General features: G+C 37.1%; 3 protein-coding genes across 5 annotated transcripts; 1 reads left to right on the top strand and 2 right to left on the bottom strand.

The window, feature by feature from the left end:
- Positions 1 to 84408: 84408 nt before the first annotated feature.
- LOC134531016 (transportin-3) lies at positions 84409 to 194465 on the bottom strand. Its single transcript, XM_063366455.1, has 18 exons — positions 194171 to 194465; positions 193803 to 194006; positions 189098 to 189322; positions 181804 to 181959; positions 171713 to 171876; positions 170090 to 170234; positions 164947 to 165093; positions 146535 to 146734; positions 137713 to 137852; positions 135030 to 135221; positions 129823 to 129923; positions 127369 to 127503; positions 122076 to 122216; positions 109673 to 109884; positions 100519 to 100675; positions 97543 to 97710; positions 87559 to 87671; positions 84409 to 85341 (listed from the first exon to the last, which is right to left on the bottom strand). The coding sequence occupies exons 1-18, from the start codon at positions 194285 to 194287 to the stop codon at positions 85281 to 85283; spliced, it is 2778 nt and encodes a 925-aa protein (XP_063222525.1). The 5' UTR covers positions 194288 to 194465; the 3' UTR covers positions 84409 to 85280.
- Positions 194455 to 222543, top strand: LOC134531017 (WASH complex subunit 3). 2 transcript variants are annotated; one of them, XM_063366457.1, is made up of 4 exons: positions 194455 to 194682; positions 201477 to 201641; positions 202701 to 202984; positions 222279 to 222543. In XM_063366457.1, exons 1-4 carry the CDS (start codon positions 194632 to 194634, stop codon positions 222388 to 222390), a joined length of 612 nt encoding a protein of 203 aa, XP_063222527.1. In that variant the 5' UTR covers positions 194455 to 194631; the 3' UTR covers positions 222391 to 222543. The 2 variants fall into 2 exon arrangements, with proteins under 2 accessions (XP_063222527.1, XP_063222526.1); XM_063366456.1 differs by lacking the exon at positions 194455 to 194682 and adding an exon at positions 198341 to 198451.
- A 4209-nt stretch (positions 222544 to 226752) lies between these two features.
- On the bottom strand, positions 226753 to 249665 carry LOC134531018 (large ribosomal subunit protein eL42). Of its 2 annotated transcripts, XM_063366460.1 has the most exons (4): positions 249490 to 249665; positions 249125 to 249298; positions 234627 to 234743; positions 226753 to 226893 (listed from the first exon to the last, which is right to left on the bottom strand). In XM_063366460.1, the coding sequence occupies exons 1-4, from the start codon at positions 249490 to 249492 to the stop codon at positions 226873 to 226875; spliced, it is 315 nt and encodes a 104-aa protein (XP_063222530.1). In that variant the 5' UTR covers positions 249493 to 249665; the 3' UTR covers positions 226753 to 226872. The 2 variants fall into 2 exon arrangements, with proteins under 2 accessions (XP_063222530.1, XP_063222528.1); XM_063366458.1 differs by lacking the exon at positions 226753 to 226893 and having other exon boundaries at positions 233895 to 234743; positions 249490 to 249614.
- Positions 249666 to 288358: the final 38693 nt, after the last annotated feature.

The following is a 288358-nucleotide window of genomic DNA, read 5'->3' as shown; positions in this document are numbered from 1 at the left end:
CTACTAATTTGAACGTTCGTGAAAATGTGTGTCCTTTTCGATTATTGTGCTTCCTTTTTGTTGAATGTGCTTCTGATTGTGCTTCCTTTCGTTGATTGTGCTTCCAAATATGCTTCCTTTTTGTGATTGTGCTTCCAAATGTACTTACTTTTTTGTGATTGAGCTTCCGAATGTGCTTCCTTTTTGTGATTGTACTTCCGAATGTGCTTCCTTTTTGATGAATTTGGTTCCGAATGTGCTTCCTTTTTGATGATTGTGCTTCCAAATGTGCTTCCTTTCTATAAAAAATTAATTTAAATAAAGACAATACTTTGACTTATGTGGTAAACCAGTAGGCCTCGCATATATAAGTGAGGTTCAGGTGACAGGACCCTCAGTCCACCTCTGGCCGTGGTGCAGTACTGTTCCAATGTCGACCTTGATGAACGATTTATCATTGACATCGCGGACCCTGATGACACCGACGATGACAACAGCGACTACAGCGACAGCGGAGAGCTCAATGGCTGTGGTGTCGACAGCTGTGGAGATCCTGACGTCATCGCTATCACCAACTGCAGACATTTCGGTGCAATCTGTGATATCGGTACCGACTTGTGCTGTTCCATCGACTGAAGTTTCGACATCAACATTACAGACTTCAATGAATGACGAGCGTTCATCGCGTTAGTGCAAATATCGTGGTTCATCATTCACTAGCACTTCAAATGCTCGCAGACGTTAAAAAAGTGGTTGTTCGAGTAATGCTCAAGGAATACTATTTCAGTGCCACGAGTGCAATAAACTAATTTCACGTTTCGATGGCTTATGTTGTCAGTATAAAAAATGCTCCGAGAAAGTTAAGTGCATGCATAATGAACATGGTTGTTGTTTTGACACATGTATTGAAAAAGCCAATAAGAATATATAAGTAAGGTTCAGACGACTGGACCCTCAGTTCACCTCTGGCCGCGGTGCCGTGCGGATCGGATAGTTAGAGTTGCATAACATAATAGAGCAGTATCTAGCTATTCTTGAGAATTCGATTGCATCATTACCACTATTAACACCGATCTGGATGGAAGGTCTACCATCAACAGTGCAGAGCACGATGACAACGTCGTCAACATCTACACCTACTCTCTCAGCACAACAGGAGATTCCGACGTGTGCAACATCTTCCGCAGAGCAGACCTCGAAGGCTTCAGAAATTAACATTTCAGCGGTGTTACAATGGTTGTCAACAGTACCAGTGACATTGATAAAGGAAGCAGCATCCAACGGTGTTCCATCACCCAACTGTACCTACTGTGGCAAAATCAAAAACTTGAAACGTGATTATGTAATACACAATATTGTAATAATAACTCTAAACATATTAAACATCAGTGCAACATGTGTTGTAGTTGGTCTCTGTCTAGTATAAACCGGTTGTAGCTAAGAATTAGTCATTTCACGCCTATGCAGGCCTAAATGTTTATAAGATTGCTGGCTTTCGCAAGTGTTCCTGTAGTATAATAGAAATTAAGTAATAAATATTATGTTTTTAAAAGAACTTGTGGTGTTTTATTTCTCTAACCTGTCACTTTTGTGGTCTTTTTGCATAAAATTAAATTTTTTTGCATCGCCCAGGGATTGAACCAAGGAGAGGAACTGAACGAATCAATCAGTATATTAATAAGTTATTTTTTTGATGAATTTTGAACCCTTTTTCATTAAAGTTGGATAATCAATAAAGATTTTCAATATGGCGTCCGTAACGATGATTGATACAGTGGCGACATGATTCAAAATGTCGGGTGTGGTGTAAGATGTTTTTATTACTTTTTATTGAGAATTTTTTTATATATTAATAAATTACTGGTTTATTGTCACCGAGATTTGAACCGAGGACCTAAATCGTTTAAGTAACTAAAAATTGGGAACAAGCAATTTTTTAAATATTTTTTGGAATTTTTTCGGAATTTCTAGCATTAAAATTACGGATTTTCAAGATGGCAGCCGTAACAAAAAGTGTAAAGATAACAACATACTCAACCAAGATGGCGGGCGTAACGAAAGATGCAACATTTATATAATCCTATATGGCACCCGTAACGATATGTGCAATGGTGGTTTTTAAGTAATATTTTATTAAATTTTAATTAATTTTTAAATTAAATAAAAAAAATTTATTAAAATCGAATAGTTATTACTGATTTTAAAGATGGCGGAATGACGTCATACTATTTGACGATATATATATATTTACCTTGGCATAAATGGTGGGATGTCAGTCTGCCGGCAGCTTCTGTGGAGAAAGGACCTGACATCATTTTTTTTTATTTTTGACCTCCCCGGGTTTGAACCGAGGGCTCCGAGCTCCATGGCGTAAGTATTTGTTTTTAAATATTTTTTATTACAATTTTATTAATTGAATTTTTATATAAATTTTAGAATTTTTTTCCATTAAAATCGGATAATAAATATAGATTTTCAAGATGGCGGCAGTAACGTAAATAGCAACGGTGACGTCATAATCTAAGATGGCGGTTATGGCATCCTAATTCCTATAAACGGGTTATCGGAGGCTGTAGACATGGATGCTTAAGCCGTTTTTAGGCATTTGTGTTCTTTCTAAGGCAAAATTACTTTTGAGGTTTTTCGAAATTCTAATTTTCGAACTGTAGAATTTTTTGAGGTTTTTTGGCAGGATTATTTTTTTTTTTTAAAAAAACTGGAAATTTTGGCGAATTTTGGGTAAATTTTGAAGGTCAGTGGTCAAGGTCATCCAAGATGGCCGCCGTGACGTCACAATCTAAGATGGCGGACTGTCACCTTGCATCTCACCCAGAACCCGTGTCCCAGGACATACATTTGTATACTACTGTGGGTTTATTCCTCCATGACATGCTAATCACCTAGCTATTTATTCATATACCATTAGTCCCGACCAATCACAGCATCCCTATAAACTTATCGTCCACGAGGTAAAAGAAGACCACCAAAAGGGGGGCTGTTCCGTAAGAGCTTTGCAATCTGGTCTGGTTGGTCAGAGAGGGGAGGCGAAGCATTTTATTTTAATACAAATGGCTGTTAGGCTCATTTTACGCATAGGTGATCTCGTACTTCCCAGCTCTCACTACTCATCAATCTGGTGGGAGATTATTTAATAAACTTTAAGGATTGGTTTAGAAACAAAGATGCTACTCCCAGCAGGGTGTCCGAGTTGTAGTTACTGACTCAGGAAGCGAGAAGCAGCAATAAAAAAATTGGTTGTCTGTAAAGTCGGTTTACGGACGATAGTTTAACGTGACAACGTCATAACAAAACATTGATGAAATGATTGCATAGTTTTATGAATAAAATTGAATAATTTTTATTGAATTATTACTATTTTGTATGGATACAAAGGAGTGAAATGAAATCTACAATTTAATTGATAAATTTACTTTTATTTACACTCATTAATTCAAATATGTTTATTACTTTATCGAAGAGATTATTTTAACTGTAACTTTTATACATGTTTGCTATTTAACTTCTTCCAATCTGTGTTATTCTGTTAAGGATAGGACGATGATAGGAAAAGTAGGAAACGAATGGGAGTGTTTCAAGGATGATGTGAAGGAAAATGGCTTACCCAACACCAAAATTCAGTCAAAAAAAATTGTTTGTCTGTAAAGTCGGTTTACGAACGATAGTTTAACGTGACAACGTCATAACAAAACATTGATGAAATTATTGATCCAGAAGAAAAGGAAATATCATATTCGGCCTGAGACTGAGCCGTAATAGGCTTCTGCAACCAAACCATTTAGGCATTAAAAATATTATATTCTTTGAGGAAGAAAGTTTTTTTTAATTTGAATCATTTTTATTGAATTATTTCTATTTTGTATGGATACAAAGGAGTGAAATGAAATGTACAATTTAATTAATAAATTTACTTTTAGTTGCATTAATTCATTAATTCAAATATATTTATTACTATTGATATGTTGTGTGCGCCGTATTTATTTTTAGAAGTATTTAAAAAAATTTTACACCTGCCAGGATTCGAACCGACTTTATTAAGAATGAAAGTTTGCGACGCTGACCGCAAGACCACGAGGCCATACACGAAAATAAGGAGTTTCAAATTAGATATATATTTATAAACTTTTTTTCAGGGTAGGGGAATAATATTATTTCGTTTCTATAACACGATTTGATAACAAATACGCATCCCAAATACACCAAACTTATTTATAATGTGTTACAATATTTTATAAAACATTGTGCAAAAGATCCCGGATGTAATTTGAATTATTATGTGTAATTGTAAAACTCCATTGTTGGTTCAAAACGTATTTGAATATTAAACATTACTTTTAAATAACCGTACCAATTGTGCTGAAAATTGGTGGACGATCCTTAAATTACATAATATTAATAATTTAAACGACGAGAATATGATTGAAAAGTCAAATCGATGGTCGTTCCAATCGAGTGGAAGAGATGCCACGCATGCGTAGGCCCTACAATGAGCATGAAGAGAGATGCCACGCATGCGTACAATGAGCAAACACGTCACATCCGTAGTGGGACATCCGTAGTGGGCCACTTTTTCGTGCGTGCAGCCGGCGTTCATCGATTTATTAGACGTTGTCACGTCAATAATATATTTGCGCCACGGACTCTGCAGCAATGCTATGAGGAACGGGTTAGCAAAGAGCAATGATATGAAATGCATGAAAACAGAATTACGCCACGGACTCGGTCGCAATGCTAGGAGGTTCAGGTTAGCCAAAAGCAATATAAAATGAGCGTAACGGGACACAGCGAAACGGGACAATGTGCGTAACGGGTCACTTTTTCGTGCGTGCAGCCGGCGTACGATTTATTAGACGTTGTCACATCAATAATTTAAAAACTACATATATAAAAAGTAATCTATAACAAACTTGGGCATAAATACATATTAAACATGGTGAAAACAACACAATTCGAAACACAAACCATAACCAAATGGACAAAAAAATACTGATAACATTATTGCTTAGTTTAAGAGAAACATTCCCACTTACAGACATAGGACAATGAAAAAAACAGCAGCAAAACTATTGCACTTTTAAAACCAAGCAGCCAATGCGGTAAGGGCACATGAATAATCAAATCATTCTTAGCATTCGAAAAATAGAGCATAAATTAAACAACGCCAGAACCACCAACTCTGCTACCAAACTTATGCAAAACTCTCTCTCTCTCTCTCTCTCTCTCTCTCTCTCTCCCTCTCTTGGTTAGGTTTAAAAAGAGAGATAGGCCAACAGGGAAGTCCACCGAAGACATAGGCTCAATTCTAAATTTTTGATCGGTGTGCTAAACAGTTATGAGGAGAAGGACAGAATGTCAGTAATAACATTAATTTAAGTTTTAAAAATATTTAAATTAAAATATAAAGATCATTAAATTAAAAGTTTCAAATAATTCTGAGCAAGATAAAATAAAATATTTATTTAACTTTTCTTCAAACTTTCATAACGTAACAATTCATTAAATACCAAATGCAAATTCAGTATTTGCTATAAGAGTATCTAAAAACTTTCTTAAATTTATATGAAAATCATGTCCTCATTGAACACAATATTTTAAACATCTTTTAAAATTATATTTAGAATCAAGCACAAATAATACACAACAAAATGACAAATTATTGACCTGTTTCATTTTTATAGCTTTACAAAAAAATATTATAGTTGTTTTGCAGATTGTTGTCCAAAATTCTTTACATGTTTCATGGTGTAGAATTTTTACATGTATATTAATAATATAATGTATATATATTTTTTTTTCTGAAGGAAGCGGTCACTCCATGGCAACAAAACGAGGAAGCCTCCCATCCGCCATGCAGGATGTTCGCATCACAGTGCACCGCGCGGCCGACTAGCGTGGAATCGCTGTCAGATCCAAATAACATAAAAAATGTACAGTCCTTGTAAAACAAATATTACCACACGCTCTCTGATTAAGAAAAAGCATTTATATCTCTCCAACTACGGCGGTTCACAAATTATTGTGGCATAATTCTGCCGAAAATTCCAACTAGAATAGTTTCTACGAAGTTTACATGATGGTGGTCCTCGTAAATGAATGAAGTTTTAGAGAGTGACTTGCACATATAAAAAAAAATTTTATCGACTACTTTTTTCTTCACTTATAGAAGGGGTTTTTTAAATATAAAAGGAATTAACAAGCTTTATACATTTTTTTTTTTTTTTTAGTTTTTAGAAGTTCAGTGTCCAAAACATCTATAATATGTTGATAACTCAAACTTAAAGTTTAAATAAAAGCTACAATACTTTGATGTTGCAAAGATATTAAAAGTTAAATATTATGATATCATGAAAGTAAATAACCTTTTATTACAACTGTTGAATACTTATATTATGTTGAACGTTATTATAAAATGAACAAAAAAGAAAATATAAAATGTGGAGACCAGTTCACCATTAAAACACACACGCTAACAATTTGAGCACATGACGCACAACAGCTATGCAGTGGCGAGTAGCGAGCGCTCGCAAGACTGGTGCAGGTGTGCGGCAGATCTAGTCAAATGCTCACACTCTCAAGAAGAAGATGACGGGTGAGTTTCTACCTTTGCCTTTGTCTGTATCGTGAGCCCTAGGTGACGTTGTCGGTCCGACGAGAGTTATAGTGCGAGCAGTCAATACTTCTAAGAACGAGCGCAAGCAATAAGGTAGCTTCTGCCATAGGTAAAAAAAAAAAAGCGTGAGGCTTGACTGACGGCCTCACACTGCGTGCTGAGCTATGACAGAGTAAAGAATAAATATATCCGGAGTTTACTGCCAAAAGTCAACTCGCACTTAAAAAATCATAACTGATTTTTTTTAAATTTACAAACACGCCCAAATATAGTTTAAGATCGAAGGTCACATCGGGACCTTAATTGCGGAAAGAAGGATTATTTATTTTTATATACTATCTGTACCCGGCCACGCGTTGCTGTGGCTCAATGGTACACGAAATAATTAAAATAAATATAATGTAATACCATGAAATAAATACAATCAAATAAATCTAAAATGATCAATCAGAATACAATTTTAAACTAATTATATTCGAATTGAAGCAATGAAAATATTACAAATTTAATTTTTTTAGCTATCTTTTTACCTGTCATAGGTGTGACATAGGTACATATAAAATACGCGCGTATTCGAATGCAACGTTGTGTGAAAATTTCAAAGCCAACGCTGAAGAACTTTCTGAGATTTAATATTTTGAACTAACAAACATTACATTTTTATTAATACAAGATTACTTGATACATGCGTCAGTGAAATAAGTTCTAAGTAGAATAATTTTCGTAAACGCATTGATTGAATATCTTCCTCTGAACGCAACACAAAACAAACATCAATATTGGTTTACAATATCAATTTTTTTTACAAATATCCCTTCGATATCATTTATTGATACATGCCTCTATGCATCTCAAGCATAGACATTTTTATTTGCAGAGTATTTGTTTACTCTCGGCTTAGACCTATCAGCAAATTCTAACGACAATTTAACCTATTTTTAACATCCAGGAGGTCCGGCCTTAAACGAAACAAGACATAACAATTGTGCTCTCTTCGGGGACATACGTCAGTAATTCTTCCTGAGATACGAACCCCCAATGAAGTAAACATTTAAAGATTATATATATGAGGAAAAGGTGTAAATATGGGCACCATATTTATTTATTGTCTTAAAGTTAATTTATTTTAAAAATATTCTAGATTATTGACTTTCATTAAATACTATTACATATTTACTACATTATAGGTGGCAAAACTATTATTAATATATATTATTTCAATTCCAAAACAAAGATATACAGAAAGCTTTAAAAAAGGCCTCTGGAAAAATGGGGTGTAAATATGGGCCCTCTCCAAAAAAATTATTTTAAACCTTTTTAAAAATGGAAAAATAATTCAAAATGTTACACAGAACATCACACCAAAAATTAGTTACAGAAATCGCAAACATAAATGTCTCTTTCAGCCCCGGCACAATCTAAGTGTGCCCACATCTGGCACATAACACATTTAACCCACACTTCTCCACGAGTGTCTTCAGAGAACTTCATATCGCAAAAGATGCAAGTTGCATCGCTCGAGTCTGGTGTATCCCCATCATTTATATTCAATTCATCGCTGTCGTTAAGGGGAGGGTCGCTAGAGTCTGATGAGTCCGATGATGAAATGTAGCTTTTCGTGGGTTGAATTTTATTTTTCTGAAGGCCTTTTGTCTTTTTGCCCCTACCTCCTGGCTGGTCTCTTGCCCCGGGAATTCTCAACGACCTCTTCTTGTGAGCACTTTCGTCAAGCGATTTGGTCAACTGCATCTTGTATGGTGATCCAGTGATGAGGGTGGCCCTTACTGCTTTGCGCCCCCGAGTGGTGGTTCTCCTCTTAATGTTGGGGACAGGAGATATGTCAAATGGTGAAACTGCATTTGAAGTTCCTGTGGAACATTTTGGTGTTTCAAGAGCCTCATCAACTGGCATAGAAGGAGCCTGATGTGCTTGTATATCAGGATAACTTGAAGGAGAGGCAGATGATGTTGATGGTGCACAGAAAGCAAGTTGAGGAGCACATGATTTAGAAACATTATTTGCCACACTATGGAGCAAGTTTTTCCTGCTACCAACTCAGCAGCTATAAAGTCAGCGTCATTGAAGATATAGCGATTCAAAGGGTATATTCCAGTTACTCTGAACCCATTTATTGCAATCTCAGCCATTTGGGCACGAACATAGGCTTTGCCAAAAACCTCCATAAAATCATAGGGTGTGAGAAGATGCCCATTCTGTTGCAACCATACTCTCACTGCCTCGCTGTAGTACAACTTCAGAGGCCCGATAAAAGTTTTATCTAGGGGCTGTAATTTGTGGGTGGAATGAGGAGGAAGCGAGATGATAGTCACATGGTTCTGCCTGGATTACGAACATGGCTATAATGACCATCCAAGATGAGTAAAACAGGTCTTTGTTCAGTAGGGCATGTTTTCTCAATGAAGTGAGTGAACCATTCTGTGAACAAATTGTTTTGAACCCATCCAGAAGGATGGGCTCTACCAACTGCACCATCGGGACAGCCTCTCATCAGAGCATGGGTCATTTTTGTTCTAGGGAAAATTATCATTGGTGGGACATAATGACCCGAAGCGCTCATGCTTGCGATAATTGTAATTGTAGCCCCTCTTTCTGCGTATGTTAGAGCTGCAATTTGCTTCTTCCCTTTCATCCCAATCACTTTAGGAATTCTGCTCTGGACAATGGACAGTCCCGTCTCATCCACGTTATACACTCGATCTGCTAGGAATGAGTGTTTGTTAAAAGTATCTGCCAAGAGATCAAAAAAAGCAGCTACATTCTCTTTATTGAAACCCAAAGCTCGAGCATAGGATGTTCCACAGGGTTTGCGAATTGATAGCTGATCCTTGTGTCTCTCAAGAAAAAGGTCAGCCCATGCTCGTCCTGCCTCTCCATTTTTGAAAGGGGTTGTCAAGCCATTTCTCTGGGCAAGTAAATATGCCATTCTTCTCAGGTCTGTCAAAGTGCACCCAAAATACTTTTCCTCCATCACAAGGAGGTAAGAAACTAACTGTTTTTCGAGCTCTGCATTTAAAAATGGTTTACTTCCAAGCCTTTATTCTTGAACCACTTGCTCGGGGCTTTTATCAAGTTTAAGAAATCTCTGCAGAGTACTACGTGGTACTCCGAATCTTCTTGCGGCACCTTCCACAGAAACCTCCTTAGCTTTTACAGCTGTGATAGCATGTACCATCTGAGATTTAACCCACTGATTCCTCTTGTTCTTGCAATCATAACGCTTCTTAGTCCTTGGCATTCTGCAACAACCAGAAAATAATTACTAGCATATTTCAATGGGGAAAAACTGCTACAATGCCCTCACATTAATTTTTTTTAGCTCTTACTAAGTGAATAAGATAATGTAGGTATATAATGTTATATGCTGCACATTACTCAATATATTATAAAATAAAACTTACATATGCTTTGAGGTAGGAGAACTTTAAATGTCCTTATAATTGTTTAAGATAAAATTTAAGAGAAAACATGGTGTAAATATGGGCGCCTTTTAAATGGAGGCCCGTATTTACACCAGTGAAGGGTGCCCATATTTACACCATCATCACCAGAGAAAGATGGCCTGTACCTCACATAACCTCAAAGCATGCTCGACTAGACGGGTGCTTCTAAAGGTAGCTTAGGATCTCTGGTTACCGAATATCACTGTGAAATTATTTTAAACTAACACAAAGTACATGAAAATAAAACGATTTCACATACCTGCCAAATGTTTGCAGGCCAAAACAAACACCATTTCACACATTAACTGAAACTGTTTCCACACTTCTTGAAAGAAAGATTCCAATTGATTGCTGCTATCATATAGCAACAATGGCCACTGTTTACATTACTGGCCGCCAGTCTGCAGCACCTCCCATATCCTCTTCTTGAGGGGTGTCCATATTTACACCTGTGCCCGTTTTTACACCTTTTCCTCTCTCTCTCTCTCTCTCTCTCTCTCTCTCTATATATATATATATATATATATATATATATATATTAGGGATGGGACGATTCCAATATATCAATTCTCGATACACAATTCTCGATTCTCGATTCCCTATCGATTCTTAACATACAGAGAATTTCACTTGAATTCTGAATTAAAGAAGTTTATTTAAAGCCACACACATTTAGCAAATACTTGGAAGTTAAACAGCTTTCAGAAAAAATTCAACACTTATACAAATTGTAGAAACTATTTTAATCTTTTAATTTATGTACATATAAAAGAAAGATATTGTAGTTCACTTTTTAACAATTAGACATCACTAGTTTTAGATCCTACAAAAATTAACCCAGAGGATGTAAATTAATGTATTAAAAAAAATAAGGCCTACTCAAAACTCAACAAAATGTCACTACTGTGAACAAAACAAATTACAAGTTTTTGTTTAGAAAAACAAGCCTTCGCACAGTTTCAGGGTCTAACCGATGACGCTTTTGGTAAACTTTAAGGCCAGCAGTACTGAAAAGTCTTTTAGAATACACTGTGGATGGTGGTATGCTAAGGTACTTTTTTGCCAGTTTTTTAATGTTAGGGAGTTTGTAATTTTCCTTCCAGTACTTTTAAATGTCTGCAGTGGGAAGAAGAATTGGTTCCTGAAGGTAAGTATTATTTCATCCTTCACAGAGGTTTCCTTTGATTCACACTTGGCATCATTCATGATGTTGTTGTAAAATGCCCACATTCCATGACTCGCTGCTGGTGCTGCTGTTTGCTTTGTTTGGACATTGTGTAACTCAGGCTCTGAGCAGTTGGTTTTTGTTGCTTCTTCAATTAAGTAATTTTGTGCCACTTCGGCACACTTTTGGTTAACAAACAGATGGCTTTTCAGTCGAGGATCAAGAAGTGTTGCTGCTATAAACAAAATTTCTTGCTCCACTTCTGCATACCTTAAGTTCAATGAAGAAATTAGAACATTTTTCATACCCAGAATTCCTGAGCCATTAGGTGCTGGCTTTTGTAGCTCTCTATGTGTGCTGTTAACAATCGGTATTACCTCTGATGCAGTCACAGTAGCATAACTAACAGCAAGTGTAGCATGGTTGAAAATGCTCAGTAAGTCAGACACATGGGCAAGTAAATTCAATTCTGCAGTCGAAAGTTCTGCAGGCAAATTGAGCTTCGTTGCAGCTAGGGTGACTGCCTGCTTTTGTTCAAGTAGATGTTGCAGCATGTGTAATGTAGAATTCCATCGGGTGGGTTCGTCTTGGATGACTTTATGATGTTTTACACTCAGAACAGACTGAGCATTTTTCAGTTTCTTGCATGCTTTACTTGATTGTTTAAAATGACCAACAATGCGGCGGCATTTTGCTGTCAAACTAGTTACATTCTTGTTGTTAAGTAACCCATCTTTAACAACAAGCTGAAATGTATGCGCTAAGCAAGAGAGATGTTGAAACTGTGATGTCTCTAGGGCACTTACGATGTTCCTACCATTGTCTCTCACAATGCAAACAACCTTTTCACTCAGATTCCACTCTTGAAGAGTTTCTGTGATAAAAGTGCAAATGTTCGACCCTGTTTGTGAGAATTCAACAAATGGGATTACCTCAATACAAAGATGTTGCAGAACAAAATTTCTGTCGACAAAGTGCACCGTCAGACTCATATAATCGTCCTTATTTGTTGAAGTCCACATGTCTGTTGACAGGCTCACATACTCTGCATCTGTCAGCTGTAGTTTGACACTTTCTGTGCACTCATTGTACATCTCTGGTATCACTTTCTTCGAAAAATGTTTCCTACTGGGCATTACATACCATGGCTCCATGAATTTCACAAATTCAGTAAACCCTCTGTCCTCGACAATACTAAAAGGCTGCTTATCTAGGCACACCATTCTTCCAATATTGTCTAGTTATTGATTTAGCTTTTGAGTCACCTGGTTTGAAAGGTGAGGTTTGAGTTATAAATTCTTTGAGTGTTGGTTGGACAAGGGATTTCTTGGCTATTGGTTTTGGTTTCGGTTTCAGCATTTGGCACTGTTTGAAACTGCTTAGAAAGTCTGTGGGATTAGGTGAGCTAGGATCATCAGGGTCAAGTATTGTACAAGCAGATGACTGGGGTATTGACAAAGTAGTGCTGCTGCTTTTTGCTAGGAGATGAACAAGGCTGATGACTGACTGGAATCAAAGGTGATTAAAACAATGAACCACTGTTGCAGGCAGGCAGTTATATGTATATAATCATTTAATATGTTTAAAGGTATGGTACATTTGTACGTTACGTTACGCAGTTGTATTATGTTATTGGTACGAGTCCTCGGCGTTCATATTTTCGCTGCGGCGAGGATACAATACATTTTTATATTCCTTTTTATTACCATTAATTACCGTGGAATAAAAAAATGGTTACTGTATGTAAATCAAAACAATATGTAGTTAATATTACGCGTATATATTTGTTAGTAAGCAGACGTGTATAGCTGATTTATGAACAGTAGTAATGGGCAAAAACCTTCACTAAACTTCCGAATGTTAAAAATTTTCACGGAAAATTATTTTAGAAAACATATTATGCTGGTTATGGCATTTTTATTCCAGTACAACATATGTTTTGTATGTTTGCAGTTAAATTGTGACGCAAAGATTAGGTTAGGTAATCGAAAATGCAAATAATCGACGTTTTCCCCCGATTCTCGATTCTCGATTAATTTCACAGAATCGATGGGTATCGGGCTATCGAAGAATCGAATTTCCCATCCCTAATATATATATATATATATAGGTAAGTGTTCAGAATACAGCTTATCTCCCCGATGAAGTTGTGTAATTCTCCAATAAGGATTATTTAAACTAACGATTCAAGTAATGTGTAAATATTTTACAGGTTAGTACAGCAGGCATGTGTTATCCACGTGGTTTCAGCAACAAAATAAGTTGCATAGTTTCCCTAAAACTTTATTTAAAAAATAAGATAAATCCTCCTAGCTGATCCTAGATTCACCGACGGGAATTTTCTCCAATAAGAATAAAGGGGCGTGGTCATAAGTCGGCGAGTTTCATCAGGGTGATCCAATCGCCGCACACCTTCTTCAGGACAGATCTGTCCTTCGTGTAGGGCAGCCGGCTTCACTATGGGCGGCGGCATTATCGCGTCCATGTTGACCCTGCTTGATGAGGATTATCATTTCACATGTCACCTTACTGACCACCGCATGATTGACCACTCGAGGCTGATTTCATCCCGAGTAAATTGGACGCCGGTGGGAAACATCAGCCACGCCCTAATCCCCCGGCCGCTGCGACGACACACACTTCAATGCACGCCGGACGAGGAAGTGGCCATATTGTCGTTTGGAGCCGCTAGGCACTGGGGATTACGTCGTGACTCGGCGAGGGGAGAGTATGTGCCCGCGGCCCGCGTAATCAAAGCGGCATTACGGCGCCCTCTGGGACGCTCCGGCCCGCATTGTGACGAGGGCTTACGTAACTCGCTGCGACACGGCCAGCGCATTAAACAGGGATTTGGAATGATCGACTAATTACAGTTGAACGAGCTGGACAGTAGGGCAGCCGGGCAGGGCGGAGTTAAACCACGCCTCTGCTTTGTTCGCTGATGTGCAGCCTCGCGGGCCCGATTAGCTGCAGGACATGTTGTGGAATACATCCCCGATGACCTGTTTACAAAGAAATTTTTCACCCCACCTGTTCCGAAATTGTAATTTCCTAGCTTCAAACAACTCGGTAAGCAGTATTATCTTGCAAAGAACATGATTAATAACATTGTTTCTTAAAAATGATTTTTTTTTAATGTTTTGCACGTCACTAAATAAAAATAACCAACAATGTAGAATTTATTCATACATGTCTCATTAAAAAATATAATTTGTTTTGCACTTATAATTAGGCCATGCAAATTTTATTCGATCAGTTTCGTTAGGTTAGCTATATATATATATATATATATATATATATATATATATAAACTTAAAAGTGTTAGGTACATAAAATAACAAACAAATAAATAAGCATATTTTGAAACGCCCCTCGTGCCTCAAAGTTAAATTATTTTAAATTAATTAAAAAAAGAGCCGTGGAAACTGCTGGGTAAGAAAAATGAGACAAATAAGTTATTGACCAGAGGTGGCACGAGGTGGAGAACAAGATAATTTGGAACTCCCTGACACAAGCAACTGGGGAGCTGGTGGATCTTTTAAGGGAACAAGGTATATCATAAATAAATTAACACTACACAAGTAGCTTGGTCTATAGGTTCCCTGTTTTATTATTAAGGAATTTTGTGTTCGTATTATTCAAACCTGACAATAAAAATCTTAGTAAATAACAAAGTTAAAGGGGGCGCCCCAGGAGTAATTAAAACAGTACATGTTACACCTTAGCAAAAATTATTACATAATTAAAATTTAAAAATTGCACCAAATTTGAATGTCCCAACAATTACATCGCTGATTAGTTTTATTGATTCTACATATTCTTGAGGAAAGCACTGTTCGCTGGTAGGCTATTCATTCGATTAATGTAGTTCGTAGCTAGAAAGTGGGGGGGGGGGGGGGGATGTTGATTTCACATTACCACCCGGGTCTTCAAAAAATAACGTCGGGTCGCGGAAACCTCTCTTCTAACGTGACCCGCAGTGGAGGTGCAGGACCACGAGCTGGGAGCGATTTCTCTCTCCAGCACTTCGACCCTGTCTGAAACCCAAATCAAATTCAAAACGAATTAGACTTGCTTCCAGACAGTCCTATACCGTCGGCGCAAAAGGCCAACAAACGGGAATGGGGGGGGAAAAGAAAAAAAATTACTCACCAACCAGGGTGTAGAGTTCGGAGCTCACTAGGTGTCTCGCGCCGACATCAGGATGCCGCGGACCGAGAAATCAGGATGCGCGGATGAAACCGGAATTTTTAGAATTAAATAATAAGAAATAAAAATTTAACTACGCATGACTTTTCTAAAAACTACCTCTGCCTGGCTACTGTACAAACGGGATCACATCCCTTAAGCAAACTGACTACATTCTCGTGCACGCGAAAATCACCGTTCCCGCAAAAAGCCTCTTAGCGCAGAGGACGTAGATGAGACGAGGTCAGTAGCCGAGGTCAGAGGGCTGAGTGCCCCGCAATCGGCCAAAACCCCTAATTAAATCGGGCGGTAAGGCCCCGGGTCAAAGGAGGGGGTAGGTTCGGTTCTAAGCCGAAAATTTCCGAAGGAGTCCGAGGCGGTCGTGGCAACAACACGACAACAAAGAACAATCGACTTCTCCGGGCCGCGAGAGAAAAGCATAGTGCCTTATGGCACCGCAACGCTGCCTTCTAGCGGCGTAAGGGGGAACTACTTGAGGTGGTGAGCAGACTTGCCACCAGGTGTCATGAGGGTAAGCTCTGCACGCTGGCGACCAGGCCCGCGGTTACTTTTTTTTGCCGCTAGATGTCAGGGATGTGTCTGTCGGACCCGGGAGAAGGTTTTTGCATCAGGTCATCGTCCCGTCCGGTCACTGCTCTTAGCTTAATTTCTCAGAACTAAAGTGAGGAGGAGAGAGAGGAAGGGGGGGCAGAAATAGCCACTAAGGTGGGAACGCAGCTCCACTGGAGACTGCTTCGTGACGAGACATGCTTTTCTCAGCAGGCCTCTACAAGGTAGCGGCTTGCAGCCCAGGAGCTGCTCAAAGCAGTTTTGGTCATGCAGGGAATTAAAATTACAAACTCGGGACGTGACTGCAGGCGAGAGAAATTTCAACCGGGCTGACCATGTCCACATTAGACAGCAAAATATCAGATTGGCCCCCTGGGAAGGGGCTTCGGTCCACTGGCCCAAAGTTTAAATCGGTGGCGTACACCCGCCTAACAAAAAGTAAATCACCCCCATTAACCACCAGATAAATTTAAAAAAAATGGAAACCCCAAAAATTTTAAAATTATAGAAAAAAAATTAAAAAAAGGTGACGAAATGCCTAATTTCCGGCACATACTCCCCCGCTCTAATGCGGAGCATATAGGGAAAAAATAACAACACTTACACTGCTCAGTAAAACTAGTACCAGGTTCGCCTGTATCCTACTACTTATATTCTAACACCTTTGAGACGCGTCCGCCTCTCAGGCACAACATATCGATAACCCTTAAACAAACTTATTAACTAAGAGCTTATTAACTAAGTGGCCACTTAAAACTAATACAACGTAAAGCTAGCATTCTTATTTCTAGTACCATGGATTTTTAAGACCTCGAGGATTTCTGGCATGCCTAATATTAGAGAGTCCCCTATGTTAGGGGAAAGAAATTAAACACATCTACTTTAAGTCAGCATGTGTTTTCTTTAGATGGGAGATGTGCGCTCTGGTCACGAATTCTCCCGAACTGGGGTCAGCTAGGCTAACCGTCACTGGCGTTAAAAATCGCTGTATTTGAAAAGGACCTCTCCAGCGGTACGCCAGCTTAGCGGAAAACTTATCCACTGCCTTGCTGAGTGGGTGTGCCTTACAAAGCACAAAATCGCCTACCCTGTAAGGGTTAGGAGATCGGTTTTCGTTGTATTTCTTTTTTCTGCTCTCATGAGCCAGGTTGAGATTTTTACGAGCTCTTCTCCAAATCTCCCTGATGTCTCTCGGATCATCGGGCAATAGGTCATTCAAAGACCAAAGATTTGAAAGAGGGGTATTAGGTCGGTAAGTGAACATGAGTTCGAAAGGAGTACTTTTGTGTCCTTCATGATGTGCATAATTAAAGGCCATTTGCAGCCACACCAAATTCGAATCCCATTTATCCTGCTCCTGCGCATGGTAAGCTATTAAAGCAGACCGGAGATTGCGGTTGAATCTCTCAGCATGCGAGGGCTGTGGATAATAAGGCGAGGTTGTGACGTGCAGAATGCCATGTGAGAAGCACATGTTCTTAAAAATCCTAGCCGTGAACTGGGTTGCATTATCTGACACTACTATAGACGGGACTCCCGACATCTTGAAGATCTGATTACGTAGCGCAGATATAGTGTTTTCTGCGGTGGCTTTTCGCATGGGGATGAGCCAGACAAATTTTGTGAAGGTGTCGATACACACCAGCAGCATAGTGTTTCCTGTCTTTGAGCGCGGGAAAGGCCCGACAAAGTCGATAAACATCTTTTGCATGGGGCGCTCGGCCACATCTGAAGTTAAATAACCGAAACGAGTGTTCTGCGCTGGCTTACTCAGCGCACAGATTTTGCATAGTTTCACCTGCTCGGTGATGTCCTTGTGCATGCCATCCCACACGAAATGACGTCGGATACCCTGAATGGTCTTATATATACCGAGGTGTGCGCCCACCGGCGAGGTGTGATAATAATGGAATATCATATTACGTAGATTTTGCGGGAGCACGATTTTGTATGTTTTTGATTGGGGGGTGCATTTTTGCAACAGCCCCTTAGACATCCTAAAGTATTTTGGCGCCGTTCCTGAACTAAAAAGTTTAATAATACTGGAAATGTGTGGGTCAGCTTCCTGCTGGCTCTGTAAATCCTGAAATGCCAACGGAAAGTCTGTCAATAGGGCTTGACATAAGAGTGGTGTTCCTTCGGGCGGAGTCTGAGTTGGGTTTTCGAACATGCGAGACAGTGTGTCCGCTACTATATTCTGTGTGCCCCGAATATGTTGGATTTTGAACTTCAAAGAGGAAATTTTTGCAATCCATCGCCTGAGTTTCCCTAATTGTTTCGGGTGTGCCAAAAGCCAGGCTAATGCCTGATTATCTGTCTCCAACAGGAATTCCCTGTGTTCTATAAATTGGCGGAATTTGTCAATGCCAAAAACCACGGCGAGGCATTCTAATTCGTAGATCGAGGAGGCTTTCCTCTCGGCGTGGGTAAGTGTCCGCGATGCAAACGCAATAGGCTGTCTGCAGCCTTCGACTTCCTGTGACAGTACTGCGCCAATAGCCACACTGGACGCATCAGTCTGTAAAATGAAAGGTTTGGTGAAATCTGCCATGCGGAGTACAGGCGGGGAAGAAATCGCCTGTTTCAGGAAATTAAAAGCTTTTTCTTGTTCCAGACCCCATATGAAAGGTGTGTTTTTCTTGCGCAAGGTATTTAGTGGTGCTGCATGCTCAGCGAAGTTAGGAATATATTTTGAGTAAAAATTTGCCATCCCAATAAAACGTGAAATACCCTTAGGGTTTGTGGGAGGCGGAAAATCACGAATGGCTTGTGTACGTGAAGGATCAATGGTGACTCCCTTGCTAGAAACCAGGTGTCCTAGAAAAGACAGTTCTTGGACTGCAAACTTAACCTTTTTTGTGTTGACAGTTAGCCCTGCTTTACGAAATCTACTTAGCACTTCCTCTAAATGTTTGATGTGTTCTTCGAATGTTTCTGAATATACGACGACATCGTCTAGGTAGTTGTATACTGTTTTGAATTTTAGATCTCCTAGTATCTGATCCAGGAGTCGAGTTAGTACTTGGGCTCCCGTGGCAAGTCCGAAAGGTACTACTGTGTATTGGTACAAGTTCCAAGGGACACAGAAGGCTGTGATGGGTTTTGAATCCGCAGTCAGGGGAATTTGGTGGTAGGCAGAATTTAGATCAAACACACTAAAATATTTGGCCTTACTGAACCAATGAAAAGCAGTGTTTAGGTCTGGCAAAGGTATGTTTTGTATGACTATTTTCTCATTAACTTTTCTGTAATCAATTACACATCGTTGTTGATCCTTGCCCTTAGGCACCAGGAAAGCTGGGGAACTGTAGGCGGAGGTCGAGGGTTCGATTACCCCTTTTTCTAAAAGCTCCTGAACATGATTGCGCATCGTCTGCATCTTAGGGCCTAAAAATTGATAAGGGTGAGATCTCACTGGTATTTTATCCGCTAACTCAATTTGGTACTCGACTAATTTTGTGCGACCTAATTTACTAGTCAAGACATCTGGAAAAGTTCTGCATAATTTATCAATGGCGGCCCGCTGCTGTGTATTAAGGTGCTCGTGTGAAGTGGTGTTACCCTGATCCAAGATGGCTGCCGTTGGTTCGGCCGGAGCTGAAACTATTTGTTCAGGGGTCCCACAAGGAATAGGATTACCCATGTTGAATTTGAAAACGAAATTCTTCGCCTGAAGATTAATGATTAGACCTGTCTTGGCAATGAAATCAGACCCGTAGATTAGGTCTGTGGCAAGTTGATCAGACACCAAAAATGGGAAATTCCATGAATATAAATCAATCTTCACCTTGATCACAACTGCTAACGTAATATTTAAAGGCTGCTCTGAAGCTGTGAAACATTGTAACTTAGTGGTCTCAGTTCTTAGAATTAATTTGCTCTGTTTTAACTTGTTAAATAACTGCCCAGAAATCAGGCTGCGCGCTGATCCTGTATCAATTAGTCCCGGTACAGTGTGTTCGCCAATCGTTGTTACTGCATACGGAATTACTGTAGGAATATTGCCAAAAATTTGGTGGCATTTTCTCTTGCCCTTATTTGTAGGATCAACACACGTTTTACAGGAATACGTGTGCGTTGAATTACCATTTCCCTTATTTTTGTTATTTCTCCTGCTATTGTGCTTTCTTTGTTTATGTTTGTGACCTCGCTTGTTACTTTTATTCCTGGACTCCTTGTTGTTAGGATTATTGTTTTTGTGTACTGGTGTTTCTTGTGTACGGCCATTACTTGGCGCAAGTTGAACTTCCCACTTATAAGAAAAATTTTTAACACTTGAATTTTTCGGTGGTCCTGAATAAGGTTGTTCAGGCCACCGCGTTATGCGTTTTTTGGAGTGTCGCCATTTTGTTTGTTGTTTTTGTGGTAACACTGGGACAGGGAATGTCCGTCTCTTTTACAGAAATTACAATGTGCATTTTGTTGATATCTCCCTTGTGGCCTTGAAGAGAAAAATGTATTGCCCTGATGTTTCTGTGCTGCATTCTTATGTTGCGAATTACTGCGCTCCGTTCCCGCGCTGCTACCTTGTTGGCTAGCGAATGTGGCTTGTTTATTTCGCTGAAAATCAGCGTATTCTATGTTTGTGGCGTGTACGCAAAGTTTATCTAGTTCAGCATAATTTTGGGGGCATGCCTGGAACACTGAGCGCGAGCGCTCCGCTGGATTCAAACCGTCTAGAATCGTACTCACGACCTCTCTCTCGGAAACCTTTAGCCTGAGTACCTGGTTGGCTTCGCGTATGTCAGCCACGTAATTTGGCAAGGCTTCATTACGCTGCTGCAGGCGGTTAAACCACTCCAACCGGATGTTTGTGAGTAGCCTACTCGGTATACAAAAATTTAACACGTCTTCATGAAACTCGTCGAAAGTGAGGTCATTCTCAATGGCTGCCATGATCCTCTCACTTAGGGGAGCTTGGGTGTATGGGTAAACAATTTCAAAAATTTGTTTGTCGGGAATCCCTCCCTTCTGTCGCAGCTTTAATAAGACTCGAAGGAAATCAATCAGTTTGTGTGCGTCCAGACCCGACGCCTCTGGCAATTCCTTGAGTAGCCTTTCTACAGGATGGGTGATTTTTCCATAGAAACTGTAGCCAGTTTCTGGGGCTGTCGTGCTCCGCAATACTGAGTCGTGGGGCTGAGCCGCGGCTCCTGCCGGCCAAGGTGAAGGCTGATTTTGTAGCACCGGGTGCGACTGAGTCTGTTCCCGAGTCGCACCCGAGGGGCTGACCTGTGGTGGAGTGATCTGGGGCGTTATGAGTGGCGGCTGCAGAATACCAGCACTCGGAAGTGGGGTGGTTTGCCATGAAGGAAACTGTGGTTGAAATTGAGCATAAGGGTTAAAATAGCCCTGAGTGGTCGGATACGGGAAAAACATGTTTGGTGGGTATGGTTGCGTCATGTGGTGTGCCATGGTTGGTAATCCCTGTGAAAATGTCACGCTAGTGACGGGGTGGGTTGTCACATGACTCGTTGTAATGTTTGTCGCCGCTGTCGTCGACTGCACAAGCGGCTCTGAATGAGTGGTAGATACGTGTATCGGTTGGTTTGGAAGCGACGTTAGTGGCTGTGAGTCAGGGGCTGCGTCTGGTAATCTGCTCGTTTCCGTCTCCTGTCTGTTTACCGTCGCCCGTACTTCTGATTGTCGCGTGTCGGGTTGCTCTACTCCCAGGGGCAAGCTAGGAGCGTCCCCTTCCGGGAAGGCGGGACAATCGATGCCTAAAGCCTGTGCCTCAGCCACATAATGCTGACTGCGTCGTGTGTCTTCCAAAACGGCTACTCTCGCCGCCAATTTTGAATGGAAACCTGCCGTCTGTTGCAAACATCGTTCTACCTCTTTTATATAAATTCCATGGAGAAGGTCTGCCGAAAGCTGTTTCAGGTTTTGCAAACGTCGGGTAACATGTTTTAGCCTGACTATATGTCGCTCGACATTGGGTAAATTTTCCTCCACATCTAGATAGCTTACGAAAGCCGATATATCATAAAACTTGGCGCAAGCAAGGTTGAATTCTTCAGTTACATCTAAATCCAAATTCGATACACTAGTGGGCACGCCATCATGAAGGGCGGCCCTGAGCCTCTTCCTGAGGACTTGCACATTGCCACTGGAGGGCAAATTGCGTAGCTGTAACTCATAGGTCAGCTCGTCTGACAGCAATAACTCCGGCTTAAACATACTGCTCGGACGTAAATTACTGCTAATTAAAACAAAATTTTAACACCCATGTACGATTCAAACGTACACCATAAATACTCCTCTCTTAACAACTATCTTAATTTTAAATATTTCATAAGGCTTCCTATATTATTATAAAATACCAACTAGCCCCAATGCGCGGGGAGTAAATCACACTTCCAAGGTGGGGGGGTATGTGCCCAAACTTATTTGCGTATAAAGTCGCCGTGCTACTCAAACAACTGCGCGAACATCCCCTGTCAGGTTGACTTGCCAACCTGTATACTCAACAGGGGGACTGACCTGCCGCTCGCAAGGTCGTCTCCCACGATGGACAAGGGAGAGGGGTGTGCGGGAGGAACAGGTCCGTGTCGTCGCCCTCAGATAACGGGCGTGTCGCTGGCTCAAGCGGGGAGATGGGGGGGGGGGGGGGACGCCAGCTGAGCCGAGTGATAAGACACGTCTCGCTGCCGGCCTGCTAGCGGACCGCACGCCGCGACTTCTTGCGCCGCGCGCAGACTAAGTGCACACGGGCCTTTAAAACTCAATCATAACTTTAAAATAGAAAAGCAATATAACTACCGGGTGTACCAGCGATCAGTTCACAATGTTATTATTACAAATTTGCTATCACAAAATTTAATTAATTTTTTTTATATATATATATATTTTTTTTTAGGTATGCCTACTCGATTTGGGTATGCCTATAGACCAAACCATGCTCTGCCACCAATTGAAACGCCCCTCGTGCCTCAAAGTTGAATTATTTTAAATTAATTAAAAAAAGAGCCGTGGAAACTGCTGGGTAAGAAAAATGAGACAAATAAGTTATTGACCAGAGGTGGCACGAGGTGGAGAACAAGATAATTTGGAACTCCCTGACACAAGCAACTGGGGAGCTGGTGGATCTTTTAAGGGAACAAGGTATATCATAAATAAATTAACACTACACAAGTAGCTTGGTCTATAGGTTCCCTGTTTTATTATTAAGGAATTTTGTGTTCGTATTATTCAAACCTGACAATAAAAATCTTAGTAAATAACAAAGTTAAAGGGGGCGCCCCAGGAGTAATTAAAACAGTACATGTTACACCTTAGCAAAAATTATTACATAATTAAAATTTAAAAATTGCACCAAATTTGAATGTCCCAACAATTACATCGCTGATTAGTTTTATTGATTCTACATATTCTTGATGAAAGCACTGTTCGCTGGTAGGCTATTCATTCGATTAATGTAGTTCGTAGCTAGAAAGTGGGGGGGGGGGGGGATGTTGATTTCACATTACCACCCGGGTCTTCAAAAAATAACGTCGGGTCGCGGAAACCTCTCTTCTAACGTGACCCGCAGTGGAGGTGCAGGACCACGAGCTGGGAGCGATTTCTCTCTCCAGCACTTCGACCCTGTCTGAAACCCAAATCAAATTCAAAACGAATTAGACTTGCTTCCAGACAGTCCTATACCGTCGGCGCAAAAGGCCAACAAACGGGAATGGGGGGGGGAAAAGAAAAAAAATTACTCACCAACCAGGGTGTAGAGTTCGGAGCTCACTAGGTGTCTCGCGCCGACATCAGGATGCCGCGGACCGAGAAATCAGGATGCGCGGATGAAACCGGAATTTTTAGAATTAAATAATAAGAAATAAAAATTTAACTACGCATGACTTTTCTAAAAACTACCTCTGCCTGGCTACTGTACAAACGGGATCACATCCCTTAAGCAAACTGACTACATTCTCGTGCACGCGAAAATCACCGTTCCCGCAAAAAGCCTCTTAGCGCAGAGGACGTAGATGAGACGAGGTCAGTAGCCGAGGTCAGAGGGCTGAGTGCCCCGCAATCGGCCAAAACCCCTAATTAAATCGGGCGGTAAGGCCCCGGGTCAAAGGAGGGGGTAGGTTCGGTTCTAAGCCGAAAATTTCCGAAGGAGTCCGAGGCGGTCGTGGCAACAACACGACATGCGCGCTCTCTACCGGACCGAAACGAAAACAAAGAACAATCGACTTCTCCGGGCCGCGAGAGGAAAGCATAGTGCCTTATGGCACCGCAACGCTGCCTTCTAGCGGCGTAAGGGGGAACTACTTGAGGTGGTGAGCAGACTTGCCACCAGGTGTCATGAGGGTAAGCTCTGCACGCTGGCGACCAGGCCCGCGGTTACTTTTTTTTGCCGCTAGATGTCAGGGATGTGTCTGTCGGACCCGGGAGAAGGTTTTTGCATCAGGTCATCGTCCCGTCCGGTCACTGCTCTTAGCTTAATTTCTCAGAACTAAAGTGAGGAGTAGAGAGAGGAAGGGGGGGCAGAAATAGCCACTAAGGTGGGAACGCAGCTCCACTGGAGACTGCTTCGTGACGAGACATGCTTTTCTCAGCAGGCCTCTACAAGGTAGCGGCTTGCAGCCCAGGAGCTGCTCAAAGCAGTTTTGGTCATGCAGGGAATTAAAATTACAAACTCGGGACGTGACTGCAGGCGAGAGAAATTTCAACCGGGCTGACCATGTCCACATTAGACAGCAAAATATCAGATTGGCCCCCTGGGAAGGGGCTTCGGTCCACTGGCCCAAAGTTTAAATCGGTGGCGTACACCCGCCTAACAAAAAGTAAATCACCCCCATTAACCACCAGATAAATTTAAAAAAAATGGAAACCCCAAAAATTTTAAAATTATAGGAAAAAAAATTTAAAAAAGGTGACGAAATGCCTAATTTCCGGCACAACTTAATTTAAAATAAAGTAGATTATTTAACATTTATGTCACGTACATAATTTTTTATATTATAACGCATTAGTAACACTAAACTTTAAGGGTAGCACTTTCGATAGAAATTCAAAAAAAAAAAGTAATTTATTACTTAAAATTACCACGATACCTAAGCTGCATACAAACACTTGCCAAATGGATCCCTTCGCTAAAAGATTCACAGAAGTGGCTCGTAGTGGACGCGGCCATCTTTGCGTTGCTTCCAAATCCTCACAAGGGATGCCAATACATCCCTATGCACGTCCAATAAATCGAGAGTTCTAGGGATGCGACACTCGCATCCACTGAAGCGTCCCTGCATCCATTAGCTTTGGAAACCTGTTTTATTTTGTTTGTGCATAATATTATTTCCGATTTTTTGGCATAAGATTTGTTTAAAACGTTACAAGCGTAAGTGATAACTCAAATAGAGACAAATAAAGATGTTAATAAAATTTCTCGAAAAGCGAAATTAAATTTATAGTGGTATTTAATACTCATTATGAGATTTTTTTATTTTTGACATTCATATCAATATATTTTAATTTTGATAGCTTACATTTATAAAATTCACACTACATTAAATTTTTTATATTGGTCGTTGAATTTACGTTTTTTCTGACTATTCGTAGATATCGCGGCTCAAAATGGCTACGTGCACATTAGTACGATCAACTGTCAACAGGTGATGCGAGCAGTAAAAGTATTCGTATACAATCCATCCATTATAAATGTGCCCTTTACATTGGAGCTGCATTTGCTTCAGGATGTAGAGATATGTGTGTTAAGACCCGTCTACATCTGTCCATGTCCTGATCCTGAAGTGAATGAAGTCACAGCCCTGTCTATAGCTGCTCTGTCCGATGTCCGAAATTACCTATTTCTAAAGTAGTCACTAGAGCGCAGTAAATATAGAGCTGTACAATAAGTGTTTTTACATTTTTTATGTTTATTGTTTTCATTCATTGTAAATGAGTATGCAGCGTAGTTTTTAATATTAATTTAACTTGAGAATGTTGTAAGTTTTCAATAATATTTATTTATTCAGTAAGGCAAAAGCAAATGCTAATAAATTAATTCTTATCACTATGAAAAAATTAATTCGTTTGGAAAACACCGGTCACAAAGGGACAGCACTAATCAATATTTCATCTTGGACTTCTTGGTTTCCTGTTCCTACTACATCGTCCGTTATTTTCAGTTTACCTTTTTTAAATGGGAACCGGAAACAACAATTATCACGAGTATTGTTCTTCTATGCTTCTAAAGGACACATATTGCGACAAAAATTTGCAGTTGACTAATGTAAGGCCCATCTACAACAGTCCGAACCTGTGGACGGTCCGTGTCCTTATCCTAATGTGCATGACGTCACATTGTCGCACGGAAAACTACCCACTCTACAATTGTAATGTCCGATGTCCGGATGTTCTGAATTCGAAAGTAGACACTAGAGCTCAGTAAAAGTTTTTCAATTGTTTATTTGTTTATTGTTTACATGCATGTTTTTTTTTCAACCGGGAACCAGTAACTCAAATATCGTGAGTGTTCTGTTGTTGTTCTATGCTGCCTAAGGACACAGATTGGAACAAACAGTTCAAGTATTTTGACCAGGGAGATTTAGACCATCGTCCACACCAGGGGCGCAACAACTTAATTTCCAAAGGGGGGCAATATACCTTTTTATAAAGAATCATCGATCCCCCCTATTGAAGTGGGGGGTCCGGGGGTCCTGCCCCGGGAAAATGTGTATTTCAAGGTTGAAAATGGTGCTATTTAAACAGTTTTATTATCTAAAAATTGATTACACAGCACTTTCTTTGCTCCCGTTTGCCCCCACTTCAAGGTTTCAGAAGGGGGGGGGGGGTAAATACCCTTGCCCCCCCCCCCTGTTGTTGCGCCCCTGGTCCACACCACCCATGACGTCAGAGGATCACGTGGGCCAATCAGCGGACAGTGTTCGCTGGACACAGTTTAGGACATTGTAATTGAGGACGGGCCGCTACGGATGCGCCCCTGTGTATCAGGACACAGCCCTGGTGTCTGTTGTCCGGACCTGCCGTCTACCTCGCCGTCCGTACCCGCTCAACAATCACGCGCGTCTCCTCAGCGCTGAACACACACTCGCGAGACACACGGTATTCTCGGGACTGTCGAGAGAAACAAAGTGTAAGGGAGCAAATCTGGTTGGTCCGCCTTTCCCTTACTTAATTCACAACTTTTTAATTCTTCACAATTTAAAAAAAAAATCATTTTAAACTTCAAAAGTTACCAATGTTGTATCCCCGAACGGAGTGGCTATCTCTTCACCTGGGTGGGTATGTTGTAGTGTGAAAGGCAATTACCTAACTACTTCTCTCAGAAATATTCTTGCAATTTATTGTATTCTTCTCCCATAAAATACAACTTGATGCATTTTAACACAAAGTTATTCTTCTCTTCGGTATGAATAAGCTTGACAATCCGAGCTAATCTCACACACTCGTAGTAAAAATAACAATGTACAGGGTGGGTCCCTGCACCTCGCATGGACTATACATGCTCTCTGACACGACTGAACCAAATAAGCTCTTCCTCAACTCGTGAGTCACTATACATGTGTGTCTGCTATGTCTCGGACTGATTGCTCCTTCTGGAAACTTTTGTTTACGTAGCCTGACACAGAACCTTCCCTGGTTGCACAAAAGCGTCCAGAACATTTTGTTTTCCTACTGCGTCGCTGCGGGTCCTCAAATTGCCCCGGCTAAGTTAACTAAATAATCATCTTATCTGTTCTGAAATCACTCTTGTTGTTTGCGTAAAGCCATAGCTGATCTAAATCATAGGCCTCACGTTTCAAGTGTTACAAAAAAAATTTTAATTTATTAATTATTACACCTGACTATTTACAACACCATAACCAATTATGTTAATATAATCTTAGATTATCACATGATTTGTAATTTTTTAATTAATTCTTTTTTAGCAATAGATGTATGCTTTGATGTTCCAAAATGGGAAGTAGTGTTCAAAAAAAGTATTCAACTACCAACCGGACCTACATAATTATAATGTACAATTCCCAGCTGCAGTAGCCTATGCATGATTTCTGTTGACATGTAATTTAATTGATTAATTTATAGTTTTCTGAACATTATCATTATAGTGGTTCAGATCAGTCCAACATCAACGTCAATTTGATCAATTAAAGTCATTTATATTTAAAAATATAAACTATATTGCGAGAAAATGACCACGTTAAATAAAACTGAAATAATTTGACGAATTTTATTTTTTTCAATATGTATTTAGAACATTATTGTCTTATTTTAACCCTACTAGGTTTTTAAAAAAAAATAGGTTCGAGCTATAAAGAAGAATATGTCAATTAGGGCGTCTAGCACAGGTTTCTTAAGGAAAATAAGGAGGGATTGGGTTCGGTCGCGAACATGAATAATGTCAAAATTTCCATTTTTCCTTCACAAACGGCTCAAAATATCCCAAAATGACATAAAATCTTCATATTTTGTAGGGTAAATTTCCTTCTTAAAGGAACCATTTCCCATTTGTTTCCCAAATATTTTGATGCTTAAAATGTTATTAAAAAGGCTTAAGTTTTCTTTAATTAAATGCAAGTTGCTGGATCTGAGAATTTACCTTAGTTTGTGACCACGACTTAAATTGGACAACTCTACTAAAATTTGATATCCAGATTTAAATTTGACACCCCAAACAAGTTATAATAACAAAATTCTCAAAAAAAATTAATTTGTTGTTTAAAATTAACTTAGGCCATGCACTCCAGAGTCCGTCTAAGCGAATAATTTCGTTGATGACGCATTAAGAATTCGTCTAATAATCTCTAAATATTTTTTTTTTCAGTCTCCCTGTCTTTTAAATGTTTTTTTTTCCTCATGCTCCTTTCTTTCACGCTCTTTTCTTTTCTTTCATGCTTGAGTTTCCCTTCCTGTTCCATTCTTTCACGCTCGGTTTTCTCGTGTTCCTTTCTTCACACTTGATTTCTTTCTGTCGCATGAATTAAAACAACTGTTCTGTAATTGATACTTGACTTGTAGTTACCGGAGTAACTTCTCCAACTATCCGTTGTGTCGCCTCCGTATTCTGCTCTACATCACTTTCCTCCTTGTACCTCCCCTCCGGGCTGCTAAATGTTTCACGTTCCCTTCCTTCCATTAATTCCGTTGGATCTCTTCCTGAGGTCGGCCTAGAACTAACCATGTTGCCTCTCAAATAACAATGCAAACGTTTTTGCTCGTCCATAGCCTATCAGTAATTTAGATTCACTTTTTTACCGATGTTATAAGTCTACGTTCGTGTACTATCTCAAGCCATATGTGAGGGCGCCAAATAATATACAAGCGAGAAATGGACCACGTATGAACGTCAGATATTCTGAGAGTAAATAGGTACCACGTTTGTTTACGCGAAATGATCTATATGGAACTAGACACTGCCTTGTGGTACCAAATTCTATAAGGAAATTGCCTTAAGTTGGTATTAAAATGTTTCTATGACTGACTTAAATCTTTTATACGTGGTTAAAATTGCTTTTTTAAATATATTCTTAAGTGTATTCCGAACTTTCATACACAACACAAGTAGGATATGTATGTTTTATGTTTTGCTGGGCGCCAGTAGAGATGTAATATTCCGTTATAGTAACGTAATTCTATGTGTAAGAAATAAATAAATGTAATATGACCATACTTAGGACAATAAATGTCATTTTACATTTAACGATTCAACACATGCGCAATATCAAGTGGCACTGAACTTGTAAGTAGTATATAATAGGGGCTCCGGGCACAGGATGCAGGATGTGGATTGTGATTTTCGGTCAGCCATATTGGATTCTGACGTCACGCCGGCCATCTTGGATGAGCGTAACGGGACACAACGTAACGGGACACAACGCAATGGGACACAGCGTAACGTGACAAGTAGATCACGGCGGCCATATTGGATCCGCCATCTTTAAATCGAGCGCCCCACTCATTATGATGAAATTTTCGTCTCTGTCGTCATATTGATTTTTTTATGTTCCGCTGGAGGCCGCCATATTGGATACCGTCGGCTTTGTTTCAGCTGTTTGTTCCTAGATAGCGACAGCATCGCTCTTGGCTTTTTTCTGTTCCACTGGAGGCCGCCATCTTGGATACCGTCGACTTTGTTTCTGTTATTTGTTCCTAGATAGCGCCAGCGGCGCTCATGTTTTTTTCTGTTCCGCTGCAGGCCGCCATCTTGGATACTGTCGACTTTGTTTCTGTCGTTTGTTCCTAGAGAGCGCCAGCGTCGCTCTGTCTCATCACGTAAGGTCGATGTTCCATTACCTACCAGAGCTATTATGGTCTTTATCGACATATTAAATTTAATTTTTTATGAAAAATATATTGGAAACGCTGTGATTCGAACCATCGCAGCTCTGATCTCTAGGTTGGAAAACATACGCCTTTAACCGCTCGGCCATCGAGACATTTACCAGACTGATAATTAAATAAGGTATATAAAAAAATAACATGCATATATGGAAATGTAATTTTTTTTAAGTTAAAGTAATAATAGCACCACCTGTTCGAGACAGAACCACAATCTTGTATTAAGATGTAACTGTTGCAATTATCGTTATGGTCGCCATCTTGAAAATCCGTAATTTTTATGTTAGAATATCGGGAAAATTTTTAAAAATCATTAAATAAATTAACAATAAATATAATGATAGATTATATCGACTCCCGTCCCTGGTTGAAAACCGGTGAGGGCAAAAAATAAAAAATGGCTACCGATCCTTCCTCCACAGAAGCCACCTACAGACTGATCTACCGTCTCCAATACCAAGGTTCATATATCGTCAGCTGATATGACGTCATGTCCGCCATCTTGTCTTCATACGCTAGAGACCACCATCTTGTTTTCGTCTGCTAGAGTGTGCTGATACCATGTTAGTATAACTATCTGGTCACCACACCTTTGACTTTACCTTGAAATTTGACCTTGACCTTGAAATTTGACCTTGACCTTGAAATTTGACCTTGACCTTGAAATTTGACCTTGACCTTGAAATTTAACTTTGACCTTGAACTTTGACCTTGACATTGAAATTTGACCTTGACCTTGAAATTTGACTTTGTCCTTGTCGACCATCATGAACCCGACATTTTATGTTCAGTAGATGCTACCAGGAGCTACCACCTACTGGAGTATGCCATCTTGTGAGTGTACTCGTATTATAGAGTACATTTCCATCTGGATGATTTTATTCTAACCCGCTACAGTGCAGTAATCATTTATTACCGAGGTGCCCCCACCATCTTGAAATTCGGCCGCCATCTTGAAATCATGTAATAATGTAGCTAGAAAAACGGGAAAAAATCCAAAATTCATCAAAAAAATCACTTATTAACTTACATATTGATTCGATCCGCTCCAGTCCTTGGTTCGATACCCGATCGATGTAATAATGTTTAATTTTATGAAAATAATAATAATTTCAAAAAACCACGTTCAACATTTTTAAAGAGACTTTAAATCCTCTACTACCATCATCCTATCAGACATCATCACCATATTGGAAATTCGTAATTGTAATGCTAGAGATTCGGAAAAAAGTTCAAAATTCATTTAATAAATTTGTAATCTATATACTGATTGATTAGATCGACTATACATTAAATTCTGGCTTGTACTAGAACTCTATCTTTGCTCAACAATGAGAAGTTCACAAGCTAGCAGAATCTTTTTATGTATTTTTGTATTTTTTTTTTTACATTTTAAATTTTTTATTATTTATTTGCTATTTATAAAATATTTTTTCCCTGTAATTTTATGATATCAAAGAAAACGTGTGGTGGTTTTCTCCGTGTGCTCCCGATTATTCTTGTCATTATGTTTGCTCATGAATATTCTTTTCAATATGTGTACGGTTTTCTCCGTGTGCTCCCGATTATTCTTGTCATTACGTTTTCTCCGTGTGCTCCTGATTATTCTTGTTAATAATTTGATGGTTTTCTCCAAGTGCTTCTGGTTATTCCTGGCTAGACATCTAATGATTTTCTCCGAGTGCTGCTGATTATTTGTGAGAAATCGATCTCTGCATGAAGGATATTTACTTAATGAGTCATGTCATTTTATTCAGAGTTACATTTAATTAGTGAATTTCTGCTAATAAATTGACACTAGCAATAATTTAACCAGGAGGAATTAAAGAAATAAACAACCATTACTCAGTCAAATAATACGCCATGAGACATCAGCGAAGCATTAACATGTAAGACGAACTTCCTTCTCCTTAAAGTCTAGCGAAGCCCTCCTTCTTTTGCGATCGTTAGTGAGCATCCCGCATCCCACATAAAATAAATAATTAATATTTACCTGCAAGAAACACGTGGCTACATCTGTTGATGACAGCCAGAACTATTTTCATCAATTTGCTTTGCATTAGATAACCTAACTCTCACCACTGAATGGTGCTATTGTAATCAGTTAGAGTCATGTAGTCTTGTAGCCATGTAGCCTCGTGTCCTGGAAGCTTCGTAGTCCTGCAGCCTCGCAGTCTCGTAACCTTGTGTTCTGGAAGCTTCGTAAACATGATGCATTGGAACCTCGTAGACATGTAGCTACGTAACAAAGTATCCATGGAATCATATAACATAATGCTGTTGGAGCCGTGGGAGCAAAAGAGAAAGTGCCGACGAAGACAGATGCGACAATTGGAGCCTTGTAGATGTGTAGCTTCGTAACCAAGTAGCCTTGTAATATTATAACATAATGCTGCTGTAGCAGTTGGAGCCAAAGATAAAATTCAGACGAAGACAGATGCCGCAATTGGAGTCTTGTAGACTTGTAGCTTCGTAGTCAAGTACTCGTGTAGACTTGTAGTCCTGTATCCTCGCAGTCCGTAAACTTATGATCTAGAAGCTTCGTAGTTCTGTAGCCTCGCAGCCTCGTAAACTTGAAGATTCGTAGTCGTGTAGTCTCGTAACCTCATGGCTCGTTGTCGCGTAGTCATGATGTCTTGGGACCTCGTATAATTGTAGCTATGTAGCCAAGTAGCCTCGTAGACTTGTAGCTATGTAAACAAGTAGTCCTGCAATATAATAACATAATGCTGCTGGAGTAGTTGGAGCCAAGTAGACTTGTATTCTTGTAGCTTCAAAGACATGTAGTTTCGTAGCCACGCGGTCTTTTAGCCATGCAGTCTCGTAACCAGCTAGATCCTTTAAGACTCGTAGCCTTGTGGCCTCATAGTCTCTTAGACTCGTAGAATTCTAGCCAAATATATTTGGAGTTGGTGAGACAAAAGACAGTTGGAGCTAATGACTGTAGGAGCCAATGACTGATGGAGACACTAGACTGATGGAATCAATAGACTGATGGAACCAATGAATAATGGAGCCAATGAATATTGGAGCCAATGAATATTGGAGCCAATGACAAATGTGCGGCCTTTTTGATGATGGTGCTGCCTTTTCGTTGTCGGTGCTTCCAAATGCGCTGCCTTTTCGTTGTCGGTGCTTCCAAATGTGCTGCCTTTTCGTTGTCGGTGCTTCCAAATGTGCTGCCTTTTCGTTGTCGGTGCTTCCAAATGTGCTGCTTTTTCGTTGTCGGTGCTTCCAAATGTGCTGCCTTTTCGTTGTCGGTGCTTCCAAATGTGCTGCCTTTTCGTTGTCGGTGCTTCCAAATGTGCTGCTTTTTCGTTGTCGGTGCTTCCAAATGTGCTGCCTTTTCGTTGTCGGTGCTTCCAAATGTGCTGCCTTTTCGTTGTCGGTGCTTCCAAATGTGCTGCCTTTTCGTTGTCGGTGCTTCCAAATGTGCTGCCTTTTCGTTGTCGGTGCTTCCAAATGTGCTGCCTTTTCGTTGTCGGTGCTTCCGAATGTGCTGCCTTTTCGTTGTCGGTGCTTCCAAATGTGCTGCCTTTTCGTTGTCGGTGCTTCCAAATGTGCTGCCTTTTCATTGTTGGTGCTTCCAAATGTGCTGCCTTTTCGTTGTCGGTGCTTCCAAATGTGCTGCCTTTTCGTTGATGGTCCTTCTATTTTTAATGTTGTTTTGACTCTAGTATTATTGTAAATGGTTCTTGATTTGACTAGCGTATTATTCCATTCGGTGCATGTATATAAGCGAGTCCTAGACAGCAGGACGCTCAGTTTGTTACTGACGTCGTCGGTGTAAGGATCACCTAGTTTGTTTCTTCTGGTGCATAAGTAGTGTAATTGCCTGTTCTTGAGACTTCGATGGCATCTTTACCGACTTTAACGACGAACTCGATGGAGGTTGTACCATCGACTGCGGGAACCATGACGACAGCGCCGACGATGTTGGAGCAGATCCCGTTGGCAACGCCGATGACAACACTGGAGGAGACTTCGATATGTGCTGTTCCACCATCAGCTGAAGTTTCATCATCTGCATTCCAGACTTCAATTAATGCAGAGCGTACAGCGCATCAATGCAAATATTGTGGCGCATCTTTTACTAAACCTACAAATGCGCGCAGACATGAAAGAAGCAGCTGTCGGAATAATGCTCAAAGAGTAATGTTTCAGTGTATAAAATGTAATAAGCTAATTTCACGTCTCGATAGCTTACATCATCATTATAGAAAATGCTCCGAGAAAGTTAAGTGTGAGTATAATGAACATGGTTATTGTTTTGACTCATGTGTTGTACCAGCTGATGAGACTATATATATAAGTGATATGAACTTCCGTCCGTCTCTGGCTGCGGTGATGAACGAAACGGATAGACTTTTAAAGTCATGTAAAAGACTTACTTCGTCCATTAAGAAGACTGTTTGAAACGAGGAATCCAAAAGGCTTTAGTAATTTGACTGTGTATTTTTTTTTGTACTTGTAGTAGTGTAGTATGTATGTAATAAAAGTTTTTTAAAAAGAACTTGCGGTGGTTTTATTTCTCGAACCTTACACTTTTCTGGTACTTTTTTAAAATTAAAGTTGATTTGTATCAGGCAGGAATCGAACCAAGGACCTTAGTCGATCTAATCAATCAGTATATATATTACAAATTTATTAAATTAATTTTGAACTTTTTTCCGAATCTCTAGCATTACAATTACGAATTTCCAATATGGTGGTCTTGATGTCTGATAGGATGATGGTAGTAGAGGATTTAAAGTCTCTTTAAAAATGTTGAACGTGGTTTATTGAAATTATTATTATTTTCATAAAATTAAACATTATTGCATCGATCGGGTATCGAACCAAGGACTGGAGCGGATCGATACAATATGTTAATTAATGAGTGATTTTTTTAAAGAATTTTAGATTTTTTCCCGCTTTTCTAGCTACATTATTACATGATTTCAAGATGGCGGCCGAATTTCAAGATGGTGGGGGCACCTCGGTAATAAATGATTACTGCACTGTAGCTGGTTAGAATAAAATTATCCAGATGGAAATGTACTCTGTAATACGAGTACACACACAAGATGGCGTACTCCAGCAGGTGGTAGCTCCTGGTAGCATCTACTGAACATAAAATGTCGGGTCCATGATGGTCGACAAGGACAAAGTCAAATTTCAAGTTCAAGGTTAAATTTCAAGGTCAAATTTCAAGGTCATGGTCAAATTTCAAGGTCAAGCTCAAATTTCAAGGTCAAGGTCAAAGTTTAAGGTCAAGGTCAAATTTCAAGGTAAAGGTCAAAGGTGTGGTGACCAGATAGTTATACTAACATGGTATCAGCACACTCTTGCAGACGAAAACAAGATGGTGGTCTCTAGCATATAAAGACAAGATGGCGGACATGACGTCATATCAGCTGACGATACATGAACCTTGGTATTGGTGACGGTAGATCAGTCTGTAGGTGGCTTCTGTGGAGGAAGGATCGGTAGCCATTTTTTATTTTTTGCTCTCACCGGTTTCGAACCAGGGACGGGAGTCGATATAATCTATCATTATATTTATTGTCAATTTATTTAATGATTTTTAAAAATTTTCCCGATTTTCTAACATAAAAATTACGGATTTTCAAGATGGCGACCATAACGATAATTGCAACAGTTACATCTTAATACAAGATTGTGGTTCTGTCTCGAACAGGTGGTGCTATTATTACTTTAACTTAAAAAAAAAAATTACAAGTCCAAATATGCATGTTATATTTTTATATACCTTATTTAATTCTCAGTCTGGTAAATGTCTCGATGGCCGAGCGGTTAAAGGCGTATGTTTTCCAACCTAGAGATCAGAGCTGCGATGGTTCGAATCACAGCGTTTCCAATATATTTTTCATAAAAAATTAAATTTAATATGTCGATAAGGACCATAATAGCTCTGGTAGGTAATGGAACATCGACCTTACGTGATGAGACAGAGCGACGCTGGCGCTCTCTAGGAACAAACGACAGAAACAAAGTCGACGGTATCCAAGATGGCGGCCTGCAGCGGAACAGAAAAAAACATGAGCGCCGCTGGCGCTATCTAGGAACAAATAACAGAAACAAAGTCGACGGTATCCAAGATGGCGGCCTCCAGTGGAACAGAAAAAAGCCAAGAGCGATGCTGTCGCTATCTAGGAACAAACAGCTGAAACAAAGCCGACGGTATCCAAGATGGCGGCCTCCAGTGGAACATAAAAAAATCAATATGACGACAGAGACGAAAATTTTATCATAATGAGTGGGGCGCTCGATTTAAAGATGGCGGATCCAAGATGACCACCGTGATCTACTTGTCCCGTTACGTTGTGTCCCGTTACGCTGTGTCCCGTTACGCTCATCCAAGATGGCCGGCGTGACGTCAGAATCCAATATGGCTCACCGACAATCACAATCCACATCCTGCATCCTGTGCCCGGAGCCCCTATTATATAGTACTATTGTATATAACCATAATTATGGATATCACATTCGTTGTAATCTATGTTTTGCAATTTACAACAATTCCTTCAAAAATATAACCTAAAAAACTAACGATATTAGTACCCAGTTTAGAAAGTGTTAACTATCAATTAATCTTTTCAGACATAAACATTTACAATTACAAGAGAATTATACGTTCATGAAATCAAACTTTGAAAATAAAGCAAAATTAGTATTGCTATTCGTTAGGTACAGAAGTTCTGAGATCTCTTAATTACGCTCAGGTATCATATGGGCTTAAAATTGACAAACTGTCGCTGTAGAATGGTTATAGTTAAAATTGACAATATTCAAAATCACATTAAATGAAATCAAATAATTCTCTAACAAACAAATTATTTAAGCTGGGATACTCTCAAAACAAGATGCTTATATGGGACACAAACAAATTTCACACTTTTACTATTCGACAAGCATACCGTTATAAAAGCCTCAATAACTAACAATAGTTACTCCTGTAGAAATCATTTTCAATCCAATAGCACTCCTCTGATTGGTGGACGAGGATTCGGCTGAATTTCGTCCCAGGAAGCAGTAAGCTGGAAACTGTGTTCTCTGGTTGCCTTCGAAGTTCTCAGCAGGTTGTCACTACGAAACTGGAACTGTAGGACTTTTCCAATATTCCTCGAAGCTATCGGCACAGCCTCAAGTTAGTCGTCACCCCAAAATATCAGTTCAATGAAGAGTTGCGAGACTATTATCCACGAAGTGCAACAGCAAAGCATCTATGCTATTTGTTCATAACACACTGGTTTTCATGTGGTCTTCTAAATAGTTATTACTTCGACATCACCCCCTCGAACTGTTGCAGTCGTAATATTTTCAGCTTCTTAGTTAATGTTTGATCGTCGAAACTAAGTCCAATGTATGTCGTCAAATTAGCGAATCATACCTTCCAGATTCTTCATATAAAATCATAAATATATTTGTTTGGGCCTGAAATGATTATACTAAATTATATCTTCTTTGGTACTCAGAAATCAATCTTAGTTTCAGCGACGATTCGAATTGCTGGTACTAGGAATGCATAGAAAACATGTATTATTCCTCTTGTAAGGTTTGAAGCTTACTGAAACGTTCTTAACAAAATAATTTGGCTCTAGCCCACTAAGAAACAATGTTCTACCCAATCAGTTTGTAACTTTCTACACGCAATATTAAATAATTTAACAATTGCCTGATAAATTTTCCGAAAACGTGAAAATAACTTGTTCATTCAAATTAAAAACACAAATTTTTATGTATTACAAAATCAATTTAGTACAATTACGAAAATATTAAATTTAATAAATTGGAAGTAAGTGTTTTCAGAATTTTGAAAACTTAATTTTTAATGGTTGTGAAGCTAAAAATGTCCATTCGAAACAACCAAAGAGTAAAACATAATGAATCTGTATAACTACAGAAATTATATTTGTCCTCAGAGACGTTTTAAATTGCACAGCATAATAATTCATAATGAAATATGTTTCAACGAGCAAATTAACTTTACTACAGCCACATGTATGCAGAAAATAACTCGACAATAGATATGGAAAAATTACTTTTTTATGTTAGTAATAAACCACTTGTAAAATGATTATTACTAATTGTCTCGATTTACCAGTTGGGTGGATGTCGATGCCATTTCTTCGTCTGGGTTCGCCGGAACACAGTGTTGCAGACACGCACGCTGCGACACAAGCTACAACACAGTGGGACAGCGCTTCGTCTCGAGGCCGGCCTCCGTGCGGAGTGGGGGGGTCAACACTGCCGCGGACCCAGCAGCAGCACGCTCACAGGAGACGGGGAGGGGCGGTTGTTGGGGAGGAGGCGCGCTGCGGTGCCTCTCCCCGCCTCTTCCCGCCTCATCGAGAGAACAGCGAGGCTCCTAGGTTCTTTTTATATGTCCCATAGGGTGACGACTTCGGCTCATGTAATTAATGTAGTCAAAATCCGACAGTAAATTTAATGCCAAGCCTCTATTCAATAGTCTTTGTTTTCCCATCGAGACCCCAGGAGAAAGATAGGGTAATACGAACAAGGTCGAGGCAGCGACATAACAACATTCTCAATATACTACAATTATCTATGTTTAGTATTTAAAAAATCAATGTCGACACGTGAATAACAAAATTTTGAGTAAGTGCAACCTCCTTCTTACGCATGTCATTAGCGCTCCTAGTTCAAAATTAATAGAAAATTGGATGACACGAGCACAATTTAAGAGCAAAGAAATATAATTCAGGGTAATCGTTAGTGGCTGTGATAAAATCGCAATGTGCCGAACATTTGCGAGTTGCTCCGAAGACGGCCGAGAATAATCAGGATATTAAATACACAGATCTGTTGTAATGGAACATAATTTTTTCGTAGATACCTACAAAATTATGTAACCAGATGACAGGCTTACCCTCTGCCATTATTTAACCCCAGTCTAAGATAATTTTTTATACTAATCATATTTTTCTAATAAATGATATATTTGTGACTAATAGAGGAGAAACAACACCTTAATTTAAAGTGGTGATGTAAATGTGAGAGCGTTTTACTCATATTATCGATTTCAATTGTTCTGTTTTTATGTAAGAATTTTGCTTGGAATGCTTCCTTTATAAATCTCACTGGAGAGAGAATAATGCTCTGAAAGGAGTAGATTTATCTCTGAAGCTGAAACAACTTTTTTATAAGGTTACTTGGAAAATAAAACTTTACAATATCGCTTCCTCCGATCAGATGCCTATCGAGAACACGAGTTCTACAGGTTCGTGTGAGAAATGTGCTATAAATAAAACGCTGAAGATGATTTTGATGCTGCAATACATATTCTTCACAAACAGCTCAGCTGTCAATAGTATTTAACTTAACGACGTTCTGTGTTAAAAGATCCTATGTTGTTTGTTGCATTTGACAGCAATGTTTGTGTGTTTTGGTGATTGTACGAGTGTATAGGATAAAGTAAATAGAAGGTAATTTTATTTATCACCTCACAGTGACTTTGACAACGCAAAGGATCTCAGAATAAAGTTTGCATCTCTTACATTTTTAATATTTCTTAAGAGATGAAGTTTTTATAGTAAATGTAATTTATTTTCCTTAAGTCTAATTTATTAAGGCTATTGAATTAAATGCTAAAGGTTAATATTTTACTTTGCGCAATTAGCAATTCACAGTGCCTTATCACGCCATTTCTCTAAATACTATAGTGAACCAAATTGTTATCAAATTAGTGCTCAGTAGTAGTGGTAGTAGTTAGTGAAAAAGAGGCGTTACTTCATGCAGGAATGCACAGGTTCCATTCTGACCCTCGGCATAACTTAATTTAGGAGCATAGAGTAGAAATCCAATTGGTTGTGAGTATACTAAATATTCCAGATGTTGTCGTCTTATGCCTTTTAGATAGTTCGAATAACGCGGAACCCTATCTCTACCTTTATCTACACTTAACAAAGACAAATTTTCTCGAAGAGCAGCCAGCCTGACTTACTGTTAATATATTATCAGATGCTTTTACAGGACAAATTCATCGGAAGAGAAATAACATTAAGTAAAGCCGATGTGTGTTTGTATACGAGTGTGTGGGAAGAAGCAAAGTGAAAGTGTATTTTTCTTGAATTGCCTCGCAGTGACTCTTACATTAGGCAAAGGTGAATTACTTACAAGCAGAGACTGATAACTAAACGATACGGCTATCAGTAAATATATTTTCCTAAAATTCAAAAGGATAAACAATGCCTCGTTATTCCTGAATTCCATCTTCACATTTTAAAACTATTTTCAAGTCTGGTATTAAATTTGCTACAATGAAAAATACGAATAAAATGTCCAAAATTATCGCCTTTAAGTGGTTTGAGTGACATGATTTTAAAATACTTATTGTGTTCAAAAAAGTTGGAAGGACACATGGAAAATAAAATTGTACCGTATCTCTTTATACAATCAGATTCATTTCGATAACATAGGTTTTACATGATAGTGTTCTAAAATAAGCTTTAAACGTTATTTTACAATAAGTGTTGGTTAAATTATAGTTATTTACTGTAAAGTTATAAAAAAGGTTGTGTAATTTTACACAAAATGTAAGTGGCAGCAAAGACTCCACGGAAGTAAGAGTAATTTTAAACTTTCAAATGTTGGTATGATAATAATTACGTATTTTCAAGATGGCGAAGGAAATGAAAATTCCAATGGTGACGTCATATTTCAAAATGTCTGGAAGTACCAGAATCCAAAATGGTGGAAATTTCTAAAAAAAAACCAAATGGTAGATGTGACATCATAATTCAAAATGGCGGAATCCAGTATGGTGGACGTGACATCATCCAAATTAGCCACGGAAATCAAAGATGGCCACCGTGACGTCACAGTCCATTATGGTGGACACCGACACCAACACCTCGCTCCAGCTCCAGTAGCAGGAACCCCATTTATGAACCACTCTCAGTCAAGTCGTACCAACATTGGCTCTTGAAACTACCGCACCTCCACGGAAATAAAACGCAAGCCCCACTTTACTTCTAGCAATTCCTATTTACCCAAACAGGAACTCTAATACAGCTGTTAGTTCCAACTGTCAGTTATCGCCCTGGAGATATGAATCGTAGTGCAGAAAAGAATACTAATTGTAATTTGACTTTTAAAAATATTGTTTGCATTTACAGAAATTATAAAATACTAACTTCGACAGGACATAAAACATTTTGATTGCCCGTATTCTGCATTATAATGCAAAAATGTTGCTACATAACCCTCTTAAACAAAAAAAAACACGATGCCATAACTATCTGACTTGAGTTCAGTGTATCCTATGTTTCTCAAGAGATTGAGTGCCTCAGAACGCTCGTTTAACATTGTTGATAATGCCGTCCTGATCGGGGCTTTTCGGGGTCTGGTAGCAGGATCGAGATAGCGTTGAGATGCGTGAGAACGAACATGCATCATTTCTTCATTGCACCATTACCATTACAGTTCAGGCGTGATCTGGAGTCATAAGCTGGTTTAATCATGGCTCGACTACATTTCCTGTTGCACCCATGTGTTTTGATAGCAGTATGTAAATGACGGACCGAGCGCAGGTGCCAGGCGCTGAAGCCGGGAGCCGATCCGCCATCTCGGATTGTGACGTCACGGCGGCCATTTTTGACTCAAAAATTCCTCAAAATTCCTCAAATATTACTCAAAATTACTAAACATTCCAAAAAAAATTCTTGTTTTTAAGGAAAAATTCCCGTTTTTGTCCTGAAAATTTAAAATATTCGAAATTCGAAAAACCACAAAAGACTTTTGCCTTAGAAAAAACACGTATTCCTAAAAGTGGCTTAAAAGTCCTAAGAGCTAGCCGCTCTAAGCCTCTGACGTCATCTAGGATTATGACGTCACCGTTGCAATTTCCGTTACGGCGGCAATCTTAAAAATCCGTAAATTCAATACTAAAAATTCGGGAAAAAATTTTAAAATAAATTTAAAAAATTCAATTAATTAAATTTTAATAAAAAATCTTTAAAAAACACCGTTGCAAATATTGTTACGGCCACCATATTGGTTTCTATAAATGTTGCATGTTTCGTTACGCCCGTCATCTTGGTTGAATACGATGTCATCGTTACACTTTTCGTTACGGCCGCTATCTTGAAAAAACTGTAATATTTATGCTAAAAATTCGGAAAAATTTTCAATAATTATAAAAAAATATTAATCAAATTTTAATAAAATACTATTTAAATTTTTGCTTAGGCCTTGAAGACCTCGGTTCTAACCTGGTAAGAGCAAAAAAATGTGGATAGATCCTTCTTCCTTCTTCCACAGAAGTCGCCCTCAGATTGACCTCCCATCACCAATACCAAGGTATATATCATCAGCTAGTATGACGTCACGTCCGCCATCTTGTTTTCGTCTGCTGGGGACCCCATCTTGTTTTCGACTCCTAAAGTGTGCCACCATCATGTTAGTTTAATTTTTACCTACTTGAGTGCAGCAATAATTTATTATTACTGTGGCACCCGCCATCTTGACATTTGGGTGCCATCTTGGACTTGTGTAATTATTTAGCTATAAATTTGGGACAGATTCCAAAATTTATTAAATAAATTTGTAATCAATATACTGATTGATCCGATCAGCTCCTTTCCTTGGTTCAATCCCTAAACGACGCAAAAAAAAAATATTTTGTGTAAAAAATAATAATTTCAATAAATCATGTTCAAAATCCTAAAAGAGGCTTAAAATGTTCTACTGCTAGCCTCCAGTAAGCCATTATGACTACCATCTTGGTAATTTGTATTTATTGACCTAGAAATTCGGGAAAAATTCTAAAATTCGCCAAAAAAAATTGCTCATTAATTTACATATTGAATTGTTGGATTCCTGTCCTCGGTTTGATTCTTGACCAGTGACCAGTATAACTAAATATTAAATAAATGTTATATTCTGTTTTCCATTACCTTTCGCGGAGTTTACTAATCATTCACTCTTCGAAAAACAACTTAAGACAATATGACTGTCAGACGAATTAAATACGTTGTCTATAAGCCTAACATGTAAGTCTAGTCTTTCGATACTTAGAATAACCTCTAAACCGTTCATGTACAAAGCCATACATATAGACCAAGCGTCTTCGGACTACGAGGCCGGGGTTATGAACAATGTCAGATGTATAGTTCAGACATTTCCGAACCTCATGACCTTCTTCGTCGTTAAATAATTACCGTCAATTAGACCATCGTAACATGTCTTATGCATACTAAAGGACCAAGAGACCTTGAAAAATATATTATCAAGAACTAGAGGTTTTGAATTAGTAAATTTTCAGTCACTGCAGATTTAAATACGCACAATAAACGATAAAGGAAGCAAAATCGGAAGCACATTCGACAAAGAGGAAGCACAATCATTGATAAGGAAGCACAATCGGAAGCACAATCAACAAACAGGAAGCACATTTGGAAGCAGAATCATAAAAAAGGAAGCACAATCGGAAGCACAATCAACGAAAGGAGCACATTTGGAAGCACAATCAATGAAAATGAGGCACATTTGGAAGCACAATAAAAAAAAAAAAGGAAAATGTGTTCCGAGAATTAAGTCTTAGTTAGAAATCATAATACAAAAAATGAAACATTAAATTTTTACTTTAAATATTTAATTTATTTCTCAACATTATACAAATGCAGGTAAAACAAGTCATAATTGTATGTAGCCATCTTCCCGCAGTTCTTTCAGTATGAAGGATATTTATTTGCTGCACAAATAGTTTCCTGCACAAAGCGAGGCATGTAGAAGTCTTAGCCGGTCAAACAATATGTTTGGATCTTCCCATGATGTGTAATAAATCTCTTCTGCTACCATCTTCTTTGTAAGTTTATTATAAATACTTTTAATATCACTATCGTCCCAGAGATGATAATAAGCTTTATCAGATTTATTTATTATAACACGACGTTTCCATCATTTCGGTCTCAGGACTCCGTCACAGTCTACGATCTTGTCAGCTTTAGGTGCTTCATCACAGTCTTTGCCTTTGTCATCAGCCTCAGAGTCACTGTCGCCATCACCGTAGAAGGCATCGTCTTCACCCAGATTACCGTAAGAATTCGATATCGTTGATGTCGAAGCATCTTCATCGTCTTCATGCTTCCTTTTTAGGAGTCCATCTTTTTTACAAAGAAGGAAAGATCTACTTGAATTCGGGTTGAATGTATTCTCACTTTTCACGTTGATTCCTCCATTGTCTACATTATTCCATAAATCATCAACGTCCCTCAATTTAATTTATTTGTCGAGATCGGAAGAGCCACGAAGATAATCTCTTCCAAGACAAGGAAAATTATTGACGTAATGCAGATCACTCTTCTTAAGACTAGTAGATCCATCGTTGCCCTCTAGCTTGTACGCAGGCTTGGCGTTACAAGTTCTATCATGTCTTTTTAAGCTCTCTCTTCGCGTAAACGACTTGCTATATCGATCACAACGCATATTGCGTAGTGGATTTTTAACACAGTCATTCTTCTCGTGCTGTCTTCCATTCTTTCTCCAGATAAATTCTTTGCTGCAAAACTTATACCTGTGTCCTTTCGATACAGCGACAGACACCCCAAATCAGGATCCATATTAGTTACTGAGACTAATGCCAGATCCAAACTGAGAGTTTCAAATTAGATCCATTACTTAAATAGAATTTTTTTAATATTTCATCAGCGAGAGATAAGTTATCTCATACAATATATATATATATATATATATATATATATATATATATATATATACATTTTCTAAGAATAAAGCATTCATAACTCAATCGCAAAGGTGCATCTTCATGTGGAAACTATTTGTAAAACAACTCCTTTAGATGTCGACGGCAGTAACTGAATATGGACTTAGAAATGAATACGTTGCTATAGAACGTTTTACAAACGATTATATTTTCCTTTAAAACTTGTGGATTCTTCGTATATTTAGAACATGTGTTTATTTATCTCAGATCGATATGAGACAGTGAACGATGAAAATTCAGTTGTTAAAGTTATGTGCATTTCTTCGGTAATCAAAGAAGTGATGAAAGAAATAGCTACAAAGATAAAGGACTTTATTACAAGAGAAATATGGTGGAAAACGTACTTATAAAAGTCTCATCCATACTGTATTATCTTCTGACCAGCCAGAATCTCTAATCACTGAGTCAAAGGTCAACGTCAGGTCACCCAGGATGGACGACGTGACGTCACGATCCAATATGGTTGACACCAACACCTTGCTTCGGCTCCAGGCGCCGGTCCTACATTTATATTCTACAAGTGATCAGTAAACGAAATATATGTATAAATTCTGTTAAACTATACCGCTTCTATCGTTTTCTGAAAAATTGTTTAGAATGTTATTTACAAATATGGAAAATTGATTTTAAAACTAAATAGTAAGAAAATGTAAAAAAAAAATAAAAATATTGACATAATTTTTGTTCATTTTCGTTGATAACTATATTTAAAAAAAATTGGGTGTCTGTAAAGTCGGTTTACGGACGATAGTTTAACGTGATAACGTCATAACATAACATTGATGAAATTATTGCATACTTTTATGAATAAAATTGAATCATTTTTATTTTAATAATAAAATAATAAATACTTGAAATTATACTAGTAATCAGATTTTGAAATGCAATAATAATTAACCTTGATTGCCGAAATTGTTGTTGTAATAAGCAATGAAAACCACATTAACTTTTCACTTCACTTTATTAACCGTCGACGGAACAGTTCATGTGTAGATGACTTGTAATTTATTTTAAAAACTGGCGTTTAGCTATAAAGTTTAAATATAATTATGAACAAGTTTTCATATAAATAAACTGTAATCAAATATCTATCATCAATTATATGAATCACCATAATTTTTTAGTCAATTGTAACATAACCTATTATTACTGCACTAGCCGACAGATGCTACTTTTTTTAATAATAAAAGAATAAATACTTTAAATTATACTAGTAATCAGATTTTTAAAATGCAAGAATAATTAACCTTTATTGACGAAATTGTTGTTGTAATAAGCAATGAAAACCACATTAACTTTTCGTTTAAATATAATAATGAACAAGTTTTCATATAAATAAATTGTAATCAAATATCTAGCACAACCTATTATTACTGCACTCGCCGACAGATGCTACTATTTTTAATGATAAAAGATTAAATACTTGAAATTATACTAGTAATCAGATTTTTAAAATGCAAGAATAATTAACCTTTATTGCCGAAATTGTTGTTGTAATAAGCAATGAAAACCACATAAACTTTTCACTTCACTTTATAACCAGTCGTCGAAACAGTTCACGTGTAGATGTAAGTTGTGTGCTGCCGCTGTCTTTCTTCTCCTCGAACGCATAGGCCAATCGAGTGGAAGAGAGATAGATGCGGCGCAAGCGTACAATGAGTGTAACGGGACACAGCGTAACGGAACAATGTGCGTAACGGGACACTTTTTCGTGCGTGCAGCCGGCGTTCATCGATTTATTAGATGTTGTCACGTCAAAATATCTTAACTTACCAACAACATTGAAAAATTGTTGTTTGCAGTATTTTTACACACTTCATCATTGAATGTAAATTTCCAAAATTGCATCGTGATGCTGAAATTGACAAGAGTTTTGAAGAATCAGAGCAGCATCAGGATGAATCTATCGACGTTGGTGAAGTTTCATTTCGTTTATTGAAAGAATACACCGAATGACCGTGCTATCAGTTAAGAGCTTATAAAATGAACGAATTAATTTGTTTTGTGCTAAAATGTAAACTGTGGCGACTGCGCGCTGCAAGGACCTTCTCAGGCTGGGCTGCCTTGTGAAGGCTCTCTCGGTGTGGGTTGCTGTCATAACTTAGAAACACACAAGATGGAATTGTCTAAGTTATGCCTGTTCTAAGCTGTGTGTTTACAAGATGCGACGATTGTGTGTTTGGCGTTTTGTGTTTCTAAGTTATTACAGTTCTAAGTTGTATGTTTCTAAGTTATGATAGTTTTAATAAATGGTTTTCTAACTTGCGTTTTTTTTTTGCATTGCGTGTTTCTAACTTATGACAGTTCTAAGTTGTGTGGATTTTTCGAGAATTCTAAGTTATGACTGCTCTAAGTTGTGTGTGGATCCCTCCCGGTGTCAGCTCGCTGTGGCGTGTCAGCCTGCGAGGACGAGAACAATGCTTCCAGCGGCCACATGAGCCGTTTAGCAGCGAGGAGCGCTCATTTACGAGGAAGACTCACCCTCCCGCACGCGGTCTTTCACGTCCCGGCATTTCTCCTGCCTCACTTCCTCTTCATCGTCGCCAATTAGCCTTCTTCCCGCGCCATGCACGCATTAGGGCGGCCCTGATTGGATGGCAGACCCTTGCCATCAGCGTTGCTGGGCCTAGGCCTACCGGAAGTCCGGTACTCTCGCCATCATTACACCATTTCTTTCCACAAACGTTACAATTCGTAACGATAAGAAACTACCGTTTATAAGTAATATATTTTGCGATTTTTTTTGTGACGTTTCGGGGACTGATATTTGCTCCCGTCATCAGACACAAACAGATTAATCAGTCGGAACTGTTGTAGTTGTGTTGTCCAGTATATTTGTTCCGTTACATAACTGAGTTTTTCTCTGCGTTGCTGTGTTGTCGTTGTGTTATCCAGCATATCTGTTAAATCATCGTTGGGCCTATCTGTAGCTATGTTGTTCGAGGTTGTTGTTTTGTCTGTGTTTTCTGTTCGTGTCGCAACTGTCTCGTCGTTATCAGCCCACTGTGTTCGTCAGGGTTGTAATATTACTAGTATGTGTTTTGGGGTTTTGTCTAAATTCTTTTCATGAATTTTTCTGTAGGCTTTTATCTAGGCCTCTGGACTGCTGGAATCACAATACAGCTACGGCCACACAGGACGCTATGCTCGCTATGTTCGCGATGTTCGCTACGCGATTAAAATATAGCCAGCTGCATCTCAGGTGTTACCGGCCACACAAAGCTGTGTTCGCTATGTTCGCTGTGTTGGCGACATCGCCAGGTGTTTGTCTATCGGTTATTTTTCTAAAATGTCGCTGACTTCGCGCATACGCAGATGAAATGAAATCTGTTTTCGCGGGGGATTGTGCTCTACTTCAGTGTTTGCTTTAAATTAGTTTCATTTCGATGGAAACGTTCATTGAAGAAGTACGAAAATATACATGTTTAGGGGATAAATCGAAAGAAGAATATACAAAGCAAGATATGCAAACATAGGAGGTTATTAAGGAAATAATAATTATTGGTATGAATTCTCCTTATTCTTAATTTTCCCTTTATTCCGTTGAGGATTAATCGTTAAAGAATTATATCGTCATGAAATAATGCAAGAATCAATCGTTTTTCTGCTAAAATGCTTTCTCTATAATTTATATTTATATTTTCAATTTTATTCTTCATGAGAAATAAAATGCTATCATACTGAGATGTATTTATTCTGAAATAATCCATAAATTTGGATTTGTCCTCACGCACTTGCTTAATCAAATTATGAAATTCTCCTAATTATTTTATTTTTGAATTGACTTCATGAACCCATTTATTTTTTACGTTTACATACTACGAGAGCCAGCAGAATATTATCATCGTCGGAATCATCACTTGAATCCGGCGACATGCGTCTCTCCGACATCGTGAACTAGACTATCCTGTCTGGCCACCTGGAGCAGCGAACATAGCGAACATCGTGAACATAGCGAACATCGCGAACATAGCGAACATCGCGAACATAGCGAAAATCGCGAACATAGCGTAGTTTTTTGTGTAGCTGCACCTTAACGCGACGGAGCGATGCGAACATGGCGATGCGACAGCAAAATATCGCGTTATTGTGAACATTCGGTCTTCGTCCGCGCGACAACCAAACACCAATAATTGTATACAAAATCTTTATTGCTGTTATATACGCACCAAACATACGACAGTCCTCAATGCTTGGAGTTTTTTTAATAGATATGTTTGAAATAGTAGTTTATTTAATTTTAATTTAACATTAAATAAAAAATAGTAAAAATCACTGTGTGTAAACACATTTCAGAGATTTCACAGATAAATTTAGTAAACAAAACCTAAAGTATATAAGAATAATAATAGAACTACAAATGCGCATGTTGAACCATCTTTCGAAAGTTACATCGCACCCGCGACACGGTGGAAACAGAAAATATTTCTAGTCGGGAAGTCTGCCACGTTCGCCATTTTATTCGTGCTGACGTTATAGGTGTGTCCAGCGTGATTGGTTAGAAATATTCACATCGTCAATGCCGCGCTAGTGTGAATCCAGGATTTAAAATTTTACATTGGCTTAATGTGGCTTTTCCTCCATGTGTTTAATTAGGCCGGATTTACATCGCTGGTTTTTTTTACATCACTGGGTTTTTTCATTGTTGGAGTTTTTTTTTTCATCGGTGGGTTTTTTCCATCGCTGGCTTTTACATCGCTGGGCTTTTTTATCGTTGGAGATTTTTACATTGCTGGGCTCTTGCACCGCTGGAGTTTTTTAATCGGTGGGCTTTTACATCGCTGAGCTTTTACATCGGTAGAGCTTTTTACATCGCTGGGCTTTTACACCGCTGGAGTTTTTTCATCAGTGGGATTTTACACCGCTGGGCCTTTACACCGCTGGAATTTTTTCATTGCTGGGTTTTCCAAGTCGCTGATACACACAAGATTTCGGCGTTGTTTTTTTTTTTTTTTTTCATTGTTCGCAAGATTTCGGCACTGATGCATCGTTGTTGGCACGATTTTCAGTGTTGATATGTGACAATGTATCATATGTTAATGTAAGCACGTTGCTATGTGTCAATGTATCATATGCTATTCTTTCTGGTAAGCAGGCATCTTTGTAATGCGGCCTGTAATACTAGAGTATGGCTTACTCTGGTATTACAGACTGACCCAAGCCTATGAAAACGTAGAGGGTGACGATATAAAAGGTTTGATTTCCATTTATGACATGCAGTTTACGTGTCTGACAGAAAAAGTCTGTGAGAAGGAGAGCCGATGTGAGATTAAGAGCCGGTGTGAAATGGATAGCCGGTGTGAGATGGAGAGCTGGTGTGAGATTGAAGAGCAGGTGTGAGATGGAGAGCAGGTGTGAGATGGAGAGCCGGTGTGAGATGGAGAGCCGGTGTGAGATTGAGAGCCGGTGAGATGGAGAGCCGGTGTGAGATGGAGAGCTGGTGTGAGATGGAGAGCCGGTGTGAGATGGAGAGCCGGTGTGAGATTGAGAGCAGGTGTGAGATGGAGAGCCGGGGTGAGATGGAGAGCCGGGGTGAGATGGAGAGCCGGTGTGAGATGGAGAGCCGGTGTGAGATGGAGAGCTGGTGTGAGATGGAGAGCAGGTGTGAGATGGAGAGCCGGTGTGAGATTGAGAGCAGGTGAGATGGAGAGCCGGGGTGAGATGGAGAGCCGGTGTGAGATGGAGAGCCGGTGTGAGATGGAGAGCCGGTGTGAGATGGAGAGCTGGTGTGAGATGGAGAGCCGGTGTGAGATGGAGAGCTGGTGTGAGATGGAGAGCAGGTGTGAGATGGAGAGCCGGGGTGAGATTGAGAGCAAGTGAGATGGAGAGCCGGGGTGAGATTGAGAGCAGGTGAGATGGAGAGCCGGGGTGAGATGGAGAGCATGTGAGATGTAGAGCCGGTGTGAGATGGAGAGCCGGTGTGAGATTGGGAGCCGGTGAGATGGAGAGCCGGTGTGAGATGGAGAGCCGGCGTGAGATGGAGAGCCGGTGTGAGATGGAGAGCCGGTGTGAGATGGAGAGCCGGTGTGAGATGGAGAGCAGGTGTGAGATGGAGAGCCGGTGTGAGATTGAGAGCAGGTGAGATGGAGAGCCGGTGTGAGATGGAGAGCCGGTGTGAGATGGAGAGCCGGTGTGAGATGGAGAGCCGGTGTGAGATGGAGAGCCGGTGTGAGATTGAGAGCCGGTGTGAGATGGAGAGCCGGTGTGAGATGGAGAGCCGGTGTGAGATGGAGAGCCGGGGTGAGATGGAGAGCCGGTGTGAGATTGAGAGCCGGTGAGATGGAGAGCCGGTGTGAGATGGAGAGCCGGGGTGAGATGGAGAGCCGGTGTGAGATGGAGAGCCGGTGGGGCGAGCATGTTCGTGCGAATCAACACTTAAAACAAAAAACACATAATTTTTTCAAATATATACTAACGAAGAAAATACATGTATATAATGTTTTAATTACGAGTTTAATTTCTAGAATAATAATTCCCTTGAGATAAAAAATAATTGTTGTGTTAATTGCTTATTTATTTTTCTGTATGAGTAAAATATTTTTCATTGTGTATTCTTTAAATGAGTAATTATTAATCATTAAATTACTGGAAAAAAAATTATTATTTGTAATAATTATTATATTTTAATAGGCTTTGAAAGAGTAAATAATAAGTTTTTGAATTAGTAATATTTTTTTTGCACACACACATTTTGAAAGAGTAGAATTAATAAACTTTACATCAAACAAAACTTCAATGAAATTAAGGTAAAAAAAAATACATTGGTATACTTTTTTATTTACAACAATTCATCATTCCACACATACACACACATCATTTACAGAAGAATCAATATTTTAAACAGTTTATATATATTTAGTTGTGGTAGAATAAATTGTTATTGAACCACAGTTTCAGTAGCTGGCTATTACAATGTGCACAGTGGAAACCTTTATAAAATTTAACACACTATTCAATTTGGCTTCCATACATCTTGATAAGTATGTTGAAGGAAGGACAGTTTCCTTGTTTACGTAAACCAATGATTTTGGCACTGCACAGTTAGCTCACAATAAGTTTCTGTTGGCCTCCGAGGACGTAGACTCCGTCGTCTTCAGGGTCGACGAGGTCCGTCAGCACCGTTTATACTCGGTCATAGTCAACATCACCACCATTCCACGATATCGAGCGCACTTCGTAAGTCAGTCCTCGATTATCTATTTGTGATTGTCTGTCTAGATCAGAACACTGGCAAGGTGTTTTAAAAATGTATTCGTAAGATTTGGTTTCGTCACCACCCATGACGGACGTCACGGAAAGTTGCTTCGCTACGAGACCCTCTTGGGACGTAAGACACTGGACGTTGCACAGAAACAAGGTCATTGTCAGTACTCACAGTGACACGAAGCTGGAGTGAAAAGTCTATGATTTAGGCCCTACGTGGTCGGGGTGCTGACTCTGAAAGGCTGACTCTGCGAGGCTGGAGTGCTGACTCTGCAAGGTTGCGAGGCTGGCCTTGACGGGGTCGGGCGCCTAGATGCTTGTGACGGGGCTTCTAGCTTCTCGGTGCTTCCTGCACCACGACCTCATGTGTGGTGTGTCGGGTGCGGAGGACATAACCACTGTCGCACTCCGTACACGGCCGGCAGTCTTGAATGTCCTCATCCTGCTGTAGGCTACACCGGCGGGGATTTATAGACGTAGCGTATTTCGTGCGGTGCATAAACAAGCAGAAAGTCTTTCGGCAGGTATGCTATCTCCGTCTCCTTGTCCAGAGCTCCTAGCGTGCGGACATTACCTTACGCAACGATCGCCGATATGATCTTCGCCCCACTCGCACAACAAGCAAACATTTACTCCTCGGTAGACGAATAGTGCGGGCGAGGAACTTAACTAAAGGTTCCCGGGACATCGGGTCAGTATTTATAGCCTAAAAGGGCGGATGAGGGTTGTAGGGTGTCAGAAAATTGGTTGGAAATGTCGGAGAGGAGATTGTTTAGGGGAGGGGTGACAATTTCTTGGAGAAATAAAAAGGATGGGGGTAGTAGTAGTATATAATAGTTCCTTGGGCACTGGATTCTTGGTGTGGAGCCGTGGAGCCTACCACCATCTTGGATTGTGACGTCACGGCGGCCATCTTGGATGACATTGACCTTGAACTTTGGCCTTGACCTTGGACCTTCAAAATTGGCCAAAATTTACATAAAATTCCTCAAATTCGCCAAAATTTCCAATTTTCTGGGAAAAAAATACACCAAAAAAATCTCAAAATTTTAAAATTAAAAAAAATCTCTTTTCGAGAGAAAAATTCCCGTTTCGAGGGAAAGTTTCCCGTTTTTAGTCCATAAAAATACCAGCGGCTAGAAATGTCCATATATAGGCTTAAGCATCCATGTCAACAGCCTCTGATAAGCCTCTGACGTCATCATGGATTATGACATCACCGTTGCAATTTCCGAAAATATCTAAATTTATATTTAATAAATCTATACTTATCATCGCATTTAAATGAAAAAAATTCTAACATTAATAGTAAAACTAGATAATGCCCGGCATGCGTTGCAATGCCTCAATCAATTTTTTTTTGTAATTTTTTAAACGTATACTAAGCATCTCTCTTTATCTCTCTAATTCTCTATCTCTCTATGTATATCTCTATAACTCTCTCTATCTTTCTATTTATATATATATATATATATATATATATATCTATATATCTTTCTAGCGGACCCGACAGACATTGTCCTGCCCAAATGTACTTTTTGTGAGATATGGATATGGCGGTAAGTATTTCTACGCTGGACATTTTGTATCTTCTTATTATACATACCCCTCCTCTTGGGCACGCCACTGCCGTTACCAAAAACCTTTCCCATGGTTACGCAGAAGGCAACAACAATGCAAAAGCCCGTTGCCATGGAGGCTAATTATCAACAATGCTTAGTTTTTTTGCTTTTAAAGCGTGTTTTTTTTTTTAGTTTTTCTTAACTCAGAATCGAGATAAAATATCCAATTGTGAATCTAAACCATCCTCGAATCCCCGTGAACTCACACACAAAATTTCATCAAAATCGCGTACAAACAGACAGAAAAAGTACTGTTTTATTATAGTAAGATAGATAGATTATTCTTACATGTTCGCATCCATGCAGTATATGAAAAATCAGCATGCATAGCCCCACACCTATAACTATAGGTATCTGCTGCCCACGACTTTTTCCGCATGGAATTTTATGAGAGCATATTTTCATTAAATAAATCATGAAATCATTCAACGATAAAAGCTGTTTATTTAATTAAGCGGACGGGTTCGCTCCAAGGAGAAAATTGACGCGGCGAGACCTCGTAGACATAGAGAAATGACACACACTCACTATTTGTGTGGCTATGAAACATGATTAAAAAGGGTATTGAAAATTGAAACAAATATGGCGACACTATAAACTGTCAGGATCTTTATTTTTTTCTTACTCTCTACTTAGTTCCTTACAATAGCAAAACTTAATGGCTTCTAATAATGCGTTGCAATTTTTGCTTTTAAAGCGTGTTTTTTTTTAGTTTTTCTTAACTCAGAATCGAGATAAAATATCCAATTGTGAATATAAACCATCCTCGAATCCCCGTGAACTCACACACAAAATTTCATCAAAATCGCGTACAAACAGACAGACAGAAAAAGTACTGTTTTATTATAGTAAGATAGATAGATCATTCTTACATGTTCGCATCCATGCAGTATATGAAAAATCAGCATGCATAGCCCCACACCTATAACTGTACGTATCTGCTGCCCACGACTTTTTCCGCATGGAATTTTGTATTATCTTGCACCATTTAGAAATTTAAAAATTATAACATAACAGTTGATACAGTTGTAGTAGTTTTCTTATGTTCACAAATGATAATTTTTCTCACCTCTATTTCAGTCTTTGCAATAAAAATATGTTACTACCTGAATTTTGAGTAAATATGTTTCTACTTTCAAATGTAATGACGGGAAGACACTTCATAAAATGTCTTTGTAAACCACATTTACTGTTTTTTCCGTCTCGAGCTAGAATGTAAAGATTGTCTGCATTACTGACCCGCGAGCAAGCTACATACATTTCAGATAGAGAGAGAGAGTGAGAGAAATACACCTATTGAATGTCTATCTAACTAATTTTTTTATGAGAGCATATTTTCATTTAATAAATCATGAAATCATTCAACGATAAAAGCTGTTTATTTAATTAAGCGGACGTGTTCGCTCCAAGGAGAAAATTGACGCGGCGAGACCTCGTGGACATAGAGAAATGACACACACTCACTATTTGTGTGGCTATGAAACATGATTTTTTTCTGCAATTTAAATTGTAATATACAAAAAGGGTATTGAAAATTGAAACAAATATGGCGACACTATAAACTGTCAGGATCTTTATTTTTTTCTTACTCTCTTCTTAGTTCCTTACAATAGCAAAACTTAATGGCTTCTAATAATACGTTGCATTTTTTGCTTTTAAAGTGTGTTTTTTTAGTTTTTATTAACTCAGAATCGAGATAAAATATCCAATTGTGAATCTAAACCATCCTCACTATTTGTGTGGCTATGAAACATGATTTTTTTTCTGCAATTTAAATTGTAATATACAAAAAGGGTATTGAAAATTGAAACAAATATGGCGACGCTATAAACAGTCAGGATCTTTATTTTTTTCTTACTCTCTACTTAGTTCCTTACAATAGCAAAACTTCTTGGCTTCTAATAATGCGTTGCAATTTTTGCTTTTAAAGCGTGTTTTTTTTAGTTTTTCTTAACTCAGAATCGAGATAAAATATCCAATTGTGAATCTAAACCATCCTCGAATCCCCGTGAACTCACACACAAAATTTCATCAAAATCGGTCCAGCCGTCTAGGAGGAGTTCAGTGACATACACACGCACACAAGTAATATATATATATAAAGATTCTATTAAATTTGTAATAAAAAATAAAAAAACAAATGTTTCAATTAGGGCTGCCATCTTGAAAATCCGTAATTTTTATTTTAGAAAATCGGGAAAAGTTTTAAAATTTATAAAAAAAATAAATAATCGTATTTAGTAATAAAAAATTTTAAAAAAATTATTGAATAAATTTAAATGTACACATACGCCATGGAGCTCGGAGTCCTCGGTTCAACCCCGGCAAGGTCAAAAATAACAAAAAATGGCGACTGATCCTTCCTTCGTGGAAGCTATCGGCAGACTGACCTCCCACCACTTATGTCAAGGTATATATATCGTCAGCGAGTATGACATCATGTCCGACATGTTGTAAAGATTTTTTTACTATCCAATTTTTATAAAAAAAATTAAAATTTATAAAAAAATTATTAATTAATTTTTAATAAAAAAAAATACAAAACATTGTTGAACATATCGTTACGACCACCATTTTGGATTCTAGAAATTTGGCATGTTTCATAATGCCCACCATCTTGGATGACTATGACATCATCGCTACACTTTATGTAACCATTTGGATTCTAGAATGTTGCACTTTTTGTTACGACCATCATCTTTAAAAACTACAATTTTTATACTAGAAATTTGAAAAAATTTCAATCAATTTTTAATAAAATAATATTTTTAAAATGCACTTAGATCTTGCAGACCTCGGTTCAAACCTGGTAAGACCAAAACCAAAAAAAAAAAAAAAAATCGTCAACAGATCCTTCTTCCACGGTAGCCGCAGGCAGACAAACTTCCCACCACCAATACCAAGGTATATATCGTCAGTTGGTATGACGTCATGTCCGCCATTTTGTCTTCTCTGCTGGAAGCCACCATCTTGTTTTCGTCTGCTAGAGTACGCTGACGTCATGTTAGTTTAATTCTTACCAGCATGAGTGCAGTTATCATTTATTATTACTGTGACAACCGCCATGTTGTCATTTGGGTGCCATCTTGGAATTGTGTAATTATTTAGCTATAAACCCGGAACTTGAACTTTCACCTTGACCTTGAAATTTGACCTTGACCTTGTAATTTGTCCTTGACTTTGAAATTTGACCTTGACCTTGAAATTTGACCTTGAACTTAAAATTTGACCTTGACCTTGAACTTTGACCTTGACATTTGACCTTGACTTTGAAATTTGACCTTGACCTTGAACTTTGACCTTGACTTTATAAATTTAACTTTGACCTTGAAATTTGACCTTGAAATTTGACTTTATCCTTGAAATTTGACTTTGTCCTTGTCAACCATCATGGATCCGACATTTTATGTTCAGTACATGCTACCAGGAGCTACCACCTGCTGGAGTACACCATCTTGTGTGTGTACTCGTATTATAAAGTACAATTTCATCTCTATAATTTTATTCTAACCCGCTACAGTGCAGTAATCATTTATTACTGAGGTGCCCCCGCCATCTTGAAATTTGGGCGCTATCTTGAAATCATGTAATAATGTAGCTATAAAAGCGGGTAAATCCAAAATTCATCAAAAAAAATCACACATTAACTTACATATTGATTCGATCCGCTCCAGTCCTTGGTTCGATACTCGATCGATGCAATAATGTTTAATTTTATGAAAAAAATAATAATTTCAATAAACCACGTTCAACATTCTTAAAGAGACTTTAAATCCTCTACTACCATCATCCTATCCGACATCAAGACCAAAATCTTGGAATATTCGTAATAATTAACCTAGAAATTCGGGAAAAAGTTCAAAATTCATTAAATAAATTTGTAATCTATATACTGATTGATTAGATCGACTAAGGTCCTTGGCACGATCCTGGACGAAGCTAAAATTAATTTAATTTAAATACCAGAAAAGTGTAAAGTTCGAGAAATAAAGCACCACAAAGTCTTTTACAAACATAATATTTATTCCACAATTTCTATCCTACTACAGGATCACTTGCGAAAGCCAGCAATCTTATAAATATTTAGCCCTGCATAGACGTGCAACGATTACTTCTTAGCTCCAACAGCTCCAAATGCTCCAACAGCTCCAAATGATCCAACATCCTTTTCTTTCAACAGCTCCAATAATATTGGGCTACAATGATACGAGGCTAAAAGACTACGAGGCTACAAGGCTACGAGTCTAAAAGGATCTAGCTGGTTCCGAGTTATACATGGCTGCGAGACTGCATGACTAAACGACCGCATGGCTACGAAACTACATGTTTATGAAGCTACATGGATACAAGTCTACTCGGCTCCAACACGCAATGTACACACAGTACACACAGGAAACTGAACCTACACACAGTACACACCGGAAACGGAACGTACACACAGTACACATAGGAAACGGAAAGTACACACAGTACACACAGGAAACGGAACGTACACACAGTACACACAGAAAACGGAACGTACACACAGTACACACAGGAAACGGAACGTACACACAGTACACACAGGAAACGGAACGTACACACAGTACACACAGGAAACGGAACGTACACACAGTACACACAGGAAACGGAATGATCACACATACAGTAGCGGAAACACACAGGCGGAGTAGGAAATCAGAATACAAGAAATAAAAACATTAAATTTTTACTTTCAATATTTAATTACTTCTCAACATTACACAAATACAAGTAAAAGAAGCCATTATTGTATGTAGCCATCTTCCCTCAGTTCTTTCAGTATGAAGGATATTTCTTTGCTGCACAAATAGTTTCCTGCACAAAGCGAGGCATGTAGAAGTCTTAGCCGGTCAACCAATATGTTTGGATCTTTCCATGATGTGTAATCAATCTCTTCTGCTACCATCTTCCTTGTACGTTTATTATAAATACTTTTAATATCACAATCGTCCCAGTGATCATAATAAGCATTATCAGATTTATTTATTATAACACGACGTGTCCATCGTTTCGGTCTCAGGACATCGCCACATTCTTCGATCTTGTCAGCTCTAGGTGCTTCATCACAGTCTATGCCTTTGTCAACAGCCTCAGAGTCACTGTAACAATCACTGTAGAAGACATCCTCTTCACCCAGATTACCGTATGAATTCGCTATCGATGATGTCGAAGTGTCTTCATCGTCTTCATGCTTCCTTTTTAGGAGTCCATAATTTTTACAAAGAATGGAGGATCTACTGAATATAGGCTTGAATGTATTCTCACTTTTCACAGTGTTGATACTTTCATTAGTTTCAGTCTTCCCGAAGCCATTAGCATCCTTCAATTTATGTTCTTCCTCACGATCGGGTGAGCTAATACCATAACTCTCAGGACAAGTAAAACTATTGTCGTAATGCAGATCACTCTTCTTTAGTCTAGTGGATCCATCGGTGTCCTCTATGCCGTAAGTAGTCTTGACTTTACATGTTCTACCATGCGTTTTAAGCTGTCAATTCGTGTTAACAACCTGCTACAACGATTACAGCTTAACATGTTGCGTAGTGGGTTCCTAGCACAATCATCCTTCTCATGATAAAATCCTTGCCACAGTATCTACAGAGGCTTCCTTCCGATTCAGCTGCAGATAACAAACCATGATCCATGGTAGCTTCTGTGACTAATGTTAGATACAAACTGTCAGTTTTCTCCAATTGGAACCATTTCTTAAATAGAATTTTTTAAATATTTCATCAGCGAGAGTTAAGTTATCTAATGCAAAGCAAATTGATACAAGTAGTTCTGGCTGTCATCAACAGATGTCACCACGTGTTGCTTGCAGGTAAATAATATCTATTTCATTAATGCGGGATGCGGAATGCTCACTATCGATCGCAAAGGAAGGTTGGCTTCGCTAGACTCCAAGGAGAAGGAAGTTCGTCCTTCCTGTTAGTGCTTCTTAGATTTCTCAGAGATTATTATTATTCGACTGAGTAATGATATTATTTTTAAATTTCCACCTGATAAAAATATTACAAGTGATGATTAAGTAGCAGAAGTTCACTAATTAAATGCAACCATGAATAAAAATGACATGCCTCATTAAGTAAAAAAATCCTTCGTGCAGAGATCAATTCCTCATCAGTAACCAGAAGCACTCGAAGAAAACCATCATATGTCTAGTCATGAATAATCAGAAGCACCCAGAGAAAACCATCAAAATATTGTCAATATTTTGATGGTTTTCTCCGTGTACTTCCGATTATTCTTAAGCATTCTTAGCATTAAAATTACGGATTTTCAAGATGGCGGCCGTAACGATAATTGCAACAGTTACGTCTTAATACAAGATGGTGGTTCTGTCTCGAACAGGTGATGATATTATTACTTTAAATTTAAAAAAAATTACAGGTCCGAATATGCATGTTATTTTTATATATACCTTATTTAATTTTCAGTCTGGTAAATGTCTCGATGGCCGAGCGGTTAAAGGCGTATGTTTTCCAACCTAGAGATCAGAGCTGCGCTGGTTCGAATCACAGCGCTTCCGATATATTTTTCATAAAAAAAAATTTAATATGTCGATAAGGACTATAATAGCCATGGTAGGTAATGGAACATCGACCTTATGTGACGAGACAGAGCGACGCTGGCGCTCTCTAGGAACAAACAGCAGAAACATATTCGACGGTATCCAAGATGGCGGCCTCCAGTGGAACAGAAAAAAATCAAGAGCGCCGTTGGCGCTATCTAGGAACAAACAACAGAAACAAAGTCGACGGTATCCAAGATGGCGGCCTCCAGTGGAACAGAAAAAAGTCAAAAGCGACGCTGGCGCTATCTAGGAAAAAACAGCTGAAACAAAGTCGACGGTATCCAATATGGCGGCCTCCAGTGGAACATAAAAAAATCAATATGGCGACAGAGACGAAAATTTCGTCATAATGAGTGGGGCGCTTGATTTAAAGATGGCGGATCCAAGATGGCCGCCGTGATCTACTTGTCACGTTACGCTGTGTCCCGTTACGCTGTGTCCCGTTACGCTGTGTCCCGTTACCGAGATATCTGTCCTTTACCTTCGCAGTCATTTATACGTATAAGAGGTACGCTGACAAAGGCAGATTGCATGCATCTGACGACGACAACAATATCCTGCAACGGCATTCTTCAGCTAATCGAGCATATTGCATATGTACTCAATGGTGTCGAGATAGACCAGACGAGAGAGATTTAGGCATAACATCTGCTATGAAAAATGACCATTTGATAGCATCGAACGAACTGTCTGCTGTAAATATGGTAGGCTGAGGCCTGGAGGATGAATACAAGCTACCTATTTATGCCGAAGGAAAATTCGAAATTTGCATTCCGTTGTCCATACTTCTACTTCTTGGATTCGCTGAAGACTACAAGCAATAAATCATTAATTTGAAACAAGAGTTCGTACGGCTTCTATCCAGCACGCACATTAATGCAATTTTCGCTGCTGCAGAAAATACACAGGATGTCTCGGTAACACTACAGTCTATCGAGTGGATGCTGTCTCACATCCAAGTGAGCACAATGGCATGTGTCAAGATGCTGAAGAAAATGACAAGAACATTTATGTACCATTCAGATCCTGGAGCCTGCAAATATTTCGTGGCTGGCCTCAAAGTAAGTGTATTAACTGGATAGTTAAGTCTGACTTCGTAATGGAAAAATCAAGATACATCATCGTCGAACTTCAGACTGGAAGATAGCTCAATGTAGGAGTGAGCCGCTCCGTGTTCGATAACTGACATATATGCAATGTAAAAATATTTTTAAACAACGCAAGCTATCCGTATGTCGACACAAACATGGACTTTTAAAATGGAATATTTATCCTCGCATATGAAATATATGCCAAGTTTCAAGCGTACTATAGCCGTGGACAGTCACCGATACTCAGTCCCGACAGTTTCAAGAACAAGGCTCCATTAATGGAGTTTGACGTTTCTAAACAGGATGATCGAATAAATTCAAACATCATCGTCTGTAGGATCAAGATATCTATGAGCGGAAATATTCCACCAAACACCATGTTTTTTGTCTGATACGTCATGATCGACTTGCAACGTATAAGTGTCGAGACAAGCTTGTGAAAATTATTTCATAAATAACAGTGTATTGTGCAATATTATATTAATTACAGCCGAGAATTTCCAAAGTCAATAAGTACTGCAACCTGCAATGTTTACAGAGCCAAAACGGATTCGTCCCAAAGGAGATTGCCGTCACTTTAGAGGATGATGGCAGGACTCGAACCCGCAACTTTCAGCCTCCGTATCCCTGGAAATTACTGGACAAAAATGTAAACACTCAAATTAATGGCGATGCAATTCTACCATGCCCTGTAGTGTGACGAAGGAAAAATTCCGTTCCACCAATTTAAAAATGCCATAGATGATTTGCTACTGCAGACTTCACGTGGCATCATTTGTGTCACCAGACCTGTGCAGTAGAAATGTCTGTGCAAGTTTTACGATGTAGCCATTGAAATTGTAGATTTGCAGACCGACTATAACTGTCCTTCCCTGAGCAAGATTAGTGCAATATATGTCAAGCAGCCACAAGATAAGTTTGAACTCGACGCTAATGCGACCTTGCAGTGTAAAAAGAGTCTTCATATATAAAAGGCGTCTAACGGTTCGTGCCTTCAGTTGTCGTCCAACTGCTAGAAAATATTTTCTATTAATCCTGCCAATGTGTGTGTGTTAGCGTAAGACCTAGCTTCAGCAGTGTCGAGTACAGCTACTGGGATGACGAATATCTGTGCACATATACAGAAACCTGTGATGGAGGTGCTGAGTACTGGCTGTTTTCGCACTTTACTGTGCCCTAAGAACCGCTTTAGCAGCTGCTAGATTGCTGCGAACCTGGAAAATGTACCGACTACCACATGAGACCGCAAACGATCGTTCCAGCTAGTAGCATCGAAGAAGTAGTCGCTTCGTATACACATGCAACACCAAACTTGGACGTGTTGCAATTTGTTGCGACTTGTGATACATCTACCCAGACGCCCAAACGACATGCATCTCGTCATAGTTTAATCAGTGATCTTGCTCCAACAAGCACCGAGTAAAAGCCAAGTCGCAGCCGTGGCCGCAGACGTCGTCTCCATGTCTCACCGAGGCAGTTGTCGTCGGAGAAGATGACCAGTCGAATACCTGCGTTCCTAAGCCCAAAACCAGCGAACCAGTTTGAACCGGAATCGATGAGCTAGTACCCAGAGTCGATGAGGCATTCCGTCAAGAATTAAAGTCTTTGCTAACGAATATGCTTAATGCCTTAACCTAATATGCTTTTGTGTAATTTTTTTAAATTAAGTTTTAAATCTTGAAATTTGTGTGTTTTTATTTCTAGATTTTTAAGGATCCTACATTTTGGCCTAAGTAAAAAATAATTAAACAAAAAGTTGTTGTTTTGATTTACATGGTATACCAGCAACCCTAGCTAACGGGAACCTCAGTCCACCCTTGGCTGTGGTGCAGTGCGTATCATCTAGTTTGACTCATCTGATACCATTCTTGAGAACTCGATGACATCTTTTCCATCTTTAACGAAGGCCTCGTTGGACGGCCTACCATCGACGGAGCAGACTTCATTGATAGTAGAGCCATCAGCTGCAGCGATCCCAATGGGTGGTGTACCATTGAAATCGGGGGCCCTGATGGCAGTGACGGTGACAGCAGAGACCTCGATGGTATCGAAGACCTCGATGTCAGCGACGCCGACGGTGAAGCAGATCCCTACGTAATCTGTGATACCGGCTGCAGATGACACATCCGAGTCTTCCATGGTTGAAGTTGCGCCAGAACCCTTGGAGAATTCAACGAACGACGGACATTTAGCGCACCAGTGCAAAAAATACAGTATGTCACTCACCAAACCTTCAAATATTAGCGGGAATAAAAGAAGCGGATGTCCAAATATCGTACTACCAAAGAATACTGTTTCAGTGCATCAAATGTAGTAAACTAATTTCACGACTGGATAGACTAATTCGACATTATGATCTCTGTACTGGGTCAGTTAGGTGCAAGCAAAAAGCTGTTTGAAAAATTGAACTGGCTGGTGTTTTGACTCGCGTCTCATACCAATCGCTGCCAGTATATAATTGAGGCCCAGGCGATGAGACTCTCAATCCATCTATGGCTGTGGTGCAGTGCGGATCAACTAGTTTGACTCATATCACATGGTATCTGGCTATTCTTGAGAACTCGATGACACCATTACCATTATTAACATTAACCCGGATGGAAGACCTACCATCAGCAGTGCAACCCCCATGTCAACGACGGCGACGAAGATGCAGAACCTGTTGGCAACGGTGTCAGCAGTTGCACCTACTGTTCCAGCGGAGCAGGAGATTTCGACGTATGCAGTATCGACTGCAGAGCATACCGTGATGAATTACATGGTTGATGTTTCACCAGTGTTGCAATGGTTGTCAACAGTGCCAGTGACATCGATAAAGAAAGCAGCAACTGACTGTTTTCCATCACCCGACTGTAGGAACTGTGACATCAAAAACAGAAAAAAGTTGTGGTTACATAATACATAATTGTAATAATAACTCTGAACGCAATAAATATCAGTGTAACAGGTGTTATAGTCAGTTTATACAGTAAGTAAACTTGAAGAAAAAAACATGAGGTTTTTCAAAGGACTGATCTAACATTAATAAGAATAAAACTGCATATTTAATGGCAAAGCATTAACAAATATTCCAAGTGCATAATGTCATGAAATACACCAATGTCATTTTAATGAAATCGAAAATTCTTATCTATGTGAAAAATGTGGTGTACCAATTATTCGACCTGATAAACTAAAAAGACATGTCAATGTATGCAAAGAACTCGCTTCACACTCAAAGAAGACCGTAGAGATCAAGAAACGCTAGTAAATGAGTAATTTTGTTCTTGTAGTGGAGTACAAATTATGTAATAAATTTTTTATTACTAATTTTGTTGTTTTATTTTCCAAACCTGTTATTTAATGGTATTTTAATAATTTATATTTGTTTTTGTCTAATTCAAGGATCGAACAGAGGACTGAACCGATTCAATCAATCATAATTTTAATAAGTGATATTTTTTGATGATTTTTGGAATTTTTTCCGAATTTCTAACTTAATACTTACATAATTTCAAAATGGTGGCTAAGATGGCTGACAAGGTGGTGCGCACACAGGTAATAAATAATAACTTCACTCTAGCAGGTAAAAATTAATTTGCATCAGCACTCTCTAGCAAAAGAAAAAAATATGCCGGATCCAAGATAGCGGTCTCCAGCATACCAAAACAAGATGGCCGCCATGGCGTCATACTGTCTGATGTAATACCTGCTTTGGTATTAGTGGTGGAAGGTCAGTCTACCAGTGGCTTGCGCGGAGATATAATCTATCGCCAATTTTAATTGAATGACCTCTCCGGCTTCGAACCTAGTTCCTTTTTACAAATTTTGTTATAAACAATTTACTACATAATGTTTTTTTTATAATTTTTAAGATTTTTCCCGATTTTCTAGCTTAAAAATTACAGATTTTCAAGATGGTGGACAAATTTTAAAATGACGGAAAGTTATTAGTACTAAAATTTTATTAATTTTTTATAAATTTTAAAAACTTTCCTAAATGTCTAGCATAAAAATTATTGTTTTTAAAAAAGGCCCTAATGACAAGTGCAACATTCGGGGAGTGAGATATTCTATTCCAAGGTGGCGGAAAGTTCTAGAAACCAAGATAGCGGCAATACAAAATGGCGGATAAAAATGGCCGCTAGGGTCAATATCAAAAGTCATCCATGATGTCCGCCGTGACATCAAAATCCAATATGGCGGTCGGCTCCTCAGGCTACTCACCCATGAACCCAACCGCAGGTGGATTTATTATATAATAGGTGCTCTTAATAGTATCTATCAAAATACTTTGTTTTAAGCTTAAAATAATTAGTCGAATAAGGCACTAACTAACTTAAGTACTATAAATAAATATTATATTTTTAGTAATCGAATGAATGGCATTCATGGAAATTAACCAGGAGAAAAATAAATACTTCGCATAGTTACTAACGAAACGGAACATAGCTACATTAGAGGACGTTTAAAAAATTTTTAAACCAAGTTATAACGTTATGAATGCACAATAAATATTTCAGCTTAACATTTATTTCAAAATCTATCAGAGAGCAGTCAATCCTTCCAGTTCAGTAAGCTCGTCACTTCACGCGCCTGCATTTCGAGTTCTCCCACCCCCCGCCTCGTGCTCCCAACCCACGTGACTATGTGCTTTTTTTATCATATTTCGCCAATCCATTAAAATAACAAAAGCCATGATTAATAAAAGGGTATCCAGTTATTTTTAAAGCGCTCTTCTAGGCCCATTTTTGCAAGCCTGAGCGACCTAATATTTCACATTTCTGAATTGGCAGAAATGTGTTTAGAGGGATGAACGCCAATTCAGCTCTGGACAGTTAATCCTTTAATCTACGAGCTGTCTGACAATGGTGGCAAAAAAACGGACGCCTCAATTAGACATTTTTGTGTTCTAATCTCCATTCTACATTTAAAAAAATTGCTCTCCAACACAAAATCGTACTTTATTTTAGTCTGACAGCTTTCACCGCACGTGCATTGCAGTGAATAGGATTATGTATTTACGTAGAAATTTGCTTCAATATGTGAATTTTAATTCTGAGTTATGTTTCTATTTTAAGTCACGCAAGTGCAACCTGAAAGTTTTATAAATGGTAATTATTTATGTTCATCGCCTTCCAACGATTTTCCAGACTGTATGAAGCTAATATAAACTATATATTTTTATTTAGTTACACAACATTTGGTATTTGTAATTTGTTATTTGGTACGTGTTTTTTTTTCTAAAATAATATTGGTATACATATTAAATATCCATTTCCTTAAAAGGGAGGGAAGTAAAAATAATATTTGTAAAAACCACAAAAAAAAATATTTTAATAAGTTTCCTTGCCACCAAAAAATATATATTAAAACTTCACTGCATGAAACTATGTGAGCGAATTGTATAATTGATGACACGTACAAGTGATTAAGCTGTTTGTTACAAACATCACACTATGGTGCATCCCAGTTAATATGCTACTGCTACTGCTAGGAAAATACGGTAAGAGACGCCGTCAGAAACTAAGTCTCTAGGGACTTTGAAAATATTCGGCTCAGTTGAAAGAAAGACACAAGTCAACGAGGGACTTAGAGATGATTGAATTTTGCTAAGTGGATTTTTTTTAAGTAGGGGACCTGTAATCATTTATGGTTTGGTGGACTCTCCTTAGGTTTTTATTACATTTGTTATTAAGCTCGGTCATGATGAGTATGTTCACTATAAGTTATAAGACTGTTTCGTTAAATATGATTGGGGTGAGACCTTTTTCTGTAATTCGATGATATTTGGGGAAAATTATTGCAATACATTTTATAGTAATCATCAAGTACATTAGGTTTAGGTTTAATTTGAGTCTGGCAGTGAAGCTTTTATCATGTATGTTCGAAAGAGGTATTTTTGTAAACATAAAGCATGTTAAATATAACTGCACAGTAGGTCTTGTGGTTTGGTGATGTTTGGCTTGTATACCTGACATTTGACATGACCTGGATGAAAGGTATGTCAGGTATCGATAAATAATGTCTCGTGGTTTGCACATGATTGGTATAAATGTCTGATATTGAAAGGATAGTTGAAAGGAATTCCTAGCATCGAGACACTTGGTTTATACATTTGTAGTTGGCATTACAGTAATCATAAGGTATAATGAATACTGACTCCATTGTAGGTGTAATTATCTTAAGTAACATATATATATATATATTCGGTTGGGTAGTTGTATTGTATATAGTCCTTGCTTGGAGTAAATAAAATTTAGAACCTAAACTACTTTTTTGCATGAAGCAAAGTTCGAATCAAGTACCTACTGAAATCGATCTAATTAGTCAATATAGGGTAGAGCGGGGCTATTCTGATCACGGGGTAAATCCGATCATAATAAGAGAATTGGCAACACAGCAAGCCATGAGCCGAAAGGAAACAATATCATCCCATCAGTCGCAAGCTGGGAGTGTTGGTGTTCACGTGGTAAAAACTGACTGCTCAAAGACTACTCAACCTGTCGAAAAGAGGCTTTGGTTTGACCACAATTCAGGTAAGAAATGCAGCATACATGTATGCTGAAAAGAAGGGTCTAAAAATTCCATGGAGCAATACCGAAAAATTGGCTGGTAAAGATTGGCTTGGCAAGTTCATGGCCAGACATCCTCAACTCTCTTTGAGGAAACCGGAAGGTTTGTCAAAAATGAGGGCAGCTGTCAGGGATGAAAAAGAATTTAACGACTTTTATGACCTCTTTGGTGATTTTACGAATGAATTAGAACTCAGGGAGAAGCCAGAGAGAATTTATAATGTTGATGAGTCTGGATTTCCTTTAAACAATAAGCTATCAAAAATCATTTGTGAAAAAGGCCAAAGAGAAGTAATTAAATTGGCATGTGTAGAACGTGGGGAAAATGTGTCAGTAGTAGCTTGTTTCAGTGCTAGTGGGGTGTACATACCACCACTCGTGATCTTCAAGGGTGTGCGGTATCGAGAGACATACTGTGCTAATTTTCCATCTGGATCTGTAGCAGCAATGTCTGAATCTGGATATATAAATGAGGACCTATTTCTCAGATGGTTGCAACATTTTCAAAAGCACAGACTCCCAGGGAAATGCCTTCTTATTTTGGATGGACACTCATCACATTGTTCGCTTAAATGCCTGAACTACTGCAAAGAAAATGAAATTGAACTTCTCTGTTTACCACCTCATACCACTCATGTCCTTCAGCCTCTAGATCGCACACTATTCAAACCATTAAAAACTTTCTACCATCAAGAAGCAACCACATTCTTTCACAACAACCCAACACAATCGATCACCAAGTCTGACTTTGGAAAGATTTTCACAGCTGCGTGGAACAAAGCTGCATCCCATGGGAATGCTACTAAAGGGTTTCAGTGTACTGGTCTCTACCCATTTAACCCTAAGGCTATCTCGATGGATAAATTTCTACCATCTGTAGCTTTCCGAGCTGAATCTCCTTCTACATCAACAAAATCATCCACCATGCAAACTTCAGGTCCTTCATATGATGTTTCTCTTGATCATGTTCAAAATAAGTCACACAGCCAACATTCCCCGTCCAAACACACAGTTTGCTCCAGTTCCCAAGCTTCATCCGCCATGCCCATATCAGCTTCAAGGTCCAAGTCTCCCAGTGAACAGAAACTCATTGGATTTAATGACATCATTCCAACCCCAAACAAATCATCTACAAATAGGAATGCACCGAAACAAACCAGAAAGCAGAAATCTCGACATCTGACATCGGATGGAAACATCAAGGCAACAGCAGAAAAAGTTAAAATTGCCACATTAAAAAAGAAACAGATAGATTGCATAGTGAAGAGACGAAGACTGTTTGCAGAAAATGAAATGGACTCTAGTGGAGAAGAAATCCTCATCATGAAAGATTCGAGTGACGCACCATGTGGATTTTGCAACAGAAGATGGAGCCAGTCTGCCAACAGAGGGGACTGGATCAAGTGCCAGAAATGTAGAAGCTGGTATCATGAAATCTGTGTGGGTGCCAAAGGAAAGAAACAATTCAGATGCGGTAAATGTGTGTGATCATGATTGCCCCACTATGATCGGATTTACCCCGTGTGTGATCGCAATTACCCCACTTGTTTTGTGAATCCTGTGATATCACCTTTTAAAGAATAATTTTTTTTGTAAATTTATATGTGCCATTAATTACCTTTTTCATTCAAGGTATATTAAGTATACATATTGAAGTTTATGCTCATGTATTTTCATTAACCTAATCTTATTTTCAACAATTTATTTTCACAACACAATTTGAAGTGATCAGAATTGCCCCTCTCTACCCTATTAATAAATACTTTTTTGATGATTTTTTTCAATTTTTTTCGAATTCGTTGCTAAATATTTACAGAATTACAAGATGGCGGCGAATATACATCGGCGGCTTACCGAAGGCTTTTATACCTATAAGGAATTAATTAAAGTTGCTTTGGAGACTTTTTGTCAATCACTTTGCCATCAGCCGGGGTTTCGGGTGCGATTCCCGCGGCGAGTCTAAGGAGCTATACGTGAAAATTGGGGGTGTTTTCCGGGAGGGCGCCAGGCTAGCTGTCGTCTAACCGTGAGTGGGTCGATCGGCCCCAGCGCGTCCCCTAGACTCGGTGGCTTGACTTGGAATTACGTGAAACTATATGCTAATGAGGTCGGGTGCACTCCCTAGGCAACGTAAGAGGCTTATGCCTAACTACAAACAAAGAAAACACTCATTGGACTCTCGTGAAACGTGGTTACACATATTAATTTATTGCTGAACAGGCGCTACACGATTCTACACGCGCGCTGGCCGATCGGCGCTTGGGTGGAAGTTGGTACACGCAAAAACATAACACTACACTACACTCTTGATAAAAATTGACTAGCTCTCCCTACGGCAGTCCTTCGTGGGGAAGTAATAGTGGTGGCGCTTGGAGACAGCCAAGCCCGTTGGTGAATGTTAACGGTAGGCAAAGTTGTTCAGGGGAAACTCGGTGAGGCCGGCAGGCGTTTGTGCGGCTGCATTAACGAAAGATTTTTTGACTGGAGTCGGCCATGTCCGTAAGTGGCTGCGCTTAAGGCGGCCTTGTGGCCCGCGGCCTTAAGACAGTAAAAGTGGCGACGGCCGGGTTAATCCCTGCACCGTAGAACACCGACCCGGAGTCGCGTGGGGAGTTGCGTTGAAAAAGATTTTGGTTATGACTATAATTACCAGTCGTGAAGAATCAGAGGGACAAAAATTGAAGGCTCCCCGGCTCTGAGCCAAGACGAAAGTTAAAGGCATTCGTTAAACACATTTTCCTTAAGGGAGTTGCACTTATATCTTACGACGCACATTCCGAAACGCAATTGATTAATTCGGTTTGACTAGATCAGTGTACTGTTTGATTAATTGGTGTACTGTCGCACGGTGGTAATTACACTACACAATTTATGGTCCTACTTGCGTTACGCCACTCATTTGATCTGGGTAGAGACTTGGCGAGGGGTGCGTTCCGCCAGCAGGAGCCAGTACTGCGGGCTGAGGCCGGGCTAGTGGCCTTCGGTCGGTACGACGTCAACTTATTTAATATTTTAGCATAAAATTCTTTTTGTATCGAACAAGGATCAAACCAGGGATTGTAATCGATCGATTTAATCAATATATTTATGTATGCTTTTTTTTTAAATGAATGATTGGCTTTTTTCGAATTGCTAGAATAAAAAGTTCCATTTTTTCAAGATGATGGTCAAGATGGTCGACAAAATGGCGGGCACCCTGGTAATAAATTCTAATGAATTTTAGTGGGTAAAAAATAAACCAATACGGTGGGAGGGCCCTAAATCAGATTTGTGTACTACACAAATAACGGTGGTTCGGTCTACAGGTGATGCTATTATTCCTTCAAACAAAAAAAAATACATGTCCGAATATGCATATTCTATGTTATATATATATATATATATATATATAATTTGACGATTGGCTCGATGGTCGTGCAGTTATTGTGTATGTTTCCTAACCACGAGGTATTATGGTTCGAATCACAGTGTTAACAATCAATTTTAATAGAAAAATATAAATTTCATTTTTCATTAAGGACTAGAAGGTAAAGGAACAACTACCTTACATGCTTGAGACAAAGCAATGCTGATGCACTCTAAAAACAAAGCTGGAGGTATTCAAGATGGCAGCCTACAACAGACGAAAACAATATGGCGGTTGTGATGTAATTATCCAAGATGGCGACCTAAAGCAGACGAAAACCAGATGTGGTGTGTTGTCATGATCCAAGATGGTGACATACAGAAGACGAAAATGAGATGGCTACTGTCATATCGTAATCCAAGATGGTGACCTTCATTACCTTCTCGATAGAAGACTGGTGCGGACGAGGAACTGCTGCAAACTTAAGGCTCCAAGGTCATTGAGCCAGTATTTATATTGAGGGGGTATGGGGGTCATAAAATATGGTGGGAATGTCGGAAAGGAGAGGGTGGGTAGGAAAGGGTCAAGGTTAGTAGAGGGAGGTTGCCTCGGTCCCGTAAGCGCTGTGTAGCCAGCTGGCCGAGGGTGGGTGACGTCACTCGCAGTCCCGCAGCTCTGCCGGCCTGCCCGTTATCTGTCTGCCGCGTTCGGCCATAGCAGCAAGTGTCGCGTCTTAAAATAAATTCATAGATTGAACACGTTGTTAACACTATTACAACGACCATTCCATAATTGTTCCATTATATTTATACTCGGTCTAATATTTATATGGCTGTCATTATTATAAATATTATTTACCCCCCCCCCCCCCCCCCCCCAAATCGTAATAAAGTAAGTTAACACGCGAAAAGCAAAGATTCCATTCATATGATAAGCACAAAAATTATGTACATAAAACACCATTTCACATCACTGATGATTGTGAGTACCTTGCAAGAAATACACAAACAAACAAGCATATGTGGAAACAATAAAATATCTCCGTACTCACCAAACATTGCAACCGTTGCATATTTGGTTTGCTCATTGATCGTCCGTAGTTTCCGATGTCGGATTATCTCTTTACTCTTGGAAAATAAAAAAAAAATAAAAATTTAAAAAAAATCATTTAGCATTAAGATTTCGGAGATTGCTTTAACACACGTGTAACTTAAAAAAATTGTTTATTTGATACGCACCATATAAATAAAAATTCAGTCTTTTTTATAAAAACTAGACCTAATCAAATATTCCGAATGTCACTTTAGAAGTCAGCTATTTTATGCAGCATACAAATTCAGGTCGTAAATGCCTAAGTACTTCATGTATCAATTTTTTTGTATTTTTTAATTTTTTTCCTCCTGTCGTCTGACATAGCACCAGAAGTTCTCTTGGTAGATTTTTGGGATTTTTCTGAAAGACACTTCATCCTTATGAATGTTCTTAGAAAACAAAGGCTCTGATAATTTTCTTTGGAATATTATTTAAGAAAGGAGCAATCTTATCCACCAATTTCGTCACGACGCCTGGGCCTTTTAGAAGTTCTTTACCATGATAATTTTGGAATTCACACTCAAGCTGTTTTGCTTGACGTAACCATAGTTCAGACGGTATACACAATCCCCCATAAGACAGATGTTTGACCCACGATGATGCAGTTGGTCTTAAGAGTATTCGCCTCATTGCCACTTTCTAAGTAGGAGAACTCTGATTTGAGTTTTTTTTTTCCACCCAACCACAAAGGTAGGGGAGACCGGGGCAGGTTGGCATCAGGGGCACGTTGGCACAGTCACTGTAGTTCTCGAAACAGACGCAGTAAAGCGCCACCATTACTACGCGAGGTGCGTCAGTCGAGTGTCTTGTCCCTCCGTTGACGGTACTGAAAATTGTGAGTTTTTCAGCGGAAGAGAGAACTTTTTGTGTTTATTGAACATGTAAGTAAAATTGCATTTTAAATTAAAATCCTAAATAGCATTGTATATACTTATAACGTAATTTTTTGTATATAATATATTCATCTTAAAGACAACTGTTTAAGGTTTGCTTTTAGCTATCAAGAAGAGTTAATTTTGTTCTGTTTATTTATTGAGGGTAATGCAAAGAATTAACCAAGGAATGGGGCACATTGGCACAATGAATAAGGGGTAGGTTGGCACACTGTGCCAATGTGCCCCATAACTGAAAAATTTATTAACAGCCCATTTTTATATCCCGATAATGTTTATGCAATATTAATAATAATAAAAATAATATACTTTTTAATTATTTATAATATATTTGCTATATTTTAAAACTAGTCTATTCAATATTGCTTGCAAAAAATGAGTATGAATACTAAAAATAACTGTTTGTTTGTTCCTAAAATTTCACAATAGTGCGCACATACAAGAAGACGACTACCAGGGGCCAAGTGTCAGCTGAAAAAATGGAAGCAGCTTTACTTGCGGTAAAATGAACGAACCGTTCAATAAGGGGAGCAGCTCAATATTTCGGTATAGATACCATATAGGACACTGGCTAGATATTGCGCTAATTATAAAAAAAAACATTCACTATCTGGGCCAGCATCACCACATCCTCTTACATCCCCACAACCTATAGCAGCACCAAAACAGGCTATGGCAGCACAACCATTACAGCATCTGGAGAATGTTCCTGCATCTTTGCCCTGGGTGCAATTTAGCTATGTTAAACCATGGAAAGTAAGCCTACAAAAGTTTGTTTTCAATTATTTAATATATCATGACATCCCTTTGTATGCCTTTTGAGAACATACCATCGACATCTACTCATATTGTTTCGTCCCCATTACCTACTGACCAGACTTCGTATCCTTCCCCAGAGTTGGTAAGGCCATTCACCACAGTAAGACCAAAATAAGAAACTGGCAAAGGCCGAAAGAAAAGGAAATCAGCAATTTTGACAGACACTCCAATAAGAGGACTTTGGCGGAGGAACAGGTATCTTCAAAGAAAAAGAAAGAAGGCCGTATAAGAAACTGTAAACCGCCAAAGAATATTTTTCCTTTGGATCGCACTTCCAAGAAAATTTGCATTCCAAAAAGCTCTTCCCTTTGGAAAGTGATGATCGAGATGAGGACTGCCTTCGTATTTGTTGCTTAGGTGCATTTATCAATTCAGAATACAGTCAAGAATGGGTGCAGTGTACCAAATGTCATAAATGGGCACAAGAAGACTGCATTTCCGGCGACACTATATTTTGTGTGTGTTTCAGATGCGAGAAAAACTTATGAAAGTGATCTTTTTTACGGACATATATTGTTCAAAGAAACAAGTTAGTTAACTTTTATGTTTGTGTTTATTTTATATTGATATATTGTTATGGGTTATTTTATGTTTCCAGATTATTTATTACAAGCTTTTGATATTTGTGTGTTGTGCCAACTTGCCCCAATAGCGGGGCACGTTGGCACGCTCGTCTTTACTTCAATAAAAATTGTTTTGAAAACTTCATATTGAAATTTACTTAAATCTAGTAATTTCAATATGTGCTTTAAGGTCTATTCTTTTTGCTAACGCCACAAAACTTTAATGTATGTTAATATCATATCTTTAAAAAATAAATTTACTAAAAGTGTGCCAACCTGCTCCGGTCTTCCCTATTCAAAAGCATTTTCTTCTAAATAAGTAGAAAATTTAAATTCAGTTTGTTTGTAATGATATCATCCGCAGTAAAGTTTCCTTCAGACTTTTTTTCTTTAAGAAAATTTGTTTTTGATTTTTCAGTTTCACTTACTGAATCAAAAAGACCGCTAAATTTAAGCACTTTGCTTGCCACAAATTCCGTGTCATCTGAAGCAGCAGTCGTATTTGTGTTCGGCCGTAGCACACCTTGGTTTTTTCCTAAAATTATCATCCTCAGGCGGTATAGTGTGTCTAAAGGCGTGGGATGATCGTTTAGTCCTCCACGGATGCGAATCTGCGAAAACAAATTTTCAATAATGTCTTGATTAAGACGGTGACTCAATATGTAGGCTAACTAATACCATGTGTCAGTTTTAGATCTCTGTAAAGAAGCTGTAATGATTTCGTAGACACAATGACACCTTTCTGGAAAAGTTGCACAGTTTTTTTCCCGCAACAACGCAATTTACTTATTGTTTCAATCATTTTGTTTAAAATTTCGTCTTGAGCAGTTAATTCTTGGCCGTATGCTTTTCGGGATGGTTCGCCAATATTACGGGGTATATAACAGTTCATTATGTCAAATCATTGGTCACACAGGAGAATAAAGTCTGCAGTGGCTTGTGCAACATTCTTGTCAATTCCGGGAAGTTTAGTTTTCAAAGCGATATCAGTGGTTCGTGACAATAATTCACTTGCTTTCCTTACATTCTGCCGCTGCGTTTTTTTCCACCGATATGTGTCTTTGTTAGTTTGTGGCATATTTTGAGATCTGATGATTCTTCTGCATTTATAAGGGCTTCGACTGGTCCTTTATTAATGTGTATGTTACCAGGTAAATTGAACCCTGTATCCAAAAACCAATTCCTGATGAGTTTCAAAAGATGTGGCGGATCAGCAAACACATAAATTTTCTCTTGTTTCTGCACTAGGGTGGTTAAAAAAATGTCTTGTCTGTACTAATTCCCATTTCCTTCCATTGGCCTACATTTCCTCCCCCAATATCACTTACTATGGTTTTCACCACGTATCTTGCACCACGAAGCTTATCAATAATTGACAGAAGAATATCTTTAGTCATTTTTGTGTCAAAATTTATGTAAAGTGGCTGCTTCGATTTAGAAAACAAGCCTCGAGCCATTTAAACTTGCATGTATGAAAAAGGTCCGACAACTTCATCTTTTTTCACATCGTATTCCAGAGTTATCTTTACTTTAACTTCGTCATATTGCAGGACTGCTATGCGTTCTTTATCAATCAGTTTTGATCCGGCAACTTCAAGATACTGAAACTTGTGCTGAAGTAGGCCCTCACACATTTCCAAAGATAATTCCCACCTCTGAAGCGTGGATATACCTGGTAGAGGTGTAAAAGTAACGAAAAAAAGCGTACCCGTATGTATTCGTTACTATAACAATTAGTACTCGTTACTTTCGTATCGTTACGTTACTTCTGATACCGCATAACATGCTCTGTTATGTTGCAGCAACGAATCGAGTCGTATTGCGTACGCGTACAGTATGACGTCGAGTGAATAGTAATAAATAGAATATAAACAATTAACAATATTTGATAATTAATAGTTTTGTTAACCAAGAAACAATTAAATTTCATTAGAGCGGCTTTTTAATATTATCTCTTTTAAGATAACAAAAAAATCGTGAAAATACGCGATTATAAGAAACAAAAACATACATATTTATAATTTGTAAAAAATACTTTCTTACGTTGTTTCTGTTCCAATCTCAAACTTTGTCTACACACACAATACCTTTAATAAACAGTAAAAAACTTGGACGACGAATTTCCAAATTATACTTTACTTAATAAACAAACATCGTTCTTTGTAACGCAAATTCATCGAATATGCGCGCGCATGCGTAAAACATACGAAAAATGCGAGTAACGAGATGCAGCCGTGTGTAACGTTTCGTTACTCGTTACTAGATGGCGCACCCGTTACTCAGTAACGAATACATACGGTTTGCCACAGCTCTAATACCTGGCAAAGGGATATTAATTTTTTTTCTTCAGAAAAAGATAGCAACGTTTGCTTATGTACTTTAATGTGAACGCCAAAGATATTTCTTCATTCGTCCACCTCACATGTTTCCTTATTCCAAGATCCCCATTTGATTTTTTGTAAACAACGACGACAGCACTTGGAAACATTTTTTTGATTCTTTAGAATCTTTTACATTCTTTCTCTTCAGGTTATTATTTTCTTTCTTTATTTTTTTAATATTTTTGGCGTCTGAGAGAAGTTTATTTTCTAAAAGTAATATTTTATGTTTCAGAATTTCCTTTTCTTTTTTCAGATTTTCTTTTCTATTTTCTACCTTATTTCTAGCACTGAGGCTGCTAGATTCAATTACACTTATTACTTGCAGTTCTTTTATCAGCTCTGTTGCATTTTTTTTTGTCTTGAATTGTACCGAGGATTACGTTCTACAGAATTTGTATCCTCCCGGTGAATATGATCCTTAGACAACAAATTTAGAGATGGTGCAGCAGATTTCTTCAAAACATTCTTCGGTTCAGTTTTTAACAGTTCAGCCTGTAGATCTCTTTCATAGTTCTCGACCATAAAATGATCTGAACAAACATAAGAACAAGAAGTATCAGGATTGAATTTATCTTGTCGTTTGCAGCGTTGTACCCATTGGCACAATTTCTTTTGGAAATCTGTGGTATATGATTTTTTTTTTTTTTTTTTTTTTCACGACGATTTTTACAAACAGCTACAGCACACCCAGTCCCGGGCATTTTACCACACAGCAAACTAGTATTGAACTTGCATTAATGTTATAAAATATTCGTTAAAACGCCGAACACTGCACAAGTTGACGTTTATCAGGCTAGGAAATAAAACTCTAAACACACACGCGAGGTACACATAAAGTAGCTGAATTCGTCGTGCACATAAAGATGAAACTAGAAGTACGCGTGTCACGAGATCGCCTCTATGACAGTGTGTCCAGTTTTGTCGGGACGGAAAGATAAATTTGTGAAAGCGCGCGCGTCTTGACTGGGGACGGGACGGGAGCAAGGTCGAGGCGGTGGACTGCACGTGACGTTACTTCGCTGCCTGCGCAGATAGATGCGCGCCCGTCTGAGGCAACCTCCCCTTCTACTAACCTTGGGAAAGGGTAACAATTTCTTGGAAAAAAATGGAAGTAGTGGGGGATTTATTGCAGCAAAGAAATTATTTTTTGAGATGGGTTAGGAGGTGAAGGGGGAAAATTCCAAGAAAAAATATTTTTTTTGGAAAGGTGGGGTAGGAGGGTTGGTAGCATTGAAAGGGAGGAGGGGAAAAGTTAGTTCATATTATATGCATTGGTATTAGTGGTAAGGAGTTAGTCTGCCAGCAGCCACAATGGGGGAAAGATCAGTCGCCAGTTTTATTTTGCCCTCACCATTTTCGAACCGAGGACTCTGAGCTCCATGATGTGTGGTTTTTAAAAAAATTATTAAATTTTTTTATAAATTTAAAATTTCACTCGATTTATTTTATAATAATGTGAATGCTCCTCCTCCAGTGAATAAACACTATGAAATAACACTCTACCAAATTAATCGGTACATCAGCTACAATGAAGCTGCTTGGCGTATCTTTGGTTTTCTTATTCATGAACGAGATCCAGCAGTTGTTCAGTCAAATAATAATATGCCCTGAGAAATCTGAGAAACACTAACTGAAAGAACAAACTTTCTTCTCTTTGGTGTCTAGCGAAGCCTTCCTTCTCTTGCAATCGTTTATGAGCATTCCGTATACCAAATAAGAAGTAGTAAATAATTTTTACCTCAACACAACATGTGACGACATCTGTTGGCAAGAATCGGGACTAAATGCAACAAGTTCTTTTGCATGAGATAAATTAACTCTCGCTGCTGAATGGAGCCGAAGACAATTAAGATCCATGTTGCCTCGTAGCCAGTTGAAGCCTTCTAGTCTTGTAGTCCTGTAATCTCGTAGCTTAGTAGCCTCCTAGTCTAGTAGCTAAATAGCAGCTAGGCCTAAGACTTTTTGGAACCAAATACTTTAGGCGCCATTCAATGTTGAAGCCAATGGATTTTGGAACCAAAAGACTGTTGGAACCAAATACTGTTGCAACCAATGACTGTTGGAGCAAATACCATTGCAGCCAATGACTGTTGGAGCAAATTAATTTTGGAGCCAAAACACTGTTGGAGCCAATGACAGTTGGAGCCAATGAATTTTGTAGCCGAAAGACTGCTTGAGCCAATGACTGTAGGAGATATTATATCCTATCGAAAATTTAGAATTGCATCCTACTAATTAGAATGTTCGTGCACATGTGCAATCTATTCTTTAAATGTGCTTCTTTTAACTCTAATATGCGTTCAAATGTGCGAACATTTCGTTAATTATGCTTACTCTTTGTCGAATGTGCTTCCTTTATGTTGATTGTGCTTCCTTTTCTTTGATTGTGCTTCCAATTGTGCTCTCTTTTAGTCAAATGAGTGTCCTGTATATGTGTGTTGTGTGTTCATTCCTTAAACTGTGTGTCCATTGTTTGTACTGTGTCTCCATTGCATGTGCTGTGTGTCCATTGCATGTCCAGTGTGTGTCTATTATGTGTCCAGTGTGTCTAGTGTCTGTACTGTGTGTCTAAGGCATGTCCAGTGTATGTACTATGTGTCCTATGTGTGTAATGTGTGTCCAATGTGTGTCCAGTGTGTGTAAAATATACTGTGTGTCCAGTGTGTATTCTGTGTACTGTGTCCAATGTGTGTACTGTGTGTTCAGTGTGTATTGTGTGTTCAGTGTGGGTGTACTGAGTGTCCAGTGTTTACTGTGTGTACTGTTTTTTTATTATGTTGAATGTGTGTTTTTGTTAAATGTGCGTAGTCACATCTGTAGTAGCTCTGAATATTTACTATTTCTAAACCTCTTAATCTTTAAATAAAACTTTTTTCCGTGTTTCTTCGTGTTTTAGTAAGCGTAAAACATGTTCCATTGCACCATTGGTTTCAATGCTTGTAATTGATATTATAGATACTTTAGGTCTGACAGTTCGAAGACTTTGTCTTGACTGCTTGAAATATGTTATATTAACTATCGACGAAGGTCTTGAGGTACGGAAATGTCTGACCTATACGTCTGATACCTACTGTTCATTACCTGGTCTATGCGTACAGCATTGTACAAGAACTGGTTGGATGTATTTCATGCATCGAAAAAAAATAGACTTTTATGTTAGACAGCACAACAACATATTTAATTCGTCGGACAGGTATCTTGTCTAGAGTGGTTTTTCGTAGTGAATGATTACTGCACTCTAGTGGGTAAAATTTAAACTAATATGTTGGTACATGCTCTAGCGACGAAAACAAGATGGCGGATGTGACATCATATCAGCTGGTGTTATGTACCTTGGCATTAGTGGTGAGAGGTCAGTCTGTCGGTGGCTTCCGTGGAGGAAGGATCGGTCACCATTTTTTTATTTTGCCCTCACCAGACATGACATAAATGCATTTCTAAAATTATTTATTAAAATTTTATTAATTAATTGTTTTATAAACTGTTACATTTTTCCCGATTTTTTGATATTTTTTTTTGATAATAATTGATTTTCAATATGGCAGCCATTGCAAAAATTGAGTAACAGTTGTCATCCAAGATGGCGGGCATAACGAAACATGCAATATTTTTAGAATCCAATATGGCGTCTGTAGCAAAATATGCAGCAGTGGTTTTAAAAATTATTTTATTAAAATTTTATAAATTAAATTTTTTAATGAATTTTATTTTTTTCCGAATTTCTAGCATAAAAAAATGGCGGATGTAACGATAATTGCAACAGTTACATAACAATTTAAGATGGTGAACATGGCATTCTAATTGACAAGACATGACATCGGCGGCTTAGAGCGGCTTTTCGCTGGGAAAATTTAAGGTTGGCACTTTTGAGGACTGCAACGTAAAATTTTCCCTCAAAATGTAAATTTGTCTCTTAAAATAAACATATATTTATTTTACAAATTTTTTGAAAATTTTTGGCGGAATGATTTTCCTAAAACCTGGCAATTTTGGAAAATTTTGGGTCTTTTTGGCAAAATTTGAAGGTCAAGGTCAAAGTTAAAGGTTATCCAAGATGTCCGCCGTGACATCATAAAGGTCGGTCATTGACCCGCTCTCGGCTCCACAGCCATAAGCCAGGGCCAGAACATACTTTTCTATACTACTTCGATGTATTCCTAACACATAAATGATTCATTATTGAGGTGATGCCTTAATTCTCTGCCACCTAGCACAATTTTGCAGGTTATGGCATGCCTTTTCAAATCATCCTTTCACATTTTATACCAACAACTACAAACATATAAATGAGGAATGGACGGTACTCTTAGCTTTTTACTGGCTATGGTGGTGTAAGGATTGTCTGGTTGTATCACCTGACATATACAATTAACTAGTATTGTAAATACAATGACGTATTTACCATCTTTAATGCAGAACTCGATAGAAGCTGTACCATTGACGGCGCAGATCTTGATGGGAAGATGTGCTATCGTTGCCAACAACACTAGAGGTGGCTTCAGTGGTTGGTGATTCATCAACAACTAGCAAGAATCAATGTTGTTTATGTGACAAGATGAGGATCGCAAAAAAATAGCATAAAATCTGCAACCCATACGCAGGTAAATTATATTGGCTGAGAAGACAAAATCATAGTGCGGTGACATTCAAACACACCACTGGAACAAGGGTGACGAGCGGCTCATGTGTTCCATTATCAAGCCACACATTTAGAGCTATCAATCGTACAAGGCAAGTAGATATGCATTACAATGAGCAAAGAAAAAAAAGTGTGTTTATGTACTTTTGTCTAAAGTTAATTATAGAGCAGCCAAGGTCAAATGTTTAACTTTAATAAAAAAAAATTATGTGTAATTTTTCATATAAATATTTAGCATTATTTTTTATTATATAAAATGCACACGGAAGTGTCATCTTAAAGTAACCTCTTTCACTTTAAGCTAACCTGAGCTCAGTATGACCATTTGTTAGGTTGTAGTATAAGAACAAGTCAAATATTAAAATATTGTTCATTGTAGGCCTTAAATACAAAGGGCCTAAAAATCAAGAAAACTAAAAATGTGGATGAATTCATATTTACATTTTTTTATATCGATTTGGGTTACTTGTTATCTAATTTGACAGGGCTAACATAACTAACTACTGTCTATGCCAGAAAAACTGTTGGGTTCCAGCCTGCAGCTCCGGCTGACATTATGGACCAAGCTACTAACATCACTTTCAAAGGATCTACGTAAGATTTTTACATATGGAGAAATGTGAACACCACTATCAAACAGATACCTTTAAAGAAACAAAACAAAAACAAAAAATTGATTTAAAGATTTGAAGAAAATGTCTTTCTTTTTTTTAAGTTTATTTATTTATGAATGGGTTCCTGGAATCAGGGCTACCTAGTTCCTGGAGCCACCTTGCAAGTTCCCGCCCTCCTTAAATCTGATACAAAAGAGTCGCCTGTGTATTCTAGCAACAACAAGCGCTGGTAGAGAAACAGAGGAGCCTCACAAACACACACCAGATAATGACACACGTGATTTTCAGGCATGTAATTTAGATGTTTGAACATTGAGTGCCAGACGCTTCCTCACCACCCCAACACATTCATTTATTTAGCCTTAGCACAAAGACACTCCCACTAAAACAGGTTTGTTATTAATTCATGGGAATATCACAAATTTTAAATAAACAAAACAAATGGTATCAACATTTAAAAATGATGAAATTATGCAGAATTAAAAAAAAATAATTAAGGCAGGTTCCACACGGCACAATAATGCTCACTCACAGCTTCAGCACCTTCAAACTTCAATGGGCTTTGAACAAGACCATTTATTTTAAAGCGTAATAACTAGTGGTGCACCGATGCGGATACCGATGAATCGTAATCTGCGATTATGGGTACTTACCGATTAATCGTAATCGGCGATTATCTTAACGATTATTTTACCGATTATCTACGTCCCGGCGTAATTAAGTAGGTTTTTACCGTGTAATATTTTGTTACACATTTTAGGACGAAATACGGTAATATTTGTATTTATTACAAAATTCATCTAACTCCGTCATATCAAGATTACAGTTATTTCGTTAAGTTTAATAAATCTCATTGCCTCGAACAATAAAAAATACATTTTTCCTACACGTTTATTTACGTTTCGTCTTTTGTTCTGTCTTTTGTTTAGTGGCCTGTATGTACATTACCTATAGCCAGAGACGTAAAATAGATGGCACGCATTCAAAATACAAGCAGTTGCAGTGTATTCTATGACAATCAATCTTTTCGAGTCGTAGTAGCGGTTCAAGATCGTGGTCCCGATACCTTTCAGAGTTTATCACTGCGTTTTAAAAACACGTTATGGGCGTCTTTGGTAACATTATCCGTTGTTGTGTTATTTGTATGTGACGTGAAAAGTGAAAAAGTATTTATAATTTTATACATTCAGTCAACATTAATAAAATTACATGTGCTAGAATTGGTTTTGAGTCATTTTTATATAATTATAGTGACATGGCGACTAGGGAGAAAAAAGTGAAGTGTGGGATCATTTTTCTATAAACTCAAGTGAACAAAATATAGAAACATGTTTACATTGTTAAACGGTAATTTCTCGATGCAACCTTATGTGAAATCTATAATAATGCTAGTTTTCCGCAACAAAAACTTACCCACTGTAAATTACAATTATTAGACTGTAGTTCAAGTTGTGTACAATAACAAATATAAATAGAAGTTAATTTAATTTACACTTTGCAATGACTTAATAGAGTATTTTATATATTTTTATACTGTTATTATAACTGTATTCTCAATTTTACCTAATCTTGTTATTAAATTCACATGGTAATAAAAACTTTTGTGTGCATTATTACACTTAAAAAAATTTATTCATTATAATCGGTAACTGAATCGGTATCTGCCGATTATTGCTCTCATAATCGGTAATCGAATCGGTAATCGGTAAAGTCATTTCGGTGCACCACTAGCAATAACAGACTGGCTGTATTAAATACTGGTCTTTTGTGTGCTCCCACAGTTCCTGTCTCATGATTTCTTCTCGATTACTTTACAAGGTTGTCAAACTACAGATCATTTAGCAGCAAAGTGACATGTCTCTAGGATAAAAGCATAGACAATTCTTCATTTCATACACATTAGATAAAGAAATTTCATTAATCATATTCAGGTTGTTTTAAGTCATTACCTTCCAAACACAATCTGACCACAAAAATAATAAAATCATTTTATTATCAATGTTGGCAATCATATAATACATAATACATTTTGTATTGGGTAAGTAAAACAAGTAATTTCATTTTTCAAAAAAAACCGATTCTGATGTATATATAACTTTTGACTAAAAAAAAGTTTTTATATTCAAAAAAATACTGAATCCGGTTGATCTTGCACTTACATTTTTAGTTTCTGTTTCAGAGATTCCTTATAGTTTACTTACAAGAAATATTTATAACTTGCACAACAAAAGAAAAAAAAATTGTTGGATATTCAAAGTCAATACAAATTACCGTAAACAAAATAGGTCATAAATAAAATCTTATCTTACAGCCAAAGAACTAAATGAAGAAATATGTCTATTATATTCTATGCATCAAGAGCGTTAAATATTAACTATTCTCGCTTGCAAGTTGGCACAGCACCTGTCCCAATGTGGAACATTATCAAAACTTGAAACCTAGTATTACTCAACTCGTTTTTTTGTGTTCAGCAACCAAGACACTAGACCAAGCTGTATGCCAGCTGCTGGTCGCTTTCAAGGAAAACTTAAAACAATAGTAATTCATATTTATGTTGAGAGGAAACATAGTCACTGTTGCTCTGATTACAGTTACATTTGCATGTGAGGCCAATACTCGCTTCAAACTTCACATATTTCTTGCTCATATCAAATCTTTATACATTGTCAACTTCTTACAATAAGAAATGTTAACGACCATGTTTCAACAATGAAGCAGCTATGTCATTCACTGAACATTATTTCCTTTCAAACGAAAAGCATACCAAATTTACCAAAAAAAAAAGTAGCACAAACATTTTCAGTTTTCACTCTGTAGTTCAATAACCGGTGTCTGGTCAACGGAAGAGACGAGCAAAATCCCTCAAAGTGTGCGAAGCGACTTTGGCCGTCTCTGCACTGAAATAAAAAAAGCAAAAAAGGAATTTGATAGCTAACATAACACAACTGAATACATACTACTCAATTAATATATAAACATGAAAGTGTATGTGTTTTAAACTCTTCACATCTACACTACTAAACCATTTTGGATTAATTTGAAAGAAATCACTGGATAAATACATTGTCTACATTGCTGTGGAGCAAGTGGAGACGGTGATTCTACCTGGGTATGCCTGGCCTGGTTAGAACAACTCCCCCCCACCCAAGACCCTCTTCAAAAGTTGCAAGGGTGCCTGCTGGCCCCACATGACCAGAACGTGTCGCATACTTGTGGCTCTCCGGGTGGCCAACGGTGGTATGGCACATAAGCCCCGCCCTTGCCCGGCACATGCGTAAGCACTATCATTGCGGTTGGCGACGAGAGATCTGGTTGCGTAATGCGGGCTGACAAGAGACTTCCGTGGGCCTTTGCCAGGGGTATAGTAGTAGGCCTGGTCGAGAGGTGCTGAGGGTCGAGTGAAGTTGGGAGTGGCCTGTGTGCTCGCGAGGCGTGAGGGGCACCGCGAAGAACAGGAGGCGCGAGATGCACGCAAGGTGCAAGGCACAGAGGTACAAGTTTGGTTGGTAGCAATACCAGTGAATTCCATGGGGCAAAAGCGACAAGCAGGCAAGTACATAAATCTTTGAAAATTGAAGGCAAAAATGACAAAGGGCAGTCCTCTTCCCTTCCTTCACCAACTTGCCATAACCCGCCTAGATGGAAGGGTAATGCCAGTGTCCGAACGTAAACAAGGGTGTTTTATGCTGAGATCCCGACGCTTTTTTGTACTTCTTGTCACTACCAGATTGGAATAATCATTTCAACTAAAAGTAGACCTGTAGAAAAATAAACATACTCCATGGTATACAGAATACAGTGAATCATACCTCTGAAGACATTTCATTGCACATATAAAAACCAGCAAATTTCACTAATTTTCTGACAAGCTATTTGTATTTTAAATGATTTGCAGTAAAGTTTGTTAAGCTTCGGCTCTAACTGCACAGAGCTGCAATATAGCAATGTCTCTTCTTTGGTTAATGTTTTACTATCTTCCCTTAAAGTACAGACAAAGAACCTTAAAGTCTTAGCTATCTTCTGAAAAAGTGTCTAAATTCCTACCATTACTAATTTCAACACTCCTTGAGTACTCTTACTTTTTTATGTAATTCTTTGTATAGCTATGCCATATGTACCTATTTCATTGTCATAACATTTAATAAAGTAATTCAAACCGACTTCATTTTAACCGTAATTGTAAAAATATTTCTAACCTATACGTTAGGTAGAATACACGAAATACAACAAAACTTCAGTCTTTTATTCCTACAGGTAAGATTTTACAAGCAGATGTTTAATTATATATAAGGTGGCACAAGTTTCACCATGAACCTATAATTTATTCTTCTACAAGAATCGTTAAAATGCTATTAGCCAAACTAATTGGTTGACAAGAAAAAAACTGTTGCTGCCGAAAAATAAAATTACTTTTGAAAAAATAAAATACCAACACACACCAGGTAGGTTTTATGTTTAACATCGTTATAAATGGAACAGACATCATCTGGCCACATTGGAAGTTTAAATACTGTAATTCAAAAGGTTAAAAAAAAAAAATCAATTCAGGTTCATGGTGAATGATGAAAAAAAGAGAGGACTGTGCTATGATAAGAACTCCTTTGTGTGTTGGTGAAACCAGCTCTCGGCACAACCGTGGCAAACACATATTTGCCAACTTTTGAAATTTCCAATCCAGTTAAAAAAAAAAAATTAAATAGTTAATTTTAGTGTAAATCCAAGATTGCAATATGTTTACTAAACAATTAAAACTTGACAAATTAGTAAATATTGTACATTTTATACTAACTACCAAAGTAAAAATATTTTCAGAATAGTTAACACACATCTTCTAATAGTACTTTACACAATATTGTACCCATCATCAGGTACATGCATTTCACTGTTCATATCTAGGTGTGTATGATGGCTTGTAGCAGCCAATGGACAAAAAGATGACACAGATGATATTTTCTGTTTGACCTTGAAATTCCACCACTGGTATGATGCCAAACTCCCCAGTTTATTTTTATAATGTCAAAATGCCTAAAAACCAGTAAAAATAATAGACATGTCCGTACAATCGTACAATAACACAATAAACCGTACAAGTTGGCAAGTATGCAGAGCCCTACCTTGTGAGAGCGCCGTGGAAGTCTACGAGCTGCTTGGCGGTGGCAGTCACACTGCCGCCCGAGTTCTGCGTGGGCAGGGCCTTGATGGCTGCCTCCAGCCACTGGCTGACTGCCTGCAACAGCCGCCACATCACCATGCACTGCCCAACAACGGTATCCACTCCTTCAACGATCCAGAGCAGGGCCGTAACGCAGGATTTTGTGAAGGAGGAGTTACAAATTAACCATTATATAATTTTTATTTAAAGTTAAAATTGAATGTACGGTAAAATCTCAGGAAATAGTAGACTTACAGAACTCCAACGTTTACACATATAAATTTAACTAATGATTTTGCTTGAGTAAAGAAAACTGAACATTATATATTTTTGCTTTTATTTAATTGGTTCTTAAGTTAATTATTAAATGATTTCGTTAAAACAAGTCAATCTACTAATATTATAAACGCGAAAGTTTGTAAGTATGGATGTTTGTTACTCTTTCACGTAAAAACTACTGAATGGATTTGAATGAAATTTGGCCTACAGCTAGCCTATAACCTGGATTAAAACATAGACTACATATGCATGTGAAATTCCATCCCTAAGGGAGTGAAAGTGTGATAACTTCATTTTATAACAGAAAAAATCAAAGGTCATAGACATATAAATAGTAAGTGAGTTTCATTTCTCTATGTCTGCCACACGATCATACACATAGTAACGTCTTGCAAATTCATATCCTTCTCTTTGGTGAGACCAGCCCACTTAGTTGTTGAACTGAATTATATATAAACAACGATTTTCAAGGCACTAGCGATTTGTTAAAAACGCATTGTACTTAAAGTAATATAGGCCGAAGGTTAGGCAAGTAACTAAATAGGCAAGTATTGCATTTTCAAAGTATAATAATAAACATAATAATAACTACCGTACCGTATTTTTTGGAAGTGTAGAAAAAGCACGTACTAAGAATTATGCCGCGAAAGCGTGAGTCTAATCTTTTCCAAAGCTCTAATAAAGCTCTAACTATGAACGAGACGTTTCCACAAGCGGAACTGCTAAGGCTTGAACAGGCAGAGCGTGAGGCAGCTCACAGAGCTGCCGAGACACCCAAATAGTCCCAGGATCGACGTCAACAGCATGCTGAGTATCTAGAATCTCAACGGGCTGCAGAGACACTCGAACAGTCTCAAGCTCAACGTCAACAGAACGCTGAATATCTAGCATCTCAACGGGCTTCTGAGACACCCGAACAGTCTCAAGCTCGGCGTCTTCAGCAGGCGACTTACATGGCGTCCCAAAGAGCTATAGAAACCATTGAAGCTGCTGAAGCTCGTAGACGCGCTGTTGCTGAAAGGGCACAACAGCGACGACTAATATTTACAAGAGTATTCGATTGGTCGATAAAGCTGCATTTGAGTACGACAAAACTCTTTATTACGAAAGCCACAAGCATATAAAAATAGAAGCGATGAATAAAGAATGCAGATTTTGCAGTGCTCTTAAATGGAAAGAGGAAGCTGCAGGCATGTGTTGTTCGGGAGGAAAAGTAGCTCTTCCTTCAATAGACGAGACTGTTGAAACTCTTAAAGAACTTTTTTCAAATGAAACAGACGAGTCTCACCGTTTTCTAAAAAAACATACAGAAATACAATACATGCTTCCATATGACATCTTTTGGAGCTGATAACATTGTGTCGATGCCAGGATTTTGCCCGACTTTTACAAACCAAGGGCAAATATGTATACCACACAATTGGCTCTTTGCTTCCTGCTACTAATACGCAACCAAAATTTTTGCAAGTTTATTTCATGGGTGATGAGGAAGCACAAGTTGATAGGCATTCTGAGTACGTACCAGGTGTGGAAAGAAACACAGTTCAAAAAATACAAAAAGTTCTACATGATCACAACGTTTTAGTGCATGAATTTAAAATGGCTAAAGATAGAGTGACTAGCGATAATTACAAGGTTGTGATACACCCAGATCATGTACCACGTGGTGAACACGAAAGAAGATTCAATGCCCCGACCACAAACGAAATAGCGGCTGTAGTAGTCAATAGTGAACAAACTGCGTCTCGGGACATAGTTATTCAGGCGCACGATGGTCGGCTCACTAGAGTTCCAGACACTAATAGATTTTATGATGCTCTTGAGTACCCGATAATTTTTTGGAAAGGACAAGAGGGGTACAGTTTTGATATTCCTCAGACAAACCCAGTTACAAAACAACACATACCGAACAAAAAAGTGTCGTGCAAAGACTTTTATGTGTATCATATGATGGTACGTCGCAACAATTTTAATTTATTGCTTCGATGTAGACTTCTCCTCAAGTTTTTGGTGGACAGATCAGGCCTCCCGTAGTTACGCACATATGTGAACTTGTTGGAATTGATTAGTTTCTGCCATATCATAGATTAATTGTTGTTTGGTTGCAAATAGGCAGCACATTATTTGTTCCTGCATACTGTCATGCATATTATACTCTCTATGGAAGTTGTTACCTTTTTGTTAGATTGTTGTATCAAGAGAATATAATAAATGACCACGCAAATTACCTAAATGGATTATATATTATTTCTAACACATTTCAGAACCACCGGTAAGTTATAACAACAGGTTATGGGCCCAGGTGGATGGCTGTAAGTGTTGAAATATAGGGTTAAATAATATTGCTGTAAATTTGTATGTGAAACCAAGTTTCAAGATTGGCCAGCCAGCGTGCGAAAGTGCAATTGTCTTGAAAAATGGAGAGTGTTCATGAAGCAACTAGAGTAATAAAATTGCGTGGATTAGAAAATTGGGCGTTATGGAAGTTTCATGTAAGAATTGCCCTCATGGCTAAAGACGTTTGGAGAGTAACAGTTGATGATCATCAGAAGCCACAGGAACCAAACAAAACTGCAGACGCTCAATTGACATCAGATAAACTGGAAAATTACAAGCTTCAGTTAAAACAGTGGGAGCAGCATGAAGCGACAGCTCAGTTTCTGATTACATCGAGTCTAACAGAAGAGGTCATGCTGCATATAATCAACTGTGAAAATGCCAAGCAGATGTGGGATCGCCTTCATGAAGTCTTCGACAGCAAGACAGAGACAGGGATTCACATGCTAAACCAACAGTGGTACACAATGAAGAAGGACAGTGCTGACAACATTACGACACATGTATCCAAGGTGCAAGACCTTGCACATAGACTGAGAGCACTGGGTGAGAATGTTTCAGACAATCAGGTAATCACTAAAATTCTTTTAACGCTACCGTCAAATTTCAGTCACTTCGTCACAGCTTGGGAGTCAACAGCGAAAGTTGACCGGACTTTGCCAAATCTGGTAGCAAGATTGGTCATGGAAGAGACACGAATGGGTATCCACGAGGCAGCTGACTTAGGAGAAGCATTGGCCGCTAAAGAGCAGCGTAAGAAACACAAGTATCCGGTACGTAAAGGTTGTTGTAATTACTGTGGAATAGAAGGTCACTGGGAACGTGATTGTCGAATTAAGAAGAGAGACTCTGTCCAGAACGCGAATTCTAAATCATCAACGAAGGAAATGGCCGGAGTAGCCCTCATCGACGTCATGTTATTGTCAGAATCAAATTCAAATATCATGACAGAAAGCTGGTGTCTTGACTCAGGAGCCACAAGTCATATGAGTGGAAACAAAGAATTGTTCACAGAACTGGTATGGCTAAACAACAAAATACTTATTAAGCTAGGAGACGGGAAAACGATTGATGCAGTTGCGAGAGGGTTCATCAACATTCAAGCATATAATGGATCACATTGGGTGGATAAGCACTTAGAGCAGGTACTGTATGTTCCAAAATTAAAATTCAATCTGCTTTCCTTGAGTGCAGTTTTAGATAAGGGTTATGACATGGCTACAGACAAAAACAGTTGTAAATTTATGCATAATGGTAGTACTGTCGCAGTGGGAGAACGAGTAGATCAGCTGTATATAATGAAATTCAAGCCAGTTATCCAGAGAAACCAGAAAGCATTCCCAGTAGTGGGAGCAAGCAAATCAACAAGTATACAGCAGTGGCATGAAAGGCTAGTGCATCAAAGCTATGATCATGTTTACAAAATACTCAAGATGAAGGACATTCCAATATCAGGAGTAAGAGAGCCCTGTGAAGCATGTGTACTTGGGAAAATGCATCGTCAACCATACAGAAGGAGTTTAAACCGTGCTACTGAAATTGGAGAAGTTGTTCATGCAGATGTATGTGGGTTTATGGAAACAGAATCACTAGGAGGCGCTAAGTATTTTTTATTAATTAAAGATGATTTCTCTAATTACCGCCAAGTTTACTTTCTTAAAACCAAGAGTGAGGTACCAGGATGCATTAAAAATTACCTGATGAGAATAGAAAAGGAAACTGGTAAAAAAGTAAATGTCCTAAGAACGGATAATGGATTGGAGTTTGTGAATAGCCAACTGAAAGAAGTTTTGTTCAAGGAGGGTATCAAACACCAGAAGACAGTACCATACACCCCAGAGCAGAATGGTAGAGCTGAAAGAGAGAACAGAACAATTGTAGAAGCAGCTAGAACATTGATTTATAGTGCGGATTTACCAAAGTTATTGTGGGCTGAAGCAGTCAATACGGCTGTCTATGTGTTAAATCACACAGGAGCGAGTTCAACTGACAGTAAGACTCCATACGAAGTTTGGTCTCGAAAAAGCACAAATATGAATCGGTTTAGAGTGTTTGGTTCAAAAGTAATGGTACACATACCTCAGCAAAAAAGAAAGAAATGGGACAAGAAAGCTGAAGAAGGTATCATGGTTGGATACAGCGATACAACCAAAGGTTACAGAGTTTGGTTTCCGGGAAGAAACAAAGTTGAGATACATTGCGAAATAATATTTAATGAAGGAGAATTGTACAACACATCATCGATGCATGTGGTCCAGGAAGAATTTGAGAAGATCCAGGAGTTTATCGAGAAGAACGAAGCAGAAGATATTGGACACTTGGAAGGTGAAAACGGATTTGACTCGACTAATGAAGAGAACACGATTAGAGCTGATGGAGCAGATGGAGCTTTCAGTGAGTCAGATTTGGAGACAGATGAAGGTGATGAGTGTAGCAGACCAGATTGTACACGACCACAAGATGAAGTTATTGATTGGGTTCAATGTGATAATTGCAAAAAATGGTATCACATGCAATGTGTCAGTTTAGACACAAATAATTTCAACAAAAATATTGATTACGAGTGCATCGAATGCACGAAACCGGAGCAAAATCTTCTATTAAGCCAGGAACCTATATGCTTTCAAGAAGCAATACAACACAAGGACCAAGTAAACTGGAGGAAAGCTATGGAAGAGGAAATGGAAGCTCTTAGAAAGAATAATACATGGACCTTAGTTGATCGACCTAAGGAAGCTAACATTTTAAATAATAGATGGGTTTACAGGTTGAAGCATAAACCAGACGGTCAAGTTTTGCGGTACAAGGCGAGATTAGTGGTAAAAGGATATCAGCAGAGAGCTGGGGTTGACTATGAGGAAACGTTCAGTCCAGTTGTCAAATACGATTCAGTGAGAGTAATGCTATCGCTGGCAGCAGCTCATGATATGCCCATCGAACAGTATGATGCTACCACGAATTTAGTTTGGTTAAATAAACTAGTAACACAACTAGTTGGACATAGAATTGAAAGTCCAACTTTAAATGTGGACAATCAGAGTGCAATTGCCTGGATCAAGAATGGCAATTTTGAAGCAACGTCAAAACACATTGACATTAAGTACAAGTTCATACTGGAGAAGTTCAAAAACAAGGAACTAGACCTGAAGTATGTACATTCAGAAGATCAGGAAGCAGATGTATTCACAAAACCACTACCGAAGAGGAGGTTCGAGAAGTTGAGAGAAGCTATTACCGTTGTCCAGAATGTTGCGAAAATTGTTTGAATATGTTTATTCAAAGTAATATTGTTAAAGGCAGAACCTAAAGTGGGAGTGTTGGAATTGATTAGTTTCTGCCATATCATAGATTAATTGTTGTTTGGTTGCAAATAGGCAGCACATTATTTGTTCCTGCATACTGTCATGCATATTATACTCTCTATGGAAGTTGTTACCTTTTTGTTAGATTGTTGTATCAAGAGAATATAATAAATGACCACGCAAATTACCTAAATGGATTATATATTATTTCTAACACATTTCAGAACCACCGGTAAGTTATAACAACAGAACTCATCCTGCCTGTACTCATGAAGATATCTCGGGCTATTTACAAATGACGACGGGAGTATTATCATTTGACCCAAATTATTTGGATCTAAATCCGCATCATTCCTGATCGCGTCTTGTAAATGTATATAGTTTTCTGCTCACAGTTTTGTTTGGTTTAAGGTAGGCATGGTCGGGCAGAGAAATTTGACTTCGGGCGGGCTCGGGCGGGTAATTGTCCAAAATTTTCGGGCTCGGGCAATCTCGGTCGGGCATCAAAATCAGTTAATGAAATAAATTTTGAACATAAAATAGTCGTACTTAAGTTTGCATTGACAAACCTGAACTGTTTTTATTTATTTACTATACCGCACTGATATGAAAGTTAAACATTAAACTAAAAAATAGAGTGCATATTAATCTTGGAATAAAGTGCTTATTAACTAAATTGTGTTTGGGTAGCTGCTTGAAGGTTCATTGTCACTGTTGATTGTTTGACCTACACTTCCAATGGTATCCATTTTGGTAAAATAATGACATGAATTAAATATAAACAATTCACAACCACTTTCTGTAAATGCCACGCAACTACAATGTGTGTAATTAAAGTCAGCTTATAATCCTTCTCGCACACAGCAAGCAGATCCACCGGCCTTGAACACTACTTTGTGACTATTGAGCAGTGAGCATCCGCCGTGCGTACGCGCGCGCGTGTGTGTGTGTGTGTGAGAGAGAGAGGCGGGCGACCAGCTGCATCGTTAGTCAGCCAGCGAGAGTAACGGTAAATGTTGACCTTGACCACTTCCGCTTGCTGCAGGGCTCGCTCTCTTATATCTAGAGGTGTAAAAGTAACGAAAAAAAGTGTACCCGTATGTATTCGTAACTATAACAATCAGTACTCGTTACTAACGTATCGTTACTCGTTACTTCTGATACCGCATAACATGCAACGAATCAAGTCGTATTGCGTACGCGTACAGTATGACGTCGCGTAAATAATAATAAATATAATATATACAATTAACAATATTTGATAATTAACAGTTTTTGTTAACCAAGAAACAATTAAATCTCATTAGAGCGGCTTTATTATATTATAGCTTTTAAGATAATAAAAAAAACGTGAAAATTCGCGATAATAAAAAACCTAAACATACATATTTCTAATTTGTAAAAAATACTTTCTTACGTTGTTTCTGTTCCAATCTCAAACTTTGTCTACACACACAATACCTTTAATAAACAGTAAAAAATTTGGACGACGAATTTCCAAATTATACTTTACTTAATAAACAAACATCGTTCTTTGTAACGTAAATTCCTCGAATATGCGCCCGCATGTGTGAAACATACGAAAAAATGCGAGTAACGAAATGCAGCCGTATGTAACGTTTCGTTACTCGTATATAGACGGCGCACCCGTTACTCAGTAACGAATACATACGGTTTGCTACAGCTCTACTTATATCTGTCTCCCCCTCCCACAAACACACTTGCTGACCGGGCACCTTCTTTATCTTATCTCTCACACACACTCACTTCACCGGCTGGTGCCGGGACGGCGGCGGCGTGGCATGTTCCTGCAGCTGCCGCGCGTTCCAAAAAAAAGAAGCTTTGTTTACTTGCACCGTGCGGTATTGCCGTTTTCCAAGGTGCCCGATATTTTCGGGTACTGAAATACCCGCCCGGAATTTCGGGTATACTTGATACCCGAAACACTGCCCGAAATTTCGGGTACCCGACCATCCCTAGTTTAAGGCAATAAACCTTAAGCGCTCACTCTCCACTTTGACACACATGTCCACCAAAAACTTAAGGAGGAGAAGTCTACATCGAAGCAATAAATTAAAATTGTTGCGACGTACCATCATATGATACACATAAAAGTCTTTGCACGACACTTTTTTGTTCGGTATGTGTTGTTTTGTAACTGGGTTTGTCTGAGGAATATCAAAACTGTACCCCTCTTGTCCTTTCCAAAAAATTATCGGGTACTCAAGAGCATCATAAAATCTATTAGTGTCTGGAACTCTAGTGAGCCGACCATCGTGCGCCTGAATAACTATGTCCCGAGACGCAGTTTGTTCACTATTGACTACTACAGCCGCTATTTCGTTTGTGGTCGGGGCATTGAATCTTCTTTCGTGTTCACCACGTGGTACATGATCTGGGTGTATCACAACCTTGTAATTATCGCTAGTCACTCTATCTTTAGCCATTTTAAATTCATGCACTAAAACGTTGTGATCATGTAGAACTTTTTGTATTTTTTGAACTGTGTTTCTTTCCACACCTGGTACGTACTCAGAATGCCTATCAACTTGTGCTTCCTCATCACCCATGAAATAAACTTGCAAAAATTTTGGTTGCGTATTAGTAGCAGGAAGCAAAGAGCCAATTGTGTGGTATATTTGCCCTTGGTTTGTAAAAGTCGGGCAAAATCCTGGCATCGACACAATGTTATCAGCTCCAAAAGATGTCATATGGAAGCATGTATTGTATTTCTGTATGTTTTTTTAGAAAACGGTGAGACTCGTCTGTTTCATTTGAAAAAAGTTCTTTAAGAGTTTCAACAGGCTCGTCTATTGAAGGAAGAGCTACTTTTCCTCCCGAACAACACATGCCTGCAGCTTCCTCTTTCCATTTAAGAGCACTGCAAAATCTGCATTCTTTATTCATCGCTTCTATTTTTATATGCTTGTGGCTTTCGTAATAAAGAGTTTTGTCGTACTCAAATGCAGCTTTATCGACCAATCGAATACTCTTGTAAATATTAGTCGTCGCTGTTGTGCCCTTTCAGCAACAGCGCGTCTACGAGCTTCAGCAGCTTCAATGGTTTCTATAGCTCTTTGGGACGCCATGTAAGTCGCCTGCTGAAGACGCCGAGCTTGAGACTGTTCGGGTGTCTCAGAAGCCCGTTGAGATGCTAGATATTCAGCGTTCTGTTGACGTTGAGCTTGAGACTGTTCGAGTGTCTCTGCAGCCCGTTGAGATTCTAGATACTCAGCATGCTGTTGACGTCGATCCTGGGACTATTTGGGTGTCTCGGCAGCTCTGTGAGCTGCCTCACGCTCTGCCTGTTCAAGCCTTAGCAGTTCCGCTTGTGGAAACGTCTCGTTCATAGTTAGAGCTTTATTAGAGCTTTGGAAAAGATTAGACTCACGCTTTCGCGGCATAATTCTTAGTACGTGCTTTTTCTACACTTCCAAAAAATACGGTACGGTAGTTATTATTATGTTTATTATTATACTTTGAAAATGCAATACTTGCCTATTTAGTTACTTGCCTAACCTTCGGCCTATATTACTTTAAGTACAATGCGTTTTTAACAAATCGCTAGTGCCTTGAAAATCGTTGTTTATATATAATTCAGTTCAACAACTAAGTGGGCTGGTCTCACCAAAGAGAAGGATATGAATTTGCAAGACGTTACTATGTGTATGATCGTGTGGCAGACATAGAGAAATGAAACTCACTTACTATTTATATGTCTATGACCTTTGATTTTTTCTGTTATAAAATGAAATTAGCTGTACTAGTTCGAACATTACCTCGCATTTGCCCTTTTACAGTGTGTATTAAAATGCACAAAAACACCTTCTGGAAACAAAATGTGTTCATAGTGCACACCGGAACATGACAATTTACTTTCACTGAGGAATTTCCATGAATTTTTCAACTTTTGAAGTAAATTCCCTGAAATCCTTGGCAGATTTCAACTGCCCTGACTTTCCAGAATACGGACAACCTGAGTTAGAAAGTGGTATCACGAAGGGTCAAGAGGTCAGTTGTGGACGTACCCCTCTGTCATGCAGCAGGAGCTCAACTATGACGTCAGCCACGTCGGAGAGCATGTAGGAATGAAGGCAGAACACACACGCTTGCACCAGGTTGTTCACCAAGGCCGGGCCATTCTCGTTGATTATATCGCACACCAGCTGCCGTCTTACTTCGTAGTCCGCATGCTCCTGCAATAAAACACACACACAATGGTTCCTAACTTTCAACATTAATAAAAATTAATTACTTAATTTAAATGTCCACAGATATACATCAATAACATAAATTTATTTTTTACTCATAATTTATCATATGTGAAACTATGATTATTACAAAAACTCAGCAACTTCACCAATGAAAAGGAGTATTTGAGGAGCTAAATACAATTGTGAAACACTCACAAAAAGCATGTGCAAAACATTGCTTTGCTGCCAGAGTCCAAAAAGAAATAATAAATTAGGGTAAGTACTGGTGTACCATGTGCCCTGCATCAATAAGCAGTCAGCCCCTCCCATCCTAAACACGTGTGCGCATGAGGGAAACGAGTCGAACATCTACGCTCGGTAGTCAGGTGGGCGCTATCTCCATTGCCAAGGGCAACCACAGATGCGTCTACCGTTGCCAGGGCTGCCGCAACTGCCATCGCTGGTGCCTAGGGCAGACGGCTGCATCTCTTGTTGCCAGAGGCAACTCCCTCTCCCCCCCTCCCCCCCAGCTCTGCCGCAATTCCCATGCCGCCACCATCTGGTCGAATGCACACAACACTATTCTGCCCTCCAGACATCCATCCCCTCCCTTTTCTGAGCTCTCAGTAATGGTATAAAAGGGTGGCAGCAAGGGGCTGCAGTCAGTCCCAGCTTCGGCACATATGATTCCCCGCGGCCGCATCCACCGTGAAGAACATCGAGAGTTTGCACTATGGAGTCACAACCCAAGTGTGCAGCCCTAGATATAGCAACGAGCAGAGAGAGTCGTGAAGAGTGAGGAGAGTAGTGACGCAAGACTATCTAGGACCTAGGATCGGCCTAGCTACAGGCTGTATTAGTAAGGGAAGAGTGTTAGTTCCAGACCAGTATGTAATGGGAGGCTGTCGCCCCACACCTGTAAATCCGAGAATAAAATTAGGTTATTTAAATCTCGAGTGTTCATTTCGGAGCTGGAAAGACAAGGGGAAACCCTAATCTGCACTACATCTGCACCTGCAGCAGTCTCACGAAGGAAGCATCATCCAAGGTGACCTTCAGAGTAAGTGTTCTTGCACTGAATCAGGGCAAGAGATTCCCAAGCCCACCCCTGGAACTTTCATCAGCACCCAGTCTCAGGCATTCCTGTAGAGGAGGATCCCCCAGACAAAGACCCATGGGTCTACAAGAAAGCCCAAGACTGCACCGCAACAGAGGAAAGATGGAGTATGGCTATTCCTAGCCCACCCTCAAACCATCTTCCCCACACCAGTTCATATTCAGCTACTCCCAGCTATCCGAAAGTGACCAGAAGACAATCACAGCAAAGCCATAGAATAAACCTCCGTTCCACGAGAACACACCAACAGCCACTGCTTGGCAATGCCTGCCCGAAATAATTAGCCAGCTTCCCCTGACCACCACTGAACCTCCAGTATATCACGGTCAACAGCTATCCCTAATCCACCTGAAAAATTCTTTAATGGCAGCACCAATCTACTGTGACGCCAGTGACCACTATCCATCAGGAAAATAAAGGAGTGTCTTGTGACAGTACAGTACTAGACTTTTAAGGTGAAAACTTAGAAGTATTTTTATATACCGTATATACTCGTGTATAGCGCGCCCTTTTTTCCCCTCAAGTAAAGGAAAAAAATAAGGATGCGCGCTATACACGGAAAATAAAAAGTGAGGAGGTGAGGCGGGGAGGAGTGGAAGTCGTTAACTGCCGGGTGACGGGTGACGGGTGACGGGTGACGTTTCTGGCCAGCCCCCACTCATACGCACAAGCAACAAGGCCTCTGTTTCACACATACACAGACTCACAACCTGGTCTCTCTTCTCACACACACACACACACACACGTGCGCGCGCAAGCTCGCAGGTCTCTTGTTTATTTTTAGACCTCCCCCTCTACAGAAAGCCAACGCAGCTAGTAAAATAAAAGAAAGAAAGAGAGAGAGAGAGAGAGAGAGAGAGAGAGAGAGAGAGAGAGAATGTTGACACCAGTCCCCCTCACACTTCCTTCGCTTCGTCGCAGCTGCTACCGGTGAGTCATCATCTAGTCCTCTGTGTCACATTCCTGCCTGCCTGCCTCCCTTCCTCCCGTCCACGTACCAGTTGTGACGATACAGCGCTTCATTATCTTCCGTCTACACAGCAGAGTTGAAGTATTTTCCTGACGCATCACCACACATCAATTTAAATTATCATTTGTTTCATACGTAATTACTTAACAGGTACCACAAAATGTTAGTACAATTTATTTACGGGAAAAAAAAATTTTTTCTTTGGAATTTGTTGCAAAAATCGTGGTGTGCGCTATACACGAGGGCGCGCTATACATGAGTAAATACGGTATTTAAGGTTCCTTTACAGTTTGTGGAACAATCAAGAGGATGCTAGGCCTCCAATGTCTTACTCATGAAATGATGCCATGACATTGCTGCTCCAAAACGCTGTAAAACAAAAAAGTAGAGGAAGATAACCTTTTTTTTTCTTAGCGGTAAAACAATTTGCATTACTATATTAATAAACATTGGTAAAACTGAAAAGGCTAAAATTTTGGACCTAAAGCTTTAAAAAAATTATGTTTTAATCATTATTCAAAATTTGGCTATCCAAAACCACCTCTGCTCTCTCTCTATCGGTACGAGAGGTTCTACTGCAATATGTTTTTTTTTAATTAGTATGAACATGTTTTTTGTACACAGTATGAACATATTACTTCAAACAGAAAGTAAGAGTATCATAGGTACAAACTGAAGTATGTTTGATTGTAAGAATAACAAACGAGTGGGGAAGACTTCTCACCTGGTGGGTGCGGCTACAGTGTACGAGATCGAAGAAGAACTTCATGACTGAAGCATTGGCGTCCCTGTGATCCAGCGTGCAGGCCAGCAGGGCACACTGTATGATGGGAGTGATAGCAGCGCTCTGTAAGAATGGAACTGGTGCTCTCTGAATAAACCTGTTGGCAAAACACAAAAAAAAAAAATGCCTGTCTGCAACTAAAGTTTAAGCAATGGAACTACGAATAATGAGCCTTATCACAACCAGTTCATTCATTACCTGTGTGAAGAATCAAGTCCACAAACCCTGGCAAAAAAAAAACCAGAAGACATTAACTGTATCAGAAAATAAGTCTACGAACATTTGGCAGCCATGCAGAAAAAAAATGAAATTATAGGTTTGAAGTGTTAGTTAGGGACCTATTGTTAATACAGTAAACTCTTGCAAATCTGTGGGTGTCTGGGTTTTATGACATTCGGATTTTTTAAAACTTCGGAATTTTGAAAAATTTTAATTATAAATTTAAAAAAAAAAAATTAAAATTCTAAAAGATAAAGATTGGTACAGTCAATGAACATGTACTACTACTACTATTACCACCACCGAATATCATAATAAACAAGACACTTGGAAGTTAACAGAAAGGTATGTCAGCAATACCAGTATAATCCATTCATAGTAAAGAAAGCACCTGAGAAATTTTTTTTTTTCCTGAAAATTTACAGCCTCGCCGGGTTAAATTTTTTACACGCCCGTTGTTCAAGTTGGTAGTAAATTGTGTAAAAAGTAATTTAAAGTCATCTTAAGCGAAATTAATGGCACCCAGTTGCACTTTATTGTGAGCGAGCTATACACAACAGGTGGCAACGTGACGTGCGCTGAAGCGGGAAGTCTATGGGAAGGGGAAGTGAATGGAGGAGGGGCGGGAGAGAGAAGCGATAGGCAGCCGGCAAGAGACTGCAAGGTCAATCCCTCACATGAACACGCGCAGTCCAGTTAAACTAAAGAAAAACGGGAGAAATAAAAAAAACTCATGAGGTAATTTACTTACCACAAAACATTATTCCTTTATGATAAAGCCCTTAAATAAAAACCACGCACACATACAAGTTTTGGATTTAAAAAATTAAAATTGTCAAATTTCTTGTTTCATAAACACAACTGCACATAAAACGTTATTTTAATTCCTGCTTTTTGTACACACATGAACAGTCCCAGAAGTTGAAGCAGATGACAGACTCTGATTCTGTGTTATCTTTAAAAGATTTGTGCAATGGGAGTGCATGACTTGATGTAAGTTTTTGGACATACGCCATTGCTAAGAACTTTTTCTGTTGAAGAAAAACTAATAAATAAAATAAATAAATAAAAATAAAAATAAAAATACTCAAAAAAAGATACAAAAAACACACAAAATTAAGCAAACAATTGCTGTTGTCAACAAGGATATGAACACCACAAAATATTCCGAAACAGGAATATGGTCAGCAAACAAAGAAAAAACAAAGAAAAATGTACTAAGAGAATGAAAAAATCCCCACAAATGATGACAACACAAAAATATTGAAACCCAAAATAATTCAGCACAACAGTTGAAGCAAGACAAAAAACATGACAAAACGAAAAAACAAACAAATACAATAGTTTTACCTAAACAGAAACAAGCGACGTTTCGGGAACTGCTATCTGCTCCCGTCCTCAGGCAGAGACGCACATGGTACGGAAACACAGGTGCGACTGAGAAGGGGCTGGAAAATGAGGGTATTTATCAGAGAAAGGGCTACATCTTGCTCAGCCAATGACAGACGAGCTGTCTCCCCATTGGCTGTGCACCATGTAGTTAAAGCGGATTGGTTATGGTGGGTTGAGTATTGGCTATTGTTTTGTGCTGCAGGGATGTTTCTCTCTTTATCAAAGGGATCCACATATTTTTTAATTCAATGCTCTGCTGGCTGAAAATATTTTTATTGCTAATAATGAAGGCTGAGTCTTTGATTTTCCTTTTTATTTTATCGGATTCCTGTATGAGTGGTGTGGAGTCTTCCCAGAGAATTTTGTGGCTATTTTCCCATGTATGTTCAGCAAGTCTGGATTTTAGGGTTTCACCCTTCTTGCAGTTGTTTTTGTGTTCTTTGATTCGGGTGGATAGAGCTCTGCCAGTTTCACCTATGTACATGTGGCCACATTCACAGGGGATTTGATACACACAGTTGTAAGTTTGTAATTTTTCTGTGGCTGGTTTCACCTTGGTAACAATACTTTTAATAGTAGATTTAGAACGGAATGCTGTTTGAAGTCCATATTTATTTCCTAGGCGTCTTATTTTTTCTGAAAGCCCTTGAACATATGGAATAACTAGGGTTCCTGCAGGTTTCTCAGTTTCTGTGGATTTGAGTGTTTTGTTGGATTTCAAATGCTGTTTGATGGTGTTGACAGGGTAACCATTGGCTATGAGTTCTTTTTTTATATGATTGTGTTCAACCGCAATAGATTTCTCATCAGAACAAATAATCTCAGCTCGGTTGGTTAGTGTGTGAATTATGCCAGTTTTTGTTGTTTTGGGATGGTTGGATGCAAAATTAAGGTATTGGCCTGTGTGCGTAGGTTTCCTGTATACTTTTGTTTCCAGGCTGTTGTTTTTTCTGCTGACTAGTACATCCAGGAAAGGAATGCTACCTTTGGTTTCTTTTTCATATGAGAATTTTATTGATGGCCTCAGAGAGTTGAGGTGGTTCACAAATTCCTCCAAAGTTTCAGGTCCATGTTGCCAGACAGTGAAGGTATCATCCACATAACGGAGCCAGATTTTTGGAGGGCTATTACTTTTGCTAAGTGCTTCTTGCTCAAAGTTTTCCATAAATATATTGGCCATAAATGGTGAAAGAGAAGAGCCCATTGCCATGCCATCGGTCTGTTTGTAGAAAATATCCTTGAACTGGAAATATGTTGTGGTGACACAGAGGGTAATCATTTCCATGATGGATGGGATTGGTATTATAGTTCTGTCCTTTAGGGTTGGATCAGCTTCCAATTTCGCCTTGACAATGCTGAGTGTTTCGGCTACTGGCACATTAGTGAAGAGGCTTTGGACATCAAAACTCACCAGGGTATCATTGTTTTCTATTTTCAGTGTTTTGACTATAGAAATAAAATGATTGGAATCTTTGACAAATGTATCTGTCTGTCCTGCTAGTGGCTAGTGGCCAGAAACTATCAAAATATCTCCTGAAAATTGTTGAGCCACTAGCAGGACAGACAGATACATTTGTCAAAGATTCCAATCATTTTATTTCTATAGTCAAAACACTGAAAATAGAAAACAATGATACCCTGGTGAGTTTTGATGTCCAAAGCCTCTTCACTAATGTGCCAGTAGCCGAAACACTCAGCATTGTCAAGGCGAAATTGGAAGCTGATCCAACCCTAAAGGACAGAACTATAATACCAATCCCATCCATCATGGAAATGATTACCCTCTGTGTCACCACAACATATTTCCAGTTCAAGGATATTTTCTACAAACAGACCGATGGCATGGCAATGGGCTCTTCTCTTTCACCATTTATGGCCAATATATTTATGGAAAACTTTGAGCAAGAAGCACTTAGCAAAAGTAATAGCCCTCCAAAAATCTGGCTCCGTTATGTGGATGATACCTTCACTGTCTGGCAACATGGACCTGAAACTTTGGAGGAATTTGTGAACCACCTCAACTCTCTGAGGCCATCAATAAAATTCACATATGAAAAAGAAACCAAAGGTAGCATTCCTTTCCTGGATGTACTAGTCAGCAGAAAAAACAACAGCCTGGAAACAAAAGTATACAGGAAACCTACGCACACAGGCCAATACCTTAATTTTGCATCCAACCATCCCAAAACAACAAAAACTGGCATAATTCACACACTAACCAACCGAGCTGAGATTATTTGTTCTGATGAGAAATCTATTGCGGTTGAACACAATCATATAAAAAAAGAACTCATAGCCAATGGTTACCCTGTCAACACCATCAAACAGCATTTGAAATCCAACAAAACACTCAAATCCACAGAAACTGAGAAACCTGCAGGAACCCTAGTTATTCCATATGTTCAAGGGCTTTCAGAAAAAATAAGACGCCTAGGAAATAAATATGGACTTCAAACAGCATTCCGTTCTAAATCTACTATTAAAAGTATTGTTACCAAGGTGAAACCAGCCACAGAAAAATTACAAACTTACAACTGTGTGTATCAAATCCCCTGTGAATGTGGCCACATGTACATAGGTGAAACTGGCAGAGCTCTATCCACCCGAATCAAAGAACACAAAAACAACTGCAAGAAGGGTGAAACCCTAAAATCCAGACTTGCTGAACATACATGGGAAAATAGCCACAAAATTCTCTGGGAAGACTCCACACCACTCATACAGGAATCCGATAAAATAAAAAGGAAAATCAAAGACTCAGCCTTCATTATTAGCAATAAAAATATTTTCAGCCAGCAGAGCATTGAATTAAAAAATATGTGGATCCCTTTGATAAAGAGAGAAACATCCCTGCAGCACAAAACAATAGCCAATACTCAACCCACCATAACCAATCCGCTTTAACTACATGGTGCACAGCCAATGGGGAGACAGCTCGTCTGTTATTGGCTGAGCAAGATGTAGCCCTTTCTCTGATAAATACCCTCATTTTCCAGCCCCTTCTCAGTCGCACCTGTGTTTCCGTACCATGTGCGTCTCTGCCTGAGGACGGGAGCAGATAGCAGTTCCCGAAACGTCGCTTGTTTCTGTTTAGGTAAAACTATTGTATTTGTTTGTTTTTTCGTTTTGTCATGTTTTTTGTCTTGCTTCAACTGTTGTGCTGAATTATTTTGGGTTTCAATATTTTTGTGTTGTCATCATTTGTGGGGATTTTTTCGTTCTCTTAGTACATTTTTCTTTGTTTTTTCTTTGTTTGCTGACCATATTCCTGTTTCGGAATATTTTGTGGTGTTCATATCCTTGTTGACAACAGCAATTGTTTGCTTAATTTTGTGTGTTTTTTGTATCTTTTTTTGAGTATTTTTATTTTTATTTTTATTTATTTATTTTATTTATTAGTTTTTCTTCAACAGAAAAAGTTCTTAGCAATGGCGTATGTCCAAAAACTTACATCAAGTCTGATTCTGTGTTTCTTGCATCACCATGTGCGCTCGAATGTCGGACTGTTTAATGGCCTGTCTTCAGTGTCTTCTTTTGTGAAGAAAAGTGGAATGCAGAATATGACACTTCATTACTTCCGATATTGAAAAACAGTTTTTCTTACTCTCGGAAAATGTTATAACAGTGTTCCATGCAGCTGCAGCCTCATTCCAAGTGACGTCTGTATCATCACTACCATCATCACTTTCATCCCCAATAGTTTCAGGTTCGTTGGAGGGGTTTTTCATCGCATCTATTATCTCTTCTGTTGTAACTGACATGGCAACAGGAATGTCTTTGTCGACCTGTAGCCACTCATTTAGATCTGTCACGGACAGTGTGTTCACAGGATTTTCCTTGTCAGCACATTCAACCATTTATACAATTTCCGTGTATGTATTGTCTGTGTGTCCTGACACGTCTCCACCTCCGAACCCTAGGAAGTCTTCCTAATTGTCCTCGTCGTCCGTCACGTCTTCGATTGTTGTTGTACACCATAGTTTGCGCCAAGCTTTGTGTATAGCTTCGTTTTTCAAAGAACTCCACGCACAAGACACATTACGTATAGTATCTTTTAAGTTGTATTTCTTTTGAAATTCAATTATTTTGCCATCATAGTTAACTGCCTGATCAACTGCCTCAGGAAATCACGTATGTATAGCATTTTCAGATTTTGAATGACACCCTGATCTATGGGCTGAATCAAGCTAGTCACATTTGGGGGCAAGAACATTGCCGATATGTTGCCTTTCTTGAGTTATTGTGCAAGTGGATGAGCACGGCAGTTGTACAACAATAACACGACCTTGCTATCTTCTGGCAGTCATTTCTCTCTCAAGTTTTCCTTTACACTAAACATTATTAAACCAAGCAAGAAAAATTTCAGCAGTCATCCAAGCATTACTTTTGAGCTCCGTAATCAACAGGCAAGTGAGTGACGTTTTTCAAACACCTTAGTTTTGAATACTTTCCGATGACTGCGAGTTTTACTCTGTGTGTACCTGCCGCATTTGCACAAATGAGTACTGTCACACATTCTTTATTTTGCTTAAATCCAGGCACAGAAGTTTCGTTACCGCCAGCTAATGTTGTTTTTGGCAGACATTTCCACAGCAGATCACTTTCATCCGCATTGTACACTTGCTCGAAGGTTAGGCAGTTTTCACTTACTAGTTTCGCAAAACTGGTACGAAATTCTTTCGCAGTATCTACATCAGTAGACTTCTGTTCGCCAGACACATCCAACTTCCTAATTCCGTGCCGGTCCTTGAATCTAGTTAGCCAGCCCTCTGAAAATGTACATGGTTCGGTGAGCTTCATTTTTACGTAGAACTCTTTCCGTTTTTCTATTAACATAGGTCCTGATAAGGCAGCACCTTCCAATCGTTTTAAAGAAAACCACTTGTACAAGGCACCGTCCAAGTCCTGCAGTTTAGCTGTGTGGAGCGTTTTGCAGTTATCAAAACCTTTTTCCAACTCGCTGTTTAACATAAACTTTTTAAGCTTAGCACTACTTTTTTTAATGTCATAAACCGTAGTCTCGCCGATGCCATATTCGTCCCTGATGACAGCCACCTTTATACCACGTTCCAACTTTTTGCAAATTTCCACCTTTTGTTTTAGTGTTAACGTCACGTTGACCTTGGAAGTGCTGGGCTAGTACCGTTAGATAGCTGCCACTCTGGCAGCGCAGTGCAGCACAACACTAATTGGGAAGCAGCAGCTAGGCGCGGCCGCGCGGCACTGTGAATCGTGACATACACGTCAAAACAGTAACAATCATGTCACTTCGGAAATACCTCTGATTTCTAAGAACTTCGGATTCTCGAGCCACGGACTGGCGAAAGTTTACTGTACTGATAAATTCAGGGTGTGCTGGTAGCAAAATCAAAAGACTGCATTTTCACCTGCATTTTTTCACACAGCGTGCTAAGACGCATAATGGCTGGGTGGTGCGTTTCTCTTCCCCCTTTCTCATCCTGAACAGGTGACTTCCATGGAGGTTTCCCCCCCCCCCCCCCCTCTTTGACGCATGCGCAGAGCTGATAAGTAGTTTTGCTCAGGGTCAATGGTAAGTGTTTTAGCCATCTTAGTCTTCGAGCTTCTGACGGGGCAGTTTGGGTTCTAGTATCTTCCCTAGTTATGTGGGAGTTGTTATGCGCGAGAGCAGCGTGCTTGGGTAAGTAGTGGAATTCTCATTAAAATTGCTAAGATAAGGATATGTATCTTCTGGCCCTGCTCTGGGAAAATTTTCACTACAATTCTGAATAGTGCGCCTGAGAGAAGACCCTTATATATTTCAGGCCCATTCTCCAGAGGGGTCAGGATTTCTGTTATGACTTTGACCTTTGTGAGACATTTGATGTATCTTTGTTTGTGTCTCACATGACAAGACGTGTTAAAGTTTGCACTGCTTCATTGCATCGTTGTTTGTGCTTTGAGCAGTACTGTACCGAGACCAGGGTTTGTATGTTGAAACGTGTTGTACTTTCGTAGCTTGGTGGAAGAGCCACAGTGGCACAGGTTGGCATGTTTTAAGATTGAATCAGGGTAGGCTAGAGATTACATTCTGGCTTGGTTGTCCAAATTACATGATACACTTGCTATCATGATGTTATGTTTCTACTAGTAAAAGACATTCTGTATGTAGTAATTTATGCATGCAGAGGAGTAACTGGTATGTTGTAGCTAAGGTCAGTAGAATCATGTTATACCAAACCCTTGTATTTGAGTCATTCCATATCAAATCAACCAATGAAAAATTAATTTAGAAACTTCATGTTTCAGATTTTCATGTTTTTTGTATATTGGTAATATCAACTAAATACATTATAAATCTATTTTTTTCTAAAAAAAATTTCGAGTATTTTTTTGGTATAAATTTTAGAAAATTGCAAAAATAGCCAATGTTAGCAATGTTTTGGATCACTCAAATACTTGTAGGTTTCCAACCAATGGTGCTAGAAGGCTGTTTGACAGCTAATTTTAAAGGTCATTGAATGGGCTTCAATTTGTTATGTAACATGACCAACTTCAGAAAAACAAAAAAAAATTAATTGCTTTCAAAATTTTTAATAATGAATTTCTAAAAAACAGCATATTGAATTTTTTTTTTTTAAAGTATGTTATTTCTACATATATTGGTTAGATTTGTGCCAAATTTCAAGGTGGAGAATCTATGGGATCATGAGTAAATAAAAATGAGATGTTTAGTAGATGCAGTTGGACGTTATAGATTTTTGGAAGACAACATTGAAAAACTGCAAAACAACAATCCTGCATAATGTTATTTACCAGCTTTATTAGCATACGTCCCAAAATGACAATTCTCTAGCGTTGTTTCTTCCTCAGCAATTAAATGTTCGAAATTACCAAGGCAGAAGTTTTGGCTTCAAGTAACCTTCAGTTTTTAATTAATGCATTTAGCTCTGGTTTAGATACCATGCCGCCTTAAGAAATAGTTGCAGCAAGGAAGAGTAGTATAATTTTACATCAAATTTTGACTTAGTAAAGTAATCAAATTTTATTGTTACAGACTAAAATTTTTTTTACAAGTTATAAATTACGGATAACAAATCTTACCTTATATTCATCCAGTGTTCTTTGATTAAACATTTGATCAATATGATAATACAAAGAACGTGATCTTGCTGAACAGATGTAGCCTAAGTTCAAAGCACATGATCTTGCTGAAAGGATGTAGCCTAAGTTATAACTGACAAGTTATGAACCACACCCTTAATTCATCAATACCATTCGCCACTTCCAATGTTCACAAACTGTTTTAAACTATGACTTACAGTAATTGATTATTTTCCAAATGTTTTATGTATGTGTAATTCAGACCATAGCTAGCCGGTGAGGTCTTGAATTGTCATCAAATATCGAGTACAAATCCAGTTCTTTAAACTTACCAGCTACTTTTGGTAAAATTTAAGAATTAATTACTGCTTGACACTGTATCAAGAAATGTCTAGTATTTGAAGCAAGCATGCCTGTGTACCTGGCACACAGGCGGAAGAGGTCGTCCACCGTGTCGGGGTGGTTCTTGAGGCCGCTGGGCTCCTGCAGGACGCGGAAGGCCGGGCCGATGAACGCCTGCAGCATGTCCAGGAGTCCTTGCACGCAGCCGGGCTCCGACGCATACTCGTCCACCAAGATGCTGCCCAAGTACAGGAAGCAGCTGTGCTGGTTCAACTGGTATATGCTCACTATCTGCAAGCACACGTCATGCCGTGACTAACATCTTCCACGTCCCAAGTCCCTAGCTTTAATTTACACTTTTCTTTACACTGACTTTAATTGGAAATTAGCACAGCTAAAGAAAAACATTCTGAGTGTTATAACATAAATGCTATTAAAATGATTGCATTTTGGGAAACAATTATAATGTATTTACCCGAATAAGCTGTGCCAAATTTTTCGTAAAATGTGTGTTGGAAAATCATGGGGTACAGCTTATTCTAAATTTGACAATGCTGAATAGCACAATGCACAGTTGACTTGCTATTGTCTGATGGACAACGAACATCTTGCATATGGTTTGTGTATGTTTCTATGAGAAAAACGTTGCAATAATATCTGATTGATTGAGGTTGCAATCATCTACGTTTGCTGAAAAAATCTAAAGTGATTAAGAAGGCTCAGGAAATGGGAAATCGTTCTGTGAGAAGAAAGGGTGTCGTGGAAAGTCGTATACATGACTGGAGGGGGGAAAAATATGTTTTTGAGTGATGGTGTACTGCAATAAAATTTTTATTTTAAAAGTGAGAATTTGTTGCATGTGTTTTTCAGTAATTTTGCAATTTATTTTGTTATAAGCTTTGTAACAAGGCATTAATTTCTGTCATTCATGGCTGGAATGTTAATGGTGCCTAACTACAGTAATAAAACATATGCAGTTTATCGTATGGAGTTTTGTCTAGTCATTTTTGCATCACTGTTAATTATTTGATTTGAATTAACTTTTTGACATCATGCCTTGCATGCCCCTGTAATTTTCACGTGATCTTCCTACTCAAATTTCTCCCTAGTGTAGGTACCTGTAAGGCAGAGCTATTGTAATTTATATTTGGTCTATGTTAAGGTTTATTAGTTGATTTATGTCATATAATTCTGAAGTAAAATATTGTATGATGTTAAAACATGTTAAAAACAATCACGCAAGCCAAAATTTTTAGTATGTCTGTCAAGTTTGTGTATTACAGAGATGCCAACCTTGTGGAGTGCCTGTCAGTAGTGAGTAACATTTGGCATAATAAAAAGTGAGGCAGGGAGGGGGGGGGGGGGGGAACCCTCTCCCGGGAAAATTTTGTTTAGTAATTGCAAAATGGTGCTATTTAAACCATTTTCCTGGTAGAAATACCAATATTATTTTAATAAATATTTTCTGAAATAGGAGACTGGGGAGGGTTGATACCGTATTTGAACAAATAATGTCTGCTAATTACATAAAACAATCAAAACACGGCCTTAAATCCGTGTAAGATCTCCGATACTGCTGATTCGGTAGCCCGCTAGATTTCTTCAAACTTGAAGGCTTGCACATATTTTCAGTGATAGAACATTTACGTTTCGACATTTTATGTCATATCGCAAATAACACGCCAAATGTAGTGTAGCATACACACGGAATCAATACACACTTAATTGACACACCAGAAAATAACAAAGCAAAACAAAACGGCATAGATATATTAAGTCATTACTGGACACTTGAAAACAAAATGTTAAGAAACGTGAGTCTAGGGCATTTTGTTTCACAAGTGTGACATCACACATGCATATATCTATGGAACCACGAACACAACATACCGCATATTGCTGAGACGTGACGTAAACAAACCGAAAACCATAAAATGCATTAAATCCGTAGTTTTAACCTACCATCCGTATTGCCGTAGTCAAGTAAAGAAAATCGTAGAAACTACGGAAAATCTGTAGTACTTGGCATCTCTGGATTTATACCAGCCCTCGTTGCTCTATAATATAACTTAATACTGCTCATTTTTTTTGCATAGCCGTCATGCTTATGTATTTTGTCGAGCACTCAATAGTTTTTCTACATTTAAATTTAAATTTAAATGTTTTTCTTAATGCTTATTTATTGTTTTTCTTATTGAAATCTTAAGGATTTTATGCCAGTTATTTATGGCTTTGTTTATAATAATTTTATATTTTGGATTCGTTCATTTTTATTAAATAGAGAAAATCTTTACATTATAGAGATGGATCTGTCCCAGTTCTCGATTCCACCAGTTCTCAGCAAAATTAACCGGCACCAAGAACTGTAAATATGTCAGTACCAGTACCCGGGAAAGCATAACAGCTAATCCTTTTCCCGGTGAAATAAAAGACTCCCGGTCAATCTCTCCTTTCCTTCCTCCGGTCAATCTCTCCTTTCCTTCCTCCGGTCAATCTCTCCTTTCCTTCCTTCTCCACCTTGCGCTAGCCGCCTAGATTAAAAGGCAGGAAGTGTCATGAAAAGGCAGGAAGTGTTGTAAAGTAAACAAAAGAGTTCTTTGTGCAAAGATCACCACTTTTTTTCCCCTCCACTTTTCACTACCAGATAGAGATGTTCATTACAACTAAAAGTAGACCTATGGAAAGATAACACAGGCTCAATGTATTTTTAAAACTTATCAAAAAATAAACTACCATTTACAACTTTTTTTGTAAATGATTTTATTCCCGAATGTTTGTATCTATTCACGAATATACCTAAAATTTTAGATATTTAATTTTGTCTTTAATCAAACCAGAAGCAAACGCACGATAACAATAGTAGATACGTTGAACCACAGATATGGTGCACTGTGTCACATATGGTACACTATGTGGAATTCAGTGTTACAAATTATCATTTGCTATAGCCAATATAATGGTGTGTGACGGCAGATTATTACCGTGGCGCTTCGCTGGAACGATGGTGGAAGGCAGACATTACATATTACATATTTGGCTTGATTTCATACAACTAGCATTTGAAAAATTATACATCTCACTTTTTACTGTTTTTTTTTTTAACTTTAAGAAACAATTATTGTTATTAAAACCTGTTAGTTAAAAAAAGACCCATTTTTAAGATTTAAATGAAGTCACATCACTGGTGTACGGCAGAAGCTGACTTCAAGCAGGAAGGAAAGATAACCAAGTATCTGGAGGCCCCTGCTGATTCATTATTCAAAACCAAAACTTCCTTTTTTCTGTCCATTGGCCCTCGCTCTAAAAGCCTTCAAGACAACAAGACCAGTACTTTACACTGCCTCTATCATTCCTCTAGTGATGGCTGGCTGAGTTTTTTCATCACTCCCACCGATAAAGTCCACCAACATTTCAAAGTGAAATTAGGTTAGTAGCATTAAAACACATTTCATTTTTAATTTAAATATTTTAACTGACATTTGTTTAATTATTGTAGCTGACTTCATCCAACCAACCGTAAACTTAGTATAATCATACAATTTTCCAGAAGTTACTACATTCCATGTTTTATTTTTCCGTTATTGATGTTTTACATATTTACATGACTTGCAAGAAATTTTTTGATGTCTTTCAACTCTCATTCTTACTATTGAATTCTACATTCGTATTCGAGAATAATTTGATAATCGTATGTGTGTTTGAATCAAACTAAAAAAAAATTATGTTTGCTCAGGCTTAAATATAACATATATAAATAAATTTTTTTTACTGCTAATATTATTTGCAGCAAGTAAGTCAGTTTTTACTAAAAATGTAATGTAATTACGTCCAGCGTATTTTTTCAAATGTTGAATTTAATGTGTTTGGATACCGTGATCTTCAGGGGTCAGCTAGATGCTACCTATTTCTGCAACCCACTACTCAATTTTGCTGAAGCATTTTGACACTATTAATCAATGCCTATTATTTGAATAACTATTAAACATTGGCTTACGTGAAAATACCAGAAAAAACAGTGCCTAATTTTTTTGTAAAACTTAACAAAATACACAGCAAAGCTGCATTGTGCGGGTTGTGAGTTCATGATCATCTACAGCTGCTAAAAAATATATTAAATTATTTTAAAAAATTAGAAAAAAGGAAATTGTGCTGCAGAATAAAGTAGGCTGTTGCAGTAAGTTGCATGTGTGACTGGAAAAAAAATATTAAATTTGTTTTGAATGGTGATGATATTCTAATAAAAATTTTACATGAAACGTGAGAATTTGTTGCAAGTGCTTTTTCAGCCATTTATACATTTATTTTGTTTATAACATTAGCAAAATAGCATTGATTTCAGTAAACATACAATCTGTGGTCATTTTACATTCATGACGAGTTTATCCATGCTTTATGGTAAACACAGTACCACATTCACAGCTTTTTGATAAATAAATTGTTTACTTCATATCTTAATAGATGTGTATTTACATTATTTGTACTGGAAATATTGCTTCATTAATACTCCTGTTACAAGAGTAAAAATATTTTTTAAAAAAATGGCAGCCATAACATTGGTACTGGGAATGCTATTTGGTTGACATAAAACCACAAAGACAATATTTTTTTATATGAGTAAGCCCAGAATAAACATTTTTAAGATACATGAAAATTTGGTTTGGTTCCAAGTCTTATTGTTGACAACAATTATTTTTGGGTATGAGCATGCACTTTTCGTGTTTATTTGTTCACAGAATTCGAGGTTATTTTTCTGGAAAATCGGTGTTATTTTTCTCTGAAAGGGAGGTTATTTTGACTACCAAAATGGATAACATTAATACCAATTTCATATCTCAAGTGTCGTGAAAATTGTTTTAACACTTGATACACACCAAATACTAACTACTTAATATTACAAAAGATGACATTAAAAAGGTATAATTGAAATTGAATGTCCAGTATTTGGAGAATTATGAAGTTATTTCTCAATTCTTATTTAAATACTTAATGTACTCACTGAATAGTTCACTTCAAACCATTGGCAAACTGGGACCTTACTGCTTCAAAATTATTACAACACTTAATCAACAAAGCAAACACTATTTAAAATGAATGTTAACTTAAAATAATTGAATATCAATTAAAAACAACACAGTAAGTAGGCTATACTCAGTAAGTTATTCACAGCTCAAATGTTCAAAAGAAAATATGGCCATTCTTGCAAGTTTTGACTCTGTGAGTGTTGTTGTTCTATCCGTCAACACTGTATTGTACAAAGACAAGAACCGTTCACAGTCAACATTGGCACAAGGGAACCAAATCGCTTCGAAACACTTGGTCGCAAAATCTGGCCTCGTTAATTGCACAACTCTCAAAGCTGTGAGAATGTCTGGGCGATTACTTTCTGAAACCTGCTGGTTCAGTGCCGCTTGCAACTGACAGAAACCTGAAGTTATTTCTTCAGTATCCAGTGTAGTAAAACCAAAACTATTTCTAATATATTCAACCAGGCTTGGGTTTACTGTTGCTAGGATGATATATTTTGGATCCAATACTTTAAGGTGTTCAAACATTTTGTTGCTGGGATCCTGTGCCATTAAAGAAGTCAACTTTGCTTGGGCTTGTGAAACTATTCTTTGAAGTGACAGTTTTGCTTCTGCTGCCTTAGTTGGGGTAAGAGACTCTAGTGCACTTTGGGTGCTATCAAAGTAAACACCATTTCAAACAGCTGTGTAGCATTCTTTGAGATGCTCCAGTTCACCATGTAGCACATGTGAAGTTAGATATGATGAACCCAACAACTTTAGCATCAAATCCACCAATTCCTTGGCATGCTCCTTTACAAAAATTGCTTGTACATGAACAGCTGTCAGATGCTGTTTGCTGATGGCACTGAAGTATTCTACACCAGCATTCTGAAGCGCTTTGATCTCGTCTTTTTGGCAGAAGTCAGCAATATCAAGCAAATAATCTGCAAGGTAAAACACAGATGTGAACCAAGAGTTCCACCTAGTAATTACAGGAATGGGGAACAAAGGTCTATTCTCTCCGTACTTCTCTTCCAGGAAACTTGCGTACAGGTGCCGCCTCTTCCTAGTATTCAAAAAAATGTTCTTTACCTTAACAACTGTAAGATTCAGCTCGGACAGTTCTTTGATCCACACCCCACCAACAAGATTGAGTTTATGTGGCCAGCACTGTACATACTGTAAATGATCGCCAACAATGATTTCCAAAGCTTTGCTGCACTTGACCATGTACTTTGCAGAGTCTGTAACTAAGGATCTCACATTGTCATATTGATGTCGTACTTATGCAAGGAATCAACAATTGCTCTTGTGCACGTAGTTGCATTAGCTACAGCTAAAAAATGTAAACCACCCACAACAATTTGTGGCTTATCAAAATCATCAACAAAAAAACGAAATAAAACAACAAACACAACACACATATTCCCATACAATATGTCGTTTCATCACAAAACACATCCACTAGTTTCTCTTTCAGGACTCTCTTTAGGTCTTCTACTTGCTGGTGTGCCAAGTCTTCCACGCATTTTTCTCTCAAAGTACGTGCATTCGGCAAATTACCAGCTCCTTCTATGTACTTATCGAGCCATTTCTTAATGTTGGGATTATCAAGTTTTTGTAAAGGTATATTTGCTTTAATGAAAGCCTCTGTGGTGTCCTTGATGAAGTTAGTCTTGAAATCTGTCTTCTATGTGATGTTACTGAAAGATGCCTATATCGAACACTGTCGTTTTACACTTTGCTCAGCAACACTTTCTTTTGCCCGTTTCTTATGTTTTTCACTGCCTATATGCTTCGCACACGAGTCTTTGCGGTCCCATGTCACAGACACATTACAAAAACGACAGAAAATGGTTTTTTCATCGCTTGCATACAAACTGTGTTGTGAAAACTCTCCGGCCCATTGTTTGGCAGTCACTACAGGTTTTGGCATTTTTGTGAACAAAAGTAATTACAGTAAATTAACGCAATTTTGTTAAAAATATTTATTACTTCGGATAAGTATGTAGAGCACAACTACCACGCCACGCAAGTTCAATTCATACCGTTTACAAGTTTGTCGTATTCAACCACGCGTGGGCACGGCCGTAAACAGCTTTGTTTTGTTGTGACTTCGTGTGAGTGTGCGTGAGCGTGACTGCGCGTGCAGCCTACTGGCTGCCAGCTGCACTGCTGCTGCTGTTTGCATCAGTGTGTGAGCTCAGCGAGTAACGACATGTTGTGTAGCTACTGCGTATTTGTTTGATGTTTTGTGTACAAGTGTATCAAACTATACTCACGTCTTTGCTTACATCGTTCAAGTTATTCAAAACATTCAATTTCGCCTCTATACATGTTTACACAGTTTTTCTTACCATAAATACTAGAAACATCATCACATGTTCGCGTGTGAGAGGAAGCAGTGCATCGTACTCCTAGTTGAATTATGACGGCCGTGTTGTGTTTACTAATTCTGCACCAGGTTAGGCCTACGTTACGGACTTCGTCAGAAGTACGTATTTTTAACATAGTTTAATAAAATAGTTATTTATAACGGGTTTATTTGTTTTCAAATGTTAAGATTCACGTAAAAATAGTATCCTATAATGTGGATATCGGGTTTATTAGTTTTAAAATGTTAAAATTCAAGTAAAAATTATTTTATTGCGAATTCATGATTATTCGCTTTAAAATGTCAAAATTCGCGTAAAAAATTGTTTTATCGCAAATGTGAATTTTGCCTACCCCTAGGTAAGATATAAATATTAGAGATGTTAAGGCTTATTACAAGGCACAGTTCATTTGAGTAAATATAATATGTAGTTATGTTGATCCTTTAATTATCTTAACAACGGATTTTATTTTGTTTCAATAAACAACTACTAGTGGGTGGCAACTCAAACAGGTCATTACTATATCCTCAAGTCAATTTTTAATTAGCACAATAGATAGTGCTATTAGACAGAACTAATTCTTTTGTAATTTCATAGAGAGCAGTAATATTTATAATCAAATAACAATTGAAATGTTTATTGTGAAAAATAAAAAAATAATGTAAAAAATATAAAAAACCTAAATTTTAATATTATTGAATATTTATAAAAATATTTTTCATAGAAATGACGGTTTACTAAAATGATAAACTTGCTGGAGGTCACTTATTTCAGCCTATGTTTCATGCAATTTTCATAATCGCTGCGCGATTCGTTTTCTAATTTCAATTATGTAACCTTTGCTGTTTTTTATTTAACAATTTTCTGTGGAATGCATTTATTTAAAACATCAAATTTATCGTACGCAGTTGCATAAAAAACTAGGCACTCCTACATGAGCCTGTAAATTTCTACATGTACAGTAAAACCTTTTTGTTGCGACCCCATTTATTGCGACCACCTCTCTATTACAACCCGATTTCGAGGAACCGTGAAAAAATTTCCAAAAATCCGAAGAAAATAGTACAGAAAATAAGTTTCTTGTGGTGTGTAGCGTGTTACTGCGTTTCTCTTGCCGAGAGCTGTACTGCCGTAGGCAGCGCATATCTAAAAATAGATACCACTTCCTGTCGACAGCTGTCAGCGCTTAACAACCCCCATTCCACGTCCCTTTGCCGGCAGGGTGCAGATAAAGGTTTTTGTGGCAACGTGATTACGTTTAGCTTTATGTGACTGTCTAGTGTGGTACGCAGTTAAGGCAAAGAAAGCTACCTGCTGGATTTCTCTTGATTTTGATTTTTTGATTACTATCGGTTGACAATACACAGCGACCGACTGGATGCACGCCCGCCTCGACGTGTTTTAACTGCCGCAGCCATGTTTATTTTGACAGCTCAAGCAATTATCTTTTCCCGTGGGTTGATAGAAAAAGGTCGCTTCACCCAGCATAAAAAAAAAGGCTACGCCACTTATTCCCCACGCAGGAAACACACTGGCTGCCGTCTGTCTACCCCGCATTTATCTTTCTTCTAACATTCCACGTCTCACCTCTCGCGCGAGCAATAACGAAGCGACCACGCATTTGGCCGTTTTATGCTTTGTTTGGTGACAGCAGTTTGATTTTATTCAGTATATTCCTTTTCATAGGACCCTTGCTATTAAAATACATTTATATTTAAGTTTGAAAGCTTGTAAATTCCTTGCCAGAGATGACTGAACTCGAACTTGGTGTGAAAAGTGACATATTTTGACCCCTCCCTCACCGCTTTAGTACCCCATTCATAATAGCCCAATTTTACGGGAGAAGGGAGGGTGAAAAGAGCATTTTCTCACTGAAGGTTTTTCAAAGGGGAGCGAAGTTGGGGTGATATAAGGGAGGACACTAGATGGTTTGTGTGTCTGGGAGGGATGAGCTAGCCTTGAAGAATGTTACCGAGAGGAGGGAGGGGTGAACTTATACGTCATGCAGCCGCTGCCGCCAGCCAACCGGGCTAGCTTCATGTGTGCCCACTCGCGTTGCAGAACCTACAGATGCCATATTTTTAAAGGAAATGTCCCATTATTTTTTTTGTTATTCTTACATGAACATTACTGGAAGTATTAAAGCTGACACAAAAATATGCTGCGTGTTAAAATTAACAGATTTTAATGATCTTTCATTTCGTTTTTATTTTTTTTCTGATTTTCACATTTTGGTCAAAATGTCCAATTTTTTGACGGTTCCTGAGAATGTATTCGTAAAATCACTGCTTCGTTAAATCCGGGGTTCGTGACATCGGGGTTCTAGTGTATTTAACTAAGGCAAGCAGAAAACGTACATGTAAACTAACCAGTAAAATTGAAATGTCTTTTGACATATTTTATTTAGAGGTGGCCTGTATGTCGACGGACTTGTCATGAAGGTTGAAGTGTGTTTAAAGCAAAGCCGTCTAGCTTTGTGAGTGACGGCATCCTGCTGGTTTCTTAGCGAGTAGCGGCTTGGGAATTGGGATGGGAGGGGGGGGTTTTGAAATAAACTAAAATTTCGGAAAACATCTATTACGACCCCCCTTCTATTACGACCCTATTCCTGGGAACTGTGAGGGGTCGTTTCAGAGAGGTTTGACTGTATACAAATTTATGTTTATAATCATACACATGAGTTTAGGCCACATTTCTTATGTTGTATACTAAGCAGCAGAAGTCTTATTCTAGTCATAAATGTTGTCCAATTTAACATATAGCCATATAAAATAAATCTTTTTTATTGAAGTGCTAATGTACACAAATAGCTTTGTGTAAGTTTACTTAAAAACTGACCTTGTATCTTGTTAGCAAAAGGTGATTCAATTTATATAGCATTCATAGGGGCCTGTTCTTTTTGCGATTGCGATTAAAGGACGATAAACGCGAAATCATCGTTAAATACAGTTTTTACGCGAAATCGCCATAACACTTTGTTTTTACACGAAATTTTGTATTAAAACGCGAAATCGCAGTGTTTTTACGCGAAATTTAAATACTGGTTAAAAGACGTGTCTCGTCAATGGTAAACAAACACCGCAACATGGCCGCCGAACATTAATCATAAATGCACTAAAGCATACAAAAGCTTACACACGCTCACGTTATAATGTTAAACCCAAAAATATTCTGTAAAAATACGCAAAACTACCGCGTTTATTTTCCTTTCCGGCATAATGTTTGGATAGATAAGACAAACAGGCGAAGTTTTAAAGCGTACGTACACCGCTCAGGGCACTGACGTCAGCTTGGAACAGCGACACCGGATAAATACAAAAGCAAGCAGATGATTGAGCGAACGGTGTTTGGAACAGCCTTACGTGAGTGGCCACATCACGTCAGCCGGGGGCGCTGGCATATAGTTGGAACAGCGTCGTAGTATCAAGCAGATTAAATCGCGCCAAAAAGTGGAAAAATGTAAACAAACATTAATTTTCGAATGGTGTGACGATGATTAGCTGGCCAACAGTTTTTATAGATTTTGTTGGGTCGTTACAACAACGCGGAAATACCATAACGCCGAATGTCAAAATTAACCACAAAGCCGAAATAACAACTGAATGAATTTGTGTGTGTTTCTTAAATGTACTTTAACGCCGAAATACCACAATCAAACCTAACCTTACCTTACTTACCTTACCTAGCCTAGCCTAGCCTAGCCTAGCCTAACCTAACCTAGTCTAACCTAACCCAACCTTTGTGGCAGCCCTGTAATGACATTTTTCGGCGTTGTGGTACACAGCAGTTTTCTAGCTGTCGTGATCAATTTGGCATTTCGGCGTTGTGGTGCGTCCTCGATTTTGTTAAAGGGATTAATAGTTTTCCAGATTAGTTTATGGGAACAAACTAATAATCAGTGTCTAAATCAAAAGTATTGTCATATAAATATATGTAACCTATTTGTTTAGGGTATTCAGTAATGAGTAGGTTCAAGTAAAATTATTTCACTTAAATAATTTTAGATATATTTACAGTAACACACGCTTTTTTTTTTTAGTTTTTAGTACCGCTTTTGTGTTTTTAAGTGAATTTTAGCACCGCTTTTGTGTTTTAAAGTGAATTTTAACACCGCTTTTGGTAATTTTTAATGACGAAATCTGAAAATTTTATTTACCACTTTCAGGGGGCCCTAAGCATTCAGTATTATAGCATTTGTGTTCATTTTTTTCTGTCTTGTTAACCTTAAATATAATTTATGTTGTACATCCTGTTGAGATCTTGAGTGAACACAAGTTTGAATGAAGTTAAGGGTCTGATATGTTGTGGTTTGGGGTTTGAAACAGTAGTGTAATACAATTATTTTCTTACGAGAGTTTTACAGAACCTACTTACAAGAATTAACATTTTACTACAACAGAAATTGGAGAACCAACGTGTGAAATAGAAAACTACTATCTTGGTACCTGCCTGAGAAACAAAAGAATTCAGATTATTGTCATTTGCAGCTGAACAGATGGCATTCTAAAAGTAAAATAAAGCTTAAATTATTTATTTAAATATTAATTATTATTATATATTATATATTATATATTATTATTTATTTATTATTATATATTTAAATAATTTTCTTTTGTTTCACAACCAATTAGGGTGAGTCAGTATGGTTTTTATAACTGATTCACGATTAGTTACAAATTTACAAATCAATTTTCAAAACATCATCTGCCCATAATAAATATACAAAATGAATAAGTATTCAAGTTGTCAAATAATTTAAAAATACAACTTGCTTTTAAAACAGTAGTATTTAAATTTCTGAGCCAATCTCTTGAGAGCAGTGGTAGATCTAGGATTTTGGTTTGGGAGGGGCTTGACCCAGCTGAGGACCATCTTATACAAATTTAAAATTTAAAAACATACTATAACTACCTACTTAAAATGGATTAGTAAGTATAATTGATGAAAATTGTAATTGCAGGTAGTGTAGTACTAAGAAAGTAGGATATTATTTTATTTTATTTGAGATTTGTCAGGGGTGGACCCAGATGGTTTTGGGGGGGCTTGAGCCTTGGGGAGTGAATGCCAAGCCACACCTCTAACAAACGAGGGCTGGACTGACCTGCTTGACGAGGGGTGCGAGGAGGTGTGCGGACTGCTTGCCCACGCAGCGGACAGCGAACCTCAGGCAGCGACAACACCGCTCCATCACCCTGTGGTCATTCTGGAACTTGCTGCACACGTTGGAGAGTATTGGCCATATCTGCAACCATAACCACCCTCTGTGCTGGCTTCAATTCACAGTTGGAGAGTGACAGTGTTCTAAGGCTGTGACCGGACTAAACAACAAATGAAGCGTTTTTACAACAACAATCCAAGCCAGCAAACCCTACAATTTTTTTTTTTTTAAACTGACATGCTACTATTTAAAATCTTTAAAACAATCTAACCAACTAAATAATAAAAATTAGCAAAAAAAAAATCATGTCAAATATGTGGTTGACATACGCTGCACAATGCCAAAACTCCAAATCTAGGAAAACTGAATTTTTTAACTCTAGTCTCATCATACCTGCCATACAATGTTCTTTTATACAGTACATATTTACCATATCACATAGTAAATTTGACTTCCATGCTGGTTCAAGAGGCAATCAAAAAAGTTATTAGTGATGCATTTTATTGACTGAGTATGTAGTGTAAAGTGTTTGCACTCCCGGGCTAAGGGTTTTTTGATGTGTTATTTTTTTACCGGGAAGGTATTTTTATTTGTGTTGGGAAATTGGGCAGAGTAAGATGTGGTGCAAGAGAATTTAGATTGAGAAGGTTGGTGTGGCCAGATGTGTTTTTTGATTTGTTTTGTATTTGAAAACAAAGGAGGGATATAACAATGGTGTGGGAGAGTGATGATGAAGCTTAATATGTTTGTCTTCCGTTGTGAATAAGAATAAAAAAGAACTCCACCAACCCAAGGCTCGACTTGAACGATCCCGAAGCATAACAGTAGTTTTCCAACTAAGCTCTTCAAATAGCTGACAGCTGTTTGAATGGCTTGGAGTTCCAGCGGAGGAAGTAAAAAATAGCCGGACAGCAGGAATGTGGAGAACAGCCAATTAAATTAAAACAGTTAAAGGTGCGAAAAATTTAGTAACGAACTTTATTGTTCATTATTAAATTTGCAACCAGTTTATGTTATGCATTTTTTTTTTTCTCTACGATCCATCATATTCAAGATATTTTTTCCGAGAAAGTTGTGAAAATGTAACATTCGTAAAATGAGAGCCAATTTTGGTATGAACCTGTGTAAAAGACATTTCATCTTCAAAACATCATAAATCACGTTATTTTTGAAGTTTATTGTAATTAAGAATAATTCAGGTTACTAAGAATAAGATATTAATCCAAAATCAGTGCGCTTTAATGACCTCATTGAGTCAAGAGTATGTAGCACTATGCAAAGAAGTTTGTGATGCTTATTGGTTAAAATATATTTTGAGTGACCTACATCTCCCATTAATACTTTTTTTAACTTTTTGAGGCCATTAAGAAATGCTGGAAAGTCATAGACTTTTAAACATACAGATGTTGAAAATCACATCAAAAATGTTTTATCTGCAAATGATGTAAGAATGAAATAACAGATGTGTTTTTATGCCTTATCCAGGGAGGAGTTATGTAGAATCAGAGAGCTAGTAGTCATAATTACATAAATATTTGACTGAGAGAACGTGTTGCCTGTAAGAATGAAACAGTGTAATGTACGTTTCCAGTTATGTTTTGTTGGTAACACTGCCTAGGGAAGTTGTGGTGTTTAGTATGTTTAGTACAGCAAAGTAAGGTAGTGATGCATGTGCATGGTCATGTGGAATGTGCTTGCACATGCATGCATGTGGATGTGGTGTGTAAAAATATGTAGCGGGATTTTATTTTAATTTACCTTAACAATACACAAACGTTAAACTTTCAAATGGCACTTTTCTATTTATGAGCTAGAAGCCTCTGACGGACAGTTGCAACAACTACAGTAAAACCTTTTTAATGCGACCCCATTTATTGCGACCACCTCTCTATTACAACCAGATTTCGAGGAACCGTGAAAAAATTGCCGAAAATCCGAAGAAAATCAGACAGAAAATAAGTTTCTTGTGGTGAGTAGCTTGTTACTGCGTTTCTCTTGCCAAGTGCTACCTGTCGACCGCTGTCAGCGCTTAACAACCCCCATTCCACGTCCCTTTGCCGGCAGGGTGCAGATAAAGGTTTTTGTGGCAACGTGTTTACGTTTAGCTTTTTGCGAGTGTCTAGTGTGGTACGCAGTTAAGGCAAAGCTACCTGCTGGATTTCTCTTGATTTTGATTACTATCGGTTGACAATACACAGCGACCGACTGGATGCACGCCCGCCTCGACTTGTTTTAACTGCCGCAGCGATGTTTATTTTTACAGCTCAAGCAATTTTTTAAGAAAAACCGCTAAATAACACCGAAATTACACAATACAAGTTTCTTATATTTTAATGTGAAAAGCTTGATAGTCAAGACTTGCCCGGGTCCTGGTTGATAAGCTGGAAAAATTTCCTGCCTTGCATTTCTACATGCTTCCTTTAATCAGCTTTAGGGCGCCGTCTGGTCAGCGTGTGTGTTAGTGAAGCGGGATGATAAGAGCGACGCTCAATGGTAGTTCTAGCGCGGTAAAACCTCTAAGTGCAAGGCTCTGAACTGGCGCGCAGTCATCTCGTTCCCGTCAGATAACTGTGAAATTTGAGCAGTGACCGTAACATTATATGGCAGAAAAATAAAGATAAAGGTGTAATGCATTTCCCTCTGATACTTGTAATGTTGCAGACCCTGCCCTCCTAATTAAATAATTTTTCTTTTAAACTATTTTCATGAATGTAAATATTTCTTAAAAAGTCTTTCTAATGATATTTTACCGTTTGTTATATATTTTAGGGTTGATATTTTTTCACTTGCTATGTTTTTAAGAAGGTATTTTGTATTTTATTAGACATTTTAAATCATAACTATTTTTTTGTATTTATTCACAAATGAGCCGCTGGACTAGGTTTTTGCATGTTTAGGCCTACTTTTTCAGGTTTTTTCTCAATAAGTTTAATTTTTGTAAAGTAATTTGTATTATGATTGCTGTTCTTAATTTTTATTAACGTGTTGTAATATAATTATAAATCACGGGACTGTGTCTGGGCTGGTGTGATGGTTAGAAAGAGAGGCATGAGAGGCCTGTAAGTGTAAGTGAGAAAGGAACAGTGCTTCCCCGCCAACCGAGATAAAGACGGTAATTCCCCCCCTGCATGGGAACTGAGTGATAACTGCTGTCTCACGGTGTGGGAGAGAGAACGAGAATGGGATTCCCCGATTTTGAGGTGAAATTGAAAAGAGACAGATCAGGGGAAGCCCAGAGTTCTGTGTGTACAAGGTTTTTTCATGTAATGTAACTTGTTCTATGATTGGCTTGTATCTGTAAGCGTGAAAGAAGCGTGCGTGTGATTGGTCGGTGAGGTCATGTGACGTCTACTCCCTGCGTGGAGGAGACGAGTTCATGAGATCACCAGTCGTCTGTCGAACGCTGGACGAGTAGGTCGCGTTCGATGGCTTCTCGCTAAATTATAATGTAATTTACGAAGAGATAATTTCACGTTGGTGGTCGGAGCCAGGCCTATTATTAAATCAACCTAATTTTTTATATATTTCGTTTCGGGTATAACTTAACTAGAAATTGCGGCCACCTTCGTAGGCGTTTTGGCTCGGGGCTAGATTCGTTTTCGCTGGGTGCGGCCCTGTTCGAGGTCGCACCATCTTCGTGTACTTGCAGTAAAACATTACTGAAGGACTTCATCTACGCTATTATTTTTCGGTAATTTCTCATCATGCGAGCTACCAGCAGTTTTTCGACGGGCAGATGTATGTGGACTGAATGAGTAACCTCTTTTGAAAGTGTTTGGAATCGTCTGTGCAACATTCTATTTAAAAATAATAAAAACATCAAAATTTGCAATCGGCGTTGTACTGTTTTATTTTTGTATATAACAAACCGTTATATACTTTCAAGAAATTTGTAACGGGTTTTTTACACCTAAAACTTCGAAAACATGCCTTTTAGCCATTTTATCTCAATAGAACCTGTTGGGCATTAACAAATTCTTAAATTCTTTTCGTAAACAGACTCCAGTCGGATATCTAGTGTAGTTTGGAAATCGCGTAGGTTTTTCGTGGCTGTGCGCGGCACACGACTGTAGTTGCCATGCGTCACGCGCCGAGAATGTTGTCCGGCAGGAAGGGCGAGTATAATTCATTTGCGGCAAAAATGAATACTTTTACGGCCCTGCTAAATTTTTTCATTAAAGAAATTTTGAAAGTTTCAGTGATTTTCCAGCAGAAATAATGTTGTGTAACTAACAAACAAATTGTATCAAAACAATTAACGGTAAATGGCTATCGCGGGGGCCCTTAAAAATGTTTCATTTTACCAGAAATGGACTATACAAACCTTGCTTTCGTTGCACGCAGTTTGGAGAAGGGGAGGAAGGATGTTGACAGTTTCACATGCCAAAGGACGATGAGGGAGGAGGGGGAGAGAGACACGATGGTTTGTATGCCTGGGAGGGATGAACCTTGAAGTCTGGGCAAGGGAAGGAGAGGTAAGCCGTATGACGTCATGCATCCGCCGCCTGTGCTGCCGCCAGCCTGTCTAGACGATATTCCCGCGCTCCCACTTACGTTGCACAAGCTACTGCTGCCGTATATTTAAAGGAAATGTCCCATTATTTTTTTGTTATTCTTACATGAACATTATTGGAAGTATTAAAGCTGACACAAAAATACGCTATGTGTTAAAATTAACAGTTTTTAATGATCTTTCATTTCGTTTTTTTTTTTAATTTTTTTCCTTCTGATTTTCACATTTTGGTCAAAATGTCCCATTTTTTGACGGTTCCCGAGAATGTATTCGTAAAATCACTGCTTCGTTAAATCCAGGGTTCGTGACATCGGGGTTCTAGTGGATTTAACTACGGCAAGCAGAAAACGTACAGGTAAACTAACCAGTAAAAATAAACTGTCTATTGACATATTTTCTTTAGAGTGGCCTGTTGGGCGACGGAGTTGTCATGAAGGTTGAAGTGGGTTTAAAGCAAAGCCATCTAGCATTGTGAGTGACAGCATCCTGCCATTGTACGGCTGGTTTCTTAGCGAGTAGCGGTTTGGGGGGGAAAAAAAGGGAGGGGGGGTGAAATGAACTGAAAATTTCGGAAAACGTCTATTACGACTATTACGACACCCCCTCTATTACGAACCTATTCTTGGGAACCGTGAGGGGTCGTTTCAGAGAGGTTTGACTGTATATAGTACCACATTATTTGAGAGCTTATCCCTGAAAAGCATAATCAAACTATAGTGGTACCTCGGTGATAACAGGTTGGCACGGATGCAACTGGCCGTTGTCCACCGAGGGATTGGTGTTCCTGAAGATGGCTGCAAGTCTGTCCAGCCAAAGCGCAGGATCAGTCTTCGTTCCTTTTTCAATTTCAATGTCACCCTGCCAAACATATATGAAATATTACCTATACTACATACTGCCTGAAAACATTATAAAGGTTATTTGTGCTAACACGTAAGTTTAACAAAACAAAATGATGTTGTAGTTTAATGATGATTTTATGGTGCATGTAAAATCCATTCCCTCTTATCTGAACACTTTTGAAATCAACATTCCAAAACCATTCATAAGCCAAAACTGCATTTTAGGTATTTTTAGATAAAAGTTAACTGGCTAGCTAAAAGGTTGACAGCAATATTTAATATCTAAAACAAACTTACAAATTTTAATTTTTTACGTCATCATCATCGCATGGATAAGAGTTGATGGGCTAGTGGTTTATGTTCATTTAATTTTTGTGTTAATTGTAATCAACTGCAAATATTCATTCATTCTTTTTCACTCACTCCAAATTTAATTTATATTTTTCTTTATTTTTGTCATGAGTTTATGCAAAGAAACCCCTAGTGGAAAGCATACTATATTCATTAACAGATTGAAGAGATACACTACCCTGTAACTTATTTGAAATATTTGAAGGAAAGCTGAAACTGACAACTTTATCTGTACTTAAAAACTTCATTATCCTTACTGGCATTTTCATAATTTGTTATGCCAAACATGTGTATCGATTAGAACTTTGAGAGAAAAGCTTAGTTTCCTTGATTCCCCACTGTAGAATTCTACTTTAATGTTTAATGACAGTAATCAGAAAAAACTTATAGACACCAGTTTTGATTTTTAAAATTGTTTCACATAGCTTGTCACAAAAACTATAACAAGAAAACCTTTAAACTACATGAGATGGACTCAACAGTATCATTACAGAACTCAGCTCGACTCGACCACCAAAAACATTTACAGACTTCATAGCAGTTTTTGGTGCCAAGATAGATATGAGAAAGAATACAAACATAGCACAAAATCTATGATTCTTCTTTAAATGTATGCTTATATAATAAAGAAAAAAAATCACAAATTTAGTTAAGAAAAAAACACAACAGAAAATATAAAACTGTCTTCAGTTTAAAAGATTGGATACAATACCCACCAAAGGCTCAGTCGTCAACCCGGTTAAGTTCACACTCACAAAAGCTATATTTATGAAAAGAAAAAAAAAGGCTTTGATTGGCATTTGCCCATTATGTAGGTTAAGAATAGACCCAACATTTTAATTTATTGATTTCTTTATTATAACTAAATGTGATGATTTTTGGCATGCAAATGGAGGGTGAAAAAATAAATTTTCACTTTCTTTTTATAACATCAGAGAGATAATAATTATGAATTACATGTAAAACTGGCGCTACTGTTAAAAGTAACACACAATTTTGTCATTATGTTAAAGACATGGACAAATAGGACAACTTAAATTTTCATTAATATATTTTGTATGAAAATAAAGGTTTGTGATTTTATACTATTGTAGTTGGGCATTGCTTCATTTGGCAATCAGTCGCACATTAAGACTAATTGCCCAATATAGTAACAGCACAATATACACACAACATATATATATACATATATATATTCTATAACAGTAATGCACACTAACAATTTTTGAAGTTGTGGCCAAACATTGAGTCTTATTTTCCAGAATACATATATGGTGAAGTATTTTTCTGGTTCCATTCCATTTCCTGCTCCGAGAAATCCCTTTGAGAAATAATTTCTATCAGTTACCAAATTTTTCACCTTAAATTTTTTAAGTAAACCACAAAAAAAAAAAAAGAGCACTTGTAATTCAGTACACATGATAGAAGTGGAACTTCTTTGGCAATTCAAACAACAACTTGTAAGGGGTAAAACCACAGAGAGAGAGAAAGTGAGAAAAAATACCATATTCTAAATAAACCTGAATTAACAAAATTATTACTTCAAAATAAGCTCAAACCCCGTTGTGTTTACCTCTGCCCAAATACTTCCTTACTAGATGCTAGCAAGTCGGGGGCATCAGGCACAGGCGGCTCCCTACCGCCACGACCCGCCTATCTCTACACCATGGCAGGCTTCAACCTGAGCTGCACGCCACCACATGGAGCCCGCTTAGGGCATTGGGACCCCACAAGCTCTCTGCACCGTCCACAACCTAGTCTCCGTTATTTTACGTCAGCAACGTTTCACGAAAACATAGCATTAAAATTAGGCCTTGACATTTTACTCCCATCGCGCCCAAAGAAGTTTCACTTCAATTTTTACTCGAGGAATTTACAAAATTATTTATTTTTTTTACTTGTGCTGTCTTCTTGCCTCAATCTATGTGCAATGACTTTCACGTTGACGAAAAGTGAAAGAATTTCACTCATTCTCAGTTCTTACCTCAACCAGCTCACAGAGTGGCTTGATTTGCACCAAGCAAATCTCCTTCATTGCTTGCTGGAGCTGTTCGGCTGGCATGCGGGCCAAAATAAGAGACACACCTGAAAACAACACAACACAATGCACACCTACCAAACTAACAGCTTTCCAAAAATTACCAATTACTAGAGACAAGATTTTATGGTTTTTATTTTTAGGACAATTTCGTTTTTCAATCAAGAGATTTTGGTGTTATTGTTTTTTTTATTTTAAGAACTCTGTTTATTCATACAGACAGCACAATTTTCAACAAATACAACACTTACTTGTTCGATGACACTTCATAAAAACAAATGTCAGTTTAACTGATACATGATGCACTGTTACAATATAATGATTTGTAATAAGCATGTCTAACTACTGGGAAGAATAAAAATATATGATGGTTGATGGCCCATAATTATGTATATGTTGTTTCAAATACTGTGGTAAAGAAACTAGCAACATAACTTGAATATAAAATTGAACATAAACACATTACTCTCATACCTTTCCTTAAAAGAATTTTAATCTCCGTTTTCCATGGCATGGTCCATCAATGTAACATAAAAATCGATACACACCTGGAGAGAAGAGAAACGTTGTCACAAGCAGCTGTGTTGGTATCATAATAAACTCTTCTGTGATAGCTTCCAGTAGTTCAGCCAAATTACGTATGTGATGATATACATTTGTCCTTTAAAACACCCCAAAAGAAAAAGTCAGGTGGTGTCAAATAGGAAGATCGAGCTGGCCACTCTACAGACCCATGTCGACCGATCCAGCAGTTTGGGAATGTTTCATTCAGCAACTCTCGCAATGGTATGGCATAGTGTATCGGTGCTCCATCTTGCTGCCACCACAGGTCATTAATGTCAGATCGCGCAGACAGTAAAGGATACACAGTGTCTGTAAGTAATTTAAGGTAATATTTTCCAGTAATCAAACCACCATAAAAGACAACCCCAAATAATGACACCAGGACTTTTGTCATGCATACTGATATTTAAAGAAGGATTTTCTTCCCTCCAGTACATGCCATTGTGCAAGTTAACATTTCCCAAAACATAAAATTTGGCCTCATCTGTCCAAATGATGTGTTCCAAAACCTCCGCCATCCTGTCTGGGATACACTAACGGTTCTAAGTCCAGTGTCTGTTATCCCCTCTCTCAGACTACATAGTGTTGCCATATCGAAACTTTTTGTACATCATATACATAATTATGGGTACCCTGTAAATCAGCAAGCACCAATACTTGCTTTTGAGAAATGTACCAATGGTGTAGTGTAAAAAAAAAAAAAAAAAAATTCTAATAATAGTTGCAGTACCCAAAAAGAGCACAAATATTCCAATCTATTTAATACATACATTTTGATACTGACTCCATGCTAAATAATTTACATTCTTTAAATTTAATATATTAAAACATTAGGTGTTTGTAATCTGAGTTAGAGTTTTGATTAAATATGCTGATGAAATTCATGATAATTTTGTTGCATTTTGGTGCTTTATGGTGTGTTAACTTGCATTTTAGTGTTATATGGTGTATTGATATGCTTTTCAGTGTTATTTTGGCTTTATCGCAATTCACCATATAATATTGACCCTACCAATAAGCATATGAAAAACAATGAATGACGAATGAGAGAGAAAAACCACGTTATAGCAGTTGCCAGCAGCTACAAATATGTAGCATTTATCATTAAAACACAGCAAGCTGTTAAAATACCGGCAAAACACAAATAACCATATAATTCTGAAACATCTGATGGCTAGGGGCTGGAAAAATTAGCATATTGATAAAGATTCTATTTTAGCTAACTTTCTAAATACAGTGGAACCCAGCAATTACGTTCCCGCGAATAGCGTTTTCCCGTCAAATCATTTTTTGCTGGTCCTGCCATTTGTCCTATGTTTACAATACATTACATTCCCGCTAATCACACGGTAAAATCAAATGCCTTCTCGTGATATACACTAGAGTCCCGTTATGGCGAGGTGTCACGGTTCCGGGTTTGATCCTCGCTATAACCGAATTGGACAGATTTTGGCCCCAAAAAAATAAAAATAAACCGAAAATAGCATAAAAATTGTGTTTAAACCTGTATAATTGGAAAATAACAGGTTATATTAACGAAATCTTAATTTCTGTGAGCAGATGTGTGAATTCTCTTTAAAACGATACACCATAAGTACGGATGCGATCACCGATTGCGTCAAAATAACCAGAATACCCTACCACGCCACGTAAGAATAGCATCTCAGCCCGCGGCTGACGCAGCATTGTCCTGCTATCTATTGCCGACGCGGGCTGTCTGCTGGCGGCCATGTTGGTTCGGGATGTTGCTAACAGGTGGTGCTAGTGTAGCGCGACTATTTAATTCCTTACAAAAAAGCAGGAGTGCGGCTGCGGCAACGCACGTACGCCTCAAACGAAATAGTCGCTGGAAAACTATACTTTTTTTCATTTAAAGAAACCTGTCAACTTTTTTAGAAAATAAATTTGGGATTAAACTCAAACCAACACCACCCCTTTCCCGGACAAATACCCCAACAACTGACCGAAACAAAAGTTACAAGAAAACTGTCCTACCGATTCGGAAATAAATACGGTAGTGCCTACTAGAAATGTAAAAGTAACGAAAAAATGTGTACCCGTATGTATTCGTTAATATAACAATTAGTACTCGTTACTATTGTTACGTTACTCGTTACTTCTGATACCGCATAATTTGTTATGTTATGTTACAGCAACGAATCCAGTCTTATTGCGTATGCGTGCAGTATGACGTCGCGTAAATAATAATAAATAGAATATAAACAATTAATAGTTTTTGTTAACCAAGAAACAATTAAATCTCATTAGAGCGGCTTTTTAATATTATCTCTTTTAAGATAACAAAAAAAAACGTGAAAATATACGCGATTATAAAAACAAAAACATACATATTTCTAATTTGTAAAAAAATACTTTCTTACATTGTTTCTGTTCCAATCTCAAACTTTGTCTACACACGGCACAGATAACTAACGGAAGTTTGATAAAAGAAAGAAAGGATGGGATTCTATTTTTAAAGCCACGCACTTAGGTGGCGACTGCACGGCTGAAGAATGTGACAGGCGTCAACGGCAAGATGTCTAGTGGCGAGCGAGATGGGTGGAGATAAAGCAGACACAAAAGCGCGCTTCAAGCGATCACGCCGTAAATTCCTCAAAAATACCTCGTTATAGCCGTGTTCTCGCTATTACCGTGCTCGCTATAACGAGATTCTACTGTACACCGTTGTTGTCATCGAATAAAGCGCTTGTTGTTACGTGTTGCCAACTGCAACTGTAGAAAGAATACATATTCCATTTTGATTCTATCGATTCCTCGAGCAGTGTATCGTTCCGTTACGTACATGCATGTTGTGCACTACGTCGCAAATGGAAATTGAGGTGCTTTTATTGTTACAAATTTTTTTCGTTCTTCAGATCGTTCCATGTAGCGAAAGGAACACGTCCACGTAGCACATGTACAGTTTCTCGCTCCTTGGCAAATGTTGGCAACACTACTGCGAACCGCTGTGTTCGTGTGTTGGTTAGGTACCATGATTCTGGGCTTTATTTTCGTTTACCTTGACGTACATTTTCACGCTTTATTGACACGTTCTACAGATTATTTATTCACATTTGTGATTAAATTTACGCAATATTTGTGCAATGGCGAGTGGTCGTGAAAGAAACGCTTTTAACAGTTGAGCAAAAATTTAATATTTTGAGGCAGTTTGATAACCACGTTGGATCGCGTGTGGCCTTAGCCAAGGCATTGGATATTACCGTGTATACATTAAACACAATTGTTCGTAATCGAACATCCATTGAAAATGCCGCAGAACAAAGTGGACCAATGGCAAAAAAAAAAAAAAAAAAAAAAACTGTGAAGGTGTCCAAATACCAAGAACTGGACGGCTTAGTTAAGGAGTGGTTTGATGCTACACGGGCAGCAAACATTCCAGTGGATGGCAGGTTGATTCGCGAGAAAGCAACGCAGATTGTGGATCGCTTAGGCATTGAGTTTACCCCCTCAAATGGTTGGATTTTCAGTTCAAAAAGAGATATAATGTTGTGTACCATACTGTTTGCGGTGAAAGCAAAAGTGTTGATCTGGAAACAGTTGAACACTGGAAAAATACTTTGCCAGATGTGTTGAAGGGTTATCACCCTAAGGACATATTTAATGCCAATGAGACCGGTAAGTTTTAAATGTTAGGCCTATAACATATTTTTACTTAAATTTTGAGATTGCCATTAACTACTCAAGTTAATTGCAAACAAAAATAATACCTATAGTTATTGTAAAACTTTATTACAGCAAGCTTTGACTTGAAGAATTATACATATCTTCATGAAGTTTTTAGTAAAATTTGTTTTCCCCTTAATTACACTTTCCCCCGAATAACACCATTTTCAGTTTTCCCCTTGAAAAGTGTAATTCAGGGGTTCCACTGTAGATGCTTTTTTTTCAGCTAAATAAGTGTTAAATTTTATTCAATTGTAAAGATAGTCTTCATAAAATGCTACATACTTTTGACAGTTTTCAAAACTGTTTTACAAAATATATCTTTTCAAACTTAGAAAGAAACAGCCCTGTCTTGTAGACTTTGTGACCTGACTCACCTTAAAGGTATTCATAATTTGACGCTTGTCTAGGACACATGTGCATGTATAATTAAATTATTTTACCTATATCTGCCACTTAAGACTAATCTTCACTTCAATTAATAGGTACACAAACACAACGGCACATATTTTCTCATCTCACAGACGAAAGGTATATGGTCGGAAAGATGCAAACTAAACAGGCTGCACTCCCTTGCATTTTGCTTTAGTAGGAGTACGAAGTAAACCATGTGGTGATTTAATGGTAATTGTTCTCTACACTAGTTTTCATGACAAAAATGGACCGTGAAATTGCCATGTCTTTGGGATGTAAACATTTTTGGCATTAGAAAAAGGTAGATGACTTTAATTATAGTGTTATAACTTTAAATGACCGCTTTGGGCTAAGTAGTAAACGCTCTGAACACTGACAAGTGAAGCATTTTATTCAAGGGAAGAACTTGCCAAAAAGTTCGATGCAGAGATTACGATAAAGAAATTAGAAACTGAAACATTGGTGCACTGGAATCAAGAGGAGTTAAGTACCTTTGAGCAGTCCAATGGCAGCCTCATTCGATATCTTGAAGGTGTCGAGGGACTGAATGATGTGCACAAGGCCGGTGAAGTGCACGGCCATGTGGCTGCGGCACGCGCTACAGATGCTCTGCAGAGAGTTGGCCGCTGCAGAGGCGAACTGAGGCTGCTGCAGGCAGAACAGCAAGTAGTTCAGCACCAGCTCTGCAACACACAGTCCCCACTGCTACTCCACCACGGATATTGTAGGGTACCTTGTACCACCTTAAATAAGCCCTCCAGAGTTCATATTGCATTTCTAACCAACTTCCAAGCAATGATGTAGATAAAACATGTGCAATTACAAGTACTGATGTATTACAAAGAATTTTCTTAGAACTCATGTACTATAGTATAGTTTAATATAGAAGCCAATATGCACATTTTAATAATAAATATTATTTTTCATATATCAAGTTAAACAATTTTTATGATGTTACTCCCAATCCTGAAGTAAAAGTGCCATTTCCCTCCACCTCTACTTTCTAGGTATAATGGTTAAAAATACACAGCCAGTTTAGTGAATCAAAGTTGACCAAAAATATCAGTATTTATTCATATTAAATAATTTATTAAAAAAATAACTATTCACTCTAAAAATGTAAATAATACATATTTTTAATGTACTTCTTAAGAACACTGTTTTAGTACCAAATATCATGGAAATCTGAGATATCAAAGTCAGATCATTGGTTGACTTAACACGGAATGACCTGAAGCACATCTCCTTGTAAATGTCAAGAAGGGTTTCTTGGTTAGTAAGAGGCTGTTTTTTATTATTAAGTTTACCAATGGCATATGTAGGTTTTATTTCTTGTACTGTTCTTAAGAATGTTATTTTTAAGAATAATTACTAAGAAATATAGTGTTCTGAAGAATTTTTACCTATCTTCATCTGTACCATTCACGTCCAATTTTTCTGTAAGTAGAAATGCATGGTGAGAAATGATTACAGATACTACTGATAAACTTTGTCCGAAACAGCTATTTAATATAAATGTGCAGTCCAATAAAAATTTTCAGTTGGAGAGCTTTTAGTGGTAACATTAAAATGTTACAAATAGAGAATTTTACTGACAAAGTACTATTATTTTAAAACCACAAAAAATATTGATTATCCATTATCAGGTATCAGATTGGTAAAATATTAATTATTGGAACCTGTATCGAAATAAGAGTTTTTTCATTATCAGGTCATCACTAAATCCTGAATGTTATCACACTGTAATTGTAACTATGCTGCATTTCTAAAAAAATTTTAATATTCCTATTGTTGGACCCACTACTCTGTAACTTTGAATTACAATTATTATAAATGTATGGTGATTGATCAGAACCTTTGTCTTTCACTCTACGCTAACATGGGACCCACCTTCCTTTAGCCTATTCCATCCAGCACAGGCCTATTCGTTCTTTCCCACTGTTTTTCCTTTCCACTGTGTTCTTGGTGGAGATTGGAACTTATTGGGATCCCTAATCATTCCCTGTACGTTTCAAATTTTAAGAAAACGTCTTCGTAAAGTTAACATTGAACATGAACCCTACTGTAAAATCCTTTACTAACAAGAAAAATAAGTCTTAGAACTATTTAGGGTAAAGCAATTTTTTTGAAGTGAAACTTCTCTGCAGAGGGGGCTACAATTTTCAAGCATTATGAAAATTCTGATTGCATGAGGGGAACAGTTAGGTACATGGTGGGGGAACCAGTAGAAGAGGAGAGTGCATCAGCGGCGACGCCACTCCAACGCATACACCATTGGTCGAATGGGAAGATGACAAAGGAGGCGGGGGATAGGTACATAGCGTAGCATCGTAGCATGATATATGCTAGTTGTAAAGGCTGGAAGGGGAGACGGCAGGGGAGAAGTAGAAATGATGCAGCACTGATGCTATGGAATTCTCGTTAACGCTGCTTGTGTTTGTCTACTCCTCAGTTTTTCTAACAGCTAACAATTGACACTAATATATATATATATATATACACACACACACACACACACACACACATATATATATATATATATAAAATTTATTTATTCGTGTGGAAAAGAGTTATTGATTTGTGCAATTAACTTTATAAGTATCACTCATTTTTATGTGAATAGTGCGATTGAAAATGTAAAAAAGACACATAGATTAAGAGGTTAGCTTTATAAGTGTGATTTATTTTTGGTATGTGAAAACTGTGATTTGAAATGTCAAAAGGGTATACAGACTTGTGAGATAGACTTTTTAAGTGTAATTTATGTTCAATTGGAGTGTTTTTGTGTTCTTTAACTTTATTTAGTAGGAGATTGTGATTTAATCGTATGCCTAAAAATAATAAAAAGGCAGAAGTAGACAGGATGTATTATCCACGGCAACGTGGGAATAAACTTCATAGAGAGGTGCCAGAAAGTGCCAGTGAACGGATGCAAGAGTACTGGGTGCGTAAAAAAGGACATTTTTCATTCAAGATCATACCTGCATCTTTACCATTCTCAATTATTATCTCTTGTTCAATAAAAAAAAACTATTATTTTACCTCTACCTATACCCAGGAAGCAAGAAGTTTGTTTCACTTGTGTTACGCACACATTTTTTTTTAGATAACTGGTGGGGACCACACATGTAACTGGGCTGCACTTGGCAAGTGAGCGAGCAGCCGGGGACTGACCTAGTGTCTGCGGGTGGCGCTCCACCCACTCACACAGCTCGCCCAGCAGGAGGATGGAGGTGTGCCTGACAGCGACGTGCGAGGTCTCCGGCATGTGCAAGATGGCCTCCACCACCTTGGGCACAACGTCATTCTCCTCCCTGCGACACCAAGCACAACACACACAAGCCTGGCAACAGTTACTTGGTTGCTCCCTGTGACCACGGCGGTACAAACTTGGCATCCTGACTGTTATCCACCTGAATTAGTTGCATGCCCCTCAAGTTAATGTGTTTGTTTTGTAAACACAGAAGTTGAATACTCTATTCAAAATAAGTTCATACTTTCTGACAAATGCTTCAGCAAACATTCAGCCTTCTGACAAATGAACCTATTTTATTTTATATTTCTGACCTAAAATATATATATCCAAGAGTACTCTTTGATTCTTCCATAATTTCAAGATTCCCTCACTATTCCAGGTTTTCCCTGTGCTCTTTGAGGCTGGAAACCTTTAAAATCTCTTTCTTTTAACTTTTGCACCCTTGTTACCATCAAAAAATTTATTTTTTATGCTTTCATGAAAATTGGTTATTATTTCACTTTGCTGCTAAGCTGTGTGTTAAGTAATGTTATATTGTGCATATAATTTGTTTTAGAATTTAAATACCTCTAAATATGATTGAAGAAAATTATTTCAGGAACAATAATTTCAAAACAGCAAGAGAACATCAATAATTGTTATTTTATTCATGTAATTTTTAATGTAAATAATTTTTAATAATATTTTTAATAATTTTTTTTCACTCAGTGCATTCAAGTGTATGTTTGAAAACTTTTGATGATACAATGTCACCTAACATCTTTCACTAGCATGTCTTTTTTTCATTTCAATTGTTTCTTCTGAAAGTAATATTATTTTAGTTTAATTACCATGTTTTGAATAGTAGTTTTGAAATTTCATTCCCTATTTTTTTTACCATGTATCATGCTATCTCTGTAACCATATTAAACTGATATAGGGCTGAAACTGTTATTCCTAGCTTGATAACATACATGGGTGAGTGAGTGTAAAAATTCGGAAACCTTTCAATTTCTTTTTCTTTTGGCACAACTTAGTGTGGAATTTCAGCATGTGAATTTAGGAACTACGTGTAGGTTGTATGCCACTAATAATTTAATTTTTGGTACAATTAACACAATATAATTAAAGAGTTCATATTTTTAATGTTCGTTTTTAGTGGGGTTCAGGCTTTCCCTTTTTAATTTTCAACAGGAATTTGGGTCCTGTTATGGTTTTTCTTCCAGTTGCACAGGCTTCAGACAGTTTGGTTTACATTTGCACATGTAGTTAAACTCCTTCTCAGATAAACTACACCCACAGCTGTAGTGACCGGTATCAATGAGCGCAGGCACGAAGCTGCCTCCAGTGCTTCGTGCATTAGGCACGTACTATCTGACGGATGCCTTGCATTTCTAGACTGCTCATCAGCGTCAGCCAAGGTACCCACACTGCACAGCACTTCTGAGCACGCACAAACTGACAATGAAGTATAGTATAGCTCCCAAACATTAGCAACATTTTGCCTAACACCTCCCCTCCTCCCAAGTCCTCCCAAGCATTGCCTGCAATCACTCTAACCTCCCCCTGGGTCCTCACTAACCTCCGCCTGCACAACACTTACATTAAACTGCTCAACCAGCGACTCCCTGAAACTGGGAGTTTCCTACCACGAAGGGTGCTGTACAGCATTTACTGGTTGCTAGAGCGTAATGCTAACTCTGCTCATTACCCTGCTTCCCGCGGTACACTCTAACTTCTCAGCACTACGAACGCGCATCCTCTCAGCCAATGTAGTGATGCCTAACTCACAAATTCAAATTTGTGTGCCACTGTTTGCAACTGTGACTTTGCAGAGATGCATTTCCAGACCTTGACAAAAATTGCTTGTTTTGACTTTAACAGCCACCTCCTAATTTTATGACAAGCAATTTCCCAACATCCTGTGTATGTATCCCAATAAATCTATTCTTACCTCTCTCTCTGCATGCACAGGTGTGTTTGTGTATTCACACATACATACACACTTTTCTCTCTCTCTCTCTCTCTCTCTCTCTCTCTCTCTCTCTCTCTCTCTCTCTCTTCTCTCTCTCTTCTCTCTCTCTCTCACTCACTCTCACACACACACACAAAGTCATTCACATAGCGCAGAAATGGAAAGGCCTGGAGCTGAAAAGTTTGGTAAATAGATTTTCCAGAAGGTGTCTGTGTGCAACTGGAAGAAATTCTTTTTTTTTTTTTTTTTTTTTTTTCAATATTCAATTAAATTTTTATTTTTTAGCTGTTTCCGACCACATTTTTTCAAGTATCTCTGCCTCAGATCATATTTAAATGAAAATCTTTATGCCTTAATACACCTAAACAACATAGTAAAATGGAAGTTTGCTCCAATTTTTTAACTTAGTTTGCCGATTATGGGTAAAATTCAAACAATCATTTTAAAACATTCTATATTAAAGCACAACCATAAATCATACAGTAAGAGCTGCTTGGAGCTTTTACAAAATATAGAAATGACATTTAGAATTTTGATTGGATCCCGAATGGTCAAGAAAATTTTAGTTAAGACATTTATCTATAAATTATTGTTTGAATAACTAATTTACAACAACGTAGGGTAAAAACATTCGGTTCACTTCCATTTAGTTGTTCTTTTTTTTTACTTCACCGAAATATATTTTTTTTAAAATTGGGTTTAGTGAAACCTTTCTAGGTGATAAATGGAATAGGGTATACAAGTATGGTTTGAGATCATGTTAACAATAAGGAAAAAGTCTAATTATATAGGCTAACTATGAAATACAAAACACACTCACTCAGTGATTGATGACTGTATATCAAAAAACAAAAAACTTATATATAGTTGACACGTTCATCATAATCATAGGTCTTACTACAGCCCTAAATATATTTTGCACTCTTCAGTTTAATTAGCAGTGCAAGAGTGTTCTGCATGTAAATTTGCATAGTGAAGCACAAATTCAACAGATTAGAGTGAATGTTTGAATGTCAGTGTGTACATATGTAAGTGAGTGAGTGTGTCTGCATCTCTCTGTGTCTTTATGTCTCTTTGTATAATTGTATCTCTTTCTATGTCTACATCTTTGTGTAAGTCTGTCTTCTGTGTATAGGCATATCTCTGTGTCTTCATCTGTCTATGTAACCATCTGCATGTACATGTGCATTAATGTGTGTGTATATCTGCATCCCTGTGCATGTATGCATCTGTGTATCTGTGTGTCTGTATGTGCATCTGTATATGTGTGTGTCTCTGAATGTGTGCATGTGCACCTCTGTGCATATGTGAATCTGATTGTGTTTGAGAGCATGTGTGTGTCTGTATTTATGTGTGCATGTAAGCATGTGTCTACATGCATGTGAATGTGTGTCAGCATGGATGTGAACATCTGTCTGTGAGTGTATATGAATGCATATATGCATGCATTTGTGTGTGTATGCATGGCTGGTAGCATGTATGTGCACCTTTATGTGCAACTGCACTTGTATCATATGTCTGTGCATTAAGGCATGTGTGTCTGTATGTGCATCTGTGTGTGAGCATTAATGTGTATATCATTGCATACACAACTACAAGTGTGTACATTGATGTGTGTGTTTGCAAGTGTTTTATGTGCATGCGCATGGATGTCTGAATGCATTTCTGCATTTGTGCCTGTGTATGTGCACACATGTGCATGCACATATGCACTCCACCATGAATGCACACACACATGCCTACACAAACATACCCATGTACACACAAAAATTTTTACTTCGAGCTTTCATTACTCAATTACTTAATTTTTGGGGACATGTAGCTAAAACATTTCTGACCACATGATCTGTATGTTTTCACCACCTTCAGGACATTTGTAGTGGGTGAAAAAGTAACTTACATGCTTTAACTAAATATATTATTTAACTGTAACCTTCAGAAAATTAGCTTACACCCAATCCAGAAAAATTAACATGTTTTAATAATTTATTTATTTATTTATTATTTATTATTTATTAAAATTTGTGACATGCACACCAACAGCCGAAGCTTTAGAGGTGTGCACAGAACAAGTAATACAAACACGACACATACAAACGAATAAATACAACATAAACAGGATAATAAAAGACGCACATACAAGCGAATAAATACAACCTACACAGGAAAATAAAGGACGACACAATAACAAACAAAACAAAACAAAACAGCAACTGAGATAATTTTAACTAATTGATCTAAAATTGGAAGAATAAACAGGATTATAAAATTACTCAGAATATTAGGGTAATCATAAAAATTAAAATTTGAAGTTTTTAATAAAATTTTCATATTTATTGAAATTTGAGATAAGTCTGTAAATTAAATCATTATTATTGTGTAAGGAACATAATAGGGATCGAAGGCGGCTTTTGAACTGCGGGACTCGAATACCAGAGTTATCAAGTAAGTATAAGCAATTAATTTTTGAACTATAGCACTTAAACACAAACAGGGCATCCAGATGGATGCGACGATTTGAAAGAGATTCTAATTTGGGTAATTGATGGTGTCTAGAACTAATTATTTTGAAAAATTTATTTTGTATGGATTCAATTTTGTCACTGTCGGTGGTGTTAATACTGTTCCAGATAACTGAGCAATATTCGAGTTTACTTCTAACTAAGGACAAATAAAGAGTAAGAATGGATTCAGTATCAGATGCATAGTAAGTTATATAATTTATTAAATATAAGGTTCTACGGGAAAAGGATACTAAAGAATTAACATGTTGATGAAAGAATAGTTTGGAATCAAGAATAACACCAAGATCTTTTATACTAAGAGATTTGGAAATTTTTGAGTTGTCAAGAAAATAATCATATTTAACTGGATGAATTTTCCTTGTGAAAGAAATAATTTTTGTTTTATCTTTGTTAAGTGAAACTAAATTCATTTTGCACCAATTATCAATTTCAGTAATATCAGATTGAAGAAGCAGACAGTCATTTAAGGAGGAAATTTCTCTGGATATTTTAAGATCATCAGCAAACAGAAAACCAGTAGTATGATGAAGAACTTTAAAAATATCATTGATATAAATATTGAATAATAAGGGAGATAAAGTACCCCCTTGAGGCACACCAGAAGTAGCATGATATAAAGTAGAAGTTTTTTTATTAAGTGAAACAAAGAAACATCTATCTTTAAGGTAACTAGTAAACCAGGTTATATAATTATTACAGAGACCGAAGTTAGAAAGTTTAGCTAGTAAAATGGAGTGATTGACAGTATCAAAGGCTTTAGCCAGATCAAAATAACATGCATCAACCTGCCCCCTTGTTGTAACTTTATTGTATATAGGATTAATAAATGAGAGAAGATTAGTAGAAGTTGTCATACTATTTCTAAAGCCATGCTGATTAGGAGCTAATCTGTTGTTTATTGGAAAGTTAATATGTTTAAATATTATTTTTTCAAAGATTTTAGTAAAGCCATTTAATAATGATATAGGCCTATAATTAAATACACTGAGTTTACTACCCTTTTTATGTATGGGAATAACCTTAGCTATTTTCCATTTAGTGGGAAATACTTGTGATTTTAGACTTGTATTAAATAGATGCAACAATAGAGGCATTAGAATAAAAGAGCAGCCTTTAATAATGAAATTTGGTATACCGTCAGGACCAGTAGACATAGTTGGTTTTAATGATTTAATTCCCCATAAGACCTGGCTTTCTGATAAGAATGATACAGGAATTGAATCGTGAATAATATCGGGATCAATGATACGAGGGTGGTTGGTGGATGGTACATATACACTAGCAAAGTACTTAGCAAAGACATTAGAAAGAATACCAGGATCATTACAGATATCACCATTGACATTAAGAGAATGGGATTCACTATAACCATTTTTCATAACATTGACATATCTCCAGAATTTTTTAGGGTTATTCTTAACCTTATTATTGATACTACGATTCCAATTAGTTTTATCACGCTTAATAAGATTTTTAACTATTGCTCTATATTTAGAGAAAAGAAGGTAATACTGAGTATTATTGTTTCTTTTATAGAGTTTATGAAAGTGTTTTTTAGATTTTAAGGCATGAATTAATTCACCAGAGAACCAATAAGGATGTTTAGAGGCCTTACGTGTGGATAATGGAATGTGAGTATTGATTTTATCACAGATACAAGATGTAAGTTGATCTACAAGAGCATCTACATCAGTGGTGTTATAATATTCATCCCAATTGTGGGTTTTTAGAGAGTTATAAAGGCTTAAGTAATCACCAGCTTTGTAGTTTCTGAAAATAGAATCTGGAGTAAAATTGTGTGAGGTCGCCTCAATAAGTAGTTTAATAAGTAGGGTAGGATGATAGATATCCTCTTTGACCAGAGATTCAACAGCTTTTTCAACCACACAATGGGATAGATTAGAAATACAAAGATCTAGAAGATTATTGGAAGATTGTATTAGGTTGTGCTGAAATAAATCCAAATTAGATATGAAATCAAGCAGGCACTGAGCCTTGGATCTGACATGTGCACGGGCAATATTGAAATAGTGATTTCCTTTCCAATCTATCCCAGGTACATTGAAGTCACCTAAGATAATCACATTATCATGAGAATTAACGAGTTTTTGTTCAAGAGCTTCAAAATACAATGTAAATAGATTAGGTGATGTAGTTGGAGGAAGATAAATATTACCCAATGTTAAGTACTTATTAAAGGCAATTTTAATATTAATCCATACGGCTTCTACTCCACGATAGTCATATAATTGAATTAGCTGAACAGAAGGGAATTTATGTTTGTTCACTGCGATCAACACTCCGCCACCACGTTCCATTGATGAGAGTAGCGGATCCCTATCAGTTCTAAAAATAGAATAATTATCGGTGAAATAATGAGCATTGATACATCTTTCGTTGAACCAAGTTTCTGTTAGACAGATTATGTCGTACTGAGTATTAATAAGATTATCAAAGAATTCAACTGATTTTGTTCTAAGTCCTCTAACATAATGTAACACAAAGTAGAACCTTCTTAATTCGACTGACAATTCATAATAATGTAAGAATCAAACTGTCATCCTCCAAGAGTGAGAGTAGGATCGTACATGCTTTTGACTATATAAATTCAAATTTTTGAAAGTAACTAATTTGAAATACATTTCTCTTAAAAAAAATTATGTTCAGCTAACTAGCAAATCACACTGTCTTTATAATGTCAATGTGCAGCCAACAAGGTCGCCATACCTCCGTTTTTGGTAGAGCCATCAGACAAGCAAATGAAATGATGACTTAGTAGTGTGGCAACAATGGATACACCAAAAAATTTACATTTTATGGCATGTAAATATTTTCAATTGTAACACTAGTAAAGAAAAACAACTTTACGTTTCAGGTTACTCTTCACCATAGTTTAGTAAATATTTATGAACTAAGTGACAGCTAGGTGTGAAAGAGGTATATGGGCATGTTACAACAGAATCATTGGTATATAAAAAACTAGTTCAGAAACACAATAAAAAAATTTATATGTGAATAAAGTCTGCAGTAATATTTAAATTGAATAAATACATTTTTTTTATCAAATCCTCATGCAGTTTGATAATCACTTTCACAAAATTAGGATAGGAATTGGAATCTGTAAAATACTAGCTTCAAACACTGTGAATATTGTTCATCATACTTACTAGGGATGGGTCGATTCCACATTTCTTTGATTCTGATTGCACAATTTCCCTTGATTCCAGGTACGATTCAGATTCCAATTCCCAATTTTAAAAAACCCACGATTTTGTGTTCTTGTGAAATTCTTCTCTTTTGCCGCTCTTTTAATTTTCTGTTGGTTGTGTTTCACTTGATTACGTCAGTGAACGTTTACATTTACATTAAAACACTAATTGATGATGTGATATTTTCTGTTCATCGTGATTCAAATTCACAACAGATTTAATAATGCAAGCTATCAGGGTCACGGCAAGTGAAACATAAACACAAACATAAAACAGTGTAATTTACAAAAATTTGTTTACACATGGGTAGCAACATGTTATGCACAAACAATAAATCTTAGGCATTTCATTTAATGAGTTTATATATGCATAAATCAAATTTTAAACCAACTTCCTTTTAGCAAAAAAAAAAAAAAATATTTACTTCAAAGTATCGAAAATATAAAGAACTTAGCTTTAGTATACGAAGGACTAGAAAAATATAACACTAAAATGTTTATGAACATGTCGGTTGGCCAGCCTGCTTCAAATTATTAACTTCAACATGGCGTGTTGATTGCCTGTCGATGTTGTAAGTTTAAGATATTATGTTTACGAGTGAAGAGAAAGTTACATTAATGTTGTGTTTATGAAATAAAGTTGCGTATTATATTGAAATGAAGTTACAATATTTTCCCTGCAAGTACAGAAATCCAACTTTGGTTAATTCAGTGTTACAGATTATACATGCTCGTGGTTGTGATCTCACCTTCAAATAATACATCTTTTGCATATTAGTGCTAGGCAAGTTGCGCAAACATTATGCCTACTGGCCTGAAAATACCGCAATTTTGTCTAGAACCACTTAATGCAACTATTTTACATCCAAATTATTGACAGTTCTTATGACCAAATGATTCTCAATATGATATGATTATTCATACGGTACAATTCCTTACAGTTACAGCTTAAGAATCGACGGTTCCGAATCCAGGTAGATACGGAAGAATCGATTGATGAGCACCAACATTTTACTACATTAATACTAAACTAAAGTTTCACTGTGTACGTACGGAAGAACGTTCTTGGCGATGGCCTGCATGACAAAAAGTGCAGCTTCCGTCGCATCCCAAGTGACATTCGGGACTTGCAGACTCAGGAACATTTGTCGGAAGCAGTTGGAGGAGCCCACTATGAACACCATGTCCTTGATGAGCTCCGACACCTTCAGTCGGAAGTCACTGAAGTCGTCCCCATCCTCCAGCAGGCCTTCCTAAATAAAACAATCACAGTTGCAGATGTGATTAAATATGATAATGGAAGGATAATTTAGATATCAAAGTTTATTAATTGATTGATAAAAGTTTATAATCAAAATGAATGGATGGTATTTTCTAGAGATGGTATTGGTTTTTTGATAATTCAGATTGTCCAAGTTTTAATAACACCATTCTACTGTAGTCAAAATGTTAAAGAAATAACTGTTCTGTATATTTTAGGGTCTTCTGTAAAATGAAAACCAACAGAGAAGTTTAACGTTAATTATATCTATTTAATAATAAAACTGTTTGAGGTATAACACCTGTACATTGGATGAAATAATGAAAACATTATTGTAAATGGCTATTTACATTATTTACAACACAAAAATTGTCTTTGAAAAATTGTTGTATGTTAAGCATAAATTGACAACTAATCAATGAATTTTGATGATTTTTTTTATTGGTAAGGTATTTGGCTAACTTAAAAACCAGTCTATATGTAATTTCATAATTCCACACCGAAAGTGGTGAAAAAGGGGTAAATGTGGTTTTAAGATAATTAATTAAATCTCCAAAACTAATCCAGCATAAGAAAATATAATTGTTATTGATAATAAACATACCAAAACCAAATACAATTTTACTATATTGCGAAATTCAATGCCTAAAAGGTAATAAAAAGTAAGAAATGTTTAAAAAACAATTAATACTCCTGAATCTACTAGAACAACAGGTTTAAAACTAAGAAAGAACAACATTCATTAAGAGTATGTATTAATCCACATCTCATCAGCTAGCTTTAGCCTGAATTGCACATACATAAAACACTTGAATTTGTTGGGTTAGAAAATATTGTTCAAATTTCATACAAATGATTAATTATGAAAATAAAGTCTCCCTATAACGACTTAATTTTTACTGCCTTTTATTGTCCTCCACTGAAGATTCACACTAGTACAAAGGCAGCCATCTTCCGACCATAACACTGTTCCAGATTATATACAAAACATACAAAAAAATTCATACTGCAAATGGTACCGAAATGCCCAACGAAAAAGTTTTTTATTACTGCTATTCTAAATATAAAGTGTATTATTCTGTAATAACTATTTATAGTTAACAAAATACTATTAATCAAAACAGTAGTTGATAACAAGGGAAAATGTGTTTTTGCTGTTAAACAACAACTCCTGTTTCTGCAGTTTTATAGATGCCTTCACAACTTCGAGCATACCTGGGCACCATTGTTGTGTATGAATAACTAACTGAAATAAAGTAATTAAAGCAGACTTTAAATGATGCTATAATTATCTGAAAAATCCTACTCATGATCATAATATTGTAACAAATGATATTCAAAGGTCAAAATTATTAACTCTATTCAAAACTTAACATCCAAATATAATTTGAAATAACACAAAATGAATCACACCCTTCTCACAGATCTCAGTTCTTTAGTTGAATCTCAGTCAAAACAAAAAATTAATGAAAAATTACTTAAATTAACAAAGTGAATTGACTGCAAGTGACTAACTTTAATTTCTGCTTTACTCAAGGTGAACTGGACCATTAGGTTCAGTATACAAATTGAATCCAAACAAAAGTATTATTGCTCAAATTCAAACAATCTGCAGCATAGATATCAACTTCAAGATTCAAAGCATTCAAATACATTAAACTATTATATTACAGCTTAGCAAAGCTAACTCTCAAAACAAATCTAAGTTCATGGTGCTTTCATATAACATTTACTCAGATGAACCAAACAAAATGACTATCTTTAAATAGACATTCCAAGTAATATGAATTGATCTTAGTAGTCTTAACAATCAAAATCAGCAAATCAACATTTAGTATTTAAGAGAGATTAGTAATTTCTTTAAATGGTTTTTGCCTAAACAAAACACTGTTAGGTATGTTGTACTTGTTTCAAAGAAATAAATACATCTTTTAATCACGTTGTATCTCACTCGAACTTGCCATACTCTGATGTAATACATATATATACATATGATTATATATATGACAATTACCTTTGAATTGTAATATATATGAAAGAATATGAGCAGTGTTTAAAAAATATATATATTTAAAAAAACCATGGGATGGACTCAATCCAGAGATCCAGCAATTATGGGGCTTGATCGTTAACCACTCAACCACCACCATCTCATACTGATGGTCACACCGCACCAGTACACATTTGACGCATAGAACCTCTATGCAATTTTCTCAAAAACGCCCAAGTAGTAAGCCTTACTACTTGCACATAATGTTGTCATAATGGACTACTAAAAGTGTACAAATTTTGAATAAAATCTGTTATCTGAACATCGTAGCTTCCTCTTGTTAGCAATATTGATAGAGCCATTATTCAATAATAACGTTAAAACAGACACTATCTCTGGTAGCATCTGACTGTATTACAAAAAAAGGCAAAATTGAATTACAGCACTTAAGTATGTACGTCATAAAACAAGTTAAAATTTAATATGTATGAGGTAATAAAGCAGAAGTTAAAGTGAGACTTCATTTGAGTGTTAGCTAAAAGCATCATTTTATCACTACACAAGATCACAAAAAACACATAATAATACTACATAAATAACAACAAAACACAATTTACCTCATTTACAATCCACAATTACCCTTAGGTTCATCTTAATTCCTACTTTTGGTAAATGGAAGTCCTCAACATTGGTTGATAGTGAGTCGACTGGTCCTCTGCCACACTACAACGAAAATAGTAATGGGTTCTGCCGAAGCTCGAGACAAGGTCAGATTAGTAGGTATCTTTCTGCAGCAGCAGAAAACCACACAGTATCCGGAATTCTGCACTGCAACTGCCGACGATTCTCCAACGTGATACCGTTCTACAACTAGCGCTGGTTGACAGTAGTTCTAAATTCTTCTTGTACTTAGTAAACCCGTAGTAACTGGGTCTCGCTAGAAATCGGGTCTTAAATGTGGTTTATGGTGAACTTTCACCCGAAAACTCTTTATCAACATCAGTTAAACTTGTATACTTATTTCAACGCATAGGTCGTTTCATCACATAATCACCTTAACGTTCACAAAATAATATATTCCGCAGCACTGTACAATGCGTAGCCACAATCTCTGTCACTTCAAAGACAGTTCTGAACAACTCAATAGAATATTTTTAATGTTCTATAGCCTCCTTAACACAAACGTTTTTGTTAATCTCTAATGAAGAAACATGACTGAATGTTCTACACAAAAACTTCAAGTCCATCTATTTTTTATCTTGATAATAAAAATTCTTAACATAAACCAATTCAGTACTGACCTGAAATGCTCATAGAGCAATACTTTACATTTAAAAAAAATGATTTAATAAAGACAAAATGCTTTAAGAGTAAAATTTTAGCATTCTATAGATGAAGTTAAAATAAAAAAATTAATATTTATAATTTTCTGTGTTGACGTTTCTCCACAATACCTGCCACACAAGTGTACAGTGAGAGACTTTTCTCACCAGCTGGCAACAGGTGTATACCATTTGTCCGAATGTCCACTTCTCCGAGCTCCTTTTGTATATAAACGCAACCCTGCAAAGTTTCAGGTGGGAAAAGTAGCATGCAGTCAGTCGGTCAGTGGCTTCCGTGCAGGAAGGATCTAACGTCTTTTTATTATTTCACCAGGTTCGAAACAAGGACGTAAGTGCATGTTTTAAATATTATTTTATTAAAATTTGATAAAATAGATATTTTATTAATTTTAGTTTTTTTCCAAATTACAAGTATAATAATTACAGATTTTCAAGATGGCGGGTGTAACGAAAAGTGCAACGTTTCTAGAATCCAAGATGGCGACCATAACAAAATGTGCAACGATTATGTCATACACGTCCAAGATGGCAACCGTAAAAAATGTGCAACAATGTTTCTAAAAATTTTTATTTAAATATATAATTTTTTTTAATTTAAAATTTTTTCCAATTAAAATCTGATAATTACGGACTTTCAAGATGGCGGCCACACCGACAATTGCAACAGTTACATCATTATCCTAGGTGTAGCTTATCGGAGGCAGTACATTCGAAATTTAAGCCTTTTTAGGAATTTCGAAGCCATTAACATTTTTAAGGACTAAAACGGGAAATTTTCCCTCGAAACAAGAATTTTTTCCGTGAAAAAGAGAAGTTTTTTTTAGAATTTTTGACAGAATTTTTTTCCAAAAAACTGTAAATTTTGGCAGATTTTTGGGCAAATTTTGAAGGATAAGGTCAAGGCCATCCATGATGGCCGTCGTGACGTCACAATCCAAGATGGCGGTCGGCATCTCAAAACCTCTTCGTAAACCCTGCGCCAGGAGCCCTATTTACACACTACAGGAAATGTTTTTTGAAAACCAAAAAATTATTATAGCTCTCTTAATATTATTCATATTGCATCAGTATACAGATATTATATTTCATTATAGAAGATCTAGTAACTAAATTTTTTTGTCAAAATAGATATTTTGATACGACCAACTATAACTTTAAGGGGTGGGGAAAAAAAAGCTAAAGGACAAATAATCAGTTACAATTTTTTGTGAACCCTACAAATACTGTATAAAACTTTTGTCTGAAACAATTTTTGATGAAATGAACAATTGCTGCAAGGGGTTAAAAAAAAAAAGGGGGGGGGGGGGGTGAAATCAAAATATAATTTCATAATATCGTACCATGTTTACTATTATATCCATTATTATTTATTTTAAAACTTCTAACTAATATCTATGTTTTCTGTCTGAAATATCTTTATAGGACTAACTATTACAACAAGCTGGAAAAAAAAAGTTTGAAGAACAAACAAATTACAGACACGCTATCAAAACCATTTTAATTGTTTATATATCTCATAAATACTACCTAAAACTTCTGTGTGAAACCATTTTTATACAACTATTGTTGCTTAGTGTGTAAAGCCATGTGTTTAAGGAAAAATAAATCCGTAACTCCCTTAACATGTATACTATCAAATCTGTTTCAATTTATTGTAAATATCCTAAACATTATTTAAAACATTTGGCTGTAAATTATTTTGATAAGGCGTTGCAAGTTGCTGCAAGGGGTTGAAAATACAGGAGTTTTAATAAAGTAATTTCAAAAACTTTTGTACTACCAACACTATCGAATTGGTTGAAACTTACTGTAAACCATCTAAACATGATAAACCTTGATCCAAAACTAATTTTTATATGACCACTTATTAGTCAAGGAACGAAATATAGTGTTTGAAGGTGAAAAAATTCATAACTTCCTTAGTAAGTATAGTATGAAGTTGGTTTTAAGTTACTTCGATGTTGGAAGCATTGAATTAAAAAAAAAAAACATTAGAAACATTTTTGCTGCATGAAATATTACAAATATATATAATCAATCAATTTCGAAAATTGAAGACCAATAATGAAGTTATGTAGGCCTACATTACATTCTCAAAATATTCCAGAATTTTAAAGAATTTTCTAGAACATTCCAGAATAAATATGTATTTCGAAATTTAACTGTGCCTGTATGCTGTGCCAATAAGGATTTTTTTGGTTCTTTTAGAATTAATTTTTTAATTATTTCATATGAATAGAACATGAATTTATTATAAAATAAATTGTACTTTACTACGGGACCAATATACAAAACCTTAAAAAAAAAAAAGCATATACCTATTTACTTTTAATGTACAGTGTAACAAATAGTATGCAATTTTTCAAAGGTAAGAACGGTGTTGTTCGCTGATCATATCATCAATAATTAAAATTTAAAATATTTACATTTACATTCGGTTTCCGTAACGTAGTTGATGCACACCGGCTTTTAGTGCAAGGGGTATAGGAGTTCAAAACAAGAGTAAGGGCTGAGCGTAAATTTTAATTTGTCTTAATTAGTCCCAACTCTATCATAGAATCAACAAATTACCATTTAAAATTAAATTACAAACTTGTCAAGATATCATTAAATGTTTAAACATTCAAAATATTTTTAAAAGCTCTTTTTTAGTCATGTCTTGAGACAGGAGTGTGAAATCTACCTAAAATGGGACGCTGCTTCAGTCGATAATGTGCGAAGACCAAGGGTCTGCTCTCCGGGCGACTAGGGCAGTGTCTGTCCGACTTAGTCGCTTTATGTACGTAATTGTACAGCGGTTTTAGTTTCAGTAGCCACATCCCAGTGTGATAACTGTTATCGCTGATTGGCAGCCTATCTGCCGTGCTGGGATTGGGTGTCAAGGAGGAGGCAGGGCGGAGCAAAGGTAGAGCGGGTGGGAGTCAGCATCCGCCCCTCAAAGATCGGAGTTGGCCGCTCGGACAAGTGGTCCTTTGAACAAAAGGAGCTCGGAGAAGTGGTTATTCGGATAAGTTGACATTCGGACAAATGGTAGGCCCCCGCTGGCAACATTATGACTAGGGTTGGTCAAATTTCATTAATGACGAAATCGCGAAATTGTAAAAAAATCACTTGTTAGTGATAAAACGTTAATATACTGCATTTCGTTTTAACGAAATTTGCTGTGTGAAAAATCAAGTTAAATCATTCTGGAACCTGCACAAAACGTTTATTATTCCAAGAGGTTATATGTGAGACGCCATCTTTGCTTATGTTTATCTCTAGCACCCATAGAGTAGAGAGTGGCAATAAACATCATCACTTGAGCTACTGGTGGAAAAATCACAGATGGCGTTGGTAGTAATGAGTGTCGAAATGTTCTATGATTTTATTTTCATGAGTGTGTGTCTGTCGAGTTTAAGTTCTTTATTTCCAAGTGGATGCAATATGTATCTCTTCCGCATTCTATGATCGTTTTCCGTTAAAGTTTTTGTGGCATGTTGGTCATATTATCGTGGTCACTGTGGATAAACGTATAAAATGCTGAAAGTTGTGAGTGTTTTCGAAAGATCTAAAAAATATGACAACGAAGGATTTTACCTGTTCAGTAAAGATAAAGGCATCATGATGTGCTAATATCTGTAATGTGCAAGTCGACTGGAAAAGAAAAGACACGTGTGAAAAACAATGTAAATTTCGAGCATCGCGCAAGGTAGAAAATATCTCTATTCACAAGAAAACAAAGAACCAGAAAACTAAACTGGCCGAGGATACAGTTCGCGCTTTTGTTAAAGCGAATATACCACTTCAAAAACTTAACCACCCAGCAATAAGAGAATGGCTGAATGAATATGTGAAAGGTAGGTGAAACTAAACTAAAAGTTGGTACAGATTTATTTAGTTTGACCCCTCTTCCTTAAAAAAAAAATATAAAAATCCCAAAACACTTTAATTTAGTGCTACAAATATTCCTCTATGGCAAAAGGCGCACATACGAAATTCATACCCATTTCGGAGAAATTACCATTTATTGTTTATACAGTAAAACCTTTTGCGACCCCATTTATTGCGACCACCTCTCTATTACGACCCAAATTCGAGGAACCGTGAAAAAATTGCTGAAAATCCGAAGAAAATCGGACAGAAAATAAGTTTCTTGTGGTGAGTAGCGTGTTACTGCGTTTCTCTTGCCCAGTGCTGTACTGCCGTAGCAGCGCATATCTAAAAATAGATACCACTTCCTGTTGACCGCTGTCAGCGCTTGACAACCCTCATTCCACGTCCCTTTGCCGGCAGGGTGCAGATAAAGGTTTTTGTGGCAACGTGGTTACGTTTAGCTTTTTGCGAGTGTCTAATGTGGTACGCAGTTAAGGCAAAGCTACCTGCTGGATTTCTCTTTATTTTGATTACTATGGGTTGACAATGTTTGCTTAGTTTTTGAAGTCCGATTTGGTATATCTTCTGGCTTGAATTTGTGAACTATTGTCGATGACTTATGCAGGTTTTTTCTTCTTTTTTTCCCCCGATTTTGTGTATTATGACTTAATAAATAAAATACCATTAAATATTAATTACTATTAATGCAACGCAGGAAAAACCCTCCGGCCACAGCGAGTGAACATACTAGTCGGCCGCTCGCTCGCCCTTTCTCACCCTCTCCCCGTACCGTGCGCTGCGGCCGATCTCGGATGCTGCTTGTACTTGTTAACAATCACGTTATCTGCTTCATTTTAACGAGAGTAAAAATATATTAAAACTGTCAGCAAATTGATAAAATCTTTATGTGTCCCCAAAACAGAGCACAACACTGGCCCGCCAGTTGTTTTCATTCAAAACGTGGCTAAAGAACTTGTATGGATCAGGCTGAAAACATCCGGCAATAGTGTAGGTTATAAGGAATCTTGTTATGAATTGAGATGTTATGCTTTTCAAGTACAGTAGAATCCCGCTGATGCAACTCCTCACGGTTTCCGGAAAAACTGACTTATAACGGAATGGTCGCAATAGAGAATTCGGGCCAATTCCCCCCCCCCCCCCCCCCAAATACATAAAATACTCGCGCTAAATGAATTCGCGTCACGCGAGTTCGGCTATGCTAGCCGGCTGGTTGTTATTTTTGTTCAAAACGTGGCGAAGGAACTTGTGTGGATCAGGTAGAAAACATTCGGCTATAAACGAAAGATATAAGAACAATGCTATCCTGAAATGCTGTTTTTGGAGTAGATAATCACAGCGACATACCGACAGGATGCGCTCCCGCCCTTGCCGTCAGCAATGTTTATTTTGACAGCTCAAGAAATTATCTTTTCCACGTCCCTTCGCAGGGTAAAAAAAAAAGAAAAAATAACACGTTGGAATGCAGATGAAAAGTAACTATGCAATAAAATAAATATATTTACGTCCCTGCTAAATTTTTCTATTCAATAAAATTCGAGGTATTAGTGTTTTTTCAGCAGAAACTGCTGTGTTACCATGACGTCAAGCCGCCGCTACCGCCAGCCTGGCCTGACGAGTTTCTTACGCTCACGCAGAAGCTAACACAGCGGCTTTTCATGCGGGCGGGTAAGATAACATGACAGCTGAGACGGCTTTTCGTGCGATAGTGGACGTGCCGAAATCTGCTAAACACTGCCGCATGGAGAGTCTAGAGAGGTGGTATCTATTTTTAGCAGTCTTTTGTATGCCTGCCTGCTTACAGTACAGCTCCCGCCAAGATAAACGTGAACACATAGCGCCCAACAAAGTGTAACAGACTTGTTTTTCAGCCGATTTTACTCAAATTTTCGACTATCTCTGCTTAAATTTTTCACGGTTTCTCAAAAAACTGTCGTATAAACGGAATGGACGCATCAGAGGAGGGTCGCATCGGCGGGATTCTACTGTAGATATACACAGCGACCGACTGGATGCACGCCCGCCTCGACTTGTTTTAACTGCCGCAGCGATGTTTATTTGACAGCTCAAGCAATTATCTTTTCCCGTGGGTTGAAAGAAAAAGGTCGCTTCACCCAGAAAAAAAAAAAAAGCTACACCATTTCTTCCCCACGCAGGAAACACACTGGCTGCCGTCTGTCTACCCCGCATATATCTTTCTTCTAACATTCCACGTCTCGCCTCTCGCGCGAGCAATAACGAAGCGACCACGCATTGGGCCGTTTTATGCTTTGTTTGGTGACAGTAGCTTGATTTTATTCTGTATATTCCTTTTCATAGGACCCTTGCTATTAAAATACATTTATATTTAAGTTTGAAAGCTTGTAAATTCCTTGCCAGAGATGACTGAACTCGAACTTGGTGTGACAAGTGACATATTTTGACATACTTTTTTTTGGGCGTGTTTGTTGTGGAGGGAGGGATCCGAAAATATTTACAACGCTCTTACCCCTCCCTCACCGCTAAATCAATGCTTAGGCTTTATAATGTAAACACTGAAAAGAAAAGTTATTTCTCCAAAATGGGTAGAAATTTAGTTTTTTTGCCTTTTGCTATAAATAGAGGAATGTTTAAGTTTTAAATGAAAGTGTTTTGGGAATTTTATTATTTTTTAAGAAGAGGGTTCAAACTAAATAAATAAATAAATACATAAAAATTTGTAACATGTTTAAAATAAATATGGCTTTGAATTTCAGTATATGGAAATATGAAATTTGATTGCAGGTTCGGGAGATCTTCCTCAAGCACACACATTACGCACTATGTACCTGCAGTCACTGAAGATGCAGGAAGAAGAGAAAGTAAAACTGGCCGTCAAGGACCAACAAGTAGCTGTGCTGTGTGATGAAACCACAAACTGAAGAGGAGAATGTTTCTTCGTTGTTTTTTTTAAAGTTCTCTCGGCTAGTGGTGACTCCAAATTGCTGGTTGCTGGAGTGAAAGTGCTCAGTAATGCTAATTCAACAGAATGTTCACGAGCAGTAGTGGAGACATTACTTAAATATAACGTGAAGTATGAAAATGTTTATAAGTTTGTATCTGATTCTGCGAAATATATGAACAAGTGTGCAGAATTGTTGAAAGTGTTAGTGGGTGAGAACATGTTGAACATTCAGTGCTGGGCACACAAACTTAATTTAGTTGGGAATGTTTGGTCTACAGAACTAGCCATGTTAAATGAATGTGTAGTGAAGGCAAAGATGGCTTTCCTGCACACCATGAAGAGGAAGAGGAAGAGGAAACATCACTATTTGGATTTCCTCAAAAAATCTTCTGTTGAACCAAAACCATACCTGCAAACTTGGCAAGGTCACCATCAGTAAGATTTGATAAAACACTAAATTTTGGCGTAAATCCAACGTGATGATTGAATCAGTGTTACTCAAATATGTTCCCCAAGTCCAAAAACATTCTAAACGCAACAATATTTAATACATGCACATCTAATAAGTACTACTAAATACCTAAATTGCCAATTAAAATGGTACACATAACAAAGAAAATTAAAACAAACCAGAGCTTAATGCTAATAGATTAAAATATAGGTAGGCCCTAACTTACCAAAAAAATGTGTACCACTGCACAGATTACGTATATACTATTGTAATTTTGAAAAAGTCAAATTTTATATACACAATTTAAAAATTAAAGTATGTGGAGTCTAAATCGCTCACTTCTATACACTGGAATTCTGCAGACATTTTGCAGTGGCCTGCTTAGCCCTCTTCAAAAATTCATGGTTAAAAACTTGTTTGTAGCAAATCTTTTGGTTATTGCTTTTCAAAATTGTAATGTCCTGTACTGTTGTGTTGCTCATTGAAGATCTAAATTCTGTTCTGTTTTTTTTTTTTTTTGCAATACTGAACATTCTCTCACATTCAGCATTGCTGTGTGGAACAAGAAGAATGGCCAGCATCACATGGGAAATTTTGTCATATTTTAGTTTTCCATCAGCACAAAGTATTTTTCCAACTTCGGTCCAAATGGAATCAATCCTTTCATACTTGCTTATGACTTCAGAGAGATCTTCAATCTGTAGGGCTGAAAACTGTTTCTGCAACTCATCCATTGCCTGATCCATGGTTTCACCATCCTTGACTGGTAAAATGACAGGAAACAAATTAGTGAAATATTTCAGAGTTGAAAACTATTTGGGCTATTTTTGCATTAATAACCACTTCACTCTTGAAGGGAAATTTGTGTATAACATAGTCACATGCCAAACAGAAATATTTCCTCACTGCTGAAAAAAATATTTTTTTGTCCTCATCTGACAACACAGCAACAACTCTCTCAGTCTGACAACCAATCACCAACTCACTGTCAGATTTCTGATTGGTGGGAGTGTGATAATCTACTGCCAACAATTCTACACCTTTGAAGGCACCACCAACAACAAATCTTAAAAAAAGATTCCTCAAAAATTCTTGCAGCAGATCTAGTAACAAGTGGATTTGTGGACTTCAAGACTGGAGAGTTGTGTTCAGTTTATCAAATAGGGGTATCACATTCAACAAAAATAAACTGAATGATTTATTCAAAGGTGAAGAAAGAAACATAAAAATTTTCTCTTCCCGACTTAGCACAGATCGGTTGCTCTTCAAAACAGAACTGCTGCTTTCTACTCTTGCTTTTTTTACATTAACAGTGTCATGGTTACCATTATTTCTTTTGCCAGCTCCCTTGTCGGTATTGATGGTTGATGTGCATGGCTGTTTCCTTGGAATATTGTAGGAGGATAGCGAACTTGTTGATTGTCGTGGATGTGATGTGACGACTTCTTTGAAAAAACTTGCAAGCGGTTCCCATTGTTCAACAACCCTGGCCAAGCTGATTCCCAAAGATAACCATCTTGTGCACACATGTTTGAGTATTTTGTGGGTTTCTTTGTTATGAAGTTTCTGGAATTCACGGAGCCTTTCTTTCCTTTTTGAGCTCTTTTCCAAAAATAAAAATATGTCAACAAGTGTATCGTCAATACTAACTGGCAAACTTGTGGAAGCCTTTTCTGCAGCTAAATTTATTAGGTGGCAAAGACAGCCAATTGCCACTAAATTTGGCTGTTTTTCTTTTAAAACAGGAACCACCCCGTTCTTGTGTCCAACCATAACCACCGCATTGTCAGAACAAAAGGCTAGACAGTTCTGAAGAGGCACATTCAACTTTTCGAGTTCTGTCAATAAAAGCTGGCCAATGTTTTCGCCAGTTGAAGCACCTTGTAAATATGGAATAGCCAACACAGTACTAACAATTGAACCACACGAAGAGTCACAATATGTTACTACAAGAGGGTACAACTTATTATTTGTATCATTGTTCCCATCTGTTGACAAAGAAAATGGCCCACCTTGCAAATGCTTAACAACAGTGATAGTCCTGCTGGATGCCATTTCTTTAACTATCGCAGAAGTCTTCGTGCGCCCGCAACTATACTTTTTCGCCGTGTCGGAATCTGGGAACATTTTTCGGAACAAACTTCCCGCGTGATCTGCTACACTAAAGGCAATATTATGTTCTATCAAAAAACTGGCAAAATAGCATTCCGCTTCGATCACATCCGTGTCACTCGTACGGCTCGTTGAAAAAAAAACTGTTGATTTTTTTGTTATCCTCCGCAGATTTCACATTATTAACATGTTTCAAAGACTTCACATGATTGGAAACATCGTTCTTCCCACCATGCGAAACATTTATGTCGCAACGGCACACGATGCAAAATGCGTGGTTCTGGCCTTTTTCACTTTTGGTTATGCATGGGAACAGTTCCGAATAGGCCGACCTAAACACCTGTCCATACTGTTTTTTATTCTTTGTGGACATTACGACGGCGAAAAAACATCACCAAGTTCTAACTATCTTCACACACAAACATTTAACTAAAAAATATGTACAGAACATAACCCAACAGCAATAGAAAGAACACACACCGCCATTTCCGCCACGGACTAGAAGTCGAAATAATGGAAATAAATTTCCCTATCGTTTGTATTCCGGGGAGAAAAAACAGAAATTATGAACTACTCGCAGGAATTGTACATCTTTCCAGTTGGTGAACTCAATTTTTCCGTCCCGTATTTTTCACCTTTTCTTGTTTACGAGACAGAATACGCACGGAATAAGCTGCTATATTGAAAAAAAAAAAAAAACAAAAAAAAAACGAAACGTACTCCAATACCGAAAAAAAAGGGTCGTAAATTTGAAAAGCTTAAGATATTGATAATTTCCGTACAACCGTAAAATAAATTATTTTCCATACAAATTACGGAAAAACCGTACAAGTTGGCAGGTCTGCAAAGCTGTTCCTATCACCTGTTTTGACCTGCTGGAACTCATGGTTCACTTCAGTGACTTATCTTGATAAGTACCTAGTTCATCTTGTTGGATTTTTTAGACAGCAAGATTTTGATGCTACAGGCAATGATCAGGTTTTAGTTTTGCAATGTGAGGCAAAATTTGTGGTAGAGTATTGCAAAAAAACTGTTCAGCTGTTGGAATGTCTGGAAGGTTCATCATATCCATTCGCTCACAAACTGTGCGCAAAACTGTCTGATTTAAAGACAGGGTTCAAGCTTGTCAGTGACAGAAATTTGGGTGGAGAGATAGCAAAATTGTTGAATTCTGCTGCATGTCTAAAAGCTGCAACAGGAGCGAAACTTGCTGTGACTAGCCACAAATCTTTTCTAAAACTGTCATCATTGATGGGAGGGGATCCTGTAAAATCATTCTTGGAGAACATAGGCTTATTGTTCAATCCACGGGATATAATTTCAAGAGGGCCAGAAATTGATGCAGTGAACTTGCAGAATCGAGTCTAAGCTGTGCCTTTACTTCGAGATCTCACATTTCAACAGTTTTTGGAGGGCTACGCAGCAACAAAACATGCCGTTCTGAAGTCTGAAATTGGGAAAGTAGACATGCTACGAGTTTTACTGTCGTTGAAGAATGACTTTCCAGAATTCTCATACAGTGCAATCAAGTGTCTCTGGCTTCCAGTGTCCAATGTTGACAGTGAATGTGCCTTTTCAGCATACAGCAACATAATGAGTGACAAACGCACATCTTTGGGGGTGGAAAACATGGAAATACCTAATGCTAGCAATGTGTTTTGGTGGGGACTAGTTTGCAGGAAATATATAACAGCTGATTTTCAGAGATAGTCGAAATGGACTTGAGCTACTAAAGTTTATGATCAGTTTCTGATTTTTTTTGTGTGTAATCTTGAGAATTTTAATTACTGTATTTGCTCGCGTAAAGGCCCCGCCCGCGTATATGACCCCCCCCCCCCCCCTCCTTGTTTTGTAAACATTTTTGAGAAAAAATTTAAAAATGTGTTTTTCTGGGTTTATCTGAGGGCAGGGCAGCTTGGCATGCATCAAACAGCAAGCCATGTATTGTGAGCGGCGGGAGGTGATTTTGTAAGCGGCAGTGATACAGAGACTGGTATTATCGTTGGTCCGCTCTCAGTAGGACTGTCGTGAGGCGTGACAGACGTACGCAGTTAGTCGTATCTCAAACGACATAAAGATAAAGAAAGCTGGACTCGCGCGCTTGTGTTGATGTGCAGTGTTGACGGGGAAGAAAAGGGGAAGTGAAGGAGGAAGGGAAGTGGGTGGAGCAGGTACCTACGTAGTCAGCAAGCGCAGCTGGCCGACAGTGTTGGCACGCTTTACGCGCTCCGGCTGTTTCACGCTACACATTGCCAGTCGCAATGTTCTAGCGTGTGTGTCATTACCGTAAACGTGAAAATGGGCGGAAAAAGGGGTAGCTACACGGTCGAGTACAAATTAAAGGTCATTGATTACGCGACCGAACACAACGCACTGCCGCGAAGAAATTCGACGTGGATGCAAAATGTGTCAGGCGTTGGGTTAGCCTGGTTGGCTGGCTAGCTGGCAGGAGGGAGGTTAAGCCACGCCTCCGCCTCTCTCCCCCCCCCCCCCTGCCACAGCGCTGCCACACCCCCCTGCGGACTCGCTGCCTCTCTCTCCCTCCTGCTGCGTCGCTGCCTCCCCCACCCTCCCTCATTAGAAAAAGACGCATGACTTGCCAGTCGTTCCGCCAGCTGTTTCATTTAATCAAAATTTAATTGGCGTTTAAATAAGTTGTGGCAGTATTTCATTTTGCTTTTATTAAATGTTAGTTTTTCATACCTGAAAAAAAGAAAAATCTATTTTTTCCTCCAAATTCGCGTATAGGAGTCGAAAATTTGGAGAAAAAATAGGGGGCCTTTACGCGAGTAAATACATACATGTTGTACTTTAAAACATTGTTTTTGATCAATTTTGACCAAATAAAACAATAATTCCATTAAATATGTGTAGAAAATTATAATGACGATATATTTATTTTTTCAGGGTGTCTACCAGATCTAGTAAATGAAATTCCCTGATTTTTCCAGGTTTTCCAGGTCTAAAACTGAACTTTTCCAGGTTTTCTGTAACACAATTACGACATTCCACAAAACTGAAAAAAAATGCATAACAGTACATTGACGGGTTTCAAAATATTTCAACTCACTTAAATTATGAAAAAAAAAATACCTTCTTCCAGACGTGGCCAAAGTGACTCAATTGATGGCAAATAAAACATGCTGCTACAAATATTTCACACACTTTTGCAAAAACATAAGTAAAAGGAAGCTCCCATCAATTTTGCAGTGACTCAACTTTTGCGTCTATTGCACTTGCTTCAGAACGAGCCAAATCCAACACTCGAGCCTTCTTCAACTGCAATGCCTTGATCTCCTCTTCAACTCTTCTTTTTCTGCCTTCTTCTTGTCTGTAGCTTCCTTTTCTTTTTGTTTTGTTTGCAGGGCTTCCTTACACCTACAACTAGCATTTCTTACATATTGTAACATGGACTTGGTGATATCAACATGCTCTACACCTCCAGAACATTGAACAAAGTCGTACATCTGTCTTAGTGCGATCAGTATTTCTTCCTGCAAGTTTTCAGTCAGCAGATTAGAATTCACTGAAAATCCTCTTTCCAATGATGCATTTCCATTGGAAAGTACCAACATCATCCTCACAAACTTTAGAAGGCCTGTTTTGGCAGCTACTGTATGTGCCTTAAGGATGAGCATCCACAATTGATCAAAGCGCCAGTCTTCTCGAGAAAAAGACGAGAACAGTGCTTCAGAATCTTGCGAGGAACATACCAACTGACATGATCACTCAATGTTATCAGCTTCTTGTCCTTATAGCCACTTGTTTTGAAGACAACATTCTAAACTGTAATTCACACGCTGTTTCCTCACACCCAAATTTAAAGCCACAGATGGACATAAGCAGGAAATTCCCTTGGTAAGTTTGTACTTCAGGGGACTTTTGTCTTGAAGTTTTTTTACCATAACCTTTAGACAAGTCCTAACATCATTTTTCAGTAACAGGACAGACTTTACTGGTACTTTCTCTTTCTTGATGGCATGGCATACTGCATAACCCAACTTGATATTGTTAGCAGTCAATAGATTTTCCTGGTTATCTACATCCAATTGAGATACATTGCGTTTCTCTCTAAAGCTCTTCAGTACCTCTGGTTTCAAAAACTTTCCTGCCAAAGCTAATAAAATGTCTACCAGTGAATCATAGAGAAAAGGTGCCATGGGTGCTTCACTTTGGAAAATTGTGAGAAACAATTCCAGCTCTGATGCCAAAGAGTAGAAGAATGTCAATTTTACTTCTAGAAGACTCTCTTCAAGAGCACTTTTCACTACACTGAAAGACACAGATGAAATAGAAACTTCACTAAATTTCTTTAGGTGGGGTAAAGTTTTCATGGCACGCTCAGCAACTGCAGTATTCCATCTGATTGCACAAACTTTCTTGGAAAAAAGCTCATCCAGTTATTCTAATGTAATCTGCCCTCCTTGCAGGTACATGCATAAACAAATAGTAACTGTGCCTGAAAAAACTAACAACATCCAATTGTATAGCAGAAATTCCAGTTTTGAAAGCACCATGGACCGTATGAAGTCCACAGCTACCAATTTCTAGCAACGATGGCGAATCTTCACCAAAAGTGTCTGTGATATGTATTTTCAAAGCTAACAAAAATGCCCAGTTTACGTTGAGGGCAACCATAGATACTTAAAATTAAATGCACCTGTTGGTATAATCCGAACGTGGGAAGCACGTGCTGCAGTACGTACATCAGCAGGATAACAGACCCGCTTGAACCAGTTTGTATCACGTGATTTAACGCCACTTCCGAATTCGATGGTAAATAAAAGAAAATGGACGTGGGAGCTGTTCGTTATTTTCCATCCAAAAATAAAATAATGGGACGCGATACACTTGATGCTACGTCAATGCAAGCAGATCAATAAACAAAAAACGTATTGCCAACTACAACCTACCAAACAAAAATTCCCTGATTTTTAACAAAATTCCCTGATTTTTCCAGGTTTTCCAGGGTCAGTAGACACCCTGTTTTTTCTAACTAAACAATTTTTTTTTTCACCAAAATTTTGCACTAAAACTATTCACCAAAATGGGCCTTTTTTATTTACAATTTTTCATTGGCCCTAATTATGACTTGCAGAATAGTCTCTACTCCCTTAAAATATACAGCAGCTTCTGTTTCTCCACAAATTATTAAATTAGCTAATATGTAGTATTGACTTTTTTATTGAAATAAAAATAATCAAAAAATTGAAAACACTTAATATTTGGAATGCTAAAAATTTTCTAATTCTATATAGATTGTATCACGAAGTAAATATGTACCAATATTGTTATATTGTAATGTTATATGAAAAAAAAAATGTTTTTATGGGATTCCAATGATCTCATTCTCATTATTTGTATTCAATATTTATATTTGAGAATAATTTGGTATTCATATTCGATTTTAACTAAAAAATGTATATTCGCACAAGCCAAGCCATTTGTCATTGCCATCACTGCCAAATCCAAAGAGTTAATTATATGAATTGTTTACAGCATGAGTACTCACATGGTCTGGTTCCATTTGGCAGTGCCGACACAATGCCTGAATCAGTCTCTCGATATAGGGTTTGAACAGCAATGTTAACGAGTCACTGTTCTTTTGGTACAAGTCTTCCGATAATCTATACCACAAGTTGAATGTGATTTCAGCAACCTGCAAGTCATAAAAAATCTCTATTTGTGACTAAAATATGTATGTAATGACATAACAGTGAAACACATACAAACAAAATTACTCACAAGCAGCTACTTTTCGACTAGAAGTCTGTGTATTCAGAAATTTTAAATTTGGATTAACTCATTTGATATTAAACATAACAGTTCAAATCCAAGATTTTTTTTAAATTATTCACTACTGATAGTAGATACCAAACAGCCTATGGAAGTTTATAATTATATAATGACAAAGCTATCCAACATACCTTCACTGTTTATGTAAAGAAACCAGAAATTTTAATAACAGATTAATACCACAAAACATTCACTTACAATAGTTTTTTTTTAAACAGCCTTATTTTTGAAAAAGTGATGCCAACAGCTCATGTTTCTATTTTAAACCCTAGTTATTCACCTGCTTTAGTTGTAAATGGTGGCCACACAATCTTTATTTTAGTTCAGCGAATTTCCTCTAGAATCCGGAACCATTATTAAAGTTTATTTTGTTTTTGAGGTGAAACATATGTTTCTTTGTAGATAAATTCAACAAGCTACTAGGTTTTACATGGTGTTTTCGGTCGTAGTACATCGTCATAGACTTGGACAGAAGAACTCTATTATAACATTTTGCATGGGGGAAAAAGAGGAAAACTATTACAGTATAAGTAAGAAAATATTATAAGCAGGAAATTTCAATTAAGCACTTGTTAAGTGTTAGAGGTTTTTTTACAATGGTCTCATCAAACAAACAAATTTCATGTTAAAACCATTGATGGATACAATCAATGATAGTGATTTTTGCTTTCATAATTTTGTGAAAGGGTGGAGGACCATCTGATCTGAACCATCATGTGAGAGATGAGTACCTTTTTACACGCTTTATATTAGCTTCACCTGTATGTTTTTTTGTATGTTTGTAACTGACTCCTTTGCGTGCGATTTTGACCCACTTTAAACGGCCAGATTTCATTCAAACTTTGTAGATTTATTGAGGACCGATGACAATACACTAATTTGATAAGATTATTCCATTATTCAATTTGCAAAAAAAGATTTTTGTCAATTTATATAATTTCACAAAATTTAGTAGGCTTTGTTTATATCGCGCCAAAGACAAACTGAGAGAAAAGAGTTCGCACATTGTAAAGAAAACCATTTCGCTCATGTGCGAACTCTTTTCTTTCAGTTTGTCTTTGGTGCGATATAAACAAAGCCTACTAAATATTGTGACATTTAATTAAATGAAAAGTGAGAGTGGGTTATGATTATTGTGAACAATATACTTTCTTGAAGAGAATATTATCTATATTTGTAAAAATATGAAGAAGAAAAAAACCCTGAAATAAGGGCTTTAAATGTTGTTTCTTTCGTTAAATAGAAAAACACAATTACGTCTTTGTTTCATTTTAACAATTAACCAAGAGTGAAACATTATTATAAAACAACATTTTCTGCAAATATTTCACGAAATATGGAAAAATTGAGGTTTGATTTTGCTGTGAAACCAACAGCAGATGGGAAATCAAACACCATATGCATAACCTCAATAGCTACACCTGATGGGCAGATTTTTGAAATTCCACTCGAACACCAACCTGCAAATCTACACCAAGCAGTTACAAATACTCCAAACTATGCCAAGGTCAGTAAATCATTAAATAAAAGACATCAAACACAGAAAATATGGATAAGTTTGACAGATGATATATCAAAAACATATTTGGATAGAGAGCAAAACTTACAGTTTAAGGATTTTTACCTGGAAGAAATTGAGGAAAAACATAAAGTGCTGAATCTATACTTAGTGCATCAAATAAAAAATTGGAAAAACTGTTAGAAAAATTTCTTCAAGAAAAAAAAACATATTTCAAACTCAAAATTTAGGAAAAATTGCAAAATATTTCATGATTGAGAAATTCACGAGCAGAAACTCAAATGCTTACCAGTGGACTAAAGATTTCAACAAAGAATGTGAACATTTCCTAATCAAAGAAAACAAAAAGAAAATAGAAATTTTAAAACATTTCTTAGAATACTCCAGCGAAGTTTGGTACAACTGCATGCAAATGAAACTTACAATGGAATCGGACTGGAACAAATGGGAGAAAATTTTTTGTGAGACATTTGCAAACAAATGATGGTCACCCATCATATATGCTGACTTAGAATAAACATCAATGACTTCCCGAATATATTGATTTTCATAGCAGGATATTGAAATTATTGAGTACTGTAGTTCTTCAACACGCTATATATTTTAGAAGCAGCCAATATCTATTCAAATTCACTTTAATAGTAAAGTCATGTAATAAATAAAAAATTGAGCCACATCTAGAGACACTTCTGAGATAAAACAATATTTATCGATTTTATTTTAACTGCAGCCAATATTTATTCAAAATCTACTTTAATAGTAAATTGATGTAATAACAATCAAGTTTTTTTACATTGTTATAAAATTTCTTTCATACGTCGATAAAGAAGTATAACTTTAAATTATAAATAAACCAAACTAAAAAGTAGAAAATAAATACTAGTTTAAAAAAACTAAAAAACACGCTTTATATAGAAAACCAAACTAAAAAATAGAAAATAAATTTTAATCAATTTGAATTAAGAAAAGTGTAAAAAAATTTTAATAAATATAAATTAATAATAGTGTATATAAGAAAAAAAATTATTTTATTTAAAAAAAAAGCATAAAGTGCATGATGTCAATATGTAGTTATAAATATTTTATTGACATATATGAGTAGAAGGATTATCATTTCGATAATATCTTAAAAAGCACCCCAAGCTTTCTTTTTAAATAAAATACATTTTTTTCTTATATACACTATTATTAATTTATATTTATTAAAAATTTTTTACACTATTCTTAATTCAAATTTATTAAAATTTATTGTTGTTTTCTGTTACTAAGTAACATGTGTTTAAATTAAATGTAGTGGAGACATTGCTTGTCTGGGCCATTACCACTAATAATTAGGAACGTACTGTATTTTATGAGTAAGAATTGAGTAACCACATTATTTTTAATCAGTTGTTAAGCCGTTTAATTTACTAGGTACAAATTCAGGTTTTAAGCATGGCTAGGGCAGGACCGGTATGTGTCCATAATTATTACATCATCACCAAACATTTGGTGTGACCAGAAACATGTTTTTATTTGTGAAAATTGATGGTGTTTTAATATATAGTCAAGAGATGGAAAACCGTTCATGTATAGTAACAACATTCATTTTATAATGAACCAACAAACAGCACATAATTTGCCATGCTCCTATTAGAAAAAATAAGCATAAAATATTCTAGTAATGGCGGGGTAAAGAGTGTCATCAACTATGTCACAGCATGCCGTCTCCTGACAATTCCCAGCTCCATTTTTTAATACTATTGATGAATTAAAATACAGTTTACCTTGCTGCCATACAAACAAAATTCATGAATGACTAGGGTTTAAATATGTAAGTTTGAGCTCATTTAATCAATATTTCACAAATACTGCATTTAAAAAAAAAAGTATGGGTTTTTTGTGAAATGGATTGAATTTTTCTGTTTTTTGAGGTTCATGAAATTTTTTTTGGCTCAATATGCAGAGTAGCTGGTTCTGGGAAATAAAGAAGAAAAATTGAAGTGAAAGATTTTTTAGGTTAGGTTAGGTTAACATAAACACACTTTTTTTTCCTCCAAAAATATAAATGGTTTAACAAACATTTTATGTATAGGTAAATATTGTATCTGACTGAACCTATTCAACCTTTCACTTCAGTACTATTTGTCTAGTTTCTTAGAAGCCATTTTTTTTTTCAAATGTTATTCTTTCTATTTGAATTCACTTGCCACATGGGACTTAAAGTGAAGTTAAAAGAAGTGTGCATGTTGGTCGCCGGCATTAAACATGGTTTTTTTTACCAGGAAAAGGATTAGCTGTTCTGCTTTCCGTGGTACCGGTACCAACATTATATTTACGGTTCTCGGTGCCCAGTAATTTGCTGAGAACCAGCTTAACCGAGAACCGAGAACTGGGACCGACCTATCACTAATTGTGATGAATAATGAGGTAATCTTCCCAGAATAGTTGTTGACACTTGTATGTGAATTTATCTGATCACAAGTGTATTAAGGATAGATCATTTAAATAAATTAATGAATCTAAATAATCCAACCATGCAATGTTAAGTTTAATTGAAAATTTGTGTATGGGGTATTTTTGTGTATTCCTTCTTCAAACATATACTTTACTTTGAAGAAAAATCTAATGCATACTAGCCTACTAATTTATTATCATACTTAAGCCAGGCCCAAAATACATCACATAAAAACCACAAAAAGTTTAAATTTATTATTTATTAATTAATTAATTCTTACTTCTATTATAAGTTCAGTAATTTTTTTTTTAAATTCTTGTTGTTTTACAAATATTTGCTTCCCAGCTAATGTAACATTTGATCCCCTACTACTTTATTTTTAAAAATTCAAAAATACTACGTTTTAAAGGTAAATTTCAGAATAAAGTACTTTCATTACTAAGTATAAAAGTTGATGCTTTATTGGTGTACTTTATAACGAGATTCTACTGTATATCAACTAAATACAGTGCTCATAGTGTAATTTTTCATTAACATAAACACCAAAAACATAAAATCATTCTCATAAATTTATGCAATTACTTGAGCTCCTCTTGATTTTTAAGAACTCACTCTTACTCAACAGAAAAATAAACACGCGTGAACTCGACTCTAGTGTACAAATACTGAACTAGGTACGTGCAACTTGACTTAAATCAAAAATTGCAGACTCATTCATCTCTAGTGATAAAATAAACCAAAAAATACTGTGTTATTTGTAGATATGTATGTATTTTTATACAGAATATTAAGTTTTGAATAAGTTTCTCAAAAAGGTAATTTCACAATAACATTGATTCTAATTTTCAAATAAACAGGTGCTAATTTTTCTAGTCCACACATAAGCTTTCCCTATGCACTCACCTCGTAGTCATGATGGCCCACGCAAGTCAGCACAACATCCAGGATTTTGATAGCAAAGTGAGGCTCAGTGATAGTGCTCCCATTGACTATCTTCTCCAAGAATGACTCAGCCAGCTCCGTGAAGATACGGCAATAGTTCATAGACCTGTATGTGACCACATAAATCAACACTGTAACTAATCTTACAAGATACATAAATGATACAACCCAAACACGACTCAGCTTGATTTTTAAAATCTTAGCGGTTCAACTTATTTTTATGTTACAAAAATAAAACAACGTTAAATAGGTTCTCAATCATCAGGCCGCTAATAAAAAGTTAAAACAAAATTTTAAGGTTCTAAATGAATAAGTGTAGAAAATTTACAAAAATGCACTGTCAAAAACATTCAAAGCATAAAATAAGTACGGAACATTATAAGTACAGTCACACCCTGCTTATAATGTTTTCCTGCTTATAGTGTCATAATTTTTAAGTTCCGACATTTTCCCCACAAGGACAATGTATTTATTTTGTGCATATAATATTTCCTGAATGGTGCATTTCCTGCTTAAAATATTTGCTTTATAAAATTTTAAAAATGTTTTAAAAATCTAACTATTCCAACACTTTTCCCAACTGGGAAGTTTAACATGTTAAGTTGATGTAGTTTATTCAAATACAATTGTATGCAAAAACAAAATATAAGTGTGCCAGAACACTAGTGCTACACGATAGTGTTGGCTAATGCTGTTTAGTCAATATATAAAATGTATATAATGTTCGCAGTTACATGTCTGCTGGCACCCTTATTTTGAAAAAATAAATAAATAACGAATCCTTCCATTCCTTGCCATACTAGTGTGTTATCAGATGTATGTAATTAGTCCTACAATATTTTAGTTTCAGCTATTCCACGATGGAAAATATAAATAAAAAAAACCAAAGTGTTTCCTATTGCTGATTAAGAGTTTAATATATTTCAATCATAGGTAGGAATACCAAAATTACATATTTTCAAGTGGCAAAGCAATTGGAAATAGTAGACATTCCCAATCTAAACTCATTACAAATAGTGAAGACAATTTTACAGAAATGTGGCAGTGTGACTTTAAAGACAAATAAAATAAAATCTGGAAGAATGACAGTGTTGAAAAATTGTTGGCTTGGTTAAGCAAATAAAGCATAAAGTGTACCCATCAGTGTTTTTAACGTTAAATTTGTTTACATAGCCTGATGAGTCCATTAGTAAAAGGTTCAAACACTGACCAGAGCTACATTGACATTTCCTGCTTATATTTTCCTGCTTGTAAGAAATAGAGATATAGAGGGAGATAGATATAGATAGATATAAAAATTTATTTCTAGAGATATGGAGATAGATATATATACATAGAGAGATAGATAATTAGAGAGAAAGAGATGCTTTGTACATGTGAACCTACTTCAAACAAATTACAAAAAAGGAATTGATCGAGGCATTACAACACACGCCGGGCACTAGCTAGAAGGAAGTAAAAACGAACTTGGCCTAAAAATAAAACCCAATAGCTCACATTGGGCACACCCGGCCGGACTGTGAGCCACGCCTGACAGGCAACGGGCACAAGGAGGAGTCCAAGTCTAAATGAGAGGGGGTTTACTTCTCCTGGTCCTCGTGAGCGACGGACACGTGGAAGCTGGGCTCCAGCGACATGACTCCCGTGAACAGCTGCAGCTCCAGCTCCTGCTGGTTGTTATTCTCCTCAAGCCGCTGAAGAAGTGCACACAGGCAGTCCGTGGCCGCCTCGTGGATGCCTGGGGCCGCCTGGAACACGCACACCGTTACCTTTCAACTGACTAGTCACAAGCTCACAACCACATCAAATGTTAAGAAGCACCTCTAGACCTAGCGGCAACCCTGGCTAACTAGTCCCGGGGTTCAGTCAGTGGGTGATTCAAATACTGATAGGCTGTCTATAGACATGGACACGACATCAGTCCCCATGCGACGCAATGAAACCAACAGAGACTGCCCCTGGCAACCCTGGAAGAACATGCCAGACATCAAGCATTAGAAAATTCTGCTTTAGGAGTTGGGAAAAGGGATTTTTTTTAATTTCACGTAGAATGTGATTTGCTTCTTTTTTCAGAGCACGGTTATAAGCATTAATTTTCACCTTATTTTTAATTTGAATGCAAAAAATGTGAGAAAAATTTTACACATAAAAACACACACACATTGTAAGGCACGTTACTGTGACAAGGCTATGTCTCCCCACATTGTTTTTGCGTTTGTTTGTGTCTTTCGTGCTAGCTGATTTAGGTGGGCGGCAAGTAGCGCACTTTCTCGGTGCAAAGTTGTGGACTGCTTGGGAGCGCCAGTACATGGCATGAGTCTAGCTGTGGTTTTAATTAAGCAGTTAACATAACTTTAACCTAATCTAAACAACCAACCTTTCATTTCAGTTCCTATTCTCATTTTCCAGAAACTGCTACTCTAAATATTGATCCACAAAATTTCACGAACTGTATAATACAATCCATTTCATTAAAAATATGAATTTTTTTTAAATGCTGAATTCCCAAATTAGTGATTAAATGAGCTCATATTTACATATTTAAACCCTAGCTATTCATTCGTTTTCACTGTTTACGGCAGCCAAATAAAAAGTATTTTATTTTAGCAATATTATAAACACAATTTTGGCTCATTTCCATCGAAACACAAAACCATTACAGTAGAATCTCGTTATAAAGTACATCAATAAAGCCTCCACTTTTATACTTAGTGAAAGTCTATAAATTTAACTTTAAAACGTAGTATTTTTGAATTTTTAAAAATAAAGTAGTTGGGGATCAAATGTTACATTAGCTTGGAAGCAAATTATTTGCTTTAGCATGCAACATGGGTCCTGTGACTGGAACATTTTGTGCCCTCATATCCTTCAGCCACTTGTTCAGCGCAATTTCCAGGTCCTTGTTATCTCCTAGGCGAAGTCTCTTGCGACCAGAAGATAAAGATGACTGTTCGTACAGTTTAATAATTTTTTTGTGACCTTTTACGATTGTTGACAGTGTAGTGAGCACCGCAACCAAACGACAGTGCCACATCTGCATTTTTCCTGCCTTTGTCAACTTCTTTCAAATTTCCACTTTTCCCTTCAAAGTGAACTGCTTGCGTTTCTTGATATCTTTTTGGCCATCCATCTTGATTAAAATATTCAATCAACAATATTGTTTGCCTCGTGCCACGTAAAATGTAAACAAACCTCTCATCCATAAATAACCATAGCTCTGCACTAGTATCGCGTGTCGCGAGCATGGCTGTGCCAGGCGACATTCCAACCTTCATGGCAACACAATTAAAGCATGTCGGCCATGTTTTGACACCAAACAGTTCAAAACTTAACCTGCATAAATTAACATTATTGGATATTCTATTTCGTATAAAAGTTAAAATATAATTTTTATTAAACATTTATTTACAAATATACATATCTGCGTTACTTAAAACTTTTAAAATGTACTCTACAAATAACCAAAAGATGGCGCAGCTAAAAACAATTGTCTTGAAGAAGGGTGAGACAGCAATCAATTGTTTAGATCGTCTAATGCACTAAAGTGTGTGATCCATGGAGGAAGAATGGCGCGTTATACTGTACTATGATTCTATGAATTGTTGAGACAGTGTTTGTTTACATTTTATACTTTTAACAATTCTTGAAAATGATACAAATTAATCATTAAGTACATTTATATTAAAGAACCCCTGCGCAAACACAGTAACAATTATGTAAAAATTAGGGATGGGACGATTCCAAAATTTTCGATTCCGATACCCGATTATCGATTCCTTAAAAAATCCTTCGATTCTCGATACTCGATACTCACCTAGTTAACTTAATATTAAATAATTCAAATTCTATTTGCAACATTTTTTTTTCAGCTTTCAATACATATATTATGTAGCATACATCATAAATTCATATTTATCAAATTTGAGTACACAACTAAGTTATTAAGATTAACTCATATAAATGTTTACATCATTAGAAGTTAATGGCTCATATGTCAAAGGGGTCAAACTAATCTAAAATTTGTTTTGTAATACGTAAAAACTATAAAAAATTTTTTTAAGCATTCCTTGAGCAGTATAAATTATTTTCGTTCATACAAATTGCCTAACTTAGAGAAGGGTACAAATTAACTAAAAAATTTGTAAAATGAAACAGTAACAAAATTAAGCAACAACTAGAGAACTAGCAAATGAAAGTGTTGTACTTGATTGTGGTTAGTGATGGGTCGATTCCGATTCCGGAATCGGTCGATTCCACCGATTCCAGTATAATCGTGGGATTCAGAATACAATGGTTTTGGAATCGACCATGACCGATTCCTGCATTGTTTTTAAGTTTGCAAGATACATCTCCTATGCAACGTAAGAAAATATTAAAATGCATGCAAACATAATTTTTAAACTACATAATACAATCTTTTTTTACGTTACTGATTTACGAATTACGGTGATTAACGTATTAATTTATTTACTTGCACCGCCATTTTCCCTACAGTACAAATGCAGTATCTACTTTCCCGCTTTAAGCGAAAGCATTTTTCGGAAATTACGTTGCAGCAGCGCTGCATTTAATAGTAAACCTTCAAAAATAATTAGACAAAATCATAAATGTTAAAAGAAAATTATGTAAACGTAAACGGCAAGTAAAATAATGTAAACGTTAACTATTTGATCATGGCAGCTACATTTGCCATTGTAAACATCCTAATTTTTTTTTTTTTTTTTTTTTTGCTATCTGCCATGGTAAACCATACGGCCATGAACCAAATCTTTGGTGACGTGAACGTGAAAATTAATATGTTTCACATATCTGCACTTTAAACTTTAAAGAATTAAAATGAAATAATTTTTGAATGAGATTTTACCCAAATTCACAGTGGATTACAGTGGCGGCCATATTAAAATAAGTTTAAAAGCAACATAACCAAATTGCTGTAAATCGGCGTTCTTGTGCGTGTTCAGCGATGCTCGTTTTACATCAGATATATTTTGGAAAGGCAGTTGGCTAATCTGAATTTCCAAACATTGCTGCTGAAACGTTCGTAAATTTTTATTACCAAACATAAACAATCTTTTGAAAGTAGTTGTGTTAGTTTAACAAAATTGTTTCCGATAAATTTCTGAAATGAATTAAATGTTAACACGCGATTATTTGAAGAGTTTAAATATTTTGTGTAAGAAAATCACACCATAAAATGTGGAAATTGTGAGATGCTAAAATATGCACAGAAGTTTCTTACTCAAGAACCGAAAATTTATTTTCTCTTTACGGTTGTGAAGAACTGCAAGACTGGATAGATTTATTCTTTTCACCAAGTGAGATAATTAAGTTCTAGGTAATATATTAAAACGTAAGCATCTCTGACATTTTATTTTAGTGTGGTGCATATTTGTTTCTTGTCATTTCCATCATAATGAGATAATAAAATTTAATTTTTACATTTCCCTTTTTTTATTTTTTTTCGCCCTGGTCCCTTGAAATATGTATAAACGAGGTTATATTGTCATTTTATTTGGATCATAATTTAGTTGTGCTTGAAAATAAAATTCTTAACCTAACTGTACAAACCTCTTTTTTTGACAATTAATTAATGTAAGGTATCTAAAGTTGGTTGAGTTATAACATTATTTACAATTTACGTCATAAGACATCTTTGATTATTGGCAGTGTTTGAACATGTGTTTTGTCTAACTATATGCAAGGTTAAAAGCCCAAATTGTGCTAGAAATTCAAGGTAATGGTAATGAATATACTTTTTAACATTATATAAGCTGTATATAATGTTAATTTCTGCACAGAAAATGAAACACAATGCAATTACATTTTTAAAATCATAAACAACTTTTTTTTTTCTGAGTATATTACTCTGTTGAACATTGTCAGATAAAAATTAAGGAATCGGAATCGGATTCGAAGAATTGTACCTTTAATTTAAGAATCGAAAATGGAATCGGAATCGGTATATTTTAGGAATCGGCCCAACACTAATTGTGGTATTTCGGCGTTAAGTTACATTTAAGAAACACAAATTCATTCGTTGTTATTTCGGCGTTGTGGTAACGACCCAACAAAATCTATAAAACACTGACCAACTAATCATCATCGTCACACCATTCGAAAATGAATGTTTGTTTACATTTTTCCGCTTTTTTGCGCGATTTAAAATGCTTGTGCTGCCCCGTACGGCTGGGTGACGAAGTAGCATGGTTCGCCCGATAATCTGCTTGATACTACGACGCTGTTCCAACTATATGCCAGCGCCCCCGGCTGACGTGGTATGGCCACTCACGTAAGGCTGTTCCAAACACCGTTCGCCCAATCATCTGCTTGCTTTTGTATTTATTTGGTGTCGCTGTTCCAAACTGACGCCAGTGCCCCGAGCGGTGTGCGTGGACTTTAAAACTTCGCCTATTAGTCTTATCTATCCAAACATTATGCCGGAAAGGAAAATAAACCCCGTAGGTTAGCGTATTTTTACAGTATATTTTTGGGTTTAACATTATAACGTGAGCGTGTGTAAGCTTTTGTTTGCTTTAGTGCATTTATGATTAATGTTCAGTGGCGGCCATGTTGCGGTGTTTGTTTACCAGTGACGAGACAAATATTTTACCCAGTATTTAAATTTCCTGTAAAAACATTGCGATTTCGCGTTTTAATACTAAATTTCGTATAAAAACGCTGTGTTGTGGCGATTTCGGGTAAAAACTGTATTTTACGGTGATTTCGCGTTTATCGTCGTTTAACCGCGATCGCGAAAAGAACAGGCCCCTTCTAATACGCAGTGATAATTTTTTTATAAATAATTTTTGTACTTTGACTTGTGTATAACATCGACCCAAGTTTTAGATATTGTTTATTTCGGGAAATATTACTGTTATATATGCGTCTAGTCAGTCATAACCCCACTCAAAGAGTCGTTAAATAATTGTATCTGACAGATTTGCAATGTTGTGAAATGATTTTTTTTGCTACATGCGGGAATCGACTTTTATCATCGATTCTCGATTATCGATTATTTAAGTAGAATCGGTAGGTATCGATGAAATTGGGAATCGGTTTTCCCATCCCTAGTAAAAATTTTCCTGTTAACTGGAAAACAATGGTCTTTGTATTGAAAGGTAGTATACGTTTTTAATGTTTAAGTGAAATATTTTACATTGTTTACATTTGTGTTTTGAGCAGGAATTTAAAATCATACGTTGAACTGAAAGGTACGTTATTCTGAAGTACGTTGTAACGGAATTTCACTGTAATTACATTTTTTTAAACATATTTTTTGAGTCGCAACGTCTGTTTTGTTATAGATACATACAGCAAATAAGCTGCTACTGTGTCGCAGTGTTATTTCGTTTGTGCCTATCAATTTATACACAGTTTAAACTATGGCGTTTCACTTCTTATCTTCCAAGGGCCATCACAATGGAGTGTTCTTGTTTTTTTGTGGTGTTATAGTCCATGGTTGTTAGCAATTTTTTTTCTACCCCCCCCCCCCCTCCAACTACTGTAGGGAGTGACAAAATGAATACAAATAATTATTTTTTCCCAGTTTGAAATGACAAATATGCTGTTGCTGTTTAGCACGACAGTAGGCTAATAAAAAAAAAAATTTGAATACTTGTTGCATATTTAAAATGTTGCTTATTGTTAATGATTTGGTTTATGAAGGCCCATTAAAACATCAAAAATGTGTATTTATATCCCACAAATGACTTAACCTCAACACTGAACATTGGTATACAACAAACTCATGAGGTATGCTATGTCAAATATTCATAAGCAAACGAATATTCGTTATTTAAAAGTGTTAGTATTTGAGGTCAAATTGAATACAAATAGTTTATTATTCATATTTGTATTCTAAAATTCAAACATTTGCAAAGACCTAGTTAGCTGATTATTTTGTTCACCATATTAACTCAATAATGCACTAAACAATTTATTGCGAAAAGGAGTATTTTCTATCTGAATTGGTGTTCATGTTAACAGAGTTTATTTCGTCAAGTTTTCATGCAGAATTACTTGCTAAGATTTTTTTGTTTAAAATTCTTGATATTAGATATTTCTTCTTCAGGTACTTTCTGATCAATTCTATGGCACCTGGGTTTTACACATAATTCTCTTTAGTACATGAGAAAGAGAATCGTTTCAAATTTAGAAAGGATACTCTCAAATTTACAGATTTTTTTGCAATATTAAAATATATAAGAACAAATAACTATAATTTTGTTTTCTAAATGTGGTAAAAATCTATACAGAATTATTTGCAAATTATACTTTTCTGTGGTTTATTCACAGATAAATTCTACGACCAAGTGGGAAATTGGTACGTAGTGTGGTTCTTATTACTTTCAATCAAAAAATTTATTCCTGTATGTGATTTCCAATATTTATAAGGACATTTTTTAATCACATATTGTGAAAACTTGCTTATTCTCATTTTTACTGATTTACAGTGTGTTAACGATGGTTTTTATCTCAGAAATCAATATTTGACACTTGAAGATGTACCCACACATAAAATTTCCTTTAAGTTGAATTTGAGTTCAAAATTTGTTATACGTGCACACCCATATTGATTAATATAAATATAAATATAAATACTTGATGTATTATTTCTTGTTCAGGAAGTTAATTGTTAATTTTGGTGTTGCATAGGGATAGCTGTAGGCATTTACAACATTCATAAAAAATATAATTCATATGTACCAAATAAATCAACTATATTTAAAATATTGATTGTGTTCCTAAGACATCTCATGACTAGAGAAAAGATTTTATGGTTTTATTTTCAGGACAATTTCATTTTTAAAACAGGAGATTTCAGTGTTATTGTTTTTGTATTTTATTAAATCTGTTTATTAAAAACAAATTGCATATTACTGAACAAATATGATTTTTAAATGATCCATAATACTTATTTCTTCAAAACAGTAATATTTTGACTGAAAAATGATGCACTTTTTTAATATTAGGATTTGTAACAAGCATGTTTAACTTTTCACAACAAATAAATAATAAATCTGTTAAGTATTTCTGTGTTTGAAAATTGTTCTTATGTCATAATGTAAAAATGAATAACAGTAACAGACAAAAGATTAAAAAATTTAAACTTTTCAAAATCTGTTATTTAATTGTACTACAAACATTATGCTAGACAAATTACTTTAATTGGATTTTATATTTAAAAAATTAAGTATTTTATATTAGACTTAAGTTTTGATTAATAATACTGATAGGTAGAGCCAAGATTTTATGGTGTTATGAAAAAGGACTTTTCGTCATTAAGAATTGTGGATTTCGTCTTTATCGTCATAAAAAATTAAAACACATGTAATAACATGTACACACCTAGCAGAGCTGCCTTGATCAAATGCTTCAATAATTCGTGGTTAGAGACTTAAAATATGCACATTAAACAATACTATGTTCAGAGTACATAAAAAATTAACAACTAAAATATTTAGTATTCTTATGCAGGTAAGTACTGTTCCTGAGTTCAGGAGAGAGTCTAAATTAATTAAAATAGAAACTACAGTTAAACTTTTGTTCTATAAATGCAATATAATTAAGCTCAGGAAAAAGCCACCATTGTCAGCAGTTCAGCATTCTCTGGTTTTAGAGATCTTCTTCTGTCACTTACAACTACAGAATACTTAGAAAAAGATCTTTCTGAGTCCACATTCGTTGCAGGTATCCATATTAACTTTAAAGCAGCAGCTGCAAATTCAGGATAATCCACTTTCATTTTGTTTACTTTATGGGCCCAACATTGTATGTGGTACATGTGGTCACCAAATACACCTTCAAGGGTACCAGCAGATTTTGTCATGTACCTGGCACTATCTGTAACATACGCAATTATGTTTTCTTCCTTGACTTCATATTTGTAGCATACATCAATCACTGCCCGAGAACAACAAACAGCATTTGCTGCATCAAGGACACAAGAAGCCCCTAATATAACATCTTGTTCAGCACATGGTTTCAGAATTTTAAACAAGATGTTGAAAACACAATTATTACTCTTGTCAGTGGTTTCATCTGCGAGTATGACCACATCTTGCCCCAAGAGCTACTGCTTGATTTCCACTTCTTTTTTCTCTCTAAGTAGGGGAATGTACTTTTTCCTCATCCAATCCGCTGTTGGAAGATCACCAGCATCACTTACATGCTTCTGCATCCATGCAGTCAGCTTGCTGTTGTCAAGTTTCTCAAGAGGAATACCTGCAGCTACAAAGGCTTCAACAGTTTCGAGAACAAAATCTTCCTTTTGTTTTTTTGCGCATATTTGCGCCACTCCTGCTTCTGGGATAGAAAGCTGTCGTTTCAAAGTGCATGGGGATCGTTTAGCTTTTACATGTTTGTCGCTAATTATGTGCTTGTTTACCGTGTCCTTACGTTCATGCTCCAAACGGCAATTACAATATTTACAGAAAAGTATTTTTCCGTCACTGACATATAATCCCTCATTCTTAAACTCGTCAGCACGTGATGCCGCAGTAGCTTTATTTTTCGGCATGATTAAGAAATTTAGCTTTCATTTATGCACGTCATTTGTAAACAAAGCCCGGAGGTACAAAAAACTAGTATTTACTGAAGTTTTAGCGAAAAAATAAACCGCGGGAAGCCTACTTTTTACAGGCGAGAGAGCCATATACTCAACCCGAAGTAAAAGGTTAGGTTATGTCAGGTCAGTGAAACAAATGTTTTTATTTATTTTCCGGGAGGGTTGGGTAGGTAAGCGTTATTTAAAATATTTAATGACCGTAAAATAAATAAATCCTTGCAATAAGGTGCTTTTTCATTAGCGATCGGAAAACTTCGATTATGTTACGATTTTGGCACTCTCGCCTGTGAAGTGTGAAATGAAATGAAGGCTTCACGGTAAACTGCTTATTCAACAAGCACACAAAATTGCGTTACAGTGAAATTTCATTAAATATTAAGTGATCATTACATATCAATGTTCGCTTTTATTTTATTTTCATACGTATTTATTTAATGAATGCAGTTTTTTTTCACGTGTATTTTTCAAAGGATACAGCAAACAAGGCGCTGAGACTTTTCACGTTGTTGTGTTTGTTAACTTGATAATTTTAAGTTTACGATCGTCAGTTGGTAATATTGCGTGATCTCTAGTGGCTAGATGCGTTTAAAAACTCTAACCTAACTCCGATAACGATCTTTTTTTGTTCGTGAAATCGTCAATTTTTGTGATATCTTGTAATTTTTTAAGATGAATAATTAACGCATTAAATAACCACCACACTGCAGTTGGATGACGACCATTTCTTCTACAAACAGATACGGAATTTTTGTCAATCAACCAATAGTCGGTAGTTAACGATTTAAATCAATATTGAGGTGTTTATTTGTGGTTAGAAAACATTTCGCATTTTTCGCGGTTTGGGATGAATTTCGCGTGAAAATTGTGATTTCGCATAAAACCATATAATCTTGGCTCTACTGATAGGTTCCGTGATTTTTAGTTGCATTTTGGTGCTTTGTAATATATTAACTTGAATTTCAGTGTTATTTTGATTTTACCACAATTCACCATAAAATGTTGTCCCTACTTATGACAACGTATCTTCACAATAGTGTGGTAAACATAACTTTGTTGTGTCAATGTGAGGAATATGCGATAGCACACGAAAAAATACTGCCAAATATACCTGGTTGTTAGCGAGAACGTGGAAGGCATGTGCCACCACAATGCTGCCAGCAACATCCGATAGCGTGATTGCCTGGACAGAAATCCAGGACGTGAAGCAGCGGAGGATACGAACATGAATCTGAGAACTGTCGCCTCCATTCGATAAGCAGGATTTCTGCAACACCAATAAATCAACCCTCACAACTACAATTCATAGTCGTAGTAGCACTTGCATACATATTTTTACTATGAAGATGAATCATTAGGAAGCTAACTAATGTAACCTTACCATAGAAGAAATATTAACACTAAGTACTACATATTAAAACATAAAGCAACATTTTGTATCAAAGTTATGGAATCAGATTTTTTTATCATTGTCAGAACTATTCTCATACATACGTAATATGAACACAAAGTTTAGTCTGGCAATCAAGAGTTATATAGTATGCCGAACCACTTTTGGTTTTCAACAGAACATAATTAATTTTCTGTATTTCAGTGTGTTACGATTTAGTGTAAGATTTATTATATTTATGTAGAAAATACTGTTAAATTGTTAGTTAAGAACTACAAACTGAAAAGGTAGCTATACATAAATCTTATGACTCCCCAGACTAAGGTAACACTTAGCTGATAAGTGTGACGATCTAGAGATTCAGAATCCCGAACCAAAACAATCTTGAAATTCCCCCTATCTAATCACCCCTTCCTTCTAGAGCTTACTCTGGTGGTGCCAGAACCTCAGACAAATAGAGAAGGGATCAACAATGATTATAGATGCTGTTACACTTGGTGTCAGAAGTGGGATTTTCGCGTCTTTGTCGTCTAGTTATGCCCAAAGAGATTCCTCAGAAAGCGTGTCCCAACTGCCACATACAATCTCTGAACTCTGTTCATGAAAACATCTGATTTGCTTCGCTGTTCGACATCCGTTCTTAGTGTCTCATTCGTGACAGCCGTCCAGTCTACCGCGATGTATCCTGACACGCCCTATTGGTTTCAGCCGTGTCTTCCGCATTTCACCAGAGTCATGTTGTCATCATGTTGTCACATTAATAGTCTCGTCTGTGTGCTGCTAAGTGGTAGAGTTTGCTAACTCTCTTCAGGTCTGCTGGTGTTACCCTTGGAGTCTACAAGCCTTCACGGAGAACTAAGGTGAGATCAACCCTGTATACTGTTAGTTCAGCTACACATTCAAGCTGGGTCCAAGGTAAGCATAGAAAGATAAGAAATATATCTAAAAGCAGCCATGAATCTATTAGCTGTAAAGCTAAACACAATGGAACATGAGAACGCTCCAGTGGATCACCTCAATCAATCACAAGTGTCAGAAAAGTTCAGCCATGACGGTAAAGAATTTCTCATTGCTGCCAATTTCTCCCTTATTCTTACTAAAGCTGGAGCAAGCTGCAACTGTTTGTTGTTGGTCAGAATGAGAGTAACTAGCTTTCCTAAATCTTAAGATTGTCCGACAATGCTCTAGATTTTATTTTGGCAGATAGTTCATGCCAGGAAGCTAACTCAAATGATGATCCAAGAGACTTCTTTTAGAACCTTTTGGGAGGAAGCACATAGGTAGCTATATTTTATCAGGAACAGTTAAGCCACTCAAAAATGTCTAATACAGAGTCAGTAGAAAAGTTTGCAGACAGCATCTGAAAAGATAATACTAATATGTACAAGTTTGGGGAAAATCATGAAGGGAATTAACAATTAAGCAATTAGCATGAAACCAATCAAAATGCCCTTGAAACATTCCTTAATGGTCTTAAAGGAGAAGTAGGAAAGTATTTCTCGACCTCGCACATTTAAAGAAGCCCTTGAAGCTGCAATTAATATCACACAGACTGACATCCAGGTAAGGGCCAGGAAAAGGCTTGTATATCTCATGGTAAGATTGCCAAAAATAAGTGCTCGTTCTGAAAGAAGGCTGGTCACTAATGTGAAAGACTGTTGTATCAGACTACATGCTTATTTTGGTAGTTTGAAATCAGGAAATCTAATAGAAGACTATACAAAGGTCAGAAATAAACAGACCTAGAGGATCCAGGTTGAATGACAGCCTGAGTTAAACAGGCCAGCTACAGGTGTCAGTTCCCAACAACATGCATACCTGCAACAGTGTCTGAAAATGGTTTAGATGACTTGACTGTAGAAGTAAGTTTAAAGGTAGACCACTGAAATTATTGATTGATACTGGCAAGCAAGCATCGCTTTTATGACATCATTAGTTGGAGATACAGTATTAAATTGTCATGTCTCAACGGGCCAAAGTTTGGTATTTCTCATCTTTTTAGGCCATAAGCTTAAGAATATGGGAGCCATCACCGTAAGCATTCAGCTAGAGGAGCAAACATATGACATCTGTGTAAAAGTAGTACAAAATACCTCTAAGCACAGAACCGTGCCACAATAAAGGTAGAAAAATAGAGCTTATGCCTTGGAAATAAGTTGAACATGACATTACTGTACGTCAGTCTCTGGCTCACTGGAGCCATGTCAGACAACTGTTACAGCAGAGGCTTGCAAGCCTTTTAAGTTCATGGCTTCATCCATCTTCTGCATGACCTAACCTATTTAAACATTACAACTAAAGCACTCATTAAACCACAAACTGAACATAACAGACACAAATTAACAATACTAAGAAAAGGAATTCCCAGGATTTCTGACTTTACTACAAACTGTTTAATATGGTTAAAAGGCAAACTACCCGCTGTCATTTGCTTTAAGGTACTTGGCAATTACAGCTAAATCAGTTTTAACTAAAGTTTAATTAGTAGGTAGTCAACCAAACAATTTTACTTGATTATTATTCAAATACAAGTGAAATTTAGGAATGTAAACTACTGAATACACAGCATTTAACTAGAAACTATTGATTACAGTAGCAAGAACTTTTAATCTATTTCAGATCAAATCACAAGAGGCGGCATTATCAACCATTCCGTTTCCTGAAATAACTTTAGTTACAAAAGGCATAGTCACTTTAGTATTACTACACATAACTGTGATGTCAATTGAGCTATCAACTGCATGTAGCCATGAAGTGTGAGCTTTATTTTAAAAAGGTTTGGTCAACTTTTTGAGGGACACGAATCACATTTTTTCCTAAGAAAAAAAAATGAAGTTTCACATGATGGCTCACTCTTCTATCATACAGTACAAAATCAGTTCTGCAAACAGTAATTGAATGTGTTCTACAATTAGAAAATTCTCAATGATTTAGTGGGCATGGGTTTGAATCCTACTTCTGACACCAAATGTAACGGATCTATAATCATTCATGTCCAAGGTTCTGACACCACTGGAAAAAACTCTGGAAGGAAGGGCATGGGGAAGGAGGTAGGAGTAATGAGGTAGGCAGAAGGTACGGAGAATTTCAAGATTGTATTGAGCGGGATTCTGGATGTTTGGATCTTCGCACTTATTGGTTAAGTCTGGGGAGTCAGAAAATGTACTCAGATACTACTCCCATGCCTGTTTGATTCCTTAAACAATCTATTACTGCTTTGACACAGATCTGCATTTTACAATGCAATTTTGGTCAATGAATACTCCTATTCTCTCTAGTTTCAAAACCAGAGACCCCTAGGGTACATGACCCAAGTGCAGTACATCCTTTTCAATTGAGTATGCATGCTCAGACTACCTTAATATAAAATCCAATATTAAGTTCTCTTACATTGCATTTATTTTATTTATTTATAACAATTTGGTTCATACCAAACTACGGCATAAGGCTTTGGGTGGTAGGCACGATACAAAAAAACCACAAACAACCAAATAGCATCTAAAAGACAAGACAAACATATTGGATGAATACATTAACAATAAGAACAATACAGGACCATAACAATAAACAAACAAACAAAAAAACAAACATCCCAAAAACTAAATTCAAAAGTACAATGTATGAAAGTATAAAAAGTAAAAAATATAAATATATAAAAGTACCTAAATGTTACTAGAAACTATAAATAACAAGTGAAGTAGACAATTATAATACATTTAAAAAAATTCATAATTAATTATAATGTTAGACTAACACATATTTATATTAAATTTGAAGTAATTTTTTTTTTACTTTAAGTTTGTTACCTACTAGCTAGAGAGAATAACTGCCATTTTTGTTAAAAAAAAATTGTAACAATTCTATATAAAATGTCATTAGTTTTGCTTAAAGTGCATGTCAACAATTAAAGGTAAGGTAGGTACTTGAATCCCAGTATTCGCAAGAAGATAATTACAATTAATTTTATTGAAATAGCAATATATCTTTCTCATGATATAAGGAACATTACAGAAGAAGATTAAATGTTTTAGTTGAAGTTTTTTGTTTAACTTACTCTCATCAATATATCATGGTTGCTACAGAAATAGAATCTTAGAATTCCCTGACTTTTCCCTGTTTTCCAGAAATTTAAGAGAAAAATTCCCTGACTTTCTTATGAAGTAGGCTACATACCATAAATATTAACGTGCATATGATTAAATGTAATATAAAAATTTCAACATGAGGTAAAATAAGGTTTTTTTATTGCGTTATTTTAACGGCAGAATTGCGAATGTGTTTTTTTTCCTTCGATATGGCTGGTGAGAGCTCTTCGGCCCATATTGTTGAGTTGAATACTTTTGTAGCACAAAAAGCAGTACGCAGAATTTATGTTTTTAGCAGAGGGTTTGATATGCTGAAACTGTGAATCCTTGAGCCAATTCTCCTTAAAAGTAATTTTCTTCGACGTCTCTAAGCTAAAAAACAGTACATAATATTTTCAGGTTAGGTTAAAAAATTATTGTTTATGAATTCTTAAAAAAATATTACTACACAAATACAAAAACTATTACAAATTCACACCTAGCAATATAATGGGCCTACTTAGAGAATTACAATAGCAGCATTACAACATGCAATACTCTTACATTCTTACAATGTTAACTAACGATTCTGGGGAAAAACATGTTCAGTTATGCATATTTTTTAATACATAATGTAAGTGTCACGCAACAGAACTCATGGATTAAACGGTTGAAAAAAAAGTAATTAAAAAAAATAGTTAGAAAAAATGCAAAAACATAACCGCACACAAAAGCCACGTGTTTTCGTATCAACTTGGTAGTTTTCAAAATGAGTATTGGTATTGCTTCTTTATCAAAATGCACTTTATTTTCTTATGATCGCATCAAAAACTAACTTCACCTAAAACAACGCCTTTAAATTCACGTAATAAGCTTTGTACTCATCTTATTCCACGTGAAAATAGCCTTCAAAAGATAAACGACGCCATGCCCGTTCTGTAACTCACTGCATGGAACGGAACAAAACACAAAGTCTCAAGGGCAAATTAAAAAGGATAAAAACACGAACAAATGAAGGCCGGGTTCGCTATTGAACAAACGAGTGCCTGGATTGGCCAGAAGGTATAGTGGGTGGTTGTAACAGCCTATTGCAACGGACAATCGTAGACCAAGTAAACAAAAAGTTGCAGTTGCCGTGTGCCTTAAGCAGTAGCCTTTCAGCGGAGTCGTTCGGTAGCGGTACGAGCGCATCAAAACAAAGCTTTGTTTGAATTATAAGCAACTTTAAAATTTCCAGAATTCGTAGAATTTTCCCTGACATTTCCCGGAATTCCCTGACCATTTTAATTTCCCTGACATTTACCGGTTTTCCCGGTTTTCTAGTCCTGTAGCAACCATGTAATATGTATTGTTTTATGTCCATAATTTAAGTTTCAACATGAATTGTTTAAGCAGTTGATCAATGTAATTTTGATTGTATGAACTGTACTTATGATGATAATGATGAAATAATTATTTTTAATGATGAAATTGGCTTTTTTAAAACTACATAAAATCTTGCTCAAACTACACCAAATTCTGGTACATGATTGGCAAAAGATTATTGCCATAGCCATGTATAAATAAGTATATTGGTTTCAGGCAACTCGCATTTGAAAAGCAAAATAAAATAATTGATCACAGTGTTTGATCTTTAAAAAACCAATTACAGTCATTAAAACTCATTAAATCAGTAAAAAAAACATTTGTAAGAGTGATCATAATGAACGCCCATTACTGGTGTATGGCAGAAGCCACCTTCAAGCAGAAAGAACAGATAATCAAGTATCTTGGAAACCCGTGCTGATTCAACACTCAAAACATACAATTTGTTTGTTCTGTCCTCTCGCCCTCGCACTAACTGCCTTCAAGGGTGACAAAGTCAGTATTAGTAATTAACACTGCCTCTCTCACTACCCAGTTTTTCCATTACTTCCATCCCCTCCTTGTAAATGTGACTTAATTAAAATGTTAATTGTGGGAAAATACAAATATGGAGAATGCAAGTACAGGGTTTTACTGTATGTATATAATGGTTCAAACTTCATTCCAATTAGATTGAATTTAATATATTAAAAGACTATGCTCTTGTCATTTTAGTTTTAATTTAAAAAGCTCATTATTTTCATATTTTAGTTGCATTTTGGTGTTATATGATATACTGACAGCTTTTTGGTGTTATTTCTATTTTATTGTAACTCATCAACTAATCTTGTACCTACAAATGAGTGATAGTGATTGCATTTAGATGAACAAATCAATCAAATTTGCACAAAGCCCAAAAAAATATAAATTAGATGCATAATGAGTAGAAACCTAGAAATGTCATTATTAAATTAACAATAAGCTGAACTCCTAAAACTTGGAGGTTTCTTTAACATCTCCAATTGGTCCACAGCTGTTCTGACACACCCCAAGGTAGTTCAAACAAATCATACTAACAGCAACTAAACAGTGTTATCACATTTAGGCCATTCAAGACTAAACTGTCTTCTCTCAAGGACAGCAGCCTATGAACTAGAGCTGAACCGATTCGTAGATATGCTGATATGCTAATAAAACTGTTGCTAATCAGAACCAATACGGGAGAAAACAGTTTTGGTTAAAAAAAAAAAAATTATAAATTAACTAACTTACCCTAAATGTCTCATTTTAAGAAAAGCATGCAAAGCAAATGCACATGTATTTTAGTTTGCGTAAACAAAAGTTAATTAAAAATAAAGATAACCTAGGATAAAATGAATGGAAATGTCTTTTTTTTTTTAAACCAGCAGTAATATTAATACAACAAAAAGTGAGTGTTTGCTTAAAGTTCACTGTCATTAAACATTTTAGAATAAACTCAACACAATTTACATAGCCATAGATTGGCTCATTGCAGAAAACATTTAATTGAACTAGCACGGATTCCAGAAGACTAGAGAAAACACAGCCAACAACAAGGCTGACCACGAGTGGGGTGAAACACTTGCCAGGAAGTCCGTGACGGCAGGGGCGGTGGCCACCAGCTCGCTCATGACCTGGGTCCTGCGGTTGGCCCCCAGCCGCAGCATGCGGGAGTTCACCTCCTCGGGCAGCACCGTGAGGATCTCGAGCAGGGGCCAGGCGCTGCTCCGACTGAACCTCGCGATCAGGTCCAGTACTGGGGCCTGCCACGACGACGCCTGCAGCATCAGGTCTGCCAGCGCCAGGCACAGCTGCAACATGTCCCCGCATCCAGCACCGCTGCTACCATACTTGCTTCGAAGTTTGATTTTAATATAACAACTAGCAAAGCTCGGCAAACGTTGTCCCTCCAGTGCTTATTTATTTACCTCCATATATCTGAAATAGATCCAGAATCCATAAAGCATTTGAAAGGGTATTCCATTTTAAACAACCTCACCAAATCGTAATCACAGTCACAATCGCTATTTGGTTGTTATTGAGGATTAAGGACAGTAAAAATCACAATATACCAATTTTCATGCTGTTCAGTTGAACGGAATAGAAGTTGATGTGCTGCAGTGCTATCTAGTGGTAAGTAAAAGTAAAATGAATAGTGGGAAAATAGTCTCTGTGTTCAAATACCTACATATATACCAATTTTCACGGCGATCAGTTGAACGGTATTGATGTTGATGTGCAGAAGGGCAATCTAGCGGTGAAATAGAGCAAAATGGATAGCATAAAAACATTCTCCGTGAAAAAAAAAAAAACTTTCATGTACCAACTTTCATGGTGATCAGTCCAACGGTGTCATCAACATCACACATACCAACATCCATTTTCATATATAGAGATTTAAGTGAAACCTTCAAGGTTTCCTACAAATACCTAGTGAACCAATTTTAGGACCAAAATTTAACATGAGCAAATGCAAATTGATATTTTCTACCATTTGTAGGAACATACAGATTTTAAAAAAGCTTAAATATTTTCAGAGATAATTTCCATGTGTGACTATAATTTAGGTGATGCATCAAAAAAACAAGATTTAAATTAGCAAAACACTAATGAAAATAAAAGTTTAAAAACTTCCAGCACCATTGCTACTTATTTAAGGACTTCTCCATGACTTTCTGATCAGTCCTTAAGTCATCTTACTTTTTCATAATTTTCAGGACTTTTGTGACCTCTACGCAACCTGTATATTTTTATTCTTTTTTTTTTTTTTAAAGAAACGGATAGTGGTAATGGGTATTGGATGAAAATACATAATCATTATCTTTAATCTTATTGTAATCTTAGTATAAGGAAACTATTCATTTAAGGAACCATAAATTTATACACTGCACTTTTAATGAGGAACTAAGGTTTGGAACTACATATCTTTTACTTAGATTGCTGTTACTATAACTGGCTGGATATCATGCTGAGCATATTCATATATTATCAGTAATATTTTATAACTTTAACACCAATGTCCTAGTAAGATATATATATATACTTCTTCCCCAGCTATGCTTGCCATTACTACTAGATGAACTTGATGGGCAGTGAGTGGGAGATGTTTTTATTTTTATTTATATATACACACACACACACACACGAGAACTGCACCAAGACAGGAAAAAAACAATCCCAAGTGCCGTGTTACCAAAATGTATTGCTCTAGGGTGACAGAAAAAAATCCCAAGTGCAGTGTTACCAAATATGTATTGCTCTAGGATAAATATTCACACATATAGGCAAGCAGATTCTAAAAAAGTAGTTTGACAACTGCAAAATAAATGATAAGATGTTTTTGTGGACATACGCCATTGCCAGGAATGTGCACACACACAGAAAGCAAGCCAAAATCAGCTAATGTCCGCTATGTTGATGACACTTTTCTTGTCTGGCAACATGGACATGAAGTAGGCCTCGAGGACGAAATAAAAAATTTATAAAATTTAAACAACGGATTCGATCAGAACAGGTGTTTCAAAGCCTAAGTCCTCGAGGTGCGGCTGCTTCCTAATCCGGGTGGTGGTCGAGCGAGACTGAGGTGGGTTTAGCGCACAATAGCCACAAGAAGGCACTGGGTCTCTAAAGCTAATGACAGTCAAGTTGATATTGAAACAGTGCTGTGATCAAAACCAGATTAACTCTCCAAACATACTTTATATTCATACAAAGACCCTGGCACAATATTGTAATTTACTAATTACTTTTTTTCATTCAAAGTAAAAAAATTAGGATCTCAAGAAGAGGTACATTTAGAAATGTCTACTCATGACGTGGTTGTCATCTTTAAGTGAATTCAACGCCGAACACTTGAACTTGCCAGGCACCGGGACTTTCTTCCCTCCCGCCCCCTTCCCATCCCCTTTTTTCTTTGACCTGCGCACAAGACGGGGCGGAGAGTATATAAGGGCTTGAATCATACTCGAGTGTTTTTGTTCGTCCGACGCTTTTAACTTAGGTTGAGGCCCGTTCTCAGTTAGGCTAGGCGACAAGCTCCTATGTGGTAACATGGCTAATGTGAGTATCTGTAGACATGCTCGGTTTTCCGTATTGCCCATTTGCAGTTAATCTGTCTTCATTGTTATGCTTTTCCAAATTTATTTTGGGTTTGCCATTGTTGGAATTGTGTTTTGGCTTTAACGGTGCATTTGTGTTGCGAATAAGGTGTTTAATATTGAGAACTGCTGCTTTTGTTCTTGAAAGCCATGTTTCCTGATAGGTATTTTGTAGCAGTTTGAATGTTGCTTATCGTAAATTGTAATGCTTATGGTCGCTGCTTCTGTTTTCCGCGATGACATATTTTGTAATTACGTAGGGCTTGCCCTTAATGCTTGTCGAGGAGTGTATTCCCATTTTCCCATTTGCAATGTGGCTGTTTTTTTTTTCATTTGGGAACTGCGCATAGCTATTGAGGAGAGATTACCTTGTGCCACATTTGATTCTCTCACTGAGTTTGATTACGCAATTGCTGCCCCGCATTTATCATGTTATGCATAGAAGTTTTTTTTTTTAATGTCATGTATTTTATGAATTTTATGGAAAGATCTCTGTAACATTTCCCTTCCTTAAGACTAGTTGTTTTGTATAATAGTGAAATCTGAGGAAAACATAGTCAGTGTATATTTATTCCGAATTTCTCATGAATGGTGTTAGATATAACATTGTATGCACCGTCCTTTTTAGAGTGCTAGTCTTTTCATATTTTACACTAGTATTGGGCAGTTATATCTATCTCTAGTCTAACGAGAGTATATGTTGAATTTTACACAGTAAATTAGTTTGTAATAATTTTATGTAAAGTCATTTTTCAAGTTTTTTCATCTTTATAAAACTTTATAAGAGCAAAATTTTAAATGTGTGTACATATTTCTTATTTCATGTATTTAATTGTTCTTATTAGTACATTTGGGTTGATCAAAACTGATACGTTTTAATTTGACAGTTGAAGCTTGAACTGTTAGAGACGAAACTGCCCGGTTGAAACTCAGAGATCTGAAATTTAATTTTGTCTTTTGATGCTTGTGGGAAGGGTTACGGTGGGTAATATTACTTTTATAATGATTTTTCAAAGCAGATATTGTATGATTTTGTATGCAATTGCATATTTCTTATAGTTACATAAATTTGCAGTGCATTGCATTTTTTTCTTGCAGCATGTCACTGTCTGCATTAGCCAACTAACCAAACAGTAAAGTGACTCTGATAATGGTGCTGTTTTGTTACTTTTTATGATATTTCTCATTACAGCTAATTTTATGAAAATTTTTTATGAAGGGTAGGTATGTTTTGGTACTATAGACCTACTATTGTTGAAATTACATGGTAAACTATGTAATAATAACTTAAGTGAGGGTCGATTAAGTTAGGTCAGTAACATAGAAAATACTGTTAAATTGTTAAAATTTATGGTTTCTTACAAAATGCAGTTATTTGTTAATATTAGATTCTGCAAAATTTGTAGTTGATAAAGTTTTTTAAGGAAACATTTTGTGATTTCCTAAACAAAACAAAATAATATACATTGATTTTAATAATTTATTATATATATATAATAAATTATTAAAATCACTGTAAATTATTTATCATGATTTAAATAACTTTTGTATAAATGTTTTAAATTCTGTAATAATCTTAGAAATTATCTAGCAGAGCAGTGCATTGAAAGGAAAAAAAATAGAAATCAGAAAATTCTTCTCTTTTTTACTTCTTGATATATTTTGCAATCATCCTGTAAAATGGTATCACAATATTTCAAGTAGTTTACCGGTAACTTACCATTTACTTTGTTGATTAGGTTAACTACCTTTAAAACATTTAGTATAAATCTGATTGAACTGTTAGGTTAGCTAAATTCAAAATACTGTTAAAAGGTGAGCAGCCTGTTGGCACCCACCCCCTTCCCTGGGACAAGCATGCAGTACGTGACTCGCCTGCTTGAAAAACGGGGCAAGCATCATCACATTGAGGCATATCAATCTACCCCACCCCTCACGTGCTTCAGAAGCAACATCACATGCCACCACGCCTGACGTACGGCTCATACATCACTGGCTCACTGATGAAGGCAATAAATAGACTTCTAGAAAAGTTTAGGCCACCACAGAAAAGTTCCTCTCGTTAATAATTACACTTAATGGTTATTTCAATTGCAGTACAGTCTTTGTAACCCAGATGTATTTTATTTTCAAAAGCACCAATTGAACAGTAAACATAGCCTATGTAAGATAAACAAATAAATAAAACACCTACCTGTGTTACAATAACAGTGTTTGTAGCATCATTCACTTGTCCTATGTGTTCCAAGAGGGAGTCTCTGAGGGAAACATGAGCATCAGATGGTAGCTCGTGAAATGATAACTGAATTTTCGTACGCATTGTTTGAGCTGCAAAGTAACAAGACTCCAAATCTCGCTTGTGATGCAGCATTTCGTCTGCAATCTTCCAAGCAAACACCTGAAAGTTTTAAAAATAGTTAAGTGAACCAACATGAACTACGAACATAACCTAAACATCGTTTATAATTTCACTAGCAACGAGATATTAAAGAGTAACTATTACGAAGAAATATTTCCATTAGCCTACAACTTAATTCAGAAACTATTATTCCTTTTACATACCGATTTCTGTAGTTCCCCCAACCATAATGACGCTTTCTCCTTTTCGGCGGTGTCTGGATTGTGATACAACGTAAATACAGCTTGGTAAACTGTTTCAACAGACGGCGGCGAATCCATTTCTTCTCAGCTAAGGCCGTAAATGTTCATGTACATAACAATTAACATCAAGTATTCATTTAGAACTACAGACTCCCCAAATTGAAAATGCTTCTACTAAAATTTACAAAATCATCCATGATCTTAACAACTAACAACCCTAGCACAGAAACTCTGGCATTTGTTTCGTATGGGCCAAGATGGCGGGAGATATAAGATAGCTTTCCATTGTTTGTTTATGTTACCTTCGATTTGCGTTATTTATGACATATTTTTATTGAATTAGAATTTGCCATACAAGTCGAGAAATTGGTGCGTAATTATTGATTCGTCAACTTCTATGTACAAGACTGTCAGCTTAGAAAATGGAAGAAAATGGATTTTCCACAATAGTCACAAATGTAGATTATACTCAGGTAATGTTCTTTACAACTGTTTTAGTTAGAGACGGTACAGAAACAAATGTGCATTTATCGTGGTTTACTTAAATAACGTAATGCCAGACGTGAGCCCAGTAGTAATACAAAGAATCGTTAGTACTTGCATCCTACCTTTGGAATTACGTTTCATTCTTGAATACTTGAAGTAGTGACATGCTGAAAAATGTTTTAATGAACACTCCCTGCCCTGATTATTGCAGTAAAGTTACCTTGTTTTAAAACCATTCTCTGGAGACCAATTAGTAGTTACATACTGTGCTGATGGTGTTATGTCTACAGGTGTACGTTTAAATACAGTTTAAGACTCGTGAGGGCTGAGGCTGTTCGCTGGAGTGCAGGTTCTGTAAGAGTGAAGTTTCCGAATTACACTGAGGCATGGAGAACTGGGCAGTACCAGACATCTAAAGGTCCCCACACACAATCAGTACAGCTCCCATTCCGAACTGACTGAACTGAATTGAGGCCTTCTGCACACACGATCAGTTCAGGTCGTCAGTTTGGACTGAACTAAGGTCTTTGCCTCACACGATCATTCTTGTGGTTGCTTTTGCTGTTTAACGTATTGTTTAATCGTAGAATATGGAAGAAATTTGGATGTTGCAATTGTAGTTTCACTTTTAGTTATAAAAAGGCAAAAAAAACACCAAACTAACCAAAGAGTATAAACGAAGATTACGGTAAATATTTACTTGGGTGGTATTTCCGAAAAAAAATGTTAAAAATCCGAAAATACCTTTAATTTATGCTCTTCAGCTTCCTCTTTTCATTAAAATCGGCGGAGATTAGAAATTCCAAATACTTTAGGAGATATCGAATTTTTAAATTTCTTCATATGTAGTTGAGCAGTATTTGCGAAAAAAAATGTTAAAAATCCGAAAATACCTTTATTATATGCTCTTCAAATTCCTCTTTTCATTAAAAGCGGCAGAGATTAGAAATTCCAAATACTTTAGGAGATATCGAATTTTTAAATTTCAGCACAAAACCAGCGCATTCCTGTGGCGTGCGTGCACCATTGTTTCTTGTTTACGTACGAGTATCTATATTTTTATTGGAAAATGATGTCACGTGATTGTTCGTGATAGGCCAGAATTCAAATGAACTAATACGTGATTATTTAGTTCAATTATTGTTTAAAACGGTGTTTAATTACCGCCTCCAACTTAGGTGAGTTTTTAACGTTTCTAATTTTAAAGTCTTATTTGTTATTTTGATATTGTTGCGCAAATAATAAGTAACAAAAAAATTTACGTTAGTTGTTACTGTACATCCTTTGTTACGGGTTTGTTAGGTAAGGTCAGTTACATTATAAATAATTTAAAACTAAAGAATAATTAAAATTAATACACATTATTTTTAATATCACCTTAGTTTGAAAGTATTTATAATGTAACTGACCTGACCTAATCGACCTAATCGACCATTAACTGTTCACCCTCTGTCCGGGTTTGTTTGGTCAGGTCAGTTACATTATAAATATTTTAAAACTAAACAGCCATTAAAATTAATTCACAAAATAATTTTTAATGTCGGCTTAGTTTGAAAGTATTAATAATGTAACTGACCTGACCTAATCAACCATTTTATTAATTACGCATTCACGATTCACGTATTCACGAACACACGGCAAAATAAAAATGGCGCCGCTCGAATGGATCCACAGGTCTTGTATTGCAAAATTAAAAAATTCGATATCTCCTAAAGTATTTGGAATTTCTTATCTCCGCCGCTTTTAATGAAAAGAGGAAGTTGAAGAGCATCAAATAAAGGTATTTTCGGATTTTTAACATTTATTTTCGCAAATACCGCTCAACTACATATGATGAAATTTAAAAATTCGATATCTCCTAAAGTATTTGGAATTTCTTACCTCCGCCACTTTTAATGAAAAGAGGAAGTTGAAGAGCATAAAATAAAGGTATTTTCGGATTTTTAACATTTTTTTTTCGGAAATACCGCCCAAGTAAATATTTACCCTGTTCCCATACACAGCACTTTGAACTGAGGACTCTCCAGCCCACAGTCCTATTTTATGGGAAGCCATCAGTTCATCAGTCTATCAGTTCCGATTGATGGTAATTATCAGACATCGCAGCTTTTTAGAACAGAAAGAAAAAAATCGGGAAACATGGTTTTCACACACTATGTACTTCCCTAAACTTACTCCCAAGGGATGGTTGCGTAATTCGTACTAGTTTGTGAAAACATTATAATTTTATATCTTAGGTATTGTAATGTACCCTAAGCTTTAAACTGTTATTTTTCATGAACCAGTAAGAATTTGAAAACCATGTTTTCAGGGTAAATTTAGGGAGGTCTCTAGTACTTTAAAAATATATTATCTGTTTTTATTTACTTTTCGTTCCCCAAAGCCACAACGTCCGATGCTGATATAGTAATGTAAGTTATAAAGTATTATTTTTCACAAACTAGTAGGAATTTAGAAACTATCCCTACAGAATAAATTTAGGGACATGTGTATTTTCTGAAAACCATGTTTCATGTTTTATTTTTCTTTCCGTTCTAAAAAGCCACGACGCCCAATAATTACCCAACTAATCAGTCCACCGTCTTGCAAATACATGGTAATTCCGACTAATAAGTCCGAGCTGACAGTTCGGACTGATCGTGTGTGGAAGCCTTAAGGCCACTTAATTAAATTCAAAAAATATAAAAATGGTATAACTTACTTTATATTGTTACCTGTAACTATTCTGTGTAAAGGCATTGCGATATTTAAAGTAGGGAAGTAATCTTAATCCCAATACCATAACAATATTAATGACTTCAGCAACATGGCACCTCTGACATAACCACCTTTACATTCTTATGGGACAAGGATGTGTGAACTGTTAGGTTACGTTAGCTGCATTCAAAATGTTGTTATAAATGAACTATTATAATGTATTTAACCTTACCAACCATCTCACATATTTTATACCTAGTATTTTTGATGTAGCTGACCAAAATCAACCAATCTTATAAAATAATACTCTTTTTGAAATTTTGTTTAGCATGAAACCAAACTTGTTAAAGAATTACGAAGAACTGATCACAGAACAATGTAAAAATGGTTGCTTAGCAACTGCAGAGCCAGCGACGTATCCATCCATTACCTTTGCCTCTCAGACTGTTGCTAACCCTCTGAATGAGCTTTTGCCGAGGGCATGTTCATAATGCCCACCTCGCTATGCTCAAAAAAACTCTAAAAGCCTGTTTTAGGTGCATCATGGCAACGGATGCAGAAGGCTAGAGGACTTGGTTCTGCGGTCCTTCTGTAACATTTTCGTTAGGTACAGCCTCATGGATATCACCCGTCTCGATCTGGAGCATTGCACCAAGTAAGGCATACGATGGCTCAGCATATTCGGAGATGATGCTGTGACTGCGGCACTGTGTTCTTCCTGAATGCTGAGCTGCCAAGGCATAATGTGAGCGCATGCTACTGATATTGACCTGGCTCCAGGTGAAGCTGCTGCAGTGCCAATGGCATGCTGGTTTGCACCTACAACACTGCAGGCCTGACGTCCAAGATTTGTCGATAACGTCCACATCTGTTGATACTCCTGGTGATTATAAGAGCATGACGACCTAGCCCATACCTGCTGCTTGTGTTATTGGTTCAGGTGGCAACGCGATAGGCATCAAAATCCCTGAATGGATGATTCTATCTGCCTGAATCATGGGTGCTTCTCCCAACAAGTCCAGGAGCTCACACTTAGGTGTAGTGACTACACGACATCAGGTTTGTGAGGTCCTCAAGAAGTTTACCTTGCTGATTCTCCTCCGTCCTTGTTGCGTTTCATCTTCAACTTCCAATACTGCTGTTTGCGCTTGTGTGGGTTATAATGCCTCTCCCAAACTGGTATCTGATACATGCATTCTGGATGCTGGCTTCTTTTCCATTATCTCCTGTGCCTCTTTTAGGTGGTTTGGTTTCTCCCTGTTATCTTTGGGGTGTAGTTACCTTGCTGATTCTCCTCCGTCCTTGTTGCGTTTCATATTCAACTTCCAATACGTACTGCTGTTTGCGCTTGTGTGGGTTATAATGCCTCTCCTAAACTGGTATCTAATACATGCATTCTGGATGCTGGCTTCTTTTCCATTATCTCCTGCGCCTTTTTTAGGTGGTTTGGTTTCTCCCTGTTATCTTTGGGGTTTAGTTATCATGGCTGTTGCCATGCAGCATGCCTTATGGTGGTGTCAGTGGTTGCACGTGGGCATGTTATGCTGTACTTTTGTGACATTCCTGGCCAATAGTCACTTCTGTCTACTTGTTTGTACATTTGGTCAAATCACCTTTGTTCTGCCAATTTCTCGTGAAAGAAACGCAGCACGGCCGTGCTTGTGTCTATCCAGTATATTTGTTTCCCATAGGCCACTCTTGCACTGTACTATGTAATGTACCGTGCACGTATGCGGCATGTGAAATTGAATGTGTGTCTCATGCCACCACTGATGCCACAGAATGGTGCAATAGTAACTCAAATTATTACTCTCCGTATTTGTCTACTATATTCATTAAGTTCCTACAAAGATCCAAGTCTTATGCAATAGAATAGCGGTCTGAACGTAACTATAATGATTGGAGTGACTTAAATCATTTTTGTGATATTAAATATACATTAGGCCTAATTTAGTAATTTTATGTGGACTTTAGTGGTCATTTAGAAGAAAGGACTTACAAAGGTCAGACATATTTATTTAATATTGGGTCTCTTGGTCATATATGAATAATAACGCAGATGAAAAGGGGAAAGGAGGAAAATAATTTGTTACAGAGATATGATTATTCATTGTGTGCTGATGTTCAAACTCTTACATTAAGTGCCCAGTCTACGATTATTAATAACTTGCCAGATAACATAAATGTTATTTCTACCTCTTTATAAAAAGGATATCATTGAAGTGGATAACTGCCATAGTATATTAATCACTTTAAAGTGGTTGAAACTGCCAAGTTTGACTTTGTATTTATTATATCCGTGACACTGACCAGTAAATAAATTGAACATGCTGGTGTAAGATGACCCCCAGTTGCATAGTTGTTATATTTCAAATTGTTCCATATTAAGTAAAATGTTACGTTTAAAACAGAGTTAATTTTTAATTTTTGTCATATTTCTCTTTTTTTAAAAAAAAAAAAATAATCAGATGAAAATATGTTTTCTTCTTAATAGAGAAATTTTTAAAAAATTATCTAAAATTGTGTTTAAGAAATTACATAGTGTTGTCATATCTACACATTATAATCTCTGAATTGTTTGCCGTCCTTCAATTAAATAGTGAGGAAGTTGTATGTAGTAGATGGGAAGGGCCTAACAAAATTATTTGCCCCTGGACCTTTAATTTATTTCAGTAGCTTAGCTCTTAGCAGCTGATAAGTCATACAAGAGTTAACCAATGCTCATGTATTCGTAAAAAGTATATTAAAATAATGAACTGCAGGATTTGTGGACTTAATTAGCAAAGTACGTATTCCATCACAAACTTTACAAACGAAAAGAATTCCACAACTCCAATGAAAAATACCATTGTAAACTTTGAAGATCATTAAACTAAATGCAAGTGTAGGTTGCAGTCACTGTGTTAACTGGCCAGAGAAGTGTGTACAAGAACTTTTATGTCATTTTTTTCTTGAGTATGTTCCACATTGCTTTTTTATTATTATTTTTAGTCAGGGTAGTTGCTTATTTATGAGTGTGCCTCCATTACCATAACTTTTTTTTTGTTTTTCACCCGATTTTATCAATTTTTGTTGTGCCTGGAACTACATGTGTCCTCTATGCGATGCACTAACTTACATATTCTTTTTTCGATGTTGTTTCAATTCCATTCCAAGCACTTGCACCAAAGTGTGACCAGTCAGGAAAACCTCTCGGAGAAGAATTCCGGTGATTTTTGTCGACCCCATTCTTGAATGGCAGCTTTTACTATGTCGTCGGAATGAAAATAATGTCCCTTAAGGGGCTTGCCTCATCAGGAGTGTATCTGTGTTAGTGAGGCGGGATGATAAGCGAGACGCTTGCTAGTATTTCTAGCACAGTATCATTTCTTAGCGCAAGGCTTTGAACTGGCATGCAGTCTTCTCACCGTGCATAGGACAACTGTGAAATTTGAACGGTTGCGGTAACATTATATGGCAGAGATATGAAGATAAATGTGTAATGCAAGTCCCTTAAGTGCTTTTAAGCATCTGTAGTGGTTGTTTTATGACTATAAATTAGTCTAGAAACCAGACTACTTATCTGCCCTCAGTAAATTCTTAAATGTTTTTTGTAAACAGACCCCACTCTGATATCTTGAATAGTTATCTAATCATGTTACTCCTGAAGCTCTCCGCACCGTATGTGTGTCCAGGTAGGCAGAGCCCTTAAGCTGCTTTTTATATTTGGGAAGAGTTGAAAGTTGCAAGGTGCAAGGTTGGGGTGTACAGAGGGTGCTGTAGAACCTCCTTGAATTGCAGTGTTGCAATTATGTTTCTCGACTCGTGTGCAGGCGGACGTTGGTGTGCTACACTATACGGTCCAAATCCTTCCGAATGCAGCACTACTCTGAGTAGAGGACACATGTAACTCTTGAGTAGAGGACACGTGATTTTCAGGTACAACAAAAATTTGAAAAATCAGGGGAAAAAATCAAACAAATATGTCCATGGAGGCATTACCTTTCATTTAAGCCTCATAGTATTTACAATTAAATAATACTATATAGTATTGTTGTACAATATTTACAGTTTTTTACACTTGCTGACCGGTCTTGTGTTGCAGATTGCTCCCATCCAGCAGAAGCGGACACTTGCATTCATTAATCACTTTGTGGCAACCACAGTCACATTTCTCAACAAGTTCGCAGAAAACTGTGAGACAAGGCTGGAGAGGTTCAACGATCAGCTCCGTAAGGCAGAGGCTGCACTGTCCATACTTGAGGCTAAAGTGCGTGCATCCCAAGTTTATGTTTCTACTGCAATAATACAAGATGTGATAATTAAAGACCTAAGACAAACAGCTGCAAATTTACCTTTACAGCTACGTAGTAGACAATCACTATCTGCATAGCAAAAGTTTATAGTTTATAGTTAATCATATTGTAATTGAAAATATTTCATCATTTGCAGGGAAAAAAATCAAAAGTGAGTTTTAAAACAGTATTTTTCTTTGAACTTTTTAAATAAATCTGTGCATTTATTCTTGTACCATATTTTTTTCTACTATAGGGTGGGGCAAAAGGTATGTATTGGATTAAAGAGCTATTAAAAAAAAAACGGAGCAACTTACAGAAATGAAGTTTATTTTATTGGAATCAGTATAAATCCCCCCCTTTTTTTTTACAAGTTCTGAAAATCACATCGGAACGATGGTGGCCATCAGCAGCGATGCTTTGATGAAGACAGAACTCTTTGACCGCTTTTACATTTCGAGGGGTAAAGCTGTGATTTCCTTCCGAATTTGCATCTTCGGTTCTTTTAAGATGTGAGGACGATGTTAAAACCCTTTTCCTTGAGTTAAACACACAGGAAGAAGTCATACTGAAATCCAGTGAGTGCGCAGGCTACCCCACATCACCCCTCAGAAATGAGGCACGCAGGGAACATCTTTCTAAGTTTCACATTAAACTAGAGCAGTGTGGGTTGTTTCACCATCCTGTTGGAACCAGATTTCTCCCATATCTTCCAAAAAGCGGTTGAAGAGTTACGAAATCTCCATAAATGCATCACTGCTGATTGCCATTATCTTCCTAATGTGATCTTCAGAAATTAATAAACAAAAATGGGGATTTAATTGATTCCTTTTAAATTAACCTTATTTCTGTTAGTTACTCCATTTTTTTTAATAGCCCTTCAAAACTGATGCACATCTTTTGCCCTTGTACTTTGGATTTATGTATCATGAGTGTAGAACACAACCTTTTTCTGAATCTTTTAATATTACTTAAATAATTTTAGTTAAAACAGTATTCTGATATGATAAAATGTGACGTGGTGGGTATTACAGCTGAGCTCCATAGAGGGTCTGGATGGTGTGACGGTGCCAGTGGCAGACGAGAAGATCGAGGTCATCTCGCCGGACGCCAGCGCCTCGGTACAGGAGGCCTCACCACCCACCGAGCAACTGCCCGCGGAGGATGCACAGTCGCCACCTAGCGACGAGTCAAGGCGGCCAAAGGCATCTCAAGACTCACGATACTCTCGCTTCTTTCGTTTGGTGCGGGTTGGCGCTTCCTTGCAGGCAGTCAAGCGGACAATGCAAGAAGAGGGTTTGGACCCCTCCATTCTAGAGTAAGTTTCTAAACAACCACTCGAGAGTTGAGGAACCAATAACCTCGATAGTGCAAACCAGTTGGACCGAAATGTAGATTTCTTGTGATTGTAAAAAAAATTTTAAGGCTTGCTGTTTTTTTCTCATTTGATCCATTTTCACAGATATACCCGCCCCAAAGTAAGTAAGACTCAAATTCATTCCGGGAAAATTGTGTTAATTGAATACGTTTTTGCAATATGAGTGCATGTTAATCAAAATAATTGGTTTTCCAGCCATTGAAATCTGTTTGTTAACTGTGCCATATTACACATTACTTCCATTGAAATATATTTACATTTTTGTAAACACTTCTAAATACATTTCAAGTACAAATATAAACATTTAAATTCCATTTTGATTATAAATAATCTAAAAATATTACTACCTAAAAAAAATCACAAGTGGCATAATTGACCTTTACATAGCCTGCTAACCTCACATTTCCTTACAAAGCAGGTGCATACATAACAATCTGGGATTACAAAATAATTGTATTATTAACGTATAAGCTCTGTTTGTATGTTTAATAAGATTGGATAAGAATAAATTTTACATTTTGTATTAACACACTTTTTTAATCCATAAAAAACATAATTTGCCTGAAATCAGTGAAAATGGATAAAAACCGTGAAATCAGCAGGCTGGCTTATACTACCTTGATATGCAAGTTTAAAATTAGTAACTTTAAAATGTCAGAAAAATTTATAACCTGCAAAATGAAATACAGCAAATTCTCTCTAGTACGTCCCTCTTGTTAACGTACAATCCAGTATAACATATAAAGTCGCAGGTCCCTTGAAACGCCATGCAAATTAATAGGCATAATAAATATATAACGTACGTTTTTCAAAGCCATGGACTGTAATTTCTCGTTAATACGTATCGTTTTGCTGATATTAATAAACAAAATATTAAACATTTTCACATTTCATTCACAATTCTATAGCTTTGTTTAACGACTGGTCTTGTGGAAATTGTTTACAGACGTTTTCTTTATTTCGATGAGTAAAATGGCAGTTGCAGTGCTGGTAACTGTGCGGATAGAAATTTCATTCGTATAAAAGAAATGTCCGTTTTTTGTGTGATTGGTGATTTATGCAGAATAATCAAGAGTTATAAATAAAAAAATGCTTAACTTTTTCAATTAAGAAAAAGAGATTTTGATTATAATATTTATCCTACAAAATGCGTATTTTTGCGTTTGAATTTGTAGCAATGAATATTGGCCGATGGCGGCCATATCTGGCTAGGTACATAAAACGTGGATTATACGATGGCCAACGACTACTAATGCGTTTTTTGTTACCGTTTGTTTTCTGATACAATGACCTAACTTATAATTTGTTTGTAAACATCATTTCAGATTGACATCTTTCGCAATCGTACACAAATGTAATACAATACGTATACAACATTTATTTAACAGATCTAGTAGCACACAGTTTCCGACGCTAGTGAACATTTTGTGACATTTCGTGAAGCTTGTTTAATGGCGATGTAGATAACTACAGTAGAACCTCTTTTTCACGTACCCGCGATTTGCGTTTTCCCGTAGTTAACGTATTTTTTTATTTGCACCATCATTTCTCCTATAGTATTAATGCATTATTTTCCCGCTATATGCGGAAGCATTTCCCGTAATTTACGTTGCAACAACGCAGCATCTGTGAGAATACCATCAGAAAAAGTTCAGAAAGTACACTATAAAATAAAGTGAATATTATTATGATTAGAACATATTTCTAATATGTCCATGCACGTACTCGCGACACCTTCATTTGCCATTGTAAACAACCTTTACTTCGAAATTTTATTCTGTGCCACAGTAAACTATACGGCCATACGTCTAAATATTCTGTGATATGTGGAAACAATAGGTAAAGTTAAAACAAAATGTGCCATTTGTTTAAATATTTATACATAAATTTATATATGCACTGTAAACTAAAAGTTATAGATGCGACTACTGAGTGTATACTAAAATTATTTAAAGAAAATTAATTCCAGCAAAAATTGCATCTTCGTGTGTGTGTGGTCAAGCTCGTTTCACTTCAATGGTTAGTTGAAGGAAAGTTTTTCTTGGGGTCATTCCATGTCAGTTCATCCAGGGCATGTAACCCATGTTTTTTTTTGTATTTTAATAAAAATTGGTTCAATTGTTAGGTGACAAAAGGCCACTTAAAATCCAAAATTTTAGATTTTTATCTCAAATACTTCCTGAGAAATCGAAGGTTTCGTTGCCACCATTTTTGGCCTAAAACAGGTTGTAATGACAGCATAAATTGGTCAGTACCTGTGTTTCCTTGCTTTGTATTTCACTGTAATACCAATATTTCAGAATAAGAACACTTTTCCTTATGTAAAATTCTCTAGAGAATTCAAATTTTGCCACCAAATTGCTATATCTAGAATGGTTTGTAAGTTATAACAGAATTATTAACATGACTGATGTTTCATGTATCATCTGCATCCTTTATTACAAAATAGACTGTATCTCAAAAGACAGACCTCACAAAAAATGAGCTTGGTACTATGTGAAAGAGGAGGAAATTTCCTATAAGATACATTAAAAAAAAAAATAGTGGCTTTTTGCTGGAGTGTTGAAAAACAAAATGAAAATGACTTGGTGATGTAAACGGGGCACCTAACAAAAGGCAGCCAGAAGATGGAAGCAAAGAGGATCGAATATAAGGGTTGTGTATGTCCCATATTTTCCGCATATTACGCAAGGATTTTGTGAAAATTTCAAAGCCTCTAATTACCTTCCCTGTGTTATCTGCAGAGCCATGTCATGTGACTGTACATATGTCATTTCTGCATGGAGTCTGCCTGCTAGCTATAAGAGAGGGGTTCTTTGATACTTGATCTGTTCCCCTTGGCATTGGTTTTTTTTTTCTGCTTCCTCAGAGGCAGTTGAGAGATAGGCCTAACATCTGGGCTGTCACAGCAAATGCAGTATAGTGGCCCATGAACAGAGGGGCAGAGGGGAGGAAAGCAATAAAGATAACCGGGAGGGGGGTGGGGGGGGGTCAGAGATAAGGTGTGTGTCTGGCACCATGCAGACTACACTGTGTAGGCCAGTCTTACTGCGCTGCCTGTGTATAATGTTAGTGGAAAGTCTTAGTTCATTATAAGTTGGATGAGAACTACATGTCTACCAGTACTACTAAACTAGAATTCTGTTCTGTTGGGAATGATATGCATGAAGAATGCCATAAAGAGTGTTACAGTAAGTCCTCTATTTACGTCGTACCGATTTACGTCGTTTCGGATTAACGTCGCTAATGTTTGAGTACTCATGTTTCAATTTAAGTTGTCGCCGATTCACAATAACGTCGTTTACAATGACCGTAAATCTTTATTTTAACCAAAAAACCGTATATAATTCGTTTATAATTCTTTGTTTCCTTCGGTAGTTAATTTATGCTATGTAGCGTAAGCTACACGTTCACCGCCTTATCTTATCATACATCATGAGAGACGCTTCCTGCTCTCCGCTGCTCTCCGTGCGGTGATGCAATACTACCAGCCCGCCCGCTCGGCCACCCACGTATCTCGCACGTAGAAGTGTTATCTACTTCCCGCAACGACACAGCATTTTCTCCAACCCCTTTTCGTCCAACTCCTTGGCACTTCAGTAGAGGTGTAAAAGTAACTAAAAAAAGTGTACCCGTATGTATTCGTTACTATAACAATTAGTACTCGTTACTTTCGTATCGTTACTCGTTACTTCTGATACCGCATAACATGCTATGTTATGTAACAGCAACGAATCGAGTCGTATTTCGTACGCGTACAGTATGACGTCACGTAAATAATAATAAATCGAATATAAAAAATTAAAAGTATTTGATAATTAACAGCTTTTGTTAACCAAGAAACAATAAAATCTCATTAGAGCAGCTTTATTATAATATCTATTTTAAGATAAGATCAAAAAACGTGAAAATACGCGATAATAAAAAACAAAAACATACATATTTATAATTTGTAAAAAATACTTTCTTACGTTGTTTCTGTTCCAATCTCAAACTTTGTCTACACACACAATACCTTTAATAAACAGTAAAAAACTTGGACGACGAATTTCCAAATTATACTTTTCTTAATAAACAAACATAGTTCTTTGTAACGAATAAGCGCGCGCATGCGTAAAACATACGAAAAATGCGAGTAACGAAATGCATTCGTGTGTAACGTTTCGTTACTCGTTACTAGGTGCCGCACCCGTTACTCAGTAACGAATACATACGGTTTGCTACAGCTCTACACTTCAGTCGCTATGATATCATTGAGTTGGCCGGAGTTTTAAACGTGCCGTTGTTAACTTTATCGTGATTAAATGCGTTTGTAGTAGGCCTACAGTATCAGCTCACTGCAATTTATGATTTTTTCTTCATAAGATGTCTTCCAAACGACTATATATCTGTTTTTATATTTCAATCAATAAAGGTAATAAAGCAGCTGGTTAAATAACCATTCTATAAAGCTGAGAAGTACTAGATGGACTTGTTTCCCACGCTGTCGGTTGTAATTTGCTGATAAAATTGCCCGTTGTCACGTCTGTATGCCAGCGCTTCCGGCCGACCTTGGGCCGTGGCCGGCCGGTGGCATGAAACATGGCTCATTTTGCGTCGTTTCTATTTACGTCGCGGTTTTCAGGAACGTAACCCCGACGTAAACCGAGGACTTACTGTATATTAAAACAAAGGGAATCAAAAGATTGGAATCACTTTCCAAAGATATTCAAACTCTTCTTGTGCTGAGAACAGGTATTTCTAAACATAATCTTCACACCATATGTTTTCATCACGAATTGTTTTATATTAAGTAGTATGAAATGTTTCAGACATGTTGTGATCCTATGAAAGTGCATACTGTTCCAGTTAAACGTTCTTTGCGCATAATCTCTTTACAGTGCTACAGAAAAGCAGCAGACAAGGGACTTAATTTAATTCCTGGTAAAAAATTATGCTTCTCATGTAGGAATAGGTTGTATAATATTCAAGAAGTAGGTGCACAGGTATCTTCAGAATCATCTGAATGTGACGTTGCAGAGGGTTTAGAGATTCAAGCATCAAAAGAAGAAACCCGTAGCTTACTTGACAAAAGTTTGGAATATTTGCAACAGTCACCAATAAAACTGCATGCTGTACCACAACATGCAAAAGAAAAATATGGGAAACGTAAAGTACAAGAGGTATCATCAGCTGTAGCAGACAAAATATCTAAAATATTAGATGTACAGCTTCCAGCCACATCAACTAGTGAAAGTACAGAATTACAGACGCATGAAGTGGAACAAAAGGCTGCCGATTTGGACCGTTTGGTAACTAATAAAGCAAATGCTGCCCACAATGAATAGACAAAGAAAATTACAAATTCTTACCCTTATCCCTCAATCATGGTTCAGACAGAAGGCAGCACAAGAATTTGGTGTTTCTGAGTACATGGTAAGACAAGCAAGACAACTTACACTGGAAAAAGGAATCTGCGCATTAGTTCATCCCACAGGTAGAAAGAAGTTACCTGAAGAAACTGTGCAGGTCATTCAAGATTTCTATCAAGATGATGAGTTTTCCAGGGAAATGCCAGGAATGAAAGATAAAGTTAGTACAGTACACTCCCTATTTAACGCGGTTGTCGGGGGACATAACTTTTACCCGCGTTGTTGCATAACCGCGATGTTTCGATGTGACCAAGGTCAAAAGGCATTAAACACCGCCTGTGTTCTAATAGGTCGGCAAGCACGCACAGAATAGACGGCCCGCCATTGTGCGGACTTTGCATCCGCAGTTTTCACTAAACGCGGGTGAAAAAAAAATAATAAATTTTAAAGATAAATATTAAATGTTGAATTTTATTTTTTATTTTTCCGCACGCCGCGCACAGTTTGTCGCACGGCCTACGAGCGCGCCACACGCCGCCATACACACGTGCGGCACACAAGCTGCTGCCAGTCTCGTGGTGTCAGCCACAGTATCTGCTTCGTCTGAGTGTCCGTAACAAAGTAAGTGCAGTGTGTGCGGTTACACACGATTCTGTGGTCAAAGTCTTCTAAATAGAAAGGCCATAGTAATACTTCAAACCGAATATGAATCGCAAAGTACCGAGTTTGATTGACAAAATAAAAATTCTAGATTTACGTACTTACAGATAGCGTGTCTTTTGCAGAAGTATGCAGCAGATACGTGAAAAACGATTCTAGCATTCGTACAATATAAAATAAAGAATCGTCTATCGTGTAAAGTGGTTAGTTAAACTTTGTTATCCATGCTTACAGTAAATTATAAATGGTCACATGTGGGATACAAAAATTGCGCCAAAATAATTTTAGCGCAATAAGTGGCGCCGTATTAAAAAGTCTGTTAAACGTTGTCTTTACTTATTCCATCAAACGCTGTGTCGAGTTGCTGAGTGTGTGTGGCTCGGATCGGCAAGTGTTATATTCCCCAGCCTCTGGTTAAAGGTCGGGAGGCCGCTACACATAAACATTTCCGGGGCTTGTTTACTACCTCACGGCAAAAGTGGTACAGTATGGTTCACGTAAGTATTGGACCACTGGGAATTCCTCGGCAAAGATTAAAAATACGCTAGCTGATTTACTTTACTATTTAATGTTAAAACATTATACAAAAGTAAAAAGATGAACGTGTATAATACAACGAATAATATTACGTCTGTAGGTTCAAGTTGTAACAAAACATTTATATGTCTCCGCTTGTCAACACACGTGACCACGAGAAGTGTGCAGACGGAAATGAGTGAACTACTCAAGGTCACCAGACTTCCCCCCTTTCGTCTTAATCGCCCCTCTCATCACTGGCGCTTATATTCCACTCCTCCCGTCTACCCGGGTGTCTTGGTCGCATATTCTCGGCTCGCCTCTCCCCTCCCAGCGCTGGCCGTCAACCAAACCTATCCAAAATCAATCCCCAGCCGAGTCACGCTGGATGATGTCGCTAGACGGTGGGCTTTATCGGGTCCCCTGTCCGATGCTTTATTTGTGGGTTAAAAAAAATGTTAAGAACTAGTGTTTCAGAAAATAACACTGGACTGGATTGGACCATAATTTGAAAACACTACAAGATAGAGGAATAATGTACGGAGATATCTTGTTTAGAATTTCACTGCGGACATTTTCTACGCCTAGGCTTTTTTCTGCCCGATGCTTAGTTTGTGAGTTACAACGCAAAATTATCCTAATCGGCTGTCAACCATTTATTCCATTATTATTACAGTAGAAACTCGTTAATCCGTGACGCGCTAATTCGAGAACCGGATAATCCGGGACGATTTAAAAGTGCATAAAAAAAAGAGAAGTAAAAATTGTCAGCGCTTAAAATTAACGTCACGCGGGCCGGCGGCCGGCAAACACTGCAAGCCTTCGCGTGGGCCGCCAAACTCTGCAACGCTGTTTGTACCGACCCTTTGTGTCGTCCCCCTTTCACCTGTCACATTTGTCACTCTTTAAACTTGAGGGGGATGTCTTGACTTCTGCTTCCCGTCTCCCTTTGTTTGTTTCCACCCGCCAACGCACGGCAGGCGCCTGGCGAGTGACGTGTCTGGCTGGCATTCGGCTGGACGATGGTGGAGAGGGGGGGTGCAAGGTCAGCACGATCTTATCTTTCTCTCTTCCGCTGTTGTAAATGACCGTGAACTAATGGCTAGGCAGTGCCGTATTTTTTTAAGCCGAGACTAATTCGAAGACGGTCCTTACCGTGAACGGATTATCCGGGTTTATTACTTTTTTTTTTACATGATTTTAATTATCCGGGCATCGGCGGGGTCCCAATTAACACGAATAATGGAGAGTTTACTATTTTTTATCCATCTGCTGCCAAGGCGCAGTAAGCCTCGGTAGATGTTACGTCACATGACCTTGGCCTACCCAGCTGCACGCCGGTGTCTGAGAAGCTTGACAAGACCTTCCGGGCTTTTAATCGCTAGACCGTGAAATTCGGTAATCCGTGATTATCTCGTTCCCGACCATCACGAATTAACGAGGTTCTACTGTGTTATTATTATTATTATTATTCATTTCTGATTGGGGGACATGGTTTGACCCGCGATATACCCGATTCCGCGATCTATCGGGGCGCGGTATACCGGGAGTTTACTGTATATCCAAAAATGTTTACAAACAGAAAAGACTTTTGCTATGCAACTTGCATGAGATGTATTTTTCTTTTAAGGCAAAATATCCATCTCTCAAGGTAGGGTTTTCAAAGTTTTGTATGTTGCGTCCTAAATGGTGCGTTTTAGCTGGAAGTTCTGGAACCCATTCCGTCTGTGTGTGCACTATACACCAAAATGTTGAATTACTTCTTCACTGTCTTGGTGTAGGTGAAAAGTATAGTTCACTTATTTTGTATGTGACATTTTAAATCCTGCCTGTATGCTAAGACAATGTGAGCAATGTCCTTCTCCAGATACTCTAAAACAGCATCTATATCATACTTTAGACTGTGATCCAGATGATGTGAGTGTATATCAACAGTGGGTCAGTACAGACCGAAAACAATTACAAACCCTTACCTCAAGTGTAGAAGACTTTATGGAAATTTTAGTACAACAAATGGAACTCCTCATACCCCATTCCTATACCACAAAGAAACAATTGGACTACCTCAAGCAGCTGAAAGAGAAAATAAGTGAAAGAGAAGTTATAGCTTTATTAGATTTCAGTGAAAATTTTTCTTCGTTATCCAAAATGAAGCACAAGGATACCATTGGACCAATAGTCAATATACAGTTCATCCAGTAGTCATTTACTACAAAAATTCAGACAATGCTAATTTGAAAACAAGCAGTCATTGTTTTTTGTCAAATGATTTGGATCATGATGTTTCCATGGTGTATGTTAAAAGACACCTGCCTCATGTAAAACACATACATTATTTCAGTGATGGTTGTGCTGCTCAGTACAAGAACTGCAAGAATATCCTCAATTTGTGCCACCACACACAAGATTTTCAGCTCACAGCTTCTTGGTCATTCTTTGCCGCAAGCCATGGCAAATCATTTGCGATGGAATTGGGGGAACTGTTAAGCGACTGACATCAAAAGCTGGTCTTCAACGACCATTCCAAGACCAAATTACATCAGTGTCTAAGATGTTTACCTACTGCAGTGAACACATAACAGGTATTATCTTTCATTACATTGACAAGAATGATGTGGATGACGTTCGTTCGACTCTACAACAACGGTATACTATGGCAAAGACAATCACAGGCACAAGAGGGTTTCACAATGCTTCACCAATATCCCAGTATGAAATAGGAATGAAGAAAACAAGTCAGGATAATGCATATTCCTTAGTTTTCAATTTCGCTACAGCAGCTAGCAAAGACCCTGGTGGTACGATATCAAAACTGTATACTGGTTGCTATGTGTCTTGTGTGTATAACAAAAAATGGTTCGTTGGTGTTGTAAACAACATTGATTGGTCAGAAGAAGATGCTCAAGTAACCTTCATGCACCCTGCCGGTCCAAGTGCTTCCTTTTACTGGCCTTCACCTCGAGACGATGTGTGCTGGGTTCCTTTTGCACACATACTCAGAATCTTGCAGGCACCATCAACAAGCAGCTCTGGCAGAACTTACAGTTTTTTGAAAGAATACTTGTGCAAGTGTGATATAGAATGGCAGCTTTATCAGAAAAGCAATGCAGTTTGCTAATTGCAAAAATTGGAGGATTGTGTCTGTAGATTCTAATTCATTGGCAATACATAGATTTGTGTAAGTAGGGAATTTTTTTATGTGTACATATAGCATTAGTAAGCGATTATCGAGTACATTACATGTTGCCAGCAGAAAGCCACTATTTTTTTTAATGTATCTTATAGGAAATTTCCTTCTCTTTCACATAACAAAGCTTTTTTTTTTGTGAGGTCTGCCTTTTGAGATACAGTCTATTTTGTAATAAAGGATGCAGATGATATATGAAACATCAGTCATGTTAATAATTCTGTTATAACTTACAAACCATTCTAGATATAGCAATTTTGTGGCAAAACTTGAATTCTCTAGAAAATTTTACATAAGGAAAAGTGTTCTTATTCTGAAATATTGGTATTACAGTGAAATACAAAGCAAGGAAACACAGATACTGACAAATTTATGCTGTCATTACAACCTGTTTTAGGCCAAAAATGGTCGCGACGAAACCTTAGATTTCTCAGGAAGTATTTGAGATAAAAATCTGAAATTTTGGTTTTTAAGTGGCCTTATGTCACCAAACAAATGAACCAATTTTTATCAATATTAAAAAACAATGGTTACATTTTCAATTTTTGTTGGATGAACTGACATGGAATGATCCCTTGGCGACTTAATATTAGTGATTTAAAATTATAAAATGGCTGTTTGTGTTAGCAATATAAATAAAATTCGTAAATCATTTATAAAAATATAAATGGTATTTTATATTTTAATAAATTATTTTGTGTTAACAAATTCCCAAATAAAGGTTTCTGGAAGCAGTTGGCAGTAGTGAATTCCGAACATGGCAACGATAGTGCTACTTTTTTTCCAATTCATAACAAGTGATAGGTTAGTTTTATTTAAATATTTGCCCAAAATCTGAAATAAATTATTTACTAGTGCGGGAGTATTCATTATGTCCGAAAAAAGTGTAAGAAAAACTCTCACAATAAAATAAAAACTGGACATTTTGAGACACTATGATGCGCACGTGGGTACCCAAGTTTCTCTTGCTAACGAACTTAAGATTTCGTGTTCAACACTGAACACGATTTTGAGAAACCGCAAGACAGTGGAAGAAAATTCTGTTAAATGTGGGGCAGCGACCGCGAATAAGCGAAAGTATGTACGGACATCAACTTACGAGAAGCTGGAAGGGTCTGTCCACAAGAAAGTGGACATACAACATTTTTTCAAAAATATTTTTTATGCATACAATTTAATGTTTTTCAGAGATCTAATATATGGGAGTATGTTGGCTGCCTTGATATTTTCGGTGGGAAAAATGTTTACTTGTATTATTAACAGCTGATTGTGAGTACACAGTACTGTTGAATTGATACTAACATACATTAACCTGATCTGTAATTGAATTTATGTTTACTTTTATGAAAGATGGAAGATAACTGGTTGTAACAAGAAAATAACTAGGATAAAATGTAAGTGTAAATAAATATTTCATTTTGATTTATTTGAATTTAGTATATATTCTTAATGCTTGATCAATATCAGGTCGTGCAATGTAACGTGAGTTACCAAAAACAAACATTTTTAATTTTAAAATGATAAATATTTATATGACATAAAAAGAACTTTCAGAATTACTGCAAGATATTTGTTCCAAGTAACCCCAAGACTGAAATAATTTTTTTACATAACCTCCAAATTAATATTTCAGTCTTACATTTGTGTAACGTGAGTTACCATTTACCTAGGCCTATAATGATGTTTTTAATATCATGACCCATTTGCTGGCTATACAGTTTCCTTCCAATAATTTATTACAGGACCGGTAGAAGCATATGTCAATAGATATGCCAACTGTTACGGATATTCCGTAATTATTACTGATTTTAACCATAATTACGGGGTTACGGACGTGACAAAATTTCTACGGAAAATGCCTTAAAAGAAGAGACGAGACAGTCGATATATGTTATCGACTCTGACTTGGCTGTGGCTGTCACATGGCGATATATCGAATCGACTTCAGCGTGTGCGCCATTCAGTTGTGAGAACTTGCGTCTCGGCGTGTTGTGCTGTTAATTTTTTGTAATTTTAATGTGTTACGTGTTGCGACCGTATAGTGTGTGTATAATAGTATGTGTTAAGTCAACATTTTTTGTGATAAATGTTCTCACCATGTTTTCAAAGCGGCAAAAAGTTCTTCAGAAATATAGACAAAGCTACACTGAAGAGTGGCCATGTTTGCGTGTGTCCAAACGGTCTGAAAATCACGTGTGGTGTTCTGTGTGCGATTGCGACTTTTCAGTTGCTCATGGAGGTAGAGACGACTGTAGGCGGCACGTGAATTCTACTAAGCATCAGGACAACATGAAAATAAAATGTACATCGAAGCCGGTAACATCATATTTTGCAAACAAAGACGACACTTCCGTTACAAATGCCGAGCTTTTATTCTCGTCATTTCTGATAGAACACAACATTCCAATTGCATGCGCGGACCATGCGAATTCTTTGTTTCGAGCAATGTTTCCCGATTCTGCCATTGCAAAAAAATTTGCATGTGGAAGGACTAAAGCTACTGCTCTAGTTAAATGCATGGCTGATTCCACAACAAAGCATATTGTACAGCAGTTACAAAATGGGCCGTTTGGTTTGGCAACAGACGGTAGTTCAGATTACAATATGAGCTCTGTAAAATTGTATCCAGTTGTTGTGTCATACTATAATAGTTGTCAAGGCCGAATATGCACCTCGCTATTGTCTTTGCTGGAATCCACTGATAGTACAGGGAAAGGAATCTTCGATATATTGAATAAGGAACTGACTCAGAAGTCTATACCTTGGAAAAATTGTGTCTCCTTCGCATGTGATAATGCAAACACAATGGTGGGCAATTTAAAAGGAGTTATAGCTTTCATTAGAGAAGTTCAACCTTCTGTACTTCTGCAAGGATGTTCTTGTCATCTTCTTCATATAGCTGCACAAAAAGCCTCTAGACAATTCAGGGATTTAAATACAGTTGTATTATTTTCTTCAAAAGAGCTCGAAACGTAAGAACTGTCTAAAGTTGTGTCAAGCTGTTTGTGGCACCAAACCCCACAAAATTTTGAAACATGTGAGCACTCGATGGTTGTCTCTGTTGGATTCTGTTAACAGGATGATCGAACAATTTGAAGCTTTGGAACATTTCTTCTCTGGTGACAATGCTGATGTTTCCAATTCACAGTTTCTCGACATAAAGTCTCAGATTGAAAATCCTTTATGTAAACTGTACTGTCTCTTTTTCAGTAACACTCTTCCACTTTTTGTTTCTACCAATGTTTTTCTTCTACAAGAAGCTCCCCAAATACATGCTCTACAGAGGAAACTTGTTGCTCTTTACACAGATTTACTAGTAAGATTTGTTAAGCCTACAGCACTCAAAGATAGTACTGATAATGCATCTATTTTTGATGTTGACTTTCAAAGAAGAAAAAATCAGAAAGATGATCCTGACCTAGTGATTGGTGCTAGCACTAGAGCCTACATCCAAGGGAAAAATCTTACAGCTTTACAGATAAGTCAGTTTTATTCCAATGTTAGGGAATTTTACAAAGCAGGCTGTGACTACATTCTCAAGAAAATGCCCATTTACAATGAGTTTCTGAAGCATGCTGAGGTATTGGATGTTCGTTTGAGAAGAAAAGTTTCATTTTCTTCTGTTCAGTACATAGTTACTTTGTTCAAAAACTTGCCTGTTAATATTGGCCAATTGGAAACTGAATTTGCTGCTTACCAGTTCTCTGATTTTGGTGAAGAAGTTCTTGCTGCTCCTAGTATCGATGTAGCATGGCACAACATTTCCAGATTGCAAGATGAAAGTGGGCTGTACAAATTTGGAGAACTCAGCAAATTAATGTTAACTATTCTTTTAGTTCCTCATAGCAATGCACCAACTGAAAGAATTTTCAGCATAGTACGAAAGAACCAAACACTATTTAGACCCAATTTATCTACAGAAACACTAAATGCACTGCTTGTGCAGAAAGTGAAGTCATTTACTCACAACACCATATGTCACCAAAACAAGTTTAGCAAAGAAGAGTTGGCTGCAGCAAAACGTGCCACAAAGTTGTCCCTGTCTGATGAAGGACAGTAATATGGGGTAAGCTACCTACCTTTGTTTACTGAAAAAACTATCATGTATAAACTACCAAAAAATGTTTTTATATAGTGTGACACGGCCGCGGCTAGTCCCTGTTATTAGTGGCGCGTCTCCGGCTGCTCAGGGGCGGTAGATTAGGGTTCGTGCCTCGTGGCCTAAGGGATCTAGCCCGCCCAGGATGACTTCAGGAAATAAAGTCCAAATGAAGTTTTTATGGTTTTATGCACGATAAAACATACCCTTTACATGGGGCTACCGCGGTCCCGCCTGTGGCAATCTCAATAAGGGCGATGCCCGGTTCCGCGCACTTTAATTTTCCCGCACACTGCAAGGGGCGTCCAACCTGTACTGTAATCGCGACTAAAAAGGCCTAGCTGTGGAGCGACGTCTCCCTGCGTCCACCTCCCTGCGTCTCTCGAGCGCGACTGCTCTCCCACGTGCCGCGCAAGCGACTCCCCTCCCACGTGCCGCGACCTTGACTCCCCCCCTCCGCGAGCCCGCGGAACGCGCGGATTGGCCACAGGCGGAGAACCACGGCCTAGGCGCCCGGTGAATAATACCAATAAAATAAATGAAATATGAACTATAAAAACAAATTAATCTGAAATGAAATACAATACAAAATAAGTACATACAAAAGGAAACACAAGTCTACACTGCACCCTCGGCGAGTAGAAACACTTCCACGAAGCAACACTCGGCAGGAGAAGGCATTGGCGTGACATATAGGCCTGTAAGAGTTAAGGAGGCCTTTGGGCCGACGTCAAGTGTAACATCCAATATGAGATTTATCTTTAACATTGGATTATACTCACTATCAGTAGGTTCATAATGTTCAGTGTTCATAAATTTTTGTCGCGCCTGATTTACGCATGTGTAAAAAAAATTGTGATTACTGATTGTCTCACCTGGGGGTTGGCATCTCTATGTCAAAGCCAAGATGGGCATCATAGATTCATTAATAAAGGTTAATAGGGTCTTGTTCGTTAATAAAGTATATAGATTTGTGGTAGGCTTAATGTAGGTTGCAAATTTATTCTGAAAACATAATTTTATGTTACAGAATTATTTTTTACAGAGACATGGCGTTAAGTGCAGCAGAAAAGATCAGAAGGCGGCGACATAAATTAAAAGAAGAGGGGAAGTATGAAGAATACAAAGAGAAGCAGAGAGAACAAATGAAGAAAGTCAGAGACAAGGAAAAACAACAGCTTTCAAAGCTCAAAAAAAGAAGACAAGAGGCTAAAAGATTGGGAGAAAGAAGGAAAACAAGAGAGAGAGTAGCTAGACATAGATGCTTAAAGAAAGAAAGACAGAGAAGTCAAGCTTCTCCATGTGTCATGTATAAGAGTGCATGTTCATCGGGAAAAGCCATTAAACGTGCTAAAATGGCACTAACAAAATCACCACGTAAGAAAACATATGTAGTAAAAAAATTATTTGAATCCATCCCAGGCATCAACGATATTAATCAAACTAAGCACACAAATTCATTGGCTTTAAGTTCAGAGACTATTAATAAAGTCATTGAGTTTTATGAACGTGATGACATTAGTAGACTAGCCCCTGGTCTGAAAGATGTAACAACAGTAAAGCATAGTGATGGTTCTAAACAAAAGCTCCAAACTCGACACCTTTTCTCATCAATTCGTGAAACTCATGCTTTGTTTTGCGAAGAGAATAGAGAGACTATAATTGGTATAAATTTATTGGAATAAATTTATTGCTGCCAGCTTGAAGCCTCTTGAAAAGAGACACAAGAAGAAAATCATGTGGAATTATTTTGCAACATCATATGGTAAGGGACCGGTAGATGGTATTGGAGGATCTGTTAAGAGGCAAGTTCGACAGGCAGTGTTGAATTATAATGCTTCTGATTTTTGCAGCTTAGCGAAGCAAGTCAGTAATGTCACTGTATTGCACATGTCTGTTGACAAAATTGATTCTCTGAATAAGCAACTGGACGTGAAAAGCATATTTGAGGAGGCTGACACTGTTCCAGGAATTATGAAAGCACATTGCATCATTTGGGAAAAGAAATGCTTGAAGACCTATGCCCTAACAAACAAAATTTCACAGTCAAGTTCTAGTTTTCCTTCAAACTCTGAAAAAAATCACAGAGTTCCGGTTTATAACCTTATTTATGACAGTGAAGATAACTCATCTGATTATGATGATGTGGAACCGGTGGGTTCCATCTCAAAAGTTGCAATAACAAATGGAAGTTTTGTTCTTGTGGAATATTTTAAATGCCATACAAAAACTATGCCTGGTATGGGACAATATCCCACCTCTTTCCATAGTGAAATGTTTCAAGAGGGCAGGGTTCAAGGGAGACACTTCTACAGATGTGACTTTGGAACTTAATGACCAGGGCCAAGATGATGTTCCTGAGTGGTCTCAAGTCTCGCAAAGTCTTATAGTAGAGGCAACAACATTCAATGATTTTGTTGATGTTGACAATGCTTTAGTAACTTGCCAAGAAAATGAGGATGACAGTTCTACTTCTAATCATGAAGATCAGCAAGAGGAAGAAGCAGAATCTGAAGAAAAACGTCCTAGTAAACAAGAGGCTACGAATGCACTGGATGTTCTGCACAGGGTATTTCTGACATCAGATGTTCCAGAGGCAAATATGGAACTATTTAGGAAAATAGTGTGTGTAGTTATGAAAGACATTTCTCAAAGGAAAGTTCAAACAAACGTTCTTGACTATATGAAAAAAAAGTAGGTACTGTATGTTTGTGCCGGAAATTAGGCATTTCGTCACCTTTTTTTAATTTTTCTATAATTTTAAAATTTTGTGGGATTTCTTATTTTTTTAATTTATCTGGTTGTTAAGGGGGTAATTTACTTTTGTTAGGCCGGTGTACGCCACGTATTTAAACTTTGTGCCAGTGGACCGAAGCCCCTTCCCAGGGGGCCAATCTGATATTTTGCTGTCTAATGTGGACATGGTCAGCCCGGTTGAAATTTCTCTCGCCTGCAGTCACGTCCCGAGTTTGTAATATTATTTCTCTTCATGACCAAAATTGCATAGAGCAGCTCGTGGGCTGCAAGCTGCTTCTTCTTAGAGGGCTGCTGAGAATAGCAAGTCTCGTCACGAAGCAGTCTCCAGTGGACCAACGTTCTCAAGCTAGTGGCGTTTTCTGTCCCCCCCCCTTCCTCTCTCTCCACCTCACATTAGTTCTGAGAAATCAAGCTAGGAGCAGTGACCTGACGGGACGATGGCCTAATTCAAGGTCCTTCTCCCTGGTCCGACAGAGACGTCCCCGACATCTAGCGGAGGAAAAAGTAACCGCGGGCCTAGTCGCCAGCGTGCAGAGCTCACCCTCATGACACCTGGTGGCAAGTCAGCTCACCGCCTCAGTTAGTTCCCCTTTATGCCGCTAGAGAGCAGCGCCGCGGTGCCATATGGCACTATGCTTTCTTCTCGCGGCCTGTAGAAGTCGATTGTTTGTTGCCTTCTGTTCTGGGCGGTAGAGAGTGCGCATGTCGTGTTCTTGTCACGCCCGCCTCGGACACCTCCGCATGTTTTCGGCCATGAGCCGAACCTTCCCCCTCCTCCCTAGGGCTTTAGCGCCCCAATTTAATTAGGAGCTGTGTCTGCCATAGCGGGCACTCAGTCCTCTGACCTCGGCTACTAACCACGTCTTCTCTGCGTCCTCTGCGCTAAGAGGATTTTCACAGGAACGGCAATTTTCGGTTGCATAAAAGATGTAGTCAGTTGCTTAAGGGATGTGATCCCATTTGTACAGTAGCCAGGCAAAGGTAGTTTTTAGAAAAAGTCATGCGTAGTTAAATTTTTTTTATTTATATTTAATTCTTTAAATCTGGGTTTCTTCGCCCATCAGCGAATTCTCGGTACGCGCCATGCTGATGTCGGCGCGAGACACCTCGCGAGCCCTGTTTCCACACCCTGTTTGGTGAGTAATCTTTTTTTTCTTCTCCCCAAATTCCCGTTGTTGGCTTTTCGCGCCAACTGTGTATGACTGTCTGGACGCAGGTCTAATTCGTTTTGAATTTAGGCTGAGTTTCAGACAGGGTCAAAATTACCGGGGAGAGAAATTGCTCCCAGCATGATCTTTGGGACCTGCTGCTGATTTCCCCCGTTAGAAGAGTTTTCCTCTCGGTCCGACGTCACCCTGGGAAGACCCAGGTGATATAAGCTATATATATATATATTCCACTTGCATCGAATCAACTAAATTCATTAACAAGATACCAGCGAGCAGGGCTTTAAGAAAGTAATCTTCAGGGACATGTAAAATCAAGGAAACTCATGTATATGTAATCGTTGGGAGAATCAAATTTTGGTGCAATTTTTTAAATTTTTGTTTATGTAATCATTTATTTGTTAAGGTGTAATATGTATTGTTTTAAATAATCCCGGGGTGCCCCCTTAACTTTGTTACTTACTAAGATCTTTATTGTCATATTGAAATAATGTGAAAACAAAATCTCTTAATAATAAACCGGGAAAACCTATAGACCAAGCTATCGATGTAGTGTATTTATTTATCAAATACCTTCTTCATTTTATCGATCCACGAACTCCACAAGTTACTAGTGTGTAGGGAGTGTAAATTTTGTCTTGTGCACCGCCTCGTGCCCCCTCTGGTAATTAACTTTAATTTTCTTTGTATTTTGCCCAGCAGTTTCCAAGGACTTTTTATTAAAATAAAATAATTTTATTTTGAGGTACGAGGGGCGTTACATGTTGTATAATTGAACATTATTTTATAATTGGGTTTCAATTTAAATATGTCCAGCTATTAGGGAAAAAGTACACACAAAATGCAAATTCTGCCAATTATTTCTCACGGACTGGTACTGTTACATTGCATGTCAGTGCATTTGGCATGTCTAATTCAACTGTAACAAAAAGTCATGCAGGATTTCAATTTTTTTTTAATTGTGCTGTTTAGTCTTGAAATTTATAACTTTTTTAATTTTGTCATTAGTTCACTACTAGTAATAATAATAATAATGTAGTAATTAGGCCTACAATAAAAAAACCATTAGGTTGTTGAAATTGTAACATTTCTTCTGGATGAACCCAATATAAAGCAGACCTCCATTAAGTAGTGAGTAATATTCTGGTCTCAAGTACTTAATAAAGGAAATTTACTGTACTAGCACTGAATTGTGTTGAAAGTCAACACTAGTTCTAAAATATCTTGTTTTCTTTGAAGATGCCATAATCTACAAGTGTCTTTATAGATATCAATACTTTTCAGTAATTTGTTAATGTGGAGTAATAATATATAATTATGGTTCAGTATATATTTTTTAATGCTTTTGTAAAGTAGTACCCTCAATGACCATAATCATCCTAGGCAGGCTTTTTTTTTTTAAATACAATGTTGAACTTAAGTTTATTAATTAGATGGGCTACCTTGGTCTGTGGTTTCACCTGTAAGCAAGACTGAAAGCCATGTTTGTGTTCTACAGCAATCCTGATGCAGAGGTTCCAGACAGCATCCCCATCACGCAGGAGCCCAAAGAAGACTCTGATTCTGAGCCTGGCACAACCCACAGCTTCAACAGTAGCTTCAGCGACTGATGGTGGAGCCTTCCATAGCTGGAGAAGCTTATTTCATCCCCAATTGGCATGATATAGCTGTATACTGTTTGTTCTTGTTTGTTATACTATGAAATTTATTCATGACATACTAGTGCTTTGAATAATTTTGTCAATAAAAATTTAATTACTGTTCATTTGTGTTTTAATAAATTTGTAAGATATTTTTTAAGGGTGATTATCATGTGTACTTGCATAATTTTTACCATTTCATGGATTCCATTTCCTTATTTTGTTTTTTATTTTGTGTTTTAGTTGTTCACAAAACCATTCATGGAAAATACATTTAATTAAAAAAGTGGAGTGTACAAGAGCACGCTGAACTATTTAAATTAATAACCTATCTTCAACTTTAAAGAGAAAAACAAATTCTGTGACCCAAATGCGAGCCTGAACGAACGCATAACTATCGTCGTACACATCACGAAAGAGTGCGGGGGCTATCAAATGTAGTTAACTCGGCAGTAGACAGAGCACGCACGTTGCATGTATTGGCGAGATATTGATATACGACTACGTGCGCACACTCTATACGGCAAGCAACATAACCAAACATGAATGATGCCAACTAGTGCTGGCTACATATTTTTAAGCGGTACACCGTGGCGACAGACGAATAGATAAATGTTATAAGGTTTAAAAACTGTCTTTAAAAGAAAATTTACACATCAGACAACTTTGTATTTCCGTTAATTAAATAAGTGGTAATGTCCGAGTAAATATTATATTTCTACAAAATACTAAGTTTTATACACAAAGCGTTCGGAATCTAATAGCAGGACCAAAAGCATCATGCAATGTTTACACAAGTTTTTTTTATCCAAATTTTGATGCCCTAAAATATGGGTGCGACGAATATGCGATAAAAGAGGGTAATGTTCTCAAACGTTTAGTCTTAATACATGTAAGGAATATTAAAACAAACATTTAATAGGCCTTTTGAGAATAAACACCCTAAAACAAAGTAAAAAGACATGAGGTACACTTTAGTCATAATAGGCCTTGAGCATAACAACATTTTAATGCCAAGTAGGCTTAACAACAATTCTGAAACTAAATAATTTAATTATTACTACAGAAAATCTGTTGCAATGTTGAATATGATTAAATAAGCATTTAATTTATACTCTCTATTAATAAGATTTTTTTATCCTGCACATGAATTCCCAAAAATGTTGTTTGCTAAATGGATATGTTTGCAACACTACACTCAAATCATTTAACCAAATAAAGTAGGCATGAGGTACACTTGCTATCAATTCTTCTGGCCTTTCTACCAGAACTGTTGCTGAATGCTGACTTGGGGACGGTGTAATATAAACGTTGATTGAATATATGTGCATTGGGAATATTTCTGCGTATTTGTGCTAACAATAAATAGGCAATAAAGAAATCTATATAATAGCTATTCATTATTTATTAGGGCTGGGCGATTAATCGAAAATTACGATTTTGATTCGATTCCATAAATAATCGAAATTGTTTCTTCTTTAAAATTAAGATTCGAAAAATTCGAACTTTGTCTAGGTCATTTGCATGGTGACAATTTCCACACATTCCGTTAAATTGCACATAAACTTTGTATGTACGTAAATCCTCAACAAATATTCCATTTAGCGACGTTCTTCATATCTACGAACTTTGGTTCTGCCAAACACTCATGATTCATAAGCAATATTTACCTCCAATCCTCTAAATAACAACACTCATTTTGTTCAAAATGGGAAAAAAAATCTTTATTACAAACGGCCGAGAACACATTAATTATGCAATTGGAAAGTCCACGAACCAATCGTCCAATAAGTTTCATTTCTGGGCTGTGAATATAACCTCAATCACCAAAAGCGGTAAATAAACGCTACCTTAGCTTCATAGATATACCGACGTGCACGCAACTCTTCCACAAAATGGCTGCCGAATTGTCTGCAACTTGAGCGCTAATGGTGGCAGAATTCAGTACCACGGCTTGGACATAAAAAAGTCTGATTCTTCCATCGAAGCTGTGCAGTTGTTGCACTATATCTGTGATAACCACTTTGTTTTTGTTCTGGGTTCCGCATTTATACGTTTTTTTTAAGTGAGGAAATTTGATAGCTACACATGTGGTAGTTGTGTTCTTTTTCTTTGTCTTAACATATATGCCTTCACTGCAGTATCACAGATGCCGACGACATTAATGGAAAATGCAAGAGCGTTAGTACTGTGGAAATGAGAAATGATCCATCATGCTTATTTTATTTTGTCACGTCCTCACGTCCAATACCGTGTTGAGTTTCTAGTGTGAAAACAATCTTTGTGCTGATTGTAGAAATGAGTGAAAACGTGAAAGGTGCATTTAAAGGTTGAAGTGCGGTTTGGAAATTTTACGAAAAAGTGTCAGAAACGCATTCAAAATGCAAAACATGTGGCAACAAACTTAAACAAGTTCATGGGAGCACAACCAGCATGGCTAAACATCTCGCAAAACACACTGACGTATATTCCGAATTTTTAAAATTGCAATCTCAAATGAAATCTGTGGTACTTCCATCTTCATCTGTACCCAAACAGAAAATTGTCCAGCAAACTGCATTTTCTAGGTTAGAAAAATATCCAAACGATCATCCCAGAGCAGTTTCCATTACCAGTGCAATAGGCAAAATGTTGGCAACAGATATTCAACCATTCAGCATGGTCCAAGATACAGGTTTTAGAGACCTCATGTCACTGGTTGAACCAAAATATAGCATGCCTGACCGTAGAACATTTGCAAGGCGTGTAATTCCAGATCTTTATGATCATCATCTTGAAAGAATAAAAACAAAACTGGCAACAGACATTGACAGCGGAATAAATTCCATAGCTTTAACCACAGACATGTGGACTTCACGAAGTAATGATTCTAAGAATGTTTGCCTACATTGGTAGAAATTTTTTTACACTTGTTTACCTTATGCATTTGCTCTAGAATTAAAGAATCGAATTGAAATCGAAATTTCAATTTTTTACAGTAATTTGAATCGGAATCGAATCGAAATGAAATCTGTGGAATTGCCCAGCCCTATTATTTATCATATTTATTCACCTAATTGTTATACAAGTTCTGTGACCATTGTGTGTGCAACTTCGAATCTCTGACTACATTACTTCAAATTATGCCCTTTTCATTGGCGTAGTTACTTTAAATCAGCATAATTCAAACAGTGTTACTTCGAGGGGCAGTACACAGTGATTAATTCTTTGAAATTTAATAAAAAAAAGTTTAGCTAAATAAAAGTTGATATATGTTTTATAAAAATTCACTATCCATTATGAAATCACAGTTTTGTATTAACAATATATTGTGTTATGTTTGGCAAAAGAAAAAAGTAACGTTCAACATTAACTAAAAAATTATCTTTCTTACAGCATGAAAGAAAATTTTTCCAACAATAAAATATCAACAAGTTAAATTTAAGTAACGGCAGCATAATTGGCGTGAGTTTAACCAAGGTTCCGTATTATCCAGATCCCACGCACCATTGACAACATAGACTTGAAACATTTTCTTGAAGACCTAGATAATGATCTAACTTGTTGGAAAACCTAAAGAAAATTAACTTCCAAAATACCATTTTTTACTGGTTGGGAAAATCATGGAGTGACATGAAAGCATCTACTCTGAAGAAAAAACCACAAGAAAAAAAATCACTCCAAAGAATATATCTAAACTGAAAAACAAGATGTTCTTATTGCTAGATACAAGATTTCATGGTTTTATTTTGAGTCCAATTTTATTTTTAAAACTAGAGAATTTCTGTGTTGTTTTTATTTTTATAAATCTGTTTTGTATACTTACTCCACCAAAATAGGATAAAATTTATATGCTGCATTTTTACGGTAAAATAATTTTAATAAATTGCTCTAAAAAAATATATTCATACCAATAAAAATAAATTAGTGAGCATTAATGATTTAATTGATTCAATAAGTGATGCACAACAAAATTAAATAATTTTTCTGATCCGTGCACTTTAGTACAAATTTTGTCAGGAAATAGCATTCCTTGAACTTCCAACATTAAAAAATTATTTTTTTTTTTTATGATTCAAATTAAGTTTTGGTTAAATGCAACTTAATTTCATGATATAACTTGCATCTACGTGTTTGCGATGTTTTGACATGCTTTTCAGTGTTGTTTCCATTTTAAAGCAATTCACTCTATCATCTTGTCCCCACTTATCACATCCCTATTACTCAAGATTTTTCTAATCCGAGGGTGCTGCAGTCCACATTAACTTGGTTAATTGAGACCCTAATGTATGTATAAATGTGTACTACCTTGCATCTACAATTTTGAAGCTACTAAGGTAACAATTACCAACATTTTGAAATGTTCTCTTTATTCTCAAATTGATACTTCCTTCAGGGTTTTCCACAACTTTTATTTACACATGTTAATGTAAAAAATAAAGTAAATGTCCAGAGTGAATCAAACACCATGGTTTAGAACTGGATCATCTGGCCCTGAAACAAGAGAAAAACAAACTTCGGTTACCATTACATTTTGTTTTAGGACAGAAACATTTCTGAAGCACCTACATAAAAAATTAATATACACTGAGTGCATTCCATTTTGGTACTAAATTATAAAAAACTTAAGCTTCAACTTGCTTCTTTCAAACTTGTAGGCAGCTGAAGTAATAGCACACACACTGATTCATTCACAATACTATTTTATATTTATATTGTTAATCTTGCAACCAATATACTGTTTAAACTTGTATTTCCTGTTCTTTAATAGTAGGTAAATAATTTGCATTAAGAAGATTGATTCTAATGCAATATTTTAAATACTAAATATAGGTTACTTGACATATAGTAACATCATATGAATTTTAGTTAATGCTGTATGGGTAGTCTTTAAGTTTAAGTCTACTCAGGTTTTTGTTTATGCATAATCCCAGATGAGTATTAAGTTCTTGTGAGCAATTAATATGTAATACCTTGACCTGTATTACGATCAATACAGGACCTCTCAAAGTTTGTATGTTGTCAAATATAGTTGGAGACAAAAAATTACAGTGTAACAGGGCCTTTGATGTGGTTTTAAATTGCAGATGAGTGCCTTATTTAGACCATTTTGTTTTTTAAAGAAAAAAGATGACAAATAAATAATTCCACATGGTATAGTTGCACACTACTACTTTATGCATAATTTCTTGCGTTAACTGAGTGTTAAAGCCAGTTTGCAGTTATGATTTGAAGCAAAAGAAAACATTACTCCATTTGATTTAAGTGCAAAGATTTTTGTCGTTTCTATTTACCTGAGTCTACAAGCTACTGTTAAATCTTGCAAGTAGTAACACATCAAGATTCAATTTAAAAAAATTACATCAAATCTAAAAGAAAAATCTGTTGTTTTGCATAGGGCTGATCGATTCTCGTTTTAATGGTCAGTTCGGTTCAGGTTCCGTTTTACATAAAGAACCTTTTATTTGGTTATTAAAAACACAGCTTAGAGGCATACTCTCTTTGAATTAGCGTGAAACTGAATTTTATTTATTTTTTTAGCTACCCTGAAACCTTGGAACATGAAGGCAAATTGTTTCTGGCATCATTGATGGCAAAACTAATTTTCTGGTTCAGCATTTTTAAGACTCATTCATATATTTTTTTACAAATCAAATGTAATTTGTTGGTGTATACTCTACAGTTTAAACGTACTATGTTTGAAAAAGCAATATGATCACTTGCATGCTTGGTTTATCTTGTAATTGGCCTTAAACGTTAAAAGGCCATAAATCGTTAACATTCCACTAGCTAAAAACAGTACCATCACTATATGAAAGGAATTGAAAGACACCATGCCATAACAGTTTGTTTTATCATCTGAAATTTCTTCTTAGTTAAAGAGACCACACGGAAAAAACTTGGTACAACTAGGCACCATAAACTCCAGGAATTTTATTTAAAAATGTATACTGTACGATGCTTTTACGAAGTAAAATATTAACTGACAAAATTATGGCCTAAAAATTGTTGAAACTAAGATAAGTCTTTCGGTTCCCATCTTCCCCCAAATTCATTGTAAACTATACTCTATGACATACATTATTTGCGAGTTATTTCATTGCACGACATTGGTCAAACTGAAAGAATGAGCTTGTTTACCTTCTTCACATGATAAAAATATTGCTTCGTGAGGATACAGAAACCGTATAAAAAATACCCGGAATCGAAACCAGAGCATTGACAAGTCATAAATGAAAAAGGAACCGCAAAATCCTAAATCTGCAGGCCGACTACATATCTTATTTTGCTCCGTCATAACGATAAGGTGTAATTTCCTGCACAAAATGTTGTCTAAACACAACTAAGTATAAAATATTTCACTCTCATCACACAATTAAGAGATGTGTTTTAGGTTTAATGTTATTCTCATGAGGTATTTTTGCAGGTCACTGGATGAAGGTTAGATACTTGAAACTATAAGAAATATTTGATACATGTTTATCAACAAAGTATACATTCACAGTTACAGGGTGTCTACCAGGTTCCAACAGGAAAAATCAGTGACTTTTGGGGACATTTAAAAAAATTGTTATGACCTGAAATTTTTAAGTACAGTAAAACCTCAGTATAACAAACTTGAAGGGACTGATTTCGGGTGTGTTTGTTATAGTGAGGTTTCTTTATAACGAGGTGAATTCAAAACTACAAGTGATATGTATACAAAAAAATAAATTAAAAAGAATTGAATGCATGATGCTAAGGGCCGCTTGCAGAGTAAGGTAAGTAAATCCAAGCAAAAACTTTGACCGTTAAATGAAATGGAGAAATACTTTATTTTGTATTAAAGTGACAACTATGCAAGCCTGTAAAAAATTTTTTAATAAGACAAACTTTTTTGCCTCCCTAACCAACACCATAGGCTACAGAATTTTTAATTTTGTGGTAAAATATATTGCATTCTTTTTTTTAATCCATTATTGTAAACAAAAAATAATTATAGCACCGAAAGAAGATAAAATTTGTCGTAATCATCGCATATGGTTTTGTCCATCCATAACCTAATTTGCATGTAATCAAAAGTAATTCATCAAAGCTAACCTCCAAACAACAAAATATGCTAAATATATTGCCTTCTTTTTATAAATCCATTATTGTAAACAAAAAATTATAGCACCGAAAGAAGTTAAAATGTGTCCTAATCATCGCACATGGTTTTGTGCATCCATAACCTAATTTGTATGTAAACAAAAGTAATTCATCAAAGCTAACCTCCAAACAATAAAATACTCTAAGTAGAATTTATTTCACCATAATTGAAAACAACTCTTAGACTCCTGCAAATTTTAGATAAGTAAAACTTCCACAGAATCTAAAATAAATATCGGCATTCATGACAACAAACGAACAAATGCGTATTTCCACAGAAACAGATGTAACTTTTGTAGGTGGAATTTGTGACAAATTTTCTTGGCGAAGATCGGAACATCGATTAATCAATGTGAATTTTTTTTCCCGCTAGTGCTGGTGCAATGTGTTAGCTTCGAAGTGCGTTTCAGTACGTCAATAGTTTTATGGTCAAAGTCAGCCAATTAATATTATAAGATGCTGGAATATTTGTGTTTGTTTACCAAAACGTAATATTAACGAAGCAAATGGTATAAATATGAAAATTCTAAGGAATTTTTTTGAAAATGTTTAATTGTGCTTTCGCTGTAGCGGGGGTTTTTGGTGGGAATATGAAAAAATACTTTGTTATTTTGAGGTACAAATACATAGGGTTATATGGCGTTTTGGTGGGACCAAACAACTGATTCGTTATAATGAGGATTTCGTTATAAAGGAGTTTGTTGTAAGAGGTTTTACTGTATTATGCAATAAGCTTTTTTAATAGGGTACACAAAAAATTTAAATATTTTAAATATTGTCTTAAATATTTTACATTAGGTTAATTACTGGCACTAAAAACAGTTTATACACTTGTCTCTGACTTTTTTCAATCCCATCTCTATTACTAATAATTCTTTTTTCTTTTCAAGCAATTTTCCCTTTTAAATTTCAAGTAACTTGATTATGTGTGCTGCTCTTTTTCTTGCATTTAACACCTCATCCTGTTCATTCTTTTTCATTCTTAGGTCTTCCTTCCTTGCCGGAGCAATGCAAAATTCCAAAATAATTTTTTTTTGTTATTTGATGAGCGAAAGAAGAAACACCCTCTGAGAAACCAAATGAACCAATACACAAAATATTTGAGTAAAATGTATTTTTGGTACTGCAATATTACTCAATCTGAGTTGTAAGTAGTACTCTCACTATAGTCCAAAACACATTAGTCTAAAATTAAAATACTCACCTAGAAAAAATTTTTGTTGAAAGAGAAACTTCTCTCTACTGCTGTTAATGTGCATCTTGCATCATTGAGATGATCAAATTAAAAATTAACTAGTCAAGGCTTTCTTTTTCCAATTTAAAGATTTTGCAGCTTTCAACACCTCAGGATGTTCACAAAACTTTGTGTGAGATAAGTTCCTGAATGGCAACCTTAGCTCTAAGAGCTCTAACCGAGTGTCTAACCATTACTGAAGAAGACAAGCAAGTTGAGCCCAACACAATTCTCTTTCTCAGAGGACTCTTTTCAAGTTTGGCAAATAAAGTCACAGAAATTTCCTGCAGTCAGTCTTATATTTCAGGGAGTCAAGCTCCTTCACCTTTTTGAGACTGAAAGTGGTACCAAAACCAATCTCTATGGAAACAGTTTTTCGTTCAATATTCTCATTCGTGTGCAACGTGCGCTTCGGCATTCAGAGGCCCGCCGGCTCCTCCCCTTCCCTCGTTCCCCTTAAAGCCCCCTCCCGCACTCCCTTGTGACGTCCGCGTGACGTAGGCGCCTCCTTCCAGGCCTACTGAATGCGACACTAGCGCCATCTGGATTTTTTATATATAGGGGTGTAATTATTTTGCTCGTTCTGTTCTGTTCCAGGAGCGATCGCAGTGAGGGGTGCTTCGGCGTCACGCCGTGTTACGCATGGCTACGAGGTGTTCTCTGGTCGGTGTCTTACATTTTTTTTTTTGGTAGCAGAGCGTGGTTATGATCCACGGACCTTTGGGTTATGGGCCCAGCACACTTCCAAGCAGAGTTGTGCAGAATTTGAAGTATCGTGAAGGGGAAGGGGAAATCCACCTCACTTTACCTCAATGACGTTAACAATAAGAAACATAAAAAAAAACTATGGCCCTTGTAAAGGGACAGGCAGAGTGCCAGACGTGTTGTGTAACCCCTAAAGAAATAAGCGTAAATATCAGAAATACAAAAATACACAATTTTATTATTCTTTAAATCAAGCCCCATATGAATATAGAGGGGCAACATATAACAAGAATTACGAAAGAAAGAATTACGTAAACAGGTACTGATGAGCAATACAAATAGCCAATATACAAATGTTATGTGCTAACGTTATTTAAATCATGGTAATAGCAGGTAGAATGCTGTCTGTCCGGACGTGAGAGGTGCGGCGAAGAAAAACGACAAACGCCCCGACGGAAAATGGGTCGAAAGCAAAAAACTAATTCAAAGAAATGCACAAGGTGAAACACAATGGCAATGCAAACCAGGAATTACGAAACAAATTCGGTGTCCAGCAAACATTACTTTATGAGGCCAAAAAAGAAGGCAGGCCAAACATGACGCAGAAGGAAAATTACATAATTATCAAAAAAAAAATGTAAGACACCGACCAGAGAACACCTCGTAGCCATGCGTAACACGGCGCGACGCCGAAGCACCCCTCACGGCGATCGCTCCCGGAACAGAACAGAACGAGCAAAATAATTACACCCCTATATATAAAAAATCCAGATGGCGCTAGTGTCGCATTCAGTAGGCCTGGAAGAAGGCGCCTACGTCACGCGGACGTCACAAGGGAGTGCGGGAGGGGGCTTTAAGGGGAACGAGGGAAGGGGAGGAGCCGGCGGGCCTCTGAATGCCGAAGCGCACGTTGCACATGATATGTATCCAGAATCTTCAATTGAGAAGCATTTGAAATGTTCATTACATTTTGCTTAAAAAACCCTTTTTACTATGTTTTTCATCAAAAGAATCAACTCTTGGTGAATGAAAGTTCCAAATTTTATTTTTGAAGCTATAGTTAGAGTCACCTGTTTTTCACGATGCGCAAAATCGCGAAATTTTCGCCGTAACAGAACCTTTTTAGCAAAATTTGCTTATTTGCCAAAAATTCGCGAAAAAGTAACGAAACGTATATAGATTTGTGGCGATATATGTCTACCTTTTGCGATATACCGTATTTACCCGATTGCAAGACGAGGTCAACTTTTTAACCTTTATAAACCAGAAAATAGTATATAACAAGCTATAAATAAACATTTTACCGCCACCGTCGCACGTTTGCTTCGGATATGCCAAAACGTCTTGATGCAGCACTGTTGTTGTTTTCTTCTGCATATTTTACCACAATGAGCTTAAAATTTGCATCGTGATATGTTAGAGAGCCTTTCTTTATAAAAGAACTTGATGTTCCTCGCCTTTCAACACTATCTATTTTAGGTTCCCGCAATTTACCACATTTGTTTATAAACGAAAATAAACAATATCGTTTACATAGAATAACATTGTTAAAACGTATACAACACTTTGGGTTACTAAAATTGTTACAGCGCTCGCAACATAGTGGAGATATCATGTACTACAAAATTCAGCATGAGAAATGACCTGGTTTACCAACTCCCAAGTCTAGGTTTCATGTCTTCTTTCGTGCATACTTTATCTATGGCGTGAGCACAAATAAACAAAGCATGGCGACTAGTACCGTAGAGGTTTTTTATAATCTTTTTGCGTACAAATAAGCTTTAAATTGTACTGTATTTTTCATTAAATGATTATAATGTTAATAGTTATTTATTGCCTGTACCCATAAAAGTAATTTCACATTGTATTAGCCTAAAAATGTGGGACAAACTACCATCAAAAATAAAGATTTTCAAATGCAAGACGAATGTGAAATTTTTTACCGTTGCCGGGAGAAAAAATAGTCGTCTTGCATTCAGGTAAATACGGTATATAGAATTATGTACCAATGATCGATATTTACGTAACTACTAACCATTGGTTGTTACGAAGTTACAATCAATGTTTCAGTGTCGCATTGGTACAAAACAAATGAAAATAGGAAGTGATGTTCTGTTTACTTGCTTTTCGCGCGTATTGGAGTAGGTTTTCTTTTGAGCGCTATAGTATAGATTATTAAAGAACTGTGACCGTAAAATTGTAAGTTGATTACTGGCAGTTAAGTTCACGTTCGTGAAAAATGGTTATCACAGTATACGACCGTGCTAAAGAATTTGGGCATGAGGGATTTTATGTTTTTGACAAATTCAACAAAATTTGAAATTGTAAGTTTTGTAATGTCCGAATTGAGCGGACAATTGGATGGGTTTGGGAATTAATTAATTGAGGTTACACATTTCAAAATATTCCCCTTTATTTCAAAAGACAAGTTTTTTTTTGTGTAGGTCCCAATACAGTAATTATAAATTGATATAGTTAGGTAAATTTTAAGGACTATTCAACACCACAAACTAAAACTAACATTATTAATTTTATGATAACTACAAAATATAAAAAAAGTAAACAAATTGAAAAATGGATTTATTAAGTTCCTTGTTTTATTAATTATTCTGTCAAGGTGCACTTCAATTTTTTCAAGAAATTCACATGCACCACTTAATGTTAGCCTGTGTAGTAGTAGCTTGGCCACCAACATTCTTAAGTCCAGGTAATATTACTATTCCAGCCACAAATGAAAAATGGTATTTTAAGGTTAAGAGTTGGTGAAAATTGTTGTAAATATTACCATATTTACCCAAAAGTGCAATGACCTTGAATAGAACGCAACCCCAAACTCTGATTATGCGTTAATGAAAAAGATTGCTTTTATGAGCAGTCCTTCAGAAAGCAAAGAATTCTATTGTCGCCTGGGAGGATAAGAGAGGGGAGGTGTGCCTTTACCAGCAGCCACAGTGAAGAGAAGTGAAAGGAACCCAGTGACAAACTCCATTTGCGCCATTTCCCCTATCCCTTATTAGATTACAAGTGTATCCTGCATCTTTTCTCATATGGCAGGCCTGTGCAGAGATTCAGGAAGCCCTGGACTAAAGTGCCATAAGTGACACAGTTTACAGGCAGAGCATGTAGTTATCAAATAAGCTCTGCAAACACTTTTACTGACCTTCCTCTTCTTGTCTCCACCCAGTTCAAAGTGCTTGCAGCGCTTCAGCGGGATCTGCTTGCGATACTTGCAGTCCGAACACTCCATCCTCAGCACTATCTTCTTCGTCGTCTTTGCCTGTTGAACAATAATACACCATCTGCATTTATTGCAGCTGCTGCAAAAATATACTAATTTCCATTAAGACATCTAATTTCAAGCAAATAACTCTCCCCTTCCCCCCAAATCCTGAAGTAACTCCGTAATTCTTTCTAGCATAACAAGGGCGATAACTGAATAAATGTTTTCCATAGAGTGTAATGTTTATTAAAATAATATGCTTTCCAATCAGGTAAGTGTACTTGCTGACATGTTAATCAAGGGACTACTCCCATTAAAATCAATTTACCAAACTAATATAAGTCTAAATATATTGAAGTACATTTAAATAAAAGTGGAGTAACATTTTGAGACAACCTAAAATAAAATTCAAAAAATGTATGGACCATATTGTTAAGATAATAGCGCTTAGGCACAACATTTCTGAATAATAAAATTATAATAATGTTATTAATATAGGAGATAAATTTTCATTCTAATAAGATTCTAAAAAATTATGAAGTATATATTTTCTACTATTGGAAAGATTATTTAACCTGTGAACGTAATTACTGACACTCTTGATTACTAAATGAGTGTCTGCCAAGATTAGCCACTAGCATAGTCTAGTAGTCACGAGGTTAACTAGCCCTGAAAGCTTCTGGCTTTTTGTTCAAAACTGCTGCTGAAACAGTCAGGAAAGCATATTGTCAAATTTCAAAACTGCAGAATCAGTCGTATTCTCAAAATAGCCACAGGTTAAGTGAATTGTTGTATTTGCCCTGCTAAGAGGCAGATACTTTTTGTGTGTCATCTGTGAGGCAAACTGGGAGGCAAGGAGCATAACTTAAAAAAAATTTTGTTCCGGCATCAGTCAATTTTTTTTTCTGCAAAGGTACAGAGGTCCTTTCTCCTTCACCGCTCCATTCTTCATCATTGTTATTCGTCGCTACTGATCAGCGAGGTCCTTTTTGAAGCCTAAGGAAGGCCAGTTGTACCCCGAAACATTTTGCATCCTATAAATGTACAATGATATCTGTGCTATAAGCTCACTGGACAAAATATTAGTCATTCTAGTATCCAATCACAGAAGGATAATTAAGCCTGTACAGATGGTGCAGCAAACGAGTCCAGTGCTCAACTACATGCACACTGCCTCTACGTGAGCAGTAGCGATCAATGAGACATTGATGTTTCAAGCGGAGAGTGTACGTCAAAATGGGTAGATGTAAGGATGTGACAGTGTGACAAAAACGGGAAATCGTGTTTGGCCATGCCCATGGCCATACAGTGCGTGAAGCTGCTGGATTTGTTGGTGTTTCGCAGCGGAATGTTCAACATGTTTACAAGCAGTGGTGTACTACACGTGGCCACGAAACACATAAGAATTGTGGTCGGAAAAAGATCCTGACAGAGGGACCAGAGACGCATTTCACAGCTTGTGAATCAAAATTGCTTCCAAACCCAACAGGAATTGCTGCAGTCAGTGAATGAAGGTCCATCCCAACCTGATGGCGAGAGAACACTGCGACGGGAACTGCACTCAATGAACATTTGGAGTTGGTCACCTCATAAGAGGCCATTGCTCACAGTCACATAAAGCTGCGCATCTTCAATGGGCTAGAAATCATAGAACTTGGACAGTAGAGGACTGGCGTAATGTAATGTGGTCTGACGAATCATGTTTTAGCCTGTATTTCAATGACGTACATCATCAAGTGTACCGAACGGCAAATTAAGCATTTCATCCTTAATGTTTGCAAGATCAGGTTCAAACCGGTGGGTCTGTGATATTTTGGGGGTATTTTTCATATTATGGATTGGACCCGCTCACTATGGTGACCACTAACATGAACCAGCATGTTTATTTAAACATTCTGGATGATCAGGTGTTGCCTTTCAGACATAAACTGCATGATGAGTATACCCTCTTATCAAGATGACAATAGCAAAGTTCATCGGTCTGGACACACACGTGACTGGTTTTAAGAACAGTCCCCTACCCTATTTCATCTCCATTGGCCTGCAAAATCACTTGACTTGAACCCCATTGAAAATCTGTGGGACATATTTTGTGGAATTGCACAATAAAATCCTCAGCGAGTGGCTGAACCTGGATGCAACGTATCTAAACAACCTTTTTTTTAAATGCAATGTGCCTTTACAAAATAATCAAAAAACATTTCAGATGAAAAAATGAAAAGCTGCTCTTTGTAATTTTTTTATGGAAATGTCACTCTGCTTCCGCTTCAGCATGAGGTACCATAAATAATAGTTTAATAAAAATATATTTAACTACACAGCAAAAGAAATTTTAACATTAAGTACGAAAAAAATATATTTAGAAATTTAACAATAAGTTTTAACGTATCTGATACTGTAGGCTACGTAGGAAGGAATTTTAAATTTTTTAAAACCTTTTTGTTATTTCAAATTCCAGAATTAATATTTTGTTTCATCAAAAATTGTTCAGATAATTTTTTTTAATAGTGTTTGAGTACTTTTGCACCCCTTGCGGTAATGATAGTTCAAATAAAAATTTATTTCAACAAAAGCTCAACATAACAAAAAAGTTAAAAATAAATAAAAATGAATTTGATAGTGTACAGTGTACGGAAGTTATATTTTTTTATATTACAACCCCTGTTTTTTTTCCATTCCTTGAAGGAATGGTTCGTATTATCAAAAATTGTTTCAGAAGAAAGTTTTACATAGTATTTGAAGATTTACAATAAATTGTAACCGATTTAATGGTGAAGGAAATTTATTTGTCCTTTAACCCCTTCTTTTTCCACCCCTTGCAGTTATAATTGATCATATTAAAAATACATTATGAAAATGATTTGGTATTGCTGAGATGCAACAACTTCATACAAATGCAATATTTTTTTTAAGGGAGTTCATTAACATGTAACTGTCCACTGAATCAAATATGTTATAAAATTTCAGACATTTATTCTAAAAGTATGTAACCTATGATTAATTTTTGATATTTTACTTTCTGCGCATCACTGGCAAAAAAATAACTAAGTTGTCTTAGTATTAAAAAAAATAGTAGATTTAGGCTTAACAAGATTGAATTTGAAACTCTAGTTACATAAAATTAAAAGCATTTTAAGAAATTGGGTTTTGTTTTAATGTAGTTTATTTATGATATATTCATGATATTTTACTAATAGGACAGCACATTGAGCTAATTGGCAGTAATAATGATTGTACTAATTTCACCGTAAGAGTTCTTAAATATGTTAATTGATTATTAACTTATAATCCTTTCAGAAATTGTAGCTAACAAATATTTTAACAAGTACAATAAAGAAAAAGCATTGTTTAAGAATGTTTAAGTTCCTATAATAAACTTAAATTTTAAGTGAGAACACCATCCCATATTTTCATTTAAGCTAACAGGCACATAGGTAAGTTCCTATAAATCATTGTTTATTCATCAATAATATTAGACATTTAGTATTTCCTTATATAATAGGTTAATTTTTCTTGTAGAAGTTACTTGTGATCCTGTAATTTAATCTTATAAGTAAAACATATATGTCACAAAACCTACCAAGTATTTAAGGGGATTGGTGCACCAGCATCGTATTAAAAAAACAATATATTTGTTAATGATTCAGCTGCTAGAGAAGATTTGAACCATTCTGGTGTAAAATTTATTTTTTTATTTTTTTATTTTAATTAAGTTATTGCTGATTTTCGGGAATTTTTTAAATTCAAGCTTTATTAAAAAACTATAAAGAATTAAGTGGTAAAACTTTCGCAGATAAATTTTCAGACACGGGAGATATGACTGTGGCCATTATTTTATCTGTAATCATTATTAATTTAACGTATTTACAATTTGAATTTTAATAAATAAGCTGCTACGAAATTACGTGATATTCATTTGCGAATTTAATAACATTCGCGTTTTCATTTGTAATTCAAACGCCTACATATATGTCGGCTGAATGATTGACTTTATTTTAGTCTTTAGCTTATTGCAGTCGGACCTAAAGTAAAAATGTAGCTGTAGAAATTTGAGCAGCGTGCAAGCTCGGATACGAGGAATTATGGAGCGCGCTGGACAGTAGTGACACCTTGCGACAGTTTTCCAAACTTTTTGCAGCTCGTTCCCACCCAGCCACAACTGTCTGCTGTTTACGAAGGGGAGACGGGATTTCGCGGGAAACTGATATGAAGGTCAACGTACTCATTTTCAGTAGATAAGAGAACGTGTTTGGTATAGCTCGGCGTATAATTGAATGGTTATTCTCTGTTATTATTTAGCACAGTGATTTAGCTAGATGTTTTTTGTTGTAAGCGTGAGATTTATTCAGGAATAAAATGCAGAAGAAACCTCCACCAAGCAGCGTACACAAAAGAACAAAACTATCGAAAACCATTAGAGCGCTTAGAAAAAAGAATAAAGAAAGATACGAGATTATTTTATTATAGCTTTTTTTACCATTTATATTTATTTTTCAGAGTTGCGTATGTACAACGCGATGGACGTGATGCGACAACAAAAAGATGTGTAAAATTTTAAACATGTTTTTTTTTTTTTTTTGTTTTTTCAGAAATGCGTGAACCATTCATTAACTATACTCAACATGTATCCGTATAATTACGTTTGAGTTTCTTTTTATGACAGGCACCAATGTTAACAAGTTTATTAAGCCACAATAGACTTTTTTCAGAAAACTAAGTGTAGCAGAAAACACTCAACATAGTCTCACACAAAATCAGTTTACATGAATGCTGTTTTAAGAAGTAAGCTACGTAAATAATAGTTAAACATTATTTAATATCTGCTGGTAACGTTTCCAAAGTATCAGCTTCGCCTTCATTCACGAACAATATTCGTGAGCTTATTTATTTATTATGCTGGCTATTCGTTGGTGACTGTTAGGACTGCAAAATTAGTAAATATTTTTCACCCTATCCTGAGTTAAATCTAAGTGTGCGCGGTTAGATGAGGACCTAGATGTGTCTCAGGCTTACGCCTTTACACTCTACTCATGCGGGGTATTAACCATGCGCGTAAGGGCGCGTTGCCATTGACCTGTAGGATAGTCTCAACAATCCTCTACGAACTCGAAAAATGTCACCTGCTCATTGCCTACTTGACTTGTGACAACTGTTTGTTGTAATGCCTGTGATTCATCGTTGATTTTGTTGAGGAGTTTTCAGTGATTCAGAGCCTCCCATTTAACTGTGGCCGAATTGAAGAAGCATGTTACATGCTTGAATTCATAGCGAATGGAAACCACAAATATTTACTGATGTAGTGGTTGGTAAAAAAAAAAAAATATTATTCGTATCGCGTCCATTGCTTCGCGCCATTATGGCTCCTATATTATATGGATTTATAAAATATAACGATTCATTTACGACACTTAAGATAAGGTGTGTAGGATTTTAAGAATTCACTTGAATTAATATTTAAGAACATATTTCAGGATAACTTGTGAAGACGCTCGTACAGACGGCACCGGTTGTGATGACTCATTGTTACCAGAGCAGGGGCCACGCATGTGAAACCTCAACACAACTCGAAAATCAGTAAGTGTTACATTGAAATGTGTCTGCTACAAATGTTCAGGAATTATAACTTTGAAATCGAGTAGAAATATTACTGCAATCAGCATTAGGTATATTTTAATAGACATTGAAAGCGAATCATAAATCCAAATACCGGAATACAGATAGTCTGTAACAATACAGTCCTCACAGACTAGATATGGTCCAGATTGTTAATACTAACACATTTGAAAAAAAACTGACTAGTTACTGAATATGTTGAAATTTTGTAAACCTGTTACTTTAGATGATTGGTGATGTAATAATGTCTCTTGGAAACTACATAAGATTTTAACTGCTTTTATTTCTCCATAAATTCGCAAATCACCATGGCAGCCATTTTACGATCATGATTTAATTCTTAAATTTTAAATTAGTTTATTTGTTGAGAGCCTGGTACAATGTGTCTGACCACTAAAGCGATCCGAGCCGCGTAGTGTATACTACTGCGAGGTTGCCGAAGTAGGCTCGGGTCGGGACGAATTTCGCTGTGAAGAAACAAAGGTTTTTAATACATGGAAAATTATCCCAAAGCCGAAAATTTGTACAGTAGTAGAATGAAAATTCTTAGTAACACGTCAAAAGTTTAAGTACTGCCGCAAACCTTGTGCGTCACACCAAAAACGGGCAGTTAAGTCCAAAATGACAATTTTATGCAACGATCCACAATAATGGATATTGCAAATGCACTTTATGGAGTAGACCGTCAGTATGGAACCCAAAATAATCTAGAAACATTGCCCTATCTGAGGATAGTGATAAAAAGCACAAAGTTTTAACATGTTTCTATAAAATATACCTTTTAAATCATTAAAGTTAACGAATTCACTTTCATTCAATTTTAAGGAAATATAAATACATCTTACATAAACTTAAAGAGCCCAACGTGGAAATCGCTTAAAGTAAACGTTGTTGCATATTTATTCATCTTTAAATTGGTATATTTTTTAAGTGTCTCATACAATTATTAGTCTGACCACTAAAGCGATCCGAGCCGCGTAGTGTATACTACTGCGAGGTTGTCGAAGTAGGCTCGGGTCGGGACGAATTTCGCTGTTAAGAAACAAACATTTTTAATACATGGAAAATTATCCCAAAGCAAAAATTTTGTACGGTAGTAGAATGAACATTTCTTAGTAACACGTCAAAAGTTTACTGATGAAACCTTGTGATCACACCAATAATGAGCAGTTGAGTCCTTGATGATAATTTCTACAATGATCCACAAAAATGTTTCGTAAATTTAATAACTTTAATACTTTTTTAAGCCGGTTCTCATTATGGCACCAAAGTAATATAAAAGAATGTCCTACATGGAAACTGTGATAAACACCTCAATGTTTAAACGTCCTATTATTAAATTGGTAATTTTAATCATAAAAGGTAAGAAAAATATATTTTTTATAGAAATTTGACTACATGTTACATAAATATGTTGAGTGTAGCGTCAAAATCACTTCATAAATATTGTCTGTGTGTTTTTTTTTAAAGGTTTAAATGTGTATATTTTGAGTGTCTGGTACAATAGTCTGACCACTGATGTATTTCAAGATGCGTAGTGTGTGTGCAGCAGTGTTAGTCGCTCGTGCTGGGACGTTTTTTGCTCCAGAAAACTAAGGTTTTTAATGTATGGTAATTCCAGACTGAATTTTACTCTGAAAGAATAAAAGTTTCCTAACTGCAAGTGATTTTTGCTGCTTACGTAGATAAAAATCTTCCAGGATGCGATTTGCTTAGTTAAAAATGTTAGTATGATCGACTCTTTAATTTCTAAATTATAAATAAATAACAATAGAACTTCCCGGAAAGTTGTGATAAACTGACGATATTACGCGAGTAGCAGACCCGTACGTGACTACAGAGAAAGGCTATTTTCCTTGACCGTTAAGATTTCTGGGACGAACACCCTCTCACAGCTGGGGTCATAAAATACGGTCAAACTCTTGAAAAAACATCCACCACCGCTCTTTGCCACTAGCAATTCAACGAAGTAAGCTAGGCGCAGCACTCCAATGAATTAACTTAGAAAAAAAATACTAAATATGTATGTATGTTACAACACAACTTATGTTTTATTTATTTTCTGGAAAAAAATAATATTATCATACGAATTATGTTATAAAAGTGACAAAACTCAATAAGCACATTTACGGTGTATCGTTTTCTTCAATTGTTATGTAGTAAACTAATTTCATATAATTAAATATATATATTTTATAATATAGGCTACATTAAAATTTTGCACAGTTCTGATCTAAAATAATATAATGTATTAGAAATAAAAAATAATTATATTTTTTGGTATTAAAATATTTTTTAATAATAAAATTTTTGTAACAAAATACGAACACACATATATAAAACTAGAGGTCCTCTAGAATTTTTATTTACAAGTTCCAAGCAGAAATTGTTTATTGTTAATTTTATTGTATCAAAAATCATTCATATAAGAAAAAAGAATATGTATATCTCAATAGATGCAGACCTGCCCCAACATTCAAATTTAAAAAATCATGAGGTCCTCGATAAAACAACAAATGAGAATCTTTAAATTTAAGTGACATACCTGTACATATGTTACATGGTCTCTACTTCAAAATTTATTTAAACAAATTATAGGTTGCAGATTTAATTTAGTTGAACATAATTTAGCGCTGTCGTGTAGTGATCATGCAGGGCTGCAACTAAAAAATGATGTAAAATAACATTCTGCTCGTGTAACACTATTTATCACAGTTCACAGCCAAATTAATTTTTTTATTGGAAGCAATACACTTCACGTGTTAGTTGTGTTTTTTGTAGCGACATGTTTCACTATGTCTCCTCTTCCACTATGCGAGATAGAAAAATCAGCACGGCACACGCTACAAAACACAAAATTGCTTCCTTTACGTGACTCGAGTATTGATGGAAACTCGTTACTGTAAACTTTCGTAACACTTGTTTTGTAACTTTTACAAACAAAATCTTGGGGCCCCGAAAAATCGTGAGGAAACACTATTTTGGCGTGAGGGCGTGAGATGGACCTTAAAATCGTGAGCCTCACACCAAAATCGTGAGAGTTGGCAGGTCTGTAGATGTAACATGAATACACCCTATCATATGCATTAAATATATTTTAAGTAATTCCTAAATAAGACCAAGTTTATTGAGTGTCGCAGTACGCAGCGTGTTTCAAAGCCCGCCGGCCGTGAAAGATCAGTACTGCCGCAGTACACTGCAACGCTCGGGCAGCTTTAATGAGGCAACTAATTATGCTAGACTCTTTATAAATGTACTATCTTAAAGCTAAAAGTATAATTAAAAACATTTATTTAGACATTTTTTCTTATTGGGCTCTTCAAATCGGTGTAAATCGTATTTTTATCTGGGTGGCAAAGATAAAATAAATATATGTCGTGAATTAATCGCTTTATATCATATCTTAAATATTAAAAATTTAAATTTTTTCTAACATTAATTATTACTGTTTCTAGATTATTTTGGTAAGTTTACGGACAGTCAAAATTAAAAACTGTATAAATGGGTAGTATTTTAATGGACTGATGCTGTCACCTAGGACTTAAATGCAAATTTTCGGTGATAACGCACAAGGTCTTCAGCGGTAAACTTTCGGTATGTTATCAAGCATAGTCAACTCTACCACAGTACAAAAATTCAGCTTTGGACAAATTTTTCACAGGTTGTCTTGGTTTCCTGGAGTAACATGAAAGTCTACGCGGGGAAGGGCGGCTACCTGATCCGAGAATGAAGGATAGGGCGAGATGGGAAGCGAAGATAAGAGCTGGTTGGGTGTCCGTGTTGGAGAGTGAGAGAGAGAGAAAGAGAGAAAGGCGATATTGTGGAAGACCTTCGAAAGATTCCCGCTAGATGGCAGGCCTCAGAGCTGCAACATTCGACAACCTCCCCTCACAGAAGCTCTCTCGCCACTAACTTGCCAAATCTCACCCGCTAGCTTATATACGTGCTGGCTGGCCGTACAGTAGTAATAAACAAGCATTTATAAAACACTTAAGCTCATTTCCAACAAATTCTGACGAATGACTGTTTTTTGTCCTGCACCAATCCCCTTAATAACCCAACCTATGGAATTAGCTATATATTTAAATATTTATAACAATTAGATAAAAAACTATTAACACCATTTTTCTTAAAGCTATGTTTGTATTCAAAAAGCTGTATTTAAAAAAAAAACTTTTGTGACAAAATCTGAACCACAGCTACAGTTTTACCTTTACTTCATTGTCCGAAATCAAACACACTAACCATTACACTACCAAAGTTCTGAGGAATTTCAAATGGAGATTATACGTATTAACACTAGTGTAATGCCAGTTTTTTTTTTTTTTTAATGGATTCTGGGTGTCACAAATATAGATTTAATTTTTCTAATGGTGATATGTACATTATCAACCATCATTTAACTCATCATCTTCCACATCCATTATACTCATTTTGTAATTGATATGTAAATAAAAGTGTCTGTTTAGGACATGGAAATGTAACCACCAGTCATGCAACACTAAACTCATTTAAAACCTATATCAAATTGCTTCAGCACTTCAAACAGGATTTATATAAGTTTAAAAATATGAGGTTCGCGAGAATCAGCCATTTCTGAACTAGCAACTGCTTACGACATTGTCTGCAGTGGTCTTGGCAAAGAAGATCTTATTTGTGTTCTTAAACAAGGTCTCAGCGACTATGAAACATGCTTATGTGATGGTGTTCTCAAGCAATTACTATGATACGGAAGAATGCCCTCTCAGAAAAAAAGAAATATGGGATTATCGTTAGATGGTCTTCATCAAGTCTGTCTTGTTTACGATCACTTGAGACAATCTCAAGCAACGTCAATGGCACCCAAATATTTAAATAAGAATGCATATAAGTATTTCTTGATGAAGGAATTGCTCAAAACATAAATACCACCCTTAATGGTAGTCTGAGTTTGTCATGTTAAGGACTTAGTCTAATTTTTTTGGCATTATTACAATTAAATGTTTAGTCTTTTAACTGAGAAGTTGGTTCGGTATGTAACAACCATGACTATAGTCCTCCCCACATGTTAAACAGTTTGATTAATAATTAATTATGTTGTCTGATAATACACAACATACGGTTAGGTTTCTTGTATAACTTAAATACCAGCTTTGGTAAATATGTAGTGTACGGATTAGTGCCAAAAAAAATCGTACAAATCTGAAATAACTTTCATTATATATGCCCTTTTACGTCCTCTTTTCATAACTGCCTGCGGAGATAAGAAATTCCAATTACTTTCGGAGATATCGCCGTTCTTATTTTGCAATACAAGACCTATGTAATCATTCGACGGTCGCCATTTTATATTTTTCCGTGTGCGCGTGAATGCCTAAATAACATAAATTTTCCATTAGGTAAGGTTAGTTACATTATAAATACTTCAAATTAAACGGAAATTAAAAATAATATCAATTTATTTTACTTGTATAGTTTTAAGTATTTATAATGTAACTGACCTGAACTAACAAAACGGGACAAAGGTAGATTAGGTCAGGTCAGCTACATTATAAATACTTTGAAACTGAACGGACATTAAAAATAATAAAATTAATTTTAATGGTTGTTTAGTTTTAAAGTATTTATAACGTAGCTGACCTAACCTAACAAACCGGAACAAAGGATTAACAGTAGGAACGAACGTAATTTTTAAAGCATAAAAATTTGAAACGTTAAAAACTCACCTAAGTTGGAGGCGGCCTATTGGTTCATTTGAATATTGGCCTATCACGAACTATCACGTGACAACAATATCCAAAAAAAAAATTGATACTCGTAAACAAAAAACAATGGTGAAGTCCGTGTGAATGTGCAGGTATAGTGATTAAAATTTAAAATTTTGATATCTCCAAAAGTAATTTGAATTTATTATCTCCACAGGCTGTAATGAAAAGAGGACGTAAAAGAGCATATAATAAAAGTTATTTCAGATTTTTATAAAAAATTTTAAATTTAATGAAAATTTAAAAATTCGATATCTCCAAAAGTAATTGGAATTTCTTATCTCCGCATGCGGTTATGAAAAGAGGACGTAAAAGAGCATATAATGAAAGTTATTTCAGATTTGTACAATTTTTTTTGGCGCTAATCCGTACACTACATATTTACCCCAGCTTTTATTTCAATATAAGTATTTGTGGGTTTGCCACTTGTTTTATGACATTGTTTCATGCTTTAAAAAGTGTTTGATTATTTGCTTGCTTTATTGTGCCTAGGCCACCAAAAGTTGTTTTTACCAGTTTATTTATGTAGTTAAATTTTTGTTGTATCTTATTGCCTTGATTCTTTGTTTGAAAGCTGGCTGATGAAATAGTTAGTTAGTCACTAAAGCATTAGAGACAGAGGTTGATTGAGCATGAGAAAAAGGACTCATGACTTGTTGACAAACACCCACATTGGCTGATGTTATCGTGTGTATTTTTGTGATTGGGTGGAAATTATGTCACATGAGCTCCCTTTTCTTTCCTTAGAGGACAAAGAGTAGCCATGGTGGCAGCCGTACCAACAGGTCATGTGTCAGGCAATGGCAAAATTTAACCTTTTCAGAAATTTTTAATTAGAATTTGTTAGCCAGGAGTTGCAAACAACTAACTTGCAAACAGTATGTAGTGTTCAACCTTCGGGAACCTCAAACCGTAAATTAGTTTTAAGTCAGTGCAGATATTTTATAAGACCAGTTTGTAGTTTTGACATGTATTTGTTTTTGTAAGATGGCGGCCATTGCAACTCGTGAATTTAGGTAACTGATAAAAGAACAGCGAAAAACAATGTGTCAGAAACATTTCAGTAGTCATGGGCAGTGGTATCCTTTCCAAACATATATTTTGGTAAATATGTAGTTGAGCGGTATTTGCGGAAAAAAAAATGTTAAAAATCCGAAAATACCTTTATTAGACGCTCTTCAACTTCCTCTTTTCATTAAAAGCGGCGGAGGTAAGAAATTCCAAATACTTTAGGAGATATCGAATTTTTTAATTTCATCATATGTAGTTGAGCCGTATTTGCGAAAAAAAAATGTTAAAAGTCCAAAAATACCTTTAGTATATGCTCTTCAACTTCCTCTTTTCATTAAAAGCGGCGGAGATAAGAAATTTCAAATACTTTAGGAGATATCGCCGTTCTTATGTTGCATACAAGACCTGTGTTTATCATTCGACCGCCGCCATTTTTTTTATTTTGCCGTGTGTTTGTGAATGCCTAATTAATGAAAATGGTCGATTAGGTCAGGTCAGTTACATTATAAATACTTTGAAACTAAGCGTACATTAAAAATTACATGAAATTATTTCAATGGTTCTTTAGTTTTAAAGTATTTATAATGTAACTGACCTGACCTAACAAACCGGGACAAAGGATGAACAGTAACAGCTCACGTAAATTTTTTTATTTTTGTTACTTATTACTTGCGCAACAATAAAAAATAAGACTTTAAAATTAGAAACGTTAAAAATTCGCGTAAGTTGGAGGCGGTATTTAAACACCGTTTTAAAACAATAAATGAACTAAATAATCACGTATTGTTTAATTTGAATTCTGGCCTATCACGATCAATCACGTGACATCATTATCCAATAAAAAAATAGATTACTCGTAAACAAGAAACAATGCGGAATGCCACATGAATGCACTGGTATAATTGTGATGAAATTTAAAAATTTGATATCTCCTAAAGTATTTGGAATTTATCTCCGCCGCTTTTAATGAAAAGAGGAAGTTGAAGAGCATCTACTATAGGTATTTTCGGATTTTTAACATTTTTTTTTTGCAAATACCGCTCAACTACATATGATGAAATTTAAAAATTCATTATCTCCTAAAGTATTTGGAATTTCTTACCTCCGCCGCTTTTAATGAAAAGAGGAATTTAAAGAGCATAAAATAAAAGTATTTTCGGATTTTTAACATTTTTTTTTCGCAAATACCGCCCAACTACATATTTACCTATATTTTCTTTTCAGCACACAACAAATTTCCTTTAGTGTTCATATATGTGCACTCTAGACAAATTTTAAGTTAGCTGGAGGTATGGAGCTTTACATCATTTAATAGCAATTTTAGAAACAAGAACCAAAAACCACATGACTGTTCTATAATGATACATATAGAACAAAAAGTTCAAGTTTACCAATTTATGCGCACCAATATTTCGAACTACTGTCCTCACCATTCATGCTGTCAGAGGGCCATTTAGAGCAACCGCAATCAGTGTCCATCGGACACAATTGTAAAAATTATGTTAATTCAGTAGACAGCAGAACCATTCATGTATGGTTTCAGTACATGGAAATGGTTTCTATTTTTATAACTTTTTTGGGGCAGAAAAAATCGGAGACTGGGCTCTGCATTTGAAATGCATACAGTTTATACCTTTCCTAGCAGTTACCAGACACAACCATTACACCAAATCAACATACATCTATTTGCAACAAATTAAATAAGTTCTCTAAAGGAAAATTTGTAATAAGTAGTAGTAAACGCCTTTGGGCGAGGCTATTGACCGATTTAGTTAAAGAACAAACCATAAAGAGGTCGTTGAAAGGCAAAGGTGGTCCTCACCATGCTTGTGTTGAAAGACATAGGTGGTCTAAAACCATGCTTGCTCTTTCTTGCGCAGCGTTACGCCCTCGACACAAGACGGGCGAAAATAATAACCATGATTAACGTGCAGTCTTTAAGGTTCTCAACTAACGTGTACATAACACGTGAAATTAATTTATCGGAAGCATTTATAAAACTTGTTCACAGAAAAATAATGTAATTTAAGTATTCCCTTATACTCACGCGGGCTTATTTCCAAAGCGTACCTTTTTCCTAAAAATTGGTTTCGTCTGCCCTCCATAACCCTGTTGTTTCCTGTCGTACCGCCTTCGCCCTTGAGAAGCTTGTCTTTCCTTCGACTTCTTATACTGGGTCACCTTATGCAGCTTATGCTTTTTGCATTTCTTGCAAAAAGTACGCCTTTGCTTAGGTACATTCACCTGAAAAATAATATATGGTACACATGTGATAAAACTTATCAATACGTAAAATGATAGTATAGAAACTACAAAAATTTATTTTTAAAACTACATTAAATCCTTACTAGCTCAATAATAATGTTACAAGCAAGAACTAATTACAAAGATTGTTAACAAATTCATTGATACAAAATTTGGTAAATTATACCTACCATGTTTACATTCACCGAAACCGGAAGAATCAAAGGTTCATTTCATTTAACATACCATCTCATGTCAGCCTACGTTCCTGTTGCAGCCATAAGCCACAAAAGGCCACTCCGGCTTAAAGTGCGCTAGTGAATGAAAGTAGGGGTACCGGTGACCAAATAGGTTCAGGTCAAATTTCACCACACTGTTGTTAAACTGTTTAACGAAATATTGCTATGAATTACCTATCCTAATGTTTAAAAAAAAAAGTAAACATTTTTATTTCACGACACATTTATTGTAGCACATTTACCACTGACAATTAAACATTAAATTAAATTATGTTTGATACTAACTGTAAATAGGAAAGGATAGGATACAGCTGGAGCATTAGCCGTCAGACGTAAAAACTTTTTCCCCTCATTTTTTTCTTCTAATATTTATTTGGCAAGTGTGTTTTATATTTAACGCCAACCACTGGTGCTCCCTCTGGATCGCTCCGGCTGTTACATCCCAACACTTAGGGCCGGTTTTATGACCTCCGGCTAAATTTCCGGCTAAAATTTAACCGCAGGCTAGCTCTTATTTCGGTTTTATGACTCCCTGTTAACGTCTACCTTCCAGTTAAAGTTCCGGCTAACCTAGCGGGTGGATGAACCGGCCGCTCGCTGCTTTACCGGAGGCTAAGCAACAGAAAATAAAATGGCGATGTATCAGGCGAGGTTAGTTGTTGATAGTGATGATGACTATTTGAGGAATTCTATTGAATATTTGCAGGATGCGATGGAATAATTTATTTCTAAATGTAAAATGCTTCGCCGTATTCGTCAAAGTTTTATTAAAAATTACATGGCATGAAAGTGTAGTCACGCTTTTCTATTCTCGTCGAGTCGTGTATTATTATTTGACTTTAATTGATCACGAAGTACTTAAACGTATGCTATGTCTATAAACTTAAATGTTCCTGCTTAAGAATATGTGTAAATAAGTTAATTTTAAAATTGCAAAACGAGGGTTATATTACCTATAAAATGCGTGTTTTCGTGGAAGTTGTATCTGTGAATTTTTATTCGTAATACAGTGGACATATGCCGGGAATGAAATGCACTTCATACGACTTCAGACGTGGTTCTAATTCAATGAATACAATTGAATGTGAAAATAAATGTTACCCAATTATCCCTTCCCTATCTTACAAACCATTAGGTACTTATTATCTACCTGCCACGCAAGTGTAAAACGAAAACAGCACTGGAATTATTCTGTTTACCGTATCCAAGTTTATCCCTTGATCCTATCGGCATGAGACCCTTTATATGATGGTCTTGATTTACATTATACTTGCTGTTTTAATTTAGAATGTTGAAAAATCCTGTACATAACACAAAATACCTAACATATCACGATGCAAACAAATTATGTCAGGTCTTGTAAAAATATATTTCTTTCGTATACATTTTACAATCATAATTATTTCCCCAGTGAATATATCTAGGATCTCTCGACCTACTAAATTAAAACAGCAAGCATCCTATACCACAAACTAATTCCATCAGGATCGGATTAATTTGGATACGTGATAAGAAACTATTAGTACAAAAATGAAACCTACACCAGTGAAATGAAAATCGACAAGTATTTTCCCGAAACGGGGTCTATATTTTTTGATTATGAAATAAATTTATGAAAGAAATAAGTGTTCTCTAGCAAAAATGTCATCCCTATTTATTTGTTGGTATGTATAGAATTACTTCGTTAGTTTTGGCTAATATATAACCTAACAAAATCATGAGTTTCAATACAAGAGTAAAGTTGAAAACACACGGTTTTTAATCGTAAACTGTAATTTTATGGTTTAATACAAAGCAGGTTTGATGTCAAAGTAGTTTTTGGTTAATTTAATTATATCTGTTGCAAGATAAAGTTCGCGGCATATTTCTTTACTGCAGCTGTAAACATTCCGAATCACAATACAAACAAACAGCTGACTAACATTCTACCAGAACAAATAACTGTCTTGCAACAAAAGTTACCAAATTCTGTTTTATTTCATTACCAACACAACCATTATTACACCACACGCTTCGTCAGGTTCCGGTTAGCCAACCGCAGGCTAAGTATGGGTCATAATACACCCCTCTTTCGTTAACCGGAAGCTAGCCTTACCTGGAGGCTAGCTAACCTAAGGATTTAGCCGGAGGTCATAATATCGGCCCTTACTCTTAAGTGCATCAAACACACTCGAGCGTGATGTCCGCCGAGTGGGTGAAAGTGCACCGCGACGAACACCAAGTCGATTACAGCACCCGGCCTGGTGTGGCAATGCGCTAAATTAAATCAGTAATTATTCTTTTAAAATAAAAACAACCAAATTAATAACAATTAAAAAATAATTCATTCAAGGGAAATTATGTCCAATTGTTCAATAATCATGTATTGTCAAATATGTCATTTAAGTCCAAAACTGGTCGGAGCTGTTTTCCCGCGCTTCACGTGTCTTGGCGCGAGGTCGCGCGGCGCCCTCGCGCTCAGTTGCCGTCGGGAGCTCACAGGGGTCAGTCGCTCCGCGAACGCAGAGCCTACAGATTTCGCGCCATGTCCAAGTAATCACCAAAGTTTAAGTTTATTAAATCCTTTTTTCAGCTCTGCCCCCGACCCCAATCAGTCGTACGTCATTTCGTGCGACTCATAACTTAACGCTTTTATTCCCAACAGGGAGGTTTCTATTTACTACGTAATTTTCATGTCCTGAGCAGACGGACAGCGTAAATGAGTCTTACGCAGTTTTCAGGTTTCGAAGCCAGTTAATCATTTGTCATAGGCTCCTAGTCAGCCTCGTGTGTCGAGTTCTAACTCGTTAATCTACGTATTTACGATTTATCTTATTTAACTGTGTAACATCTATAGTGCAATCTAACCACGTAATAACTGTTTCAAGCTGTAATAAGTGACTGTGACTTTTATGTTATTATCTAGCTGGGCATACGTACATTTCGGGACATTAACGTTTTGTAACAGGTTAGATTGCAAATAACTTTAGAACATTCAATTGTATGTGCTGTTTTACATGTTAACATCATTGACTGCATAAGCCGTTGCAGCATAGTAGCTCCGCGATTATCTGCCGCATCCTTCACGTCGATAACGGCCACAGTATAAGTCCGCACATACTGTTTTGCTATCTATCCTGGTTGCGCGCATCGTCTACGTATAGAGATTCGCGTGCCGCGACGGTCAGACAACAGACGCGGCCAGTCCTTGGACAAGCGTGTGTAACGGTTTTTAATAAAGTGCAGTGTCGTGTCAATCAGTTTACCATTTATTTATAAGGCGTCCTGGGTGGCCTGAACAGCCCGGGTAGTTTTCGAACCGCGACGCGCTCCTGCCTGCAGCCACGAGGCCGAATCCTCGTTTTTGCCCCCTGATATCATTTTCAACTTAATAATTACTAAAGAACTTAAACAGGCAGCAGGAGTGGGGTCATATTAATATCAGTTGTTCTAGCCTGTGTTTATTAAGGTAAGTAGTTAAGCTGTTCAGAAGAAAAATTAGATACAAATATTGACTTGATGTATGCTTTTGGACACACGCCATTGCTAAGGACACGAATGTCTGTAGAAAAAAACTACAAAAAAATACAAATTAAGCAAAAAATTGCTGTTGTCAACAGGATATAAACACCACATAATATTCCATAACAGTAATATGGTCAACAAACAAAGAAAAACAAAGAAAAATGGACTAACAGAACGAAAAAAAAAAAAAAAACACAATCAAAATATTCCTGGTCAACATGTGTGTGTGTATATGGTAGGTGGGGGCAATTGTCCGCAGGGGGCAAGTGTCCGCATCGATGTTATATCGATTTTAACTATCGATTACTGAGTCAGTCTCGCCTCAGTAGGTTAATAGTGCAAGTTAGTTGTATCTCGAGTACTCGTGGTTAAGGGGATTGGTGCACCAGCATCGTATTAAAAATAACAATATATTTGTTAATGATTCAGCTGCTAGAGAAAATTTGAACCATTCTGGTGTAAAAAATTTTTTTAATTTTTATATTTTAATTTAGTTATTGCTGATTTTCGGGAATTTTTTAAATTCAAGCTTTATTAAAAAACTATAAAGAATTCCGTGGTAAAACTTTCGCAGATAAATTTTCAGACACGGTAGATATGACTGTGACCATTATTTTATCTGTAATCATTATTATTTTAATGTATTTACAATTTGAATTTTAATAACTGAGCTGCTACGAAATTGCGTGATATTCATTTGCGAATTTAATAACATTCGCGTTTTCATTTTTAATTCAAATGCCAACATATCTGTCGGCTGAATGATTGACTTTATTTTAGTCTTTAGTTTATTGCAGTCGGACCTAAAGTAAAAACGTAGCTGTAGAAGTTTGAGCAGCGTGCAAGCTCGGATACGAGAAATTATGGAGCGCGCTGGACAGTAGTGACACCTTGCGACTGTTTCCCCAACTTTTTGCAGCCAGCCCACCCTGCCACAGCTGTCTGCTGTTTACGAAGGGGAGACGGGATTTCGCGCGAAACTGATATGAAGGTCAACGTACTCATTTTCAGTAGATAAAGAGAACGTGCTTGGTCTAGCTCGGCGTATAATTGAATGGTTATTCTCTGTTATTATTTAGCACAGTGATTTAGCCAGATGTTTTTTTGTTGTAAGCGTAATGCGTGAACCGTTCATAAACTATACTCAACATGTATCCGTATAATTACGTTTGAATTTTTTTTATGACAGGCATCAATGTTAACAAGTTTATTAAGCCACAATAGACTTTTTTCAGAAAAATAAGTGTAGCAGTAAACACTCAACATAGTCTCACACAAAATCAGTTTACATGAATGCAGTTTTAAGAAGTAAGCTACGTAAATAATAGTTAAACATTATTTAATATCTGCTGGTAACGTTTCCAAAGTATCAGCTTCGCCTTCATTCACAAACAATTTTCGTGAGCTTATTAGTTTATTTTGCTGGCGTTTCGTTGGTGACTGTTAGGACTGCAAAATTAGTAAACATTTTTCACCCTATCCTGAGTTAAATCTAAGTGTGCGCGGTTAGATGAGGACCTAGATGTGTCTCATGCTTACGCCTTTACACTCTACTCATGCGGGGTATTAACCATGCGCGTAAGGGCGCGTTGCCAATGACTTGTACGATAGTCTCAACAATCCCCTACGGACTCGAAAAATGTCACCTGCTCATTGGCTACTTGACTTGTGACAACTGTTTGTTGTAATGCCTGTGATTCATCGTTGATTTTGTTGAGGAGTTTTCAGTGATTCAGAGCCTCCCATTTAACTGTGGCCGAATTGAAGAAGCAGTACAAATGTTACATGCTTGAATCCATAGCGAATGGAAACCACAAATATTTACTGATGTAGTGGTTAGTAAAAAATATATATATTATTCGTTTCGCGTCCATCGCTTCGCGCCATGTTGGCTCCTATATTATATGGATTTACAAAATATAACGATTCATTTACGACACTTAAGAAAAGGTGCGTAGGATTTTAAGAATTCACTTGAATTAATATTTAAGAACATATTTCAGGATAACTTGTGAAGACGCTCGTACAGACGGCACCGGTTGTGATGACTCATTGTTACCAGAGCAGGGGCCACGCATGTGAAACCTCAACACAACTCGAAAATCAGTAAGTGTTACATTGAAATGTGTCCGCTACAAATGTTCAGGAATTATAATTTTGAAATCGAGTAGAAATATTCCTGCAATTAGCATTAGGTATATTTTAATAGACATTGAAAGCGAATCATTAAGTAGCTTCAAAATCCAAATACCAGAATACAGATAGTCTGTAACAATACAGACCTCTCCGACTAGATATGGTCTAGATTGTTAATAGTAACACATTTGAAAAAAAACTGACTAGTTACTGAATATGTTGAAATTTTGTAAACCTGTTACTTTAGATGATTGGTGATGTAATAATGTCTCTTGGAAACTACATAAGATTTTAACTGCTTTTATTTCGCAAATCACCATGGCGGCCATTTTACGATCACGATTTAGTTCTTAAATTTTAAATTAGTTTATTTGTTGAGAGCCTGGTACAATGTGTCTGACCACTAAAGCGATCCGAGCCGCGTAGTGTATACTACTGCGAGGTTGCCGAAGTAGGCTCGGGTCGGGACGAATTTCGCTGTGAAAAAACAAAGGTTTTTAATACATGGAAAATTATCCCAAAGCCGAAAATTTGTACAGTAGTAGAATGAACATTTCTTAGTAACACGTCAAAAGTTTAAGTACTGCCGCAAACCTTGTGCGTCACACCAAAAACGAGCAGTTAAGTCCAAAATGACATTTTTTTGCAACGATCCACAATAATGGATATTGCAAATGCAGTTTATGGAGTAGACCGTCAGTATGGAACCCAAAATAATCTAGAAACATTGCCCTATCTGAGGATAGTGATAAAAAGCACAAAGTTTAAACATGTTTCTATAAAATAGACCATTTAAATCATTAAAGTTAACGAATTCACTTTCATTAAATTTTAAGGAAATATCTATACATCTTACATAAACTTAAAGATCCCAACGTGGAAATCGCTTAAAGTAAACGTTGTTGCATATTTATTCATCTTTAAATTGGTATATTTTTTAAGTGTCTCATACAATTAGTCTGACCACTAAAGCGATCCGAGCCGCGTAGTGTATACTACTGCGAGGTTGCCGAAGTAGGCTCGGGTTGGGACGAATTTCGCTGTTAGGAAACAAAAAATTTTAATACATGGAAAATTATCCCAAAGCAAAAATTTTGTACATTAGTAGAATGAACATTTCTTAGTAACACGTCAAAAGTTTACCGATGAAACCTTGTGATCACACCAATAATGAGCAGTTGAGTCCTTAATGATAATTTCTACAATGATCCACAAAAATGTTTCGTAAATTTAATAACTTTAATACTTTTTTAAGTTGGTTCTCATGATGGCACCAAAGTAATATAAAAGAATGTCCTACATGGTAATTGTGATAAACACCTCAAAGTTTAAACGTCCTATTATTAAATTGGTAATTTTAATCATAAAAAGTAAGAAAAAAAAATTTTTTTTTTATAGAAATTTGACTACATGTTACACAAATTTGTTGTGCGTAGCGTCAAAATCACTTCATAAATATTGTGTTTTTTTTTTTCAAGTTTAAAATGTGTATATTTTGAGTGTCTGGTACAATAGTCTGACCACTGATGTATTTCAAGCTGCGTAGTGTGTTTGCAGCAGTGTTAAAGTCGCTTGTGCTGGGACGTTTTTTGCTCCAGAAAACTAAGGTTTTTAATGTATGGTAATTCCAGACTGAATTTTACTCTGAAAGAATAAACGTTTCCTAACTACAAGTGATTTTTTCTGCAAACGTAGATAAAAATCTTCCAGGATGCGATTTGCTTAGGTAAAAATGTTAGTATGATCGACTCTTTAATTTCTAAATTATAAATAAATCACAACAATAGAACTTCCTAGAAAGTTGTGATAAACTGACGATATTGCGCGAGTAGCAGACCCGTACGTGACTACAGAGAAAGGCTATTTTCCTTGACCGTTAGGATTTCTGGGACGAACACCCTCTCACAGCTAGAGTCATAAAATACGGTCAAACTCTTGCAAAAACATCCACCACCACTCTTTGCCACTAGCAATTCAACGAAGTCAGCTAGGTGCAGCACTCCAATAAATTAACTTAGAAAAAAATACTAAATATGTAATTCTATCAATACATTTTACAACACAACTTATGTTTTATTTATTTTCTGGAAAAAATAATATTATCATACGAATTATGTTATTAAAGTGACAAAACTCACATTTACGGTGTATCGTTTTCTTCAATTGTTATGTAGTAAACTAATTTTATACAATTAAATATATATATATTTTATAATATAGGCTACATTAAAATTTTGCGTAGTTCTGATCGAAAATAATATAATGTATTAGAAATAAAAAAATAATTATATTTTTTGGTATTAAAATAATTTTTAATAATTAAATTTTTATAACAAAATACGAACACACATATATAAAACCAGAGGTCCTCTAAAATTTTGATTTACAAGTTCCAAGCAGAAATTGTTTATTGTTAATTTTAATGTATCAAAAATCATTCATATAAGAAAAAAGAATATGTAGTATATCTCAATAGATGTAACATGAGTACACCCTATCATATGCATTAAATATATTTTAAGTAATCCTTAAATAAGACCAAGTTTATTGAGTGTCGCAGTACGCAGCGTGTTTCTAAGCACGCCGGCCGCGAAAGATCAGTACGGCCGCAGTACACTGCAACGCTCGAGCAGCTTTCATGAGGCAACTAATTATGCTAGACTCTTTATAAATATACTATCTTAAAGCTAAAAGTATAATTATAACCATTTATTTAGACATTTTTTCGCATTGGGCTCTTCAAATCGGTGTAAATCGTATTTTTATCTGGGTGGCACAGATAAAAAAATATATGTCGTGAATTAATCGCTTTATATATTATATCATATCTTAAATATTAAAAATTTAATTTTTTTCTTACATTAATGGGTGTATTACAGTTTCTAGATTATTTTGGTAGGTTTACGGACAGTCAAAATTAAAAACTGTATACTTGGGTAGCATTTTAATGGACTGATGTAAGTTGCTGTCACCTAGGACTTAAATGCAAATTTTCGGTGATAACGCACAAGGTCTACAGCGGTAAACTTTCGGTATATTATTAAGCATAGTCAACTCTACCACAGTACAAAAATCCAGCTTTGGACAAATTTTTCGCAGGTTTGTGCCTTTTTAAGTCTTGGTTTCCTGGAGTAACACGAAAGTCTACGCGGGGAAGGGCGGCTACCTGATCCGAGAATGGATAGGGCGAGATGGGAAGCGAAGATAAGATCTGGTTTCGTGGTTCGCTTTCCGTCCGTGTTGGAGAGAGAGAGAGAGAGAAAGGCGATATTGTGGAAGACCTTCGAAAGATTCCCGCTAGATGGCAGGCCTCAGAGCTGCAACCTCCGACAACCTCCCCTCACGGAAGCTCTCTCGCCACTAACTTGCCAAATCTAAGCCGCTAGCTTATATACGTGCTGGCTGGCCTTACAGTAGTAATAAACAAGCATTTATGAAACACTTAAGCTCATTTCCAACAAATTCTGACGAATGACTGTTTTTTGTCCTGCACCAATCCCCTTAATGGTCATTCGGGAGCAGAAAAATGAGGTAAGTCAGATATTTATATGTTTATTATTTATATTTTCGTGACTTCTCTTTAAAGTTCTAAAAGAATAGAGCTACTTATTAAAACTGTAGAATGTTCTGTCCTAAAGTGTTATTGATTATCTTTGAAATTAATGCTTAATTTTTATTTTTTTTTTGTTTACAAAAAAAAGTAGCTCATTATTTAAACATTACAAAATGGGGCAAGTCTCCTCACTTTATTTGGGGCAATTGTCCGCACTCTTCCGATTGCGGACATTTGCCCCTTGTCTGCTCCATTTTTGCAAAACCTTTTTACTTTCCTTTTTTTCTAATGGAGTTATAAATAGTGAAAATAAATGTAGTATTTCTACTAACTTAAAGGTTTACTTATACCCATCAAGTCTTTCACTTTAAAATTAATATCTACCTGCACATGTAACATTCGTGTACTGACTTTAGTTGGATACATACCTACTCTAAAGGTTTGTTATGTTCCAGGAACTATGTGAGGAAAAAAACTTACAAACCCATGACAGCAGAGCAATTCAAAGTCGCTTGTTCGTTAGTTCAAAGAGGGTTCTCGGTTCGTAGAGCTGCAAAAGAAGTTGGATTCGATGAAAAAACACTACGAAATAGACTGAAGGCAAATAAAGCAAGTGGGCAATTTGGGAGGAAGAAGACATTCACCAAGGAGCAGGGGGATGCTTTGGTTAAACATTGCATTCAACTTGACAAAAGGTACTTTAGTTTGATCCTTAAATCATTACGTATTCTCTTTTATCAATATGCTGATGAAAATGAAATTCCCCACCAATTTTCAACCGAGGCGAAATTACCCGGTAGAGACTTCACTCGGGATTTCATGAAAACGAAATACCTGTGAACCTGTCACTACGAGTGTAACGTAAGACAAGTGTGGCTAGAACTATGGGCTTTAATCGGGTCCAATTATCGATGTATTTTAATAATTTGGAGGCCACATTGACAACATTTCAATTTGGTCAAAAACAAATTTACAACATGGACGAAAGTGGGGTACAAACGGTGCCAAACAAACTTCCAAGACATGTAGCACCAACAGGGAAAAGGGATGTTTCCAAAACAGTCGCAGCTGAACAAGGTCAGACTGTTACAGCTGTCTGTGCTATGAATGCCACTGGTCATTATGTACCTACCTCCTTTTTTCATATATGCACATAAAAGAATAAATCGTTTGCTAATCAAAGGAGGGCCTACTGGATGCGACATGGGTATAACGGACAAAGGATATATGACGACAGTCACTGTTATAAATAAGAAGTTCACTGCAGTTTTATCATCTTGAGTCTTTAATTGCACATATGTACAGGCTTACACTTTTACATTGTTCCTGCCACACAACATGGCCGCCCGGATATTGGTTACCATGTCGCCAACATAACATCTTACATTTCCTTTACTTTACACCCAATAAACTACAACCAGTTCACATAGTTAAATGGCCAAACAACAGTATATGTTTACATTTCAAGTTTACATACAAAACACTACAATTAGCTCACATGCAACTGTGACTGTTTCATCTCCATATGTCTACAACTAATTTACATAATCCTCTAAATAGCGAGGCCTTCTAATAGCGCTTCCTGGCCTAAGGGTTGGCAATAAATCGAGCATTGTTTCTTCACTACCACTGACGGAAGCAGAACCCAGATCAATAATAGAAGTAGCACTTTCACAGTCTCTTGGCAAGTCAGTATAACAACCTGAAGGCACATTATTTACAAAGCCAGGCACTGTCCTTAAGTGTTTTCTGTTTCTCCGGTAGACAGTGCCATCTAATGTCTTAAGCAAATAAGAGCGAGGTGTATCATATTTACTAACAATAGTGGCTGGGTTCCACATATTACCTTGTTGAACTCTAACAAACGGATTTGGATGCAATTCAGGGAGGGCTTTCGCACCCCTATCAAAGTACAACTTCTGACTCTCCTGACGTGCTTGTAATCTATCAGGAACATCAGCATGAATGTGTGGTTTAAGCAGATCTGAGTGAGTGGGAATTTTGGACTTCAATCGACGGTGCAACAGCATTTGAGCTGGGGACAGTTGAATACCAGGAATATGAGTATTTCTGTATTCAAGTAGTGCTAGAGATATGGGGATTTTACACCCTGATACCTTCCATAACATACGCTTTGCAATATCCACTGCTTTTTCAGCAAGCCCATTAGACTGAGGGTAGTGTGGACTAGTGGTTTGAACTTTAAAATTCCAACATTCAGCAAACTTCTTAAATTCATAGCTGTTGAAAGGCACATTATCCTAGACAATTAAATCTGGACTACCTAAACTAGCAAAAACATGTTCCAACTGTTTGATTACTTCAGTTGATGATATCTGTATGAAGTTTCACTTCTAACCATTTAGAGTAGTAATCGATGACAACTAAGAAATTCTTCCCTGCGAACTGTAAGATATCCATTCCCAAATGAGCCCAAGGCCGGTCAGGTATTGGATGTGGCAACAACGGCTCCTTAGTGTTGCATCTTTGTTAGGTTTAACAAACTTCACATCTACCAACAAGTATTTCAATGTCCTGGGACATAATTAGGCCAGTAAAGTGCCTCTCTGGCTCTGGCTTTACATTTACTGATCCCAAAGTGAGTTTCATGGATTAAAGATAGCATGGCTGGTCACAGAGATGCAGGCACAAATATTTTTAACCCAACAAAAATCAAGCCATCTACTACTTCCAACAAATGCTTTAACCTCTAAAACATTTTACAGGAATCAGGTAACAAGTGTTTTGAAACAGGCCAGCCATCAGAAATAACCTTCATGAGGGCCGAGAGTTGGGGATCCTGTGCCGGAGCTTCTCTGAACTGCTCTTTTTTTTTCTTCAGACATGGGTAGATTGGACACCAATGAATGAAATGAAAACTGCAAGTCATCATGGGAGTTATCATCACTTCTCAGAAATGCCCGAGACAAAGCATCTGCAACATACATTTCAGACCCTGGTTTGTGGACAACTGTTACTGAATATCGCAGCAATTTAAGCCTAATATTTTGAATGCGAGGTGTCAACACATTTAAGTCCTTATTCATGATGCCTACAAGTGGTTTATGATCACTGTGAACTGTTACTGGCCTCCCATACATAAATTAATGAAACCTTTCACAAGCAAAATTTACAGCCAAAACTTCAATTTCAATTGGTGCCCACTTCTGTTCGGAGCTAGTTAGACTCCTTGATGCAAATGCAATCGGCTTGTCATTCTGTAAGGCACAGCAGCCTATTCCCAGAGAGGATGCATCAGTTTGGATTATGAGTTCCAGGCTTGGGTCATAGACCTCTAAAACAGGTGCACAAGAAATGAGATTTTTCAACAATTCAAATGCTGAATCCTGTTCACCTGACCACTGCCAAGATTAATCGCTGTGAGTAAGGAGTCTCAAAGGAGCAGAGACTTTTGCTAGATTAGGAATGAATCTTCCTACATACTTTACTAAGCCAAGAAAACGTAACAACTCTGTCTTATTACAGGGCATTGGCATGGACACAATAGCTTCAACATGTATTGTTTCTGGCTCAATACCTTGTGCAAAGATTACATTTCCAACATAGCTTACACGAGATGCTTGATACTGAAACTTAGATTTATTAAGCTTGACATTACATTCTCTAGCTCTGCACAATACCTTACGAACTATTGACTCTAAATCAGACTGAGTGTTTGCTCTCATAATAATGTCATCAAAGTATTCTTAACTCCATCAATATCACTAAATATCTCAGTTGTTTTCCTCTGAAATATCTCAGGAGCACAACTAATTCCAAAAGGTAGGTAGGCGATTAAATTTAAACCTCCCAAACGGTGTTACAAAACAACACAGCTCTGAGCTTGCCTCATCCAGAGTGACCTGTAAAAAACCATTAGACAAATCACATGCTGCATAGTACTTGAACCCTACAATTATTACAATATAATAAAATGGCTTACGTCACGCCCGCCATTTGGATTCTAGAAACGTTGCACTTTTCGTTACGACTGCCACTATGAAAATCCTTATTTTTAATTTTTGATAATCTGGAAAATTTTAAAATTAATAAACAATAAATTAATTTTTTTTAATTAATAACATTCAACATCTTGGATTATAATGTCATGGCGCCAAATTAAAGTAAGTATTATCGTTCAAAGGTTGGGAAAAATTAAAAATATATATAAAAAATTTATAATTAACATAATAATAAAAATTTAATTTAAAACACAATAACATCACGGAGTCTTCCGTTTGAAACCTGTGAGAGCAATATATATATATGGCGACGTATCATTCCTCCATGGAATCGACTGACAGACTGACCTCCCACCGACGCCGATTCATCATATTGCCATCCGGGGCAGTAAGCGTGGGCGAGGCCAGAAACCAAAGTTTCTATAACTCGCTAAGTGCATAGTTATTCAGGTGCACCCCACACTGGTGAAGAATCATTTGAATCGACGGCGGGGGTGCGTGTCTTGTGGGATAGGTTTGGCACACTGGCCTGTGTGTGCGCTGGTAGGTTGTGTAATGCTATAAAAGTTATGTGTACCTAGTTCGGCGGGGGAGTGAAACTCCCCACCAGTTAGATCGGCTAAATGGCGTGATGTAGTGTCGTGTTGGTGTGCATTAGAGGCTTGTCGGTGTGCTGTAATTATAAGTGACCTAGTTAAACTCGGGTGTGGTGTGAAGTGTAAAGCTGTGCGAGCCGCTCCTACTAACCCCTGGGAACACATAACTTGCAAGGGTAGTTAGCCCATTAGTGCATGTAACAGGTAATTCAGGCCGACACTCGCACAGGCATATAATCGTGTGGTCATGTTGGTGGTACGGTAAAAGAAATTACATGGATTAGTAAACCTCTGGCCACTTTAAGGACCGAACTACTGCATTCCGACATAGCTCGGTCAAAGTTAGGCTAAGTCAGTATTGCTGTAGCTAGCCCCCAGGCTGTTGTCTTCTAGCACCTGTAAAATAGAGTGACGATAGTGAATTTTATTTCCAATGAAGGTCATCCTGTTTTATTATTTGGGCGATAAATTCCTTCGTCCAAACTTTTTTTATTTAATTTTTAATATTTCATATTAATTATTATTATTTATTTTTTTATCAAATTAAACCTAGACTCAGGCCAGTGTGTGCCACGAACCGACTGTTTCTAGTGTGCACACCACAAGTAAACAACAGTGCAGCACTGAATTTGAACTGAACACCAGCTCCATGAACAGACTCCTGTTACTCCTATCATGAACAGGCCAGTGGCAAGGACGTTTGTCAGCACTTCAAGCTTGGACCCAGCCACCTTGATGCATCATCCAGCCAAGCATTGGGCAGAGGCCATGCCCACGTTTTCAGGAAGGGTAACAGAGAACCCCATATGATTTCTGAAAAGATTCGAGGAGTACGCTGCCACATTTAATCTCAGCGAGACGGAAGTACTGAAATGCCTAAACAGCGCATTGAAAGGGCAGGCATTTTACTGGTGGGAAATGCTAAGCGCAACCACTAGTAGCTACGCCCACTTCCAGGCCATGTTCCGCCAGCAATATTGGAGTCTGCACATCCAAAGCAACTTGGGTGCACAGCTCCTTACCGGGAGGTATGACCCCAGGAAGGGAACAACATTGGAGGCTCACTTGTCTACAATGTTTGAGAAAACCAGGTACCTCGACCTGCCCATGACGGACGAGGAGTTTGTAGCGGCCATCCTCACACAGCTGCAGCTAAAATACCAAAAACAGCTGTCTGGCCTACCCTACAGAGACATCACCGAGTTCAGGGAGCGGCTTCTGAACTACGACAAGTTGGAGAAGTTGTACAGGGTACCGGCGCATAAGGAAGAGAACGAAAAAGTGCCTCACCACAACCGCCAGCCACCCCTGAATAACTACTGGCAGAACCGGGACAATAAGCCCAGGGACAACCGACAAGCGGCTGTCAACGTGATGAGTTGGCAACCGAGGGGCAGAGAACAAAGCTCCTACGGTAGATACACCGCGAGCCAGCGCAAAGGGCCCTACAGCAAGAAGAAGACCTGGTGGTCAAACTCGCGCAACTACCACAGCGACGAGGAAGCATACCATCGCAAGAAGCAGGACGGCCGCAAGGACAACCGCCGCCGTTCCTACTCACCGGAAGTACGGCCTCCCAGGGAGTCACGTGTTCGATGCCACAGATCATCGTCAGAAGACGAACGAGAGTACGCGAGGAAGCACCGCAAGACGGAGGAGCCTCGGTACCAGGGACGACACGACAACAACCGAATGCCACCCCATTATGCCCCCCAGACACCAGAGATCCATGGCGGCCATTCCTACAACAGCCAGTTCTCTGGCAACAACCGAAGGTACCAGAATACAACATTTCCACCACCATTCCAGGCGCCATAAACAGGTCATCAGACTGCATACTATCAGCGAGGAGAAGTGAATCCAGTAGCAGCTGAATTCAAAGCTGCAGTGTCCAGCGTAGCAGGACCAAGATCATGGAATCACAACGAGGGACAACCACATGTTCAAGGTGGACATGCCAACCAGGGCACGTTAAACTACAACGGGTTTCCGTGAGATCGCCCCGAACAGAAACCCACTATTCAGGCTCAGGGGTACAAAACGATACAACTCCAGTATACAGTTGCATCAGTTACGACAAGTTTATATGCACTGTCATGTTAAGGGAAAGTGAGGGAAAATTTTTGTGTAACGAGAATGATGAAAACTCAGTTCACCAAGTATGTATAGTTTGTCCACATGTGACATTAAAAATTGGAGAATGCAATGTAGATGCATTGATAGACAGTGGCGCTGAAGTCACATGTATCAGCGAGGGGTTGGTGAACTACCTCGAACATCAGGGCATAAGATTACCAAAGATTCCAGTGCCAGCACTCAAGATTATAGGAGTGACATCAAGGGCTTGCCCTATAGTAAATAGACAGGTGCTGATCACAGTACATGGCTTAGGCAAACCTAAGGACAAGACTGCATTAGTTGTGAAGGGCCTAGCAAAACCACTTATAATAGGTACTGATTTTCTATCACAGTTTGGCGTATGTGCTATCCATTCGAGTGACTGTGAAACTCCAGTCTCACTCACTGGCAAGTGGCATGTAAGAGACAATTTTGTAGGAATATTGTTTGATGAACCCATGCACAGGCACATATACAACAGCCAAACAAGTGAGCAACTTCAGGCATCACTAAAAGATATTAGGCAGTCACTACAAGAGGTGAAAAGTGTGTCACCCAGCCAGCTGCAACAACTGTTCAGTGTACTGGGAAACTTCCAGTCAGTATTTTCTGACAAGCCAGGCAGAAACAAATTCTACCAAGCTAGAATCAAAATTAATGAAGAGGCACTGTACCACCCCAAATGCTATCCCATTCCGGTGAAGTACGTACAAGAAACCACAGCCTACCTACAATTTATGATTGATTGGCAAGTAATCAGGAGAGAAGCGAGCCCCTATGCTAACCCCATAGTGTGTGTGAGTAAACGAGACGGAACAGTGATACTGTGTCTCGATGCTAGGGAGCTAAACAAAATTACAGTAAAATACAGGGAAAGTCCTGTACAAACAGCAGAGATTTTGAGATTGTATCAAGGTGTGAAGTATCTCACTACCATGGACCTGTCGTCAGGCTGTTGGCAGGTACCATTAGAGCCTAGCTCCTGCCAATATACCTCATTTATATTTCTAAATCAACAGTATGTGTTTACAGTCATGCCATTTGGACGGTGTAACGCAGTGGCTGACTCACAAGATGTTTAGACGCAACCTTAGGACCCGAGTGTCAGGGATTTGCAAGGGCATATGTCGATGACATATTGATAACATCATCAAGTTTTGAAGAACACATGCAGCATGTTGCCACAGTACTGCACAGACTGCAAGAGGCAGGCATGACAGTCAAAATTATAAAATCTGTTTTCTGCAGAGAGGAATTACCCTTTCTAGGACACATCCTCACACCTGAAGGCATCAAGACAGCCCCAGATAAGCTGCAGAACATCCAGGAATTTCTTACGCCTAGGAATGTGAAATAGCTGAGAGTTTTCCTAGGCATCATTGGTTTTTACAGGATATACTCTAATCAAGTAGCACAGTGTGCAGTTCCTCTGTTTACCTTACTAAAGAAAGGTCAAGAGTGGGTTTGGAATGAAGAGCATGAACAAGCCTTCATCAGTCTGAAGAACTTGTTCCTGACAGAACATGTTATTTGCCATCCAACCCACGGAAAATAATTTTTACTGTACACAGATGCCTCAGACACAGCCCTAGGATGCAAGCTAGCACAGGAAGAAGATGGAATTGAGAAAACTGTTGCTATGGCTAGTCGCACCCTAAGCCAAGCAGAGAAGAATTATACAGTTACAGAGCGAGAGGCTCTTGCCATAATATGGGCACTCCAGAAGTACAGAGATATGTTACTTGGAGAAACTGTAAAACTGTTAACTGACCACCAAGAATTAACATGCCTTAAGGCAGGCAAGCTATTTGGGAGCCGCCTTACCAGATGGTTTCTGCTATTGCAGGAATATGATATAATGACGTCCCTCGGCTTCAGGTCCCCGTTTTCCCGTTGAAATAAATGTCCTGTTATGCCCGTACTGCCCTCGTCGGAGAGGTGTGGGTCCAGGCCAACGTGGCCGGGACCGGGAAAGGCGGGACCTGGAGGGAGAGTGAAGTGATTGCGAGGAATGTTGGTAGGTTGTCGCAAGCAGAACACGGCATTAACGAATTTCACGAGCCGTCTTTTATTAACGCTTATAAAGTCCTGCCGCAGCCTGGCGGAACCGTCGCGGAACAAGTGCCCTACCACGGCGACACGGACTCCCTGATGACGGGGCGATTCTCAAATACGTTTCGGCGCGAATCGTAAAGTTTATTAATGCTAGGCTGACCCAGTGAGAGAGGGCCCGAAGACGGAGCGCTGTACATACGCGGCCCGTTACGTAATGTTCCGTGGACGGCGAAAAGTTCAGAGACTCGTAGCACCACGTTCGCGTTGTAGAAACTGCCCGCTAGACACGTCTCCCGATGACTCGTAAGTTAACAATGCTAAGCTGATTCGCGGTGGCAGCTCAGCTGCCGTGACCGACTGCGGACTGAGCGAACGTTCAATCCCGAGCGCAACGTGCGCGGCTCGCGGAGCAACGAACACGTCTGTCTCCGCTCGAGACCAGGACGCGACTCACTCTCCCCGCTCGCCCGCGGGCCGGCGCCCGCGGCTGGCGGGGAGGGAGGGGAAATCGGCCGGCGTGGGAGAGAGCTCCGCCCCGCGGCGCGCCAGGCTGCGATTACATACTACGGCGAAACCCTTCAGAAAGTTATTGAATTATTTACAAAGACTTACACGAGACATTAATGAATAAATAAGTTATTTACATTTAAGACCCTTGATCGTTTGCAAATCTATATATACACAGACATAACCCTCACTGGCATGCTAGGGCGCACGCGGGTGCGTCCCTGGCCGTCGCACTCCACTGGGGACACACAGGGAGGACGTTGACGAGGCATAACGGCCTGAGGGAGCCGAGGAGACACTTGGGTCGACGTCAATACATATACAACATATTAAAGGATCTGCCAACACCACTGCAGATTACCTAAGTCGCCTGCATGAACTGCAAGAGAGTTCAACATTAACGTCCAACTGCCAGAAGGAATTCCTAGTGGCACCAGTATCAACAGAAGTATTCAAAACAAATTCTAAGCTCCGAGATACCTTGAAGGACCTACAGAGTAAACAACAAGCAGATGACTACTGCAGGAGCACCATCACACAGCTGCAGAAACAGTCAGCTGACAATAAAATTCACCAGCATTTCTGCCTATCAGAAGACAATGTTTTATTTGCCCAGTCCAAGAGAAGAGGCATATTTGAAGACCACTGGAAACCAGTGATACCAGTTGACCTGAGACAGCCAGTCACCTGGGAACTACATGTAGCATTGGGACATGTAGGGAGCAAAAAGCTCATTGAGGCTTTGAGTAGGCAAGTGTATTGGCCTAACATGTCTCGTTATGTAAGTAAGGTCACAAGTGCCTGTGACCTATGCCAGAAGGTGAAGCCACCTGGACAACACCTGCATGGAGTGTTGCAACCCATCATTCCAACAGCACCATTGGAATTGTTATCAGTAGATTTATTTGGCCCCCTACCACAGTCAAAGGGAGGAGTAAAGTATGTATTTGTAATGCAAGATGTATTCACCAAATTTACTAAATTGTATGCAATTGTGAATCCTACTGCAAAATCAGTATTGCAGAAATTGAAACTGTTCACTGAAGAAATTGGTATACCTAAAGTGGTATTATCAGACAAAGGTACCCAGTTTACCAGCGACTTATGGCAGAAGGGAGTCAGAAGACTAGGTGCCGTATCTACTACTATTAGTGTGCGACATCCACAAATAATCCTGTGGAGAGACTCATGAGGTCAATAGGCAGTCTACTACGCACATTATGCTACAGCTCGCAGCAGACATGGCGAAATAAATTGCCATATGTTGAATGTATTATTAATCATGATGTACATGTTTCAATTGGAGTTACCCCTGGAGAAGCTATGAGCCTGGATATATCGGTGGCGATCAACCCGAACTATTTACCCCAATGTGACCAAGTCCCGGAAGAGGCAAGACTACCTACAGGAGAAAAGGTAGAATAATTAGTCAAGATGAAGCTAACAGCAGAAGCTGATATTCGACGAAGGAGAAAACCATCATCAAAAATTTCGAAATTTATAATCGGAGACCAAGTACTGAAGAAGACAACTCCAGTAAGCAAGGCCTGGGAAAATGTAACAAAGAAGTTATTTTTGCTATTTGAAGGACCATATGTCATCACAGACATAGTGCAAGAGAATTGCTACACTCTATCAGAGCCAGCAACAGGCCGACCAGTAGGCCGATATAACATAACGCAGCTAAGGGCATACAAGAGCCCTACCACAATATAAGCAGGACCGACATAAGTTAAAGATGCCTCGTGATGGTACAAGCAATAGTACTATGAACAGCTGATCTCAGTCTAAGTGTGAAGGTCAGACCAAGGATCTGACTGTACAGAAGGTTAAGTGTATTACACTGTGATTATGTGATTTAATATGCCATGTGAGGCGTAATGCAACCACTGTAAATTAAAATGTTGTTAGGCGGAAGTGTGATTACCACTTGTTTCTGTGTTAGAGGTGAAGTGATATGCCACCTATGCAGAATTTATTGTGTGGATATGCGGAAGTGAGATTCCTGCTTGTTTCCTGTATTAGAGGTGAAGTGACATGCCACCTATACAGATGTTATTGTAGCCTGTGAAGCTACTAGTGTATTATGTGTATAATGTATTTATGTATCAGTTGGCTTGCATGATTCTTCGTATGAGTATGAACTCAATATCACTAATGCCTGTACATGGAAACTAGACTTGCCTATTTGTATGAAGCTGTGTATACCTAGTACTGAGAAACGAGAAGAAAAGCTGAGTTTATATAGTGTCGATGAACCTATGTGGTATGAACCCATCCTGCTGTGTAAACATGTGTAAGCACTGGCATGCAAAGCATCTCTAAAAGCACATAGCACTTTGCAACTACAAGCAAGAATTGTAAAGGTTAGTACCTTGATTTATTGATGTTGCTGGTTAATCCAATTGCGAAGCACTTCACTGTGTTATGAAGAAATTACTAAGATTTTATGTTATTTGAAAATTAATATTTAATGTGTTGAAATTATACTTGAAGAAAAAAAAAGAAACTTTAATTGAGAATGTAATATTTTATTACCATATCTGGGATTGATTAGGCATAAGAATGATCTGTAGGATAGCATTCTCCCTAGGATGCAGATTAGAAAAGTATGCACTCATTACGCATACAATCAGATTTAGCTAAATGATTTTATTTATGTCAATACACTGATATTTTATGAAATGAAAACACGAGATTTGCAAAAGAAGTTTTTGAAGATTTATTAAGAAAAGGCCCTATACAAGAAAACTGCGCAATTCCACGACACTAGTCACTCACGGTTGTATAGTCTTCTGTATTGTATTCGTCGAGAATTGTGATGAGTAGCGAAGATTGTAGACCTGAAAAACACAGGATCTAAGCCCTTTGTCGTGAGAAGTGTATATACCTACTCCGGCAATCAAGTGTCCACAAGCAAACTCATTAAACAGGAGTTATAGAGATTTTGAAATCAAGAAAATGCTACTTAAGAAAAAGAAATTGAACATATGATTTTCTAGCATCAAAAGCTATCCTGAAAACAGCATGTTTTGAAACAGCTGATTGGAAAAGAATGTTTATTCACGCCGAAGCCAGGAGCCTCGATCGGTTACAAGACTCGAGTTACTGATAAGAGTAACTAGGATGAAATGTAATATGAGCATTATTCAACCCAGCGAGCCCGCTACGGGCATTGAATGCTACGGGTTAGAACACATAAGCAGTGAAAGATGAGGAGGGAAGATAAGACTCCACAGCTGCGCGAGTTAACCGCAGCCCAAATGAAAAATAAAAGAAGTTGTAAGAAAGTAAACAAGCAACTATTTCTACATAGTCTTGTCTGCTTATAAAAGCAAGATGTAAAAACATAATGAAATATTGATTAGGTATATTACATGTAAATAATATGAAATGCAGAGATTTTGAAATGAGAATGTATTATATGTAAATAGTATGAAATGAAAATGTATGAAATGTTAAGAGGCCTATACAGACAGTCTTCAGGGCGTGATTGCAGGGCCTTTTGTTAAGAAGAATTTGCAGCTTATCATTACAGATAAAACTGTCATGTTTTTTTTGTGTGTATAGGGAAAGGATGGATGGGTCGATCTATAACTTTTATAATGCTTTTTAAAATTCGTAATATAGGTAAAAATATTTCCGAATGTGTGGTTTTACGCAGCTGTTTTATGTATCGTGTATATTGCATACAAAAAAAGTAGACACATACACATTGATAGAGTATTAATCGTTGATTAAAATGGTGTAAAAAAAATACATAGGTCACCACTGAAAAACTCCCAGAATTCTTCTACGACGAAATGCATTTCCGCACATTTATTCTGCCAGGAAGTGTCTCCCTCGCGCGGCGTATTCTTCAGCCGGCGACTGGAGCCGAGGAGTGGGGCTAGCGGCTGCTGTGAAGGCAGCGGAGGGGAAGTTCGTCTGACGGCTGCTCGGTCGCCTTATAAGCGCGTCGGGGTATCGGATATCGCGATAAGTACATGTGTTCACATTAAAAGTGTCTACCGCTGAGGCCGCCTGGTCGGGAAGGGTCATTCCATGCCAAATCAACCAGAAAATAATAATTTTTGGCATCACCATCTCCGAATTAAAAAAACTTGGCAAAGTAGCAGTAGGTGTGCCAGTGGCGAGGCGTGAGGTTTACATGAGGGGAAGCAACAACTCCGTTCACCCAAAAACATGGCCGGGGGGGGGGGGGGGGGGGAGTTTATGGTCCGGGGGCCTTCCCCCGGAAATATATAAGTAGTTTTCTTAACTGAACATTGACTATTCCACAGGTAGAAAAATTTACATTTTTTTTTAATTATAAACTATTTTTGAAAAATAATAATGGTTGACTTACATTATTCTGATAATAAAATACCTACTCTACATTATTTATACTAAGTGGGAGTGTAGTAGGCTATCATCGATATCTGGTACAAAATATATAAACAGACAACACATGGCAAAGTAAGAACTTAAAATAAAGTGAAGAACCTCATAAAAATGTACTTCTTACCTGAAATTTTATATATCAGCTCAATTCTGCGGTTTTTAGTTGCGAAGATATCGATCACATCATCATTGAAAGATGATCCACGACGTAGTTTCTGCAGCTGTGTTTTTTCAATGCTAAGTAGTGCAAGGGCAGACAATCTTTCCTGACGCTGGCTGTTTCGCAAGTAGTCTTTAATTTGCTTCAAAGCTGAGAATGATCTCTCAGCTGAAGCACTTGTAGCTGGCATTGTCAAGATAAGCAGTTTTAGTGTTTCTGGAAATACGTCACTTGGTTCGGATGCTACCAAATACAATTGGAAATCTGACACAGTACATTTGTGCATATCACTGTCCGTGAATAAAACGTACAACTCAGTTCTTAAGTTTGGTAAATCAAAGAATTTCCCGTAGTTTTTCTTCAGAGATACAAAAGCATCTTCTGGGAAGTTTTGTGCATGCTGAAGGAAAAGTTTGCTATCCAACAAGCTTACGAATTTTAGTTTGGGTACTTCTGAAAATCTTTGATTTACATGCACAATAATGGCATCCACAATTTAAAAAAAAAAGTTTTCTGTAAATAACTTTTATATCCTCACCTGAGGAAAAATCTACAACAGCGCGTTTTGCTGTTGGGAGAGTATTTTCTCACTCTGAGCAAACATTTCCCCACACTCGGTCAAAATTATTTCTTAAATCGTTTAGAAAGGTTTTGAAGTTTTAAATCTTCTTCATACAGAAATTTATGTCACTGATTTTAGCTTAAAGTAATCGGAAAATTGAATCAGAATGCGGGAAAATGTACGAAAATATGACAAGAAAGAAATTAAAATCTAAATCTTTCAAATGTGAAAAAAGACCACGGGCAGAACACTTATCAGCATTTTCTATCATAGCTCTTAGAAGATCTGCTATATTTTCCTTTTGTTCGAACACAGTTTCTACAAGCTTACTATTGTAATTCCAGCGGGTTGGAGCAAGCGCGGGAAACCTCTTTTTCACCTTTGCATCTAGAGCCTGCATCCTCTTCGTTGATTTAAAAAAAAAAAAAAAAAAAAAAAAAAAAAAAAAAAAAAAAAAAAAAACCCTGCCAAACGCTGTTAGAGAGATGAAAAATACCTTGCACTGTTTGATGTAACTTACAGACTGTGAATGAACAAGATTTTACTAGTGGGCGTAACAGTGAACAAAAATAGCTTGATCACAGACTGCTCTAAGTTTTGTTTGCAGTCCACCATGCTCTCCAGCCATCACTGCAGCTCCATCATATGTCTGCGCTACTAATTTATCGACACATTTAAAGTCTTCTAAAATTTGTATGGCATGTTAGTACAGTCCATTAGCTGTTCTATCATCATTGACATCCACGAACTTTAAAAATCTTTCCTCAACATCCCCATTTCTTGTAATATAGTGTAGTACTTAGGATAATTGTGATTTGACTGCTATGTCGGTTGTCTCATCCAAAATCAGTGCCTCAAAAGGTGACTTCGATATTTATTTTTTTACTTCACGTATCAGTAAGTCAAACAGAGAAAACAGAATATCATTCTGGATGTCACTCGATAAACCTGTGAAAACTGTTGAGTTCTCAATGTGAGCTTTGAGCTCATTGTCATATTCAGCCAATTCATTAAGAAATTCTATATAACTACCCTTGTTAAGTGACAAAGTAGACTCATCGTGACCGCGAAAAGCCAGTTCTTGTTTAGCCAAAAAACAAGTTGCTCTTATCAGATGGCTCAAGATCCGTCTGTTTTTCCGCACTTTCTCATTATGCATCTCAATGCCTAGCCGATACTGAATACTTACCGCGAATTCAATACGTGTTTTACCGAACTGTTTGAGTTCTTTCAAACAAATAATGTAGCTGTGGGATAATTTGTGCCGTTGTTCTGCTTTCTGAAGATTATTTAAATCGCAAATACCGGAAGTATTCCACACTGAATTTTCTTTTGAAAAGAGTAAGCAAGGCCAACAAAAATGTTTCATCAGTTTCTTGCAGCCACATAACCAGGTTATATGTTCGTAAGTGCGTGGATGAAAATGCCTAGTAAATGCTTTTACTTTTGTCTTCAGAGCTAACGGAGGTATAAGTCTGCCACTGAGGATTATTTCATTTTTTTGTTCAAACGTTACCTAAAGCACTAAATGGACTGTTTATTAGTTTTTCTGTAATACATTTACAATTATTGACGCACGATTCCTCTGAGTCCAACAAAAATGCTTTTTCTGAAAATTCAGGTCGAGAAACCTCACTACTTGCCATTATTCTGGCGTGGAAGCTTTCTTCACATCAGCTTCCAGCCCGCGCTATAGCCCGCCACCCTACGCATGCATTTCGCAGCTCGTGTATTGAAAGAAAAGTTTACGGATTATTTATAGACCACCACTATTCACTTTAACAAAACAAAACAAAGCATATTTTAAGATACTCGATACTCATTAGTTAACGTTAAAACATACGTATAATGTTTTATCCTTTATATTATACACGTGGTACTTATACTGTTTTTGCACAACTGGAAGCTACAGGCGAGGCCGCTTCCAGGCCAACAGCAACTCCCGCAAGCCCAGTTCGTAGTTCCTTTTATCCCTCCTAGATAGAAGCATCAGTCCAGCTGCGCACGCAGATACTTTCAAAGCCCGACAGACAGCAGCTTCCATTGGTTTAGTATGTACAAAGTGGTCGTTGTTAGTATGGGCGGACTGCTCGTACGGTTATATTGTGACATGCATCTACACTGCCATGATTTTTTTTTGTTACTTATTACATTTTATAGATATTTTTTTTGTTGCTTATTACATTTTCTAGATAATATAATAATTAAATATTTTTATTTTTGTTTACTGGTTAATGGAAGGGAAGCGCCGCTTCCACAGCTTCCATGGACGCCTCGCCTCTGAGGTGTGCATAAAAGTGCATTAGCAAAGTTACAGTTCCCTGTGAATAATACTTTTTATACAGCAGGGTTGCCAACTTGTGGAAAAAGTGGAATTTTTGCTGCGCAAGGTCCAATAAAAATATTTGTAACTTCCTTTGTAGTTGAGAGAGAACCTTGATGTAGGGCTCAATAGAAAGCTAGAAAAGTGTACTTTGAGATAAAAATAAGTTTTACGAATTTTAAAAGAAATTTGTTTCAAGGTCATGTTCATGTAACCTGTGACCTTGGAAATTTTGAAAAGTGTATTTTTGAAAAATGTGAAACAATTATATGTTATGAAGTTCATTATTGGCTATAAGTGACATAAGTTTCATTTTGGGATGGATCTGGGAACATAATTTACATCTCAAATACTGAATAGGGATGCAGTGGAATTGAGCCACTTTTGAACCCATTGTTCTTAGAGCAAGTTCAGACAAGTGTATATAATCACGTCAGTCTCACAAAGCAAGGTCAGTCTTAGTGCAGCTTTGTCATTGACAACAGTGCTATATATTTGGTGTGAATTTCTTAAGTTTAGCTGTATTGATAAATACTTTGCAACAATGAAAAGTGAGAACAGCAAAATATGCAAGGAAAAAAGTAATGAAAATCTCGTCTGCAAAACATCAAAGAAGTTAGTGAAGGAAAGTGTAATAATGACATCACCTAATCCAAAACCAGGGAGAAATCTAGGCTGCAGTGTCAGTAGTATACGAATGGCGGAGCTGAAACAGGCTTTAAGGCTGTGGATTGTGATTGTCGGTCCGCCATATTGGATTTGTGACGTCACGGCGGCAAAAATTCCTCAAAAATGACTCAAAATGACTCAAAAATTCCCGTTTTAAGAAAAAAATTCCCGTTTTCGAGGGAAAAATTCCTGTTTCGAGGGAAAAATTCCCTTTTTATTCCGTAAAAATCCCAGCGGCTAGAAATGTCCTAGAAGAGGCTTAAGCATCCTTAACTCAAGCCTCAGTTAAGCCTCTATCAGGACTTGACCTTGACCTTTGACCTTGACCCCGGCGGCAATTTTGGATCAGCCATCTTGGATGACGTAATTTTGTTTTTCGAACATTCCGGCGATGTGTTTTCCGTCATATTGGATGTTGACGTCACCGTTGCAATTTTCGTTACGGTCGCCATCTTTAACTTTTTTATTTATTATCCGATTTTAATGAAAAAAATTTAAAAATTATAAAAAAATTAAATAATAAAATTTTAATAAATTATTAATAAAAATATACTTTTACGACACGGAGTTCGGAGTCCACGGTTCGAACCCGGTGAGGGCAAAAAAAATAAAAATGACGACCGATCCTTCCCCCGCGGTGGCTGCTGGCATACTGACTCCCACCACTTTTTTTCAAAGCATATATATATCGTCACCTAGTATGACGTCATGTTCGCCATCTTGTCTTCGATGCTGGAAGCCATCATCATTGTATCGATGGCTAGAGCGCGCTGATGACATGTTAGTTTAATTCTTATCCGCTAGAGTGCAGTAATCATTTATTACTGTGGCACCCGCCATCTTGTCATTTGGCCGCCATCTTGAAAATCCGTAATTATTTAGCTAGGAATTCGGGAAAAATTCCAAAATTCATTAAATAAATCACCCATTAATTTAAAAATTGATTAGATCGACTAAGGTCCTTGGTTCGAACCCTGGCCGATACAAAACAACTTTAATATTTTAAAAAAGTACCACTAAAGTGTCAGGTTTGAGAAAATAAAAACACCGCAAGTTCTTTTACAAACATAATATTTATTACATAATTTCTATTCTACTACAGGATCACTTACGAAAGCTAACAAATTTATAATCAATCATTTAGTTCCGCATCGGTGTGAAATGACTAATTCTTAGCTCCAATCGGTTTATACTAGACAGAGTCCAACCAGAACCTTTACTGACATAGTTCTCCTCTTCTTGGCAGAGTTTCTGGATACCGTTTTTAACAGTTTGCTTCACATCGTCAGAACTGTAAATTACTGCAGCCGATGTATTTAATGCACACTTATTCACTTTCTCATCTAACGGATATGGCTTTCCATATAGACAGTCCAACCACAAGATATATTTTAATGGACCTTTTGTTGCTACGTCATCAGTAAGCTGATTGATTATGTCCTGTCTAATCATCAAGAAAAGTACAAATGTCCTTCGACTCACCGAACGTATTTAGATAATAATAGTCCTTCAATGTTCCACGAAATGCAGACTGCGCCAAGTAGAAGCCATTATCATTCACTTGTAATGCTCCGAACACAGTCTTAGGTTTATTTTCCTGTTCAGACGTCATACCAATCGGTTGCTGCACATCGGTTTTCTTGCTTGTACGCTCACGAGCCTTCAACCTAAACTGAGGAGTCGAAATTTCTGCAGGTAGTTCAGCAGTAGGCACACGGACTTCACCTTTACAGTTTTTCGCATGTCGTCGCAAATTATCAATTCGAGTAAACCATTCATGGCACTCATCACAGCGAAACTTCATTCGAGAAGGATTCTTCGTGCATTTGCTCCGCTCATGTCTTCGTGCATCATGGGAAAATGCGAACGACGTATCACAGTAGCTGCAAGGATACCGTGGTGATGAAGACGAGCCTTTCAGACCTGATCCAGATACAGGCGTTGCAGCAGTAGTACCATTTCCAGGCATACTCTTATGCACATCTATGCATCGTTGTTGCGACGAAACCTTTACTTTCTGCCGCACAGCAGGACCTTTGCATGCCTTCATGTGCGTTTTCATATTATCTTTTCTGTCAAACTGCTTATGACATTTCTCACAAACAAACATTTTACGATATAGGTTCTTGGCACATTCGCTCCTCTCGTGTCGTCGAGCATTGCTGCTGTTTGAGAAAATCTTGTCACAGTAACAGCACCGATGTTCGTTAGTTGTTGTCGATTCGGCATCCATTGAAGCCTCCATCGAGGGCGAAACGAAGTTCGTCGAGTTTTCCTGCACAGCCAGCACTACCGGCATTAAAGTCTCTTCTGCTGGTGGAACAGCACATATCGAAGTCTCCTCCAGTGTTGTCATCGGCGTTGCCAACGGGATCTGCTCCAACATCGTCGGCGCTGACGTCATGGTTCCCGCAGTCGATGGTACAACCTCCATCGAGTTCGTCGTGAAAGTCGGTAAAGATGCCATCGAAGTCTCAAGAACAGGCAATTACACGACTTATGCACCAGAAAAAAAAAACTAGGCGATCCTTACACCGTCGACGGCAGTAACAAACTGAGCGTCCTGCTGTCTAGCACTCGTTTATATACATGCACCGGTTGGAATAATACGCTAGTCAAATCAAGAACCATTTACAATAATACTAGAGTCAAATCTACAAATTAAAAAAGAGGATCATTTGATCGAAAAAAAAATTCGATCTCTCCAATATACGCCAGGCTCCAAGAGCTACAATTCACGTCATCAGATCCATCTACATTTTGCTCCTATGCTTCAATTGACCATTAGCTACAAGTGCTCCAACAGCTCCATCAGCTCCAACACGTAATGTACGCAATGTACGCACAATACATGCAATTTACATGCAATAAATGTAATGATCACTCAGTACACACAGGAAACGGAACGTACACACAGTACACACAGGAAACGGAACGTACACACAGTACACACAGGAAACGGAACGTACACACAGTACACACAGGAAACGGAACGTACACACAGTACACACAGGAAACGAAACGTACACACAGTACACACAGGAAACGAAACGTACACAAAGTACACACAGGAAAAGGAACGTACACACAGTACACACAGGAAACGGAACGTATACACACAGTACACACAGGAAACGGAACGTACACACAGTACACACAGGAAACGGAACGTACACACAGGAAACGAAACGTACACACAGTACACACAGGAAACGGAACGTACACACAGTACACACAGGAAACGAAACGTACACACAGTACACACAGGAAACGGAACGTACACACAGTACACACAGGAAACGAAACGTACACACAGTACACACACAGGAAACGAAACGTATACATACAGTACACACAGAAAACGGAACGTACACACAGTACACACAGGAAACAGAACGTACACACAGGAAACGAAACTTCATACATTAACTTTTTTTTTCCTTCAGAAAAGCCAAAAATAATTTGTACAGATAAATAGATGATTGTTATTTTCTGAACAGTTATTGGGTGCATACAAATATTTTAAACAACAAATTGTAAACAATCTAAACATGTACAAAATACAAGGTAGAAAAAATAACATGATTCTATGCCGTATTGAAAATTCATTTTGGCACATATTATCCTTACCACACTTTTTTTAAATCACTAATAATTGATATTGACAATGTTGCAAAGATTCTATTTCTAAAGGAATAAAGAACTACAAATACATGATATGACATGCTGAGTTATCGCGTCATTATTACAAAAAAAAAATATTCACAAACAACTGGTTTGTGTACGTTTCGAATAAAAACTGTGAACACTAGTCACTCACCGTAAACGCCACACAACTTCCTGTATACTCACTTCATGTTATAGAATGGGGAAAGTCCGGGTGAACAAAATTACGATTTTTGCCTTATAACGTCACCACGTTTCGGATGACTTAGATGACTAGTTCCGTAATTTTGCAAACTTCAAATACAATTTGCAGCAACAAATAATACCTGAGACTATGTTATATGACTTCGTTGAGCTAAGAGATGCATTTCAACCTGTTGTTGATTGAAACTAACACATTTTTATGTACGAATGTTTGTTGCCTGATTTTTGCATCAGTGCACGCTTCGATTCGTTTGTAGTCGTATGATAAATTATAGTTTAGTACGTACATTTAAATCTAATTCGTATTTTATGATGAACGAAATTGTAAAAAAAAAATATACCGGAAGGGTGAAAAATCATGTAAACTATTGATGAGTTATTTTTGAAACCCAGTAATAATATAACTACGTTCGTACATAGTAAAAAATTGAAAATTTGGAAAATATTATTCTTTATTTGATGGTAATCATATTACTTCTTTGCTGGTGGACACGTAATAGCACACAACTTGAAGGATAACCAGACCCAAGTGTATAACTGAATTATTATATAACTCAATAAGTCACAACTTAATTATTTAATTAAATCATTGCTTGCCAATAATTGGCACAAATCAATTTTAATTTCTTAATCGGCAAGGTTTAAAACTACAAAAGAAAAATATCCCAGCAAGGAAGTGTGTATGTGTCCGCGTATGCGTACCTGTGTTGTTTATGCATAGGTATGCGCACTTGGTATGCTATGTATGCATTATTTTTGACTAGGTAACATGTAGGCCTACATATTTCCGACTATGATATTAAAATATGTAATATGTTTGGTTAAATATAACGGAAAATGCATTTGATTCGTTATATGGATGTGAGTTGCGTAGTTTTGACAGCTCCATAGAACTTGCAATTAAAGATCGGCGCAGCTCCGAAAGCTTGGAAAATGAGAGATCTCTGAGAAGAAATACTCCAGCCAATAGTCTTGTCTAGTGTAAATAACCTGGCCGGGGGAGAGAATTGGGAGGTTGGTGGGTAATGCGCTCAACACAACGCCAAGTGCGGCCTTTATCTACTGACGTATAGTAAATAACTGTGCCTCGAAGGTAACGCGACACCGCGACAACACGAGACTCGAGGACAGAGCGATAGCGGGTACGGAACACCGCGATCTTTCCTAAAAGACACTGCAAGCTGGAATGCCATGCCGGCGGGGTGGAAACACTGGAAAGTGTTTCCCCCACTCCGCCTCCCAGTCGAAGTGACGCGCCGCCAAGATAACCAATCCACGTCTCCTCCTTCCAGTTTTGTACCGCCCACCTTGCACGTAAGCGCAGAACCCGCTGGCGGAGTTGCGCCCTGTCTGTATAGGCCTCTTAACTGAAATGAAAACATGAACAATTAAATAATGCAATATGATGCATCATGACCAAATGTAGACTAATAATGTGAAATGTTAGTAGCAAAGTATTAATATTTATTTTGTTGTTGTTAATAACCATGTATTGTTATGCAAGTTAAAGAGAGAAACAATGGTGAATTGTAATTTAAATAATGTTAATTAATTATAATCTGATTTGTTTATGTTTAGTAAGTTAAGAATTTCATTTTCTTATTGATGAAGAGTTAGATTCGTTGGCACTGCATTACACTGCAGCAAGAACACAAGATTTAATTGCCTGCAGACACTTGTATTTGCAAGAGTACAAGTACGCAAGTAGTGTGTAATAGTATTTTCTGGCACATGATGCAGGATGTGGTGTCGGTATCGATCCGCCATCTTGGATTGTGACGTCACGGCCACCATCTTGGACTCAAACATTCCTCAAAATTCCTCAAAAAGACTTAAAATGACTCAAAAATTCCTGTTTTGAGGAAAAATTTCTCGTTTTCTTCCACAAAAATTCGAAAATTAGGATTTCGAAAAACCACAAAAGTCGTTTTGCCTTAGAAACCACGAAATCCCTAAAAACGGCTTAAGAATCCATGTCTACAGCCTCCGATAAGACTTTTTTTTTTAGGAATAAGGATTCCATGTCCGCCATCTTGGATTATTAAGTCACCGTTGCAATTTCCGTTATGGTCGCCATCTTGAAAATCTGTAATTTTAAAGTTAGAAAATCGGGAAAAATTTTAAAAATCATTAAAAAAAATTATTTAATCGAATTAAATAATAAAAAACTAAAAAAAAAAACACTGTTGCACTTATCGTAACGGTCGCCATCTTGGATTATATAAATGTTGCATGTTTCGTTACGCTCGCCTTCTTGGTTGAGTACTATGTCATCGTTACACTTTATGTTACGACCGTCATATTGGATCCTATTATTGTTGCATGTTTTGTTAGGGCCGCCATCTTGAAAATCATTATTCATTATCCGATTTTAATGAAAAAAGTTCAAAATTCATCAAAAAATTAATTTATTAGAATTCTGATTGATTATATCGATTTCCATCCTTGGTTCGAAACCGGTGAGGGAAAAAACAAAAAAAAAACATATCCTTCCTCCACAGAAGCCACCTACAGACTGACCTACCACCAATACCAATGTATATATCGTCAGCTGGTATGACGTCATGTCCGCCATCTTGTCTTCGTCCGCTGGAGACCATCATCTTGTTTTCGTCTGCTAGAGTGTGCTGACGACATGTTAGTATAATTTACTGTTCACCATACCTTTAACCTTGTCTGTTGGCATTGAACTTTGTCATTGACCTTGAACTTTGACCTTGACCTTGAAATTTGACCTTGACCTAGAACTTTGACCTTGACCTTGAAATTTGACCTTGACCTTTGACTTTGACCTTGATGTACATCATGGATCCGACATTTTATTTTCAGTGCATGCTACCAGGAGCTACCACCTGCTTGTGTGTACTCGTCTTACCATCATGCTAGTTTTATTCAAACCTGCTACAGTATAGTAATCATTTATTATCACTGAGGTGCCCGCCATCTTGAAATTTGGGCGCCATCTTGAAATCATGTAATTATTTAGCTAGAAATGTGGGAAAAATTCCAAAATTCACCTAAAAAATCAATTATTAATTTACAAATAGAATCGATCAGTTCATGTCCACGGTTCGATTCTTGACCAGTGACAGTTGTAACTAAATATTAAACATATTTAATATTTTGATTTCCATTACCTTTCGTGGAATTTATTAATCATTCACTCTACGAAAAACAACTCAAGACAATATACCTGACCATCTAAATAAATACAGTGCCGCTATGCATTACATGAAAGTCTAGTTTTTTGATACATAGATTAACCTTTAAAATATTCATGTACAAAACTATCCATACACCAAGCGTCTTCGGACCGCAAGACTGGGTCATGAACAATGTCAGACATATAGACCATGAACATAGTACACACAGGAAAACGGCATTTACACACAGGAAAACGGAATTTACACACAAGAAAACGGAATGTACACGCAGGAAAACGTAATGTACACACAGAAAAACGGAATGTCCACGCAGGAAAACATAACGTACACACAGGAAACGGAACATATACACAGGAAACGGAACGTACACACAGGAAACGGAATAATCACACATACATTAGCGGAAACACATGCTTAGTTGGAAATCATAATACAAGAAATAAAACATACTTTTTTTAAATATAAACAATTCATTTATTTTTCAATAGTACACACATGACAGTTAAACAAATTATTATTGTATGTAGCCAGCTTTCCGCAGTTCTTTAAGTATGGACGATACTTCATCGATATGCGAGTAGTTTCCTCTACGAACAGATGCCACCATCAGTCTTTGTTGGTCAACCAATATGTTAGGTTCGTCCCATGACGTATAATCAATCTCTTCTGCTACGTTCATCTTCCTTGTACGTTTATAATAAATATTATTATCTCCGGTGTCTTCCGTTTTAACACCAACCGCAAGGTCACTTTCGTCATCGTGTCAGTGATTATCACAAGCTTGATCAGGATAATTAATTTTATTATGTCATTTCCATCGTTTCGGTCTCAAGCCGCCATCACAGTCTTCGATCATGCCACCAGATTCAGAGTCACTGTAGCAATCACCGTAGAAGGCATCGTCTTCACCCAGATTACCTTAAGAATTCGTTATCGTTGATGTCGAAGTGTCTTCATAGTCTTCATACATCTTTTTTACAAAGTATGGTGGATCTACTGAATATCGGCTTGAATGTATTCTCACTTTTCACGGTGTTGTTACTTCCATTAGTTTCAGTATTCTCGAAGCCATCAGCATCCTTCAATTTATGTTCTTCGTACGATCGGGTGAGCTAATATCATCACGCTCAGGACAAGGAAAATTACTGTCGTAATGCAGATCACTCTTCTTTAGTCTAGTGGATCCATCGATGTCCTCTATGCCGTAAGTGGGCTTGGCTTTACATATTCTACCATGTCTTTTTAAGCTGTCAATTCACGTTAACAACCTGATACACCGATTACAGCTTATCATTTTGCGTAGTGGTTTTTAACACAATCATTCTTATCATACCGTTTAGCATTCTTTCTCAAGGTAAACACATTGCTACAGTATCTACGCTGATGTTGTTTTGATACAGCTACAGACATCGAAGGCTCCAGAAAGCACCAATTGCTCCTACAGCCTTTTGTTTCAACAGCACCAAAGATATTTAGCTAGAATGCTACGAGGTCCCAAGACATCACGACTACGCGACTACGAGCCATGAGGTTACGAGACTACGTGACTACTAATCTTCAAGTTTACGAGACTGCATGACTAAAAGACCACGAGGCTACGAAACTACATGTCTATGAAGCTACATGGATACAAGTCTCCTCGGCTCCAAATGACTGCAAGTCGACATGGCTACAAGACCACTTGGATACAAAGCTTCAATTCTTTAAGTCTACAAGTCTCCACCAACTACCTTCGAGTGTATAAAGCACCAACTACTCCAGCAGCATTATGTTATAAGTTTACATGACTACTTGTTTACGTAGCTACAAGTCTACTTTTTAACTTTTTTCAATAAAATCGGATAATAAATAAAGATTTTCAAGATGGCGGCCCTAACGAAACATGTAACATTATTAGGATCCAATATGACGGTCGTAACATAAAGTGTAACGATGACATAGTACTCAACCAAGAAGGCGAGAGTAACGAAACATGCAATATTTATATAATCCAAGATGGCGACCGTTACGATAAGTGCAACAGTGTTTTTTTAAGATTTTTATTATTTAATTCGATGAAATAATTTTTTAATGATTTTTAAAAAATTTCCCGATTTTCTAACTTAAAAATTACAGATTTTCAAGATGGCGACCGTAACGGAATTTGCAACGGTGACGTCATAATTCAAGATGGTGGACATGGAATCCTTATTCCTAAAAAAAATGTCTTATCGGAGGCTGTAGACATGGATTCTTAAGCCGTTTTTAGGGATTTCGTGGTTTCTAAGGCAAAACGACTTTTGTGGTTTTTCGAAATCCTAATTTTCGAATTTTTGTGGAAGAAAACGAGAAATTTTTCCTCAAAACAGGAATTTTTGAGTCATTTTGAGTCATTTTTGAGGAATTTTGAGGAATGTTTGAGTCCAAGATGGCGGCCGTGACATCAAATTCCAAGATGGCGGATCGATACCGACACCACATCCTGCATCCTGTGCCAGAAAATACTATTACACACTACTTACGCTCATAGTGATTAAGTTAGTGATTAAAACCCGGACACCTATAATTAAGCCAGGTGCGAAGGTTACACCGAGTAAAGTTAGACATAGTGCGGTTCGCAACGATTGTGTACCTAACAGTGATGGGAACCGACGAGTGCTTCCTTGTGGGAAGTGGTGATCCCGCCAACACGATCAGAACCACAGACGCCGCGACGCCGCCTCGCACGTAGTCGTGAGGCAGGGCGGCTGAATGTAGGTGCAGCCAAGAGCTGCAGATGAGTGCAGCAGAGCCAGGAGCCATGTTGTCTGGTACTGCATCATCGCCACACGCCAGGCCCCGCCGACGCATGGTGAACCAGGCCAGGTTTGTTGGCCGCTTTGAGGACAGGCGCCGTCCCGACGCCTTGTCCGCTGCCGACAGGAGGAGCCGACGTCGAGGATGCCGTCATCACCGCAGCGGGACGCCGATCCACTGCCGTGACGTGACCTGGAGAACGTCCTATTGTTGATTCCCATGTACATACACCCGTTGCATCCCTGTGTGAATAATACTTACTGTAAGTAAGTCCTCCCACGTCCCTCTCAACAGGAGCGGCTCAAGGGAGAAGACGCCGTCGGAGAGGTGTAGCAGTTCCAGCCTTGAAGATTTAGCGCGGGAAAACCCGTGGACAATCTTCGCGCAGGTCTGTTAGCAGCGACAACCCGTGGCAAAGTGATAAAAAAGTGCGCGAATTCTGTTGAGTAACGGAAAAAAAGACAATAAATAAGAGTTTAAAAAACTAAAAAACACGCTTTTATAGAAAATCAAACTAAAAAATAGAAAATAAATTTTAATAAATTTAATTTGAAAATAGTGTAAAATAAAAAATGTATTTTATTTAAAAAAAAACGTGGGGTGCATGGTGTCAATAGTTATAATTATTTTACTGACAGATATGAGTAGAAGGATTATCATTTTGATAATATCTTAAAAAGCACCCCACACTTTTTTTTTAAAATAAAATACATTTTTTTTTATTTTACACTATTTTCAAATTAAATTTATTAAAATTTATTTTCTATTTTTTAGTTGGATTTTCTATACAAGCGTGTTTTTTTAGTTTTTTAAACTCTTATTTATTTTTTACTTTTTAGTTTTGTTTATTTATAAAAGCGTGTTTTTTACATTTTTTAAAACTGTTATTTGTTCTAATCTACTATTAATTCCGTGATAACTATAAGTAACTGTAATTATTTTACAAATTATTAATGTGTACAGCTGTATTGATAGTCAAATCTCGATTTTAGAAGACATTTAAAATTTTTAACGTTATCAATATATACAGTGAGACTTAATGGTATAAGGTTATTGACGAACAAGTGATATCGACCAGTCTTACATACTGTACGAAATTAATGCTGTAAAGCAGGAAAGGATGGGAGTTACGGATTAATTATTACCTACGTGAAGCGTTCCACATTTACGTAACAGGAATTTTGGGAAGGATAAGGATTGAGAAAGGATGAGGAAAGGACCTGCTCAATGAGAGTGTATACAATATGTGAGAAAAATTCGGATAGACCGGATTGGGATTCGAACCCAGAGCCTTCCGAATACATGTCGGCTGCTCTACCATCGGGCGCTCGATGTACGATAAATATAATACAAAGCGCCCCACGCTTTTTTCACAATAATTCTAGTATTTTTCATTCATTATTGTTTTAAGCTTATTTTAAAAATTATTTCCTCAATTTCTTCCAGGTAAAAATCCTTAAACTGTAAGTTTTTCTCTCTATCCAAATATGTTTTTGATATATCATCTGTCAAACTTATCCATATTTTCCGTGTTTGATGTATTTTATTTAATGAGTTACTGACCTTGGCATAGTTTGGAGTATTTGTAACTGCTTGGTGTAGACTTGCAGGTTGGTGTTCGAGTGGAATTTCAAAACTCTGCCCATCAGATGTAGCTATTGAGGTTATGCATATGGTGTTTGATTTCCCATCTGCTGTTGGTTTCACAGAAAAATCAAACTTCAATTTTTCCATGTTTCGTGAAATATTTGCATAATATGTTGTTTTATAATAATATTTCAGTCTTGGTTAATTGGTAAAATGAAACAAAGACGTAATTGTGTTTCTCTTTTTAACGAAAGAAACAACATTTAAAGACCTTATTTCAGGTTTTTTTCTTCATATTTTTTACAAATATAGAGAATATTCTCTTCAAGAAAGTATATTGTTCACAATAATCATAACCCACTCTCACTTTTCATTTAATTAAATGTCACAATATTTAGTAGGCTCTGTTTATATCGCACCAAAGACAAACTGAAAGAAAAGAGTTCGCACATGAGCGAAATTGTTTTCTTTACAAATACGTCTTTGCTTCATTTTACCAATTATATAAATTGACAAAAATCTTATTTTGCAAATTGATTTATGAGATAATCTTATCAAATTAGTGTATTGTCATCGGTCCTCGATAAATCTACAAAGTTTGAATGAAATCTGGCCGTTTAAAGTGGGTCAAAATCGCACCCAAAGGAGTCAGTTACAAACATACAAACAAACATACAGGTGAAGCTAATATAAAGCGTGTAAAAAAAAAAAAAGCAGTCGCGCCAGAGTTTTTTTTGTGTCGTTTTGTGCTCGCGTCGCTAGGCAACGAAGTTTTTTTATTTTGTATCGTGCGACGGAGAAAGAAGAGTGCCAATCACATTGCACTGTTTTGAACGAGTCAACGGTTACAATTCAATATGATTGCCAAGGGCGGCAATAATCTGTACTGTAACATTT

The sequence above is a fragment of the Bacillus rossius genome, chromosome 3, assembly GCF_032445375.1.
Source record: "Bacillus rossius redtenbacheri isolate Brsri chromosome 3, Brsri_v3, whole genome shotgun sequence".
NCBI classification, from domain to species: Eukaryota; Metazoa; Arthropoda; class Insecta; order Phasmatodea; family Bacillidae; genus Bacillus; species Bacillus rossius.
Note: the sequence above shows the minus strand (reverse complement) of the source record. Positions and strands in the feature narration are given on the sequence as shown.

What these genes read in the sequence shown, in the direction of transcription:
- LOC134531016 (XM_063366455.1), bottom strand. Translation starts at nt 194,287, where the DNA reads ATGGATTCGCCGCCGTCTGTTGAAACAGTTTACCAAGCTGTATTTACG. An exon ending in ACACTGTTATTGTAACACAG is followed by an intron (nt 189,323 to 193,802) that starts GTAGGTGTTTTA and finishes GACATGTTGCAG; the next exon opens with CTGTGCCTGGCGCTGGCAGA. An exon ending in ACTGTAGCCGCACCCACCAG is followed by an intron (nt 97,711 to 100,518) that starts GTGAGAAGTCTT and finishes GTTTTATTGCAG; the next exon opens with GAGCATGCGGACTACGAAGT.
- LOC134531017 (XM_063366456.1), top strand. Translation starts at nt 198,389, where the DNA reads ATGGGTGCTTCTCCCAACAAGTCCAGGAGCTCACACTTAGGTGTAGTG. An exon ending in TGTCCATACTTGAGGCTAAA is followed by an intron (nt 201,642 to 202,700) that starts GTGCGTGCATCC and finishes TGGGTATTACAG; the next exon opens with CTGAGCTCCATAGAGGGTCT. An exon ending in TTGGACCCCTCCATTCTAGA is followed by an intron (nt 202,985 to 222,278) that starts GTAAGTTTCTAA and finishes TGTGTTCTACAG; the next exon opens with CAATCCTGATGCAGAGGTTC.
- LOC134531018 (XM_063366458.1), bottom strand. An exon ending in AACCAATTTTTAGGAAAAAG is followed by an intron (nt 234,744 to 249,124) that starts GTACGCTTTGGA and finishes ATTGTTCAACAG; the next exon opens with GCAAAGACGACGAAGAAGAT.